Source organism: Neophocaena asiaeorientalis, unplaced genomic scaffold (genome assembly GCF_003031525.2).
Source record: "Neophocaena asiaeorientalis asiaeorientalis breed wild unplaced genomic scaffold, Neophocaena_asiaeorientalis_V1.1 scaffold427, whole genome shotgun sequence".
NCBI lineage: Eukaryota > Metazoa > Chordata > Mammalia > Artiodactyla > Phocoenidae > Neophocaena > Neophocaena asiaeorientalis.
Genome location: NW_020172280.1, coordinates 2,124,098 through 2,351,088, shown reverse-complemented (window position 1 = coordinate 2,351,088; position 226,991 = coordinate 2,124,098). Strand labels below are relative to the sequence as shown.

At 41.8% G+C, this 226,991-nt stretch overlaps 4 protein-coding genes across 10 annotated transcripts in view; 2 read left to right on the top strand and 2 right to left on the bottom strand.

Annotated features, from left to right (window-relative positions):
• The first annotated feature begins 14,211 nt into the window (after positions 1 to 14,211).
• On the top strand, positions 14,212 to 105,233 carry RANBP9 (RAN binding protein 9). Its single transcript, XM_024764098.1, has 16 exons — positions 14,212 to 14,333; positions 17,020 to 17,240; positions 17,331 to 17,660; positions 31,409 to 31,520; positions 70,005 to 70,057; positions 70,991 to 71,158; positions 75,191 to 75,213; positions 82,898 to 83,082; positions 85,575 to 85,687; positions 87,363 to 87,471; positions 88,971 to 89,161; positions 90,323 to 90,467; positions 93,716 to 93,837; positions 95,503 to 95,654; positions 101,540 to 101,651; positions 103,529 to 105,233. The coding sequence occupies exons 1-16, from the start codon at positions 14,212 to 14,214 to the stop codon at positions 103,657 to 103,659; spliced, it is 2,289 nt and encodes a 762-aa protein (XP_024619866.1). The 3' UTR covers positions 103,660 to 105,233.
• On the bottom strand, positions 102,888 to 109,302 carry NOL7 (nucleolar protein 7). Of its 2 annotated transcripts, XM_024763798.1 has the most exons (9): positions 108,930 to 109,302; positions 108,781 to 108,841; positions 108,126 to 108,184; positions 106,828 to 106,859; positions 106,499 to 106,586; positions 106,057 to 106,178; positions 105,901 to 105,978; positions 105,317 to 105,422; positions 102,888 to 103,169 (listed from the first exon to the last, which is right to left on the bottom strand). In XM_024763798.1, exons 1-8 carry the CDS (start codon positions 109,190 to 109,192, stop codon positions 105,346 to 105,348), a joined length of 780 nt encoding a protein of 259 aa, XP_024619566.1. In that variant the 5' UTR covers positions 109,193 to 109,302; the 3' UTR covers positions 102,888 to 103,169; positions 105,317 to 105,345. The 2 variants fall into 2 exon arrangements, with proteins under 2 accessions (XP_024619566.1, XP_024619556.1); XM_024763788.1 differs by lacking the exon at positions 102,888 to 103,169 and having other exon boundaries at positions 105,240 to 105,422; positions 108,930 to 109,300.
• Positions 109,303 to 111,712: 2,410 nt separating this feature from the next.
• Positions 111,713 to 140,924, bottom strand: SIRT5 (sirtuin 5). Of its 6 annotated transcripts, none has more exons than XM_024764039.1 (10): positions 140,856 to 140,924; positions 132,992 to 133,141; positions 129,912 to 130,045; positions 127,580 to 127,805; positions 126,203 to 126,283; positions 125,997 to 126,084; positions 125,100 to 125,153; positions 123,547 to 123,670; positions 121,313 to 121,445; positions 111,727 to 112,198 (listed from the first exon to the last, which is right to left on the bottom strand). In XM_024764039.1, exons 2-10 carry the CDS (start codon positions 133,104 to 133,106, stop codon positions 112,038 to 112,040), a joined length of 1,116 nt encoding a protein of 371 aa, XP_024619807.1. In that variant the 5' UTR covers positions 133,107 to 133,141; positions 140,856 to 140,924; the 3' UTR covers positions 111,727 to 112,037. The 6 variants fall into 6 exon arrangements, 5 of the variants coding, with proteins under 5 accessions (XP_024619829.1, XP_024619807.1, XP_024619822.1 ...); XM_024764054.1 differs by having other exon boundaries at positions 121,330 to 121,445; XM_024764061.1 differs by lacking the exon at positions 126,203 to 126,283 and having other exon boundaries at positions 111,713 to 112,198; positions 121,330 to 121,445.
• A 63,239-nt stretch (positions 140,925 to 204,163) lies between these two features.
• GFOD1 (Gfo/Idh/MocA-like oxidoreductase domain containing 1) overlaps positions 204,164 to 226,991 on the top strand; it is a 96,808-nt gene continuing 73,980 nt past the window's right edge. The window contains exon 1 of the mRNA XM_024764285.1: positions 204,164 to 204,697. Within this exon, the coding sequence (XP_024620053.1) occupies positions 204,445 to 204,697 (253 nt within the window). The 5' untranslated portion in view covers positions 204,164 to 204,444. The remainder of the gene's footprint in view (positions 204,698 to 226,991) is intronic.

Below are 226,991 nucleotides of genomic sequence, written 5' to 3'. Positions count from 1 at the left end.
TTTCTAAAATAAACTGCTCAGTTAAAAAAAAAAAGTCTACAGAATTCCAAATAAAGTTTTTTTAATGCATACATTAATGAGTTGACCCTTGAACAACACAGTTTTGAACTGTGCAGATCCACTTATATGCAGATTTTTTCAATAAGAAATGCTACAAGTATTGCATGATCTGTGGTTGGTTGAATGCCTGGATGTCGAACCAGGTAGACCAGGCGGAGGGCCAACTCTAAGCTCTATGTGGACTTTCCACTGTGAGGAAGGTGGGTGCCTTTACCCCCATGTTGATCATGGGTCAACTGTATTTATTATTATTCTTACAAAAGTGGCATTAAGTGTTGCATAGCAGTTTGGGCTTCAGTCTTCCCAGCCTCCGATATACACAGAATCACCTGGGGATCTTGTTACTGTGCAGATGCTGATCCAGTAGGTCTGGGGTGGGGCCTGAGAATCTGAATTTCTAAAATGCTCCCAGGTGAAGCCGATGCTGAAGAGTTTAGAACTCAGTCTTCGGAAGCCAGATAGTTGGAGCTAGATCAGAATTCTAGCTCTAACACTTATTAGATCTGTGTCCTTGGGCAAGGAATTTAACCTCTCCGTGCCTTAGTTTCCTCATCTGCAAAATGGGGGTAATTATAATATTCTATACCTCATAGGGGTGTTGCAAGGTAAGATTAGTTAATAAATGTAAAGCAATTCAAGCAGGAAAAAACTGGCATTATACTGCACATACAGTTGTAATTTGCCTTTGTCATTTAGCAGTATATCCTGGGCATCTTTCTATGTCAGTAGAATAAAATCTACCTCATTCTTCTAACAGCTTCCATGGTTGGATATATGTTGATCTGCTTCATTCCAGTAGATTTTTTTTTCTATTTTTTTAAACTGTGGTAGAATATACGTAACATAAAATTGACCATTTGGACCATTTTAAATGTATATTTCAGTGGTATTAAGTACATTCACACTGTTATGTAACCATTACCGCTATCCATCTCAAGAATTTTCTTCATCATCCCAAACTGAAGCCCTACACCCATTAAACAATCACTCCCCAATATCCCCCAGCCCCTGGTGACCTCTATTCTATATACTTTCTGTCTCTATGAATTTGCCTGTTCTAGGTCCCTCGAATAAGTGGAATCATCCAATGTTTATCCTTTTGTGTCTCCAGTGGATTTTGAAGGACATGTTTTCTCAATGGCCCTTCCTGCAGAATCCACACTCTCAATTTTGAAACCTCTGAGGAGATGGTAGTTGCCCATCCTCGTGGCCTAGGCAAGACGTAGGTCCAACTGCTGACCTTTTATGACAGGCAACCTCTGCAGGCTTCTGACTCTGTAATTAACAAAACCCATCGTTGCTTTCACTCCCTGAGCAGCTACCCTGGGCCAGCGCTGTACCTGGTTTTGCAGGGTGTTCTCTGAGTTTGGGAAATGCAACCTCATTTTACAGCTGCAGACACTGAGGATCAGAGAGGTTAAATGACCTGCCTGCTATTAGTTAGGGACAGATGTCAGTTATAGTCAGGGCTGGCTCCAAAGCTCATGCCCTTTCCACCACCTACTAGTCTGGCAAACGAAAAAGCAAGCATTTCCAGTGTTTTTCAACAATATTCTGATTAATATAGATAGAACTTAAATAAACCTCATAACTGGAGACTCTGATATATAGCCAAAATACCTGGGGTACTGGCTAAGCAAAAGAACTCATCACAGAAGCTCTCTTGAGCAAAAGCTTCTCATTTCTTCCTCAGCTTCCCAGATAGAGAACATTTCAACTGCACGTGTGTCTGAGTAGGTTTATGCTGCCTGCTACTGTGCAGCCTCCTTTTTCAAGGGGTCTCATTCTCATCATGAGAGTATGTTAATTTAAAAGGGTAGTTAATGAAAGCATTTCCACTAAGATCAGGGACAAGACAAGGTTGCCCACTCTCACTGCTCTTATTCAACATAGTTTTGGAAGTTTTAGCCACAGCAATCAGAGAAGAAAAGGAAATAAAAGGAATCCAAATCGGAAAAGAAGTAAAGCTGTCACTGTTTGCAGATGACATGATACTATACATAGAGAATCCTAAAGATGCTACCAGAAAACTACTAGAGCTAATCAATGAATTTGGTAAAGTAGCAGGATACAAAATTAATGCACAGAAATCTCTGGCATTCCTATACACTAATGATGAAAAATCTGAAAGTGAAATCAAGAAAACACTCCCATTTACCATTGCAACAAAAAGAATAAAATATCTAGGAATAAACCTACCTATCAGGGAGATCAGCTCGGTGCTTTGTGACCCCTGGAGGGGTGGGAGGGAGGGAGACGCAAGAGGGAAGAGATATGGGAACATATGTATATGTATACCTGATTCACTTTGTTATAAAGCAGAAACTAACACACCATTGTAAAGCAATTATACCCCAATAAAGATGTTAAAAAAAAAATAAATAAATAAATAAAATGGTAGTTAAGCAAACAAAGGACTCGGAGAACCTCAACAAACAGTTCCCTGTAGAGCTAACCCTCTCCTAAAACACTGCAGCCTTTCCCTCGTTCCCGAACGAGAACACAGAGGCAACCACTGTGATCTCTGCAATACAGAACAGAATCAAAATGCTGGTTTCATTTCTTCAGATATTTCCCAGCCAGCTAAATGGGCATGTGGGGTGTGTGTGTGTGTGTATCCAATTACTTTACAGAACTAGAATCAAATGTTCTAGTTTTTTAAAAACCTACTTTTGAATTTGCTGGAAAAATCCTCTAAAAATGGCCATAACTATCACATCTAAAAATTCTGTTTCTTTCTCCTCAGAGATGTCTTTTGTGTCTTGTTTTTGCCAAGAAGAGCTCTGTTTACATTTTGCAAAACCCCTTCACGAGTTCGGGATCCTCTTCCCCAGGCTCACGGGTTTTGGCAGCCGCAGACCTTCTTTGCTGCTCCGACCCCTTAAAGGAACCTTGTGCGTATGTGTGGAGCCAGGGCTGTCCCCTGGCAGCGGCAGCGGTAGGAAGGGTGTATGCATGTTGTGATTGCGGGATGCTATGCTTTGGGTCTGTTTTGACTAGCTGGGTGTTAAACCAGGGTGATTAGGGAAGGCTTGATAATATCGCTTGAATATGAAGTACTACCCAAAGCCACTATCTTATTCATGGTGAACACCACTAAGAAAGAAAAATAATATCCACAAGGCCTCTTGGAAGGTGTGCTGGTCAGAAGGTCAAGATTTTCCAGGTCTGATGCTTTCTGGTGACTTGGGTCAAGCTAGTTCACATTTCTGTGGTGATGGCTAATATCCACCCCCCTCCACAGTTACTACAGATTTTATTATAAGAGAAACTTCTGGTTTGTTATTATAAATAAGTCTGAAATTCAAATCACATGCAGCTCCATCTACTGAATAGCTTTGAAGGATCCACAAGGACCAAGTGCCTTAAACACCATGGCTGTGATGCAATCAAAGACTGAGGGTACATGTCACGCTAGGAAATTGTCCTTCTTCTTCTTTTTTTATTGCAATCAAAGCTGCTGCCTTTCTTAACTCAGACTTCGTGTCAGAAGAGGATCTGAATGTTTGATCCCTCTCTTTCAGTGGTTTGTAAATATAATCATGCATCCATGTTCAGTGAGACTCTTTAAATTATGGCATTCATGTTATATACAGGGTCCAGAAAACCAGGGATATAAATAGAGCGATCCCTCCAGTTTTATATGCATGTCACTGACCATCACCTACCAACCACTGGGGTAGGTAAAATATGATGTACATGGCTTCTGAGGTCCACATATTCTGCAGAGACTGTTACTGTATGTGCTAAATTCTAATTCAGTACATATTTACTGAACTTTTTTGAGGCTGTGCTTGCCTTCAGACAAGAGACAGAACTAAACGAGGGCACGAGATGAAATAGCTAGTGGCCCACCCTTCTGAAAATATTCTCATCTTTCTCTCTTCACCCCAATAACGTGTGCCTACCCAGAGTGGCTCAACAAACATGTGAAAGACACAATGAGGTATATCTTTAAGGAACTTACTATCTAGTTCAGGAGAAAAGATGTGTATACATAAAAGAGCTAGAGATCAATGCAAGGTCATATAGAATTAAGCGCTAGAATGTCGTGACAAAGATGGAGCATGGACTGGAATTTTAAAAGGGGATAAAATGTCTGGTCTTAGGTTAGTGAGGGTCTTCTGTGGAAGATGGAGCCTTGCGAACTGGCCCTTGAATGAAGTGAGGAATTGAACTAATGTAAAGGACAGCAAAGTGGGCTTTTCTGACTGGAAAACAGATGCGCTCAAGCAAAGCATAGAGCTAGAATGAAAGAATTGTGCATCCTTGTTTCCCTTTGCCCTTCCTTCATATTTTTTCCTGCTGCTTCACACATTAGAGTTCCTCCAACTGCAGCTAATAGGCTGCAATTTTATAGAATAGCCACCTGTATTTTACACCATCTGTTCAGGGAATATTTTGTACATACTCTCCCATCTTTGGGGGCAGGGGAGGAGCATCATATTCAATGAGGAAAAAATGGAATCATTAAAGAGAAGTGGCTCTTTTCCTGCCTGGCCCTTCCCTTTCTTCCCAAATGATCCAGTCATCCTAAAGTATTAGATGGGGCAGAGCAAAGTGGACATCCATGGTGCGGGAGAGAGGGTTAGGTGTGGTGTGTCGGCACCCAAGCAAGGTAAAGAAGGTCTCCATGCAAGAGGGAAGCCTGTCGTGGGGGTCAAAGCCCATGAGGGTGGGAGCGTCCACATATGGGGTGGCTCCGTGTGTGTGTCAGAGTCTGAGCACGATGACCAAGGCATCCTCGTGTGACGGTATCAGAGCCTGAACAGAGAGGAAAGCATCCGTAAGAGGGGAGGGGTGGAGGTAAGCATAGGGAATTGATCAGATAAATAAATATATGAAGGTTTCTCACTCTCAGAGAAAGGAATTACAAATATGGAAAGGGAGAAGACTAGAATGAACACGGTGATGTTGGGTTGGAATTGGATGTATTAGCAGGAACCATGATTTTCAAGATGGAAGGATAAATCATAGAGAGATAGAGAGACTAGATAGATGATAGATAGAAATATAGGCATAATGTACATGTGCACATATGTACCGCAGCGTACAGACTCCCCAGTTCTTCACTTTGGGAGGCCTGGGTCTCCCCTTGCCTTTGCCTCTTAGTCAGGTGATTACAGTAAAAGATCCTAAGATGGTCCCCAATGGTCCACAACTCCTGGTACTACTCATGCCCTTGTGTAATTCCCTCCCCTTGTGTGTGACATGACCTATGACTTGCCTTCAACCAGTAGAATACAAAACTAATAAGATATCATTTATGCAATTATGCTCTATAAGATTATGTCTGTCTTGCTTGGAGACTCTCTCCCTTGCTGGCTTTGATGAAGGAAGCTGCTGTGTTTAGTGACTTGCCCTGTGGAGAGGCCCACATGGCAAAAAAAAAAAAGTGGATGCAACCTCTAGCCAGCAGCCACCAAGAAACTGAGGCTGTCTGTCCAACAAATCCACAGAGAACTGAATTCAGTCTTCACGAGGGCTTGGAAGTGGGTCCTTCCCCAGTTGAGCCTGGAGACAAAAGCACAGCCCCAGGTGGCAATTTGGGGGTCTGTGACGCAGAGGAGCAGCTAAGCCTGGCAGGGCTCCTGACCTCAGAAACCATAAGGTAATAACTGTGTGTTGTCATACGCTGCTAAATTGGTGGACATTTGTTATGCAGCCATAGAGAGCTAGTACATATACTAGTGCTAGTAGTATATGTACCTTAGCTCTCCCTGAGGACGCCTAAGGCAGCAGCACTCCAGCAGAAGTGATCACACCTCGTGCCCACCTTTGGGCTTCAAGGCCATTTTCAACTAAAAGGAACCGCGGCTCTTTAGAGAAATGGCTGATTCCAGGACTGCAGCAGAGAAGGTACAAAATGAATCTGGAACATTTTCTTGTGCCAGAAAGTAAGAAAGTGCTCAAAGAATGATGGGGACATGTCAAAAGGATATAGAAGCCAGCCTGAAAGAGCTCCCACGAACGAAATCAGGGATAATTTGAGCAGCAGGATGAATGATCCTAGTAGCAGGTTATGAGCCTATTGGATAAAATAAGAATCCATGAGTCCATAGAGTTATAAGTAAATAAGCCAATGAATACATTGAAAGTTTGATAAGAAGTGAGATATTTAGATCATTTCAAAATACTTCGTCACATAACAGTTATTAATTATGAAGAGGAAAAGAGTGACTTTATATTAGCGAAGCCTGACAGATACCACCTTTATTACATGATTGAAGTTCACCTCATCATTAATGGGAAAGATTGAAACCATGTAGCCTGATGGTATGCACTGAGAGGAACACAGAGATATTTATATGGGATTCCTGCCCGAGATGCATAACTTGAGCCTACTCATGAGGAAATATCAGACAAATCCAAATTGGGGGATGCTCTAAAAATAACTTGACTGTGAACCTCAAAAGTGTCAGTGTCATGAAAGTCGAGGATATACTAGGAACTGGCTATGGGTGCGTGACAAGTCAATGCAATTCATGATTTTGAACTGGATCCTTTGGCTGTAAACAATGTTGGGGCAGTATGCAAATTTTGAAGAGCACGTGAGGATTAGATGGTAGCAATGTATTGGCGTTCCAATGGTCATACTTTGGTGACGCAGCAGAATATCTTTGTTTGTAGGAATTCCACACCAAAGTACTAGAAGGTGATGGGCTATGATGTTGGCAACTTATTTTCAAATAGCTCAGTAAAAAAAAAAAAAAGATTTTTGTACTGTATTTCCAACTTCTTTGAAACTTTGTGATTGTTTCAAAATTTTTAAAAATACATTAAATGAAGAAGAAATTCCAGTCCAGTGATTGATCTCAGAGTGTGGTCCCCCAAATAGGAGCAGCATTACTACTTGGGAACTTGTTGGAAATGCAAAATTCTTGGGCCCCACCCTGACTCCATCCTTTAGGTGATTCTGAAGCACTCTTAAAGTTTGAGAACCACTGTACTAGTCCATCTATTCAAAATATCATTCAAAAAGCCGTTGTTTTTAGCTGAGTGTAACTTGAACTACTGAATGCAAGTAAGATTGGTCTTTTTGAACTCCTACCTCTCTTTCTGTTGATGATCCATTATAAAGGTGACAAACTTGATACTAAGTAAAGAAAGTGGAATAATAGATTTTAAAGCTGTTTTGGAAAAAAGAAGAAAGGAACTACTATTTATCGAGAGTATGTCCTATGCCGGGTTTCGTGCTAGGTTCTTTCCCATAGGAAAGAAAATCCATAGATTTTCAGGATAGCCTCCAGAAATTTGGAAAATTAAATTGACCAGAATTCCCCATCCCAATTCAATGAATATTCTAGGTTTTTAGAAATCTATTCAACATTCATTCAATAAACATCTATTGATCACCTACCGTATACCATACAGTGAGGAAAGCACTGGAAGTTATACTGCAGTAGATTCATACCCACAGTATTTGGTGTCTAGGACCAAAACCTTCACAGTACATATAATCTTCTTTTAAATAACAGCTTTACTGAGCTATATTTCACACACCACATAATTCACCTATTCAAAGTGTACAATTCAATTGTTTTTAGTATATTCAAAAGTTGTACAACCATCACCGCAATCAATTTTAGAACATCTTCATCACCTCAGAAAGAAACCCTATACTATCAGTAGTCACTCCCCATTCCCTCCTCCCAGCCCCTGGCAACCGCTAATCTACTTTCTGTCTCTATGGATTGGCCTACTTTGGACGTTTCATATAAATAGAATCATAAAATATGTGGTCTTTTGTGACTGGCTTCCTTCCCTTAGCATAACGTTTTCAAGGTTCATACATGGTGTGGCATGTGTCAGAATTTCACTCCCTTTTATTGCTGAATGCCATTCCATTGTATGGCTATACTACCTTTATCCACTCAACCACTGGTGGACATTTGGATTGTTTCCAACTTTCGACTGTTATGAATAATGCTGCTATGACATTTGTGAACAAGTTTTTATGTGAACATATGTTTTCATTCATTCATTTTGGTAATATACCTAGGAGTAGAATTGCTGGGTCATATGATAACTCCATGTTTAACTTTTTTTTTTTGCTGTATAACTGGCTTCATTTATTTATTTATAATTAATTTTTTTATTGGAGTATAGTTGATTTACAGTGTTTATGTTTAACTTGAGAACCCACCATACTCTTTTTCACAGTGTCTGCCCCGTTTTGCATTCCCACCAGCAGTGTATGAGGGTTTCAATCTTTCCACATCCTCAGCAACACACTACCCGTACGTGTAGTCTTTGCATCATAATCAAACGGAAAAAATTCATTCTTAAGATAAAAGCCATGGGGTGGGTTAGAAAGACCTGGAATCAAGTATTATGAAACTAGCTTGTTCGTAGCATCAGGAAGGTTCAAAGGAGTGCCTACTAGGTGTAGGGCATTGTAATAGGAAGTGGGCTCTTTTGAGGTGTTTCTCTTGGCTTGTTAAGCAAATGGGACACCTGTGACTCAGATTTCCCTGGCAAGTCAGGAAGTATCTCAAGATCTCTACATCTGGTTCTACAGGCAGAGAAGCATGACTGAAAAAACTGGTGCTTCCAATCACCCACTGTGGGCAGTGGGCAGAGGCAAATGTAACAGTTTTAAAATTTTTTTAATTTTTATACAATTTTTAAAGGTTTCTTTCCATTTACAGTTATTACAAAATATTGGCTATGTTCCTGTGTTGTACAATACATCCTTGAGCCTATTTTATACCCAATAGTTTATACCTCCCTCCTCCCTCCCTTTATTCCCCCCTCCCACTGGTAACCACTAGTTTGTTCTCCATATCTATGAGCCTGCTTCTTTTATGTTATATTCACTAGTTTGTTGTATTTTTTAGATTCCACATATAAGTGATATGATACAGTATTTGTCTTTCTCTGTCTGACTTATTTCACTTAGCATAATACCCTCCAGGTCCATCCTTGTTGCTGCAAATGGCAAAATTTTGTTCTTTTTTGTGGCTGAGTAGTATTCCATTGTATATATGTACCACATCTTTATCCATTCATCTATTGATGGACACTTAGGTTGTTTTCATGTCTTGGCAATCGTAAATAATGCTGCTCTGAACATCGGGGTGCATGTATCTTTTTGAACTAATGTTTTTGTTTTTTCCAGATATATACATAGGAGTAGAATTGCTAGGTCATATGGTAGTTCTATTTTTAGTTTTTTGAGAAACCTCCATACTGTGTTCCACAGTGGCTGCACCAATTTGCACCCAGCAACAGTGCCTGGGGGTTCCCTTTTCTCCACATCCTTACATTGTGGTTCTGAAATAATAACAGTTTTCCGCTTCTCAGGGAGCCAGACAGAAGTAAGACAGCAAGGCCCATCCAGGACATCTGTAATTGGCCTGAATTTTCAGCTCTGAGTTCAGATCAGCCTTTGGGCCACCAAATGATCACTCGTTAGCCAGATCTGACCCACAGAAGTGTTTTGTTCGGCCCGAGTCGTGTTTCAAGCATTCTGATTTGAATTCCTTTACAGTCTCTAGTCTGTTACAACTCCCACTGATCTCTATTGTTTTATACCGCATTGTCTTCACTCTCTTACATTATCATCTGTCTCCTGGGAGTATGTGAATGTGCACATCCTGCTTCGGATGATGTCTTAGTCAGATGGTTAATGCCTGGGCCGTTATGAAGTAGAACATCATTGCCGTCACTCCAAAGCAAATAGTCACGTATCTACACTTCACTGTCAACAAGAAGCAGGAACTAATCAGATAACTGTGCAACGTATTACATAGAGAACAATACATAGATGGGACCTGAACCCACTTGGACCTTAGAGACTAAAATAAACCACACTGACACAGACAGACATTCATGTGGCCGACAGAGAATGGAAAAATACATACAGACCAAGAAAATAGACATGATGGAGGTCAGCCCTGGGCCCGACAGCACAGCCAAACCTGTGACAGGGCTCCTGCTTACATGTGCGTTCTAAAAACGGATTTCTTTACAAAAGATACTCTTCCCAGATTATTCCTATCAAGATTTGAAAGTATTTGCTGGTTATAACTCCATAATGTGATTTGCAAGACTTGTGAAATTCCAACACTCTTCAGTAATGCAAGCATGTTTTTTTCTTTCAGAGTTCTCTAATGGCAGGTGTAGCCACTAAAATGATCAGCTGTGTGATTAGAAATGTAATTTGAAGCAAAGTCCATGCATCCTTAGATGCTACTGGTGCCCTGACCAGTTCTCCTTACCTGCCGGTGTGCCCATCTCAGGCTGCCATGAGCGTTGTTTACCAAGGGCTCACTCCACACCCTTCTCCAGAGAACTACCCTCGCCTGAAGGGAGCCTCCTTGCCCAGAGATGCCCAGGATGTTATGCTCCCCCAGGGAGGAAGGTGGTCTGCGGCTAATGAGTGATTAACACAGGTTCTAAAAGTCCTGGACTCTTGCCTAAGGAGAGGGCAATTCTGTCGTGCTATATACTCTCCAGCTCCCCAAGCTGAAGCCAGACTTCACGGAACCTTCATTTTTTCCTGGCTTCTTCCCCTGCACTGTCCTGCTTCCCTTTTTCCCTAACAGATTTCACTTGAGAGCACTCTCCCCCCAAAAGTCACCTGCATCAGAAACCCCATCTCAGGGTCTGCTTCTAGGAAACCTGATATAAGACCCCTGACCTATCCCACAAAGTTATCCTCATGGAGTCAGATTTTTAAATGGTTGTTAAAGTATAATACACGTGACATTAGGCATGTAATGGTTAAAAAGTAACAGCCCTGAACTGTGGCAGCCAAGGTGACCCTCTAATAGTGTCCTTAAGGCAGCTTTATGGCATTTATGCTTCTGCTCAGCGGAAGAGTGATTTCAATTCATACCCTAATTATAAAATTACTTTTCCATCAAACCAGAGTGCTTATAGCCCCACCCCCTTCTTTTTTTACTGAAGTGTGGTTGGAACCCAGAGGGAGAGAGAGAGTAAGCTATAAAATTATGAAGACAAGTCGTGAATCTAGACTTGCTTTATCGATGTATAAAATTTACATAACATGTGAGCTCTGCATCTTATGGAAAAGTACATTCAAATAAAAAGCACTGCAGTTTTGATGAGGGAGAGATGTGTTACCGTATCACTCTAGCTTCCACCATCCACAGTATACTTAATCTTTTCAGCGACTTTGTACAACTCTTTTACCCAGGACCTAAAATGTTTGAGCTGCATGTGTGGCCTCTGTAACAAATGACCGCAAACTTGGTGGCTTAAACCAGCAGAAGCTTACTCTCTCACAGTTCTAGAGGCCAGAAGTCCAAGTTCCAGGTGTTGACAGGGCTGCACGCCCCCCACTTCTGTAGGGGCAGATCCGTTCTTTACCTCTTCCAGCTTCTGGTGGCTGTTGGTATTCCTTGGCTTGTGGCAGCATCTCTCTGCCCCATCTTCACGTGGCCTTTTCCTCTGTACGTGTCTCCTCATCTGTCTGTCTCAAATCTCCCTATGCTTCTCTTCATAAGGACATTTGCCATCGGATCCAGGGCACAATGGGATAACCCAGGATCATCTTGTTTCAAGATCCTTAATCACATTTGCAAAGACCCTCTTTGCCAATAAGGTCACATGCACAGGTTCATAGGTGGATATCTTTTGGGGGGCCATTTTTGGGTCTACCACAGTACGTACATGTGTGTACAGACACAACCACAGCAAGATAAAGAGAGACATGCACATGGGAAGAATCTGATCAGGGCACTGCTTGCACACTTATATTGAACACCCACAGTCTTTAGAAGCAGTCCAGAAAGTTCTTGACATAGTTCTGGCTCATAATTCTGCCAAGCACAAACTGTATCGCATGTGTGATGAGGTTATCGCACGACATGAAAATATGCACTTGATCACTGAGTGGCCTAACCAACTACCCAACACCCACATGTCAGTGTGACTTTGGCGTTCTCTAATCATGTAGATTATTCTCGTTATACTTATTGAATTTTATGGAGTGGCATAACATGCTATAGTAGAATTTGGAGTTTAAGGATTTCAAAAGCTCTTGGGCCTCTTAAAAATGCCAAAGATTGGGAATTCCCTGGCAATCCAGTGGTTAGGACTTTGTGCTTTCACTGTCAAAGGAGCAAGTTCATCCCTGGTCAGAGAACTAAGGTCCCAAAAGGCATGCAGCCAAAAAAAGGAATGCCAAAGATAAATTACCTATGTGCAATTTTCAGATGGACAGTGGCATAAGGCACTTATGAAGGACTGAGACTGTTGGTGACATTAGGAGACAGACCTGTAATTCCACAGCAAATGCCACTCCTCTTTGAATGACTGACATCTATTTCTAAGTTAAATATTCTTCGGACAATTGCAGCTGAAACAGAAAAATACTAAAGAAGTCTCTGAAACAGTTTTTAAGATACAGATGTTCTGACAGCTTTGAAATATTAAAATTTTTAAAAGCCTCACATATTGCCGGGCATATTTTTTGCATATCTTTAAAGGCACTTAAGGAAAACAAGCAAAGATGCTTAAAAAATTAATTACCAAGCATAAAATTATATAGAGCCATGATGAAAGAAATAGTGAATTGTGAAATAAATCACTTCACTAAATTGCTTTCTTCTTATATTTACTTAGATAACAAATTAGGCCTTGTACCTTCATTGAGGATCGCCATGGTAAAATATGTATACATGTTAGTTACCTCCACGCTGTAACCTAGGTACAAAGACACTTACATTGAAAAATTCATTTTGGTGACAACAGTGGGTTAGTCTGCAGAATTACTTTTTCTGGGATATTAGAAAAATAGCCCTGGTGCTCTTTGTCAATACTGTAGCACTTTTCATACTCTACCCTGAAAAATTGGTTATATAAGTAATGTTCTCTCCCACAAAACTTAAGGACCCTAAGTTCTCTCCCTCTCTCTTTCTCTCTCTGTTTTTTAAAAAATTTCCACGTGCTGCCTGGCACTGTGTATTGCATATAATAGGCATTCAATAAATTATGACTGAAAGGCAGCCCACATCTCAGGAAAATAGGCAGCTAACTCACAGAGGGTAGGCAAGTTACAGCTTTTGTTTTTAAAGAGCATCAGCTATTTCTCTAAGTCCTTGTTATTCAAAGGATGGCCTGTAGACCAGCAGCAGTGGCATCCCCTGGAAGCCTGCTAGAAATGCAGCATCTCAGGTCCTGTTCAGCAAATGCCCACATCCAGGTTTGAGAAGCCCTGTTGTCATTCATGTGTACTAATCTTGCCTCTCCAACTAGATTCTATTCACTAAAGGAATAGTTTCCATACTGCCTTTTTCATCTTTGTAATCCTTCATTCTTTTCCTTACTCTGTGCCCAGAACCTAACACGGGGTTCCATACATAATAGGTGCTCCATAAATGCTCACTGAGCATTACTCCCAATTTGGACCTCTTCCTGTTGCAGTTTCCTAGCATTGTTCAGCCATTTGCCATCCAGTTCAATTTGCCACACGTTAGGGGCAGAAATATCCTGACTCTGTTCACGTATGGTATACAGCCTGTCCAGGACCCTAGGGTAAAGCATACTTTATTGGTCACAGAGTGAACTTGTTATCTTCTGGGATTTCATTGCTAACGACTTGGTCTTGCCATTTAGTGTTGAGAATGTTTTATAAGCGATGTCAACAGAAGGGTCTAGAACTGGGATCAACCAGTACAGCCTGTAGACCAAGTACAGCCTGCTGCCTCTTTTCTTGTAAATGAAGTTTTATTGGAATACAGCCATGCCCATTGGTTTATGTATTGTTTATGGCTCCTTTTCATCCACGAAGGCAAAGTTGAATAGTTTCAACAGGCACACAGAGCCTAAAATATTTACTATCTGACCCGTTACAGAAAAAGTTGGCCAATTCCTGGTCTAGAAGCTATATTTGATGTGTGTGTGTGGCAAGTGCAGTCCCCCTGGATCACCGGAAGTTGCAACAACCCTGTGATAGGCACTTTTCAAAGGTGGCCTGCAAGATCCCTGCCTTCTGGTATTCATGCCCTTGTGTCATCCCCTCCCCTTGAATGTGGGCTGGACCTAGTGACTTACTCTGAACAAACAGATTGTGGCAAAAGTGATGGGGCGTCACTTCTGTGATGCGGTTACGAAAGACTGGGACCTCTGTTCTGCTGCTAGTGCTTTCTTGGCCTGCACATTTTGACGAAGCAAGCTGCCATGTTGGAGAGGCCTATGTGGCAAAGAACTGAGGGCCACTTCCGGCCAATAGCCAGCAAGGAACCGAGGCCCTTAGACCAATGGTCTCCAGAAACAGAATCCAGTCCTCCAGAAACAACCACGTAAGTGAGCTTAGAAGTGGATCCTTCCTCAGTCAAGTCTGGAGATAACTTTAGCCCCAGCTGACACCTTGAATGCCCATGAGGTTTCTGAGTCACAGAAACTGTATGATAATAAATGTTGTTATTTTAAACCACTTAGTTTGGGGGTAATTTGTTCAGCAGCAATGGATAACTAATATAGACCCTAAAGCAGTACTACAGACGGCACACTCTGCCATCCCATTTTCCAGTACCTAGAAGGATACTCTCATGGACACTTACTGAAACTGGCTGGCCAGTGTCTGCACCTCTTTCCTAGTACTGGAAAATCCTCGACTGAGAGCATCAGTGGCCACTGTCCCATTAGGGCAGTGTGTTCTAACTTTCATGTCATGCCAAGCATAGAAAATGAATGAGACGTGTAAAGCGCTCTATTAACGCACGGGGGGCTGCTCACTGCCAGAAGGGACCACAGGCTCTAGCCACTCCAGGCCCACCCTGAGCTGAAGGTCTCAATAACTCAGTACCTCTATAAGCTGGGGATATCTGCTCACTGGCAGTCCCTGGCATGAACATGCAACCTAGGCTTGGCCAACTTTGAAACATGAGTGAGTAATAAAAAGACTGGGGGTCGGAAAGGTGACAGTCTAGGTGGTGGAGGTGGCATCTGATGGTGGCTGATGCGACCAGTGGTGGGGCCAGTCTATTTGTGCTGCCTGAACCCTTTTGGTCTTTGTTTTAGGCCTGGTTGTCTAGCCCTCTGGTCAATTCTGAGACCCACCAAATATCATTCCAATAAGTTGCTTGCACTTAAGAGAGCCAGAATTGGCTCCTAACTGTTCACTACTGAGAACCTCAGCAGATATGTGTGTATCGATATTACAGCAATACATGGGAAGGACTGAAAATATAGGTGCAAAAATGTTGTGGACAAGTTCAAGGCTGGTGGATTTTTATCATTTACATCTCTATGTAAAAGTCTAATATATTGGTAATAAAATTTTAATTCTGTATTATAATTGCCCATTATAGAAACATTTTGTGATTTTCCTTCATGCCTTTTGCTAACAGCTTTGGCAGTGTAAATTATTGTATAGCCTTTTTCCACTTAGAACATCAGAATCATTTTTCCATGTCTTCATTTTCAAGAGGGTATATAATATTTATTTCAGGCTGTGCTTGTGCAGGAGGCCTGGAAGGAGTGGGTAAGAAACTGGGCCCAATATCCACTAAGTCAAGAGAAAGGAGTGCCTTTTCTCTAATTAGTTGGCCCTATCTTTGGGGGATTCCACTGTCCAGAGGGGATGCATTTAAAAAAAATTCAAACAAATTTCCTCTATGTGCTCCTGATTCCATTGAGTGGAATTTCGTCAACTAGTCCCTTCATGCTGGGCACTTAGTTTGCTTCCATATTTCATCTATCAGTACTATCTGTTGAAGCTTTTTAGGCCTAAATTTCTTCGACACTTCAGACTTGTAGTTGTGGCTCGTGGGCTCAGTAGTTGTGGCTCACGGGCTCTAGAGCACAGGCTCAGTAGTTGTGGCATACGGACGGCTTAGTTGCTCCACAGCATGTGGGATCTTCCCGGAATCAGGGCTCAAACCCACGTCCCCTGCATTGGCAGGTGGGTTCTAAACCACTGCGCCACCAGGGAAGCCCAATGTCAAGACACTTTTATTCTCTCTGCCTTTCCTAGGATATGTAAAGTTCTAAATGGTTTTTCAGTGTGCTGACAAGAAAGTACACCATCATAAATAAAACCTTGGTGACTATTTCAAGAAAGTTTGATGAGACTTGGAGCCCATTTATTCTACCTTGGCTAGCCAACATTTAAATAGAACTTGGTTTACATTTAACTCGTTACTGTAATATAAATGACAGTCTTAGAACAATTTACATACAATGACATCATGTAATTTAAAGTGCAGTGGCTTGAAAAAAGTCATCAAACAGCAGGTTAGAATTATCGGATATTTTTATTAAAGAACAACAGGGCATCTAGTTGCTGGGTAATTGAGGGAGAAATTAGACTAAATGACTATTAGTTCTGGCCAGCCGTTGAGGGCCTTCAATTAAATCACCATTTACCTACCCTCTTCAAGACAAAATAATTCTCTATTCAGCAAAGAACACTCCTTGCTTATTTGGCCAAACAATTAGCACCATAATATCTTTGGAAGCAAACAAAATACCAGAATTTATATGGTGTAGATTACACGTGTAAAGCTCGATTTTGCCAGCTAAGGAAACGATAACCTAAACAAAGAGATGTGATGAAAACAAAATAGTAATGTTAGGACGGGTCAGAGAGCAACACTTGGCGAGTTGTGCCCAATTAGTCGACCAAGCAAAGCACTGTTGGGAATTGCAAAGTAGGAAGTCCTATTTTTGACTCTGCTGACCTCAGTGAATATTTCCTTGTTTTCAAAATGGTCATAATTCTTTGCTACGTAACAAAGAGGCCTGTTACGAAAACTAAGGGGTCTCTAAAATGTTTTGACGCCTCCAGAAGCCCTGCGTAAATACACCTTGTATTCGTACGGTTCGTGTTCCTGCTCTTTGATGAGATGCCAGTCTTTATTAGCATTCCTAATAAATTAGTGACACGTTCTGCCACCCTGGGTTCACTTTAAGTCCTCATCAAATTACTTAACAAAATGCTGTTTTAAGTGGGAGACTTTCCCTTCAGAAATGGTTATGAAGTAGGCAGAGCAGTTGGTTCCTTAAGAAGGAGGCGGCAAACAGGGACCTGTACTGGTGCAGGAGCTGGAGCCCGAGCAGCCCGTGGGCGCCGCCAGGACGTCTCGCCCCGGGGACCCGATTTGGGAGCCGGGAGCCGGAGCCGCCCCTCTCGTCCCTGGGGCCCGCAGACCGGACTCTCGGCGGCCCCAACGGGGCTCGATTACTTTCGCCTGGACGAGAAGCGGGCCCCGCCGCTCTAGCGGGAACCCTACGGTTGGGGAGGTGGGGCGACGACAACAAAAAGAAGTAAAGTAGGAGGAGATTCTCCCGGGGAGGGCCCGGGCGAGCGGGGCGAGGCGGCGGGCTCCCGGCAGAGGCGGGGACCCCAGCGTCCGGTCCACCCGGTCCCCCGGGTCTTGCCGCGGGCCCCGGCCCGGCCGGAGGCGGCCCGGTCCCGGCCGTGGCGGCGGGCAGCAGTGCTGCGGCCCCCTTCCCGCACGGGGACTCGGCCCTGAACGAGCAGGAGAAGGAGCTGCAGCGGCGGCTGAAGCGCCTCTACCCGGCCGTGGACGAGCAGGAGACGCCGCTGCCTCGGTCCTGGAGCCCGAAGGACAAGTTCAGCTACATCGGCCTGTCTCAGAATAACCTGCGGGTGCACTACAAAGGTACTGGGCGTGTGTCCTGCGGTGGGAGTGGGGCCACAGACCCTCGGGCCGCCCCCGCCCTCCCGGGGCCGGGTGTCCTCGGAGGGGACTCGCCGCCGGCTCTGCTGCTCCCAGGGTGGGATTGGGGTCGCGGGGAGAGGTGCGAGGGAAAGCAGGCGATTCTGGGAAGGGGAAGGTGAGTATAATGGTCCTGGGTAGAATGGAGCTGGTAATCCCAGGCCAGGAGCAGGACACCTCGGGGGAATCCAGGATGACAGGACATAACTCGCTTTCTGATTTCCCTTTGAGATAAATCGTAGGGCTGGGATGGAGGAATCTATGGGCTCGGAGTTGGGTTACATTGTTCTCCAGGTGGTGTTGGGTCAGGCGCTCTCCTCTTACGTGGGGGGAAGAGAGGCACGATTCTGAGGGATAATTTCTAATTAAGGGAGAGCAGGGATGTATAGGGGGAGGAGTAATCAGTGGAGGATTTTGCCCCAAATTAAGCTAGAGATTGTCTAGGGGAACACAAGGGCCGGGGCCCCAAGTTTGCCGTCAGTATATCTTGCCAAAAGCAACTGGAGGGTACGAGAGGTGAAACCTCAGGAGTACGTGTTTTCTTAGGGGAGCAGTAACCTACCACGACTGATTGGATATGCCCTATATTTATGTGTTGGCATTATGAAAGTCTCGTTGAAAACAGGGATTTGTTAAAAACGTTATTTAGCATTTTAAAGAAAATTGGCTCCTATTTTCCACCTGCAGTTAAAAAAAGAGCCTTAGGCTAGTGCTCTCCCCCTTCTCCCTCACCTATCTCTCCTATGTTAAAACAAAGCTTTAAGCAGACCAGTTGTATATAAAATTATAAATTGCTCTGGGAGTTTTTGAAATGTAGCCCACATTAATAACACACATCAAATTTACTTATTTGGGGGGAAAAAAATCAATCCAATGTGTCAGTCTATCTGGAAACAAATCCAGTTTTTTAGGCCCCAAACCTGCTGCTTTTACATTCAGAGCAGCCTCATTTTGATTGGCTTCAAAGGGAGGGTCTTTATCAGATCCTAGTGACATGGATATAGAGGGTATAAACAACCATTGTGGTGAAATTCTTAAAGTTTACTGGACTGAAATTTGAGAAGAACCTTGATAAATAAGTTACTATTTAATCAGGAAGGAGAATGGCCACCGAAGTCTTCCAAATGATTTGGCTGCAAAGAATAACGCACAAAAATAGGCCTTGTTGAATATTCCTTCCTTTTATCCATAGATCCAGAGAAGTACTTTCAATTTTAAATGTTATGCTTCTTAATCTAAATGGCTGAAAATTTCAAAATATTGGACCTTTGGTTTTTCTTAAGTTAGGACATTTTGTTAATATCCTGTGAAGGCTGTTGTTTAATTTTGTGTTTTAATTTGTGTGAACAGTGCTATGTATGAAGTGTTTATCTGGCTACCAGAATGCTTTTTGTCAGACTCCACAAAACTTTACTTTAAATTTTATGGTTGATAGTTGGCTTATAAAATCAGAGGGAGTAGATATAAGAGATTATTGAACAAAGAATTCTAGCTTTCCGAGTCCTGCCATCATTTGTGATTTTAGGCATGTTACCAGACAGGGTCTCAGTTTCTTCCTCTGAGTGATGAGGGAGTTGAGCTGGGTGTTGGTAAGGAGATTTCCAGCTCTGAATTTCCATATCTAAGATCTGTGATTATAGTCTGTTTAGCACTGTAACATGCCTTGACTAGTTTTACTAACTACTTTTACATAAAATTGATGATTTGGGTCACGCAAAAGTGCAGCTTATGTGAAATTGGTTGGAGTTTGGAATATTTATGACACTGCTGTCTCAGTTATTTTTCCTCTTGGCCTCTTTATTACTTTCTGTTGTGTAATACTAAGATTCACTTTCTGGAAACTTCACTCTTGTAAACATAAACCATTATTTCTGGAAGAACAGATTTTGCTGTTTGTCATTCTTTTTTTTTCCTCTCGCTTTTTTCTATCTCCCCTTTGTCTCTCCCTTCCCCCTTGTCACAAACACGGGCCCCTTTTCCCCTTCTACTGCCTCTTCCTCGTCTTGTTATTTTAATATGTGCCTGTGTGTTTTTCCTGTTGTTTTTCTGTGTGCCTTCAGAGTGGACCACACCAGAAGTTACTGGGCATCTAAGCAAGGGGGACGTGTCTTAGGTAGTGGTAAGCAAATTTGAAGTCACAAAATAACATTAAAAACTATTGTTCTTAAAGTATTTTTGCATATTACAGAATTTCAAAAGATTGATGATAATTATTTTCCATATGATGAGGATTTTTCTTACCTTTGAAATATAAATTTCTTTTGGTCTGAACGTATTCTGTTTTGAAGATGTTATTCTTCTAAATTGGAGTTACTCTTTTGGAAACAGTGGGGTTCCTTAAATGATTTGAAGGGATTAACGTTAAACAGTGTCAGCCATACAGACCAAGTTGATTGGATTGCAGAGGAATTGGGTGTGTTTACTACCTGTTAAAAATTTTTAGAAGACTTTTTGCTTAACAGTCACACACCAACTGTTGAAATCCTCAAACACGGCCCCTTTTGTTTTTGAAATTCTTGTCAGCTTTGAATAAGTATAAATGTGACAAGTTTAGACCTAAGTTATAATGATCACTTTATTCCAATTTAAAGCATTTTAATGAATATGACAATGGGTTTGATTAGTCTAAATGTTTCAGTTACAGGTTGCATTTTTATATTTGTGAAGTTACCAGGACTTGTTTACTTTGCCAGGCGTTTTGATACATACACTCAGGAGCATGTTAGTGAATTTGCATAAGATGGTGGAATTCTCATTTAAGACGAGAAAAAGTGGGAGCACCTGGAAGTTAGAGCTTCCCAGTCATGAGTAAGCCAGGATTGGAAACTAATTTTCATTGATTTTAGATTCAGTGTTCTTTCCACCACACTGTATTGCCTATTTCAATTTGTATGAGACTTAATTATCTCAAGTAGTTAAAATCCAGTGATCACATTTATAACTTTTTGAAGAATAGTTGACTTTGAAGAATAGTTGATGTTGAAAGTACTTCCTCTGGGGAAAGTGCTACCTGGAGCACACTAATGCCATGGAAAAGTCCAGACACTTTGATTATACTGATTTAGGGCAGCTTAGAAGAAATGTAAGATAAGTGAAAGTTGGGAATGATAGGAAGAAATGAATAGTGAACTGCACCTTCTAACTGAAGTATTATTAACAGTGACCAAATCGGTTGAACTTTTGGTATGCCCAGCTCCCCTCCCCCTCCGTATCACCAGTCACTAGGCCTTTAACGTGTCCTCAGTTTAACTGCTTATCTAATTTCTTGCACTTCTTTACGTAGAATAAGTATCTCAACACATATTTGCTTGCTTACCAATACAAATGTCTTTAGAGATTTATGGGAGGTGATACAAAAATGTGCTTCAAAATCAAGGAATTTAAAAACCAAGCTTTCCCAGGGATCCCTTTGCCAAAATTGAGCTTTAAGAATGCTAGTTATAACTGCAAGGATTAAGTGATTCTAATAATCATATTTAACAGAAGTAGACAATAGTAATGATTTTTTTTGTAATGATTTATTGAGCAATTGCTGTAGGGCAGATATTCTTCTAGACAATTTGTATATATACCTTACTCTCTATTTATTCATTTTGTTTATTCAACAAGCTTTTAGTGAGTGTTTACTTTGTGCCAGGTTTTGGATACTCAAAGGTGAATAAGACACTGTCTTTGAATTCGAAGAGCTCAAAGGACATCAAGCAGTGTGTGTAGTAGGGAAGTGTCGTAGAGTACTGTGGAAGATGGGGGAGCCAGGCTGCCCTTGTCAGGGGTGAAGTTGGTGGGTCAGGGAAAGCTTCTTGAAGGGGATGAGGCCAGCGGTCAGTCTTAAAAGATGAGTATGATATAGGGGAGGAGGGGCTGGGCATTACAAGGGAAAAAGCATAAACAAAAGCATAGAGGAGAGAATTATTCTATATGTTTGGATCTACAAGCAATATGGGGTTGTTGGAATTTAAGTGTGTGACAAGGTACAGCTGGGAAAAGATCATGCGAGGCCTTATAGAATATTTTATCAAGCTTGGATCTTATTCTGTAGGAGACAAAGAATCATCTAAGGATTTTAAGTAGGAAGTGACTGGCTCATTTTCATCTTTGTCGGATTATACAACTAATTGGGAGGTGGACTCAAGGACACAAGCCTGGAAATAGCAGACTCATTTAGAAGGCTGTTGCAAGCCACATAAGAAATAAGGACCTGAACTGGTCAGTGGTGGGGGCAGAGAAGAGCAGACATATCTGTGATCTGTGCTGAAGTAAATCTGACTGGATATGATGGAATGATGGAGAAATCAAGGCTGATGCTGGGTTTCCAGCCCTGTTAGGTTTTTGCAGTGAACCGTGAAGCAAATAATGATCGCAAGAAGTACACTTAGAGGTAAGTGAAAATGGGAATCTTAGCCATGTGATCTGACCATGTAAACCAGAAGAAGCCAAAGAAATAGCGTTGGAGAAAGAACAGAAAGAGGTCTTCTGGAGTTAGGGTGGCTCTGTGTCATCACCACAGCTGGAGTTCCTGATTTGTCACATTATTCTGATGTTCAGATGATCAGCTACAGTGCTAGTTTCGGGTGGTTTTCTGTTCTTTTCCCTACTAACTGGTGTATCCTTTTTCCTATTTTAAACTCCCAGCAGACTCAGCAGATTGGCCTCGCTAGTTGCCATCTTTCTTAGTTGGGCAGAGCTTTTCATTCTGTGCTGTGGAGTGAATTGGTGGCCTTCCCGTAGATGCTGACCTGTGTTGAATCAGCTGTAGGGGTGTGAGGGATGTTATGAAACACAAAATGTCCTCCTGGTGGAAGGATAGTGTGGGCCCCACTTCTCTCAGTAGGGACAGTGTGGGAGTCAGTTTCTCCTAGGAGGGGCTGGCACGTACCATCATTGACCTGAACCTGGAGGAGAGGCTGAGGTCATGACTGACCTGGGAGTCGCCTGTAGCTGGTAGTTGAAACTCAGAGTGTGAGAGAGAGTGAGTAAAGTGAGAAGAGCAGTGGGCCAAAGATGGGACCCTGAGCAAGACCAACATTAAAAGCCTGCAGGGAGCCCAAGAGGCACCTTAGTGGTGGTGGTGCAGAAGCTGAGCAGAGGAGTGTCAGAAATGAGGAAGTGAACTTTAGTGTCAAATGCAACATATAGGTTTAGTGACATAGGCACAGAAAAATTTCCACTGGATTTGGAAAGTAGTTTGTTGTGACCTTAGGTAGAGCAGTGTGAATTGAGTGATGGGGGCAGAAATCAGGGTCAGTAGAAGGGACCAAGCAGAAAGTATAGTGAATATAGGTTATTCTTGAGAAATATAGATGAGGAAAGAGATTAGCCAATACCTGGAGGAGAATGGAGGAGAATGGGCAGCTGCGGTTTTTTTTTTGTTTTTTTTTTTAATGGTTGATATTGGAGTTATGTTGTATCTGGAGATGAGCTTATAACATCAGCATGTAAGATGAAAATCCACATACTTAAAATTATCCCTAGAAAACCCTTTGGAAGGTACTGTGTTAGAAACTATTGTATCATTTCTAAGTAGGCCTAGTTTTAGTTTGGCTGCGTGGGTAAAACTGAAGTGACGTAAGTTAGATGACAGTATGCTGTTAGTGCAAGGTATGGAGTCTCAATAAATGTCTACAGAATTTAACGTGTTTTAACAAATAAGATAAATAGTACCAATACTTGGTTTTATTACCTTAAAGTTAAAAGAAAAGTTCATTATACTAACCACCAACCCCAGTGCATTATTGACAATGATTTATAACACAGAGACATATAATTTTATGAGAAGGATGTACATTTTTGGGACACTGTGCCCTTATAGATCGAAGGGAAGGAGAGTAAAGAGGGAGAGGATGAAAATACAAGCTTGGGAGGCTGACAGAGTAAGGACTTGGAGGGAGGAAGGTGGTTCAGAAGCTTAAGATGCTTGCCCTTGAAGAGGAGAGGAGTACGTACTGTTCCTTCGATAACAGTGGAAGAGGTGGACTGGTGTAGACAGACGAGTTAGTAATGTGCGAGAGGAGAGTAAAACATAACCATATATATATGGTTGGTATATGGTATAATGGTGGAGTCCCATTTCAGTCCCGTTTTGTGATAAAGGAGGTGAGGTAGTTTGCTCACTGAATTCAAGTAGAGGACTTAAAGCCTAAAGTGAATGATGGAGATGTGGACCATCTTCATCTTTCTAAAGATTGCTGTGTGGTATTGATAACAGTGGAGGGTGCCAGCTGACATCATTAGTTCACAGTGGTGACTGTTTGCAGGACGGTTGGACTTTATTCCGCAAAGGCCAGCTGCCCAGTGCAGGAGTAGGGAAGGTGGATTATAATGTTGATTTAAGGCTGTGGTTTTGCTGGCTGGGTTTGATGGAAGGATAGGCATATGAGGGAAATCAAGATATTTGGGAGCTTTTAAATAATTACCATGTATACCATCCTGGAAGAGGAAAGAGAAGAACAAACAAACAAGAAAGGGTTCAGTGCACTGGAGTTCCTTGACTTTTTTTTTTTTTTGCGGTACTTGGGCCTCTCACCGTTGTGGGCTCTCCTGCCGCGGAGCACAGGCCCCGGACGCGCAGGCCCAGCGGCCATGGCTCACGGGCCCAGCCACTCCGTGGCATGTGGGATCTTCCTGGACCGGGGCACGAACCTGCGTTCCCTGCATCGGCAGGTGGACCCTCAACCACTGCGCCACCAGGGAAGCCCTGGAGTTCCTTGAATTTTGAAGTGCAGAGTGAATTCTTTAGACAGGGGAGAGGATAGGAGGGTGTGTCCTAGGGAAAGATGTTGGTATTTCCACTGTAATGCCAAAATTGTGTTGCTGGAAAAACTTAATGTTTTTCACAGAATTGCACACTAAAAGTAACAGGGCTTATGGGAAAAATAGGGCTGGGGCAGACCACTTAAAACCTATGGAACTTTGTAACCAGAGCACTACAGAAATAACAGTCCTAATAAAATACAAGCCCAGTTAAATTTCCACTCCCATGTGTGCCCAACATCACAGGCTGCTGATCCTTCACAGCCTTCAACACTGGGGTTTGGTCTTCCTTGTTAGAGTTGTAAGTTCTTGACAGCTGTTTAATCAAAAATAAAAATCTGATTCAGGGTTTAGCTCTTTTCCCCTTTTTTTTTTTTTTTTTAAAGCAATTGGAAATGCTTAGCTTTAGCTATTAGAATGGCTAAAATCCAAAGAAAACCTGGCCACGACAACTGCTGGTGAGGGTGCAGAGAGCAACAGGAACTCTCATACTCTGCTGGTGGGAGTGCAAAATGATACAGCCACTTTGGAAGATGGTTTGGCAGTCTCTACCAAAGCTAAACATAGTTTACCATATGATCCAGCAGTTGAGTTCCTAGGTGTTTACCCAACTGGTTTGAAAACTTACGCCCATACAAAAACCTGCATGTAAGTGTTCATAACGGCTTTTCTCATAATCACCAAAACCAAGAAACAACCAAGATGTCTCTCAGTAGGTGAATGGATAAACTGCAGTACATCCATACAATAGAATATTATTCAGTGTTAAAAAAGAAATGAGCTATCTATCCACACAGAGACGCATATGGATCTTAAATGCATATTGCTGAGTGAAAGACTCCAGTCTGAAAAGATAACATACTGTATGATCTCAGTGATATGACATTCTGGAAAAGCAAAACTATAGAGCTAGGAAAAAGATGAGTGGTTGTCAGGGGCTTGAGGGGATGGAGAGAGGGCAAGTGAGGCAAAGAACGGGATGTTTTAGGTCAATGAAAGTATTCTGTATGATGCTGTAATTGTGGCTGCATGACACTGTGTGCTCATCAAACCCTCAGAATTTTAGGACATAAAGAGTGAACCTTAATAGGTACATATTTTTTAGAAAGTCACTTGGTGGGGGGGATCCCAGTGTAGAATGTAGAATGTGACAAAACAGTGTAACTATATTACAGATGTATGAAGCAATCTCAGAAGAGGAGGGAAAAGGCACTGACCTAAATAAGTAACTGGAAATCAGTGGAGTCTGTAAAACTAAAGGTAAAAGAAACTATATAAGCACTGAATTCTTGTTGATAAGTTGCATCCCAGGGGGATATGAGTTAACAATTCTGATACTGCTGTCCATGTATACTAGAACTTAACAGTTAAATCAGTGGGTGGTGCACAGTGGGAGCTAGGTTTCTCACCACTCTAGTGGTTAGAATGATCCACATGGTAATGGATTAGAGTTGGAGACAGTAGTATGAACTTATGTTTAGTTTAATATGTACACAGATGATTAAATAAAAAGCACAGATGTGTGTATATACAGGGATTTAGTGTACACACATATATTTCTTCGCTCTTGTCAACGAGAGGGCCTAAAAGCAGTGACACCTCAGTAACTGTGTGCCTACCTAGTACCTAGATCTTGGATTCTAATGCCATTTGCCCATAAAAGGAGCCAGGGCCCCTTGGAGAAATGGCTGATTCTAGGACTAGGGCAGGAAATGCACAAGATGAGCTTCCAGCATCTTGTAGTGCCAGAAAGTAACAAAAACAAAAAACACATAATGGAGGTATGTCAGAGCGCCAGAGCAGCCAACTGAAAAAGCTCCCAGTGGCTAAACGGGGAACAGTTTGAGCAACAAAAGAAATGAACTAGTCTTGAATTATAACCCAAAGTATAAAATAAATATGCATGAGATGCATGAGTCCATACTGATATAAACAAAGAGGAAGTATCTTAGCTTTTTTTGATCTGTACTGCACTTGAATTTTCCCCAGATGGGTTAATACAGTGGCAGGTATAGCAGTTCCTGAAGCCACCAAACACTGGGCACAATAGGAATGCACTTCTGGAGGAATCCCAGCTTTTTTGACTTAGGGCCTCTGTATATTGCTAAAATTTTCTCTTTAATTCATTAATGTACTGGGAAAAGCTGTGTTATGAGCTGAGTGACTTTATTATTATGCTGATATCATTGCCATGTTTATCAAGTGCATGTGGGCTAATTTGTATTCAAGAAATGTGCTTTGTAGCAAAACAGACTTTACTGCAATTTAATATTTCTGAGGTGGAGTAGTTTCAGGTGATGTCAGCATCCAGAGTGTGGCTCCAGGAAGAATGATTGAAATTAGAATGGAAGTCAGTGGGGATAAAGAGGTCCGGGAATTAAAATGCAGAAACAATAAAATAATCAAAATTAAGTGTTAACATGTGTTAATGTTGTGTGGTGGGCATATAAAAAAGGTTAGACCGAGTCAGAGAGACTAGAGAAAGAATAATTGAGGAAGTAAAACTTGAACTAAGATAGAAGGGCTGAGGAGGACCTGGCCAGTCTGAGAAGGAAGGGTACACAGCTTTCCGGTTAGAGGGAGTAGCTTGGGCACAGCCTGGCCTGGCCAGTGAGGCTGGAGCAGAAAGGAGGAGGTGGAAAATGCAGAGGGAGGGCAAGATCAAACAAGGTTTTCTGGAAGTTTATCTTTTTCTAGCCTGAATGGGAAGGAGTGTTAGTTGTCTTGAGGGCTAGTGGTACAAGGAAGGCTGATTTATATTTTCAGAAGGGCACTTGGCTGCAGGTTGGAGAGTGGAGGGGTCTGGGGGAAGGCTTTATTCAAACCCTTTCTGTTTCAGTTAAATGCAGTCAACAGATTGAATAGGAGGAGGTGACCTTGCTAGCCTTAGAGTCCTCAAGCAGTACATGTGTTTTCTTCTTGAACCATCTAGAAAACACTTAACATTGAAGACTGTGGTTTTAAAAATGTACACTTAGGTAGTGTGAGGGTTGTACTTTGGTCACCACAGAATTGAAGGTAATAAACTTCCTGCTGATGAACATGATTAGAAATAGGCTCTTCACTCTGATATTAATATCTTATATCTCAACTTTTTCTTGAGTCTTTACATCTTAAGGTTAATTTTAAAATGGAACAAATCCTTTTAACATTTACAGAATTTTTCTATAGTGTCTTGGTAGAGCATAATGAATATACTAAAACCTTGAAGATTTATGACCCTAGTTCTTTACAGTTATTTTTGCATAATGGTAAGATGTAGGGGATTTTAAATCAGACATAGATTTAATGCACGATTCTACCAATTTTGGGCAAGTTATATAATCTCTGTAAGAATTTCTCCATTTTTAGAAATGAGGTTAAATTATACCTATTTCACAGATGTCAAATGAGAAAAATCTATACAGAAGCACCTAATACTTTGAGAGATTGTTTACTCTCAAATATTAGTTTTCTTTCTCTTTTCCCACAAAAGTAGCTAGAATAGGAGGTGGGAATACATGTGAAGTGATCCCAGAACGTTCACTGTAACTAAATCTTTCCTGTGGGTTCAGAGCTCGCACTGGATCAGGCTTCTTGAATTTAAATCCCAGCACAAATCCTGGTTTGGGATTCTCACCCAGCAGTACGACCTGAGTTTCTTTATCTGCCCTTGGCTTCCTCAACTGTGAAATGATAATAAATAGTACCTACTTCATAAGTTGTTTTGAATGTGAAATGAGTTAATAAATACAGTGCTTTTATTTATCATTTTAAAAATTGAAGTACAGTTAATTTACAATGTTGTGTTAGTGTCAGATGTACAGCATAGTGATTCAGTTATACATACATACATATACATTTTTTTCAGATTCTTTTCCATTGTAGGTTATTACAAGATATTGAATATAGTTTCCTGTGCTATATAGTAGGTCCTTGTTATTTATCTGTTTTATGTATAGTAGTGTGTATATGTTAATCCCAAACTCCTAATTTGTCCACCCTACCCACCCCCCCATCACCCTTTGGTAACCATAAGTTTGTTTTCTCTGTCAGTACAGTGCTTTTAGAATGGTGCCTTTCACATAGTATTAAATGTATGTCAACTGTTATCACTTACTATTATTAAGTATACTTTGAGATTCCCTTATCCCTAAAAGTTTTGGTCACTTCTCTTCAGAAAAACCAAAACCAAAAATAAGGGCTAGTTGATTTAGGATTCCTGGGTTAATTGGGGTTTTCTTTAGATTTCTTTTTAACTGTCTAAATTTTAAAAATGCTTTTAGTTTACATGACCTTTTCCCAGGCAGCCAATTATTTGAACATAATGTTACCGAAAAATATATTTTGCTGAAACCATAATTTATTAAATGTCTGTTTTTAAAAAGTGATTAGTGTATATCATTCTGCAGATTTATGCCGTTACTTTCTTCTGCTTAGCTCCATGTAAATACTACCTACATATATTAAAGCAGTTTTATCAGCATCTGTACATTGCTGCTTCCATTTTTATCTTTCTAGCCAAGTTTATCACCTCTCAGTGTTCATCCTGCTGAGAACTTCTGCCCATAAGACATACTTAAGACATCTATGAATGGTAATAGAGTGGCTGAGTTCATTTAGTTCCTTTTAGGCCATGTGAACATGTGCTAATTTGCATTGCAAGGGTAAACTGTTTAATGGTAGGATACGCATTGATAATTTGACAGAGTGTATGGTAAGGGAAGATGTGATCTCATTGGTGTTTGATGGTTCTTGTATAAACAGGATATAATTTTTGACTGATAAGAGGTGTTCAGTTTTAAAACAGTCATGGTAAATTTGAGAAGGGGAGTTCTGCTACCCATGAAGGTAACGGTATAGTCTGACTGAAAGATTAATGACATAAGTTTGTACTGGGTGAAGCATACCTAACTAGAACACCTGAGTAATGATTTGGAGCATTGTTGCTCACACGGCCCTTTTCAGGACTGTGGAGTCTGTCCCACTCACTGTCTCTGAATACTTTCTGACATGCTACTTCAGCTTTATTCTTCTGGTGGTTTTATGGGCATGTTTTCTCTTGCTCACGTGGTTTTGTTCACATGCTAGCTTTCAACGTAATTTGTGTCTTGGGTGATGGACAGGGGAGGTGATCTTAGTGAATAAAACTCTGGGTTAGATTGAGGAATAGCTAATTTAAAAAGTTTAAAAGCCTTTATCTAACAGATTCCCTAAAGATGTCAGCATTAGTATGGTTATTATATTGCTTTCTTAAAAAAGAAAGAAAAGACAATGAGAGGTTAGATATGTTTCTCAGAAGGCTGTAATTGACGAAAGAAATTTTATGGATCAGCCTTTGGATAGAATTAATGATCAAAGATTAATGATTTTTTTTTACATATTAAAATTTTTAATTTTTCTAAACACCAACAATGCAATTTTGCTAAAGTTACAATTTTGGAAAATTGACTGGCCTCAAGACCACTCCCAGGCTTTCTGTCAAGTGTATCTGTCTGTGTATCTGGTCTCTACCATCTCAGGGCTGTGTGCATTTCTCCCAGGACTTGGAGTGGGGTAAAGGTGGGTAGAGAAGATTTTCTAAAGGTCTCCTGGAGTATAGAGCCCAGGAGAGTCCTAAGTGAGGCCCTGGGCTCCTTGAATGCTGTGTATAGTAACCTCTCTCTGCCCTTGTCTCCCAAGTTCTCTTTTGCCTTCCTCAGATTTGGTATCTGGGAGGTTTGATTTTCCAGAGGAAATTAAATATTTTTTTAAACTATTTATTTATTGATTGATTGATAGATTGATTGCAGTATTGGGTCTTTGTTTCTGTGCGAGGGCTTTCTCCAGTTGCGGCAAGCAGGGGCCACTCTTCATTGGGGCGCGCCGGCCTCTCATTATCGCGGCCTCTCTTGTTGCAGAGTGCAGGCTCAGTAGTTGTGGCTCACGGGCCTAGTGCTCTGCGGCATGTGGGATCTTCCCAGACCAGGGCTCGAACCTGTGTCCCCTGCATTGGCAGGCAGACTCTCAACCACTGCGCCACCAGGGAAGCCCTTAAATATTTTTATGTCGAATTATATTACAATAAATATTACCAAATGCTTTCCTTTTACGTTGTTCCCCATCTAACTGTTAAGTTCAGGCAGTTGAAATGTGGATGATGAAATGAGTGAAACCATCAAAATCTATCCAAAGTTTGGATCTAACCAACAAAATTGTAAATTCTTAAAGTAAGAAAGCTGTTTTGCCAATTCAATCTAATTATAAAAATTTCACTTAAAAAAATAGTGTATGAGGGCTTCCCTGGTGGTGGGGTGGTAAAGAATCCATTTGCCAATGCAGTGGACACGGGTTCAAGCCCTGGTCTGGGAAGATCCCACATGCCGCGGAGCAGCTAAGCCCGTGTGCCACAACTACTGAGCCTGCGTGCCGCAACTATTGAAGCCCTGCTCACCGCAACTAGGGAAAGCCTGTGCACAGCAATGAAGACCCAACGCGGCCAAAAACAAAATAAATAAATTTAAAAAAATAGTGTATGATACAGATGCCTCTGGTTTAAAAAGTTAGGCCATTTGGCAAAAAAGTGTTGTTTAGGAATTTGATAGATTATATGCAAATTTATATCTAATAAAATTAATCATATTCTCATCTTGTTCTTCAGGTGTATCCTTTTGTCTCTTAAAAATACCGGCTACCTTAAAATACTTTAATTTGCATAAAGGACTGCTAGGTTCAATGTGCTTAGATTCTGAAATTTTATCAAAACTAGTAATAGTGTGAAGAGTTCCATGTTTAACTTGGGCTATTTTGCATATTGGATTAATTGTGATGATAAATGTGTTATTAAGTCTTTGATTATTTGTACTGATGAAAGCAGAAATGTATATCTCATTCAAAAACCATATTGGTTCCTGAGTTATTTGTTAAGATTTTCATTTGATTATCTCTCTTGATTTTTTTTTTCCTTCCTGTTCCTTACGCAGGTCATGGCAAAACCCCAAAAGATGCAGCTTCAGTTCGTGCCACGCATCCAATACCAGCAGCCTGTGGGATTTATTATTTTGAAGTAAAAATCGTCAGTAAGGGAAGAGATGGGTAAGTGTACATTTTGATGGGAAAATCGTTTGCTTACGGGTAATTATTTTTGCTTTGATTCATAACCGTTTATGATGTATTTGGAAAATTGGAATTTTTTGGAAATTTTGGTAATTGGAAAAGTGGAATATGAATATTCTAGTATAGCATGTTGTACCTGGCTCTGCTTAAATACTAGTTGAAGTTAACACTTGAGTTGGTGAAATTACTAGGTTTTTCTGGTAGGTTTGTCGTTAAAGTGGAGAATTGGAATAAAACAGTAGAGAGATAATGACTCATTTTCCATGCCTTTCTTACACTGCCATTTTCTGAATTCTGCTGAGAAATTAAATCTTCTCAGAGGTAGTTAACCAAAACCAAAAGGTGATTCATAGATATTTTACAGGGATGGGGCCTCAGAATTTTAGGTTTAGATCAGGGAAATGTATGTTTGTACGCTCTCAGTTGGAGGCCATTCCCAAGTATTAGGATGTAGTTTAGAAGCTTCCAAATGAGAACTTCATGTAGATGCTAGAACCAACTTTTATATCATTGCTTTTCAACTTGAGATCACTGGGTGGGTGTGTGTGTGTGTGTGTGTGTGTGTGTGTGCGCGCACACATCAGAGTCACTTAGGGGACTATTAAAAATATAGTAGTTTGGGTCTTACCCCAAAAGTTCCTTAATCAGTATTTTCAGATGTAGAGTTTGGAAGATAGCCATTTTGAGAAAGCTCCACAGGGAATTTCGGTGCATCCCTCTGATTGAGAGCTAATTACGTAGAATCATTGGATCTATCCTGTGGTATTTCCTGATAACTTCATTGTGGTATCAGAGATCCTTTAAAGCATCTATAGAGTCATTTGTGCAGCTACCAAGGTAAATTTATGGGGCTGTGTAAGTTTACCTGTACTTGAAGTGAGTCATTTAACCCCTCTTGGTGCTTCTTCTGTGTTTAATTGACAAAATAAGTATGTTCAGTAGATCATTCCTCTTTATTTGCTGAATATTCTCAATGTCAACAATACGGAAAGTACAAAGTGAAACCTTGGGTTCAACGATAACTTTTTAACTACCTTAGTTTTCCCAGGGTGATCAAGCCAAAGGTAAAATCAGAGAAGCCAACGATAAAGTGGTTGAGAGACCCCAAATTGAAATAGGCACATGATTGTAACCCTTTCTAACTCTACTGCTGTATACTCAGTAAGCCAGTTCTTTTATACTTCAAGTTATATCACCAACTCCATAATGCTGGTGTTGCTCAGGATAATTCCCAGGATTCTCTTTACCTTTCACTCTACACATTGTATCTTTGCATGAGCTAGACCTTATATTTTCATGGCTGCACATTCCCTGACAAGTCTCAAATCTAAAGCTATATCTCAGGTCATTCCCTTGAGCTCTAGACCAATATATCTGCCCAGATGTTTGTATTTGAATGTCCCACAGGCATTTAAATTTAGCTTGTTTAAAATCTTTTTCTCAACCCTAGCTTGGTTAATGGTTACACTATTGCTAGAAACTTGAGAATTTCTTGCCTTAAACTTTCTCTGTCCATTTCTACAGTTTCTGTCTGAGTCAGGTCTTGGTAATTTGTCCCCTAACTTACTGAGGTCTCCCAGTTGCTCCCTGTTTTGCTCTCACTCCAGTGAGAGAGCAATATAACTATTGCTCATCTTCTTTCTAATACAGAACTCAATTGTGTCTGTCCCTTCTTGAGATTATTTGGTATACCTGTTGCTTTGAGATTACAATCTAAAGCTTCTTAGCAGGGTCCTTCATGATGTGACCTTTGTAATTTTCCAGTCTCATCTTTTTGTTGCCAGAATCCCTCATTATTTTTTTTTAAATTAGGTATATTTTACATGTAGTAAAACTTAACCGTTTTTAGTGTGCAGGCCTGTGAGTTTTGACAGATGTGTACAGTCTTGTAACCATCACCACAATCAATATATAGAACAGTTCCATCACCCTGAAGAATTCCTCCATACCCCTTTTTAGGCAACCTTTCCCCATCTCCAGCCCCTGGTAACCACTGATTGGTTTTCTTCCTTTATAGTTTTGCTGTTTCTAGGATGGTGTATAAACGGAATCATAGAGTATGTTGAGTAGAGCAGCCTTTTAAGTCTGGCATCTTTCACTGAGTGTAATGCATTTGAGGTTCATCTCTATTTTTGTATGTACTGGTAGTTCATTCCTTGTTATTGCTGATTATGTGGATGAACCAATCACAGTTTGCTTACTCTTCAGTTGAAGGACATCAGATTATTTCCAGTTTTTGGCAATTAGGAATATAGCCACTCTAAACATTTATGTATAGGTTTTTTTTCGTAAACCTGAGTTTTCATTTAACTCGGGTAAATACAAAGGAGTGCGATTGCTGGGTCCTTTGTTAAATGTATTTTTAACTTTATAAGAAACTGCCAAATCGTTTTGCAGCATGGCTGTACTAGTTACGATCCCACGAGCAGCGTGTGAGGGTTCCTGTGGCTCTGCCTCCTCAGTAGCACTTGCTGTTGTCAGGGGTTTTGTTTTGTTTTAAATTTGTAGCCATACTAATAGGTATCTAGTGGTTTTCTTGTGGTTTTAATTTACTTTTCCCTAATGACTGACGATGTTGAAGACATCATTAATGTCTACATTAATTCTTATCTGTCCTGTTTTGTTGGGGTTTTTTTTGCGGTACGAGGGCCTCTCACTGCTGTGGCCTCTCCCGTTGCGGAGCACAGGCTCCGGACGCGCAGGCTCAGCGGCCATGGCTCAAGGACTTAGTTGCTCCGCGGCATGTGGGATCTTCCCGGACCGGCGCACGAACCCGTGTCCCCTGCATCGGCAGGCGGATTCTCAACCACTGGGCCACCAGGGAAGCCCTGTCCTGTTTTTTTTAAACAAACTCAATAGTTCCTTTATTTCGATTTTATTTTATTCAATTTTATTTTTAAGATTTTTTTTTAATATGGACCATTTTTAAAGTCTTTATTGAATTTGTTACAGTACTGCTTCTGTTTTATGTTTTGGTTTTTTGGCCACGAGGCGTGTGGGATCTTAGCTCCCCAACCAGGGATCAGACTCCTGCATTGGAAGGTGAAGTCTTTAACCACTGGACTGTCAGGGAAGTCCCCTGTTTCGATTTTAAATTAATTACTTGTCAACCACTGTGGACATGGTTAAGAAATGACTTAACAGAGATATACTTAAAAATACTGAATTGACAGCTCAATTGAACGGAATGCTTCTTAGGGCAGTTCTCATTTTGGCATTCACCCTGATTAAATTTAAGGTCCTATTCCTCATCTCTTTTGTGAGCTATGGGAGCTCTTAACTGGGGCATCCAGTTAATCTCCATTTCCATTTTTCTGCCAGCTTAGGCTTGGAGAAATAAGCCCCAGAAAATAGAAAGTAGGATGTTAAACAGAGTTGAATCAACATAAAGTGACCCCAAAGGAGAGGGTTGGAACCCCAAAGGAGAGAGATAGGTTAGAAAATACTACCTAACCAAACTGGGGTCCACTTGCCCGGCACCCAGCAAAGCCAATCTACTGACACTGGGTTGTGGTAAAGTACAGTGTTTATTGCAGGAACCAAGCAAGGAGGATGGGCAGCCCATGCTAAGAAGACCCAAACTCCCCAGTGGCTTTCTGGGAAGGGTTTTTAAAGGCAGCATTAGGGGTGAGGGTTGTAGGGTGTGTGATCAGCTTGTGGACTTTCTTCTGATTGGTTGGTGGTGAGGTAACAGGGTGTTGTTTTGGGAATCTTAATCATCAGCTTCCTGGTTCCATCCTATCCAGGGTGTACATGCTTGTGATCAGCATGAAGTCACCATCCACCTCTTGGGAGGGAGTCTTAGTTTCTGCAGAACTACTCAAAGATATTTGTCCGGTTGTTATGTATACACCTTGAGGAGGAAGTAGGACCCCGTTCTGTGGCTGCTGTTGTTTAAAGCTGTCATCACTTCTCTTGCTTGACTGCTTTTCCTTGGTTTCTGCATTCCCTCACTTCCCCAATTAGTAACTGCTTGAGTCTGCTCTTTGGAAGTCAGGAAAGGCCTAGGGACTAAAGCCTTTTTCCTACAAACAAGAAACACGGAGGGGCTTTTGTACCTGGGAAGGTCTCGCAGGGGCCTGCTGGGTTTCAGTCTCCCTTTTTCTTTGATACTTCTCAATCCTGAGGGGAACAAGGGTGCGACAAGAAAGGGAATAAAGTTTTGGATAGAGAGGTTAACCATAAACCTGGCAGGGGGACTTGGTTTCAAAAATACCCCCAAAGACCTTTTTCTAATCAGAGTTGGCATCTGTGGAAAGTAGATGGCAGGTATGTAGTGCCGTAAGATACTCTCTGTAGTTCTCTGATGGTACTTGCTGGCTCATGTTTCTAGCTGTGTGCAGGTTCTTTCCTTCCTCCTTATATTCACCTTCTCTTGTCTCTTTCCCCATTTGCCAAGCTTAACTAGTTACTCTTCAAGTCGTAGTTTACAGTTACTTTTTTTTGGTGGCACTTTCTCCTCCCCAAAATAAGATTGTGCCTTTATTATGCTTCCTTCGTTTTTTGGGCAGACTGTAATTATAATATTTATACAGCTAATTGTCTGCTTATTGATGATGTAAAACGGTACAGATTCAAGGGTGAGGGACTATTTTATATTTCTGTAATTCCAGTACTTACTTTTTAGGTAGCACTCATATGAATGAACAAATGGGTGGATGAGAAACAGTACCCACCTCCTGTATATTCTTGGAGAAAACTGTTGTGGTTTTTTTTGGTCTGATTTTGTTTATTTCTGGTAATCTTTTTTTTTTTTTTTTTTTTCTGGTAATCTTTTTGAACACAGTTTTAGGTCCAACCCAATGCTTTTGGAAGGAAAGAGCAAACAGTTCATTTATGGAAGGAAAGCAAGTCATGTAGCTTATTTTGGCCAAGTATTGTCTTTCTGGAGATACATTGAACTGTATCAAGAGATATAAAAATTCCTTCCTAAAATCCTAATGTCATTGTAAAGACTTGACCAGAAAGAGCAGCTGTTAGTTACCTTTCATTTGCAGTGATACATGCTCATCTGAGAGTTTATTATACTTAATTTAAAATTGAGTTTTCTTTTAAACAGTGTGTTTATCCAAGATTAGGACAGGTAAATAAATATTTGGATCCAAGATGTCAGTTTTATTACGAGAAATTGTCATTGTAGCAGGTTTTCTCATGAAATGGCAAGAGTTGGGTATGAATTGCTTCTCAGTTGTTTTGTAAAATGCATGATTTCTAGGTCTGCCTTGGAAAAGTAGCAATATGACTGTGATGATTGGTACTTGTTTTCTTCGTTGCCTAAGAAGTGAGGCTTGAAGGAAGTTCCTTTTATTAAACGAAACAAATAATATGTTCTGTTTTCTGCCTTGGATTTTCATTTAAACTAAACATAATTTTTGTGTATGTTCAGCAAAATAAGTTTACTTTATTAGGACAAAATAGCCTGTCTCAATTTTTTGATTAATTTGAAAATGAATTCCTAACACATCTTGCACCCCAAAAATTAAATCACCTTATTTGCATGAAATCATTTTCTTTAGGAGACATATTTAAAGGGTATATATTTACTTTATGTTCTTGTTAATTCTTGTTGACTGTCAAGATGAATTTCTAAAAGTAGTCTCTAAAAGTGTCTTTTGAATGTACTTTCAGTTCAGGAATTTTATTCAGGTTTTAAATTATGTATACTGATAGAGGCAGTGGAGATACAGTTAATTATAAATGTGAGAGATAATAAAATTTTTATTTGGAAATTTTTAGAATTATAATTTATTATGAGTGTGATATTTTTAACTCTTCAAACAAAATATTGATGCCATTCTGCCAGTGTGATTCAGGAGAAATCAGCAGGTAATCCAGTCTCTGTTCTGTTCCTAAATTCTGATAATAAAAGCATAGAACATTCCTTCTATGTTTCCTGACTTTCTGGATTATTTCTTGGGGGAGTGGAAGAGAAATAAAGGCCTTTCTTTCCATCTAGGTTTAAAAGGCTTTAAAAGGTCTTTCCTTCTAGTTTCTATTGGTGATAAGCAGTAAGTGGAAACACAGATGGAAAATGTGAACAAAGATATCAAATAAACTATATATTTATTAACTTAATGAATATATATTGAACAGGTATGGTGTATCTGGCATTGGCAGCAGCTGAGCGAGTATAAGAAATTATTTTATTTATCTCTGTCTTATAAATAGTTTCTAGTAGAGGACCTGACACTTAGCAGAAACTCAATAAATGCATTGAGTGAACTGAATGTGTGTTCTTGTTCTCAGGGAATATTGAATTCAGTATTTGGAGGGTACAGTGGGGCAGAGCAGGGAGCAGACATATGCAAATAACTCTAGATTAAGACATAATATACTAAGTACTTAGAATGAGAGAGTATATGGGAGAACTGAGGAGATGATGATTAATTCTAGCCCAAGGAAATAGATTTATAAAGGAAGTAGTGTTTGATAGGCCTTAGAAAATGAGTAAAAATTTGAGACACTTCGTTGGGGAAAAATATTCCAGACTGTGACAAATGGCTGGACTTGTCTCATGGGAGGAATGGAACTGTATGGTGTCTTTGGCTGAGGTAGATGACTCAATATTGCTGGAGACTTGAGGGCTTATAGTGAAGAGTTTACAGAAGTAAGAGTGGAATTGGAATCATATTAGAGAGCCTTGATGATAGTTCTAAGGGCAAATGCTCTAGAGGTAGTAGGGAGCCTTCAGTCTTTGAGTAGGGCAGTGATAGGGTATCTGTTTTAGGAAAGCATTACTGGGTGGGGAGGGGATGCAGTGTGTGATGGCAGTGTGAAAGATGGCTAGAGATAGGAGTTAGGCTACGAGGCTATTGCCTAGGGATGAATTGTGATAGAGGTTAAAAAAATAGAGGAGGAGGAGGTAGTTTAACTTGTTGGGTGGTACCTATTATGTACCAGATACTGTGCTAGGAACCTAGGGTTTACAAGGAGGGATTGGCCAGGACAGGGTCTCTGCCCTCCAGAAGTTTGTAGGTAAGAATAGAAATGAACATGTCAATAAATAATTAAATATAGCATAAAAAATGTATAGTAATAGCTATATGAACAAAGTAGAGAAGCAGTATGGTGGAGGAAGTGACCAACTCTGTTGGAAGATGGGGTGGCAATCGAGGAAGCCTCTAGAAAGCTTGCAAAGAGTTATGGAAGAGGAAGAAAGTTAAACATAAGTCTCTCTCACTTCCCTGTCCTTCAGCTACCTATTTACCCTCCTTAGACTGATTTCCTAGGAATCACTCCAGAGATACTCTATGAGCAGAGTTTTCAAAGATGAATAGTTGTTTTAGAAGCTGATTTAGTTACTTTTGCTAAGAAATACAGTGAAGTACTTTGGGACAAGAAAGATGGAGATTTGAATATTGGCTTTGCCACTTACTAGTTCTGTAGCCTTGTACTTTTCGACAAACTCTTTGTTTCCTTTTCTGTAAAATGGAAACAGTAGTGCCAGCCTCATAGGATGAGATTAAATAGTTCACTTAAAGTACCCGTTAGAGTGCCTGGTGCACAGCCTTGATGCTTCTGTTGCTGATGGAGAAGGAGCAACACAAAGGTTTGTGGCATGAATGTGTCTGGAGGTGATCATGAAGGGACTTCTGATGGATAATCTTTATCTTCTAGGTGCTAGCTTTAAAAGGGAATGATAACGATTGGATTTGCATTTTGGGGAGGTTACGCTGATACAGAAAAGAGAGGTCTGAGAGACGCAAGAGGTCCAGTTGGGCCGTTATGATTTTGAATTGGCTTAATCTGTGTAGTGGAGTTAGTGAGGAAAGTAGATAGATTTATTAGCTATTTAGGACTTTAAAGAAAAAGAAAAAACTTGATTAGGAGGTGGGAATGGTAAGGGTAGCTGTTGAAAGGGAAAGAATGAAGGGTGACTTCCTCTGTTCTGGCTGGGACAGTCGATTAGATAGATGGTGCTGTGACTGAGCATACTAAGGTACACTGGAGAGAAGTAGAACTTTGAGGTTGCAGATGATGCGGACATGGTTTGAACTGCTGTGAGACGTCCAGATGATGCGTTAACAGTAGGGGCTTTGACTGAAAATAAATGGAATTTAGGAGAGAGAAAAGTTGTAGGTGGATTTTGGAGTCATCAGAATGTAACTTGTTGAAGCCATGAGGATTGATATGATCACCCAAGTGTGTGGTGTAAAAAAAGAAGAGGTCTGAGAACGGACATCTGAAACACCATATTTACTAGAAATGTAGGAGGGAAGAATCTAGCTAAGGATTCTGAGAAGGAATGGTCCGAGTTAGAAGGAAGATTCTAGAGAGTACTGTGTGTTAGAAGCCAAGGAAGTCAATTAAAAGGAGAACTGAAGTGTCCGCTGGTTTGTCACTTAGGAGGTTGTTAATCCTTATTCTGGCAGTTTCCTTAAAGTTGGGGTGGGAGTGAGTGCAGTGCATCAGAGAGTTAGAGGTAAGGGATGGAGTTGGTGGAGCCGGAGGACTGCCTAGCTGTGCAGCACTTGTGGGAAACAGTATTTCTCCATCCATTCAGAAAAATCGGCCTAAGAAAATTATATCTTGTATAAATTCTATTAATAATTCAACTTGTTTTCTTCCAGTTTTTATATATACACCTTTTTTACACAGCTGTACTCTTCTTACACATTTTTAAAATATTTATTTATTTATTTATTTATTTATTTATTTATTTATTTATTTTTGGCTGTGTTCGGTCTTTGTTTCTGTGCGAGGGCTTTCTCTAGTTCTGGCGAGCGGGGGCCCCTCTTCATCGTGGTGCGCAGGCCTCTCACTATCCTGGCCTCTCTTATTGCAGAGCACAGGCTCCAGACGCGCAGGCTCAGTAGTTGTGGCTCACGGGCCTAGTTGCTCCGCGGTATGTGGGATCTTCCCAGACCAGGGCTCCAACCTGTGTCCCCTGCATTGGCAGGCAGATTCTCAACCACTGCGCCACCAGGGAAGCCCTTCTTACACATTTTTACATCCTGTTTTTATTATTGATTTGCCAAGACATATTTATTACTATGTATTTTTTAACCTAGTTACAGGTATAAGTACTTTACTATGAGATTAAAAGCTCTGACCATCTTTTTTCTTTTTATTTTTTTTTGCTGCAACATAGTCTGTTGTAAGTGTATTAAGGCACATCCATAGCTATTCTCCTATTGTTATTTAAGTTGTTTCTAACTCTTTTCACTATTATAAATAATTTTTATGCATGGTATCTGTATTTCTTTAGGAAAGATTTCTTGAAGTAGAATTATTGGATCAAAAGAGAAAGTATGTACACTTTTAAGGTGCATGAGGCACTGGCCAAATTACTCTCTAGAAAGATGAGTCCAATTTCCGTGTGGGCGGGAGAAACTTGGTCATATGTGTAAATTGAGGAGAGGAAATCACTAGGAAATCCAAGGCAAGCTGAGGAGGCTAGTTCCTTTGCTGAGGGAGTAGAGTTGAGGGGTTAAATATAAGTTTGGAATGTGGGCTGGAATATGGAATTGATTAGAACAGAAACATCTCTACTTTGGGAAGCCTGTCTTGACAACCTTTCCACCTCCAAACTGGGTTAGACTCCTCTGTTATGTGCTTTCATAGCACTTTTACTCCCCCTTTATAGGATTTCATCATATTCATAATTATTTATGTAAGATCTGTCTTCCTTGTTAGAGTGTCAGCTCCACGAGAGCACAGACTTCTGTCTTTTTCACAGTTTAGTCTGTGTTGGCCCACACATAGCTACTTAGTAAATATTTATTGATCAGAGAAGTAAAAGTATTGAGGAACTGTGAGATTTTAAACCATGAATTTAAAATCATGTAGTGACAGCAGTTTACATATGTAAAATCATTTTTCTGTATGTACTCAGCTGGTTGGGGAGGAAAGTTGAATTGTATGATTGATGCAGGATGGGAAATCATAGTTTAGGTAAGTTAGAAGGACAGTTGTAGTAGTTGAGGTTACTGGTGAGGGAATGTTTAAATGGACAGTTTTTTAGTTCAGGCTGGATAAGGAGGAAATGAAATCAGTAAAGAGTGGGTAAAAGCAGACAAAATGGAGAAATTTGTATGTTGCTGTTTCTAGTGAGGTTTAAGAAGAGGTGGGGTGGGATTTCTGAGGTGGGGTTTCTGGAGCTGCCAGGTAGGATGTACCAATGAGAGACAGCTTATGTGAAGAGAAGCAGGAGGGATTTTTGGTTGATTTTGCTCGCTACTGTCTCCTCAGTGCATAGAACAATGCCAGGCACAAAACAGGTGCCTGAGTGGAGGCGGTGGGGTAACAGCTTTGCCTCTGCGTACCCCCAGCTCTGTGCCTTGTACAGAGTATAGGTATTGGTGTTTATGGAGTGAACAGTGAGCCTTGGATTTTGGATACTTCTTTACTGACATTTTGAAACAAGCAAAGATGATTGGGAGCTGCATTTCTGTTGGTGAGGAAAATGTTTAACAAAGTACCCAGTGAATGTGGGAAAAGTGCCCTAGAGATACATAACCATCACGTTTCTTAAATTATTCTCGAGTTGGTTATCCATCTTCATTGTACTGGAAATCTGAAATCACCTTTACCCCTTACTCCATCACTTACTTTTTATACCCAGTAAATGCATGTGGAATTTTTTTAAGAACCTTTTCTCCAGCTGTAAGGTAATGTATTCTTAATGCAAAAGGGAAAATCAAACAGATCCTGTGAAATAGAAAAAAAGCATAACTATTTTTAAAAGCATGTGCAGTCCTACCACCCATACGAAGGTACAGTTGACATTTTAGGGTATAGTCTCCCTGCCTTTTTTTTCTCTATTCAAACAAATTTTAACATTAGTCCGAGAAAGAAAAATTGGTTTAAGGTGTATGTGAATCACGTAAAAGAGATTCAAAAAATACATTATGCTCATGTGTACCACTACCTATACTTAATATGAGTTTAATTAAAAATTCAGAGAGAAAAATCCCATTTTAATGATGTCTTGAAGATACCCATAATCTTTCAATATGTTGTTAAGGTTGTATAGCTTTGTCATAATGAATATATTACTTGAAATCATATTTCAGTTTTGCAGAATCAGAAAAAGTTTGTAACCAGTCTATTTATTTTTATCTCAGATACATTGAGTGCTTGCTGTTTGCCTTTTTCTGGAATCACTTATATGAAAGTAAATGTTCCAAAATAAGGAGACATGGTCTGTTAGTCCTGGACCTTTTGATTTTCTGTGGATGATTTGGCAGTTGGATAGGTTTTTCAGGAGGAGTGGCTGAGATGTTTAAAATGATTACAGAGTAGTAGCTGTTTTGGAACAGAAACACAGGCTGGTGAGGAGTTGTGCTTCATCCCAGTGCTGCTTTCTCTGTGATTTAGATGGTGTGGAATCTCAGCAGTTTTCCTCCCCAACATTTTCAAGCATAAAGAAGAGTTAATACAGTGAACAGCCATATACCACCTTGATTTTAGAGTTAGGATTTCGCTCTGTTTGCTTTATCACAGATCTGTCCATCCATGAACACATCTTATTTTTTAATACATTTCAAAGTCAGAGTTTCCAAATTAGTTTTATTTAAATTCTCTAATTTTACACTTGTACCTCTTTTTTCTTACTCTGAAAATCTTTGTTTCTAATGCTTTTGACATAATTTTTTATTTGCTTTGTCCTAGAACATAGCTATACATTTCTAAATTAGCATACCAATATTATTACTAAAAGAATATTGAATACCGTATTTTTTTTAAATACTTTTTTTTTTTTTTTTTGCGGTACGCGGGCCTCTCACTGTTGTGACCTCTCCCGTTGCGGAGCACAGGCTCCGGACGCGCAGGCTTAGCGGCCATGGCTCACGGGCCCAGCCGCTCTGCGGCATGTGGGATCTTCCCAGACTGGGGTATGAACCTGTGTCCCCTGCATTGGCAGGCGGACTCTCAACCACTGTGCCACCAGGGAAGCCCTTTTTTTATACAGTTTTACACCAACTTGACATATTATTAATTTCACATATTTAAGTTTAACTTCCGTTTATAGGGATTGCTTTTTTCTTTTTGTTTTAATTAAATAAAACATTTGAACATTTACATTGTTCCCCAATTAAAACTGTGCAAGAAGGCACTTCACAGAAGGCTCACTTCATCCTGGTCTTCCTCCCATAGGTAACCATTTTTACTAGTTCTTGTTTTTTCTTTGTATTATTTCCTTTTGAAAATATAAACAAATATGCCATAGAAAAGTGTGAACAGATCTCATAAGTAACTGGTGGCAGACATTAGTGGCTTCTAGACAGGGGAAGTGGTTAGCTGGAGATAGGAATGAAAGGAAACTTTAAACATTTTTGTCACTTTTTTTTTTTTTAATGATGTGGTATATTTGCTTTTTTGGGGGGGGTTAGTATATTTTTACATTTAGAAAATTATACTAATACCTGTAGTCTCCTCTTTTAAAGATATCCTCTGTTGTGAGCAGTGATGGAATTAGCTACTAATCTCTTCGTGACCTTCCCTTCCCTCTTCCCTAGAATCATTTTTTTTTTTTTTGATATTTAAAAAATTGTTACTGATTCACATGCAGTAAAACTCACTTTTTTGAGGGTGATGATGTAGGTCTGTGAGTTTTGACAAATGCATAGAATCATGTAACAAGCACCATAATAAGATCTAGAACAATTCACCTCCCCAAATTCCCTCTTGATATCTCTTTGTAATCAAATCCTCCCCCATACCCTAACTCTTGGCAACTGCTGATCTGTTTTCTATTCCTATAGTTTTTCCTTTTGAAACCAGAGTGTATTTTGTCATATAAATGGAAATGTCATATAAATGTAACCTTTAGAATATGGCTTTTTTCCCACTTAGCATGATGCATTTGAGATTCATCTAGGTAGTCTAGTGTATCAGTAGAACATTCTCTTTTTGGTAAACTCTCCCCTTCTCCATTTTGTTAATTAATTGCTATATATATATATATATATATACACACACACACACACACACATATATATATATATACACATATATATATGTGTATATATATATACACACACACATACATATATATACATTAAAAGTACATAACATTTGCATATGCAACTCTGTTACCTCATCATTAGTGTTAGTTCTAAATTCAGTATATTTAATACTTACCACCAGATCTTATTTCAAAGCTTCTCTTAGGGTTTTTTGGTTGTCTGAAGCTCATTCTTTACTAGAGAGCTCAGGGAGAGCTCATGGAAACAATATTATTTAAGTCCTTTCTGGTTCATAACTTGTTTGTGACCATTACACCCATTATATTTGAAGGTTTGGTTGGATATAAAATCCCTGGTTTACATTTTCTTGAGCTTTGTGGACTTGGATATGAAGTATCACTGTCAAAGTCTTATGCCATTTTTTTTCCTTGCAAGAGATTTGGTCTTTTGCTTGGATGCCCAAAAGATTTTTCTTTAAGGAACCAGTATTGAATATGTCTTGGTGTTAACCTTCATGTATGACCTTAAATAATAGGTTCAAGTTTTCTTTTATTTCAGAAATGTTTTCTTCTGTGATAATTTTCAATATTTGCTCTTTTCAATTACACAGGTTTCGTTTTTTGGGGACTCCAATTTTGAGTGTGTTGGATCTTCTTTGCCTAACTTCTGTATCATTGACTTACAAAATTTTTTTCTTTCCTTCTTTGTTATTTTAAAAATTTCCTGCATTCTGTTTCATCTTTTCTTCTGGTGTCTATTCACTCTTGTGTTCCATTTAGTTTTTCTTCATTTCTGATTTAATTATTTTTCCTAATTCTCATATAATGCTAATAAAAACACCATTCTCCTACTTATTTATATTAAAAAATGGAGACTTCCTATGAAAAAGTTAAGTTAGAACACTGGTGGAGAGAAACGCTATTGCTGAAAAACAGTAAAGTACACCCCAATCTCCAGAGTTATAGGTACACCTCACTTGGTATGATGGATAGTATCTGTAAAGTTTATAAAATTGAAGTGAGGCAGTTTCTTACTAACTTCTTTGCATGATTTGGAATTACTGCTCTTCATTCTTCATCAATTTTTTAGGGAGATGATGAGAAGTAAGAAGATTTTAAATATGGGTTATAATATAAAGAATTAATTTTATTAACCAAAAACTTCACTTTATTGGAGTTGTAAATAATTTAGTGCCTATGAGGTGAAAGTAGGATGTGTTTTATACCTATTATGTGATAAATTATTTTCATTACCCTACATTTAACACTATAACAGGCTACTTTAAAATATTGATTTGTTGCTCTTGTAATTAACTACAGATCAGATTCTTTGATAGAGAGTTATTAGAGAAACTCTCAAAATAGTGTTCTGCTTTTGTTGATCCTAGAGTTTATTGTCTTAATTATTATTTAAAAGGCTGGATAAATGAAAAGGTACTTGAAGTCCATCTTAGGAAACATAGCCAGGCCTTAATTTAAGGTATTTTGTATTTATATAGCTATTTGAGAGGTAGTGGAAGAAATATGCAACTCAGGGGTTGATGTATATTATTGTGGACTTTCCAAAGGCAAGAAGTAGAGCCTGTTAATTTTTGTTTTCTGTGATCCTTTTGCTTTGGGAGAAATGGGGGAGGGGTTAGTATGGTATATATAGAAAGAAGTAGCTGCTTTACTGTCCGTGTAGAATTAGAATAAAAATTTTTTTACCGCAGACAAATGCTCTAGGTTTGAATAGTAATACTGAGAAAAAGAATTTCTATTTTCTCTAATTTCAGTTGTAAGATTTTTACCTCAATTCTGTTGGCTCAGATATCATTTAGAGATTACTACTTAATTTGTAGTATTTTAGATATGCATATTCTTGATTTTTTTTGTATATTAATAGTGCATATCTAAGAATGTGCATGTTGGATATGGTATGGTAAAGTTGTTGGGACAGCAGAGGCTTGGCAGGAAGTTTCTTATACTCACAGGACCCAGAGGGGAGTTAGGCATGCCATGCAGGGTCACAGGAGAAGCACCAGGTTTCAGTCAGGTGGCAGAAGATAGTGGGGGTAGGCAAGGCCGAGCCAGGGTAAACAGTTTAGGATTGGCTGGTTTGAATAATATTGGTGGGCCTTGCGCTATAGGGCTGATCTCTAGTTGTTTGGGAGTTGACCTGAGATGATTTAGGGCAGGAAAAATTGGCTTGTGTGTGAGAGTAAAATAAGGAGATGATGGGGGCTATAGACTCAGAATCAGTTGGTTTGTATAAGAGAGGCATATTCCTGGCCAGGCCCTTTGTTATCTCTTAAGAAAAGGCTTGCCTTGGAAGGGGCTGGTCAGAGACGGGGAAGGAGCAGTCTCTGACCAGCAAGCTCTCTAAGATGTCAAAACTTCATATAAGTTACAGGAGATAAGAAACATGACTAGTGCAGCCGCCCAGTGAAGTTTATCTGTTTACTCTGTCATACAATATCTGATCTATTCATAATCTTAGCTTTCTAGACAATTGCTTTCTTTTCGTTTGTTTGCTTTTTCATACTTTTTAAACCTTTTGGTTCGTGATTGTTTTTTTTCTTTTACCCCTGAAATATGCATCTTTTAAAAACTTGATTAATGTATTTTCACAGGAGCATCTGCAACTTTTTTCTTTTCTTTTTTTGCGGTACGCGGGGCTCTCACCACTGTGGCCTCTCCCGTTGCGGAGCACAGGCTCCAGACGCGCAGGCTCAGCGGCCATGGCTCACGGGCCCAGCCGCTCCGCAGCATGTGGGATCTTCCCGGACCGGGGCACAAACCCGTGTCCCCTGCATCGGCAGGTGGACTCTCAACCACTGCGCCACCAGGGAAGCCCTATCTGCAACTTTTGATGAAATGATTTTGATTTAATTTTATAGCACTACTGTATGAATCCCCGGTTGGATATATGTCAGCAGTTCACTTTTAATGGTTGAGAGTAGACATACGTTTCTTCTTTTTCTTCATAAAGAAGAGATAGGTGTATGTTCATATCTTTTTGAAATGTTTAAGATTGATAGCTTGTGAGTTGCAGATAAGTGTCCCTGAGTTTCTATGTAGAAATATTACCTATATATACATACAGCAGTGAATCTTGCAGCAATACTTATCTTTTGGTGCTCTTATTTGGAGTCTTATTTCATTATATTTATGATGCCATTTGACAGAAATAAAATATTTTATTTCAAAAGGTATTAAGTAATTTTAAAATCCTGTAAGACAAAAAGATCCCTCTTGTACCTTGAGTAACGTGAAGTTACTATTCAGAATTTGAAATTTAAAAATTAAACATCAAGCAAGAAATTTGATAGGAATTTGATACATGACCGTTAGGCCCATTAGAGGAATGCTTACTGAGCAGCTAAGTTATTCAAATTCATATAATTTGAAATTTTCTTTATTTCTAAAATTCCTAAACACTTGTGTTAAGAAATTATGTTTGTAAAATTGCTTTTGAGTTTCAAATAACACACTGATTCAATAAATTACTTTGTAAATTAAAAGCTAATTCCAATCCTATAGGACAGAAACGTCTTTTCACCAGTCTTTTTGACACTGAATTACTTCACTCAAAAGGGCCATATCTACCCCATATTTACCCTTTTGGAAAGCATTGTTTCTTTGCACACAGTACAAGCTGTTTATAACATACTTCCCCCATTATTGTTTAATGTCTTTACATTTTATTTAATACTATTTTTATAACAGCATTTATAGTGACCACATAGCACATTCAAGATTAAAACCATGCTGGTGCTTGAACCAATAGTTCAGTGCTTTAAATTACTGGGTAGTCGTCCATTGTCAAGAGGTACCACGTTTCATCATCCCTTTACCAGTTGAAGGACTTTGGGTTGTTTCCAGGTTATGTCAGTTATGAGTATAGGTGTAGTAAGTATTTGCAAACAGGTTTTTGTGTAGTTTACCTATATTCTTGGTTTACTGAGAGTTTTAATCATGAATGAGTGTGTTACATTTTGTCAAGTGCTTTTCTGTTATGATCATATGATTTTTCTTCTAAATTATTGATGAAAGATTATATTAATTTTCAAAGGCTGAACCAGCTTTGCATACTTGGAATAAACTGCACTTGGTTGTAGTGTTTAATTCTTTTGTATACATTGTTGGATTCATATGCTGATAGTTTGTTGTGGATTTTTTACATCTATGTTCCTGAGAAATAGGTCTGTGCTTTTCCTTTCTTGTAATCTCTTTATCTGGTTTTCATATTAAGGTAATGCTGGCCTCAAAAAATGACTTAGGAAGTCTTCCCTCTGCTTGTATTTTCTGGAAGGGATTTGTAGACAGTTGTATCATTTCTTCCTTAAATGTTTTGTAGGATTCAACAATTAAACTACTTGAGTGTAGTGTTTTCCTTTTTGGAAGGTTGTTAATTATTGATTGAATTTCTTTAATCATTTCTTTAATATAGAAGCATATTCAGATTATCTGTTTCTCCTGTTGTTAGTCTTGGTAGATTATGTCTTTTAAGGAATTGGTCCATTTAATCAAAATTATTATCTAAATTATTATGAATTGGTCCATTTTATCTATATTATTAAGTTATTATTAATTTTTTTTCCTTTTAATGTCCATGAGATCACTAGTGATATTATTACTGACAACAGTAATTGCTGATTTCTTTCAGTTCTGACATTAATAATTTGTTAGTTTGGCTAGAGGTTTATTAATTTTATTGAGCTTTTCAGAGAACCAGCTTTTAGGTTTCTTTTGGTGGGAAGAATCATTCCGTTCTCCTTTTATTGGTTGATTAAAGTATAGTTGCTTCACAATATTATGTTAGTTTCAGGTATACAACATAGTGATTGAATATTTTTATGGATTATACCCCATTTAAAGTTATTATAAAATACTGGCTATATTTCCTGTGCTGTACAATATATCCACATAGCTTATTTATTTTATACATAGTCTATGTATAAACTATGTATTTTATACATAGTAGGTTATACCTCTTAATCCCCTACCCCTACCTTGCCCCTCTCCCATCTCTCTCCCCACTGGTAAACACTAGTTTGTTCTCTGTATCTGTGAGTCTGTTTCTGTTCTGTTATATTCATTCGTTTTATTTTTTAGATTCCTCATATAAGTGGTAACATACAGTATTTGTCTTTCTCTGTCTGACTTACTTCACTAAGCTTAATACTCTTCAGGTCCATCCACTTTGTTGCATATGGCAGAATTCTTTTTTATGGCTGCATAGCACTCCAGTGTGTGTGTGTGTGTGTGTGTGTGTGTGTGTGTGAGAGAGAGAGAGAGAGAGAGTGTGTGTGTGTGTGTGTGTGTGTGTGTGTATCACATCTTCTTTATCCATTTATCTGTTGATGGACACTTAAGTAGCTTCCATATGTTGACTATTGGAAATAATGTGACTATGAACATTGGGGTGCATGTATCTTTTCAAATTAGTGTTTTCATTTTCTTCAGGAGTGGAATTGCTGGATCATATGGTAGTTCTATTTTTAGAACTGTTTTTTAATTGGCTACCCCAAGGTACATTCCCATGAACAGTGTATAAAGGTTCCCTTTTGCCCACATCTTTGCCAGCATTTGTTATTTGTGGTCTTTTTGATGATAGCCATTCTGACAGGTATGAGGCAATATCTCATTGTGGTTTTGATTTGCATTTCCCTGATGACTAGCAATATATAAAGAACAAGCTTTAGTTGATTTTCTTGGTTTTCCTATTTTCAATTTCATTGATTTCTCTGATTTTTATTATTTCTTTTCTTCCTAAAATCTAAAATATTAAGAAAAATTAATATTTTTCTTAATTACTGGTTTCCTAAGGTAGAAGCTTAAATTATTGATTTTAGATTATTATAATATTCAGTGCTATAAATTTTCCTCTAAGTACCTTTTTTAAAGCTGCATCCCACAAATTTTGATAAGTTATGTTTTCATTTAATCCAAAATAATTTTAAAATTTCTCCTGAGAATCTTCTTCTGTGACCCATTTGTTATTTAGAAGTGTAATGCTTAATCTCTAAATATTTGAGATTTTTCAGCTTTTATAGATTTCTAGTTTAATTTTATTGTGGTCTGAGAGTGTACTTTGTATTATTTCAGTTTTTAAAATGTGTTAAGGTATGTCTTAGCACAGAATCTGACCTTTCTTGGTGAATGTTTCTGTGAACTTGAGAAGAACGTGTATTCTTATGTTATTGGATGTAAATGTCGGTGAAATCCAGTTGATTGATGATGCTGTTAACTTTGACTGTATCCTTACTGGTTTTCTGCCTGCTGTGTCTGCCAGTTACTGATGCAGGTTTGTAGATGTCTTCAGTTATATGAGTGGATTTAACTGTTTTTCTTTGCAGTTCTGTCAGTTTTTGCCTCCTATCTTTTGATACTTTGTTATTAGGTGCATAAACATTAAGAATTGTTATGCCTTCTTCAAGAGTTGACACTTTACATAATGCTCCTCTTTACCCCTGATAATTTTCCTTGTTCTGAAATCTGCTTTGTTTGGAACTAATATAGCTAGTCCAGCTTTCTTTTGATTAGTATTAGCATGGTATACCTTTCTCCATCCCTTCCTTTTAATCTACCTGTGTCTTTATATTTAAAGTGGGTTTCTTGTAGACAACATATACGTGGGCCTTGTTTTCTTATTCAGTCTGTCAGTTTCTTTTAATTGGTGTATTTAGACCTTTCACATTGAAAGTGAGTATTGTTATAGTTGGGGTGATATCAACCTTGATTATAACTTTTCTATTCATTGCGTTTGTTCCTTGTTGCTTTCTTAAAAATCTCTCCCCCATTTTTTTTTTTGTTTCGTTTTGTTTGCGGTACGCGGGCCTCTCACTGCTGCGGCGTCTCCTGTTGCGGAGCACAGGCTCCGGACGCGCAGGCTCAGCGGCCATGGCTCACGGGCCCAGCCACTCCGCAGCATGTGGGATCTTCCCGGACCGGGGCACGAACCCGCGTCCCCTGCATCGGCAGGCGGACTGTCACCCACTGCGCCACCGGGGAAGCCGCCCATTTGGTTTTAATTGAGCATTTTTTTATGATTGCATTTCCTCTCCTATCTTAAGATATCAACTACACTTCTTTTAAAAATTTTATTGGTAGAGTTTGCAGTAGACATTTTCAGCTAATAAAAGTCCATTTTCAAGTAACACTTTACCACTTTACAGGTAATGCAGGTGCTTTGTAACAGATTATAACCAATTCCTCCCTCCTGTCCTTTATAATATTGCTGTCACTCCTTTCACTTATCTATAAAATGTAGTTACATAATTCATTGTTGCTGTTATTATTTTGAACAGTTATCCAAGATCAATTCAAAATCAGAAAAATAAAATATTTTATCTTCATTTATTCCTTCTCTGACTCTCTTTCTTTCTTTATGTAAATCTGAGTTTCTTACCTATTTTTCCTTCTTTCTGAAGAACTTTTTGCAAGACAGGTCTATGGCAATAAATAGTCTCAGTTTTTGTCTGATGAAGTCTGTTTGTCCTTTTTTGAAGGATAAATTTCACTGGATATCAAATTCTAGTTGGTAGATTTTTTTTTTCTTTCACACTCAAATATTTCACTCCAGTCTCTTCTTGCTTGTATGGTTTCTGAAGTCTGATGTACTTCTTATTTTTCTTTCGTATAGGTAAGGTGTTTTGGTTTGAGTTTTGAGTTTTTGTTTTTTTTGGTTCTTTAGCTTATTTTAATATTTTCTTTTTGACTTTCTGCAATTTGAATATGATAAATTAGGTGTTGATGTTGGGTATTTGTCCTATTAGTGTTCTCTGAGCTTTCTGGAATTTTGGGTTGGAAAAAATTCTCGGCCAGTATTACTTAAAATACTTAAGTTTCTCACTTCTCCTTGCCGTATCCTCATTATGTGTTGCACCTTTTATTGTTGTCCCACAGTTCTTGTATATTCTTTTCTGGTTTTTTCATTCCTTTTTTCTCTTGCCATGTAAGTTCGGGAAGTGTCTGTTGACATACCTTCAAGCTCACAGATTGTTTCCTCGGTTGTGTTTAGTCTAATGATGAGCCTGTTGAAAGCATTCTTCATTTGTGTTAGTGTTTTTGATTTCTAGCATTTGTTTTGATTCTTTTTTGCAGTCCATAGCAGGTTAATCACAGTTATCTTAAATTTTTAGTTTGATAACTCCAAAATTCGGCCATATCTGGTTTAGTTGTGATGCTTGCTCTGTCTCTACAGAATGTAATTTTTCTTTTTAGCATGTAGTGAATTTTTTTGTTGTTGAAAACTACATGATTTATTGGATAGCAGGAACTCAGGTAAATAGGTCTTTAGTGTGAGGTTTTATAATTATCTGGCTAAGAGTTAGGCTGTGTTTAATGTTTGCCAATTTGTTTGTATTATTTGTAGGTGTCACAAGCTTAATTTACCTCTAGTTTCCTTGCTTTTGTTTTCCCTGCTGTTTTGGGTTTCCCTAGAAACTCCTTAAATAGAGTCTGTCTTTCAGCTGTCTCACTTGTAATTTGTTTTTATACTGGAGCCTTGTTGATGTGGTGATAGGTACTGGAAAGGGAAGTGTTCTGTAACTTATGATTAAATACCAGTTGTGGGCTTCCCTGGTGGCGCAGTGGTTGAGAGTCCGCCTGCCGATGCAGGGGACACAGGTTCGTGCCCCGGTCCGGGAGGATCCCACGTGCCGTGGAACGGCTGGGCCCGTGAGCCATGGCCGCTGAGCCTGCGCGTCTGGAGCCTGTGCTCGTAAACGGGAGAGGCCACAACAGTGACCAGAGTTCCTGGGCTGTGATCTTTGGAAGAGTTTTACCCTTTTTTCCTTCTCCCCTTACTTCAATTGGGAAGGCTAGCTGGTACTGGAGTTGTCTAATTACCCTCCCTTTAGGTCAAAAAGGCTCTGGAACGTAGTTACCCTTGAAGGCAGGTCTTTGTTAAAGAGACCAGATTGCTCTGGGCATATCTCAAAATGGTTACTTTTCCTCTCCCCAGCACAAAACTGGAAGGGTTTTCTTTGTTTGTTTAATGATAACATGGTGGAGCTCCTGAAGGTAAAACTCATGAGTATATGGAAGGTTCTCTAAGAGCGGGACCCAAAGAGGTTTAAAGCTCAAGCTTAGTTCACACTCAGCCTCCAGCAATTCATTCACCTTTAAAGTATTTCTACCAGTTAAAGTCTCCAGAGACTCCTACTCCTGGTAAGCTCTCATTCTCTGTGTTCACTTGTCTCTTCAATTTTCCTGGAGGCATTTTGTCCTGTGAACTCAGTTTTCTGAGGAATCTAAGAGGAGTGGTTGCTTTTCAATTTGATCACCTTTTTTTTCCGGTTGTGAGGGAGTGATAAATTTCAGTCCCTTTACATTATCAGAGCTGAAGCCAGAAGTCCTCGTTTATGTTTTAATGAGAGTTTTATGGAGACATAATTCATATACCCATCAAAATTTACCCTTAAAAGCATGGTTTGGTAGTTTCTAGTATATTTACAGAATTGTGCAACCCTTACCACTGTCTAACTTCAGAACATTCGTATCACCTGAAAAAGAAATCCTATTATATCTATTAGCGGCCACTCTTCCCAGTCCTAGGCAACCACTTAGCTATTTTGTTTTTTTTGGATTTGCCTATACTGCACATTTTATGTAAATGGAATCATATAATGTGTGATCTTTTGTTTCTGGTTTGTCTTAGTATAGTGTTTTCAAGGTTCCTCACGCTGTAGCATTTATCAGTACTCACATTTCTTTTTGAGGTCAAATATTCCATTGTAAAGATATTACATTTGTTTATCCATTCATTAGGTAGAAACACTTTTTTGGCTATTAGGAAGAATGCTGTTAGGAACATTTGTGTAACATTTTTATGAGTGGATATGTTTTCATTTCTCCTGAATAGATACCTAGGAGTTGAATTAATGGTTCATAAGGAAACTGTGATTACCATTTCAAGGAACTGCTAAACTGTTTTCCAAAGTGAGTGCACTATTTTACATTGCCACCAACTATGAAAGTTCTAAGTTCTCCACATCCTTGCCAACATGTCTTCTTGATTTTAGCCATCCTAATGTGTGTGAAGTGATAGTGGTTTTGATTTGCATTTTCTAATGACTAATGATATTGAGCATCTTTTCATGTGCTTATTGGTCATTTGTATATCTTTTTTGGAGAAATGTCTATTCAGATCCTTTGCCCATTTTTTTAGTCGGGTTTTCTTTTTATTGTTGAGTTCTAAGAATTGTATATATGTTCCGGATAGAAATCACATATCACCTATGTAGATTTGTATATATTTTCTCCTATTCTGTGGTTTGTCTTTTAATTTCCTTGACAGTATCCTTTGAAGCACAAAAGTTTTAAATTTTTATGAAGTCTAGTTTATTTTTCTTTCATTGCTTGTGCTTTTGCTGTCATACCTAAGAAACCATTGCCTGATCCAGGGTCATGAAGATTTACTCCAGTGTTTTTGTCTAAGAGTATGTGGTTTTAGCACTCCCTCTTAGTTTTTGATTCCATTTTTAAATTAATTTTTGTATATGATGTGAGGTATTGATTCACTTTCCTTGGTTTGCATAGATATATCCAGTTGTCCCAGCACAGTTTGTTGTAAAAACTGTTTTCTCCTCCTTTGAATTATCTTGTCCAGCTTGTCAAAATCAACTGATCATAAATGTAAGGGTTAATTTCTAGATTCTAAATTTTATTGCATTAATATTTATGTCTATTCTTACGCCAGTAATGTACTCTCTTGATTACTGTAACTTTACAGTGAGTTTTAAAATTGGGAGCTGTGAGTCCTCCAATTTTGTTCTTTTTCAAGATTGCTTTGGCTCTCCTGGGCCCTATTACATTTCCATACAAGTTTCAGGATCAGTTTGTCACTTCCTGCAGAAAAGCAAGTTCGACTTTTGATAGAGATTGCCTTGAATCTCTAGATTAGTTAGGGGAATATTGCTATCTTTTTTTAACTTTTATATATTGCTATCATAACAGTATTAATTCTTCCAATCCATAAACGTGGTAGCCTTTCCACTTATTTAGGTGTTCTTTAATTTCTTTCAACAGTGTTTTGTAGTTTTTTGTGTTCAAGTCTTGTACTGTCCTGTTAAGTTTATTTGTAGATATTTTATTCTTTTTGATTCTGTTGTAAATGGAATTGTTTTCTTAAATTTATTTTTAAATTGTTCATTGCTCGTGTGTAGAAATAAAATTGGATTTTCATATTGAACTTGTATCCTGCAGTCATGCTGATTTTGTTTATTAATTTTTAATACTATTTTGGCAAGGATTCTTTTGGATTTTTTATGTACAAAATTATGTTGTATGTGAATAGAGGATGTTTACTCCTTCCTTAACAAGCTGGTGTCTTTTATTTTTCATGCCTTACTGCCCAAGCTGGAACCTCCAGTACCATGTTGAATAGAAGTGGTAAAAGAAGGGTATCTTTTTCTTGTTCATGATTTTAAGGGAAAAGCAGTCTCTTACCATTAAGTCTGATGTTAGCTACAGATTTTTTTTCATAGGTGCCCTGTATCAGGTTGGGAGTTTCCCTTTTATTTCTAATTAGTTGAGTGTCTTTATCAAGAAAGGTGATGAATTTTGCCTAATTCTTTTTCTGTGTCTGTTGAGATGATCTTGTGGCTTTTATCCTTTATTATATTAATATTATTAATTATATTAATATTACATTGATTTTGTTTCTAAACCAGCCTTATTCCTGGCATAAGTCCTCCTTGGTCATGATGTATAATCCTTTTTGTGTGTTACTGGGCTTCATTTACTAGTAATTTGTTGAGGATTTGTGTGTCCGTGTTCATAAAGGATATTTTTCTGTTGTTTTCTCGTGATATCTTTATCTGATTTTGGCAGCAGGATAACACTGGCCTTGTAGTATTAGTTAGGAAGTGTTTCTAACTTTGGGGGGAAGAAGAGTCTGAGAAGGATTGGTGGTCATTGTTCTCTATATGTTTGGTAGAATTCATCAGGGAAGCCATCTGAGCATGGGCTTTTCTTTGCGGGAAGTTTTAAGATTGCTTATCAGTTTTGGTAGTTTATGACTTTCTAGGAATTTGTTCATTTTTAAGTAGGTTATTTAATTTGTTGCTATATAGTTCATAGTATTTTCTTATAATCCTTTTAATTTTTTAATCTTTTTTAGTTTGGTATTAATATTTTTTCTTTCATTTCTGATAATTGGAGTCTTTTTTTCTTGCTTAGTGGAACCAATTTTTTGGCTGATTGATTCTGTTGTTTTTCTGGTCTCTTTTATTTCTGCTCTAGTCTTTATTATTTCCTTCCTGTTGCTTGCTTTGGGTTTAATAGTTTGTTGTTCTTTTTCTAGTTTCTTGAGGTTGAGAGTTGGATTATTCATTAGAGATCTTTCTTTTTTTTATTTTAGGCAACTGCAGCTATAAACTTCCCTCTAAGAACTACTTTAGCTGCATCTTATAAGTTTTGGTGTATTGTGTTTTCATTCTCATTCATTTCTAAGTGTTTAAAAATTTCCCCTATTACTTCTTTTTTTGTATTGTTTTTTTAGGAGCATGTTTAGTATCCATATATTTGTGTACATTCCAAATTTCCTTCTGTTTGTGATTTCTAACTTGATTTTCTTGTAGTTGGAGAGTATACCATGTATGATTTCAATTTTTTTTTTAATTTATTGAGGCTTGTTTTATGGCCTAATATGTCTTGGAAAATCTGTGTGCACTTGAGGAGCATGTGTATTCTACCATGGTTGGTGGAGTGTTGTGTAAATGACTGTTGGTTCTGGTTGATTTATAGTTATGTTCAAGTTTTACATTTCTTGTTGATTTTCTATCAGTTGTTGCATCCATTATTGAAAGTAGGTTATTGAAGTCTCCAACCATTATCATGAATTGTGTATTTCTCCCTAATTCTGTGGGTTTTTGCTTTAAATATTTTAGGGCTCTGTTGTTAGGTTCATATTTGTATATAATTTTTATGTCTTCTTGATGTATTGACCCTTTTTATCATAATAAATATATTGTTTTGTTTCTAGTAACAAATTTTGTCTTAAAGTCTATTTTGTCTGATGCAAGTATAACTATTTCAGCTCTCATTTGATTACTGTTTGCATAGTATTTCTTTTTCCTTCCTTTTAATTTCAACCTATTTGTGTGTTCAAATCTGAAATGTCTCTGTAGACAACATCTCTTTGGATCTTTAAAAAAAGAAAAATCTGTTCTGTGAGTCTCTGCCTTTGAATGATTTTATCCATTTGCAGTTATTGCAATTACTGATAAGGGAGGACTTATGTCTGCTATTTTGGTCTCATGTCTTTTTGTTTTTCTGTTCTTCTGTTGCTTTCTTTTGTCTGAAGTAGACTTTTTAGTGTACCTTTTAATAATTTTATTGTGGTTTCTTTTCTGTAGTTTTTGAGTTATTTTCTTAATGGTTGCTCTGGAGGATTACTCATATAATATCCTAACTCAAAACAATATAAATTGGATTAATATCAACTTAATTCCAACAGTGTGTTAAACCTAGCTTCATAATATTTTCATTGTCTCCCCTCTTCTTTTTGCTATTATTGTCATAAATTATACCTTTATACAGTTTAGGCCCAGAGAGTTATAATTATTGCTTTATATCTTTTAAGTTAGATAGGAGAAGAAAAGAGTTACAAAGAAAAATACACTTACACTGCCTTTTATGCTTACCTATGCAGTTATCTTTACTGATCTTTATTTCTTTGTGTACATTTGAGTAACTGACTAGTTTCTTTTCCACCTTATTTCTTACAGCGCAGGTCTGCTAGTGACAGATTCTCTGTTTTTGTTATTTAGGAGCATCTTAATTTCTCTTTTGAAATATAGTTTTAGTGGATATAGAATTCTTGGTTTATAGTTTTTTTTTTTCTTTCAGAAGTTGCAGTATATTATCCCACTGCGTTCAGGCTTCCATGGTTTCTCATGAGAAGTCTGTTGTTGATCTATCTGGGTTACATAGCATTAGTTAAATAAAGCAATAATAGTAACTTGCTTTTGTGGAGTTTGTGACATATAATGAAGCAAAATATGACCACAGTATCAGAACATGTGGGAAGAGGTAAAAAGGGTTTTAAAAGTGGTGTGTTGCATTGCCAGCATTTGATAAATATACTAATTCAATCAAGAATATGACATATTAAAGGTGCAGTTTTTTAAACTTACGTGGTACTCATTAATGCAATGCCAAAATATATAGCAAAAAGCTAACAAAGGTCATAAAATACAAAGAGCACAGAAAAGGACAAAGGGAGAGAACAGGTAGGACGAATAATAAGTTAGCAAACTTAAATCTATCTATAATAGGAATTAAACTAAACTAGTCCTCTTAGTCTCTGTTCTTTGATATTTGGCACACTATTATTAACAATGCTAATAATGTATAATTTGAAATTATTTGTATTGATATATTGATCTAAAAAAACTTCATGTCCATTTCCCTTTTTAAACGCAAGAAGTCCCCTACATATGAATGAGCTCCATTCCGATAGTGCATTTGTAAGTCCAGTTTGTTCATAAGTCCAACAGAGTTAGCCTAGGTACCCAACTAGCACAGTCGGCTGTATAGTAAGTACCATACTGTAATAGGTTTATAGTACTTTTCACACAAATAATACATAAAAAACAAAAAATAAAACGTTTTTAATCTCACAGTACAGTACCTTGAGAAGTACGGTAGTGCAGTACAACAGCTGGCACACAGGGGCTGGCATCGAGTGAACAGGCAAGAAGAGTTACTGACTGGAGGAGGGAGAGGAGGTGGGAGACGGTAGAGCTGAAGGATCGTCAGCAGTAGGAGGCGGAGGGCAAGCTGCCATTTCACTCACGCCTGACGTTGATGGCACAGGTTCTGGTTCCTTGCTGGATTCAATTTTATCTACCCTTTTGAAAAAACAATCCAGTGATGTCTAGGTAGTAGCTCTTTTTTTCTCATCATAGATGACACGGTAGCACTTGATCACATTCTGAACGGCTGCATCGTGAACAGTACTTTCGTGTACTGTTCTGTGTGTGGGTCCTGTGCCTCAAAAACTAACAGTGCCTCCTCAAATAAAGAAAACCCCCTTGCCGTTTCCTGCATCGTGACTCTCTTCGGTTTTTCAGTTACTTTTTCTTCCTCTTGGCTCTCTTCATCCTTTCTCTGGGCCTCCAGTTCCATCAGGTCTTCATTAGTCAGCTCCTTGTGTTGCACAGCAAGGAGTTCAGTGAAGTCGTCCTCTTGCAGATCTAGCTCCAGCTTCTTGCTGAGGGTCACTTGGTCTTCTTGCTGGAGACCACTTTGGACTCCTCATCCACCTTCTCAAATCCACGAAAATTGTGAACACACTGCTGGCAAAGGTTCTTCCAAATCCTGTTCAGGGTGATGGCTACAACCTCATGCCAAGCAAAGTCAGTGTTTTTTATGGCCTTGTAGATGTTCTAGTCCTTCCAAAATTGTCACAGCGTTGTTCCTGATTCGTCACTTGCCTTTACTGTCTGATGAAAAGTGTGACGTAAATATTTCCTGAAAGTCGCCATAACTCCCTGGTCCATAGGTTGGATGAGCGACACAGTATTCAGTGGCAGAGGCACTACTTTGACATTGGGATGAAAGTTGTCCCATGAATGGGAGAGTGGCCCGGAGCACTGTGGAGCAGCAAAAGAATGTTTAATGGGACGTCCTTCTCCAAGCAGTATTTCTCTACCTCTAGGCTAAAGTGGTGGAAAAACCAGTCCTGGAAAATGGCCTTTGTAACCCAGGCTTTGGGGTTACTCTTCCACACAACAGGAAGAGAGAGCCCTTGGCTATGTTTTTAAGGGCTCTTGGGTTCTGTGAATGATAAACCAAGAGAGGCTTCAGCTTCATATCACCGGAAGCATGGCCACCAAACAGCTGAGTTAGCCTAACCTTTGCTGCTTTATATATAATCTGGCATCAACTTTTCCTTCCTCCTTACTGATGGAACTTCGGTCTGGCATCCTCTTGCAGTACAGTCCTGTCTCATCTACCTTAAAAACCTGCTCGGGTAAATACGAGCCTTCATCAATAATTTCTTGAAGTGTTTCAGGAAATTCCTGGGCAGCTACCGTATCTGCCCTTGCTGCCTCACCACTTACTTTTACATTGAGAAGGTTGGTTCTAGCCTTGAACCAGTGAAACCAGCAATGGCTGGCCTTAAAAGATGTGCCCTCTGATTCTTTGCCGTGTTTCTTCTTCAAGTCTTCATAGAGGCGTCTGGCTTTCTCTTGAATCAGCGTTAAGCTGAGCACCTCGACACATGCTGATCCTGCATCCACACAAGTTTCTCCATCTCCTCCATCACTTTCCCACGCTTCTTCGATATTATTGTTGACACCGTCGGCACAGCAGACTTCACATGTTCCATGATCTTGTCCTTATTCTTCAGAATCGTGCTGATGGTCGGACGATGCATGTTATAAGAACGAGTGATGTCTCCTATCTTTTCGCCTCTTTCCACTCTCTCAATTGTTTTCACTTTTGTTTCCATTGTTCTCACTTGGCACTTCTTAGCAGTACCAGCTACGTCACCGCTGCTTTTATGCTTGCTTCCGGACATCCTGGGCTTGAAATGAAGATCCTGTACTCTGTACAGTACTGTACAGTAAAGTACCAAAAGCACTACCACTCATAGAGGATGCACTCACATGACAACGTACACCAGACACATGAACTAACTTATGTGACTGGACATGCGAATGCACGTTGAAAGTTCGCAACTTGAAGGTTCATATGTAGGGGACTTACTGCACATAATACCACAGTAAGTTTCTTGTCTGTCAATTCTTTCCACTCCCTCACTGCTACTGAATTTGAGCGTGTTTTTATATGTCATGCAACACCTCAAGCATCTACCAGCTTTCTTGGTTCACTGTTTGTTGGGAGCCACACCCATCCACATCTGGTGTTGCATATTTCCCCTGTCAACTCCTTCCACCACTTCACAATAACCCACAAGCTGCAGCCCTGCTTCACCTACTTCCCCAAGTAAACTTCAGGTCTTTTTCAGTGTAAGGTACCATATTTATTGTAGTATTTATGTATTTCTTGGCAATTCAACATGTGTAAAACCATTTTTATTGAATTTTGGTGGTTTTTTTTGGATTCTTATATTTTAAAAAATATGTTACTATTGAAGTTTTTGACTGTTTTGCTCTTAACCCCACTTCCCCCATAAACTCTGTGGTTTTTATTGCATGGTGTTGTATAGTGCAGTGATTTTAAGGAACTCAAATGTCATGCTATGGTAGAACTGACTGTAATTGCTCTATCCCATATGTGCCCATTACTTTGTCCACCCAATGATCCATCTTATTTTTTGATGCATTTCAAAGTAAGTAGACTTAACTCCTAATTACTACACCATGCATATCACTAAGTAGAATTTGATACTTGCTTATTGTTCTCTTTTTAATCATCATAAAGGTTACATACAGTGAAGTCTGAGGTGTACCATTTGATGAGTTTTACAGATGCATACACCTGTGAAATGCAAGCTCCCATCAAAACATAGAACTGGACCATCATCCGTGGAAGTGTCCCCTCATACTCTTTCCTGGTTAGGCCCTGTCCTCACCCTCTCAGAGGTGACTGTTATTTTCATTTTGTCTGTTCGGAACTTCATATACAGGCATACCTTGGAGAAATTGCAGGTTCGGTTTCAGACTGCCACCATAAAGCAAATGCAACAAGGAAGTGAGTCACATGAATTGTTTGGTTTCCCAGTGCATATAAATTATGTTTACATTATACTGCAGTCTGCTAACTGTGCAATAGCATTATGTCAGAAGAAGTATTTACGTTAAATACTTTACTACTAAAAAATGCTAATAATAATGAAAAAGTTTGAAATATTGTAAAGAATTACTAAAATGTGACAGACACGCAGTGAGCAAGTGCTGTTGGAAAATTGGTGCTGATAGACTTGCTGGATGCAGGGCTGCCACAGACCTTCACTTTGTAAACAAACACAGCATCTGTGAAGCTCAATAAAATGAGGTATGTCTGTAAAGAGAACCATATAAGAAATCTTAGTAAGATTTCTTTGATTCACGGTAACATTTTTTAGATCATCCATGTTGTGTATATCGGTAATTCATTTTCCATTTTATTTCTGAGTAGAACATACCACAGTCTGTGTATCCATTCACTTGTTGATAGATACCCAGACTGTTTCAGTTTTTCCTCCATCGTGAAGAGCTCTTATGAACGTATTTGTACAAGTCTCTAGGTGCACATAGTGCCTTCATTTATCTTTTGAGTGGAATTGCTGGGTCTTGGGGTAAGTACATGTTCGGTCTTTTGAGACACTGCCAGCCATGGTTCCAAAGGAGTTGTCCCGTTTTACATTCCCACCAACAGTGTATGAAAGCTCTTACTGTGCCAAATCTGTGGCAGTACTGGTGTGGCCAGTCTTACATTTTAACCGTTCTGCTGGGTGCATGGTGGTATCTCAGTGTGGTTCTAATTTGTTTCTCTAGTGACTGACTAATGCTGTGTAGCAGTTTCATGTGCTTCTTGGTTATTTGCAGTATTATTTTGTGAAGTGTCTATTCAGATCTTTTGTCCATTTATAAAAATTGGATAGTCTTATGTCTTTTGAGCAGAAGAGTTTAATTTTGCTGATGTCTGATTTATGAGTTTGTTATTTTATGGTTCTTGCTTTCTGTGTCCTGATAGGTATTTGCTTTATCCCAAAGTCATTAAGACATTTTTACGTGTTTTTTTTTTTTAGAAGCTTTATAGTTTTAACTTTCGTGTTTAGGACTATGATCCGTCTTCAGTTGAGTTTTATATATTGTGTGAGGTAGAGATTAATGTTTACTTTTCCAAATGGGTATCAGTTCTATCACTGTTTGTTAGAAAAACTTTCCTTACTCTTTTGGATTGTTTTGGCACCCTTGTAAAATATTAAATGATTGTGTAAGTGTGGATCTCTTTTTGAGCTCTTTTTGAATCCATTCCATTGATTTATTTGTTGATCCTTAATTCTGGTACCATACTGTCTTGCTTACTCAGGTTTATGGTAAATCTTGAGGTCAGATGGTGTAAGTCCTACATCTGTATTCTTTTTCAAACTTTCTTTGGATATTTTAGATCCTGTTTATTTCTGTATAAATGTTAGAATCAGCCTGTCAGTTTTTACAAAAACCTCCTAGCGTGAGTATAATATGGATTGCATTGACTCTAGAGATCAATTTGGAGAGAATTGCAGCCTTACTAGTTTTGAGTCTTCTAGTCCATAAATGTGATATATCTCTCCATTTATTTACATCTTCTTTAATTCCCCCCGTCAGTGTTTGGTAATTTTCAGCAGAGAAATTCTTCATGCCTTTTTTTCCGTTCTTAAAATGTTTTATGCTTTCTAGTGCTATTGTAGACATAATTGTTTTTTAAATTTTATTTTCTTAGTGTTTACTGCCAGTATATACAAATACAATAGATTTTTTTTATACAATAACTTTGTATCCTGCAGCCATGTTAAATTCACTTATTCTGATTATTTTATGTTTTTTTAAGATTACCTCTTGTTAAATTAATGTTATCTACAAGTAAAGTCAGATTTATTTCTTCCTTTTTTTCCCCCAAATAGGATGTTTTTATTAGATGAATATATTTATATGTCTGTATTCAGTTTTAACAATACGATGTGTTGGGACTTCCCTGGTGGCGCGGTGGTTGAGAATCCGCCTGCCAATTCAGGGGACACGGGTTCGATCTCTGGCCCAGGAAGATCCCACATGCCTTGGAGCAACTAAGCCCGTGCGCCACAGCAACTGAGCCTGCGCTCTAGAGCTTGTGAGCCACAACTACTGAGCCCGCACACTGCAACTACTGACACCCACGTGCTCTAGGGCCCGTGCTACGCAATAAGAGAAGCCACTGCAATGAGAAGCCCGCACACTGCAAGGAAGAGTAGCCCCCACTTGCCATGGTTAGAGAAAGCCTGTGCACAGCAACGAAGACCCAATGCAGCCCAATAAATAAATAAATAAGCAAGCTATGTTAAACTCTAAAAATGTGTCATACCATTACTTTGTGAGATTTCTTTTTAATCAAACTAATCATTCATTCATTTATTCATTCCTTCAAAACTGTGCATTGAGCACCTTCTATGTGCCAGGCCTCCACTGGGCACAGAGAATAAAATGCTAACAAGTCACAGTAACACAGTTCTTGTTATAAATTTGGCACATCTCTGAGTTCCTTGCATTTGCAAATATACTTAGCCCGCACAACAAGCCAGTGAGGTAGGTTCCGTTATTATCAGCACGTTGTTCAGATGAGTAACTTGCCCAATAAGTTCTGCCACTTACTAGCTGTGTGACATTGGGCAAGTTATTTCTTCCTTTTTTATTTATGCCTTTTATTTCTCTTTATTGCCTTATTGAAATGCTTAGGGTTTTCAGTACAGTGTTGAATAGAAATGGTGAGAGCTGGCATTCTTACCTTGTTCTTGATCTCACGGGAATAGCTTTCAATATTTCACTATTACGAATGCTAGCTGTAGGTTTTTTGTAAATGTAGGTTGGTGAAGGTCCCTCGTATTTCTGGTTTGCTGAGAGTTTTTATTGTGAATAGGTGTTGAATTTTGTCAAATGTTTTTCTACAGCTAATTAAATGATCATAAGAGTTTTCTCCTAATTTGATAAAATATATTGATTGGTGTTTTGAATGTTAAACCAGTGTTGTGTTCCTGGATTAACACCACCTGGTCTTGATATATTATCATTTTGATATATTGCTAGAGTTCTGTCTTAATTTACCTGTTGGCTTTTTAACTAATATCTCTGTAGTTTTTTAGTGGCTACTCTAAAGATTTTAGTATATATCCCTATTTTCATAACTTACTAAGAATTAATGTTTTACTATTTCACATAAAATACAGAAACTTGCAACCGTATAGGTCCATTTACTGCCTCTTCCTGTACTTTTTGCTGTAGTTACTCATATGTATTACATCTGCTTATCAACTGGGCAATACATGTTATTTTTTACTTTAAGGAGTCATACATGTTTTTAAGGAAATCGAGTGAAAACAGTCTTTTATTATGTACCCATGTGTGTGCCATTTGCAATGCTCTTCTTTCCTTCCTGAAAATCCAGGTATCTATCTGATGTACCTGTATATGTTATATCTGGTACACCTTTATATATATATATATATATCTCATATATATATATATATATATATATATCATATATATATATATCTGATTCCTTTCAGTTTGGCAGATTTACTTTAGTATTTTTCTTAGTGCAGGTCTGCTGGCAACACATTCTTTTTCTCTTATCTGAGAAATATTTTTATTTCGCTTTCATTCTTGAAGTATATTTCCTTAATATAACACCCTGTGTTGGCATGGGTTCCCCTTCCCCTTTTCTGCTCTTGTGAATGTTTTGTTCAGCCATCTTCTGGCCTCTTCGTATTTTCTTCTGAGAAGTCAGGAGATATTCAGCTTAGCGCTCCTGTTGAAAGTAATGCATCATGTTTTTCTGGCTGCTTTCAGTATTTTCTCTTCATTCTTAGTTTTTAGCTGTTTGGCTGTGATTTGTGCCTATGTGTGCTTTTCTTTGTACTTAACCTGCTGAGGTTTCTGTGCTTTTTAAATGTGTAAATTTTTTTCTTTTCCCAGTTTGGGGAATTCTTCTCAATTTTTTTGTTCCATTCTCTTTCTCCTTGTGGGAGTTCGGTTACATTTATGTTAGACCTTTTGCTACTGCCCAAGAGACTCTCTTTTTATTCCATCAGTATTTTTTCTCTGTTCTTCAGATCAGTTCTGTCACTGTTTACTTACTCATTTTGCTATTTCCAGTGTGCCATTAGGTACATTAGTAAATATTTATTTCAAATATATTTCAGCTCCAGAATTTCTTTTGTGTGTGTGTGTGTGATACGCGGGCCTCTCACTGTTGTGGCCTCTCCTGTTGGCGGAGCACAGGCTCCGGACGCGCAGGCTCAGCGGCCATGGCTCACGGCCCAGCCACTCCGCGGCATGTGGGATCTTCCCGTACCGGGGCACGAACCCGTGTCCCCTGCATCGACAGGCAGACTCTCAACCACTGCGCCACCAGGGAAGCCCCAGAATTTCATTTTTTTATTGTTTCTTTTTCTTTGTTGAAATTTCCTATTTCATTCATTGCAAGCATATTTCCCTTTACATCCCTAAGCATAGTAACAGCAGCTGCCTTAAATACTTTAGCTTTAATTCCAATGACTTGAGGCTCTCCCGGTCATTGTCTTGTCTTTTCTCTTGAATATGGGTCCTATTTTACTATGTCTTTATATGTCAAGTAATTTTGAATTGTATTCTAGCACATTATAACTGGATTATAGATTTTTTTAATTCCTAATAGCGTTTTTTTCAGTAATTAATTTTAATTACATTTCATCATTTTCTTTTCTAGTTGTCATTTCTTTGTCCCATGCATTCCTTCTGTTTTCACTTGTCTTCCTGCTAAAGTCTATTCTCAAATAGTTCCTTTGTGAACACTTGTGGATAGTAAAGTGTTAGCTTTCTTATGCCATAAAATATCTTATTTTGCCCTCATTCTTGGATGATGCTTTACCTGGGAATTAAGTTCTAGGTTGACAGTTCTTTACTTTCAGTACTTCGTGCCATTGTTCACAGTCATCACCTGTTGCTGGGGAGAAGTCAGCTGTCATTTTAATCGTCATTCCTTCTGAGGTAATCTGCCTTTCTTTTTGGAAGCTTTTAGGATTTTGTTTGCATTGATAGTCTGTGATGTGTTTTTATCTTTCTCTGTGGTGTGCACTTTCAACTTACCGACGTATTTTTCAGTTGAGTTGTGGAAAATCACGAGCTAAATTATCTCAGTAAATATTGGTGCTCCACTGTATTTTTTAGTGATGGTGATTCCTTTTTTTCTTTCACATAATCCTAAATGTATTAAAAAATCTTTTTTGTCATACTCTCCATTGTTTGATGTCATCTAGAATGAATTCATGTTCCAGTTGTGTATTTTGTTGGTCTTATATATATATTTGGTATATTTTAGAATTTTGTTTTTGTGGCCTTATTTTAATTAGAAAGTTTAACATTTTTCTCCATTTTGTTTATCTAGTTCTATACTTATTCCCTTTATTATACTTTATAGTTGCTTTCTAACTCCTGGGTCCCCAATCTAAAACCAGGTCTGCATTAGAGTTTCCAGGTTCTTTCTTCAAAGTGGTATTGGGAGTATTGCAGATTCAATAACAAATCCATTCAGTAAATTTGTTCAGGTCTTAAGAGGGTATTCCTTCCCCCTTCCCTTCAACTAGACAACAATGTCAAATGAATTTTAGCCAAGGCAGCAGGTGGTATCAGTGTTTTCTTCCCCTTCAGGAGGGGAAGCCTATTCCAGTTGTTGACTTTAAGCAGTGAGCATAGCTAATGATCCCCTTGTGGAGCCTTTTTAGTCTTTGTTTCCTCAGGAGAAACTCCTACCCATTAATGGGTGCTCAAGGACGCAGAGCTTTGCAGGGCCAGAGCACAGTTTTGTGTTTCTTCTCAAAGATTATCTTGTGACTTACTACTTTTTTAAAAAATAAGTAATTACATTGTATACTGTATTTGGAACAAAGGGGCTGAGTCAAAATACCAACTTACATGAGTCTTGACTAGACATCCAAAATGCTGTTTCTTAATGTTTTGTTATTCTTGTGTCACTTGACTCTTACTCTTATTAGTAATATTGCACTTGTGAATTCCATTTTCTGAGTTTTAATATCTAGTAGGACAAACACTTAAGTTTTTGTTTTTACATATGAACTTTTAAAATCACTTTCTCTAGTTTTAAATATTCATTTGGAGTATATTGTGAATCTCATTACATGTGTATATTCATTTTAGAAAGATTGCTATTTTTATGCTGTCAAGTTATCCAGATACCTAAAATACTCATTTATTTACCACTTTTAAGATATCATTCTGGAGCTTTACTTGAGCTCTTTACTCTTGTTTTATAATTTCTGTAGTTATTATGACTGATATGTCTATATATTCCACTTCCTTTCTCTAGCTGGTTATTACTAGAAAAGAAGTTAAAATGTTTTTCTTAAATTCAGTCATTTTTCCAAAATAACTAGTTAATTCTAAAAGCTTTTAGTATGTTCCATAGTTCCCTATGTATATAATCAGAGCAGCTACAATTAAGATAATTTTATGTCTTGTAATACTTACACTGGTTATTTAGTTCTCTTATTAAGCTTCCTATTTTCTTATTTTATTAAACTAAAACCTTCAAAACAATGTTTAACAGTTGTTGGCATCTCTATGTTCCTGATATTAATGGAAATGACTTCAGTGTCTCACTGTTGAATGCCTTGCTTGCTGTATTAGATTTGGGAAAAAGTGTGTTATATTTAAGTAGTTTCCTTTTATTTTATTTTATTTTTATTTTTTATAAATTTATTTATTTTATTTTTGGCTGTGTTGGGTCTTTGTTGCTGCGCACGGACTCTCTCTAGGTGAGGCGAGCGGGGGCTACTCTTCGTTGGTGTGCACGGGCTTCTCGTTGCAGTGGCCTCTCTTGCTGCGGAGCACAGGATCTAGAGCACAGGCTCAGTAGTTGTGGCGCACGGGCTTAGCTGCTCCGCGGCATGTGGGATCTTCCCGGACCAGGGCTCGAACCCGTGTCCCCTGCATTGGTAGGCGGACTCTTAACCACTGCACCACGAGGGAGGCCCCTCCTTTTATTTTTATTTGAGTTTTTATTAGGAGTGGTAGCTGAAATTTGTCAGATACCATTTTAAATCATGATACAATCACCGATAATTAGCCTTTTAACAAATGGATTCAGTTTGCTTTTTTATTTAGTTTTTCTTTTTTTGCATCGATACTTATAAATATATTTCTTTATGCTTTCCCCCTTTTGAACTGTCTTTATCAGTTTTTATTAATATTTTACAAGCTTTTAAAATAAATTGCATACCCTAATAATTACCTTTTCCTCTTGTATTTCTTTTGTGGAGATAATTTTGTTCTAGTGTTTCATAAATTAATAATTGAGTCTCATATTGAAGTCCATATTATCAATTTGCCAAAATACTTTTGGAAAACGAATATATAGATACCCCATAGCATATACTTTTTAGTATAATTCTGTTAAGTATTTCAGATGTTTTTATATGAATTGGATATTTTTTCAGTATGTCTCCATGTCTTTGTGTGTGTATGTGTGTGGAACTAGATTTTTACTGTATCCTTTTGAAAACACATTTGTTTCTTATTTAGTATTTCGTTTTTCTTCCACAAGTCCCTCTATACTTTTTGTTAGAAGTCTTAATTCTAAATATTTGTGTAGATACATTGGAAAGATTTTTATAGTTTTTAGAGTATTTAAGTATTAATAATACTTTGGGTATATTTATGAATGATTGCTATAGGAATTTACTGTGAATCTGGGTTTTATTGTTGCTTAATATTGCCCTTTTTGCTATTTCATGAATTCTGGTAACTTTTTTGTAGCTACCCTGTGAGTTTCATCTTGGGCTTGGTTCAATAATGTTTGAGAGTGTTTGGTAATTTATACATATATGACTATAATAACCAGCTTTTCTTCCTTCCTTCCTTTTTTTTTTTAAACAGTTACATGGGAATTGGTCTTTCTGCTCAAGGTGTGAACATGAATAGACTACCAGGTACACTTGTAATTGAATTACAGTACAGTCTTATGGCTAACTCTGGCTAAAAATGTCAAGTAATAACTTGGAGATAGTTAAGTACATTAATCTTCTATATTTTTAATCACTTATGAGTTCAAAGTCGAGCTGAATGGTTTTAATAAATTTTATGCTATTTAGCAAAACATAACAAGTATACCATGCATTGTTTTGTTTTGTTTTGCTTGTTTTTGTTTTGTTTGTTGGTATTTTTAACTTCCAGTACATAGTCATATCAACTACTTTAAATGTTTTAATGTGGTTGGTCCTGTTTCCTACCCAACATCCCTAGGTTTTTAAACCATTTTTAGTTGTTTTAATATTCTGGGAATGTAGGCTGATATTAAACGTAAACTAAGAAAGGTGTGAATTGAGGTAGGAGAACTGTTTCCTAAAACTATTAATCATATGGAAGTGATTCTTCGATTATATTTTCTGGTATTCTATTTACTAATGTTAAAAATTAACCTTGGAGGAAATTTTTTGAAAATTGAAAGAAAAATCTTTTGTTATATTAAAGTGTGTGTGTGTGTGTGTGTGTTTGTGTGTGTATCTGTGTGTGTGTGTGCTTAAACCAAATCAAAGCAAAATTCCTTTGGTCTATTAGCAAAGGAAATATGCATGGAAAATGTGTCTTGCTATGTTTGTTTGCCTTTTCTGATAGGGGTCCTCTCTGTTTAAGATATATTTTAGCATTCTGTGTGGTGGATTTATTTTCCTTAATGTGGTAAGCAGTGTATTATATAGAAGTTATGTACTGTAATTGTTGAGAATTTAAATGTACTTTGGGGAATTTTATCTTTGTATTATCTGTTGTACTATTCTTGCTTAGCTTGTTATAATCTTAGTGAATAGCTCTAGTATAGAGTAACCTTACTTTTCACTGTAAATATACTGGAACTTTCTCTTTAGGCTGGGATAAACATTCATATGGTTATCATGGTGATGATGGACATTCATTTTGTTCTTCTGGAACGGGACAACCTTATGGACCAACTTTTACGACTGGTGATGTCATTGGCTGTTGTGTTAACCTTATCAACAATACCTGCTTCTACACCAAGAATGGACATAGTTTAGGTACTAAGATAATGAATTGCATGTTAAATAACCAGATGTTATGATGATTGTACTTACATCATGGTAGTAATATTTTTGTGTAATTCTCCTTTATGAGTAGTTGTCTCTGGAAATTATTTCTTTGCTCCTTCTAGGTAGAAGCTGAGGAAATGGTGACAATTTAAATCCAAAGTATAATGGACACATATTCAGCTAAAAACCGTTATTTTTTACAAGGAAGGCCACACTGTATCACATATATAGGACTAACTACAAATAACCTCGTACTCAGATATTTATTCTAGAAGTAGAAATGCTAATTGTTTTCTGCTTTGCTTTGAATAAAGCCTGTCACAGTATGATCCAGTTCTCTAGGTAACAGGTGCTTAGAAGAAAGAGCTGTCAGTTTTTAGTATAGTATGGGGGTAATGACAAAGCGAGAAAAAGCTTGATGCCCCCAACCAAATGAAGGGCGTTGACATACTGAAAAATCAGGCCTGCTAACAAAGGTTGATAAAGGATGGTGACTACAAGTTAGTTCTGCAAAAGTGAGCAGAATTAAATGAGCAAATAACAGCAAAACTTGTAAAAGACAGGTGGCAAATAAGTAGATTAATGAAAACATGAGGAAATCTATCCATTGTGAGACTAACAGGAAGTCAGGGGTTTTAGCTGAATATGCTAATACTTCAGATTCTAAATTGTGTATAATTGTTATGCTCCCTTTTCTTAGAAGTTGCTTGTTTTTGTTTTGTATTAAAGAAAGTAGAAAGGATAGCAAAACTGATGCTTTAAAAGTAAAAAAGTTTCACATTATTTTACTGTTTGAAACATCCTTGATTTATGGCAAATTATTTCTGTTGAAGTAAAGTGAAAAAAGGCAAAAACTAAGTAAATCCAGAAAGCTCAGTTTGCTTACTAATAGTATTTAAAAATTAAGCTGCAGATAGTATGCCTAGACATATGGTAAATGTTCTTGAATATAATACAAAAACTATTCTGTAATTTCATAGAAGATTCTAAATTTTTGGCTACATTGGTAATAGTCTTTTTTTTTTTTTTTTTTTAGTGTCTCAACATACTCCTTATATTAAGTTACTGTCTTCTTCATACTTACATTCAGCTTAAAACTTTTCCTTCTGATTATTAATATTGATTCTGAAGTCCTGTGCTATCTAATTTAAAGGCTGTCACAAAGATTCTTACATTATTTTTGGTGCAAGAATGTTGATAAAGGTCGCCATGCAGATGATATGTATTTGTGGTTTGATTGCTGTGGCAAACTGGTTTCCAGAAGGATACAGGCATTTTAGTGTGTTTGTTAGTGCTCAGCTCTGACTTACCAAAGCAGTTCACTGGCATAGTCTTCGTTGGCTTGGCTGCTTAAGATATTTGCGATCTTAAAGTAAACCAGGAGAAATCTGCTTTTAGGTATGGCCTTTGGTTCAAAATGCAAAATACGACATTTTTAAAACCAAAATTAATCTTTTTACAGTTTTCAAACTTTATTCCAGAGAAGAAATTTTATTTTAGGAGATGAGAAGATCATAGGTGATGTGGTATTATTTTTTTCCTGTTAGATTTTCACAAGTATTTACCTTGAAATTTTCTTTTGAGCAAGGAAGCTGTTTTTAAAATGTGAGATGCTGTTTAAGAAAAGGGTGCCTAATGATAGGATCACATTGTAGAATTAAGTCACTTTGAAATATTTGGCATTATTCATTCATAAATTTTGTAAATATTTATTAAGCACATACAGAGGCAGTATAACAGTGGTCAATATGGGTTCTTTAGTTGCCTGGGTTTATCTCCTGGTTTGGCTGTGTGACCTTATGCAAGTTACTTAACATTTCTGTGCCTCAGATCATAAAATCAGATCACTATATTACCTACCTTATTAAAGTTGTTAGAGCAAGCCAAAGTGATGCATGTGAAGTTCTCAAGTGATTGCCCGACACATAGTGAGTACTCACTAAAGGTTATTTATTATCGTTGGCCAGGTGCTGGGGGTGCAGTGGTAAAACATTGGTGAGCAGAAAGTGTTCCACTGGAACAGAGGCCAGCAAGCTGTGGTGGCCCGTGGGCCAAATCGGTCTCCTGTCTGTTTTCTAAGTAAAGTTTCATTGGAACACAGCTACACCCATTCATTTATGTACTGTATATGGCTGCTTTCCTGCTACTGTAGCAGAATTGAGTAGTTGAAACAGAGACCACATGGCCTAGAGAGCAGAAAATATTTACTTGCTGGCCCTTGATAGAGTAGCGTGCTTATCTCTGATCCAGATTCTAGCATCTAGAAGATAAGAAATTATTCAGTTATGCTTCCCTTGTATTTCCCAAAGTGGATAATTTCTGCCCCAAGGCTGATACATCTTTAGTTTCTGTCTCATGAAGGTTTTCAAAATATATATTTACTTACCATATAAAGAGAAATGGAAAGGTTTTTGAGAAAATAATTAAAGGAGAAACATTTTGGTATGCAAGTTAATTTACTTGAAATTTTAAAATTTTGTTTTATTGATTATCATTCATCAATTGAAGATAACTTTTCAAAAAGCCTCTTGATAATCAGATTAGGAAATAGGGGAAAAATTATTTTCTGTGTAAAATTTAAATAATTACACAGCTTGTTAAAGTGCCATCTTTGTGGCCTGAACATGTATAGGTTGTGGATGCTGTATTTGGCAATGTTCAAAAGTATTCATCTATAGAATTAAGTTGGGTTTTTCATTAGAGGTTTTGGTAAAGTAAGGATTTCAGTAATTACTGACAGAAGGGAATTTTTGCTAAAACAATATGAATTTAGACAATCTTTATCAATAGACATTTTTGAGGAAAATAATTGATTAGACTGCTGTTTTATGAAAAATGGTAGAAATATGTATGGTCATATTTATTCTTGCTGCTTTCTGTGTTCTTTTTAGTTTTCTGAAATTTTTAGAATAAATTCTCATATTCGTTTGGCCCATAGTCAGTTTGCTTTCTACTTATTAATGAAGCTGAAGGTAATCTGAATGTCTTACGGAGGGTGGGGGGATCTCCAGCTTCGCTTCTCCTTTTGACAAGCTAACATGAGTTCACTAGTTTTTAAAAGTCATAAAAACAGTACTTTAATTACAAAGCACTGTTTTTACCATTTGTTTAAAAACATGTACAATAGAGATTTAGTCACTTTGCCTTTTAACTTTATTACTTTAATAAATAGAGTTAGATAGTTGTGTTTTCTGGTGATACAGCACAATTATAGAGCCATAGACTCTCAAGTGGGAAGAGACCTTAAAGATAATATAACAGGAGGGCCCTCCATTTTTAGAAGGCGATTGGCACCGCAGAGGCAGTGGTGCTGGCGTGGCTGTATTTTGTGTCAGTGTGTGTTTACACTGGAAGAGCTTTGCTTAGCTGGCTCACCAACACCGCCCCTCCCATTCTTCTAGAGCTCAGTCTTTGTAAACCTATGAATGAGGTGCTGCAGGAATATTTGGTTTGCTTATTACCTTATTTTCAGCTAAGTAATATATTTGAATATTTGGAGGGAGATTCCACCATCACTTTGGGACGTCAGTAGCTGTATCCCGGTGAAATTGCCATTGTGCAGGTGTATTTGGTACATGACTGTTGAAATTACTGTCACCGGATGTTTAAGAGAGATTCTCAACTGTATAAATCTTTGTCCTTTGAAGGAGGAATTAAAATTTTTTGTCCAGAGTAGTCAGAGCTCTGAGAATGTACTTTTATAAGATTTTTTTTTTAAAGGAAACAAAAGTACTATATTTTCTATTCACCCCCCCCACCATTTTTAACAGAAAATCTTTCCTTTCCCCTCAAAGTTATTTAAAAGATAAATATAGGTAAGGAAGATTGAATAGTAAGGTTGGATAAAGCAGCTTAGGTGTTAGTGAGAAAAAAAATCAGTCTTATTATTTTATATTTAGCTTTTTAATTTTTTTCTTCCTTTGCTATATTTTCCCTTCTTTTTAGTTAGAAATTCAGCTTCGTCGTCATACTCTGCCTTTGAAAAACAGCTTCTAATGCCACTTTTTTTTTTCTTTTTAGGTATTGCTTTCACTGACTTACCGGTAAGACATAATTTCTTGTAAAAGTAGTTTTGTATTTTTAATTAAAAGTATATAAGAACTGGTACTAATCATGTTTAAAATGCAGTCTTATTGGTAATTAAGTTTATATGCCGTGCCGTGCATAAGCTAGAGCTCCTTTCTCAAGCTACCGTTGGTCTGGACCATCAGAAATTAACCTCCAAATTGCACTGGACACCATTGTCCAAGGGAACTTAGCTGTAGCTAAAAACTCAATGGGAAATGATTATTTGAAATACACTTTTTAGTGTCACTGTGGATTCATTCGAAATATGTCTCTTTGGTATTGCTGGACTTTTTAGTAAGTGGCTGTGCAACAGTTCTAGTCATTCACTAATTCAGTGTCTGTTGAGTGCCGCTGTGCTGCAGGTTCTGTGCCTGGGCTACACTGTTCAACAAAACAGATAAAGGGCTCTGTCCCCTTGGAGTACTCAGGCTGAGCAACTTAGAGGATAAATAATGCATTAAAAATATTTTTAAAGGATTTAAATACTTTCTAAAGAAAAAGAAACAGTAGAGCTTGAGAGTACCAAAGACAGAACACACGTGGTATAATTTGCTCACCTTTGTTCAAGGTAATTCTTGAGCAGGGACTTTTGAGGAAGTGAGGGAGTTAACTAAACGGATACAGAGAACAAGAATGTTCCAGGAAGAGGGAATAGTTAGGGGAATGGTACTAAGGCAGTAGCACATCTGGCATGTTTGAAGAATAGCATGAAGGGAGGTAGAGAGACATGAAAGCAGTAGGAGGTGAGTCAGATATGATGACAGGGAGGATGAGGAGATCATCTAGACCTTGAGGGACATTGTAAGAACTTGGGCATTTACTCTGAATGAAATACAAAGACACTGCAGAGTGTTAGTTATTATGGTATACTGGGATGAAAAATAGACTGCAGGGGGAGTAAGGGTAGAAGCAAGCCGACATGTGAAGGGCTATTGCAGAAATTCAGGCAGGAGATGATGGTGACTCAGATCACTAGAGATGTAAGAAGTAGTTTGGTTCTGCATACCTTATTCCCCCAATCTAAGGCTGGGGGGGGGGGTGGGTGGTGGTGGTGGTGGAAACGAACAAACGAATAAACTATGATAAAGTGCTTTCATATCATTTAGAATTTATATTTTATATTCACTGAATGATCTCTTCAGGTATTTAACTTTTTAATCAGTATCACATTACACACCTAAAAATGTTACAGTAAACGATATAAATTGATTAAAGTTTTCCCCAAACTTCTTCATGTTCAGAGTCCAACCTTTTAAAACACTTGTTCAGAGTTAATGTCTGTGGTTTTCTACATGATACTGTCTGCTCTGCCATTAAGAACATTTCTTAAGAGTTCTCCATGACGTCTCTGGCACTTTCTTCCAAGCTCCTGACCGCATTGTACAGGGTTTCATATGCTCACTTTCTTCGTGTGACCAGAAGGTATTAACTAAAGGATTTCTGACACAACAAGGGCTCTGACATTCCTTTCTCAGTTGGTCCATAGTGGCTTGTTGACTAAAATGTCTTAGGAATTGCATTTATCCAGCTGTTTGACCAGGAAAAACAGTCAAGACTGAAGAGTTTTTGGTGAGCTCATCCTTCAGCAAATTCACACCTATGCAGGTGGTGACCACTGCTGCCTCGTGACAGCTGCCGGGACAGCCGTAAGGTGCCAGTGATTATAAGATACATTCCAGCTCTAGAAATGTTTTGAGAGAGATGACAGGAGACTCAAAGGCAGAGAATAGACACCCTATCTATAGGTTATTAATCTTCCTGAAGAAAAATCCTAGAAAAACCAGAAGAAATCCAAGTTATAATAGAAAACAAGCCAGGGAAAATTTGGAGTCTTACAGATCAGAATTGCTCATCAAGAGGTGTTATTGGATAAGCAGTGATGGAAGAAGTGTTTATCTTTTTGAAAAAATATATAGTGTTAGGATTTTGTCTGTATACTACAGTAGGTTCCAAATGGATTAAAGAGTTAAATGATTGATAAATAAATAAGATTTTTTAGAAATCTGAGAGCCAAGAGAATTTTCTGATGGATTGGATGTGAAAATGTAAGAAAGAGGATTTGACTTCAAGATTTTTGGCCTGAAGAATTGAAAGAACGGAGATGCCACTTACTGATATGGAGAAGGCTGTATTTTAGCTGGAGCACTTTTTTGAGGGGGGGAATCTGGAGTTCATTTTGGATAAGTTAAGTGGACTTGTCAAGCATGCAGTTGGCTATACAAGCCTGGAATTCCAGAGAGTGATCTGGGCTGGAGATGAAAATTTGGGAGTCACTGGCATTTCAGTGTTTAAAGTCATGAGACTGTTTGAAGTCAACAAGGGAGTATGTGCTTGTAGAGAAATGGAGTAAGGACTGAGTTCTGGGGCGTGTCATACTGGGGAGAAGAGAAGGAACCCGCACCAGGAAAGTGAGGAGCAGCGATCAGAGAGGTAGGAGGAAGACTAAGAGCTGGGTGTCCTCAAAAAGCCAACTGAAGAAAATATATCCAGAAGGAAGGAGAAATTAACTGTGCCAAATGCCACTGCAACATACCACATAAGACAGGGCTGTTGATCAGTGGGTTTAGCAGAGTGGAGGTCACTGGTGACCTTGTCGAGAGAGTTTCAGCAGAGTGACGGAGAAGTCCTGACTGGGACAGGTTTAAGAGAGAATCGGAAGAGAGAAGCTATTATAGATTATGGACAGCTTTGGAGGATTTTGACCACAGTGAGGAGTAAAGAAGTGGGATGTGGTAGCTGGTGGTAGAATGGGGAACAGTAGGAGATTTTTTGTTAGATTCAGCAGGGTGTTTGCTGATGAGAACGATTCAGTAGCGAGAAACACAGTTGATGTTGTATACAGAGAGGAAAAGTAGCAATGATCGTACCCTTGACAAGGGAAGTGATCCAGTGTGTTAAGTGGAAAGGGGAGGCTTTAGAGAAGAGCGGCTGCGGTGGAGGGGCAGGGTGTAGGTGCGGGTGCAGGTAGGCAGGTTCATGTGGCTCAGTATTGTTGCAGGGGTTTTGCTACGGCTCCATTCCGAATGGAGTTGGTTAAAGCAGGGATCCCCAAACCCTGGGCTGCGGACTGGTGGCGGGCCGTGGCCTGTTGGGAACCGGGCCGCACAGCAGGAGGTGAGCGGCGGGCGATCGGTGAAGCTTCATCTGCCGTTGCCCACCGCTCCCCGTTGCTCCCCACCACTCCTCATCACTCCACACCGCTCTCCATCACTCCCCATCGCTTCCCGTCACTCTCCATCGCTCCCCGTCACTCCCCACTGCTCCCCACCGCTCCCCGTCACTCCCCACCACTCCCTGTCACTCCCCACTGCTCCCTGTCACTGCCCTTTTTTTTTTTATGACTGTGAGATCTGGGACTTCCACATGTCGCTCCCCACCTCTCCCCATCGCTTGCATTACCGCCTGATCCCCGCCCCCCTCCAGTCTGTGAAAAAATTGTCTTCCACAAAACCAGTCCCTGGTGCCAGAAAGGTTGGGCACCACTGCGTTAAAGGGCCTACGTAGCTGGTTTGCTTTTCCTTTCTTCCCCCTCTTTTTGTGGCACTGAGCAAGTAAAACCAACTTGTCAGTTAGCAGGTTTTGTTCCTTACTGATAGCTAGTGGGGATCATTTGAAAAATGTGCTACGAGTAGAGAGCCATGAGTCTCACGGGCCCAGCCACTCCACGGCATGTGGGATCTTCCCGGACCGGGGCACGAACCCGTGTCCCCTGCATCGGCAGGCGGACTCTCAACCACTCCGCCACCAGGGAAGCCTGACATGTTGACTATTTTTGTGTTGCCTTCTGATTATTTTTCGTCCTGCTTTAGAATTGCCAGTTCTATTTTTTGCCTTGTCTGTGATTAACCAAGGTTGTTACTCAGCTCTGTAGCAGTGGGTAAAGTGGTGGTTATGGTGGTAGTTGTAAGTTTTCTTTTAAGATACAGTGGCTCTGAGAGCTCTTTTTTTTTTCTTATGAGTGTGAGATCTGGGACTTCCACATGTAACATATCATTCTTCTACTTAAAAAGGAAAGAAGAAGTTAGTCTTTCTCTTAAAGGCACCACCAAACAAGTGTTTCTATGTTGTGTACCTGTGATCCTTCACTAGCCATTTGTAGCATTCAATCCCAGTGGAGAGTATGTTCACAGAAAAAAAGTGTACCTATTACGGAACATAGGGTGCTTTACATCTCAGAAAACCTTAGATGTTTTTCAAAATGATCTTTCTTCCCCAGCTCACCTCGCCAGTTTGAGAAATGTCCATGTATAAGCTGACTAATTCAGTTGGGATTAGATAAATTCTTTTGTTATAGAAGCTATTCACGTTTAAAATGATGCTGCTTTCTAGTTCCTTGGCCTGATTTGAAATCTACCTTTTATAGAAAGCATTATTTGCTTCAATTTTCTTTAGAAAAAAATCTTTTATATATAAAAGAACAAAACTATGATATTGAGGGTATAATTTTATTGTGTATACTTAGCTTTTGAATAGCATTTTTAGTAGCTGTCTTCATCTTTCATGGGTTAATAGAAATGAGACCTATGTATTTTTCTATTCTTTTCATAGAGACTTAAATTATTCTCACTTCTAATTCTACATAGACAGGAGTGCTTTTTTTTTTAATTTAAAATCAGTTTCCCTGAAAACATTGTTTTACATATATCCATACTCTAGATAGATGCTACAGCATGGATGCACCTTGAAAACATTATGCAAAGTGAAAGAAGCCGGACAGAAAAGACCACCTATTGTATAATTACGTTGATATGAAATACCCAGAATAGGCAAATCTGTGGAGTCAGAAAGTAGATCAGTGGTTGGCAGTGGTTAGGACCTGGTGGTCTGCAGAGAGGGGCTGCTAATAGGTATGGAGGTGTTTTCGGAGTGATGCAAATGTAAAATTAGACGGTGATGGCTGCACGACTCTGTGGCTGTACTAAGGCCCACTGCATTGTTGTATATTATGCTTTTAGAAAACTGTAATTTAGCAATTTAGAAGTCTATTATATTTTTTAAAATTTGTAGTTTAGTCAGTTAAGGGCTGTGTCCTTAATCTCTCCCTCAAGTTTTAAGGTTGAGTAAGTGGTATAAAAGGTACAGTTAGTTACTTTTCATTGAGCTTAAACTGACTTTGTCATCTTTAGTTTTTTATCACTTTCTGATTACGGAAGGTAATATAGAGTGTTAGTCAAATGGTAAATATTTATAAATACAGGAATGTATAACAGAGAAGTTCCTTATAATCCCAGACTCTGTAGATACAATGATTGTGTTGAGTGTATACCCTTCTAGATCTGTTTTAAACTTACGTTAGCCAGTATCTCCATAATTAAATGTAGGATGGAAGAAGACGGGGTCATAGTTGAGGCACTATTCTATAGCTTGCTTTCTTCATTTAGTAATGTATCTTGGGCCTCTTTCTGTGTCAGTATACACATTTTTAACTCTTCTTTTTGCTTGTTTTTATAATATCTTACTGTATGATGTACTACCGCAATTTGAAGATGTACATTTTTGCATATTTTAACATTTATGATATGGGGCGCATCTTAGAATCCATGGCCTGTCAGAGTTTAATGGGCAGTGTTTTTGCTTAGACATAAAATAATGGTAAATCTTGTGGTTAGTGGGGTCTGAGCTTCAATGATTGTGGTATATAATACCACCTGTGAATAGACATTCTTTTTAATTTTTTATTTGCTATTACAGATCATGCTGTGGGGCATATATATTTGCACATGTTTGTTTTTTTGTGGGATTAATTTCTTACAAGTGAAATTGCCTTGTCAGTTTTAATAGATTTTGCTGAATTTCTTTCTTAAAAGGTTCTGTGGGTTCACATTGGTATGTACAGTGGATGAGAGGGCTTATTTTCCCAACGTTCATCAGCACTGGGTATTTATTCTCAGTCTTTAAAATCTTAATCTGCTGTGCAAAAATACCTGTTTGTTTTAATTTGCATTTTTAAAAGTTCACTATGTCTCTTCATATTTTTATCATCTTATATTTCTTCAGATTGCCTATCGCCAGTTAAATTTTTTTGAACTGGTAATCTTTGTCTTCCTATATTGTGAGAATATTTTTTTAATATTTGGAACATTGATGCTTATATGTGTGGCAGATTGTTTTCTATAAAGTCTAGTTTTCTTGACATAAGAGTCTTTGGCTTTATATATTTTTGTTTTAAAGTATGTCACAATTTTGTAATGGGGTTTCATGAAAAGAATACTGTGCTACGAGTAGAGAGCCATGAGTTTTTTCCTTTATGTGTGTCATTAACAAGCTGTGTGCTTTTGGACCCTTAAGCTCTTTAGGTCTCAGTTTTCTCATTGGTGAAATGAGAAGGTTGTAATAAGTATCTCACTTGTTTTTGGCTTAAAATTCTATTAACTTGCAAGTTTTGTTGATTGTTAAGAATCAGTACATTTGTTCAGTATCTTTGTGTGCATTGTGTTACCATTTATTTCCCTAATCCAGTGTGAGTATATTTCTCAATATTTTGACACAGTACTCCTTCTGTTTCTGGTTTTGGTTGCTTGGTTGGTCAGCTGATTTTAAAAACACCCTCTTAGCTTTTTGCAGTGAAATCTATCTAAGCACCTTATATGTACACACGAATTATACTCAATCTTTACCTAATTTTGTACTGAAAATACTTGTGATAACCATTAAAGCAAAGAGATAAGGCATAAATACAGAGACTGAAGATGAAGTAGGATTTGGAGTTACAGAAAGAAAAATTGAACTTAGATTTGGTGTTAAATAAACCTGTGTTCTAATCCCACCTCTGCCATAGTGTAGAACAACTGTGAGCAAGTTAATTTACCCCTAATCCTCAGTTTCTGTATCTTTGTAATGCAAATAATAATAATAATGATTTAACAGGATAATTATGATGATTAAACCTGGCCGTTTAGTAGACATTCAGTAACTTATTCTCCGTTTAGATGTAACAACTAGGGATAGAGCCAAAAGAAGGACTCCTGTATTTTTGTACAAAATTTTTGACGCTATTAAACTTGATTGTTTTACCTCGAAATCTTGGAGTATATCTTGGAGTAAATGCATTTCTTCATGAATCTGAATATTTAAATCCATCCTTTCTTTTTCTTGAAATGTGCGCATTTTATTTTTATGTAAAGAATCTCTATTCTTAATGGCACTGTTTTGCTTATAATTAAGTTCTTATCACGATCCCTTAATAAAAGCATCCCAGACGTACAGATAAATGAAATTATAGAATAGTACGTGCCCAGTTAGGATGTACTTTCATAGTAACTAGCTTCACGTGCATTTTCTAGAAATGCATCGCTTATATCATACATAGAAGGATAAACCTGCGTTATACTTGAGTCTCTACAACTATTATATGACATATTCTTAAGAGCAAGAATGGTGTCTTCATTTATTAGAAGTATAATGCCACATGGTCTCTGAATAAATAAGTAGCTTAGGTTGCTGCGTATTTTTTTTGATGATTAGATTACAGGAAGTGATAGTTTTCATCCAGCAATATAATGTATTTTAGATGATTTGCTGTAGTCTTCCTCTACTAGTTTTTGATTGAGATTTTAAAATATTCATGAAGTAAATTTGTAGTTCTGTATCATTTGAAAGAGTGAATATGTTTTCAACATAACAGGGATAGATGTTTAGTAAAATGTGTTTGTCTTACAGCCCAATTTATATCCTACTGTGGGGCTCCAGACACCAGGAGAAGTCGTCGATGCTAATTTTGGGCAACATCCTTTCGTGTTTGATATAGAAGATTACATGCGAGAGTGGAGAACCAAAATACAGGCACAGATAGACCGGTTTCCTGTTGGAGATCGAGAAGGAGAGTGGCAGACCATGATACAAAAGTAAGTGAAGAAATGTGTATTGACATATTCAGAAGTACATTTTTTGTAAAACATCTCATCCTTTTGGTATGAAAGACTATTTATTGAAGCTTTTTAATCTCTTAATATATATCCTAATGATTTTAATGTATTAATAATGTTTGATTTGGTGACACACATACCAAATTTGTGTTTTAGTCTGATTTATTAATTTGCTGGAAGAAATAAAGTGACACTAGATCTCTTAGGTTAATTCATTTGCTATCCTTAGTAACAGGATTTAACGGTTTCCATAGGCTACATGATTCAACTATTAATAGTGCCAATGCAAAAGATAAATTCAGAAAGAGAATTTAGATTGTGTAATTCAGCATTGTGGTATTTGGACATGAACTTGGCTGTGTTGTTCAGCAGTAATGTAAATATTTACGAAGAATAAATTATTGCTCAGTAAGGATAAGCATCAGAATAATGGTGTAATTTACATACCGGAATACAGACTTGACGTGTACATTTCACGTTTCAGGATTTGGCTAAATTTTTCCAGTGAATGGGTTGCTATGGAAGAATAAGATCAGCTATTTTTGTTTACTAGGATCCCTTTTTTTTTTCCTGACTAAAAGCCTCCAGCTTAAGGAATTTTTAAAACTCCATTTACTTATTGTGTGTTCTGTAATTAGACATTTAAGAGGAGCTAAAGGGAATAAAGACCAAGGAACAGTGAGTATGGAGTTAAGATGCCTCAATGCGGGTTAAATATTTAGGAGTTAGTAGTAACAGTGGTGGAGGATGGGCGGCAGCAGAGCAAACAGTGGGTGTCAATAAAAGTACTGCTTATCTCAACTCATTTCTTACCCAAAATTTTCAACTTGTTTTTTTAGGCAGCTTTTTATGAAAAGGTAGAATTCCAATATGGAAGTCAGCAGGAAAATGTAACTCCTGTGACAGTCAACTTTTTAGACTGTGCCTTTGCTTGAAAGGCTAGCCATGACACATGAATGTCAGTAGTACTGAATAGTAGCTCTTAGAACTTGAAATAGTGTAGACTTTAAAATAAATACCAGTAAGTTTAAATTGTCATTCTCCCTACTGTAATCTAACCTGAGAAAATTAAAGCTTGACACAGTTCATCTTAAATGTCTGTATATTTGCTTTGAACAGTCTTAAATTTACAAATCTAATAAAACTTTGCATATTTTTTTGAGGAGATAATTTTGGACATCATGATGATTCTGAAAACACGCTTTTTCCCTAGAGCTGTTATCAGAGCCTCAACACTAGTATTTTGTCTTGCACAGTTGAAAGAATAGTGAAACTGACTCAGAATCCCATAGTTGCCATGAGTTAGAGTTGGAGCTAGGATAGACTGCTCTCTGGGGGTCACATCTCTTAATGCTTTGAAAATGGTTACCACTGAGCAACATGGCAGGATAGTTGTAGAGGAAGCATTGTTTATCTTAATCCTATAGCCAGGGTTCAGTGAGGGCACCCTCCCCTACCCCATGCTTCAGAAAATTGATACTCACCATGACCTCCTGGGAAGTCCATTTTAAGAGGTTCTCCCCTACCCTCTTAAATTAATTTGAATAATTAGATGAAATAAAATGAAAAAAATCTGGTTCTTAGAGATCCTCCCCTCTGCCACCTCAGTCCCCTTTTCCTGAACCACTGCTTCGCACCATTTTCTCACGGACCCCTTAGTTGTGCTGGATGGAGGCAGGTTTAAAAGTTGGGTGTTTAGAGATATATTGGGTATTCGAGTTAATATCGTGTAGTCAACAGTTTTTCTAACGTTTTGTGGTTAGAGGTAAATGCCAACACCACTTGGTAGCTTTTTAAAAAAAGAAACTTTCTCTTTGGCAGCGTCACTTACATGTAAATCATATTTGAGGAATTAATGTCCTGTGCACGACCACACTAACTGATTTAGATTAGAGGGCTGACTGTCACCCTCATAGACTCCGTTCTGGAAGATTCTCTCTCTGGGTTCGCCTTAGTATTTTTTGTGTTCACACCTTGTGATCCCATCTCATGTAACTGATGGATAAAGAAAATGGTTCAACTACAGAACACAAAGAGTTAATCTGTTGTTTTTAAATTGTTTTATTTTACAAAATGGCAACACTTGACTAGGATAATTCATATGATAAAGGTAAAATAGAAAGTATGGTTAGTACGATTGAATAAGGATGGGAAATAATAGGAAAGGACCTGGGGATAATGGAGTACCAAGAGTCAAAGTCATTTAATGACCTTGATTCTCTGGTAATACTTATTTCTCGGGAGAGTAGTCTCACCTCAGCATTTGCAGTTATCTTTTTGGAAATATGACATGAATAAGACAAAATGATCTTTTTAAACTTATTTTAAAGTTGAGGTACTTAAAGCCTTAATTGTTCCAGCGGCATAGGTTGGTCTTGTAATATCAAGAGTAGTCCTTGTTTATATAAATTGTAGTATGAAGCATGTATTCTCTTGACTAAAAGATGTGTGTTTCTTCTTTTTATTTTAAGAATGGTTTCATCTTATTTAGTCCACCATGGGTACTGTGCCACAGCAGAGGCCTTTGCCAGATCTACAGACCAGACCGTTCTAGAAGAATTAGCTTCCATTAAGAATAGACAAAGTAAGGACCCTGTGGTGCATGGCTAACACTTGTTTTCAGATTATAGGTTTGGTTACATTGATTTTTAGAAATTTTATTTTTTAAATTAAAATTTTTTCAAATATATTAACTTGAAATTATGCCTCTGAAATTTATTTTTATTGACATTTTTGAAGATTACATTAAAAAATTCACTTATTAGCATTCTGGATGTAGAAAGATACAATTTTGGAGAAATTTTTATAAAAATGTTTGCCATTTTTTCTTAAAATATGTTTTCTTGAGCTTTCAGGAAGTAAACATTTACTAAACAGTGTTTTTTTAAATTGGTAAAGTAGTCCACGATTAGATGTTAGTGGAGATAACATGTAAAATAAATTTAAGTATCTTTGCATTTAAATTGCTGTCTAAATTTAAGATAGTATTGATCTTAAGTATTTATGGCTTAGGTCCTGGTGCTTGTGGCCAGAGCTGTGGAGTCTGTTCTGACCAGGGCAGGTCAGCATAACAGCTGGTCCACAGTAGCCATCCAAAGATTGGTGCAGTTAGGCCATCAGGGAGGGCATGGCTTGATGAAAGTATAGGGATAAAAACAAGACATTACGGGTAAGATCATGATGGATGAAAACAAATTTTTTATAGGTCAGACTGCTGTGATAGCACTGATGACACTGCGTTGTAGCTAATCGTATGCTTGCCTGTCTTTCTCACGGCGTTGTAAGCTCTGGCAAGCAGGAGGTGACCGCTTACTCTTTGTATCCCCATCATCTAACCCACAGGGACTGCTCACCGAGTAGCTATTGGATTCAGGTCTTACGCAAAGGCTAGCATTCGTGTAGTACTGGGTGCAAAAGGTTATAGTATTTGATAAGACACTTGGAATATTATTTCTTTAATGTTTCCTATGGTCTTTTTTTTTTTTTTTTTTAAAAACCACTTTTATTGAGGTATGGTTGACATGTTAAAAAAACTGTACATACTTAGCATATACACCTGGCTGAGTTTGGAGATAAGTATATATCCATGAAATCATCACCACAGTGTATGCCATAATGTACCCATCTTTTTCATTTTAGTGTTTAGTACATCAGTATTGCTTAACAGTAATTTTTCCTATGCTACTTGTATGCGAGTTTGTGGGGTTTTTTAGTAGTTTAATAAAGTACTTGTTTTTCTAATTTTTTAATTTGTCTGAAAATTTTCGTTGAAGTAGAAACTGAGTTAGAAAAAGAAGTGGAAAGTAATCATAATTTTTTTTTTTTTTTTTTTTTAAAAACCACTTTTATTGAGGTATGGTTGACATGTTAAAAAAACTGTACATACTTAGCATATACACCTGGCTGAGTTTGGAGATAAGTATATATCCATGAAATCATCACCACAGTGTATGCCATAATGTACCCATCTTTTTCATTTTAGTGTTTAGTACATCAGTATTGCTTAACAGGTATTTTTCCTATGCTACTTGTATGCGAGTTTGTGGGGTTTTTTAGTAGTTTAATAAAGTACTTGTTTTTCTAATTTTTTAATTTGTCTGAAAATTTTCGTTGAAGTAGAAACTGAGTTAGAAAAAGAAGTGGAAAGTAATCATAATTTATTTAAAGATTTTTTACTAAATTTTTTTTGAGGATCCACTAAGTTTCTGTTTCTATTCTTTTTAAAAAAATTTTATCTTTTGCTTTCTTTTTCTAAATAGGAATTCAGAAATTGGTGTTAGCAGGAAGAATGGGAGAAGCCATTGAAACAACACAACAGTTATACCCAAGTTTACTTGAAAGAAACCCCAATCTCCTTTTCACATTAAAGTGAGTTTAATAAAATGTTATATTAATTATACATGTGTGTATTATATAATCAAAATTATTTTCATACTTTCAGATATTCGGATATAATTTTGTAATGTAGCCCCTTTAAGTGACAGGTTATAGAGTGTGCTTCTGTGTCGAGGACTGTGGGCAGAAGGCAGCTGTTGCTTTGTGTTTGCACTCTGTCATTCTGTCCCTGTGTCTAAGAATGTGAAAGTCTGACTTAGAAGATGGGTGTCTATTTTTCCTCCTGTAAGGTGCCTTATAGTAAGTTTGGGGCATTTTAAAAAACTGTGGTAAAAATATACATAAAATTTGCAATTTTTGCACGTACAGTTTTCTGGTATTTACATTGTTTCTGGTACATTCACATTGTTTTTCAACCATCCCTTTCTAGAACTTTTTTCATTATCTGAGACTGAAACTTGGTACGCATTAAACACTGCCTCCCCATTTCTCTCTCTCCCCCCAGCTCCTGGCAACCACCGTTGTACTTTCTGTCTCTATAAATTTGAATTTGACTGCTCTAAATACCTCATATAAATAGGATCATAAAATATTTGTCCTTGGTAACTGCTTTGTCTCACTTAGCATAACGGGTGTACAAATATATGTTAGAGTCCCTGCTTTCAGTTCTTTTGCGTATACACTCAGAAGGGGAATTGTTGACCATATGATAATTTTGTGTTTAATTTTTTTAAAATTAGTCCTCACAGTTCCATAGCCCTGCACTGTTTTACATTCCCACCAACAGTGCACAAGAGTTCCAGTTTCTCCACATCCTCACCAACACTTGTTTTCTGTTTCTTTTGTTTTTGTTTTTTTCATAAATAATAACCATCCTAACTTGGCATTTTTTAATTGGTCGTAAGAATCTTCGTTATTTTAAAATTCAGGTGTTATTAGGTTTAAGATTTAAACTCTTTAAGCACCAGAAATTCTAAGCCCAGTGTCAAAATTGTCTTGCTTTAGAATCAAAGTTTAAATGTGGCCTGTTTTGGTTAAGAGGGATGAGGAAACTTGGGGACTTAGGCTCTTATTTTGTATGTAGGTAGGTATGTATATAAAAGTACATGTTTATAAAGCAATTATACTCCAATAAAGATGTTAAAAAAAAAAGTACATGATGTTCTTATGTACTGCTTGGTTTGCTTCCAAGTGCAAATATTATTTTGATTATTTTAGCTAAAAAAAATGGGGTTCATTTTGGTTTGTTTATTTTAGCTACAGATAGATTTTCATTTTCTTAGTAAATCTTGATTAAAGGCGATACAATGTCTTTTGCATTATGCTCTCATTTTTCTGAAAAATTTTAAATTGATTCTAAGCAGTACAGTATATGGAACCATGTTTAGTATTTTTAGCATACTATCTAAAGGCCACATTTACTGATAAAAATACAAGTTCTTAAAATATTTCCTTTCAGAAATCTGTTGCTATTAAATAAACAAACAGTAATTTGAAGATCATGTGAGTAAATTTTTCTTTTCTCTTTTTAGAGTGCGTCAGTTTATAGAAATGGTGAATGGTACAGATAGTGAAGTACGATGTTTGGGAGGCCGAAGTCCAAAATCTCAAGACAGTTACCCTGTGAGTCCTCGACCTTTTAGTAGTCCAAGTATGAGCCCCAGCCACGGAATGAGTGTCCACAGTTTAGCATCAGGCAAAGGAAATGCTGCACATTTTTCTGGTGAGGTTCAGTCTTACGACGTTATCTTAAAATTTTTACCCTTCTTCGTGGTTTTGAACCAAAATAAAATTTTTTTAAAAATCTAGACATTTCTGCTAGGCGTTTGGCACATTTGTATACTTGATCTCAAGATGTTCTGGAGGAAAAATTGTGGGTGGGTCAGATTCACGTGTTTTTAGTACCAGGAAGTGACTTAAAGATGAGCTGTTTCTAAAAACAGTTTATTAACAGATCTCCATAAATGAAGGGCAACATTCAAGTTGTCTCTAGAAATTAAATCGGAGATATTTGGTAATGAGAAGGTAATTGTGTGTTTTAGGAAAGGATAACTATAAAGGTGGTGACGTGGCTGTGGTGTCTGGAGCCACCGATCACCATACCCAGCCACCTAGCCCGACTGCCTCTTGCTCACTCTCCCAGCCAAGCTGCCAGCAAGAGTCAGCTCTGCCTGTTCATTTCCTCCTATTCTTTTCTGGACTCACCAAGGCCTTTGGTGTTCTCTTAATTAAAATCCTCTCCTTTCTTGGCTTTTATGACATCACTTCTGCAGGTTTATTTCTGATCTTTCTCAGTCTTTTTTCTTTGCTTGTCTCTTTAATTCTGTTTTTCCCAAGGTATTATCTTTCCTCTGTACATTTAATGTTCTAAAGCAGAAATCAAATACTGTTTCCTGTCCTTTCAAAGAGTAGAGCCACACCTTTGCTTTTTCTCACTTAGCATATACCTTTCTACGTTGCTGCCTCTCAGCCTGTTTACATCACCATCCTGCACAGTGTGCGGGATTCTCATGTTTGTGTCCTTAGTCACCACCCCTCTGACACCATGTGTCACGTGAGGCTCGGACAGATTCTTAGCCTCGGTGTATTCATATGTAAAATGGGGTTATGATAACTCTGGGCTTCATGGGCAGGGGCTGGGGGGTTGTGAGGATTAAATGAGACCTATAATTAAGCCTTCAATAAGTACGGGAGGAGATGACAGCTCACAATTAAGTAACCTTATGTTCTTTCAAAGAAGTTATCCATTTGTTTTCTATTTAAGTAGTCCATTGACTTTCCTGCATTATAAAAGTCTTAAATACATGATCAGAATATGGTACATCTGTTACAACCTTATGTGTTTGTTTCTATTTTTGTAAAGTTTCTCTTTCTTTTTTCCCAGGTTTTGAAAGTTGTAGTAATGGTGTAATATCAAATAAAGCACATCAGTCATACTGCCATAGTAAACACCAGTCGTCCAGTTTGAATGTACCAGAACTGAACAGTATAAACATGTCAAGGTCACAGCAAGTTAACAACTTCACCAGGTAACAATATCCCTAGCTTTTGCATTACTATAAGCAACTTTAATTATAGATGTCATCATTTTTAATAATTTGGAGAAATTGAGTTAGATGGTCCATAGTGGGGCTCTGAGCGTTCCCAAGCCCCCAGAGGTTAAAGGGGTGGGGAGTAAGTTCTCCAAAGCTTTCTGTTCTCCTAGAGTTCATGGAGGCTCATCCTTCTGTTCCTTCCCCTTCCTCTACGTCACTCTTCCCTCTAGTGGGGTGATAGGGACACATCCAGGGTTCTGCATTTCATCTTCCTGCCACCGCAGACCCGTACAGGTGGTTACGTACAAGCCACTTGTTATGTTTCCTTTAGTATATTTAACCTCTGCAGTTAACATCTGATACAGTTACAACTATTTTTTTTCTTTGTGTGTGGGTTTTTTGGTGTAAGTGTGTGAAGTGTTTCCTGAGTTCCAAATAACTAACTTTACAAAAAATATTTGTTGATGAGAACCTATCTTTAAGTAGCTTGCGTATAACAGATGGTTAAGTCATTTAGTAAAAATACACAGTGCGAGGAGAGTATTGAGAACCTGTCGGGTGTCAGACACTGCTAGGCATGGTCTACACTCGAAGAGCTTTGAGAGAAGAGATGTCTCTGTCAGCATACTATGACATAACTCAGGTTTACTATTCATGAAACCTGAAGGTTTCATTTGAATTGAACGCTAATGTGTGACAGCAAGTTCTTATGGATTTTATCAGCTTGATGTTGGTTTGGTCTTAGAACGTGAATTGATTGGTCACACTGCGTTTTGGGGGAATGTTTATCAGTGCAAAATTCTCCCATTGAAGGAGAGAGAACCTAACGTTTACCATGACTCTTAATGGAAATATGACTCTGGAGAAAGAAGTACGTGTAAAAATCTGTTTTCACAAATTTGGAGATTAATCAGAATTTCCAGGTTATCTGTCACAAATGACAAAAATGTACTGAAGTAATGGTATTGTGTGGTACAGGTGATAATGAAGTCCACAAAAATGGTATGAGAAGAACAGTAGGAAAATAGACTCTCTTGCTGAGGAGGTCAGGGTAGTCAGTAGAGATGACATAACTAGAAAATATAAGATTAGAATATTGTGAAAATTTTGTATGGAAATTTAAAAGGTTAAGCCTTTAGTACATCATTGTACTTTATAGTATATTAGTACTTTATCATTGTTAGAGGGTTCTACCATAGTTTGAGGGTAGGATTGCAGTTTCTTCATGAGTTTTTCTCTTAAATACTATCCTCGTGGCAGGAAGTTGCTAAAGAGACCTATTATTACCTGAGTTGAGGGAAGCAAGCTTAACGGAAGGGGTTGATGACACAGCATCCTCTTTTGTGTGCAGTATAGAAGAAAGTAAGCTTTTAAACTGTCTTAAGCTGTTAAGCAGTAACAGTTACTTTCTAGTTGGTAATGGCTTTCCTTACCAACGGTATCGTGAAGTAGGCAAAGATGGTATTAACTGTGAAAACCATTTTACAGATGTAGAGCTGAGTACCAGAGAAGTAAATGACTTTTTTTTTTAAGGTCAATAATTAGTAACTAGTAAGTTGCAGAGCTGTGACTACTTCCTGGGACGTCTGACTTCTAGACTTGTGCCTTCTCCGTTACCCCCCATCAGAAATGCTCTTCTCCCCCCGCTCCTTCTTCTCCCCCATCCTAACTTCTGTTCAAGCTGTAAAACTCAACTTCAGATGTTACCTCTTCCAGGATGTTTTCCTTGATTTATATCCCCGCCAAATGTTGTGTCACTCCTTGTGGAGCTTTCATCACAGAACTGAGTCTCTGTACTATAATAACTTTATTAGCTTTTTCTAGGCTGTTCACTCCTGGAGGGCAGGGGCTGTTTCATTATATCCTTAGCACCTAACACAGAGCATGGCCCAGAGGCTCTTAAATGTGTGTTGAATGAAAGTATCCCTCTCAAATATTATATTGGATTATGAAAAATGCACTTTAGTATATTAATAAGATCACTAAAAGCTACGATCTTAAGGATTTCCCTTAAATTAAACATTATTTTCAAAGTTTGGTTTTTTTCTTATCAATTCTCAAATTTCATCAAGATACTAAACAAGCTTTTCTGACTGACAGGAATGTCCTGGGGCCATTGCCCTCTTCTTCCTAGATCTCTATGGGCCTTTTTACCCTGATAGGTCTTACGGATAGAAGTATGTATGCACCCACGCGTGCCCACGCACCCAAGCTGTTAACCATTGGTTACCTTTGCTGGCATTATTATGCATAAGGTGCTTTTTGCTTATCTGCATTCGATGTTTTTTTTTTTTTCTACAAACATTGCCTTTTTAATGAGAAAAGATCATTTTTATTTAAATATTCTCTAAATTTTCATCAAGCGTTTCCTTCTGAGCTGTATAATCATAACCTAGATCTTCATAGGAGAAATTTGGATGGTTAGATATTGTTGCTTGGGGTGTGGAAGGATCTGAAGGGCAAATATTGACGAGTTCAGCATGGCCCCGTGGAACTGTCAGCACATGCCATTCGTTCAGGCAACGTGACGTAGGTGAGAATTGGCGATGCCCTAAGTATCTCCAGAGCAGCATTTTAAAAAGTAAGATGCAGCAAAAATACTCGAGAATCTTCACCAATAAGAAAGCCTGTGAGAGAAAAATAGTGTTGGGTGCTGGGAAGGTATGAAGGGATGAGACTGAGTAGTTTTTCAGGTTATTACTTGCCATTGAGAAAGAGTATATTTTTGAGTAGTGAGGACAAATGCCAAAACATCAAGGCTGTTAGTGAAAAAAATAGTCTAGAAGCGAGTCGAGTATGAGGGTGGGGAAAGAGGTGAAGAGAGGTGGGTTCCAGGAGTAGTTTGAGAGGGAGGGTTTCCCTTACACGCTGCAAGTGCATGCTGGGGTGAGGGCCAGGGATTCTGGGGCAGGAGTTGATTAACAAAGAATGGAGAGCAGATCTGAGTTTGAAAAATAGTGGGAAAATACGTGCTGAAAAATGATTTCTCCATATTGATTGGGAGTCATCAAACCACTACATTTTAGTCCATGTACTTTATCTCCAGGAGTACAGAGTTGTTAAAGGTCAGCTACAGATTGGGCTTTGAATACATTCAGGATGTAACTAAATACCTTTATTCCAGGTTGCTGTTGCCTTGTGAAGTCAGTTTATACGTAGGCTCTGTAGTTGAGTAGTAATTTATTTTAAACTAAGCTGCAAGTATGCTATTTCTAAAATTAGGTTTGTTTTTTCATTTTCAGTAATGATGTAGACATGGAAACAGATCACTACTCCAATGGAGTTGGAGAAACTTCATCCAATGGTTTCCTAAATGGTAGCTCTAAACATGACCACGAAATGGAAGATTGTGACACCGAAATGGGTCTGCAGTGATATTTCTTACATTTTTAATAAAAAATGATGACTCCAAGGTTATGTTTTGTACTGATTCACAGCTGATGAGCACAAATCAGATTTAAAGATGTGTGTGCCATTGGATTTCATAGCGATACATATTACTTCCCTTAAAATTTCTTGTGAGAGTGGGTTGCTAGAGAGAGTAGAGTTTAAGTTTTTAGTATCTTCTTTGCTGAACTGTTTCTGCACAACTGTAGTGCTTTCATTAATGTAGGAGTGCTAACTTCTTAGTGTCAAATATCCTTTAGGACAGCTAAGGTTGGAGATATGAAAAGTTTTTATACCTATTTCAGTATAGCCAATAAAGGCCAAATGGGTAGAGATGATTTTATAAGTTCTCATCAGACTTTCTTAAATTCATTCAATGTGAATATATGTGACTATGCGCAGCCCAGCGCCTGGCAGATAGTAGGCGCCTGCATTTGACAGCCCCTGGCTCCTGCCCCCTCAGAACATGTGGCTGACAGATACATTCGCACGCATAAGTTTACTTTGTTGACAACTTGTGTAGTAAAGTGTACCGAAAAGTTAAGCCATCAGCAAACTTTCCCATCAATTGGAGAGTGAAAATTATTGAAGCTTATAAATTCTTATTTGTCAGAACATTAGATTTCTTAGTATTTTGAGATTAAAAGGTATTTATTCAGATTGTTAGAAATTACTTTATAAATGCAAACTTGTATTACACAACCACCTCGTTGTTGAGGATTGTGTGTTCCAATGCATAATTCACTCTTTCAAGCAAGGAGTATGACTGAAAAGGCAGGCAGCCTAGCTTCACTCTATCAGATATCAGCAGGCAACCTCAACATTCCAAGAGTAATTTGAGCATAGTGATTAAGAGCAGGAGTTCTAGAGCCAGATCACCTGGATTTGAATTCTGCAACTGCCACTTAACTAGCTGTGTAACCTTGGACAAATTACTTAGGAGCTCTTTGCCTCAGTTTCTTCATCTGTAAAATGGGTATAATAATAACTGCCTCATAGCTGATCTGCAAAAAGCTAATAGCACAAAGTAAGTGCTTCGTAAACAGTAACTATTATCATTATCATTAGTGATTTATCATTTATGATGTTGTTGTTATTAGTGACTTACACTGTTTGTTATTGATCAGTGATTATTGTCAGTCAAGATATACACTGTAAAATTTTTTCCTAAAAGTAGTATAATTAACCCTTTTGATTAGTATGTGGTGTCTTCTGTGTTTTTACTGGAGTCATTCAGTCTTTCTTACCTTCTATCTCTGTTCTTTGTCAGTTAAAGTAGCCTGAGAAGCACTACTTTTTTCTTTCTTTCTTTTTTTCATGTTGCTGTAGTTTTAGAAAATCGTGCTTATTATTAACCTTTCATAAAAATTTCCCTGAGACATATGTACATCCTAACACTGAAAGATTTGTCACCTGACTTTCAACTGAAAGCTGGGTATTGGATCCTAGACTCTTGAGGCCTAGATAAAGGGTACCTTTTAGCTACAAAGTTCCACATTAAATTAAAAATCTGCATATTTAGGTAAAATATTAGGAAGTAATTACTAAATGAAACGTCCAAAATGTTGTAAGCAGTTTATGTTCATTTCTCCATTGTACTGCAGATGTAAGGTAGTAAAATACCTGTTCGTTTTGCTTACAGAAGTTGATTCAAGCCAGTTAAGACGCCAGCTGTGTGGAGGAAGTCAAGCCGCCATAGAAAGAATGATTCACTTCGGAAGAGAGCTACAAGCGATGAGTGAGCAGCTGAGGAGAGAGTGCGGCAAGAACACAGCAAATAAAAAAATGTTGAAGGTAAGTTTGTTTTCCCTTGAAAACTTACAAACGTGTCAGAGGAACTAAAATGTAGTTTTGTAACACATTGAGCAACCCTGGAATTCCTGTTGGGAACTTGGACGCGCGCCCCTCCCTGGCTTCCAGCCCGGCTGAGGGTGCGGACACGCGGCAGGGTTCGGCAGCCCGGCTCTACTGGACAGGCGCTGGACGTCTGTACAACATACAGATTAAATCTCAGTTCTGCCACTTACCGGTGTTGTGTGCCCCTTGTCAACTTGCTTTCTTAGTTTTCTCGGCTATAAAATTGGCAGAGTTATTAGGAGAAATGTGGGTGTGCTGATAAAACTATAAATTTGAGATATTTTTACTTTAGTAGAGATTGTTCAGGGTTGCAGCAAATTGAATGTATAACGTGTGGCTTTTCTTTTGAGATTGGTGAAGGGTTGGGTCATCTTTCACAGAGAAGAGATAAAACACGTCTTCAAGTCTCTTCTGGATTGATGCCTGCGCTGGATATAGTGAGATGGAGAAAATGGAAACAGTTCATTAAGTTAGCCACAGTTCTGTGTAGCAGTTAAAGATGGAGTTTTGCCTACCTTAAGTCAGCATTGCAGTTAGTGGTAGAGATGAGGTTTTTTTCATGTTCATAGAAGGCCCACCAGCCCTGTACACCTGTGAAACATGAACCTAGCCATTGTAGTTTTTTGTTTGTCCTGCATGAGGTTGGGCTCAAAGTTGGTTTGTTACAAATATCTTCTCCTGAATGTTTTGAAATAAGCCCAAAAAACGAAGGGGAGATGCACGTAGTGGTCTTGACACTGATGCTTGGGTATAGGAGAGGGCGAGACTCAAGACTCCTGCCATCCCTTCCTGACCTAAACTGAGAGAGGGCCAGCGAGCAACACGTAGTAGTGCTAAATATGGCATAAAATCAGTCCCCCCCCCCCCAAAAAAAAACCCGTCCCAGCTACATGCACTGTAGCCTCAGTAGAGCACCTGTCTAGTCTAGGATGGGTTAAGAAGCCACCTATATACACCTCCAGATAAAAAGGCATGCATAACTTGATTTTTCCATACTGGGAATTTTCATCATTATACAACTTTGAGAATCTTTTCTGATATCAACAGTGCTAAGAAACTTCTCAGGCTTTGTTATTATTTCACATATCCAAAGCTATCCATTTGGGAAACTTCTTTGCTAGGTACTGGGGTTGTTTTAGGGCAGTGGTTCTCAACCTTTTTGGTATCTAAACACGTTAAAAACTATTAAAGATTCCCAAAGGGCTCTTGTTTGTATAAGTTATATTTATTGATTTTACTGTACTAGAAATTAATACTAAAATTATTAATTCATTTCAAAATAATAAGTCATTGTTATCTTTCATAAGTGTTTATCTTCCTAAAATAAACAAAAATAACGAGAAGAGTGGCCCTGCTTTACATTTTTGTAAATCTCTTTCATGCTAGGTTTAGTAAATGATAAGCTGGATTCTCATACCTACTTCTGTATTCAGTCTGTTGTGATATAACACACATGTAGCCTCTGGAAAACCCCACTGTATAGTTTTGAAAGAATGAGAGTGAGAAAAGAGCAAGTAATATCTTAGTATTACTATGAAAATAGTTTTGCCCTCACAAGAGACCCTGAAAGGATCTTCAACCCAGTTGTCCCTGGATCGTGCTTTGAGAACTGATGTTTCAGGAGATATTTGGGGATGTGAAATGTTTTTAAAAAAGAAATCATAGGCTTTTTTACACTGGGTCATCTGACTCTGTTTTCTTGTTAATACTTTATGCTGATGGAGTATGATTTTATGTAGTCCCTTTGAAAATTTCACCCCATTGCTTATTCTTTGATTCTAATTTGCATGAAGCACAGGAAGTGGCATTACATGGCCTATCCTCAAAGATATTCCTTGATTATATATTGAATTAAGTGAAGATGTAATTCATCATCTAAAGAATGTGGATGGCTTTGATTTTGTACCTCTGACTTCTAAGCAAATGCCAACTACTTCAAGAGATTGTCTTAACATTCTGAGCTGCTTCTCTCCCATTCCCCAAACTTATCTTGATCCAGGTAAGAGATAAGATGGGTGGCTGATCCAGCTTCTAAGTACCTAAAGAACAATGCTGGAGGATTTGAGGGTAACACAAAGAGAACTTTTTTTTTTTGCCCTGCTTGAGAAGGTTTAGAAACTACTGTTTTCTTTTATTCTTCACTTCAGGTCATGGGTGGTTGAAATGGGTTTTTTTATCTTTAGTTTTGTTTGAATTTGCACAGACTTCTGAAGCATGCATACATGTGTAGAGGGACAGGATTTGGTTAAGGCCGGCTTGAGACTTACCGAAGTTGCCGTAAGGTACACGCGTGTTGTGCTTCCCCTCAGTCGCGGAGTAGCAGGCGCACCGCGGACCTTGGAGTAGCCCACCTGTGCTAAACACGGGCTGGGCGGCCTGCCTGCTGCAGCCGTGGTTCTCTTGACCTTTTCCTGACCTTCTCGGTCTTCCTTTCCTGTTTTCCTGTTGTCTTTTGTTTCTGTTGCTTACCTGCCTGAATCTGCCAGTGGCTCCCGGGAGAGCCCCCTGAATCGTCAACAGCTGTTCACTGCGCTTGCGCAGAGCAGCAGGGCTCCTGCTGGAGGGCCGGGAGAGTCAGGTTAGAGCGAGCAGCCCCAGCTGCAGGTAGCTCTCAGTCTAGTGACTTTAGACGCACCCCGTTTGGAAACTGCTACAGAGTTCAAGCCAAGTGTAAGTACAGTTTGAGAATCCTACCTAAATGTCACACTTTGTCAGAAATTTTCCCACTGAGGTAATGTTTTTTCTAAAACAAAAAGTAACCCATAATACCATGATATTTAACAGGTATTTTCAGTTTTGTGCCTTAAATCGCATGGGCATATATTTTATCTGGTTGGTAATTGTAGTTATCCTATTTGTATTGTTCCTATCATCATAAAAAATGTATTTCCAGTTTCTATGCGTTATTGACAATTATTTTTAAATGGCTACATGATATTCTAGTGTGTTGCTATATCAGTTTATTTAAGCATTGCTCTATTTTTAGATTTTCTATTTGCCTTTTAAAAAATGCTTTGAACATCTTTATACATGTATCTTTGTTTCTTCCTTAAAATTATTCCACTGGAATAAAGTCCCAGAAATAGAATTATTGAGTCAAAGGATACAATTATTGTGGCTCTTGCTACGTGTTGCTGTGTTGCTTTCCAGAAACGTCTACCAACTTATCAGCAGTAATAAAGGGATGTGCCGGTGGCACTAATACCTTAATTGTACTTTACTGGGTTTAGCATGTATCTCAAAATTGCTTATTTGCATTTCTTTGGTTACTCTCACCAATTAGTCTTACAGCAGAATTTAAAACATTAAGGTTGCTTTGCTGATTTCATTCCCCTTGTAAAGAAAGATGAAGTTCTAGATATTTACTCCTGGGAACTTGATGGTGTAAACCGGTTTTTGTTTTTTTTTTTAAGGGTTTTTCAGTTTTCTTGCTTAAAGCTTCACTCTACTTGCAAGCTGTGCTTCATAGTGTTGTGTGATCCATCTAAAATCAAGTCTAATCCATATCGCTCCGTTATGTAAAACTCTTGCCTTATTGGAAAAAGTGGAAGCTTTTTAGTGTGATTTTTAGGGTGTTTTAGGATCTAAGCCCTTACCCGTGGTTCCAGCCATGCCTTTTCTCCTTTCCAGCCTCAGTTTCCATGTAGCTTGAGCCTATATCTGTGATTGCTTCTTGTGACACAATACACTCTGTTAATAAGCAATACACGGTACATCGTTTACATGTCTGCCTTCCCCACAGGACTGTGTGAGTCCTCGAAACAGTGATGAGGTCCTGGTGGTCCCCGTCTGTGTCCAATAAATATTTGTTCAGCTATAGTGAAAATATGGGGGTAAAATTTTAGACTTTTTTCCTCTTAATATTTAGATTGGTAATTAAAAGAAAGAAACTGTATCCTACTAAAAGAAGTACAGTACCGTGTGGTGGTAATCTCTCACTGCCTCAGTTCGCGTCTAAGATGGGCATAGTAGTGACCACCTCCTAAGGTTATTGCGAGGATTAAATGAGATGATACACATTAGCGCTTGAAACATTGCCTCACACAACATTAGTGCACAGTAAATTACTACCATCATTATCTTTTTCTGTGAATTTTGTTTTAAATGCTAGAAGGTGTATTTGACAGAATGGTCTTGATTTGACTTTGGGGACTACAGCATTTCACCTTCTTGGTAGCATGTCAGGATGTAGACGCAAGAGGATAGTTCTGTGCTTAAAGTAATGATGTAGCAGTTATTCCTTGCACAGATTCTTTAGTCTGTCTTTTAAAATTTATCTGCGCTATAGGGATGGTACCTCATTAGATGGTTGTGGGGTGAATTAAGTCTTGAGCAAAGCTCAGTCTTTAGAAATAACGTGATTAGAGTTAGCTTCACAGGATATCAGATATTAATTTTCTCCATCAATAAATTTGGACTGGGGGGGAACCAGAAGTAGAATCTAGTAGCTTTGTGAGATGCATAAAATATCTTAAATACTGTTAGGAAGCAGATCTTGCAATCAGCAGGTATATGAAGCTTTTTTTTTCTCTCCTTGTATCTACTAGCACCTGTGAGTAGCTGCAGGGGATTCAAACTAGTATAAATTCTTCAAAGAACTTTCATTAATAACTGTGGCCAGAAGTCTCATGTGAATGAGATACTCAGCAGTGTAGGGCAGTGGAGGTGCCCCGTGTATCCCTGTCTGTAGCCTCAGGCCGCACAGCTCTGCTTTACGGGCACAACGTAGAGGCCAATTCAGATAAGAAAGGGCAAGAGCAGGCTTGACCAGGAAGCCTCACCCCCACTAACGAGATGGCTAGAGGGGTGCCGGAGCAGCTTCACGTGGGAGGTGCTATTCTTTAGGAATCTGTCTTCCACGTTTCAACGAGCAGCAGTTTGAGTGTCGTGCTACCGAATTCACTGGTTTGGTCTCCCCAGCGCCTCTCCACGCGCCGTCTCAACTGGGAAGGTGTGCGGTGTCTTCCTGTATCTGTATCATGTTACTCTGGATGAGGGCGCTGGCTTCTGGCAAAAACGATAATTTATCTTTTACTGAAAGATTAGAGCGAGCTGACATTACTAATTTCGTTTAGCTCAGTTAGTCCTCATAAACTGTGAAATAGGGCCTCTTATAATCCCCATTATACAAATGATGATACTCATACTTAGGAAGGTTGTTCTTGCCAAAGGCCACTCTGGTGATGCAGCTTAACTTGAAGCCAATGTCTGAAACCACTGTAGTTATGTGCTCCCCACAGAAAGATGACAGGAAGACAGAGCCGTCGTCTGAAAAGAAGACTGTGTGTCAGTTACTTCAGGAGGGGCGGCTTGAGGATGGCTGGAACTACTGAGTGTTCCTGAAGCGGAGCCAGTTTAATTTTGTTGATTACTGAGTTTGAGAAGATGACGTCCAGTGAGATACGCTCAGTTCCCACATGTGTTTAAAAAAATACATGGGCTGGTCCTAACCTTTTAATGTCAAATTCATAGTAGTGGTCCTAAATGTTTTCTCTTTCTCTTTACTTTAACCAGTAATATATAGCCCGTTCCACAGGAATTAAGTTTTTTCCGTTTTTATTCTATTCTGTTCTGCATGTGTTGTAGGGATAAGGGGTAGATGATGAAAATGGCTGTTTACAAGAAAAATGAAAACAAATTAGGCTTTGCTGCATAAGCTAATTGTTAAAAAAATAGATAGCCTCCTAGTCACAGGGGTAAATGGGCTTGTGTTAGTCTGGTGCCTTAAAGCCGTATTTTTACCTTTCTCTCAACGTGTAACCATGGTGAGCACAGTCGCTGAACTGTTTGAATTAAAAACCAAATTGCTGTGTTTTCAACAGGATGCATTCAGTTTACTAGCCTATTCAGATCCTTGGAACAGCCCAGTTGGAAATCAGCTTGACCCAATTCAGAGAGAACCTGTGTGCTCAGCTCTTAACAGTGCAATATTAGGTAAGTGAAGCCAGAAAGCACTTCAGCTAGTCTCTGGGGTATTTGAGATGGTATTTGTGCTGGCATTTATATTTTGGTAAAATCATAAGGGAAATGTTTTCTACATTTAAAAAATTAAAATTACCTTAAAGTATAGAAAACTTCCTCTGGTATCTCAATCCCAGATTAAATAGATTCAAATGGAGTAAAAACAGTATATTGGGGTGCATCTTGTGATTCTGGAAGACAGAAGTTTTTGTGTGAACGTGTACATAAGCATATCTGGCCCGAGCCACCCGTGTCGCAGCTCCCACGGGGCTCGAGTGCTGTCAGCATCAACCCTTGGAGACACGTGACGTTCTCATTGAAGTTCAGCATATTTAACTACACGCCCATACCAAGTAGAAAAGGGAGGGAAGGGGAGAACAGCAGGCTTAGGCAGGGGGAGCGCGAAGCGAGAAACTGGGATTTGCTGTCCCCTGGTTGGTTGCCACTCCTGTGAGCAACTCACTGCAGAGTAGGAGTTGAGTTTCATATGCTAAAAAAATTTAAAGATGTTTACAGATGGTGCCTCCCTTGGCCAAAATAAAACTGTAATGTGCTTACCTCTGAGCAAGGTTACTTCCCTGTGAACCTTCAAGAGATATTTTTGAAAGGATGGTTTCCTTTTCATTGTTTGTTGCTATGTTGATTCTGTGTAAAAATTAAGTTGTTCCTGATTCTAGCTGAGGCAGAGTTAGTTTATAAAGTCATTCCTGCTTAGAGTTGACCACAAAAATGTATCACCATCAGAATTTAGCTGAAGAGCATCTTGTCAGAGAACAGCTAGTACTTGCATAATCTTAACCCACAGACCACTTTTCACCAGCGTGTGCATCTTTTCTTGCATATCTGTATTCTGATATTCTTCATCCTGTGTTACTTCCCCTTACACCTTAAGTCCGGAACCTGCTCCCTTTATTTCTGCCTCATCCCTTCCGGAACTTCTCTTTCTCCCACCGCTATGTGCAGCCTCAGAAGCAACCACATGGAGCCTTAACCAGCCCTGGATCACTGTTCTTGCCCTGCTGTCAGCTGTGCCTACAAGGACTCATTAGTAATTTTACTAACTGGGAATCTGCCTAAAATTAAAATTTGGACACCTCCACACAAGGAAAAGGGTTTGGTCACTTTTATCACTAGTTCAGTTTTTCATTTCTGGCAAAGAATGAATTTTGCCGATGGTTACATTTGTACTACAGCTGTCCGACAAATGTCTGGTAGGTAGGACCCTGAAAACTTTCATTTAATGGTGATTTTTACAGATGTTTATCCTACCAATTGTAAATTAACTCCTCAGATGATAGGGTCGTTTGGCTCAGTTGTCTCTCGTGGTCACCATCACCACCTGCTCCCTTACCAACCCAAATGACATTGACCAACATGCCGTGGAAAGGATTCGGCAGCCTCTGTTGGGTCCTGTTCCCAGAAGGGGAAGAATCCATCAGTGAAACTTGTACCGAAAACCTGGTGCCGTTTTCTTTGGTAATGTCAGTTGACCTTGGAAAAATAGAAGGGAAATACTAAATATTCCTTACTCCCCGCTGCAAACATTAGATAATTACATCGTTTCCATCATAGTAAATAAATGTGGAAGTTTTTGAGTGTCTAACACCTTGAAAGTCTAATTCTGCAAGAATTTTTTCTTATTACTTGAATACCCAGTAACCATATTACCTTGTCAGAGTAGATGTCCAAGGCATGTGCTGTTTGCTTAAAAACCACCTTTGCTAGTTAGGTAGTTAAGAGCAGTATAGACATTGGTAATTTTGTAAGTAATGCAGTATTTTCCTGATTGAGAGACGTTGTTTGAAATGTATTGCTAATTGCTATTTCCATTTTTAATCATTTTTCCTCAGAAACCCACAATCTGCCAAAGCAACCTCCACTTGCCCTAGCCATGGGACAGGCCACACAGTGTCTAGGACTGATGGCTCGATCAGGAATTGGATCCTGTGCTTTTGCCACAGTGGAAGACTACCTGCATTAGCTATGCACTCACGGAGCTCACACTCACATTGTGGCATATAGTCAACGTGGAAGTAGACCAGTCTGCTGATTTGAAATTTAGATTTTTTAAATTATGTACTGGGGACAGGTTTTTGTTGCTTTACATTGCTTCCTAGTTTACAGCATGATGCAAATGATTTTCTAACTTAGTGTTAGGAGAAATTATTTTCCATCTTTAACCTCTTAGTTGTCTAAGAGTTAAATATTACTGAATCTCAGACGTTCAAATTGATCATCACAAATCCTTTAAAACAATTACCTAAAAGAAACCAAAAAATCCTGCCTTCTTTGTTGGGGGGAGAGAGGGGGGAAGGAAACGGAACAAGTTGTGTTTGTGTTAGCATGTGGGTGATGTAAACTTCAAATTGGGAGGTGTTCTGACCCCCGCTCCCATGTAAGCAATTCAATCAATCAGTGTAACTTGCAAAATGCATAAACATCTGACAGTTTGAATTTATAGTGTTGATGGAAGAAATCATTTTTAATGTGTACTGTAAAACTTGAAATACTCAGGAGCTGAGTGAATATGTTTGTTGCTACTTACAATCCCGACCTGTTAAGTCCCAGTAGTTTTGTTTTAACATGGTCTTTTTCAACTTTGTTTCCTGTTTAACTACCGATGACTTCTGTTGTAGACTCACAAGTTTAACTGTTGTATTATAACAGTATTACATGTCAACAGTGTGGTCATGACCTTTATTTATATAAAAACCAAATATTTAGTCAATTTACTGTGTCTTAATTTAATCTTTGTACACCTTCCATTTTTAAGTGCTTAAATGAGTACTATATTGCAATAAAAATGTAGTGATATAATTAACCAGCCATTAAAAATTTACTTCTACAGATACTAGAGTGTCAATTGAATTTATATTAGGTACTTGCATACTTCTCACGATTAATATAAAGTTAGAACAACTAAAATGAGTGGTTGCTACTATAAATCTGAGTTCTGCAACTTCAGACTGCCTTGAGTTTACTGGCCTCTGTGGATTAGGGTCAAACCTGATACTACGGGTGATACAGAAAGAAAGCAGGAAATGAATCTTCTTGTTTTCATAATCATAATATGGCATGTGACTTGCCATTTTTACAGCAAACTCCCAAACTGGTTAAAAGTAAAACATAAAAACAAGCTCTTCAACAGGATAACAAACAACCATATCCTTTGGTTTGGTAAACCTTCTTTTAAAAAAGAACAGATTATCTAGCTACACTTAGATACTGCACTCTTCCTCGTATTCTGTGAAATTCTCATCAATAGCACAAAAATATCCAAGAAACTAAAGCATCTGAGAGCTGTCGTGGAAGACTTTTCCTGCCACACACCCTGCAGGGGAGGGGGGAGGGGTAGCAGAGGACCCTACTGGTGTGGGCACTGCTTGTGTTCAATAAAATGGGTAAACAATTATAAAAAGAAAGGAAAACAAGTCCTTTAAAACTGCTTTTTCTTCCAGGATGCTCAAAGACTATAAGGCACAATTAATTATACTCCATGGATGAAATGTGACTGGGTACTACCCCAAACAGACTTACGATTTTTATAATGATCCTCTAAAATGATTTGTAAGTCTTTTATTAATTTTTTCAGAAAAATTAAATGCTCTAAACTAAAAATTTATAAGTTCTATACATACAAAGTCCTCGTTCTTCATTTAGCTTTGATTTACTTCTTAGAAGTTTTCATCTTTCTGACCATCCAGCGTCTTTTAAACCTCTTGGCATTTTGTTTTTTCTGGGATGCTAGAATAGAAGGTTTTGTGCAGTTAAGAATAATGAGGAGATAAAGTTCCCAAGAAACAATTCCAAATTTTCTAGTTAATACACGAGTGTAAATATTAAAATTAGGTATATGTGCATACGTACTACACTGACCTATTCTTCAGAAGCAACTTTAAAATAGTAACAGAAGCCATTGTAAGAAAAAAATCGATACTTCATGAGTATTTACGATCTCCTTAAAAAAGAACATCTTTCAGGGACTTCCCTGGTGGTCCAGTGGTTAAGACTCTGTGCTCCCAATGCAGGGGGCCCGGGTTCGATCCCTGGTCAGGGAACTAGAGCCTGCATACGCAACTAAAGATCCCACACGTGGCAGTGAAGATCCCACGTGCCGCACGCAACTGAGACCCAGCACAGCCAAATAAACAGATTTTTTTTTTTAAAGAACATTATTCAATATATAAAACTATCAGATTCAGAGAATAAAGCTTAATCTTACCCCAAGCATTATTCAAAAACTGGGCAGCGGCCTTTTTCACCGGTAACCTCTTGTTGTCAAGAGACAGGAACTTGTTTACTAGGAAAGAGAATTATTTATCAATGCTTTGTTTAACTTGCAGTTAAAAGGGAGAAAAATAGTCCATAAAGAAATTACCAGTAGTTCTGTTGGTTCCAGGACCATATAAACAATTTTGTATGAAGGCTTTGGCCGCTTCTTGCCTTGAATCTCTCAAATCTTGGTCTTTCAGCCTTACAGCCAAGTAGCTTTTATTCTGGCTGGTAATCAATACAAAAGGTCAAAATGAGGCAGTGCTTATTTTCAAAATAAAGTATTTTTGTTAGTTGACACAAATAGTGGAAAACAATATCCCAAGTCCTAATTTTGTATATGCACGGGTAAGGTGATAAAACTAAATTACAGGACTATTTTACAAGTAATGTTTACATCTTAGTAGAGCAAATAAATATTTTTTTTAATATAAATACCAAAAACTTTCCACAGAGGATCCAATCTGAAACTGCTACTAATTAAGCCAGTACTCTCCTCCAAAGGTCACCTTTACATCCCACTCACACAAAAAGAAGACTCTTCTTACCCAACAGTCTGTACTTTCTGCACTTTTTCTTTAGCTTTCTTTGAGGCACTTCCTTTCTCACATTCTTCATTTTTCTTTTGCAAATTCACTAAAAAATTGAGTTATATTTCTGATTAGCATTGGTGTAAAAATAAATCAGGAACACATACTGGAGTTCACTTTAAATACCCACTACACACCAGTGTGTGGTTTTTATTTGTAAGAAATAAGCTACAACTGGCCAGGCCTGTTCCCGTGCTCTTTCTAAGGGTCAGTAACATTTGACTGCAAATACCTGCAAATGCAGTTGACACCTAATGAGAAGTTATTTAAATTAGAATAGTTCATACCTTCTTTCAACTTTGCCGGTGATTTCTTCGCACTAAGGAAGAACAAGAAGAACACTAATTGGGATGGCAGAGAGCAAAGGTGACTCAACTTGTTAAAAAATTTCATCTAGTTTTACAAATAAGATACCCCTCCCCCCGCTTTACTACCACCATTCTCAGTTTTTACTTAGGATCTGTAGAAAGCAAGAGTCTCTCCCCAATGAACTGACAACTCAAAATCAACAAACTATACTAGGTTGGGAATATCTTCTCAGAATTTAAAATCTGAAAATACATTAGCAGGCTTCCAAAGGTTAACAGAGTTAAAGTGAAATATTCAAGAATTATATAGTACAGTATTTGAAATACAAAGTGAAAGGTGGTAGGCCTGCCTCACTTTATTTGGAGAGATCTCGAAGGATTAATCGAACAATTTAGACACAAACGAGGATAGAGACAAGAATTTATAGCCTCAAGAAGTGCGGTCTAATGGAGAGAAAGGTAAATGGCAAAATACAATGATGTATCTACACAGAAGCACTTGCATACTGGAAAAAGCTCGACGGTGGGGCGAGCGATGGGGTGGAGGGAGTGAGAGAAGACAGGTGACATCTGGACTTGGTTTTGAAAGGTGAAAAGGACTTTGTCACCGTGATGTATTCAGAAACCGAGTAACTCTGGAAAAAGTTCTTTTACTGAAAATTTGAGAACCACTGTGCTAAGTCAAAGATGCAGGGCTAAACCGAAAGCAGTAAGAGGAGACAAGGGGGAATGGGGAGGGGGGAAAGCAAATATTTAGAAATGTAAATTAAGTACGGTTTGGTTGATTCCCTGGCACAGATGAGGAAAAGTAGCTTTAAACGTGCAGTGGATGGCAGAGCTGCTAAGTGAAATGGGGAACGAGGAGGGAGGCCAGGTTAGTGGCAGACAGGGCAAGTATGGGGCAAGCTTGAGTTTTAGGAGCCTATGGATAATTGCCTGCTACTCCACTAAAGGATAAATTTCAAAACACTGTTTTATTCACACCATCTATCCTGCCCCTAGTACAACGACAGTGGCCCACAACTTATTGAATGAACACACTAGGATCAGCAACTCAGAAACTGGAGTTACCTATGGGGAAAACAACAAACATAATAAAACCCAGAAGACTGAAAAGTGGAATATTTCCCTCAACCTGTCCCACCAAATTCAAATACTGTGTAGCTTTTTAATTTAGACTTTACAATTTCTTCAGTTATTTGAGTTCAAATTAATGTACCAATATGTAATTCAAAGACTGTATGTAAGCAAGTAATAAAACGAGATCCATTACTTACCTAGTTTGTGAAGCTGTAGTTAACTTCTCTAGAATAGTCTCTGGAAGAAGTTTTCTTTTCTTAAAAACGTTTTAAAAATCAATTAAAGGTGAGGTACACGACAATATGCCCTGGATTGCTTTTAAAAGTTACCATTTTAAGGACAGCCCTACCTCTAGGCAAATAAATGAATTGGGCTGAACACCGACCTCCACTATCTCTAAGCTGTGGGAAGACTGGGACCAAGCATCTCAGAAACCATTCCACATTCTTCGGAAGATGTGAAGACCGGAACCCTCAGGTCACTACCATACACTGGAAGCAGTTAATATCACGTCCATATGGAGTCAGTTCTGTGGCCAATCTGCTAAACAGCAGAGAAGCACATCGATCACCCTCCATGTTGGAACGGCCCTTAGTTCCCAAAGCACCTAATTCTCACGGCGACCCAGTTTCAAATCAACTGCCTCCGCCGAGCGTCAGGGGTGGGACTGACCCTACGATTTCGGGTTCCCACCTCTTCCCACTCCCTTTTTCAATCGGTGGACAGCAAAGAGCACGAGCACCTTGTCACTGTAGTCAGAAGAAAATATTAGCGACTTTCCTCTACCCCACATCCTAGCAACTTTGAATTCTACCCCGAGCCGCGTTGTGAAACGCCGCCCTCCCCTCCAACCTTCTGTTCGATGAACAACTCCTCGCGTCGCTTCCTCTTCTCCTTCAGAAGCGTTTTATCCCTGGGAGAAATAGGCGACAAGTCAGCGCGGGCAGGGACGAGCGGGATGGGAAGGGGCGCTTCTCCCCGCCCGGCCGCGGGCTCCGAACCTGCGCACGGTCTCGCGAACTCGCCGCTCCTCTTCCTTCGCTTCCGCCTGAGCGCTGGCGAAAGTCAGCTCCTCCGGGGCCTCGTCGTCAAGCTCATCGTCCCCTTCCTCGTCTTCCTCCAGCGGCTCGGCAGCCGCGCCGCTGCTCGGCTGCCCGAGCAACAGGCCGTGCTCCGCCTCCTCTTCCGAGGCCGGCTGGCCCTCGTCCACCATCGCCGACGCCGAAACCGGAGCGCGGGACGCGCGCGGCCTGAGCTGCACCATGACCCAAGCTGCGCCCGACCTCTGACCCGGAATCAGCACGCAGGCGGAGCGTGACGTAAAAGGCAGGCGCCACGGGTTCTGTCGCCCTCTGCAGGTTCCGAGGCCCCACTGAGCTATGCAGAGGCGCATGCGCAGAGCGGGGACGGGCGTGGCCTGAGGAAAGCTGGGGGCCCTTCCCTTCCGCCCGGCACCGGGGCTGCGCGCAGGAGGCCTCGCGGCTCCCTCCTCGCTCACGACTGCGAGAGCAGGTGGCCGTGGTTTCTAGGCAGGAAAGATACATCCTGCTGCCTCCTTGGCGGGGATGCCGGGAGCAGGGTTGGCTGGGTCCTCGCGCTCCTTGAGGTGGGTTCGCAGGTCCCGCCATCCGGTGACCACAAGCCCCAGTCGCCCTATCGCCGCCTTTTTTAGCTCCGAGGTCCGCTTGGTCGATATTCGGCTTTCCGCACTCCCCACAGAAGTGCAGTTTCAAAAGGAAGAAGTGCGCTATACCGGCAGGACCCCATGCCTTTCAGCCCTGTTGTCGCCGACGAGAAACAAGGTCGACAGACTCGGATTTAAATCGATCCTCAGCACCAAACGTGGGCGTGGCGACCTCGGCCGCCCTCTCACGGGCATCCCTGACCACCGGCCCTCGGCCACTGCCTGTTCCGTGTCCCTCACTGACTCCTCGCCGTAACAGCTTGTTGTCTGACTCTCCCGTTAGAACGTGAGCTCACTGAGAGCGGGGACCCCCCCTCCCCGGTTCCCTGCTGTAACCCCAGGACCTTGCAAGGTGTCTGCCCATCCTACCGTCACTTAGTGACGCAGCCCCCGTACTGTGTATATTTATGCCCCCGCCCCCGCCCCAAGTATACTTATTTCATTTCCTAGCATACGTGGCCCTTCATGACCTTTGTGTTTAGCTTCTCACCCATTATACAATAGCAAATGATTCATCTTTCTCTGAACAAACCAAGCTATTTCATATTTACCTTGCATTTGGACATGCTCTAGTGATACACACTCTGACCTTGGAACTCCTATTTATACCTTAAAAAACTCCCACCCAGGCTGACTTCCTCTTAAAGACTTTCAAGCACCTTAAGATCGACCCCATCCCCACTCTGCTCATCTCTAATTGCATGCTCTGAATCTTGAACAAAGTTCTGTAACTATAGCTTCCACGCTGTTTACCAGTTCATATGACGATTGTCCCAACCCAGTCTTTGTGAACTCCTTGAGGCACGGTCCGTCTCTCTCTAAGCACTATTTCTAATGTCTGTCATATGGCAGATGTTCAGTGAATACTGAATTGAAATGAATAATCCTACCTCACATAAATTGTGGAGTATTTTCAATTTGCTTTTCCTCTCCTCTGATGTGGAAGCAATTCCTAGTTTAAAAACAAGACCAAAACACGAACAAAAATGACAAAACAGAAACAAAAACAGCGACTGGTACCAACAACCTAGTAGGAAGGGAGTTGCAAAGAACAGTTCTGAAATATCTGGATCTTGGTCAGATAGAAATTACGAATTAAAAATACAGTCCGACTGCCTGGAACAGTGTTTTCTGACTTCCACCACTGCCAACACTAGGGAACCATGTACAGTGCACTTCTGAGAAGCCCTACAACAAACCTACTAGAAGTGCATGATGGCATTTTATGTACAAAACCTGCATTATAGGTATTACAAGTCCCGTCAGTGTGCGTGCTTTGACCCACCCACGTAAAAGCATATGACGGGAGCCCTCAGGGTGCCTGGCTGATCTTTCAGACTCCCTGTGGGTTATGGGCACCCCTCTTGCCCATGCAAAGGATACTTGGGATTTATTAAAAGGCATGACTTGCAAATGCAGTACAAAGTTTTATGTCACAGCGTCTCGTCATCTACTTCTACAAACGCCAAGGGTGTAATATTAAATGCAATTTTGTAAGGGGTGGGGATGATATGGCCCAGCTCCATCATCACCCAGGGAGCCCACCTGATCCAAGGGAGCTAGTTATGTACGACCTTCATGCGCTGTTTACTGAAGGCCGCTCCTCCGTCAGGCCTCTGATGCTTGCCTTGCCGGCAGCAGGCATCCCTGGGTGCTGCATTAGATGGTGGGACTTGAGGAGAGGGCTGTATTCTTCCTACTTTACGCAGAGGTAGTATGAGCATAAAACTTGCAAGTCCCACGGGAAAAACTCCCTTCAAAATTCAGCGTCGGGGGAAGCGTGTGTTGATGATAGTGAGAAATGTCCTTCTGTGTTTGTAATATTGAGGAACGACCAACCATCACCTCTCCCTTTCCTCCTTGGCTGTGCGGAAGCCCAGTGCTAAATTTTAGGCAGCTGCGTTTGTCCTTGGAGTCCATATATTTGCATTATTCTTTTTTCTCATCCTGATTTTCTACCTTACTGCTAATTTCTCTTCCTTCCTTGCCTGAATTCTTGTTGTAAGCTATCCCCCTGGAACTGAGGTTAGGCAGCCAAACAAGATAAACATTGACAAGAGAAAGTCCCCAACAAAGATATCTCTTGGGGTAACACCTTTATACAGTCAATTACCTGCTGTAGAAAGGGATTTTATTTTCCACCAAGCCTTGCACAAAAATCAGAAATACCAGGGTTTTACCCCTCTACCCAAATAGCAAAAAAAAAAAAATTACTTTTTTTAGACAATCTAATTACAAAGTTGTTTCCCTCCCGGTAACCAACCAAACACATCGGAGGTATCTTATGTTTAGTTCAAACCAGATAACGTGAATTGACTTAAGTTCTGTGACTTCTCCTTCTAAACACGTTTACTACTATTTCCTCTAAGTCCCATCACTTATCAGCAGTTTGGATTCCAGAAGATACATTCAGACCTTTCAGTATTCAGCTCACCATCCACAAGACTGTTTCTCCTGTTGGTGGCCTGGTACTTATAGATGCACTGTGATTTCTTCCTTCCTCAGGGCAATTAAGAAACAGTTTCAGTTTCATGAGGCGCAAGGGCTTCAGGAAGCGTCGTCCCACATGGTCCCTGGAAATGAAACCTGAAATAGCAGGACGAACACAGCAGAGTTAGGAGCAAAGATGAACATTCTGCTTCAGCAAGTCAACTTTCTTAGTTACAACCAGAGTAAAATTCGCATTCTCACAAATGCAGTCTTACGTGTTTCTGTGCCCAGTTCTTTCATCTAGTTTCTGAAAACTCCAAATGCAGACACCTCACTATGGGTTGGCCCCTGTCAGCAAGGGAATTTGGGAAAGCAATTGCTTCGAATTTAGGTGCTACAAATAAGGATTTTCTTTTAAGGAAGAAGGGGAGACATGGTTGTATTCTGTGATTGCTTTGCCAAACTCATAACTGACATATTGTAAGTTTTACAAAATCTTACTGACAGGTAATAAGGACAAGAAAAAAAGAGCCTCATGCACCATGTGGACCGTAAGGACTTCACCTGAGGCCACAGGCCTCTCCAGCCGTCCACTGGAACTCGGGACTAGCCCTGACTTGCAGTCAGAAAGTAGGAAAAAGAGAAAGATCAAGAAAGAGGAGGGAGAGAAAAGAAGAAAAACCAACGACTTCTGCTTCCTTCAAAGGAAAACACTTAGGACAGGGGGAAAAAATACCCAACTAATTCTAGTGTATCGTTAATAAGAAAATCAACTGAGCACAGTTAAAAATGAAAAAAGCATTTGGTCATATTACTTATTCTTGATACAACACAAATCATGAATGCCTTAGCCCTTGAATACTCTGTTCTCTGTGCCACGAACAGACATCCCCGACCAAATGGCCTCTCTGATCCTTCTACCACTGGCAGCATGTGGAACACTGGCCACTAGAAAGCTCCGCCCCAGCACAGTCCCTTGAAGACTTTCCGAGACGCACAGCCAGGCGCGGAGAGCCTCAGCTTCCACATGTTCTTCCTTGTGCCCCTTTCCACATTCACCCTCCTCCCTATTTACCAAAGCAAGCTGCACCTCACCTCACCCATCCCAAATCTTACAATGGCGCCTTATCCCAGAACGTGAAAAGAAAGGGATGTCTGAAATATCGGTGTGGATCTGAGAAAACAAACGGTTTCTAAAGACCGGGTAACACATGCAAGCAGGGCCGTTTCATCCTTGCTTTCAGTAAAATTGAAAGAGGGTCTTATGGAATTGTCAATGAACAGATCACTAAACGTGATTCAAGATTACTATGGGTATTTCAGCATATAACTTGGAAGGAGGTCTAAAATCTGAGTAGCGATGCCATAATGAAATTCCTTTCACGCCCAGGGTTTATGTGGCCCAGGTTTCTCAGTACTTTCATCGATAAAAAGCAAAAACTGGGACTTCCCTGGTGGCGCAGTGGGTAAGACTCTGCGCTCCCAATTCATGGGGCGTGGGTTCGATCCCTCATCAGGGAACTAAATCCCACATGCATGCTGCAACTAAGGAGCCCACAAGCTGCAACTAAGGAGCCCGCCTGCCACAACTAAGGAGCCCACGTGCCACAACTAAGGAGCCCGCCTGCTGCAACTAAGGCCCAGTGCAACCAAATAAATAAATATTTTTCAAAAAAAGCAAAAACAAAGAATTACAATTGACATTGGACATTGAAAAGGTAAAATTTAGCTCAGCCAGTAAAAATCTTCCCTGCCATCCCTCAGACTGGAATTAAGAGACACAGATACAGCCAGCTGCAAAGCTAGTAGGAAACACAATTTTCTTCCCCCACGACAAGCTGCACAGTATCATAACAACTCCCTTCTTTGAGTGACCACTGCTTTGTTACTCACTGAGTAGGAATTCTGTCCTCTAAAATCATACACTACCAGTATGACGGCAGTAAAGAATGAAATATCCTCTGTGTCTGGAGGACCTAAGCCACTTTGCCTCCGAGAAGCAGCCTTACTTCCAACCCAGGTGCAGAGCTCCAGGTAAGGGGTGTCTGGGACCAGGGTTCCACATCTACCTTCAAGGAAACAGGACCTTGCGGCCACTTTGCAGCCAGAGAAGATCTGACCCCTCTCCACACCCACAGCCCTGCTAGTTGCTGAGTCTATCAAAAACTGCTTCATTTAAACTTTACCTGAACTCAACCCTCCTTCCAAATCCTATAATAACTCCATCTTTTCCTTTGTTTGGGGACATGCCCCACGGCTCCTCTGGGGTCTCACTCACTGCAGTGGGTCAGGAAACCTGATCTTCTCAGAATACAGGTTTGTTTCCTGTGACCACAGGCCGACTGGGCTACAACAACATGAACTTTGTCTCCTTCTAACAATACGTAATACTCAGCCATGGATACCCGAACTAATTCAAAAAACTCATGCCCCATGCATCTATTAAGAGATGCGTTTCCCATAGTTTTACTTTTATGGAATTATTAATCAAAATGTATCATTTGTTGTTTTCAACAACTTAGTACTATAAATTACAGCAGCGATAATTCCATCTACAAGAATTTTTCAATGGAACAATTTTTAAGTTTTAAAGAACTTGAAAATAGTTCAGTAACTCATATATTTTACAGCAGAATATAATAGGATAGTCAACAAAAGATTTTCAAGCATAAAAATACATTAATATAAATTTCTACGGTAGAAGTAGTATGGGAATACCAGTTCAAAGAGAAAAAGAAAAAATGTGAAGGTTCTCATTGTTAAAGAGGGCTTGTATATTTATTCTGTAAATGGATGATGTGGGTATCAAGTAGTTGTGACATTTGTATTTAACTGGATACATTTAAATGGCAGTTTAGGATAATGGCAGTTTTATTTTTAAATGTCGGTATTTTATTTCCAGTAATTCGGAATCACATCTTTTTCAATGATTTTGATAAATTTTAGATGTCAAGTTTAAACATGTAAACGGGGGGGGCTTCCCTGGTGGTGCAGTGGTTGAGAGTCCACCTGCCGATGCAGGGGACACGGGTTCGTGCCCCGGTCTGGGAAAAACCCACATGCCGCGGAGCGGCTGGGCCTGTGAGCCATGGCCGCTGAGCCTGCGCGTCCGGAGCCTGTGCTCCAGAACGGGAGAGGCCACGGCAGTGAGAGGCCCACGTGCCGCAAAAAGAAAAAAAAAAAGTGTAAACGGGGTACAAGAACAAAGGTGTTTGAAGACCCCCTGTTCTAGCAGCCCAGTGCCTTTCCCCTCATCCCTCCCATTGTAGGATAACCAAGACCACTGTGTTTCGCCCAGAATATGTTCATGCCACTTTTATTGGTTAATGTAATAATCCAATTTAATTAATGCAAAAATATAGCTATTAAAAGAGGATTATATCTAGGAAAATTAGCTGAATGCTTTGGAAAGACATAACATGTTATTAAAAACAATTCTGTCAAATTAGATGTAGGTGGACAAGATGAGGGGGAAAATGCTTCAAAGTTTTTTTGTATGTTCTTTCTCCACTTAAAAAAAGAAAAAACAGGGAATTCCCTGGTGGTCCAGTGGTTAGGACGCTGTGCTTTCACTGCCGAGGGCGTGGGTTCAACCCCTGGTGGGGGAACTAAGTTCCTGCAAGCCTCGCAGCGTGGCCCCCCAAAAACACAAATAAACAGAAAAATATCTAAACCAGGAGTTGTATTCCAGTGTTTTCCAAGATTTCCTGATGATAAGACTCACCTAGGTCACTCGTTAAATATACAAATAAACAGCCCTCTTGCCCTGGATATTCTGACTCAGGAAGTCCAGACCGGGGCCTTGGGATCTGATTTACTTGGTTATCTGTTTTGTTTTATAAAATAAAGGCTCAGGTGATTTTTCTCTTCAGGGAAATTTGGGGAACACCAGGAGGATTATGAATATGATTTATGCAAGAAAGGTGAGCTCCAGTCAGTAGATTCCCACTAAAGAAAAGGCCTTTGGCTCTATCAGAAAAAAAAAGGCAAATGAATGCACATTTATGCTTTAACTGAAAATGAAATACTTATGTGTCCTTTTTTATTATATTCTTGCTTTAAGTGACTTTTTTGGTTAACAGACCACAGGGCCCCTTTGCATGGACTAACAGGGCACCTACCCCCTACCCTGATAATCCAGCCTGGGAGAGCACGGGCCTTCCCTATCAAATGTGATCAGCTATAAATTAAAAGAACTGACCTCTTTATACTCTTGAGGAATAAACACATAAATAAGACAAGCGATAAAACCATCTTCTAGCTAAGAATTCCTGAGACTTCTCAACTCCACCTGCAGTGAGCTTCTTCTGGGGGCACTTGCCCAGCACACAGGTCACTTCCTCACCGTACTGACCCCTCTACCTCTCCTGGAGCGCCTCCCCGCTCCTTCCTCTCCAAGCACGCTGGCCTCTCTGCTGCCCCTCAAACCGCCCAGGCTTGCTTTCCCCTTGGGGCCTTTGCTCCAGCTGGTCCTGGCATCTGGAAAGCTCGTAGCCCAGACACCTCCTTAGCTAACTCCTTCCCCTCCTCCAAGTCTGCTCAGGCCTCTTCTCAGTGAGGCTCCCCACACCTACACTGAGTCCTGCGACCCACCTGCTCCCCCCAGCTCTACCTTTGCTTTTCCCACAGCCTAATCCCCACTTGTCATAGGCCACAGAATCTGTCCATTTATTATCCATCCCTATTGTGTACTATTTGCCTCCACCGCTAGAATGCCATCTTCACATGGTAGGGTTTGTGTATCGTTTACTAATACATCCTATCCTAAGCACCCAGAGCAGTGCCTAGTACATAGTAGGTGCTAAATAAACAATTATGGGCTTTGACTAAATTCCAAAGTTTAGAGAAATGCAAAGATGAACAACAGGTGGTCGCAGGGCGTGGAGGGCCCAAGGGTGCTTGGAAAGCGCTGCACACCAGTGTCTCGGGAGCACAAATCCCACTTCTGCCTCAACAAATGCATGCAGACCCTTACTTGCCAAGGACCTCTGGGAATGAGTAACAGCTTGAAGCCTAAATCTGAAAATGCCTAGTGTAACAGTTTTTCAGAAATCATCTAAGACAACCATCTGGGACAGGGGAAAAAAAAAAAAACTGGAACTAATTAAGTTAACACCTTGAAAATATTAATACATTTCAGTGGGAGGTAAATTCTACACGACTTAGTCTCTAAATTAGAATTGGGGCAAAGAATCCAAACAACTTGTACAAGGTCGAAGGAGTCTTGTGAGATCCAAGTTTAAAACAGAGGCAGCATTCCCACTATCTATTTAGATAACGAAGAAAATCAGGTTAAAAGGAGATATCATTCCAATTTTCATTCTTCTTATTAACCTAGAGCAGGGGTTGGCAATTTGCTTTCTGTAAAGAGCCAGAGAGTAAATATTTTCATCTTTGCAGGCCTGACAGTCTCTGCTGCAACTCCTCACTTCCGCTGTTTAAGTTCAACAGCAGCCACAGACAATACAGGAACATGTGGCAGTGGCTAGGTTCCAATAAAACTTTATTTACAAAAAACAGGGTGGGTGCATTTGGCCTACAAGCAGCGGCTTGCTGACCCCTTGACCTAACTAAAGGTCAGCCAACATCTGTTACACATAAGATGTGAGAAGTTTCTGCTTTTGTTGAGCTGCGTGTTTAAACAAGCCTCTTAACCACTCTGGGCTTGGTTCCCCATTTGAAAAACTGAGTAGGATGAGATGATGATCTCCCATGTCTCTTCTAAATGTCAGCTTTGGTGACGCCTAGACAAAAGCATTGCTGGCTTCACTGGTCAGTTATACTCATCTGGGAAAATTCCCAGACTCCGTGGTACAGAGAGTCTCGGCTCCCAAAAAAGCCCACAAGCATCTGTTCTCGTGGTTCTTGCGGTCGGTGCTGTCAAAATCCGATCAAAGTCTCTGACTAGCAAGTAGCCTGTTTGTCTAAACAGAGACACGGCAGGTTGAAGAATTCTGGTTGAAGAAGAGTAGCAGCTGCAGCAGGTCTGCGGCTTGAGGAGGCCCAACTTATGAAGTGATATCATTAGTACGTGCCAAGAATCTCTTCTTAACTTGCATGGAAAACCACCAAGTTCCATTTCCTTTCACGTGAAGACCAACACGACGGATGCCCAGATCTTGCTGGTCAGTCCTGAGCGTGAAAGGCAGAGGCCAACTCTTATCTTGGGTTGTGGAAACACCCGAGTTTTATTTTCTTCTTTTTCCCTATCTGCATTTTACTTTTCTACAATGACATGTACTTTTCTGTACACTTATTAGAGATGAGCTGGAGGTCAAGTGACTGAAAATAAGCCACATTAGAAGAAAAATAGAATTTGGGGATGAACCGCATTTCCTGCTTCAGAAAATTTACCCTGTCCCCACCTGGGAGCGCTCTGATGCTCTTCCAAGCAGACAAGAGGCTTGGGTTACCTGGCTGCGATGTTACTTTTGATGATGCTAAGTGGCCCAGGTGCTACACGTAAGTGGCACAATGTACCAATATTTTAGTGGATAAGTTAGAAGACAATAACTTTTTTAATAGAACAACTTAATTGAGATGTAATTCACATACAATCCACTCATTTAAAAGGTATAATTTAACAGGTTTTTTAGTATATTCACAGAACTGTACAACCATCACCACAAGCAGCTTTAGAACATTTTCATCATCCCAGAGTAAACCTGTACCCATCAGCAGTTAGTTACTTCCCATTCCTCCCTACCCCAACCCTAGACAACCACTAATCTACCTTCCGTCTCTGTTGATTTGCCTATTCCGGATATTTCGTACAAAACAGAATCATACAATATTTGATCTTGTGTGCCTGGCTTCTTTCACTAAATATAATGTTTTCAAGCGTCATCCATGTTGTAGCATGTATCAGTACTTCACTCTTTGTATGGCTGAATAACGTTCCACTGTATAGATAACAAGTTTTGTTTATCCGTTCATCAGTTAAAGGACATGTGGGTTGTTTCCATTTTTTATTATGATCCATGCTACTATAAACATTCATGTACACATTTTTGTGTAGACGTATATCTTCATTTCTCTTGACTGCATACCTAGGAGTAGAATTGCCGGGTTATATGTCAACGGTGTATATAATCTTTTGAGGAACCACCATACTGTTTTCCAAAGCAGCTGAATCATTTTACATTCCCACCAGCGATGTATGAGGGGTCCGGTTTCTTCACCAACACTTGTGATCCTCCATTTTTAAAATTGTAGCCTTGCTAGTGGTTGAGTGGCATCTGGTTGTGGTTTAATTTGCATTTCCCTAGTGATTCGTGATGCTCAGCATCTTCTCAATGTGCCTATTGACCATGTATATACATATCTGGAGAAGTGTCTATTCAAATCTTTGGCCCACTTTTTAATTGGGTTATTCGTCTTTTCATTATTGAGTTGTGAGAGTTCTTTATATATTCTGGATACCAGTTCCTTTAAAATATTAGACTTGCCAATCTTTTCTCCCACTCTGTGGATTGTCTTTTTCATTTTAGTGGTGGTGTCCATTGAAGCACAGAAGCTTTAACTTTGATGAAGTTCAATTTATCCATTTTTCTTATGCTACTTGTGCTTTTGATGTCATATCGAGGAGGCTTTGACTAACTTAAGGTCACAAAGATTTACTCCTATATTTTAAGAAATTTATAGTTTTAGCTCTTACATTTAGGTCTGTGATCCACTTTTGTTTATGGTGTAATTAAGGGGTCCAGTTTCATTCTTTTGCAGGTGGCTATCCAGCTGTTCCAGCACCATTTGTTAAAAAGATTCTTCTTTCCCTTTCTGATTTGTTTTCATACCCTTTTCAAAAATCAATTAACTATGAACATGAGGTTTATTTTCTGGACTCTCTTCAGCTGTGTCCTTCCACATACTTAGGTCTTCTGTATGTCTTCCAGCAGCATTCTGTCATTTTCAGAGTATAAGTTTCACACAGAAGGCAATGCTTTAAAAGGTGCCTTCCTGGGGCTTCCCTGGTGGCGCAGTGGTTGGGAGTCCACCTGCCAGTGCAGCGGACACGGGTTCGAGCCCTGGTCCGGGAGGATCCCACATGCTGCAGAGTGGCTAGGCCGTGTGCCACGGCTGCTGAGCCCGCGCTCTGGAGCCTGTGAGCCACAACTGCTGAGCCCGCGTGCCACAGCTGCTGAAGCCTGTGTGCCTGGAGCCTGTGCTCCGCAACGGGAGAGGCCACCACAATGAGAAGCCCGTCGACACAATTAGAGAAAGACTGCCTGCAACAACAAAGACCCAACACAGCCAAAAATAAATAAATTAAATAAATTTAAAAGGCACCTTCCTAGTTCCCACCTCTTATACACAAATGAAGAACTATGGTCTAAGCACATAGGCTGTAGCTGACTAAAAGGACCTGGAGAAGTCTAGGAAGAAAGTCAGCTCACTCACCTGAAGAGGATTATATCTGAGTGTTTCCACACTGTCTGTGACACGACTTTATCCCAATGAAAAAGAGCACTGGTTCTCATCCTGGCTGCACATGAGAATCACCTAGAAAGCTTATAAAAGTCATGGGGCTCAGGCTATACCTCACACCAATTACACCAGAATCTCCTGGGTCATCAGATTTTTAAAACCTGAGGTAAAAACCACTGACTAAAGTAGTGACAAGAAGCTTCAGTGAAGTTTTCTTTTATTTATTCATATTTATTTATTAGTTTACAGTCTACCTTATTCTGGAAAGGAATTAAACAGACTGACAAGAATATATAAAATACATTAAAAATGAAGAGAGAAAAGCAGGGGTGAAAAAAAGCAAAACAAAGGTGAAGACATAAAATGGAACCTAGAATGAGACTACAAATGAATACTGCGATAATCTACACTTGGCACACAAATTTGGGAAGCAGGATCAGTATCACAATATGGCCACAAGTACAAATATCCTTGACAGTAAGACCAAAGAGGAATTTGCCCAGGGAGCCCCACGGTGAGAAGAGTGGGTGATGCAGTTCCGCATGGGTATCTCCTGGGCTTACGTGCTGAGTCTTCGGCTGACCTACCTCTAAATGCCATTACTAAATCTAGCTTAAAAATACGAATAAAAGTAAAGTCTGAAGAATCAAGGAAGAACTTTCAAAATGTGAAAAACAAAAGCCCTATGGCAAACTTCCCGTAAAAAGACACAGCTACCTTCATCTAGGTTTAATACTTTGTTTTCTTCCATCAAAGCAACTATAGGCCAAATAAGAAAACACAAACTCCGTGTTTTTCAATCAGAACAGTAGTAAAATCTGCTTGGATGAGCACATGCGTTCCCACCTTGGTGATCCCGGTACCTGAATCTGTTCGCTGCAGGGGTGGCTTCTATGTTAAATTCGGCCACCGGTACCCCCCGGGCAGACACCTCGGGGGCAAACATGGCGGCGGGGTAGACCACCGAGGAAGTTCCCACCTACAGAGCAAACAAACGGAAACGGACAAATGACCACACCGTGGAGAGGAAACAGCTTTTCAGAAAACCTACCAGAAACCTGGGCCAGTTTGTGGTGGCGGGTGTGAGGACAGCTAAGCTGGATGGGATAAGTGGAGAGCGTCTGAGGGACAAACAGGGAGGCAGGAGGCGCCCCTCTGGCTGACCCCTAGAATTCGGGAAGGACACGCGATACGAAGACAAGAGCTGCACACACGGAGAGAATGGCAAAGAAATGACTCGATCGTCACCCAAAGGGGGTTAGTTTTAGTTTTGCTTCTGCTCTTTGAAGAGATGCAAATAATCCATGTTCCTTTTAAGTTAGAAAATACAAAGAGAAAACACATACATGTCATTCATAATCCTACTTCTACCAAGATTATCACCCAAGATGTTCACATTTTGATGTATATTCTAAACAAACGGAAACGGACAAATGACCACACCGTGGAGAGGAAACAGCTTTTCAGAAAACCTACCAGAAACCTGGGCCAGTTTGTGGTGGCGGGTGTGAGGACAGCTAAGCTGGATGGGATAAGTGGAGAGCGTCTGAGGGACAAACAGGGAGGCAGGAGGCGCCCCTCTGGCTGACCCCTAGAATTCGGGAAGGACACGCGATACGAAGACAAGAGCTGCACACACGGAGAGAATGGCAAAGAAATGACTCGATCGTCACCCAAAGGGGGTTAGTTTTAGTTTTGCTTCTGCTCTTTGAAGAGATGCAAATAATCCATGTTCCTTTTAAGTTAGAAAATACAAAGAGAAAACACATACATGTCATTCATAATCCTACTTCTACCAAGATTATCTACCAAGATGTTCACATTTTGATGTATATTCTTTCAGGTTTTTCTCTATGAATATATATTTATAAACATTCTTTACAAGAGCAGGGAGGCCAGACCAAGTTTTACAAGCCAGCTTTCCTTGCTTAACCGTCTATCAAGCACATTGATACTAGATTCAACAGTGGGACGCACTCAAGAAATACCGGCTGAATGAACACGCACCCGTGAGAGGCCGCTTCTGCTTTTAGAGATGTGTTAGGAGAATTTGAAATGTGCATGCTCTTTGTCCCATTAGTTCCACTTCCAGGAAATCTGCCCTCAGGAAATAACTTGAAGAGCCTGCTAAGAGCTACATCTAAGGACATTCATCATAGCATTGTTTTAAAATATCAAAGTCTGAAACAGCCTAAGTGTCCAACAGTGGAGGATTGGTTAACTATGTCCTTTTATATCCATACAGTGGAACACCACGCAGCCAGTTAAAAGATGACGTGGATTTGGACATACGGACATGAAAGAGGCTAAGTGAACTGCTATGTGAATAAAGCAGCTTCCAAGCAGAACACACAGTATGAACCCACTTTTGAATTTGAATATGTCTACATCTGCATAAGCAAAGGTCTAGACCAGGGTGGGTAAACTCTGTGTAAAGGGCCAGATAGTAATTTTTTTAGGCTTTGCAGGCCATGCAGTCTCTGTCACAAATACTCAACTCTGCTATTATAGTGTGACAGCAGCCATAGGCAATACATAGAAGAAAGGGTATGGCTATGCTCCAATACAACTTTGTTCACAAGACGATGTACATTATCATAGTTTGCTCCCCTCTGGTCTAGAAGAGATCACACCAAAATGCTAACAGTGACTATTTTTGGATGGTGGAATTATTGGTGATCTCTAATTTCTCCTTTATAATTTTATACTTTTTTGTATTTTCTCAAATTTAATAACGAGCATGTGTTACTTTCAAAATCAGAACCAATAACATGCGCTTTTCATTATTTCTCTTCCAGGGGGGAAAGGCTTTGAGAAGCCCCAGACATGGTCTTCCATCGTTTCATATTTTGAGATCGTATCTTACTCACCGTTTCTTAGTTTTTCTGTAGGGCACCCCCCGACTCTCAACACACCCTTAAGAACAGGAAGGAAGGGAGGGAGGAGGGGGAGAGGAGGAGAAGGAGGGGAAGAGGGAGGAAGGAAAAGAGGGGGAGGGAGGGAGGAAGCAACCCCCACCCCCACCCCCACCCACCTGGCGTTTCAGAGCATCCCGGGGATCAGGGATGGGCGTGACCTACCACGAGACACAAGTCACAGAGGGCCAGCTCCCTGCCAGCCTCCTCCAGGATGGCAGCGTCCAGGTTTTCTCCAAACCACACCACGTGAGGTCGCAGCAGGCCCCCGCACGCTGCCTCTTCACACCTGGAAGAGTGTCATCCTTAAGCCAACCCCAAGACCTGCTCTCAGGAAGGTCTGCCCAAGTGGATCGGGGACAGCCAGGAGTTGCACCAGGGCCAGTCTGTCCAGGTAGGTCACTCTGAGCCTTCCTATCCCCCATCCCTTCCCTCCAGCCCACATGAGCTTGTCCTGAAGGTGTAGCTCTACCTGCCCTTATGAAGTTTCTGTTCTGTCTGGACGCACTGGGTTGACGTGCTGGTGGAGGCGTTTCAGCCAGCCTCGCTGTCCTCCTTCTCAACAGCTGTCTCTTCCCCAGCCGCTTCCCCACGGTCATGGGTACGGTCGTGCTCACGGTCAGCCAGGCCCAGGAGGAATGTATTGGGCTGAGGTTTGCCTCTAACACATCAGCTGCTTGCTAATTTCATCAGTGACCTCCTTCTTTCTTCTCTCAGATTCACCTCTCTCTTGCCCTGTCTCTAGCCAAGTTCTCCAGCGTCAATTCCTAAAAATCTCTCACCTTTCACTCGCTACTATCCCAGGTCATCTTATCATTTACCTTCTAAAATAATCTCCCCCAAACACCATTTTCATCATATTAATCTCCCACTCAAGATTCTTTTAGATCAAAACTTTCAGATCAAAACTTCAAAATTTAGTGATGAAAACATTCTTTTAGAGCAAAACTTTGAATTTAGTAATGGAAACCCTTATTAAGAAAAATAAAAAAGGTTAAGTCAACCAGGGAAATACTAACATAATGCTTTTTAGAGAGTAACAATGTACTTTCACATATTCAGTGCTCTGATTAGTCCTGCAGTAAAGGAAACATACTTTAACTTTGTTCAATCTGTGCTTCCGTATTTATTTGAGCACATGACATCTTTTTTCCAAGTAATGCCTATAACTTCACATGGATCTAGTGCTCTAAGAAACACTTTTGGAAGCGCTATTTTAATGTCTAGTTTTGAAAAACTGACATACAAGTTTTTTGTTGTTGTTACTCTACCAAAATTCTATTTGGCCCTACAACTTCACCTTTGCAAGACCTCTTTCTGCCTCCGTGGCCCTGGATTGATAACTCTGAAGATTAGGAGGAGGACGGAGAGGGTAGCAGCCGAGGCTTATGGACCAGTTAGTCCCGGGACGCCAGCCTCTACGCTTCGTATACACTGGTAAGTGTCTACCACATAACAGCTGCTGAAACTTTCAGACCTGAAATGATCCTGCCATAACACACAGGAGAAAGGGACGGGACAGAAGCACTTCTCTTAAGCCTGGCTTGGTTCACCTTTTGTCCTTTAGCCCTTGGCCTCATAGATCAGGGCTGGTTTCAGCATTTGCACATTTAAGAGGCATCTCACCAAATGAACTTGGATTTTGACTCCTAATTTTCTTTTTTTTTTTTTTTTTTGCAATCTGGAACACCAAATACAGATCAAAGATTTTTACCCACCGGGGAAGTTTCTCCACTGGGATTCTGGCATCTTGAGTTTCAGGTTCTGGAGCCCTGAAGTAAATAGTATCAGAAGAGAAAGAACGTCACTGGTGTAACCGAAGAACGATGAAATAAGATAACCCAATGAGACTGTCTCTTTGCCTGGCGTATATGGTACAAAACTCCTAATGAATACACACTGACTTAGGAGGGTACTAGGAGGATGGACACCAAACAGTTGATTACCACTGGTTCTACCTCAGGAGAGGGAATTTGTATGTGGGAAGCGGGTGGAGTACCTGTTGTGCTAAGGAGAGTTTCATGATTTGCATATGGTATATGTCATCCTAGTTGGAATCATCTGCAATGACATGATGTTAATAAGTTACATGGATAATTTATACTGATTTAAAATAGCCAGGTAGAATTTTTCTCAATATTCTGAGTCTACTCTTAATTTCTTGCCCTAATTATAATAATAGTAAATGTTCATCATAGAAATGTTGGAAAATTCAGAAAGATATATATAAAGAAGAAATCAAAATTGTCCATAATCTTACCACTCCTGTTAATATTCTGTTGTATTTTCTTCTAGACTTTTATCTATATAAAGATACATCAACATGGTGTGTTTGTGTGTGTGTGTGTGTGTGTGTGTGTGTGTGTGTGTGTGTGTATGTGTGTGTGTGTTTAAATACAAAGTTGGGATCATACTGTATAGAGTTAGATTCTGTTGTTTTCACTTAACATTGTAAATTGTGAGCAAAATACTTCTTTTATCATATAGCTGTACTGTACCCAGTTTTATTTCGCATAAATATCCATGGGCATCTTAGATGAATGTTCAATTTCTTCGCATTTATATTCAACTTAGACAAGACGACACACGTCTATTCTGTACTGCAGTATAATTACCCTTTTCCTGATAAAGCCGGACAAATTGGACTCTTGTAATTCTCAGCCACAACTCCACAAGAGGTACATCGAGTTTTAAATAAGCTACCTGAAACACAAAAGTTAAACAAGACTGGAATTTAGTATAATCACGCTCAATTGTCTCCACGTCTAAAAGGGTACGAAATAACTTTGTTTTTATACATCGTTTTAACAAATGGGCCTACCCCAGGCATCACAGGGAACATAATAAAGGCGTGCAGTACTACTGAACAAGCCAGAACATCTGCCCTCCTGGACTGCATAACCTGTAGGAGAGAGAGGCGGATGAAATAACTCACTGCGTGACTAAGGAGCTCTCTGATTGCCCTGACGTTCGGGTGGAACTGAAGTAGTCAGCTGGGCAGAAGAAGCCGATCTAACCCTAAGGGCAGGATTTACTAAGTGTATGACTGATAAAGGCTCAATAGCTTGGGACGTGCTTTACAGAATCTAAATTTTGACTTAATAAAGCTTGAATCTTGTCTACAAAAGCAGCTCAATAAATAATCAACTAACAAACGAAGAAAGTAACTGTTAAAACTAGCAATGACTTATTGAGCTTAACCAATAAAAGGTGATCTCAATTCACTAAATAGTCACCCCATGCCCAGTGTTGAGCACGTCACACTGCGGTGGACACACACTGTTCCATTCTGGCCAGGACTCCTTCTCTGGGGAGCCACCTCTCCTCTATCCCATGCCAAGCTGACGGAGCTGTCAGTCACATCCCCAGATACAAGCTTGGGCACGAGTTCCAGACTGGTCCCATCGTAGCAGCCTATCCTTCTAGCAGTAGTGTTTGGTCAAAAGGGAGGTATGTGATCCAAGCAAGGCCATCCAGAGACTTATTTTCTGAGGAGACAGCTAAACTAGAGGGAGCCTGGAGCCCCACCGGGTCACTGCTTCTGGAAATTCCACAATTTGAAATGCCTTTCTTGGGAATGAACTTTTGTAGACTATTAAATGCCCTTGGGAAGAAATTCCTGCATACCCATTTATGCTCTTGTATGAATGAACTGATTAGATTTTCGGTGAGAGCAAAAAGGGGAGAGGACTAAGAAGAGGAAAGAGGAGGGTGTCGTTAAGCGCAGAGAAGGGAAGCCAGAGGGACCCAAGACAAGCTCCGCAGTGTCACAGACCTGCTGGGCTCATTGCAGCGAAGGTCACTGAGCTGGAAGCTCCCTAAAGGCTCGAGGGCTGAGCAGAAGCACAGCCTCAGCGGACAGTGCCGATCGGGGACACAGGGAGAGTAAATGGTTCCCCCGGGGATGCCAGGCCTTTCTGGAGCTGGATCCTGCTGAAGCCACAGCGGTTCAATGGCCCAAGCCTCCTGCTTCCCTCAGCCCAGCTTGGAGGGCTGTCTGGGAACATAAGGCCCCCCAACAGGACACCCAGGGAGGGGAGAGCACATAGCAGAGCGGGCGGGGCTTCTCCAGGCAGGGTGGTCCACATTCCAGACACCTGGGGTCTTGTTAAGATGCAGTCGGCCCAGCTGGGACATGGCAGCACCTGTGTTTTCAGGTCTGGTTCCCCCCTCCCACGGAAGACCGAGGGTCCCTCACCATGGATTTCCAGAAGGTTCTTGGTGCCAGCCTTGCGGTGCAGCTCGTCGATGTTCTGCGTGATGACCGTGACCCGTCGGCCCTGCCTGCCCAGCCGGGCCTCACACTCAGCGATGGCCAGATGACCGGCGTTGGGCTCCTTGCTCTGCACCACCTCCCGCCGGTAGTGGTAGAACTCCCACACCTGGGATGGGTTTCGGGCAAAGGCCTGAGGGGTGGCCAGGTCCTGGGGGGCAGAAAGGAGGCAGGGGTCAGGGAGGGAAAGAAGCTCTGATGCTCCAGAAGCTGGGCAGCAGGGCTGCTGCAGCTGGCGGGACACTCCCAGGGCCCCTTTGTTCTAAGCAGAGTGGCAGCTTTGGGAGGTGCCCACAGGGACACGTCCGTGTAGGTACATGTGGCGTGGCAGCCACAGGGCGGGGCCTGGGGCTCACGAGGGACCTTGGAGAAATCGGTTTAACTTCCCCAGTGATGACGCAGGGAGACTGCAACCTGTCTCATCTTCCACTCGAGTAAGTTACGAACGTGAAGTCGAGTAACAGGCGGGAAAGTAATTTAGTCTGGAATCCAGTTTTCCATGGAGCTCCACATTACAGGATGCCAAGCTCATTTATCCAGGAAGAAAAGTAAAATGCAAAATGCCCAACTGAGGTATAATGGCCATAGTTGAAAAACTCGGTTTTTATAACTATAATGATAGGTACACACACACACACACACACACACACACAACTACACATATAAAAAATAGTATATACATTATAGTAACAGGATATATATAAAATACGTATTTTTTAAAGTGCGAGTCCTCTTCTAGGAGAGGCAAATCTCATCGAAGGTGGAAGAGCAGTGTGGTCCGTAGCTGTCTGGGGCTGGAAGCTCAGGGGAGGGGAACCCTTGGCAATGACTGAAATGTTCCACAAATAGATTGAGGCGGGGTTGGGATTATGCATTTTACTTTACCATAAAGGTCACCCTTCGACCTGGTGGTAAAGTCAGCCTGCATCGGGGGAGTGGATCGTCTGTGCCATCAACCCTGTACCTCCTTCCTTCCTGTCCCCACTTAGACCTCCGGTGGCCCGAAGCGGTCACAGGCAGCGCATGAAGCTGCAGCCCTGGAACACAGGTGGAGTCAAACCGTCGACTGACTTCTTTGGGTCCCCACAGACCCTGAGCTGCTTTGACAGCACCGACCACCCCTCTGGAAGCCCCTCCTGATGCCCGCTGAGCACCCCCGTCCGCCCCCAGCCCGCCCTGCTTCTCAGACCCAGGGACTGCCCTCCGCAGCTGCTCCTTCTTGTGAGACCCTAAGGGCCCTCTGCTCTCCTTTCTCACCTCCCTCACCTTTAAGGTGATGATCCCCAGACTCGCCCGGAGGGCAGGAGAGAGGTGACAAGACATCCTAAACATGTGCCAGCCTGAGACATTTAATCGGGGAAGGAAGGGCAGATTCATTAACCCTTCCCTCGGTAAGAAACTACCTATGAAAGCTGGAAGTCATGCATTCAAGTAATTACTCATGATTGCCTTCTTTCGACCAACAGAAATCTACTAAGCGTCTACATGTGCCAGAGTTCTGGAAGCTGGGGATAGAGCGATGAAGAAAACAGGCACATTTCCCTGCCCTCCAAAACTAGGGATTTCCTGGGCCAGGGGGAGGGAAGGAGACTGCCTACAGGGGCCTTGAGGGAATATTCTGGGGCACAGAAATGTTCCACACGGTGATCCTGGTGGTGGCTGCACCACTGTGTACATTTATTAAAACTCACTGAACTGTACACTTATACTGGCGAATGTTATTGCATGTATGGGGTTGGCCAACAAGTTTGGGTTTTTCCCAATATATTATACCTCAATAAAAACTGAATTTAAAAAACTGCATGCCCCCAGAGAACTTACATCCTAATGACCTTCATGTAAAGTTTTGAGCATCAAGGCCTGAGCCTTTAACAATTCAACACTGTTTTTCACATGAAAAGTTCAGAGAAACTTTTTAAAGATGTGTAATTCTTAATTTCAACATCGACAGAAAAGTAATGAATTATGCTAACCAAAGTTTTCTGGTTCCACTTTAGTTACTGGAAGAAACCCAATTGTTATCTGAATAAGTACAGTCAATACATGCCTAGAAAGAAAGGAAAGAGGCTGCTTTGCTTAAATCTGAGATCTTAATCCTACGGACCGTGTGTCGATGCCAAAACAAACACGACAAAAGGGTCATGGTAAATCTCAAAACTTTCCTCTCTGGGTGTCAGGAGTAGGTAGAGGTTCCGAGTCAAACACTATTATGGCTTCATGCAGAAGAGGCTCTCGCTGTTGTGGAGACATGACTAACCTGAGCTTTCCATCTTCTCCAATAACCTCCCGCTCCTCTGAAAGTCGGTACCCCACTCTCGGCACTGACGCCAGCCCCTGAAATGATGACTATGTGCTTGGCTTTTGCAAAACACTTCCGGAAGTCAGCCATACCTAAAGAGGGAATAAAATCTTGGTCAATTCAGTGTACCATTTGGACATTTACATCCCAAATCAACTGCCTGTATTTTGAAACTTGACCTTGCGTGAAATTATACTTTAAGATGAGCAAATGAAAATCATTCTCGTACCATGAAGACGCCCCCAGGCACCTGATGTGTGCGTGTTCAACGTCTTAAGAAAGAGACAGGGGCTTGGGGCCCACAGCACTGGCCCTGCATCCCACCCCATCTCCCGCAAGCGAGATCTTCTGGGAATGACTGACCCTCTGCTATCCTGGGTTTCCTCGGCGTTTCACGTGCACGACAGTGCCTTCCGTGAAGGGTGGCTACTATGAGGATTAAAAACACTGATGTGGGCTTCCCTGGTGGCGCAGTGGTTGGGAGTCTGCCTGCCGATGCAGGGGACGCGGGTTCGTGCCCCGGTCCGGGAAGATCCCACACGCCGCGGAGCGGCTGGGCCCGTGAGCCATGGCCGCTGAGCCTGCGCGTCTGGAGCCTGTGCTCCTCAATCGGAGAGGCCACGACAGTGAGAGGCCCGCGTACCGCAAAGTAAATAAATAAATAAATAATTTTTTTTTTTTTTTTTTGTGGTACGCGGGCCTCTCACTGTTGTGGCCTCTCCCGTTGCAGAGCACAGGCTCCGGACGCGCAGGCTCAGCGGCCATGGCTCACGGGCCCAGCCGCTCCGCGGCGTGTGGGATCTTCCCGGACCGGGGCACGAACCCGCGTCCCCTGCATCGGCAGGCAGACTCTCAACCACTGCGCCACCAGGGAAGCCCCTAAATAAATAATTTTAAAAATTAAAAAAAAAACGCTAATGGACGGGGATGCACCTTCCTTCTTAAAAGTAAAAACAAGCTTGTGTGTGTGTGAGGACTGACCTCAGGCCCGCTGGACCCCAAAGCATTCCCTTCCTTTCCAAATTCACTTCCCTTTGAGGATCTTGCTAATCCCAGCTTCGCTTGGCATCACTACCGGGGTGAAGGTGAGGGCCCCTCCTCTGTGAATCAATGCTCTGTCCCAATCTGGACCCATGACCTTCTCCTTTACAGCTCGAGTAAGAGCTGGTCTTTACAACAAGACGTCCCCAGAGACTTGGGGTAACGGAAGGGAACTGAACACAGAGAATATAACACGACAGCGGGGAGTCATGGTCACAGCCTGTGGCTTGCGCTCCAGGATCCAAGGCCTAACCCTGCACCTCCGGGCATCCTCCCGCCTGACCTCAGACCAACAGGGGCAGCAGCCCTCCTGCCGTGAGGGCTCACAGTGCCCAGGTGCTGCACCAAGCACTCGATGAGCATCACCGCCAAAGGTGGACTTTGGTCCTGAAACGAAATGTCATCCATCGCCAGGCTTGGAACTGCTGTTGTTTCTCCGAGCGGCAGAGATGAGGCCGAGAGCAACGCCCTCTCTCCCGGGCACCGCGGCTCTGCAGCCCTCGTGCCTGGGGTGAGGAAACGCCACGGCCCCGCAGGTCAGGCCTAAGCAGTGCAGCAGAGCCGAGCATAAGCTGCGGGGGAAGAGACTTCCTCCAGTGCCCCTACCCGGAGAAGCGAGTGTGGACCAGCGTGGCCTGCGGCTGGCCTGAGCCACGAGGGCAGGGTCTGCCGAGCACAGGTATCTTCCAGGAGTGGCCAACCTGCGCTCAACCTGCAGTGGAAGCAGGTTCCTTGGCGGATGGAGCAGGCTCTCTGGTCTCCCTCGGGAGGAATGGCAACCGAGGCTAATCAACCCTCGGACTGATACAGCACCCCTGAGACATGGAACAGGCAAAGGAGGAAGGGAAGGAAGACAGTGGGATGGGGGCTCACAGACAACAAAGTGAACGTTAAAGGGAAGGCGACGTCATTGTGCACCCCAAGCTGGTGACGTGTATCTTACCGGTTTCTCATACTTGATGGCTCCTCCAGGCAGGGCGGGGACCTCCTCCCCCTTGTAAGCTCAGAGCTGCCTCTACGGCTAGCCCAGGACAGAGAATCTCAAAAGAGGCTCCAAATCCCTCCTCCCCTTCCCTTCCTCCCTGACGACTGGCAAGAATAAACAAAGGATAAAAGCAAAGCCTCGGAAACAGAAGATGCAGAGGCTCCGGCCCCCTCTCCCACTCGGTCCTGGAGCCCTGGGACCATGCTTTCAGCAGCACAAGCTCAAAGGGATGAAGACGGTCTAGGCACACCGTGCTCCTGGGTGTAACCAGCCCGGCGGCCTGCCAACCGCACTAGCGCCCTGCCTGAATTCGCACCCCTTTCAGAGACAGACCAGTGTGAAGAACAGGGCCCACGAAAGCTGTCCAACCAGGAAGAATTCAGAAAAAGAAACCCAGTCTGGGTGGGTTAGAGGTTGTAATCTGATCTAATCTCCTGAAAAGAACAAGATGCTCAATAAGAAAATACATCAGTACTTTTCTAGGAACTATTTACATGACTCCTGGATTCAAAACCTACAAACATCCTTACGGACCTGAAGTTCACCCATAGAACTTTACCCTAAAGGTCTTTTCTACCTCAAATGTAAACTCTGTCATCCTACTGATGAAGAGATTCGTAGGTCAGAGCTGACTTGCAGGTTTTTGTCAGGTAGAGATACAAATCATTTCTGTCTAGTAGAAAATTTAACCCCATAGTACCCATAGCATGATCACTAGCTTTCTTGCCCTGCCGAGAGGTGAGGGGTTTAAAATACAAATCATGTGTGAAAAGCTTAAATGCAAACATTCTGAAGAAGCAACAGAATGTCTTAAATGGACTTAACTTGGCTACTGAGAGATAATTCTGACGCTGTCCTAGAAAGGGCTTCCCTAAGGACAACAGGACAGAGCGACTGTCTCCACCATCCTGCCCTGTACCCACTTCAATACAGACATTCCCCCTCACAGGGCAGGAACTTTCAGGTATTTCAAATTCCACTGGAGATGAGATGGCAGGCTGCCAAGACCTACTTGAGCTTGGACGAGCCATTGTTAGGCAAATCTTGGTTTGTATAGAGGCTGGAGGCTTCAATCCACAATACAGCTGGGAAAGTAAACGGCTTGGGACAATCCGGAGAGGTGGCATCAGGTTCTCTGCGTCCCACTAATTATGGAGATGGGCTTTAGAAAAATCACAAAGAGAAACAATCAGAAAATACTGGTATTTCTGCAAATATATACATACACACATACACATATATGCAAAAGAATGCCCTTAACAAAAATCTTCTGTAGCAATTTTCAGGGTGTTCATCCTCTAAACCAGCTGTTTTCATTGTGTGTTCTCAAGCGCTCCTAGGTGCCCAGAATAGTGGTTTACAAAGTATGGTCCCCAGACCAGCATCAGCAGCACCCCCTGAGATCTTGCTAGAAATGCAAAGTCATGGGCTCCACCCCAGATCCACTGAATCAGGGGCTTTGGCAGCGGGGCCAGCGGGGCCCAGCTCTGTCTCCGGGTGATCCTGATGAGCGTGCGAGTTTGAGAACCACAGCCTCAGAGACTTGGGAAGGGGTCAGATGGGAGAACTCATTTGAAACACAGCTTCTGATGCTTTCAAAAAGGTATGAAGGGCTTCCCTGGTGGCGCAGTGGTTGAGAGTCCGCCTGCCAATGCAGGGGACACGGGTTCGTGCCCCGGCCTGGGAAGATCCCACATGCCGCGGAGCGGCTGGGCCCGTGAGCCGTGGCCGCTGAGCCTGCGCGTCCGGAGCCTGTGCTCCGCAACGGGAGAGGCCACAACAGTGAGAGGCCCACGTACGGCAAAAAAAAAAAAGGTATGAAAACCACTGGCTTCTCAACTTTGCATCAAAATATAGCTTCTATGAGAATGTAAATTCTGAGAACTGAACTAGGCAGGGAAGATATGCGCTATGACAACAAATAGGGTTAAGATGACATCGTCTCAAAGAAACTTGCGAGTCTTCAAGCACATTTAGTAAATCTTTACCCATCCGAGGAGTTATATAAAAGAAAAACAGACACAGAGAAAGGTAATATTCAGATCCATGACATCAAAAGGGTAACTGACATAGCTGACTTCTATCTAGTGGATCACATTGTTGGCAGAACTCAGGATTAAAGGTCTGTATATACAGGAAAAATAGAAAAATAACACATTTCCCCAAACTTTCCAATCCCTTTGGAGGACAACCTATCAAAAACAAATGCATTTTCCCTTTGACTTAGCACTCCCAAGTCTGGGTATTTTTACAACAGTGAGACTTGCACACATCCAAAATGACATATCTACAGGGCTGTTCTTTAGACTACTGTGATGAACAGCAAGAGACTAGAAACAGCCTACATGTCCATCTGCAGGGGATGAGTTCAATAAACAATGACACAGTCACAGTATGCAACATGGCTGCTATAAAAAAAGAATGCACGTATGACTCTACGTATATGATATTCTGGACTAGATAAAACTATGGGGACAGAAAACATATTAGTGGCTGCCGGACCAGGGAGGAGTGAATACACAAAAGGGCATGAGGGATATGGGGGAGTGACAGAATTGTCCTACATCTTGATTGTGGTGGTGGTTACATGACTGTGCTGTCACAACCCATAGGACTCGGCCCTAAAAAAGGGTTAATTTTACTGCATGTAAGCTGTAAAATGGTTTAAAGATAAAAATAATGGGTTTCAGTTTTGCAAGATAAAGAGTTCTGGGGAATGGACGCACAGCAATGTGAATGTACTTAACACGACTGAATCGCACCCCAAGTAACAGTTAAACAACAACAACGACCCAAATGAACAAAGTCTAATTCAAAGTCTAATTGAATGTGATTTGCTGGTTGACTCAGTATTTATAAGCAGACAGCTCGCTGGCTTCAGAAGTGAGTGTTGATATCAGTAGAGCAGAGGGTATTCAGAGAGGTTAAAAATAAATGCCTGGAAGATGAGCCTCAAAACTCTGTTCGTGCCAAATCAGATTATTTCATTCCATAAATCTTTCCAATGTTCAGATTTCACATGTTAAAAATAAAAAACAGAATGAGCTGTCCCCTCTAATCTGATAGAGATTTCCAGAATAGGGGACAAAAGTCAGGTGTGAATAGTGCCTTGTAAGAGGAAGGCAGGGGGATACAAGTTATACCATAGTACTTACTTGCATTTGTGTTTAAAAAAAAAAATGGAAGAATTCCCAAGAAATTAGTAACAAGAATTGGGGTGAGAAGTAGGATGCATGGCGACAAGAGTGGAAGTGAGGATTTTCAACAGGTGTGTTTATATATTGTTTGCATTGTCAGTGCTCTCCAGCAAAAGTCTAGAAGACACCTGCAGCTGACCAAGTGCATGGACGGAGCTGCTCACGGTGAGGAACTGCAGGCGTCCCGGTGATGTGCTGGGAAGGATTTATTACAGGATTTGGGCTTGTGTTGGGTAAAGCTGGGGAGGGTCAGGAAGGAGGCTTTGATCTGGGTTGGATGCTGTCAGGAAAAAGTATACTTTAGTTGGATAATTCAGTGAGTGTGATCTAGGAGGAAGGAGTGAAGTGAGGCTTGAGCTGGGATTGGTCAAGAGGCAGCAGCCCTCCTATTAGCCAGGATAGGAGGGTGTTTTGCCATTTTACTGGTTTAGACAAAGTTCTTATTTATGTCTGGGTTCAGACCTAATTATGGACTTGTCTTATTTTTGTCCGGATTCATCGTGATCACAGGGTAGCCTTGCCTGATGTTGGTGTTCTGTGAAATTATTGATGTTCAACAGGCCTAGCAGATAGTGCCAGGTCTAAATCTGGAAGCAAACCAAATGTCTATCAGCTCTTAAAAGGGTAAACAAATTGTGATTCATCCATACAATGAAATCTTATTCAGCAATAAAAAGAAAAAACTGGTAATATGTGCAACACGGATGCATTTTCAAAGTATTACACAATAGTAATACGACAGTGGAGATGCCTGGCAGATACGACCTTAACCAAGTAACCAAAGTTAACATCACCTCACCAGTTCTAAGACATACTGACTTCATCTACCTCCTTCACACTACTTCATCTTCGTCTATAATATGATGCCATGAGAAGAGCAAAACGTCACTTGGGTGGTATTTTTCCCCAAAACGCATTAGCTCAGTTTAACTGTAAGAGAACATCAGACAGACCCCAACTGAGCAAGCATTCTATGGCAAAAGTGGCCAGTACTCTTCAACAAAGCTATCAAGGTCATGAAGGATAAAGACTGGGGACATGTCCCAGTTTGCAGACTAAGGAGGCATGACAACTAAATGCACTGTGGGATCCTGGACTGGATTCGAGACATGAAAAGGGACACTAGTGGCAACATATGAAGTCAGCCAATTAGTTAATGGTACTATATCAATGTAAACGTCCTAGTTTAGATCATTGTACTAAACTGAGTAAGGTAAGATGTTAACCTTAGGGGAAACAGGGTAAATGGTATATGGGAACTCTGTATACTATGTCTGCAACATTTCTATTAACCTAAAATTATTTCAAAAATAAAGTTGCTGGGCTTCCCTGGTGGCGCAGTGGTTAAGAGTCCGCCTGCCAACGCAGGGGACACGGGTTCGTGCCCCGGTCCGGGAAGATCCCACTATGCCGCGGAGCGGCTGGGCCCGTGAGCCATGGCCGCTGAGCCTGCGCGTCCGGAGCCTGTGCTCCGCAACGGGAGAGGCCACAACAGTGAGAGGCCCACCTACAGCAAAAAAATAAAATAGAATAAAAATAAAGTTGCTTTCTTTTGAATAAAGGAAAGCATTATGCTTAGTGAAGGAAGCCAGACCTAAAAGGCTGCCTACTGTTTGAGACCATTTATATGATATTCTGAAAGGGCAAAACTATAGGTACAGAAATCACCTCCATGGTATCCAGGGACTGAGGGAAGGGGAAGGCAGGTAGAACCAGGGAAAATTCTATGTCTTTATTTTGTGGTGTTTTTACAAAACCCATAGACTGTGTAACAAAAGGGTGAATTTTACAGTATATAAGTTGCATTTCAATAAACCTCACTTAAAAACAAGAAGCCAGCAAACTTGCAAGCAAACAAAATGTCAACAAATTTTCACTGTAACCTGTCTCTGCTTTAATCAAAAAGACTGGACAAGTAGCTTGGAATTCTGAAAAAGAGAGGAGGTTAGAGAAAAATAGTGTAGTGTTGGTTTCCAGAACAACCTCAGGGGACAAGACCCTTTGCAGTCATGAGGTCAGAAGCAAAGATAGTGCCAAAAAAGGCCCCTGGCTGACAGGCTGCCAGGGGGAAAAGGTGGACAGGCTCAGATGCCCAGTGGCCAAGGAGGGCCACTCTGGTGGGCAGCCTGCAGACTGCAACAATGGGGATGCCCGACTATCCTGAAAAGCCCCCCAGTGCTTTATTTAAAGGAAGCGTGAGGAAAACAACTTGGCAGGATTTTCCACCAGCACGGGTGTAAGCTTCTGACAAACTTCAATGGATTTGGAAAAGCTAACTACTTGAACACCTCAATAACGGTGTAGCTATCTACAGTTTATGCTTTATTTTTTTAACTCTGGACAAATTTAAACATATACAAAAATAGAATAGTATTACTAACTCGTATGTATGTTCCCATCACTCAGCTTCAATAATTATCAAGAAAAGGGGTTTTTCTCAGATCCAGCTGAGGCTTTAAGACGTTGTCATAGATGATAAATGTTAAACTTGCCCATCTTGATGAACACTGTAAAGATTAATGTTCCCAAAACTGCTTCACTTTACTAAAAGCTCCTTCTATGTTGCATGAAGTTACTTATGTATTTTGTGCTTAATATGTTCCGTTATTTCTCTCAAAGATGTTTGATTGCACTGTTGCTTTCTAATATTTAAATCTGGACACATCAATTTGATCCAGAAAATTATTTTCTTCCTCTGTTAAGTTTTTAAATGTTAGAAAACATTCCCACTTATTTTCAAAGAATTCTAGACCAACTCTTGAGTAAACGGTCATATTTTTTCTTAGACATGAAGGTAGGATTTTTAAAGTCATTAAGCATTTAAAAGGATTTAAGGATTTAAAATCCAGTCAACAAAGGCATCAACATAAAGCAATTGACTATACTGCTATATGTACAGCTCTTCTGCATGAGCGTCTAAATGGTGGGTCTTCTGCTGGATAGCTGTGAAATGAAGGCAAATCTTCCTTCTACTCTGAACTTAAGTACTGAATTTGTTGCTAATTATAAAGAGTTGTCAAAAATTTGAGGTTATTAAGAAGGAGTTTTTAATTAGAATTGACAAAATTAAGACTTGTATTATCTGGGTAAAATGTTATTAACTTTTCATCTAAGTTTTTCTATTCAAATATTCTCATTATTGAGTAATAATAATTACTTTCACCATAATACTGGACTCAAAATAATAAAATGGAAAAAAGTTTTCCTTGCTCATGTTTCAATATTTCCAAAAACCACTAGTATCTAGATTGTTTGTCTAGGAAATGCAATGAGCAAGTACTTTGGGGGAAGACAGCTTTAGTTCTCAACGTATGTGAATTACAATGTCTATTGACATACACATATATCTTATATATATAAACATATATATGCATATAAACATACTCATGAATTGTATACAATTAAAATACTTTTACATATGTGTATTCTTTTTATTTCAAATCTTTTATCATACTAATTTATTAGTGGAGTCTAAGTTTTTCATGTCTATCTGAAGTAATGCATCAGTGAGATAATTTTGGTCTTGTGGGTTACAGGTCTACTGCCTGTTTTATTAGTCATCACAAGATTTTTTTTTAATGAATGTAGGAATTGTTTTGCTAAATTTTCCATTAACTTACAAGATGCTCTCCAAGTCTCTCAGTAAATGTGAAAACAAAGGAGAGATTAAGAACAAAACTTTTACACGTTTTAGAACAGTGCCACCTGAAGTTTATCTCCATGATTGTAAATGCTCAGAACATAAGTCTGTTTTCAAGATGCTACCTCAAAGTATTCATCAGAAGCATGCTCTGTGTCAACATTTATCTGCGTTTCTGAGGGATCAGGGTGGGCAGTGATTCTAGCTTCTGCAAGCTCACAACCCGATTCAAGTGCAAAAGCAAATATCTGGGTGGTGGGGTGGTAGGGTAGAAGGTCCCCACTGTGCTGAGTCAGAGGAGGAAGAACTCAGGTTATCTGGTCCAAAAGCCCTCAGGGGTGAAAAATGCCCTGGGTGAAGCCACCAATTATCCTGCCTTGATTTTACATTCAGGTGGGAAGAAAGGCCTCAGGAGAGAAAAACTCATTCATCACAGTCATTGGGAGCTTTCTGGGTGCAGGATAGGTTCCCAAACACTGATGCTACTCAGGGTGAATGGCAGTACCTACTTAACCAGGCTTTCTTGTGAAACTGGAAACTCACCTACCCAATTAGAAAAAAAAGAAAAATGTCTCAGGTTCCCTGTTGAGAAAGGGGGCACCCCACCAATTCTGAAAAATACAATAAATGTAAGGTTATATTAGGAATTCGAGGGAAAAAAATTTACAGAACATTAATTTAAAATACATGAAAATGGGCTTCCCTGGTGGCGCAGTGGATAAGAATCCGCCTGCCAATGCAGGGGACACGGGTTTGAGCCCTGGTCCGGGAAGTTCCCACATGCCGCGGAGCAACTGAGCCCGTGCGCCACAACTACTGAGCCTGTGCTCTAGAGCCCGCGAGACACAACTACTGAAGCCCGTGCGCCTACAGCCCGTGCTCTGCAACAAGAGAAGCCCCCGCAGTGAGAAGTCCGCATACCGCAACTAGAGAAAGCCCAGGTGGCAGCAATGAAGACCCGTCGCAGCCAAAAATAAATAAATTTATTAAAAAATAAAATACACAGTAAGTACATTACAAAGGAACTGCAAAAACTTACACAGTTGTTCACTAAATACTTTTTGAACACCTATGAGCTAAATAAATGCACTGCTCTAGCCCCCAGGTATCGACACTGGCAGACTCACTCCCTCTCCCCTACTACCACCTGCTCTTGTCAAGGTCATCAGCCTTGCTAAACCCAAAGCTCCTACTTGACCACCTCTCCGAAACCACTTCCTCTTCCCGGCTTCCAGGCGCCATCCTCTCCTGGTTTTTCTCCTACCTCGCTGGATCTCCCAACCTCCCAAGGCTTCAAGATGGCGCTCCCACCTCACACAGCCAAGTCCGAACTCCGGAACTTTCCCCAAAACTTCTTCCTACAAAGCCTTAGGGCACCATCCTCCTTGATGCCCACTTCTCCTTTCCTTCAGCATCTCGCACCCACAGCCCCACAGCTCAGCAAATCCCGAAGGCTGCAGCTTTACACTACGTGCGGATCTGGCCGTTCCTCCCAGGCCCGCCAGCCGGCCTAGGCCACCCCACATCTGCCACCCGGGCTGCTGCAATGCCCAGAGTGACTCTACTCCAAGGGGACGTCCTGCCCGGGGCCCCCAGGGTCTCCCCCTTCACAGCGGCCTACCAGGCCCACCTGCCCTGGCCACATGACTTTCTGACGTCGTTTCCTCCCCTCCCTCGTCTCTCGGGCCGCAGCTGCCTCCGCGCTGTGCCGGGAAGACACAGGGCCTGTGGCCTCCGCACGTGCGGCTGCGGCCGGGGCTGCCTCCCGGGTCCACCCGCAGAAGTTGGGCGCACTCTCCTCCCCCTCGCGCTCCTCCTCCCCCTCCGCCACCATCTTGGACCCCGGAATCGGCGGGTACGTTTGAGCCGCGCAGGCGCGCCGCTGGCCGGCTGGCCCCGCCTCCGCGTCCGGCCCGGTGAGCCCCCGGCCCACACCTATCCGCTGAGCTCGGCCCCGCGCGAACGCGTGCTCTGCCGGACCCCAGGCTGGAGCCCAGGAAGGCCGCGCAGATGCCGGCCTGGCCCCAGCGCAGACGCACCTGCAGCAGGCCCGGGCGGCGGCGGCGGCGGCGGCGGCGGCGGCGGCTCTGGCGCGGGGACTGGATGACGAGGCCGGGGGGCGGGACGACGAGGCCGGGGGCGGAGCGGCTTGACCCACGTGGCCGGGCTTGCGCGGCCCCTGCCGGAGACCCACACCTGGCCGGGTTCCCGAGCCTTGGGGGGCCATTCCTTGGGCCTGTTCATCGTCGAACAAGATTGTTCTTTTGCATTTCTTTCTTTGGGAGCCGACCGGCCCGGGGGAGGGAACAGGATCTTACTTCGTCTTTGTGAGCTTCCCAGATGTGTTGTAAACAACGAGCTGCTTTCCTCCTTGAGCCTGCAGCTGATCGCACAACTTTGCGACAGAGCACTTGGAATTATAGGTGGGCTTCCTCTGAGACGCTATTTCCAATGATGTTCAGCGGGGCTCCCAGGCCAGCCCACCAAAGCTGAGTGCCGGTGCTGAGATCCTGACCCCTTGTCTGAAGGGAACAGTTTCAGGTCCTCGAGGACTCTGTGACCCACGTGGCTCCACGTGTCTGATTGCCTGTAAAATCACTCATCTTTCTTTGTCCTTGATTTAGCGTTACCACCAGCACTAATTTTCTCAGAATAGAATTGCTTCTGGCTGCTCCAGTAATCCTAAAGGCAAGCGGTCTGAGAACTTGGTTGCATAGAATGTTATGGTAACATTTGTTTTCCCAGCTCAGACCTCAACCACTTCCCTCAGTTTGGCTGGAAATCCAGCCCACTTTGCAGCCTCTCTTGCTCCTGCAAGCTGTACCAGCCTTCAGGGCCCTATGGAGTCCAAGAAAATTGGAGAAGGGCCTCACCTCTGGCTGCTATATTTTCCTAACATGTATATGGCACTTTGCACCAGACACCTCTAAGAACTTCACATGTATTAACCAATTGAAATTTTCCCCACCACTCGATAAAACATATAGGGTTATCCCCACTTTCCCCTCAGTGGGGAAACTGAGACCCAAGGAGGTCAAGTAACTGCCCAAGATGGAAAGACTGTCGAATAGTAGAACTGGGATTTGTAAGTGCTTTGGCTCCAGACACAAGGGTCCATACCACCACATATACTGCTACTCATTGAAGTGTTGTTGTTTCATTGCTTTTCCTGCTTATGATGTTAGCCATCAAGTGTTAATCCTTTCCTTCATTCAGAAATTGGGGGAGGAGGGAAGGCAGGCTGTGGGGAAGGCCCAGTGCCCCTCACTGCAACCTTCCGTGGTCCAAAGGCCCAATATGTAGCCCTCTGCCACCCCCCACAGGTTAGGCCCCCTCTGATGCATCACATTCCATCAAGCCCCAGGGGTCACCACCCACAGCTACCCACCACACATCCCTCAACCACATCCCTTCTTTCAGGCTTACAAAAGCTGACTCTTCCACCAGTGTCAGGCTACTTCCTCTTCTTGAAGCATCAACCACCATCTTTTCCATCCTTAGAGCAACTCCAGCTTAATTTCTTGATGGCCTTGTTCTAAAACAAAGGCTGGTCCCTCTTCCTGGAATGTTCATTTTTCATTCCTTCCATAGTAACTCCTCTCATCCTTCCAGCCTAGCTCAGTTGCCACTTCCTCAAGGAGCCTTCTCTGACCCCAGCTCCCCCTGCCTCTACTAGGTGAGATGCAGGCTCTTACAGCACCATAGCAGTTAGCCCAATGAAGACTTCAAATAGATTTCTGTTCATTTGATGAAATTTTCTCTCCCCACCAGGCCGTAAGTTTCTCTGAAGATGACCCTTTTGTCTCTGTTTGCTCACCGTGATATCTCCAGTCCCTCACAGTGCCTGATAGGAGATGCTCAATTTATGAATTCATTTAATATGTATTAAATGAATGAATGAACAACCTCGCAGGAAAGGCAGCCCAGAACTGAGAGGATAATGGCTTGGCTATCTTTGCTAAATTGAAGACGAAGCAAATTACTTTTTCTTTCATGTTGCTTGTGGGTCCCTAGCAACACAAAATAATTAGAAAATAAATAAGCAAAAAACAGTTTATTGATAACTCACCCTATCTACAGAGGTTTTTCTGGGATAACGAGGTAGGTGATGTAAGAGTTTAGGAGCACATATACTGGGAGTTGGTTCTGCCTCCTTCCTTTAGTGAAATTCAGACATGCCAAGCTTTATCTCTGGAAAGACAATCTTCCCCCACCCTGACTTTTACATCCTCTTGGGGCCATTCACTTTGCTAATTACCATGCTGCCCCTCAGGCGTGGACTGTCCTCTTTAAGCCTCTGGTACAAATATAAACTTGGACATAAACCCCTAGGCTTGGTGTCTTTCACTGATTGATTTTGACACACTAGGAGAAGGCTAAAACTTTCTAAGGGAGAACAACAAAAAAATAAGTATCAAGATCACAAAACTACAAGAGATAAACACAATCCAGAAATTGTGCAAAATCCCAGCCCCACTCAATTCTATATTTCCCAGCTCCAACCTGCTTCCATGAGATCGTGCCTTGGGTCTTTCATGAAGGAAGGCAAGAGAGCAGGGCCCTCTCCGCACAGCCCCTAAGGTTCTTTAGGCTCCAGTGTGAGTCCTGAGGGGTGGCTAACACCAAGCGTGACCCTGCCCTAAGAGGGATCCACATACACAGCACCCAAGGCTTGTGGCTCTTACCCCCTGCAGCTGGTCAGTGCATGTGCATAGGATATGGCTACATATATTATAGCAACCATGCACACAGCCCAAGCTGAAGAAGTAACATTGACACAAATAGGTGAACTGAGTGGTGGTGGACAGGAAATGGGGTTGCAGGTGTTTGCAGGATCTGCAATGAGGAGTGTAAGATTGTGAGGACAAGGCTACATCAGACAGTCTGGAGCAATGAGAAGGAAACAGTCTTTCAGGGTTGGATGGTGAGCTGTGGAGGAGCCCATACCTGTATTCTTAATGTCTGAGAGCCCTGTTCTTTCTTTTCATGTTTAAAACATCCAGTTTGTTGTTGGTTTTTTTTGGTGGATGCAATACCTTTATCTTTTCAAAGATATTGGAAGAATGACCACACCCCCTCCCAAAGAGAATTTCCCCACTGGATCTCTTCCGTTCCACCTTTATCTGAAGGTACAGCTCTCCTTTCATGCCCCCATCCATCTCCAATAAGATGTCTGCGTTCTCCACACTTAATGAGTGTTTGCCACCAAATGGAAGGCTGTTCACACTTACTGAGTAGGGGGAGGAGAGGGTTAGGTGGGGAAGGTCCATGCTTGAGGACATCTCTCTTCTGAGACCTCTCCACCTTGCTACTTGGTCTCCAGGGTACTTCAGAGATAAGGATCAAAGTCCCAGGAGCTTCCAAATCCTGATTCATCCTGTTGTGGGCAACCTCTGTCGTTTGGGAGGGTTCGTTTATCCATAGTTCCCTTGACATAGGCCAAGCCTCCTCAGCCTCTGCATCTTGGTGTGTTTGAAACTTTTCTGGCTGAGGCCATCTCTACCCTGGCAGAAAGCCTGTGGGACAGGATCATTTCTCTGAAAACTACCAGCCAACTCCCCTTCCACAGGGCCACATTCAGCTTAACAAAAAACGTGCATGAAAAACTTTCCCTGCCAAACACTGGAAATGAAGCCATTCCCAACACAGCCCTAACTTTCTTTGCTCTGCCCCTTGGGTCCTTCTAGCTGCACCATCCCACCTTTGGGCTTTTTCAGGTATGTGCTGGATATCAATCCCTGAGTCCCTCCAGCTCCAGGGGGACACAGGTCAAGCTCTCTGGGGGGTTTACTGAAGCCCTCCTCACTTGGCATGAAGTGAGGGCAAAAGCTCCCCTCTGTTCCCCCATGAAGGTACAGGAAAGACACCTACATTTTAACAACTATACCCAAAGAATATTTTTCCTTTTACACACCCAAGGGTGGGTGAGGGACTTATGATGCTGTATTCTTAATTTTCAAAACCTAGAAACAACCCAAATGTCCATCAACTGTGAATGGATAATCATATTGTGGTAGAACCTTACAATGAGATACCACTCAGCAATAAAAAAGGACAAATGAATAACATATGCAACAATATGGATGAATGTCAAAAGCCTTATGTTAAGTGAAAACAGCCAAACTCAAAAGGCAACAAACGGTATGATTCACTTATATCACATTCTGGAAGAAGCAAATCTGTAGACACAAAAATCAGATCAGTTGCCAGGTGATGGGGTGGAGCAAGGGATTGACTACAAATGGTCATGAGAATATTTGGGGGAGAGAAAGTCTGTATCTTCACTGTAGTGAGGATTATATGACTACATATATTTGTTGCAAGTCATAAGACTGTACATGAAAGAAGGATGAATTTTAGTGTATGTAAATTATAACTCAATAAAACTGACTTTAAAAAATAAGAGCTCTCAGTACTTTATAAGCAAAGAATGAGGACACAGTTTTATATTAGTTATCTATTGCTGTGTAACAACTTATGACAGAACTTAGAAACTCTAAACAACATTTATTATCTCACAGTTTCTGTAGGTCAGGAATTTGGGAACAGCTTAACTGTGTAGTTCTGGCTCGGGATCTTTCATGAAGTTGCAGCTAATATGTCAGCTGAACTGCTGTCATCTGAAGGCTGGATTGGGGCTGGGATACAACAACCTTGGGATACTGTAGTTACACAAGCTGTTTGACTAACAAAATAATTGTCTAACTAGTAAACTGACCTCAGCTTTTTTGTACCCTCAGCTGGTGAGCTCTGGGGACATTCCAGGTATAGAAGAATAGTAGTTTGGTTCTTAATTGCAAGCAACAGAAACCAATTCTGGCTTGTTTAATAAGAAAATTTATCTTATTAAACAGATATTGTATAAATAACTGTTACTACAATAATTTGTTAATGGATAGTTTGATATAAATTGTGACATCAAAAACATGAAATGTGTAAAAGGTACAGATTACTATGTATAAAATATGCAACAAGGATATATAGTATAGCACAGATAATATAGCCAATATTTTACAATAACTTTAAAAGGAGTATAACCTATAAAAAATTTGAATCACTATGTTGTACACCCAAAACTAATATAATATTGTAAATCAACTGTGAAAAAAAAACAAACACCATAAGAAAATATAAAATGTGGAGTGGGGAAGCGTAAAAATGTAGAGCTTTAGAATGCATTTGAACAAGTTGTTATTAATTTAAAATAGACTGTTATAAATATAATTTTTTTTATGTAAGCCTCATGGTAACCACAAAGCAAAAACCTATAGTAGATACATAAAAGATAAAGAGAAAGGAATCTAATCAAACCACTACAGAAAGTCATCACAAAGGAAGAGAGCAAGAGAGGCAGAAAGGAAAAAAGGAATTACAGAACAGGCAGAAAATCCTTAACAAAGTTGTAATAAATCTATACCTCTCAATAATTACTTTAAATATAAATGGACTAAATTCTCCAATAAAAAAAATAGAATGGCTGAATGGATAAAAAAACAAACCCAGCTATATGCTGCCTATAAGTGACTTGCTTCAGCTTTAAGGACACACACAAACTGAAAGTGAAGGGAAGAAAAAAGATACTCCATTCAAGTGGAAACCAAAAGAAAGCTGGAGTATCTATGCTTATAGCAACATATAGAAATCAGTTGCTTCTGCATACACTGAAAACAAAATATCTGAAAACGAAATTAAAAAATCACATTCACAAAAGCATCATAAAGAATAAAATACGTAGGAATAAATTTAACCAAGGAGGTGAAAGACCTGTACATTGATGAAAGAAATTGAGGAAGACACAAATAAATGGAAAGATACTCCATGCTCAGGGACTGGAAGAATATTGTTAAGATGTCCATACTACCCAAAGCAATCTATAGAAACAGTGTAATCCCTATCAAAATTCCAATGGCATTTTTCACAGAACTACAACAAGCAGTCTTAAAATTTGTATGGACCACAAAAGACCCCGAATAGCCAAAGCAATCTTGAGAAAGAACAAAGCTAGGGGCATCACACTTTCTAATTTAAAACTACATTACAAAGCTACAGTAATCAAAGTATTATAGTATTGGCATGAAAACAGATACATACATCAATGGAACAAAATAAAGAGTCCAGAAATAAACCCACGCATGTGTGGTCCATTATATACAACAAAGGAGTCAAGAATATACAGTTGGGAAAGGATAATCTCTTCAATAAATGGTGCTGGGAAAACTGGACAGCCACATACAAAAGAATGAAACTGGACCCCTATCTTACACTGTACACGAAAATCAACTCAAAATGGATTACAGACTTGAATGTAAGACCTGGAACCATAAATCTCCTTGAAGAAAACATAGGTGATAAGCTCCTTGACATAGGTCTTGGTGATGATTTTTGAGGCTTACACCTAAAGCAAAGGCAACAAAAACAAAAATAAACAAATGGGGCTACATCAAACTAAACAGCTTCTGTACAGCAAAGGAAACCATTAACAAAATGAAAAGATAATCTACGGAATGAGAGAAAATATTTATAAATCATATTTGTGATAAGGGATTAATATCTAAAATAAAAAAAGAAATCATACAACTCACTAGCAAAAGAAAATCTGATTAAAAAATGGGCAGAGGAACTGAATAAACATTTTTCCAAAGAATATACACAAATGTCCAACTGATACATGAAAAGGTGCTCAGCATCACTAATCATCAGGGAAATGCAAAGCCAAGCCACAATGAGATCTCACCTCACACCTGTTAGAATGGCTATTATTTTAGAAAAGCACACAAGGAATAACAAGTGCTGTTGCAGGTGTGGAGAAAAGGAGACCCTTGTGCACCGTTGGTGGGAATGTAATTTGGTGCAGCCACTGTGGAAAAGAGTATGGAGGTTTCTCAAAAAATTAAAAATAGACTTACACATGATCCAGCAATTGATCCAGCAATGATGTAAGTCATATTTCTCACTGGCAGGCAAGGGAGTCACGAGAAAGGGGAAAAAACTAAAATAAACTCTGTAGTGTTGGTTTGGAATTGGAGGTATTGGTATAAACTAATAATATTCATTAGATAGATAGATGATGATAGTTGACACAGGAAGGAAGGAAGACAGAGAGAGAGGGAAGGAAGGAAGGAAGGAAGAAAAGAGAAGAGATAGATGTGATGATGTGTATGTGTATATACATATATATTTTCCACTGAAAGACTGAGAGCTGCAGTATCCTGATATCAATTAACATGCCTGGCACAAGGAAAGAACAAGATGATACTGGAACATCTTGTAGGGCCAGAAAGCAAGAACATGCTCCGAGAATGATGGGGACATCAAAGGACACAGGAGCCAGTGTGATGGGGCTCCCAACTGGCCAAATCTGGAACCATCTGAGCATCAAAACGTGCAATGAGAATAAAGGATTATAAACTATTAAGTGAAAGAGAAAACCATGGGAATGTAGATACCTGAAAAGATAAACAGTCGGCTCTCCATATCCACGGGTTCTGTATTCTCAGATTCAACCAACAGCAGATTGAAAATATTCTAAACCTGCCCCCCCAAGTTCCAGAACGTTTCAAAAAACAAAACAAATTCATGCCACTCGTGGGCAACTATTTACATAGCCTTTACATTGTATTCGGTGTTCAAAGTAATCTGAAGGTGACTTAAAGTATACAGGGAGATGTGCATTGGTTATATATTGGTTATATGCAAATACTACACCATTTTCTATAAGGGACTTGAGCATCTGTAGATTTTGGTATCCATGGGGGTCCTGGAGCCCATCTTCCACGGATACTGTGGGACATCTAGATCAAGATCTAGACCTAGATCTAAACTTTGATGCAGAACAGGATATCTAGATAGTTTCCAAGTACCACCCCACAAAATACTTTTTAAGCCTGGTATATACCACCTAAATCAAGGGATCAAAGTGAACATCACCAGTAATGGGACAAAAAAAATGATAGGATACAATCACTTCCAAAAATGATAAAGCTTAATTTAATCAAGAGGAAACATCAGACAAACCCAACTGAAGGACATTCTACGAAAGGACTGGACTGTTGATTTTTAAAGTGTCAAGGTCATGAAAGCCACTGAAAGACCGAGGCACTGTTCCACACAGAAGGGGACTAAAGAAACATGACAGCTAAATGCTCCACGTGATTGTGACCTGCATATTTTCACTACAGAATTCATTATTGTGTCAACTGAATGAACTTGAATGGGTCTGAGGATTCGGTGGTAGTGCCGTATTAAGGTTAGTTTTCTGATTTTGATTGTTGTGCTGTGGTTATATAGTAGAATGTTCTCGTTTGTAGAAAATACAAAGTATTGGGGGATCATGGGACATCAGATTAGCAATTACTCTCAAATGGTTTAGAAAAAAAAAGTCATTTGTATAATTTTATTTGTCCCAACTTTTCTGTAAGTTTGTTTCAAAATGAAAAATATTTTTTACAACATAAAAAAGGATATTGGGGGCTTCCCTGGTGGCGCAGTGGTTGAGAGTCCGCCTGCCGATGCAGGGGACACGGGTTCGTGCCCCGGTCCGGGAAGATCCCACATGCCGCGGAGCGGCTGGGCCCATGAGCCATGGCCGCTGAGCCTGCGCGTCCGGAGCCTGTGCTCCGCGACAGGAGAGGCCACAACAGTGAGAGGCCCGCGTACCGCAAAAAAAAAAAAAAAAAAGGATATTCGGTAGCAGCTCTATTCACAATTGTCACCACCCAACACCAACACCCCACAAACAAAACAAAACAAAATAGAAACAATGCAAATGACCATCAAGAGGTGAATGGATAAACCAGCTGTGGTATATCCATACAACAAAATACTTAATAGAAAGGAGTGGACTATTAACACATGCAGCAGCTTGGATGACTCTCAGAGCCGTTGTGCAAAGACATAAAAGACTACCTATCGTATGATTCCATTTATATGACATTCTAGAAAAGACAAAACTGTAGAGATGGAGAACAGAGCAGTGGTCTCAGGGGTCGGAAGCAGGGAGGGTATAACCATGGATAGCAGAGGGGAGTACTTTGGGGTGATGAAAACTATTCTGTATCCTGAGTGTGGCTGTGGCTGAACAAATCTATACATGGGTCAGAATTCCTAGAACTGTATGCTAAAACAAAACGAAAATGTCATGAGATGGGGGTGATGATTATATAGCTCTATACATTTACTAACACACATTGAGTTATTCAACTACAATGTTCGAATACTCTAGTAAGTAAATTATACCAGGCGGAGTAGACAGTGGGCAGATGGAGGATTTGTATATGTTTGGAAATATTCATATTAAAAAGGTAATAACAACAAAGGGGCACTGGGTATCTCACAGTATCACTGGGACGGGGACCTCCAGGCAGGAGCAAAACTCAAAATCCCACTGCAGGTCTGCTGTAGAAAGAACGTCTACAGCCACCACCATCGAGAACCACATCTGAACTTGGACCATGGACTCTGGTCATCATGGATATGGATGCTGCCACAGCACCACTCTCTCTGCTGCCCAAGAACATGGGCTTCTGCATCCTTTGCCAATGTCAGACAGAGTTACCTCTGATTCTTTCTTTGTGTCACTAGTTCTGTTTTCAGAGTCCGGGGTAGGTACCTCTGCCTGCCAGGCCTCCGTCCTCTGGCTGTGCCTTGGGAAAGTGAGTATCTTGCATTTTCACCTGCTAGAGTGAAAGGCAGACTCTGCCTCTCACCAAAACTCCTAAGGTGGGAGGATTCCCCAACCACGGGAATGGGTTACAGATGCTGAGCATGCAAAAAGAAGGACACGCCCACTGTGACAGTAAGACCATCTCTTTCAAGTATTGACTTAAATTGGCCTCTTTTGGTCTAGAAATGCTTCATATTCCAGTACAGTAAATTCTCCAAATTTACTGCACAAATGTTTACTACACGTTTTCCAAAACACTAAGACGGTTGACAAAGTATCCACTTGTCTGTCCATCTCTCCTTCCACATGCTCCACCGCAGTTTCTAGACAGACCCTTGCACGCTCCAAACCTCTTAGCATTTTCTGCTCCAACATGTTTAATAACACAAGCTTTGTATTCTACATTCTTGGTCCGAAAAAATCAAAGGCAATGAGGAGACCCCAGACTGTTTGACACATAAAGACAAGTTTGGGTCACGTCAAATCGTTACAGAATAGCCACAGGGACATAAGTAGAAGTCAAGTTTACAAGCGTCCACTGACTCTGAGTATTTGCCCTTTGACAAAACCTCTGTGGTGGAAGAGGGCTATCCTCCTTTGCTTAAATTTCACAGAACACCAACATGGCACCTAAGTGGTTCATTTCCGCTCTGGAACTGGCTATCATGCTATACTTATGCTATCCGTATATTATTGCAGGAAGGATTTTTATAGTGCTTTAAAGGCCCTAAGTGCTCTCAAATCATTAATAAGTTATTCGTCCCTGAATCTTCTGGTCAATGTTAACATCTTCTGTTTGAAGTGCAGCCACCTGGACGTAGAGGTTAAGCGCCTGGCCCAAGGTCAGGGGTGAGGCATTGTCAAACCTGGGATTGCATGATTTTATAGAGAAAGAATCCAACACTATGTCATTCATCGGAAGAAGAGGCTACTCTTGACCCAGGCCACTTTAAAAGTCAAAGGAAAGATGAATTAAGTGCTGAGCTGGTGTGTTTCAAAGTCTGCTTAGGGGGGTACCAGCCGAGGAAGGGTCAATTACTTTGCCGTGATAGGACTTCTAAATCAATCCAGTTCAGCATCTTGACCACCGAAACTAAGACTGTCACTTGAGATGTCTCTCCGTGTGTTTTTATATATTCACACTCATGTTCTAAAAATGACCTTCTGAGGGATTAATGGAAGAGGTGATTTAGACCCAGAGTCACTAAAATTGATAATAAAAGAAAGAACTTTAGCTTAATGCAGTAGTCATTTCTTAAACACGCTCAGTAGCTAATATTCTGTTATTCTTTTCTTAATAGTAGGGTCAAGTTAAAATATATTTGGCAAAAAAATATGATACTTTTTTTGTAGGACTCTCCAGCAAGGGAAGGTTAAAAGCAGTAAGAGGAATCCTCGGGCATTGCCATGCAAAATCAATAGTTGCTACCTCTGGGCTTCAGCATCAGAAGATTGCCTGTCTTCCAATTCCCCTTCTTACGTTCCTCAGAGAGGCTGAAGCAAAGCTCTAGAAGGGAATTCAAACTCAGTTTCCTTGGCTTTCCAGAGATCCCTATAATTAAGCAATAGTGATTTAATGAAAGAATCTAAGAAAAAGGATTCATTCTTCAGTCTCAGTAGAAAAAGCTTCTGCCTAAACCAACTTCTTTGTTCACTCTTGCATTCTGTTTTCTCGGCACCTACGTATCTTCTCAGCTCTCCGCTGTGAGTTGTTTATTTGTGAGACAGCATGAAGCAGTATTTCCAGAGAAGGCAAGTATATGATTATTTGAGCCAGAGCAGGTGGAAATGGAGCCTGATGAGTGAACAACTGGGGCCAGGAGGCTGGAAGATGGTGATTGGCCAGACTTGGGTCACATGCCCTCCTATGGACTAGAGAGGTGGGTCAGCTCCATCTGAGCCACATGTGATAAATAAGAACAGAAGAGGGGGGCTTCCCTGGTGGCGCAGTGGTTGAGAGTCCGCCTGCCCATGCAGGAGACACGGGTTTGTGCCCTGGTCCGGGAGGATCCCGAAATGCCGCGGAGCGGCTGGGTCTGCGCGTCCGGAGCCTGTGCTCCGCGACGGGAGAGGCCGCAGCAGTGAAAAGCCCGCGTAAAGAGGATGATCACCCAAGAGAAAATTAAGATGCTATTAGAAGACAAAGGAGAAACAGATGCTGGGCAGGCAAAGGCAACAGGTGGCACGACAGAAGTCCATCTTATATATGAGGAAAATAAGGCTCAGAATGTTTAAGAAACTTAGTTGAGGCCATGTAGCTAGTGGTCCAACCAGGCTTGTGGCACTATTATTTTTATTAGTCTGATTTCTTTTCCTAAGGATATTTTAAGGAAAATATGGGGAATGCATCCCATTCCTAGAAAATATCTTAATCATTTTGAGAGTTACATATAGTCACTAGGACTCTGTTGACTTTATCATCTTGCATCCATGATAAGTATTTTCACTGCTAATGACAATCTGTTAGTGTTGAAACCGGCGAAAATTCAATCCAATGTCAGCTTGTGAGCCACGGTTAGTTACTGCTCATGCCTAGCATTCCTGGACCTGAGGACTCAGTTCTGTCCCTAGCCAGCCCTGTCCCTTCTGGCCTTACATCTTTGACTCAGCCTGCACCTGTAACAGGGAGAAAGAGATGCTTAAGGACCGTCTACGCCACATCTCCGGGTGAGCCAGACTGCTGGTGAGGGTGCGAGTGGCTCTCAGCACACCCCTGAGAGCTCTGGGGCAGGATTGACCAGAGGACACAGGCTTTTCTGTCTCAGCTTGGAGACTATGCTTCAAGAGGGCCAGGAACTCCCGGAAGTAAGTTAGAGAGACACATAGAGATGATCCAAGGGGTTAAAAAGAAAAGGTAGTTAGCTCATTTAACTTGGAGAAAGGAAGCCTGAGAATAGTTCTGATCAGAGATGGTAAATATCAACTTTAATCAAGACATATTTATTGAGCCCACCATGCACTGGGCCAGGACCACCCACGAGGAATACTTGCCTGGGGAACAATGCCTCGCTGTTCTGTCTCTGCTGAGGATGGAACAAAGGAAATGGATCTGTGTGGCATAAGAAGAGCTTCAAAGTAGCTGTAATGGAGAATTTTCGACATCACATAATGAGAGCCTTTTAAATACAGGGCTGGCTCTCCAGGCGGATGCCGAGCCCAAAGCGTGCCTGGGGCAGGCTTGCACAAATCAGTTCTGGCTGGTTTGAGATGTGTAGTTTACAGCAATCAATTGTCCACATAAGGCTGGGGTTGAGATACGATGATGTCGTTTTCTCTGTGTTATTTTGAACCTTCACTTTAATAAATACTACCGAGAAACTTCTCAGAAGTGTTAAAAACAGGTTATTTGGAGAAAAGAGAAGTGAGTATCTGAACTCTACATGAAGGACGTTACAATGGAAAACACCCAGAGGTTTAAATAAACATTTTCAAATGTTGTAAAGAAAAGCATGCAAACCTTAAAGGAAGATAGCAACCTGAGGACAATACTGAAACTATGACCATTGACAAAATATTTGCTATCTAACTGTTCATTGCAGTTGGTTAGAAAACATTAAAATCCCAATACATAACTGGATTAAAAAGAAAACTCATAAAAAATTCATATTTGGCCAAAAATGAGTGAAACAAAGTTTTGACCTACTTATAAAGCAAAATTCAATTTAAACAATGGATTATAAATTCTTTTCTAAAAAAATCACCTAATTTTTTTTTCAATAATAATTTCCATTGCTGATGAAGACACTGAAAAAGGAGCCTATCTGGATATCAATGTGACTGCTTTATAGGTAAAACTCCTTTAAAAACATTTTTAGCAATTCCATTTTTGTTTTTGGAAATCTATCCCTAAAAATATTTAAATCCAAAAATAGCTTTGCTCAAAAATGTTCATTGCATCATCCATAGTCAAGAATAAAAATGTTTAACATCACCTACAACCACAAGAGACTGGGCGTAACCCAAATGTCCAATGGTAGGTGAATGTTTCCTAAATTATGATGTAACAACTCATAATACTGGACAGCAATTAAAATTTTTTAAAGTTGAGTTATAACATGGAAAAGGTCACAGTCAACGTTAAGTGAAAGAAGTAGGATATGCCTAGTTCTGCTACTTACTAACTCTGTGGCTAGTAAGAGACTCAGTTTCTCATCTGTAAAATGGGGAAGTAACAACAGTATCTTCTTTATCAGGTTGTTTTGACCATTAACTGGAATTACATACATAAAGTGCTTAGCAGAGTGTCTAGCAAGTAGTAAATACTCAATAAACGATAGTTTCTATTTTTTGAACATGAGATATAGCCTTGTATTTAAAGAGTCATCATCACGAGATTTTAAGCCAAAATCTAAGCTTAGACTGATCCTTGGAAAGAAATAGGTCAATGGCAGGGGTTGGCTCTGTGAGTATTCAACTATGGGTCAAATATGGTTCAATTATGATTTTCTCTACATTTTCCTTTCTTTGTATATTCTGAGTTTTTCCCTTGGCTATTTCTACTACTTTTATAATGGATGAAAAGACCAAGTTTTAAAACAAAAATTTAGTTTAATGGAATGCTTATTACTCAACCATAAAAAAGAATGAAATATTGCCACTTGCAGCAACATGGATGGACCTAGAGAATATTACACTAAGTGAAGTAAGTCAGACAAAGACAAATACTATACAATGACACTTATATGTGGAATCTAAAAAATAATGCAAATGAATCTATATACAAAACAGAAACAGACTCACAGACATAGAAAACAAACTTCTGGTTACCAAAGGGGAAAGGGTCAGGGGGTGGGATAAATTGGGAGTATGGGATTAACAGATACAAACTACTACACAGAAAATAGAGAAGCAACAAGGAACTTGTTGCCCAGGGAACTATATTCAATATCTTGCCATGACATATAAAGAAAATAATCTAATATATATGTATATAAGTACATATATATACATTTATAACTGAATCACTTTGCTGTTCACCTAAAACTAACGCGATATTGTAAATCAACTATACTTCGATTAAGTAAACAGTTTAGTTTAGAATACTTTCCAAAGAGAAATAGAGTAAGTCACTAAAGTTCAGACAGAAATTACAAACATTAAATATGACAGTAAAGTCAACGACTTTATTGGACCAAAAGCACGATGTCCTGGTCATCGAGGACAGAGGGGTTGCCGTCACCTTCCTCCCAGCGCCCGTGTCTCACTCTCACCATTTTGTTGTCTAGGCCATGCTAGGCCACAACTGAGCCTAAACGGGGCTTTTCCAGTGTTTATAAAGCTGTCTGCACGGCCCCTCTTCTTATGCTTCTTGCATTCTTTTCTCCAGCAAGCAGAGAACTGCAAAGGCAAATTTTCCATAAGGAGTCAAGCTTTTATATAACCAAAAGCCTGCTTCATCTTGCTTGACTTAATGAATGCCTGAATGGAGTTTAATTTTTGAATTCTCCAAAACTCTGGTCTCTCTCCTTGAGTCAGCAGTTAGCGGCTTTTAAAATAAAGTTTTTAGACTTCTTATGCAAAAAATTAATCAAATAAAGGAAAAATCCTACGAGCAATTTTTGTCCTAGGGCCATCAAGTTCTGCACATTGGGTGGCTAAGGGTACACGTTCATTCTTTTGCACATACACTGACACGTGTGACACACGGGTCTGCTGGGAGGGAAGGAAATGGGGGCCGGATGTTGCAGAAAGGAGCGATGACCCCTGAATTCTAATGTTCTGGTATTCATTTCAGGGCCAACCGTGAATAGGCCTTGGGATAAATACCCTCAGATAACCTCCCTTGAATTTATACACGTCTCATGACCAGAAAACATTCAGAACCTTCCCTACCCCTGTGCTTCCTTACTCTCTTGTTCTTTTAAAAGTCGTTTGATTAACAGCTGTGTCACGCCATCCCCACCTTCTTGCTGCTGGCTCCCCTCCCACCCCAGGGCCCGCGAAGAAAGCGTCTCTTCATGAGAAGCGCAGCTGTGCAGCTCACAGCGCTCTCCTCCCAGGCAGGAAGGTGGAAGTCTCGCCTGAATGAGATGGGCCAGGCCCCCTCCATCCCCACCCCCAGCTCTTCAGGGCTGCTTTGCGAGGCTGGCCCTCATGCCCTGAACTTAACATAAATGCTGTCTTATCTTGGCCAGCTCTTCCTTGGTCTCCTTATTAGCTACAGAAGAAAACTAAGAGGAAAGAGTGCCTTGAGTTTTTGCTGTGAACGTGGGTAATAATAGGTCATGCCGAGATTTGAGAAATAAATGAATGTGGCCCACTCCGGGCACAAAATGTCAGGCAGGAGTCTGGTGCTTTATTCTCTGGAGAAGCTGAAAAGAAAAGGCTTTGCCTTAAAGCAGGATTTCTCAGCTTTGGCACCACTGACATTTTGGACCAGATAATTTTTTGTGGTGGGAGACTTTCCTGGGCATTGCAAGACGTTTAAGTGTCATCCCTGGCCTCTACCCACCCCTGGAATTGTAACAACCGAAAATGTCTCCAGACTTTGCCAACACTATCCCCTGGGTACCACCAGGTTACCAGATAAAATATAGGATGCCCAGTCAAATGTGAATTTCAGATAAATAATGCAGTATTTGGAACATACTTAAACTGACCAATTATTTGTTGTGTATTTGAAGTTCACATTTAACTGGGCACCCTGTGTATTTATTTGCTAAATCTGGCAACCCTACCGGGGGAACAAAATCACTCCCAGTTGAAACCCACTGCCTTGAAGATACCAGAAACTGGAGGCATAGTCTTGAGGCTTGGGGTTGTCATCAGGGGATCAATTACCTAATCAATCTGAGAGCCTGTGAAGGGAAGAGAAATTAATTACCATGGCACTCTGTTTACTATGCCAGGAGATAGGGGAGAATTCCACTGTATGTCCAACTCTTTCTTTTCAAGGAGTAGCATTAAAGACATCCCTACATTCTTGCAAAATTAATTTCTCAGTAGAAAGAGTCTCTCAGAGAAACGTAAGTGTACAACTCACAGATTCGAGATAATTGGGATTAACTGGTTTTTCCCTGGCAAGGTTGACATCAAGACTGTCTCTTTCCTCTCTCAACTCTCAGCTATCAACCCCTTTGGCAACATCGACGTATTGGTTTCTCAAACATAATTTTTGCCTGGATGGCTGCCCTAAGGACCACAGTTTGGCTTGTTTTTTGTGTGTGCTTGTTTTTGTTTTGCCAACGAGTAGGTATGGGGCCAGGGCCACCCACAGTCTTGCCTCTTGTGGACACTCTGGACTCTCTGAAAAGCGCTGTGATGGACGATGTTTCAGATATCCTGAAGGAACACAATCACTCCGGGCTGGCGCTCCTAGATGGAGTCTCTCCATCTACCCAAGGCACCAAGATTCCCTCTGGTTGGAACTGAGTAGAAGAAATTGGGGAAAGACTGTAATTTATTTTAAAATTAACCCAAGGAATTTGGACTTCACACTTAACTTACAAGGGCAAACATATTTGATTAATTCCTTTGAAACTGAACTTAAAAATTCTGGACTTCAACTTCTTTGGGATTTTAATCTTTGAACTTTAAATCCGTGGTGGACATCATAATAGGAGGAATGTGTTGTTGGCATTTTATTACCATTATGATACCGTTTGAGCTCATGACAGAACCTCTATAATAGACTACACTGAACAACCTGACTGACGATTTGGGATGGGAAATAGACTAGGGAGAGGATTTTTTAGCTTTCCAGTACTTTGGAGTTAATTGGAAAGGGAAGGAGGGAATGGATTTAGGTTTTACGAGGCCTGATGCTTATACACTACGGTGACCCTTTTAAGAAAAAGAACAAAATTATGAATATGAAATTATATGTGAAAGTATCTATTTAGAATGAGAAAAGAAATCACAACGAATTACAATTTTATAAAGCTGACAGGTACCACAAATATCACAAATCCAGAAAGTAACATTAATATTATTTTAAATAAATTGCTTGATCCTCCTCTACATTTTTTTTTTCTGCCTACTCTTTGGTTATCTCTTCACAACAATGCTTTCTAATATCATTTTATGTAGAAAGATAAGAAATCTGGTTAATTAATGTTTCCTCAATTGCTCATTTTCCCTCGGCAGTGAAGGTTCACTTGAAGAAGTAGAGCTTGACCTCAAAACGTATCTAAAAAGGTGAGTGCTTTCTGCAGAGCTCAGCTTCCCAAAGAGAAAAGCGCAAAAGGATGACTTCTTCCAAAATCACCAATCTGATGAGTGACTGCTCCACCCCTGAGGATGCAGGGGTGGATGGGTGAAGACTGTTTAGGGAAAAATCCCTCCTCATAGAACCAGAAAAACGGCGGTGATGTAATGAGTGTTCTCTCCTTCCTCCCCCAGCTTTTTGTTGCTGTAACCGGTTGGGCTTAACCATTAAATCTGTGGTCAAAAAGAGTGGGGAGAAGACCACTTCTCCTTCGGGGAGAAGACCAAATTGATCAGGGAAGTCCTGCTCCCACCTTCCTTCAAAACCAATCCCTACTCTTCTGTAGCTCCTCTGAGCAATGTTGGCGAACAGCATCGATTTTGTCCTCAGAAAAGTTCCCAAGTGCTCAGAAGCCCAGAGGTGGGTTGACCTTGAAGCTAATGAGATCTAAGCTCCAGGGCCTGTCAGTTGTGCAGGCCTCTCCGGGGGCTCACCCACCGTATTCTGCAGAGCCCGCAGTGGGATCTGCCTTTTTTTTTGGTGGTACGCGGGCCTCTCACTGTTGTGGCCCCTCCCGTTGTGGAGCACGGGCTCCGGACACGCAGGCTCAGCGGCCATGGCTCACGGGCCCAGCCTCTCCACGGCATGTGGGATCTTCCCGGACCGGGGCACGAACCCGTGTCCCCTGCATCGGCAGGCGGACTCTCAACCACTGCGCCACCAGGGAAGCCCTGTGGGTTATCTTTTCACTTCACTGATGATGTCCTTTAAAGCACAAACGTTTTTAATTCAGGTGAAATCTATTTTTTTCTTTTGTTGCTCATGCTTTTGGTATTATATCAATATAAGAATCCTTTGTCAAATCCAAGGTCATGAAGACTTACCCCTATATTTTCTTCTGAGAGTTTTATTGGTTTTGCTCTTACATTTAGATGTTTGTTTGAGTTTGAGTTAATTTTCTAAATATGGTATGAGACAGGGCATCGAACTTCATCTTTTCCATATTTTATCCCAGCACCCTTTGTTGAAAAGACTATTCTTTCTCCCACTGAATGGTTCTCATACTCTTGTCAAAAATCATTTGACCATAGATGTGTGGATTTATTTCTGAACTCTCAGTATCTATTCCATACATAGATACATGTCTATCCTTTGCCAGGACTACATTGTCTTTGTTACTGTTTCTGCTCAAGTGTTGTTAAAGTATTTCATCAAATGCATTTTTATTTTGGAGCTATTAAAATGTAAAAAAGAATGGTCAGTGTTTATTGTAATCCAATTTCAGAGATACTAAAGTCTTAGAACTGATTAAATATGCTGCATCTGGGGAAACTATCACTGTAGAGATAGAAACTATCTCTATAGTATATGTGCTTATGCTAGCACTTATACTATTGTGGCTGTAATCATCTTAGAACAGTGGTTCTCAAAGTAGGGTCCCAGGCTAGTAGCATCACCATCACCTGAGAACTTGTTAGAAATGCAAATGATCAACCCCCCAACCCCGGACCTACTGAATCAAAATTCTGGGGGGTAGGGCCCAGCAACTTTTTTTAAACAAGTCCTCCAGGTGATTCGGACGCACAGCAAGTTGAGACTCTCTGTATTAATAAAGTCTGTGAAGGCAGGAACCATACTTGTCTCCCCACTATTGTGTCCCTAGCACCAAGACAGGTGGGGTAGTGGTGCCAAGCATGGACTAACGATCAGTGAATGTTTGTTGAATAAAGAAATGATGTGACTTGCCCAAGGTCACACAGCCAGGAGGTGAAAGTTTCAAAGTAAGTTACCTCTTTTTGCCCTGGTTGCCTGGTTTATGGTGTGAAGTTGGTTAAGAATATCCTAGTCCATTCAACAGCACCTGTTGAGGAATTATTATCTATTCAACATTTTTCAAAATTTGTCCGGATATTCTAGCTTTGGTAATAATTTGTGAGGCATCAATGGATAGCTTTTTAAGATAATTAAAAGCAGTTAGAGTCCAAAAAGAATTGGGGAAAAGTTGGACTTTATTAAACACCAGGGGGAGCTTTGTGAAGTAAGTAGCAGACCATATTGTAGGGCAAGCCATCTCAACATAAGGCACTTATTATTTTTAAGAATAAATGTGTTCAAAGATGCCCATAGACTGAATTTTTTATAGATAAACCCTTTTTCCTCACTAGACTTTATTAACTGGATATTTTCATTACTTAGGCATAATAAAATCACTTAAGATCGCTATAAGTCTTTAAAAAACACATTTACAGGAAAACAATTATATAATTTCCTGAAATAATAATATTCAGTTAATCACAAAACAAATGCATGGTAGCCAGGGATACTTATGTTTTACACAATAGTTTTAAGTTCTACAGGGAAAAATGAAAGATTAACTAAACAAAGCACATTGTTCTTCCAGAATTTTGAATGGTTGTGTGGAGTTCAAGGATTTCTATTTCAAGAATTATTAGAACAGTGATGCTTTTCTGATAAATCCTTGAGAGTATTTAAAGTCTATTCTAAAAAATATTAGGCACAGTAGAAGGAAACCACTCCTGTGAGTTTGATTAGCTTACTTTAAAAGGCAAAGGTTATCATTCCAAGGAAATTGAGTTATGTGGAAGGGAGAACACACAGTTTATGGCCAAGTTCAGCATCTAACACGTGGAGTCTCATTACCAAGAAAAAGCCTTCCTCAGTCGTCCAAGTTTAATTTGACAATATTGCTTTAGTAGAAGTTCACACCCTTCTGCTTTATCAGAAGTGGATCTAATTCTGGGAAAGTGCCAGGACTTTGTGGGTGTCCAACAAGCAGCAAGTGAATGAACTGAATCAACCACAAGTTTTCCCTTCAACTTCCCAAGACGTCTAGCTGTGCTCAAAGGGGAAGACCTACCGTTTTGTGTGGATTGGCTGCTGCTAAGGCAAGATGGATAATACAAAGTGGACGCAGATTTAAAGCTACAAACCATGGACTTTCAGCTCAAAGCCCAGTGTCCAGCCAGTTATTCTGGAAATATTCCACCATTCAATAAGAAAAGGTTATTCTCTAAGAATTTAACTATAAGGTTTTAATTAAAACAGGGGCTGAATGAATGAATGGACTTAGGTGATTTTAGGTAAGTTACTTAGCCCACCCATGCCTATTCTCTGATTTTGAGCCTGAGAATAGTAATACTTATCTTGCAAGGCTATTGTGAGGGTTACGCATGCCCTCTGCAGAGCTTTGCAGAATGTCTGGCAAATGCTCACTGTTCAGTAATTGTTCGTTATTATGTACGTACATTTATTTCCTTTGACGTTCATCTCCACAATCCCTTATCTGCAACTCTAAAATCCCCCAAAGCTCTGAAAACCCCAAATTTAGGGGTACAACCTTACCTGAATTGGTAAAAGTTTGACCCGTTTGGTGAAAATATTAATATGTTTTGCTACAGAAATATTAATGTCTATACCTTTCTAAAATCTGAAAATTTCTAAACTCCAAGCCACTCAGGCCCCAGACGTTTCAAGTAACTGATCATGGGCCTATTTCAACACGATGCCAATACAACTCAGAGAAAAACCAACTAACTTTGGATTCACACACCTGGCTTTGAATCCAAGCCTTGTCATCACTCTGCATCCTCGGGAAATCTACTTAACTTCTTTAAAGGCTCAAGTGGTTGTTTGATAGATAATTCCTTTTATCTTTTTATTTATATTCATATTTGTTTATCTTTTATTGGATTAGTTGCTTTACAATGTTGTGTTAGTTTCTGCTGTACAGCAAAGTGAATCAGTTATATTTACATATACATATATCCACTCTTTTTTAGATTTACTTCCCATTTAGGTCACCACAGAGCACTGAGTAGAGTTCCCTGTGCTATGTAGTAGGTTCTCATTAGTTATCTGTTTTATATATAGTAATGTATATATGTCAATCCCAGTCTCCCAATTCACCCCCTTCCCCCTCTTCTCCCCTTGGTAACCATAAGTTTGTTTTCTACATCTGTGACTCTATTTCTGCTTTGCAAAAAAGTCCATCTGAACCATTTTTCTAGATTCCACATATAAGTGATATTATATGATATTTGTCTTTCTCTTTTTGACTTACTTCACTCTGTATGACAATGTCTAGGTCTACCCATGTTGCTGCAAATGGTATTATTTCATTCCTTTTTATGGCTGAGTAATATTCCATTGTATATATGTACCACATCTTCTTTATCCATTCCTCTGTCGATGGACATTTAGGTTGCTTCCATTACCTGGCTATGGTAAATAGTGCTGCAGTGAACATTGGGGTGCAGGTGTCTTTTTGAATTATGGTTTTCTCTGGGTATATGCCGAGTAGTGGGATTGCTGGGTCATATGGTAGTTCTATTTTTAGTTTTTTAAGGAACCTCCATACTGTTCTCCATGGTGGCTGTATCAATTTACATTCCCACCAACAGTGCAGGAAGAGGGCTCCCTTTTCTCCACACCCTCTCCAGCATCTATCATTTGTAGATTTTTTGATGATGGCCATTCTGACTGGTGTGAGGTGATACCTTATTGTAGTTTTGACGTGCATTTCTCTAACGATTAGTGATGTTGAGCATCCTTTCATGTGTTTGTTGGCAGTCTGTATATCTTCTTTGGAGAAATGTCTATTTAAGTCTTCTGCCCATTTTTGAATTGGGTTGTTTGTTTTTTTTTGATATTGAGCTGCATGAGCTGTTTGTATATTTTGGAGATTTAATCCCTTGTCCGTTGCTCCGTTTGCAGATATTGTCTCCCATTCTGAGGGTTGTCTTTTCATCCTGTTTATGGTTTCCTTTGCTGTGCAAAAGCTTTGAAGTTTCCTTAGGTCCCGTTTATTTTTGTTTTTATTTTCTTTAGGCGGTGAGTCTGGATAATTCTTTTTAATACACAGGATGTGAACCTCCTCGAATTCCTGCACTGCCCCACCGCCAAATGTATCTTTCTCTTCATTCATCCTCGGTGGCAACCCATCTTTGGAGACTGCTGCATGCCTGGGTTGTTTAAGGCCACCCTCCCCCTGCACACCTCACCAACTGACTCAGGTGGATGCATATGTGCCAAGTGAGGAAGATCTATGGAATTTCAAGAATTAAGAGAATGCTTCAGATGAAGGGGTTGGTTTGATTTGTGGGTGTTTTCCTATTTGCCTTTCACTGACCTTCTGCCACTAGGAGTGGATGAGTTAACTTCCCAAAGGGTTGCTGACCCGAAGAAGTGTATAAATGGCTAACAGCTTAAGGTGGCGTTGCTTTTAATTCACATATAGACTAGAAGGGGGGAAAAGTGGAGTTTCACCTCCTCCTATCATTGTTGGCTGCAGAAAGCAGCAGTAGAAAATTGGAGGATGTGTGAGAGTCAAGATTCAAGGATGGTTCATCGCCTGGACTGATTTAATTAAGGGAGCAGGTTTAGGCTAGAGATTCTCAATTCTGGCTGCACAATAGATTCGTCTGGGCACCTTAAAAGAATGCCCAGGTCCTCTGCAGATCAGCTGGGGCAGCATCTGTGAGGAGGGGGGCCCAGGCGTCAGTGTTTTAAAAAGTCTCTCCAAGTGATGCTATATTCAGGGCTGCCTTAGGCTTGTGAAATTCGTTGGAAACACTTGAGAGCTTTAAAATATTGATACCCAGGTTCTGCCCCCAGAGATTCTGATCCAGCTGGCCTGGAATATAATTGCTCTGCCCCATCAGGGGCAGATGGGGCATCAGGATTCTTAAAAACTGATGGTAATAGTGAGAAGCATTGCCTGGGTAACCCAGGTGTCCTTCAGATGTGCAGTATTCCTCGCTCCTTTCAAATAGGTTTCCTAGAATTTTTATTAAGAACTTCAGATATAGTAGCAATAATGTTCAGATAATACAATTTAAATGCTTATTTGGCTCTTTACTGAAAATTCACATTTTCGGGAGACGATTCCATTTTTGAAGAGCCTAAAATAAGTTGGGCACATTTTAGTGAGAACGGAAAGCATAACTCACAGCCATTGAATTGAATCAACTGAATTGACTACCTGGCTGGGTATTTTTCCTGTTGCTAAGAATCACTGTTATCAGATGAATTAATACGCTGACACTGAGAAGGAACGGAAAGGACTGGGGAATACAGAACAGGCAGTGAGAATAACTTAAAATTTTTTATCTATGAAGTTGGTATATATCACAAGCACGATATATTTTCACAATCTACTGTACGTTTGGTAATTGAGAAATGTTTTGTTTTTCACCAGCAGCCGTATAGTCTATCAATGTCGCTGCCTTCACAGCACTTTACCAGCACATGAGACCCCAGAATGAGGCCGACAAGCCTGGCCTCTCAGAGATGAGCAGTGGAGACTGAACTCACGGCTAATGATCCTGCTTCATCGCCCTTTGAATAATTCTTCGACTTTCACACCCACTGTCGGTAGCCGGAAGGGCCAAGGGTGCTTTCATTGCCCTGACCTTCAAGGGCTCCCCATTTCCTATGAGATACTGTCCAAACGCTTTATCTGGGCATCCAGGGCCTTTCCCCACCTGACCCTCACCCCCTTCCAGCCTCTTCTTCTGCCCAGCCCTTACGACGCAAGGAGGCTGCAGTGGGCAGCTCACTATTCCGCCAGGTCACCTGACCCCTGACCTTTGCCATTCTCCATCTGGCACACTGAAGTACCTTTTACCATCAAATATCACCCCCTTTGTGAAGCTTTGGGGAGCAGAACCCCTCTCTCCTACCATGCTCCTTTTACCGAGTCAGGTTCCTTTTGCCCGATGAGCAGCAAGCTGAGGTTATTCACAAGGCAGCCAGGTGAGGAGCCGGAAGAACAGGTCTCAGATCCACCTCCCTACAGGCGAGGGCCTGGGTTATTTGTGGGATAAAGAATAAAGAAGCAGCGTGGTCTGAGGCGTGGGGAGCGTGGGGAAAGGTGATTGGAAAAAGTTTCGGTAGTCGTCTTTCTGCGCAGGTGTAACTAAGCTACGGCCTCTGCCCGTTCAAAAATGGAGGTGCTTAGCATGACCTGAGAGTGGAGTTTTCAGCCCTCTGATGTCAAAAGGTCACCAAGAGGACACTCACCCAGTTGGAGGGTTGTTGGCCCTACCCATTCTTAACCAGTTCAGCTTGAACTCGACACAGCTGACTCCAAGTTCCTGAAGAATAACTCAGGCAAACATCTTATTGTTTAGGCTAAGTGCTGCCTGGGGGACATGCAAGTCTTTTGTAGCAACAATGAAAACAATCTTGATTAGTGAAGACAGGTGAAATGGATTTGACTAATTATTACCCCGTTTCACTCTCAGAATAGTTTAGCTTCTTAACTACTGGACCAGCCATATCATCAGTGAGAGAGAATGTTCCCTGGGTCTGTGGACAGAGGAGCTGCCCAAATAGAGGGAGAACATTTTAAAATTTCATGCGTTCATTCATCCATCCCTTTACCAAATACATATTAAGTGCCTGTGACCTATTCAATACAAGATAGTATTGTAGGTATGGGAGATACAGCAGACCTCTATTTTCACTTGGGGGTTGAGAAGATTGAGTGTGGGAAATAGATAATGCACAAAACAAAATCTTAAAAGATAATTTCTAAGAATACAGATAAAGAAAACAAAACAGAGTAATGGCAGGGGCTGCTGTGTGGAGACACATTTGAGCTGAGAGACCTGAGGAAGGAGTCCGCAAATGAAGATCTGGGCCGAGAAAGCTCTGGGGTTGATTCTAGAACTTTTGTAGAGGGCTGGGTCAAAACATCTACACGTGCCTTCTCCCTCAGCTGAATTCCCGAGCACACAGCTGGGGGAGCCCTAGTCTACAGACGTCCCCATTGTTTAACTGTGGCTTCACCCTCACAATTTCTCTTCCCCAGCTGAGGTGAGGAGATGAAGATGTGCTAGCCCAGAGAGGCTACAGGATGTTTCCTCCACTCAACCTTCCCACACTTGGGTAATAGCCTGAAAACACCCGCCTCCCCAGGATCCCCTGACCGCATGGATGCCGCTCCCCAAGTTGTGGACTTATACTTGCTGTAAGTGTGCAAAGGACACCAACCACAAGGCTTGTCTCTTCCTCTTCTGAGTTTTCACAGCAGTTTTAGTCATTATCTTGTTTCATCTTCAGAATGATCAGCTAGACCAGACTTGTTTAATCCCTATCTTGTTGAGGTCACGGAGTAGTTAAGTGTGGGAATTTCAAGTCAGGCAGGTCTGGTTGATAATCTTGGTTCTGGAACATTCTAGCGTGTGACCCTTGATAAGTTCCTTTATCTCTTGGAACCTTGGTTTCCTTGTCAGATCCAGACGTAACATCCAGCTCACAGGTTGTAGGAAAGAGGAAACGTATAAACTGTTTAGGAAAGCCCCTGGCGTGTAGTAAGCATCTGATGCATGTATTTATTATCACTGGTTGCGGGATCTGAGACACAAAGTGCCCAATCACTGGTTATACACCTGGCACCCTCCAGTGTGGGCTGGGCTTCCTCCCAGACCCCTCTCTGTTACTCCTGAGAAGACAAACACTACTGCATTCGTGTGGCATCCCCTGACCTCCCCGCAAAGGCACTGGATTTTATTCCCTCTGGACCAATAAAGAACAGTCGCACATCACGGTTTTTGGGTAACAGGCAGGGCCTGTTAACTATCTTCATCTAAAACAACAGTAACAATCATTGAAAACCGGTTGAGTCAATGTTTTCAGCCGGTTTCTAGAGAGAATAAATGAATCCCCCAGATAGATTAGTGGTTGGGTCAAAATGCCGAGTTAGGACCATCATGGACTCCTCTGAAGTCATTTGTTAGGTTCAGAAAGCACTCTTTGATAGACTTGGTTTAGAAAAAATTCCCTTCATACCTGTAGTGTTTTCCTGCCCCAGAGGAATGAAACTTGCCAGCTCTGGGGCACCTCGGCCGGGGAAGGAGGTTTGGGGAGATCTCGGCCAGATCCCAAAGTCTTTCAAATCACAAGCTGGGGGCTCCCCATCGATGAGTCAGTCCTCTCTAAGCACTTCAGTTAATCAAGATTTCGGTGAATTCTCCTAACGTCATCGGAAGCTGAACATCTCACCAGGCTCCCCTGGCTGCCGAGCCCTAGCTGGGTTTCCAGTGAGGAAGAAGCTCTGCCCGTCTCCTTCATGGTGGCTCTGTAGTTGAGTCCCCCTCTCTCCCATACTTCCTAGTCTCCCTTCTTTAATGCCTTTCTCCATAGGTCAGGAGCATGAAGACGTGTCTCTCTCTCCACCCTGAGGCCCCTCCAGTCCAGGCACAACCTCTCGTCTTTTCTTACAGCCCAACTTCTGAAAGGAAGGCGCCACTAACTCACCTCCTACCCACTCATTGAGCCCTTAAGATCTGATTCTGTCCCCACAACTCAGTGGAAAGCTTTGCCCAAGGTCACCAACGTCTTCTTGTTGCCACACCCAGTGGGATTTTCTCAGCCCTTCTGTTGCTTGCCCTCTCTGCAGCACATGGCAGTACTGACTACTGTTGCTTTGAGTATCTTCTTGCCCTTGTTTCCAAGACCCTGGACTCTCTTGGTTTTCCTTCCACCTACAGGAGCCCTTCTCAGGTGGCTTTGCTGTTTTCTCCTCTGCTCACCCTTCAGTGATGCCATTTCCGGTGACCTCCTCTCTTGGTTCTCTTGGAGCCCATCGAACCCATACCTCCAGCCTGGGTCTCTGCCCCTTGCTCCAGGACCTGAGTAAGTCATGCATCTCCCTTGCCCTAACTTCCCCATCTGCACAATGGTGGGCTGGACGATGCCTAACATCTGACCCTCAATGTTTTAAGATGTTAACTGTTGCGTTTAGGCAACCGTAGCATGAGTCTTATGGATGCAGAGCTTCCTAAGGTAGAAAAAAGTCTAACCTTGGAAAATTGTCAGAGCTCCACCATGCTAAGCTTTTTGGCTTATATTAGAGACCTGCCTATGGCCGGGTAAGCAGGGTTGAAGTGCATGCACATGTGTGATGCATTCACACATGCCTGTTGGTACATATTGATACCTCTTTGGGGGAAATAAGAATTAAAGCCCTGGTCCCTCTATTATTCAACAGAAGTGTACACAGGTTTGCTTAGGGGACGCCTGGTTTGTATCAACCTGTGTTGGCATTTTAGCTCTCCTAGCACAGGAGGGTTTTATATTGATTTTATTTGATAAAAACATAAATCAGAATAGTAGGCAGAGCCTTTTAGGAAGCTCTGAGGGATCTAACTCATTGGTCAATTACAGAGTTGAAATAAAGATGTCCTTTTTGGGTGAGAAATCATTCTGCCTCTTGTTTACACGACTGAATTAGCTAGAATTATATCATAAAACTCCTTTCACATCTAAGATTCCTTTCTATCTGGTAAAAATGCTAATATTCAAAGAATGACCAGTGCAGATTCTGAGAAGGAAAGTCACTCAGGAAACAAAGGACTGGCCTGACACGCGGGGTGTGCAGGTGCTCAGTCGCCTGTGGATCTGGTTCTGAGACTCGTCCTTTGAAGTTAGCCTTCACCCCTTCTTCCTCCCTCTCCTCTCCTAGCCTTTATTTCTATCTGTGACCTCTCTGCTCACTAGGCCAGGCTCCAAAGTCTCCAGATATTGCTTTTAAAAATAGAACAGAGTCGGTGTGTGAGAGGCAGCGCGGCACAGGGGTGAGCCCACAGAGCGGAGCCCAGATGATTTGGGCTCCAAGCCTTACTAGTTCTAGAACTTACTAGTTTTGTGACTACAGCTACACATTTCATTTCTTTTTGCCCCTATGTGTGTGTGTGTGTGTGTGTGTGTGTGTAATGTAGGCTTCAAAGTCTAAGAGCTAATGAACTGCACATTTATAAGTCAGGGTGTGGTTAAAGGCTTGTCATTCTGGTTTCCAAAATCTTTCCTCCTGTGCCATCTATCACACCCCATTTGCAAAAGATGCGCTCCAACCATATGCTCACCTTTTATTCCGGAACCCAGCTTCTGCCCTGAAACCCAGCTAGCCCTGGGGGTAGCTGCCTCCCCCCAGCTACCTCGATTGTGCTTGGTTATCCCACCTGGTTACGGAGCTGGGAAACTAGATCAGCCTGGGCTGGCCACTTACCTGCTTCTTTCTCTGAGCCCCACATGGACCCCTTTGGGTTCTTAAAATATAAGGCATTGCAAACCCCCAAGCGTACCCCAACCCCAAAACAGATTTCAAAAGACCATTGTCCCAAAGCCCCCTTCCTAATATCTATTAACTCTTATGATTATTTCCCTCCTTTCAAATGTCTTATCCTCAGCCAGTTCATTTATTCAACCAACCTACCAACCAACCAACAAATAAACAAGTTTACCCGAGCTCCACGTGCTCTGTGGAAGCCAGTTCCCCTGGAGAGTTATAAGTGATATCTTAGTAGTGAGCTCTGGTATGTGGGAGCACAGCAGAGGGACATCTAGCCCAGCTGAGGGGTCCAGGGGTAGAGTGGTAGGGAAGGAGTCTTTCCGAAAGAGGTCCCTGTGAGCTGGGTCCCAAGGTTAAGTGACAGTGAGCCACATGAGAGGCTGGGGTATGCAAGACATCTTCTAGGTTAGACACAAAACAGCTAGATTGGGAGGGAGGCAAGGCTTCTTCCCGGGGCAGTGGAGCCTGAGTTCAAACACTGGTTCCGTGACTTCCTTGCCATGGGACCTTGAGAGTGGTGGACAGAATAATGGCTCCCTAAAGATACCCCTGTCCTAATATCAGTATCCTGTGACTATGTCATCTTACACGGCCAAAGAGACTTTGCAGATGTATTAAGTTCAGGATCTTGTGATGGGAGAGTATCCTGCATTATCCGGGTGAACCCCATGTAATCACAAGGGTCCTTCTAAGGGGAGGCAGGAAATCAGAAAGGAGAGAAGGCAATGCGACGATGGAAGCTGGTCAAGCGCTGTGGCCACGAGGCAAGGAATACAGGCAGAGTCTCTAAAAGGCGGAAGAGGCAAGAAAACACAGCTCCCTGGGAAGAAACGCAGCACTGCCGGCATCTTGATTTTGAAACTGATTCTGGACGTCTGTCCTCTAGAACTGAGGGTAGTGAATTTGTGTTGTTTTAAACCACTAGGTTTGTGGTAATGTTTTAAGGCAGTAATAGGAAACTAACACAGAGACTAGTCAGTTAACATCCCAGTGTCTGATGACCTCGCTTACATAATGGGGTTATGAAAGCACTTCCTGAGAGGTGAGTTAAATAACACAATAGAAAGTGCTTAGAACACTGCCTTGTATGTGGTAAGTATTCACTTATCTCGTCACGCTGAAAGTTTTTTTATCCCATGAAATAAGGAGCTACAGGAGCATTGTAACCAAGAAAATGACGTAAGCAGATTTGCATTTTAGGCAGATCCAACGGGACCACGTGAAGGACAGGTTCATGGAGTGAGGGTGGAGGTGAAGCAGGCCGGTGGCTGGAAGACCAGTTAGGAGGCTACGGCCATAACCCCAGCCGGTGGCAACGGGGTGAGATCTAAGCCCGCCTTTCCTGACCCCTCTGTCGTTACCCCATTTAATTTTGAAATGCCCTTTTAATATTGTGTCAACACTGTTGGCTGCAACCCAGAATGTGTCCCCCTCTTCTTCCTTCCTAAAAGGAACCCTAACGTTGGTCCCTTAGTGCCCTCCCACACAGCCCCTTGGGGCAGAGACTCCGTCCTCTTTGATCTAAAGGGAATCCCATTCCCTCTGCCAGTCTTGGTTCTGGAATAGGCAGGTGACCCAATTATAACTAATGAGACTTGAGGGGAAGTCTACGGGGGGTTCTAGTGAAGGGTCCCTCTCTCCTTGGATTGCCACAGGAGGAGAAGACCTCTCTTCTCCCTCTGGCTTTGGTAATATCGGAATGGGATGCCCGTTGCTGCTGCAGCCCTCTTGCTTCTGGCTTTAGGCTAAAGCAAAACAAGATGGTGGAGCAGAAAGATAGAAAAAATCCTGGGTCCTTGATGACATTTTTGAACCCCTGATCATAAATCTCCGAAGTCTTTGCCAGAATGGGAATTAAGCCAGTTTCTTATACCCAACAGACAAAAACAGTTCAACGGCCATTCTGAGATGACTTTGTTTATATGCTGATTTCTATCTCACCTGATAAGCTTGTAAGTTTCTTGACGATGAGGTCTGTATGCCAGTAGAACTGCCTCCCCCCAGCTACCTCGATTGTGCTTGGTACGTCAGAGGTGTGCGATAAATACGTTTTATTTGACTTTTCAATCGGGCCTGGTGACTGTTGGAATATGGGATGTTGGGGGAAAGGGAAGAGTCCAAGATGACTTCCTGGTTTGGGGCCCAAGTGACAGGTTAACAGGCCTGCCATTAATAGAGCAATACCGGAAGTGGAACAGCCCAGACTCATGACACCACTGGGCATTTTTATAGTGATTTTTTTGGACCTCTGTCTCCATCACATCCCTGGTTGCTACCATGGACCCTTTGTGAAAACAGTGAGTAAGGGAAAACGGGTGGGACCCCCAAGACCAAGATTAAGAAACATGGGTTGGGCCACTTACTGTTCCTCACCCCTTCTTTTCCCCACACCCCCGCGTATTTGGGACTCGGATATCTTTCCGTGTGGGTCTCCTGCTAACGTGCCGTTTTGTATAATCATCTCCACTTGAGAGAAGCTCTTGTCAAAACTTATCAGGATTCTGATCTTCCAGGTGCCGTGGGAGATGAAGCTGAGTGACAGGTCTAACAGGGGTAAGAAACCCCACCTCCCCACAATTTAAATAAAATCCATCTTCATCGCTAAAAAAAAAAAGATACAATATAAAAACTCCCCTTCCAACCTGCCCACTCCCATCACCACACAAAGTTTTCAAAGCAGTTGTCACTCAAGCTTTGCGATTCTGGGTCCTCAAAACGGCCGGCTGAGTGCTGGGAGGGCCTTATGATCTGGTCCCAAGAAGCCCCTCTAATGAAGGTATTTTGTATTCAGGCCTCGGAAGTTGCTCTCCGCTTTGAAGCGTCCTCCTTCTCTCCGTGTTTTCCTGGTTATCAGGAGAAAGTCCTTCCTCTCCTCTTTCCTTGGTAACAGATTGAGCTCCCAGGCGCCACCCACCTTCCTCCCCTTCTTCCTCAGCAGAAATCCTTGGCCAGCACGTGCACCACCCCCTGTCACCTCTGCCACAGAGACAACTACGGCGCTGTCTGCTCCAGGACCGTGTCTGGCAACTGATCTGCTCTCTGTCGCTGCTTTCCTCCTGAATGAATAAAAAAGAAAAAAAAAAAGAGAGAGAGAGAGATGCCAAGGGTTAAAAGACTGGCTCAGAGAAGAAAAACAGCCCTTGGGTATTGATTCTGCTCGTTCTTGATAAAGGTTGGGGAGTCGGGAAAGAACTCTCCTTTGTTAGGGGAGGCTAGGCTGGAAGGCTCTGCTGATTGAACCCCGGGGCCCGTCCCTGGAAGAAGAAACACAGGAGACGGTGACGGTCCCTTCAACATCGGGTCTGCTTAAAACAGTTGTGTTTTTGGAGGAAGCGCGAGCCACTCCCCGTTTGCTGGGTTGGAGAGGCGAGAGGCATCCAACCGTCCGGGAGTGGGCGGGGTCAGGATGAGAAGGGTGGGTCACTGGCTGATGCGCCCCCCTTGCTTCCGCTGCCTCTTCATCCTCTGCCCTCCTCCGCCCTGACTGTGGTCCGTAGCATCTATAGGCAGCTTCACCAAGGTCCCTCGGCCCCGGGGCTTCCTGCTAATGGTGGGCACCTGCAGGAGATGGAAGGGGCGGGGCCGTCCCATGGGTGGCTCCAGGGCTCCCTGAGTTCTGGTGACCCGGTCCCTCCATCAACCCCACAGTCCGAGAGGTGGTGACAACTTCCGGCATTTGTTGTTTCCAGGGCCTCACCACCCCCTTGCTGCTTCCTTTAATCCTGCCTACCCTCTGTAAATAGTCCCTTCATTAAATTCTTTTCAGTTAAACACTTCGGATTGTGCCATCTGTTTCCTGCCAGGCCCTGGCTGATACTGTCAGTAAACCTTCTTTTCCTTTAGGCTTAAAATAAGTTGGTGCTGCCTGTCTATCCAGAGTTCGTAGCAAACACCTGTAGCGGCTGACTGCTTGTGGGCTGAGCTCTTGGTTGCGCACCCCCGTCAGGGTCCTAAGTGTGGGCTCTGCCTTTCCCAAGTTTTCTATTTGGGTCATTATCCGTTTATTACTTTGCTTCCTAGCCTGAGTTCATGATCTGTAGGGAAGTAGGAATAGGAAAATTGTAGGCAGCTATAGGATAGTGTGGTATGGTGTGTGACCTTGGGCAATGACACAACCTCCTTGTGCCTCAGTTTTCCTCATTACTAAAATGGGTAACAGTATTAGCATCACCGTATCTTACAGGGTTTTCATGAGAGTTAACTAAATTGACGTGTGTAAGTACACAGGATGGGGCATGGCACCGAGTAAGTGCTCAGTAAATGGGAGCTATTTTCATTACCTTATTAGAGAAAGGATCTTAGTCGGAATTAAATGACAAGGTTTGGATACCAGTTCTGTCACTGAGTAAGTGGGTGACTTTGGAATGATCCCTTAAGCTCTTCAAGTCAAAGTTTCGACGTTCCTAGCATGGGATTCATAATTGCCTCACTGAGTGGGAAAGGTTTTTGTAAACTTGCAAGCACTATACAAATACGAGGTAGTCTAACCACATGGTGGCAGAAGATTCCCTCATGTCATATGTGGGTCTTTGCTCTGGTTCATGAGTTACCATCTTGCTAGGAGGGATTCCCAAGAGAGAAATGGCATTGTTCCCCATCTGATATCTGTGGGGAATGAATTTTTATCCAGGGAAGAGAAGAGAAAGGCAGGGTGATGGTTACGGAGGGAATCTATGAGGGGTATGGTGGGGTGTGTGTGCGCACGTGTGCGTGTGTGTGTGTGTGTGTGTGTGTGTGTGTGTGTGGTACTTGTTCAGCTTTCAGAGGAGCCATGTTCTGCAGGAGCCCAAGGCCAGCTCTCCTTGGCTAAGGGTGAGGGTGTGCCTGGAAACCTGGGTGAGTAGGAAGGACAAGGCCCAGAAAAGCCCTGGAATATTTGGCCATCAGGATACAGAGGGCACAGCCTGGCTGGGATGGAGGGGGCTGCAGAGATCACTGCTGGTTACCAAAGGGCCCAGCCCAGTGGACCCTGAAAGCCTATGGGAGCCTGAGGCTGTCACATGACACTTGTGTTTGTGTTTCCGCTTACCTGGGTCCATCTATACCAGCCAGTATTTTGGACGCTGCCCGTCTGGTAGATGCTCCCTCCTCTCCAGGGTGGTCCTTTCTTTGTCCCTAGGCATTTCTGGTTAAAAAGTGCAGAATGATGATTGCTGTTACTTTGTTTCAGATTACCTGGACCCGGACCATCCCCATGTAATATGCCCAGAGCTCCTTGCTCTAGGCAGTTTCTGGAAAATCCTGTTGGCTCAGCATCGGCAGAGCCCGCGTGTCTCCCCTCTGACCTCGCTGCTCCTTGTGGCACGGCCTGAGGCCCAGCAGACTTCAGTGTTCCTAGCCAGCCTCCTCGGCCTGATGCAAACGCTCCCCTGGCAGTGACCCAAAGGCTCTTTCTGAGGCCCTCCCAGCATCTGTGTCCAAGGGCGACTGTGCCAGCCTTTGAGGGACCCACGTTTCTCTGTCTCCAGACTCTCCTTCCCTCTCCCGTTGTCCTCTTTTCCCAGCAAATTACTCCTCTGTGACTTTGACTTGGTTACCCTGTGGTGATGGGATGTTTCTCTGCCCCAGCTTGGGTATTTGTTGATGCTGACAGACTGACCCACTCCCCCTCTGCTGAAGGTTTTGTTTTGTTTTCTTCAGTTTGCAGAGACACTTGCAGGCACTGGTGTCCTGTCTGCCTCGCCTATCACTCAGCCCCAGTGAGTCCACACTGTTTGGGATTCACTGCTGTTAGGCCCGGGAGACCCAGAGCACCGGGGCCCCTCCCAGCAGCCTGGACAGACTGACAAGGGACCTGGCATCTCAGGGGAAGCTTGGCTCTCTCCTTGTCCAGCTCACTCCTCTCAGAACAGAAAAGGACAGTCAGAGGTCTGGAATCCTGGACTGAAACGTCAAATCAGGGCACCCAGTTGACAAGGCTCTCATTATACTGGTCAAGATTTCGCACCAAACAACTTCCCTAAAAACCTGATTTCTACTTTCACTTAGAAACCATTATGCTGAGTCCCATCCTTCACGCCTGCTTGGGCCCCACTGATGAATTATTTGGGGAACAGAGCAGATGGGAATTTCTTCCTTTGTGTCCATTTCAACAAGTTCTCTGACCCAGTTCTGCGGGTGCTGAAAAAATTTAATGATTTTTTTTGTTTGCAGATTCCAATACAGAGTATGAGTTTTCTGAAAACGCCTATTCTTAAAATAATCAAAATGCTTCAACCTTCAACCTTCAAAAGTGCATTTATTATTAGGTGAAAAGTTATGCTTTGTTATGCTTCGGGAAAAAAAATCAAATATCCTAAATAACAACCTTGGTTCTGACTCTTTTTTTTTTTTCTTTTTTACAGATGAAACCACTTAGCATTCCTTAGCTAAACAGAAATGTAGTCAGAGAAAGCTGGATGCAAATATTTGCATTTATATATGATTTTAGTAGAAAATATTCTAAGCTTTTCCCGGGCAAAGTGGGAGAACTACAGAAGCATAACAATGGTAATTAATGCATTTTGAATCTAGTAACAGGGATTTATATGATAATGTGGTATATTATCTAGATCTTTGGAAGGCAAATCTCAAAAATCCTCATCAGGGGACTTCTCTGGTGGTCCAGTGGTTAAGATTCCGCCTTCCAATGTAGGAGGTGTGGGTTTGATCCCTGGTCGGAGAACTAAGATCCCACATGCTGTGGGGTGTGGCCAAAAACTTAAAAAAAAAAAAAACCCTCATCAGCTACTGTGGTTTCAATTGCAGGAAACCCTGAATGACATGCTCTGGTGGAGACAGGGAATTTTTTTTGACAGTGTTCTTCCCACCATGTGATATGACGATCATTTTAATGAACTCCATGTCCTTGAGTCATATCTTAATAAGAACTTGCTGGCTGAATAGAAAAGGAAGCTACAGATCAGAGCAGGACAAAAGTACTTAAAGAATTTCATTATTAAAATCTTCATCTTCCAAAGTATAAAGAAGGTGTGTGAATTCTTCCTGTCATTATTGGGTTGGGACATGGTAGTCTCATGAATATTTCTTTTAAATGGCTCATGATAGAAAATTTCAGACAATAATCTAATGAAATTCCACTTCTGCAGCACCCAGTTTTCACAATTGTCAACATTTTGCCAACCATGTTTCATCTACTCTCCCTGGATTAGTTTTTTTTTTTGTTTTTTGCGGTACGCGGGCCTCTCACTGTTGCGGCCTCTCCCGTTGCGGAGCACAGGTTCCGGACGCGCAGGCTCAGCGGCCATGGCTCACGGGCCCAGCCGCTCCGCGGCATGTGGGATCTTCCCGGACCGGGGCACGAACCCGCGTCCCCTGCATCAGCAGGCAGACTCTCACCCACTGCGCCACCAGGGAAGCCCTGGATTAGTTTTTAAATTAAAAAAAATTGTTTTTTGAGTATTTTAAAGCAAACTCCAGGTAATACAAGTGTTTGTGTGATGATCAATTTTATGCGTCCATTTGGCTGGGTCACTGTATTAGTCTGCTAGCACTGCCATAAGAAAATACCAGAGTGGCTTAAACAACAAAAGTTTATTTCTCACAGCTGTGGGGGCCAAGTCCAAGATCAAGGTGCCAGCAACATGGGTTTGATTCTGAGGGCTCTTCTCTTGGCTTGTAGGCAGCAACCCTCTTGTGGGTGCTCATGTGACCTCTACTTTGTGTGCACTTACTAAGGTCAATTATCCTACTGATCTGGGCCCCACCCTTATGACCTCATTTAACCTTAATTACCTCCTATAGGCACTATCTCCAAATACAGCTGCATTGGGGATTAGAGTTTCAACATATGAATTTGGGGGTGGAGGGGAGGGACACAATTCAGTCCATAGCAGCCACTGTGCCCAGCAATTTGGTCAAATATTCTGGATGTTTCTGTGAAGGTGTTTTCCTAGATGAGAATAACATTTAAATCTGCAGACTCAGAGTAAAGGAGATTGCCCTTCGTAATGTGGATGGGCCACATCCAATTAGTTGAAGTCTTTAATAGAACAAAGACCAAGCAAGAGGGAATTCTCCTAGCAGACTGCCTTTGGACTCAAACTGCAGCTCTTCTACCATCCAACTTTGCAGATTTTGGACTTAACATCCTCCAAGATCATGTGAGTCAGTATCTTAAAATAAATCTCTTTCTTTCATATCTATATCTCTATATATCTCCTGTATCTATATCTATATCTAATCTCCTATTGGCTCTGTTTCTCAGGAGAACCCTGGCGACAGATCTTGTGAAGACTTCAATATGTACCTATGTATCTCTAACAAGGAGGACCTCAAAAAGTTAAAAAAACTCTCAATCACATCGAACAAAATTTACAATTTGTAATATCATACATCACACATTTCATGATCCATTTGCTTCAGCTGTCTCAAGAATGGCTTCTTATCATTTGGTGCATTTGAATCAGGATTTAACAAGAGCTACACATTGTATGTGGCTGATAGATTTCTTGAGTCTCTCTCCCTCTCTCTTTTGCAGTAAAAATATTTTGATTATTATGAAAAATTTCAAACATACACAAATGTAGAAAGACTAGAGTGGTAAAGCCCCAACTGCCCATGCCCCAGTCTCAGTAGTTATTGATATATGGGTGATCTTATTCCATCTATACCCCCTTCCCACCTCCATCCCACCCCTATATATTATTTTAAAACAAGTCTCAGACTTTATATAATTTCAAAGGTAAATACCTCTGTATATATATCCAAGAAATAAGGACTATTTTTAAAAAGTATGACATCTACAAAAGTTAAAAATGATTTCTTAACATCATCTTGTAACTAATAGGTAATGTTAAAATTTCCCTGATTGTCCCATAAATGTCTTTTTATAGTTGGTTTGTTGCAATCAGGATTCAAACAAGGTCCACACATGGTGTAGGGTTGTTGCAATCAGGATTCAGACCAGAACCACCTCTATTGTGCTTACCTTATGTGCTATTGGCTGAATGTGTCTCCCCTCCAAATTCATATGGTGAAGACGTAACCCTGTGTGACTGTATTTGGAAATAAGACTTCTCAGAGTAATTAAGGTTAAGTGAGGTCATAAGTGTGGGGATCCTAATCCAATAGGATTGGTGGCCTTATAAGAACAGGAAAAGAGATTTCTCTTTCTTTCCATGTGCACACAGTGAGGAAAGGCCATATGAATACATAGCAAAAGGGCAGCCATCTGCAAACCAGGAAGAGTGTTCTCATGAGAACCCTGATCTCAGACTTCTAGCCTCCAGAACTGTGAGAAAATAAATTTCTGTTATTTAAGCTACCCAATCTATGGTATTTTGTTATGGCAGCCTGAGATGACTCATATAATATACTTCTAAAGTTTCTTACACTCCCCTGCTATCAGCCTTTTTAATGCAATTCACTTGTGAAAGAAATTAAGTCATTAGTCCTGTAGTAATTCTCACATTCCAGATTTCACTGATTGTCTTCTCTTGATGTTATTTAACGTGTTCCTCTATCCCTGTGTTTCTTGTAAACAGGTAGTGAAACCTAGAGTCTTAGATTCAACTTCATTTGGCTAGAATCCTTTAAAGGAAAGGTAGTTCAGTGTGTATTCCTATTACGTCATATCACGAAAAATATGATGTCCTGCATTTCCATTTTTCATGATTTTAAGTTGACTGGTGGTTCTAGAAATTGTCAGCCTGACCTATTCATAATACAGATCCCTATGGACCTTTCACCTAATGGTTTTAGCAACCATTGATGTCTATGGCCTAGATCCATTAATTCAACAGGTATTTGAAAGTGATGATTTTCTAAATCTGTCATTTGTTTTGCTTTTATTAGCTGGGATCTTGCTATAAAGAAAGAATTTCCCATATCAACAACTAGGTTACCCTGAAATACAATTTATACAGAAAAGGCAAAATAAGATCTTTTATTTCACATCATGTCAGGGAGTTGGTGCCTTAACAACCTTCAAAGGAGATACTAATTTGTTTTTAAATTATCATCGTACAAGCTATTGATTTTTTTATATTTGATATATTTCAACCTTTTATGATTATTACCTTCTTTGGTGTTCAAATTGACCCAACTATGGATGGCAAGAGCCCCTTCAAGTTAGTTTCAATATCCTTTTGCCAGGAGTCTTTGATAGTGGCTTTGCTCTCAGGTATAACAACATGTTCCAGCCTTATCTTGAACGATTCCTGCCCCACATCTTGAATCAGTTGTTTCTCCAAGGAGCCCTGGTTTCTTTTAGTGAGAAGTGGTTTTCAGAAACCGTATCTGGTGCTAGAATTGCCCATTGCCACTGAATTGTCATTGCTTCCATCTCTGATGAATAATATTATATTGAAAATATCTTCAATAATGAATGAAACTGTAAACATTTCTTAAATTAAGTTACTCAAAGGCTTTTTCAGAGATTTTTTTTAATTAAGAGAAAAAATAATAATTGAGAAAACTGAATATTAGTAGAAAATAAGTGTTAGTGGAAAATCAAACTATCAACTTGGATAGATAAATGTTTTATAAAAATGATGACGAATATTGAATTTATATTGGTTGTATTTCTTTTCATGTTATTTAATTCTTTCTAATAATGGTGGCTTATTCAATATAAAAATATTATTTAATTATATTACATAATAACATAACATTAATTATATAATTTTAAAATTATATTATTATACAATAATATAACATTATACAATTATTTAATCATATCATTATATCATTATTTAATAATATCATTACTTAATTAGTAAAGTCCAGTAGAGACAGCTAAGTAGATGAATGACACTTATAAATCAGGTTAGAGTTCTTTGTTAAGCCCTGCGTCCTGAATTTGGGCTCAGAATATATGCTCATCTCTAGTGGAGAATGATGTGTCCAATGGTCAGCTGCATTATTTGACCAGGAGGCCTTGTTCCAATCCCTTCTCCCCCATTAACCTGATGGGTATTTGCCCTCCTCCGTGGACCACTTTATAGGGAAGGGAGCGTTCACTGACCGATAGACATGAATATTTCAATTAGCTAGGCAGTTGCATTTCTTATGACAAAATTATATATAGGTATTTTGATTTACACATCTGTTTTCCATGACTTTGGTCAATGTGAGTCAATCCCCAGAATCTGATTGACTGGATAAACTGAAAAAACGGAATTGCTGGACATTCTCAGATCAAACTCTGGACTAACAACCCCACCAAAATCCCATCACTGAGGGAAGCCCCGCCTGCAAAGCCAGGCTACCTCTCTTTTTGAAGTAGCATTTTATTTTATTTTATTTTATTTTTTGTCCTCTTGGGAAGGGAACCTTTCACCATCAAGAAGATTGAATGGGGCATTAGCCTTATTTTCTTTGATTCTAATCACTTTAACTTTTTTTTTCCCCCATTGGGCTCAAGTGTATGTTCTGTGCCTTGCATTCTTCAACCTCATCCCTCCATGGTTCTGCCTCAGAGATACTGCCCTGCTGTTTCTTCAGCCATCTCCCCCCTCAACATACACAAATGTAATTACCTTCTATTCATTTTTTAGATCTCGGCTCAATTATCACCTTCTCAGGGAACACTTCCCCAGCCCTCAGACTGGGTGAGATGTCCTTCTGTTACATGTTGTCATGGCATGCAGTGCCTTTCCTTCCTAAGACCTGTCACAGTTGGTAATTAAACATTTATTTGTGTAATAATTAGATTAAGGTTGAGGGATAGGGACCACCTGTATTGTGCTTACCTTCATATCTTCTGTGCCCATCACAGGCCCAGCACAACAGTAGGTGCCAATTACTGACATCAGTGACTAAATGAATGACTGGCATCTCCCCAGGAGAGGACAGTGAATTCAGCACACTAGGAATCCAACACATTTGGGCACACGCGATGGATCAACTGCCTCACCCAGACGACTCCTTTCTCCACCTGCAGCTCAGCATCCCTCAAACCTGAACCAAGGACAGACATTTATTCTCAGATTCACCAGTTGGCTTAACCACGGAGCGTAACCCTTCATCCTGGGTTAGTCAGGTGCTGTAGGCTGGTGTCAAGTGTGTTTTGGAGGTACCCATCCCCACGCAGCCTTGTACTCACACAGTATTGGTCCTTGGTTTCTGACCAACTTCCCTCCTTAAACTCCAGTTTTCTTCTGTGATTGGGTGCTCTGCCTCAAACGCCAGCCCCCGTGATGCTCTGCTCAGCTCTGTCCCTCTAGGGGACCAGCCCACTGTCACGTGACTGAGGTTTTAGTCTATCATCTACTGGCTGTGTGATCTTGAACATGCCTCATTAGCTTTCTGGGCCTTAGTTTCCTTAATGAAAATATTGGGTCTACAGCCCTGTCTGCTACTCCCACGCCAGGGTGCTGGGGGCACGAATTAGAGAATACAGATAACAATACCTCCTCACCGAGAGTAAAACAAAAAAGAGAACCTGACAACAAGTCCAGATGTGGGGAAAGCATCCCTGAAGAGGAGACATTTGAGGTGAGATCTGAAGGACAGATGGGAGTTACTCTGAAAGATGTAAGGTGGCTGTAATGACAACTGAATTCATTTCAGTGAGTATTTTGGGGAGCAATTGCTCTGTTTCCAGAATTGGGTTATTAGTTTGGAGAATGCAAAAAGGCACGATATGTTGCTGGCTTCATGCTGCTTACAGCTGTGTTATCGACACCACATATACACACAGACCCGTGGTTCTCAACTACAGATTTTGTCCCCGTAGGGGGAACAATCTGGAGACATTTTTGCTTGTCATCACTGGGAGAGAGGGGTGTGCTACTGGATCTAGTCGGTAGGGGTCAAGGGTGCTGCTAAATAACCTGCACCGCACGGGACCGCCACCGCAGCAAACGTTCGTAGTGCTGAGTTTCTGGTTTGGCCCCACCAAAGCCATTATCCAGGACACCGTGCTGAACATCAAATGCCAAAATGAGGGCTACAGACATTTCCACTTCTTAAAATCCAACTTATTTTTCAAGATTCATCTCGCATCTTATCTCACCCTCAAAGCCATCCCCAGGTGCCCCAAGCCAGCCTTACTATAGCCCATCGTTTAAGAGCACGGACTGCAAAGGCAGGTACACCTGAGTTCACAGCCCGCTGCACACTGATTGGCTGGGTGTCTTGGGGTGAGTGTTCTCACCTCACTAAGCTTTTGCTTTCTCATCTGTAAAACAGAGATAATATCCCTGCCACACAGTATCGAGGTGGTGAACAGACATGTAGAACACAGTACCTGGCATCTGGTGCACATCCAAGAATAGCTGACAATTCTGCCTTGTATTCCCACAGTGGTTTTCTTTGTAAGCTGCCCAGGTAACCTGGCTAATTTCACCTTGTACTAGGTATGTCTGCTTTTACTCTGTACCAGGTATGGCTCTAAGCACTTAATATATTTCAATTCATTTAATTCTCATAACAGCCATTATAGGCTGAATATTAGTGTCCACCCAAATCATATGTTGAAGCCCTAATGCTCAATGTGATGTTATTAGGAGATGTGACCACCGGAAGGTAATTAGGTTCAGACGAGGTCATGAGGCTAGAGCCGCCATGATGGGATTACTGCCCTTATGAGAAGAAGAGACGCCAGAGCGCCCTCTCTCTTCACCGAGTTAGGATGCAGTGAGAAGGTGGCTGGTCATTTGCCAGCCTCACCAGGTTCTGAATCTGCCGGCACCTTGACCTGGGACTTCCAGCCTCCAGAACAGTAAGAAATTAATGTTTCTTGTTTAAGCCACTCAGTCCATACCGTAGTAGCCTGAACTAAGAGAACAACCTTATGAAACAGGGATGGTTTTTACATTCTTTTTTTTTTTTTTTCTGTGGTATGAGGGCCTCTCACTGCTGTGGCCTCTCCCGTGGCGGAGCACAGGCTCCGGACGCGCAGGCTCAGCGGCCATGGCTCACGGGCCCAGGCGCTCCGCGGCATGTGGGATCCTCCCGGACCGGGGCACGAACCCGCGTCCCCTGCATCGGCAGGCGGACTCTCAACCACTGCGCCACCAGGGAAGCCCTCTTACTACTGTTTTGACCTTGAGAAAACCACTTAGCTTCTCTAAGCCTTGGTTTCCTCGTTTGAGGAAAGGGGAGAGCACTTACTGGCAATTTATTGTGATGATGAAATTAAACGGCGTGTGTGGAAGGGATTCCCTAAGATGAAAGAGTGAGAGCCTGTGGCCTCGTGTATCTGGGAAGGCTTCATGGAGGAGGAGATGTGTGTGCTTGGTTTGAAGAGGAGTGGATGCTCCAAGCTGTGATCATAGCAGCTGGGTAGAAGGTTGCGGTTCATCAGGGTTTAATCACTAAAGTGACCCCGAGCTGAATTTACCTCTTGTCTTGGACACTGTCTGATGTGGCTCCCCGTGAGCTCACAGGTGGGCAAGCCTCCACTGCACGGTGCACCCTAAGTTTGCCCTAGGCCCTACTTCCTCTTCCCTGCAGCAACGGCGAGTCAGGGGGCCTTCCTAAAAGGCTGGATGATGAGGAAAAAGGTAGCATTCAGGTCTGGCCCTGGCACCGACTAGCTGCATGACCTAGGGAGATGGTTAAACGTCTCTGAACTTTGTTTTCTTATCTGTGCTCTGGGGACAATGTTACCTATTTTGAATGTTTGTTTGAACGCCTGGAAATAACATATGTACAAGACCTTACACAAAGCTTAATACGTAGCTGTTATTCCATAAATTGGTAATTATTTCTACTAAAGATTAAAAAATAAAAATTTAAAAAATTACTACTAAAGATTTAGGAAGGCTTTGTGCTCCTGAGCAGGGAGTGGGCCATTTAACATTACCATAAACTGCTGGACTGATTAAAAAAAAAAAAAAATCACAATTAGGGTCAGCCTACCTTTTCTCTCAACTTTATTTTTAAAAAATTCTGAAATACACAAACATAACAAAAAAGGGCACACATGGTAAGTACACACCTTGTTAACCTTTTACGAAATGAACACATCCATCTAAACAATAGTCCAATCAAGAGATGGAACGCGACCAGCCCACCAGCATCCCGCCTCGGTCCTCCTCCCAGCCCGCCGCAACCACCATCACGTTATTCTCCCTTCTGTCGCCATGAATTAGTTTTGCCCGTTTTTGAACTTTTGTGTCTGACTTCCTCCACTCCACATGAAGTCTGTGAGACTTGCCGGTATTGTTCCGTGTAACTGTAGTCCTTTCATTCTCATCGCTACATAGTATTCCATTGTGTGAATATTCACAACTTACCTATTTTAATCGCAAATTCTTGAACAATTTTTAGTGCAGGATATCTGGACAATTTTCTTAACTGGCTACTTAGCCTTTATGAACTTGTACACACAAAAATGTTAATTTGTTACACTGGGACCTTGCTGATCTTGGCAAGAAATTGATTAAGGAACCCAGCGGGTGCACTGGCGAACCCCTTCCTTCTCTCACAGTCCTGCCAGAGAGGATACAAACTTCTTACCCGGAAGAAAGACAGTTCTACACTGAATGATCAAGTTGGTAGAGGACAGCCCAATGGGCCTTGCAGTATCCTTTGAAAAACAACTTCTGTTTCCAACTACAATTGTTTGTTTCTGCCAGTCTTCCATATCAGCGAGAAGGAAATTTCCAACCTCAGAAACCTGGAAAAAAAAAATCTTCAAAGCTGCCTCACTTCTTGGTGGAGCTATGGCTATACTGAAAATGTTTGCTTATTTGCTTAAGTTCATGGGCGTGATATTGCTTTTATACTGGGGATCCTAGCTTCTGTTTTGTTTCTTTTATTGAAAACCCCAGGTTAATATCAAGTCAGAAACTGGCCAGCCCAGCTGTGGATGATTTGAGCTGGGCAGCTGGAATCACTTTTCAGATATTTTGACAGCAAGGAAATCCCAAATGTATTTTGCCCCAAGCACTTCTGCACTTCTTTTTTAAAAAAATATTTGTAGTGTAGAAATAAATTTAATCTCTGAACCCTTAATTACTTTAAACTTGACTCATTCAAATAGTGTTTATAAAAAGATACTTTGTTCCAAGAAACCTGTAAGACATTAAAAATCCTTCTCACTCTACTTTCTGTTGCCAGAAGTAGAAAAAGAGTGACTGCCAGGAATAAATGAAACTTCACAACCACTTTGGAAAACGGTTTGGCATTATTTCTCAAAATCAAACATTCATATAACCTATGACCCGGCAGTTTCATTCCTGGGTGTATACCCAACAGAAATCCCTGCAGAGATATGCATTAAAAGACACGTACCAGACTGTTCATACCAGCACAGTTTCTAGCAACTCCGAATTGTAAGCAAACCCAAATACCCATGAACAGGAGCAAGAGTGAATAAATTGTTGTATAGTCATACAATGGAATATTACATAGCAATCAAATGAAGGAACTACAGCTTTACAAAACACCCTGGGTGACTCTCCAAAACAATATGTTGAATAAAGGAAGTCATACAAAAGTATATATATTATATTACTCTGTTTATGTAAATTTTTTTTTTTTTTTTTTTTTCGGTACGCGGGCGTCTTCCCAGCCTCTGGCAACCACTAATCAATTTTTTCTCTCTATGGATATGTCTATTTCATGTAAATTAAATCATCCAGTAAGTGGTCTTTTGTAGCTGGTTTCTTTTTTTTTTTTTTTTTTTTGCTGTGCGCGGGCCTCTCACTGTTGTGGCCTCTCCCGTTGCGGAGCACAGGCTCCGGACGCGCGGGCTCAGCGGCTATGGCTCACGGGCCCAGCCGCTCCGTGGCATGTAGGATCTTCCCGGACCGGGGCACGAACCCGCGACCCCTGCATCAGCAGGTGGACTCTCTACCACTGCGCCACCTGGGAAGCCCTATGTAAAAATTTTAAAACTAGCAATACTAATCTTTGTTGTTAGAGGTGAGAACAGTGGTTAACTTTGGGGAATGGGGAGGGGATAGCAATAGAGGGGGTTAGAGGGGCCTTTCTGGGGTGCTGGTAATGTTCTACTTATTGACCTGGCAGGTGTTACACAGATGTGAGCACCTTGGGATAATTCACTACCCACTTTTGATTAATGAACTTTTTAATAAACGAGTTTTTTAAAGTAAAAAAATGCATTATAAACCTCATAAATTTTAATATTTTAGGAGAGCAATCTAAATCTGAGAAAATATATTCTTTTTCCCCAAATCTTATTCCCATTGCTTCACCTAATTAGAAGGTAGCCTCCATTATGAAGTACACAGTTGTATATCTGAATCATTTGGAAAATCCAGAATGGACATCATATAACAGTTTAGGTTAGAAGAAAAATAATCAGCTGGTTTTCTGATTATAGAGCAGATAAAGATTCTCATAGCTCTCTTTACAGATAAACTGCAGTTTTCTTATAATTCATTAAAAATATCCATGTCTCTATTAGCTAAAAAGAAAAAAACAAAAAAGGATTCACCTTTAGAGAGCTCAACTCTTTTCTAGTGCAATATGGCTTTCTGAATCCTGACACAATCTTGACATGGGATTGGAGCTCAAACATATGAATAGAAAATTTCCAAGTCTTCAAATGATAAAAAATGTTTTCTGTGTATTTCAGTTTGCTTACTGGTGAGCTACATGCTCCTGCTAAGAGTAACTACTTGAGTTCTTTTTTAAAATTTTATTTTATTAAAGTTTGGTTGATTTACAGCGTGGTGTTAATTTGTTTGAGTTCTTGAAGGATTAAAACGAACCACCCAACTTTTCCTTTCAAAGCCCCTGTGTCTTTAACATCTTATGAATGTTAATGGGGTTGGCATAGCATCTAGTATGGGTGTATTTGGGTATTAGATCTTCATGCAATGGATATAGTAATAAGTACTTCCATTGTTCTCAGAGAAAAATGTGGTTACTGAGTTTTGGAGCCAGTTTTCAAGGAGTGTTCTACTTTAACCGCAAAACCTACCCACATGTATTATACTGACTATGCTATGGTTAATGAGAGTCACAGGGAAGAAAAGTAAAGGTAGCATTCTGCCTTCTACATCCAGACTTGGACTGGTCTGTAGTTATACCACGTCTACTTATCTGTGTGCACATTGTAAACAAATCTGTTGGAGCAGTTATTTTTCAGTTTCTCTTCTCTTTTCCCCTATGGCACAAGTACTTCTAGAACGGTCCAGTGCAGTGCCTGACAGGGATGAACAGGTTCATGGAATGAATGGGTACAAGATAATGGACACTAGTTTATGCAAACTGGGTAGGACCTTGGTCACTTACTCACCTCTCACTTTTCAGGGAAGGAGGCTCCAGTCCAGCGGAGCCAACAGTGACCAAGCGTTGAGGTGGAGAATGGCTGCGCGTCCTTCTTTGTCTTGTCTACTCTCTCTTACCCTCCGGCTGGTAGAATAGGGCTGCTGTCTGCGGCTCTATGTAGCAGAACTTTGGGTAGGGAAGCTGATCTGAGAATCGGAGGCCATAGCAGCAGGTTTCTCAATTCTTGTCACCCGCTGCCCACTTGTCCATGGTATAGCTGGCGTTAGGAACCTGTTACCTCATCCTTCCATCCCAAGGGCTCTACCTGAACCTCTATTTCCAAAGCTTGGCTTTCAAGTTGCCCTCTCAGATGTTGCCATAAAAGCCCCACACTCATATCTCTACTGGGAGTTCTAAATAAACTTTGGGGTTTCCATTTGACTGCTTACTTGTCTACATTCTAGTGAGGGTTTTCTCCCCAGTGTTGGACGGGTCCTAAGATGCTTCAGTGGCTACTCTGAACTATTCTACTGATTCTCTTTACAACACTAAACAAAAATATGCCCTCATGTGTGTAAGCAAAAAGAGGCAGGTCACCTGCTCAGCACTCAGCCCAAGCAGAGTCCTTTGCAAGTGGAAAATGACTGAAAATGAGAGTTAGCCGTGGAAGGAAGAAATCCTGAGCAGGTGACTGCCAAATAATTAAAAATGAAACTGGCGCTTCTGCCTCTGAGACTCTTGAGTAACTTGGTAATGCCACCACTGGGACATGCCTTTAGTTTAGGTGCTCACTGATTGACGAACCCAGCAGCAGCAGGTCCTGGTAACTTACACAGATGCCACCTTCGATACCTTGCCCATCCTGTGACTTCCATGAATGCAGGTCTCATTTCATAAAGGAACCAGAATTTGGTTAGCAATTCTGGGTGCCTTCCAAGAATGTTTGAATTTAAAATACGTGGCTCCCAAAACAAGAGGAAATTTCATTAGGCTAAGGGGAAATGGGACCTGAGGGCAACCCTAAATATTTATATATAAATATATATAGATGGTATTAACTTGATACCTCTTCATCCATTCTTGAGATATATATCTATAACTGTAGTTTAGGGTAATGTTTGGCTTACATATACCACCTTTTATTTATTCATTTTATTAATGAACATTTAGGTTGCTTCAAATATTTCTCTACCATAATCAATTCAGTAATAACTACCCTTGTATGGGTCTTCTTGTGCAATGGTGCCAGAAATTCTCTCTGGAAAGTCTACAATTGCTATACGTGGAGTTGTCAGATCACAGTGTATGTACATGTTTAGTTTTACTACAGGCTGCCATATTGTGTCCACAATGGCTCTAACAATTTATAATCCCACCAGCAATGTATGAGAATTCCCATTTACCCACATCCTGGTCAACCCTTGATAATTTTAGATTTGTTAATTTTTGTCAGTCTGATGGTTGAGAAATAGAATCTCATCCTGGTTTAAGTTGCATTGTTCTGGTTACCAGTGAGATGGTTTAAAGGTCACTTAGGTTGCCTCTTCCATGAATTACCTATTTATTACTTTTACCTATTTTTCTACTGGGTTGTTTGTCTTTTAGTTACTTATTTAATGGGGTTCTCTATTTGTTCGGGATACTAGAGGTTGCAGATATCTTCTCCCGGATGGTCATTTATCTTTTAACCTTGGTTATGGTGTTTTTTCCTTTATGGCATGTGTCTGCATGTCTGTGTCTGATTTAAGAAATCTTTTCTATAATCATAGATATTGTCCCATATTATCTTCTAAAAAAATCTAAAATTTTGTGTGAGGAGGGATCCAATTTTATTTCTTTTTGCGGGTGCGAGATTTTGTCAGTTACCTATTGCTACATCACCAATTACTCCAAAACTTAGCAGCTTAGAACCACAAACATTTATTACCTCACAGTTTCTGAGGGTCAGGACTGTGGGAGTAGTTTAGCTGATGGCTCTTGTTCAGGGTCTCTTCAGAAGTTGCAGGTGGGGTGCAGTCATCTGAAGGCTGTGCTTCCAGGATGGCTCAGCCACATGGCTGTTGGCAGGAGGTCTCAGTTCCTCCCCATAGAGACTCTCCTTGAGGCTGCCTGAGAGTCCTCATGACACGGTAGCTAGCTTCCCCCAGAGCACAAGATCCATTCGAGAAAGAGAGAGAAAGCGTGAGTAAGCAGGAAGCTGCAATGCCTTTTATGACATAATTTCTAGAGCCACACATTGTCACTTCTACTTTATTCATCGGAAGTGAGCCCACTTCTATTCACTAAGTTAAGCCCACACTCAGTGGGAGGGGAATTTATACTCCACATCTTACAGGGAGGCATATCAGAGATTGTGTGGCAGCGGAAACCCACTATAAGTGTAAAAAGTCGTTTGTCCCAACCCTACTAACTTGTAAAAGCCCTTCTAATCTATAATGACACTTCTATAATTTATCAGTTTTCCACATAAGTAGACATTTGTTTCTGGGTCCTCTGTTCTAATCCATTGATTTATTTATCTGGTCCTACACCAACACTACACTTTTTAACTTTACAAATCTCAATGCACGATAGGTCATTTGTGGTACGTAGCCGATGAACCACACTACCTGTATACAGACCTGTATAGTCCCCAACTCTTAAATCTATTGATAGATTGGCCTTGTGACTTGCTCTTATCTTAGGATGGGATAGAGGTAGTACTATGCCAGTTCCTGGCCTAAACCTTAGTCCTGTAAGCTTTTGTCTCGTGCTTTCGGGAGCCAGACTAGTTACCCGTTTAAGTAGTCTGGCTACCTTGCTGGAGAGACACCACAGGGAGATATCCTGCAGAGAGAGAGAAACTCAGAGACTCCCTAGAGAAAGAGAAAAGACTAGTTCTCTTAGCAAGCCAGCTGGGCCTAGCCCTGTGCTGAGCCCCCAGCTGAACGTAGCCACCTAAGTGACCACCTGCAAGGGCAGCAGAACTGCCCAGCTGAGCTCATCCCAGGCTTCAGTCACAGTAGTTGTTCTAAACCACTAAGTGTTGCAGAGGTTTGTTATAAGTCAGTAGATTACTGATACCGCTCTTTCCCCATCCTTACACTTCTTTTTCAAAATTGCATTGTATTGAACTTATAGATTCATTTGGAGAAAGAATATTAAGTCTTTCTTTTTGTCAGTGTATTCAGCTTTTCTTTTTTTTTTTTTTAAGAAGACATTGTGGGTAGGAGTTTATTATTAATTAATTAATTTATTTTTGCTGTGTTGGGTCTTCGTTTCTGTGCGAGGGCTTTCTCTAGTTGTGGCAAGCGGGGGCCACTCTTCATCGCGGTGCGCGGGCCTCTCACTATCGCGGCCTCTCTCGTTGCGGAGCACAGGCTCCAGACGTGCAGGCTCAGTAGTTGTGGCTCACGGACCTAGTTGCTCAGTGGCATGTGGGATCCTCCCAGACCAGGGCTCGAACCCGTGTCCCCTGCATTAGCAGGCAGATTCTCAACCACTGCGCCACCAGGGAAGCCCCCAGCTTTTCTTTTTTAAACACCTTTTTTTAATTTATTATTTTTGGCTGCGTTGAGTCTTTGTTGCTGTGTGCAGGCTTTCTCTAGTTGTGGCGAGTGGGGGCTTCTCTTGTTGCGGAGCATGGGCTCTAGGCACACGGGCTCAGTAGTTGTGGCTTGTGGGCTCTAGAGCACAGACTCAGTAGTTGTGGCACATGGGCCTAGTTGCTCTGCGGCATGTGGGATCTTCCCGGACCAGGCCTCGAACCCGTGTACCCTGCATTGGCACGTGGATTCCCAACCACTGCGCCACCAGGGAGGCCCTAAACACCTTTTTATATTGAATATTTTCCCTATAAAGTCCAGAATATCATTTGCTTAACTTTTTCTTAGATTTAATATCATTTCTATTGCCATCGTGGATGAGAAGTTTTTCTACTACCTTTTCTAATTGGTTATTGAAGGTATAAAGGGAGGCTAATTTTTTATGTTGATCTTGTTTGCAGCAATCTTGCTAAACCCTCTTGTTTTTTCTTATGGTTTGTCTGAAAATTCTCTTGGATTTTCAATGAAGACAAATTGCAAATAATGAGCATTCTATCTCTTTCTCCCTTATTCTTTTGCCTCTTCTTTTCTTGTCTCCTTTCATTGGCAAGGACTTCCTGTCCAATGTTGCAAAGTCAGGGTGAAAATGGGCACCCTGACTTGTACCTGAACTTAAAAAGACTTCGTTTAAAGTTTCATCACTCAGTATGATATTATTATAGGGTTTTTGGGGGGAAATATTGTATCAAGTTAAGTTTCTACTGATTTTTTAAAGTTTTATTATTATTTTAATGAATTTTAACTGAATTTTATTGCTTATATTTTCTATATTTGTTGATTATCATATGGTTTTTATCCTTTTTATATCTTCATATTTTATAGTAATATGGTACCTTTTCTAATGTTGAGTCATATATATTTTTACAGGATAAAATCTACTTAGTTATGATTACTTTTATTACTGATAAATTAGATTTGTTAGTTTTTTATGTAAAATTCTTGCATTTATATTGATAAATGATATTGGTCTATACTTTTGTTTCTTTTTCAAAAAATGTTGTTCTTTTTACATATATTAACCTCATAAAATGAATTAGGTAGCTTTTCCCTTTTTCCTACTGTCTGGAACTGTTTGGCTAAGATAGGAATTATCTGTCCCCTAAAGGTCTGGTTAAATTTGCCTGTCAAGTTGATGAATCTGTTACCTTTTTTGAGAAGAGAGATTTGACTAGCCATTCAATTATTTTAATAGTTATTGGTATATTCAGACTTTCTGTTTCTTCTTGGGTCATTTTTGTAATTTATATTTTTTTGTAGAGTTGACCATTTCATGAAAAAATTTTAAATTGTAGGCAAAATTTTGCTATAGTATTTTTTGTCCTAATATTGTTTATTTTGCTTTTTCTCCTCTTTCTAATCACTTTCTGGAAGAGTGTTTTATTATTTTAATTTGTGACCTTTTGGTTTTATTGATAATTTTTATATTCTTGGTTTTAGATTCTGTTATTTGTGCTTTACATTAATTTTCCTTCGATTCTTTCTTTCTAGATTATTATTTTCTCTTTCTAAATCATTCAGTTGAGTGCTTATTCATTAATTTTCAACTCTCTTGTTTTCTAAAAAAAAAAGCAACATACATTTAAACTCTCAGTTTTCCCTTGAGTATCATTTTAGCTGTCTCTCAAATGTTTTTATGTGCATGTTTTCATTGTGTATTATTTCTAAATATCTTTCATTTTCATTACGGTTTCTTTTTTCATCCAGAGATTATTTAGAACAGTATTTTTTATTGTCAAATTTATGGGATGGGAGAATACATGTCTACTGTTGGTTTCTATTTTCAGCGCATTGTGGTAAAAGAACATATCCTGCGTGATGTCATTCCTCTGGAATTCGTTGTGATTTCCTTTGTGGCCTAACCAATAGTTAAATGTGTAAATGCTCTGGGTGGGCTTACAAAGGATGTGTACTCTTTATTTGTTGGGTGAAGATTCTTTCTAAATAACTATTATTATTGCTAAATATGAGGTATTGTTTTCATAATAAATATATACTTTGTTTGGAAAATAGGATTAAAAAAGAGTCTGTCTTTCAGGAACCTCCTCTCATCAGAAAGGGAGGGAGGGTTCCAGAAGCAGAACCTGAGGAAGAGCCTGGGAAACCAAAGGCATCACCTAGTCCTGGAGAAACCAGCCCTGCCACCGCAGGTCTAGTGTAACGCTCCTGCCCTTGGACATGCCAGAGCACGTTAGGATGGTGTGAATGTCAGCTGTGTCACCGCCGCTGTGACCCGCCCCTAACAACCAGAAAGGTTGATGCAGAAGTGGTCTCTGCTCAAACAGCACAGTTAGGACCCATGGTTAATCGGGCCCTTCCTCTTTCGGATATTTCTCCTTTGCCGATACCTGATAGGGGTTCCTTAACTTGGCGTATGATCTGATTAGATCAGAGTGGGTTGACATGAATTAAATTAAGGGGAATTGTATATTCATTTAGCTTGGCCTGAGGGTTGGTGTTCTAGCTAGGGAATGTCTCTATCCTATAACTAGCCCTTCCATTAGCTCCGTGTGAGTCCTTGTGGGGCTGGTTCTTTCTTTCAGCTGGTAGAATTGTCACCAGAAATTCAGCAACAGGACCAGGACTTCTCTCCAATTTTCTAGAGCTGGACTCTCTTAGCCAATCTTTTCTCCTTTCTGTGCTCTTCAGTAGCCAGGGGTTCCCTTGCTTTCTCTTCCTGTCATCTCTCTGACTGTGGTCTTGCACATTTCATGAGTGCCACTCCACTGCTAGATGACTTTCTTCTAGCTGGTGCACAAGCAGGCTTCCCGACCTGCAGGCAGAGGGCCCAGTGAGTTAAATTTCTGCTTGAGAGATGGTCTCTCCTCCCCTAGGGGACCCGAGGGCCCACAGGCAGGTCACCCCCACCCCCATGAGGCCTTCCTTGGTTTACCCCAGTGTGCCGTCAAACACCGTTGATCTGTGTACCACGAAGTGGCAGAGGTAGGCAAGCTCTGTGAGCTGCAGGTAAATATGCTTTAACTTGTAAGCCGGATTTTCAGGTTTCGTGTTATACCCGATATGATTTAGCTCCGAGCCCTCTGCAAAGTTTTGCTGAAAAGTTGTAGTCATGTCTTCGCTGTGTGTGAAGAGGAAGGACAAAAGGTGTGCGCGAGCGGCCTGGGGTTCCAGGGGTGGGGAAGGACAGCCGGGTTATTGTGGTGGTAGCAGTAGCTGGTGAGAGACTTCAAAGGCAAAGAAAATTCCAGAAGAATCGGGGCTGCTCCCCCACCCCTGTGTGGACTGTCCCTCCATTGTTTACTAGAGAGGGTCTAAATTCATTTTACTGAGGGAAGGAGCATTTACTATTCCTTTCTACTAACTTGACCACCGCCTCGCCTCTGCCCCTGCCTCCCTCCCCCGTGGTTTGTGTGTGTGTCACAAACTGTAGTTTTATGCTCCCCACATACTACATTGCAAGTGCCTGTTTGCTTGTCTATCTGATGCCCAAGGCCGTGAGCTCCCTGAGGGACACAATGGCATCTTTCAGCTCTGTATTCCCAGTGAGCATTTAGGGGACCCACACAGAGCAGGCGGGAAATGACCCTACACTGAATGTAGGGCCGCTGGTCAGCTGGCACGCACGTACCCAGCCTGGTTGTATGGCTCGTGGAAACGGTCGGTGGCTGCCCTGAGCTTTGAGTGCTGTCCCCCCACAGCCCTGACCTCTCCACCAGATCTCCCGGGCCTGACCAGGACTCGGCAGCTAACCTGTTGCTGTTTGATCTAGCAGGGGGCCTCTGAGACCCTGCTCCAGGGGTACTGGCGTTTGTTGGCATTGTTTCGTGCCCATGATATACCAGATATTAAATAGTTTTACTATCATCCCTGGCTGAGTGAATGAATGAATGGCCTTGGTTTCCTTCTACTCCCATTGTGCTTGAGTTGCATGCCATGTCCTTTCTGCTATTATTGTCCCAGGCCACAATTTGCCCCTGATTCCCTCTGTGTAAGAACATGGCCTGTGTCTCTCAGCCCTTTGGACCACGTAACTACAGGGCCACAGTCTACATTATGGTATCTCTGCCCCGATACGTATAGCTCAAGTGGTTGACTTTTGGGTTCCGAATGTTGCCTTGGTGAGTAAATAGTGACTTCTTTAAAATGGAGCATATATTGTTTTATGTGCTTACCCTTTAAACCAGAAACTGTTCCTAAAATCTGGATTGCAAAGGCTGCATCGTTCTCTCCCCAACAGTATTTACTTTCCGCCAGACTGACACAAGGGTTACTCTTCTAGTGTGCTAATCTGTGTATGTAAGCAGTGTGTTAATGATTTGGGATGCTGAAGAGTTTTCCTACGGACTTGTTGATCTGTCCGATAAAAGCACCCTACATGCTTTATTTATGGAGCAATTCTACCGTCTGCCCCCATGCCTTCACATGCTGATAGAAGTAGCCGAAAGTTACACAGAAAAGCACTATTCCAGAGAAATCACGGGCCTGAAGAGGCTGAGTGCCCTGAGGATTTTCAAGAAGAAAAGTTCTGTATTTTCCACTTAACCTTGGGATGCCCAAGCACCTGCGTACTTACTTTAAACCCATTTCCACCCTCCAAGAGCCACAGATTTGGCGGTCGTGCTTTAAAGGGCATCTGAGTTTCTCTTGGCCTGGTGAGCAACACATAAGAAATCTGTTGTTAAACCACCTAGTTGAGTCAACTATTCTTTTTGTATTTCAGAGGACTGGTAACTAGCTAGACGTATTTAGGCTCCCTCCCTTAACGAGTTCATTTACTTAGAGTTGGACCTGGAGATGAAAGAAATTTCTGAGCATGGGACCAGAGCTGTTAGTTCATTTATACCTTTACATGTTTTTTTTTCCCTTTATTTTAAATGTAAGAAAAAAAGGAAAATACAGTCGTGTAGAAAGAAGCAGTTTTTATTTCGTAGGTTATTTCTTCTTAAAAATATGTAGTTGATCATATATATGGAATCCAAAAGAATAAAATGGTTCTGATGAACCTAGGGGCAGGACAGGAATAAAGACGCAGACACAGGGGACACGGCGGGGAGGGAAGGGTAAGCTGGGACGAAGTGAGAGAGTGGCATGGACATATATACACCACCAAATGTCAAATAGATAGCTAGTGGGAAGCAGCTGCATAGCACAGGGAGATCAGCTTGGTGCTTTGTGACCACCTAGAGGGGTGGGATAGGGAGGGTGGGAAGGAGATGCAAGAGGGAGGGGATATATGTATGCATATAGCTGATTGACTTTGTTATACAGCAGAAACTAACACAACATTGTAAAGCAATTATACTCCAACAAAGATGTTAAAAAAATATGTAGTTGAATGCACAACAATGGGAACGTACTTAATGCCATTGAACTGTACATTAAGATTATGAAAATGGAAAATTTTATGAATATTTTACCCCAATTAAAAAAATATAGAGTTGCAATAATATATATTTGCAGTGTTGTCTTCTTGGCTTTTAAAATATAACATTATGCTATAATCATTTTTCCATGCCATTGTGTGGTATTAGAACATTTTACTGTGTGATTAATTATTCAACAAAGATTTATTATGTATCAGTAAGGTACCAAGTACTGTTTTAGGCCATGGAAATATAGCAATAAATGAGGCCAACAAGAGTTTTGGGTGCAAAGAGCTTATATTCCAGCCAGGAGAGACAGGCAGTGGTCAAGGAAGCAAACTCCAGAAGATTGTGTGCATGGCTGAATGGAATTAAGAAGGGTGGTGTTGGAAAGCAGCCCAAAGCGGGTTGGAAAAAATCTACCATCATTGCAGTGGGGAGGATGCCACATGTGAGTTGAGTCCAAAAGGCTGAGAATAAGCCAGCAGGTGAATGGAGGGCCAAGGAGCCGCACTGACAGCAGAGGGAACAGAAAGTGCAAAGGTCTTAAGGCAGGAGAGAACCAGGCAAGAATGCAGAATCAAGAGGAGGCAAGTGTGACTGACACTCGGCTGGAGAGTGAGTGGCATCAGACACGGAGGGGAGGGACAGAGCAGAGAGCCTCCCGGGACACATAGAGGGGTTTAGATTGTGCTGCAAGGGCAGGAGGAAAGCAGCAGAGGGTTTGAAACAAGTCAGTGACATGCTTTGCAAAGTTCTCTCTGATTACTTACAGATCAGAGGTGTCAAGAGTGTAAGGGTCAGTGCTGTTAGGCGGCTACTGCGGGCATCCTGGGGATGACAGTGGGCAGTACTGTCCCTGCCCCTGTTCCCCGGGAGCAGCGGCACAGCGGGGCACCTCTCTCCTGACCTGGATGGCAGCTCTAGTGAAGCCCTCCTCTGGGGGTCAGTTGCCCTTTGTTAGGGGAAGGGGACAAAGAAGAGAAAGGCAAGTGTGTGTCCGTCTCCATCTTCTCTAGAGGGCCAAGTGCCCCACTGTCAGGGCAAAATAGGGGCCGTGGTATCGCAAATTTTTTACGTAGCAGTTTCTTTATTTGGAATAATGGGGATAATTGTACTTACCTGAAAAAGCTCTGAGTAAAAGCATACAACGTGCTTAGCTTCTGCCTCACGTATAGCAAGCACCCAATAAATGGTAGCTATTATCAACAACAACAAAAACCCAGAATTGAAAGTATAATGATAAATTATAAAAACAGTAGAGTTTTAAAAAAACTCTACTGATGGAAACAAATTTGGGTATAAATTGCAGCATGATGCATATTAGAACTGTTTAGTAGAATTGCTCTAGAATCTTCGGCAGTCATAACTATGCTAGTTTTTCAACTTGGCAAAGCTCTGTTTCTACAGAGAGCAAACGGATTTCATTCCACAAATGCTAAGATTTATAAGGATATTGGGTATTTATGGACACTCACCTAAAAATATCCAAAGCCTGTTTCTACTTTATATCAGAGGAATAAACAAATCTAAATAGCAAGACTTTCTCGTTTTCGTTAAAATAGTTCCAAAATTGTGGAAGCAAATAAACCAAGTTATTTACAGCAGCTATGTAATGATAGAGAGATTAAGGTAGGAGTCATCTTACTTTCTGAAATTTCTGTAATATGTATAAGCGACTTTTATAATGAAAAATATTTTAAATTGTCATTAAAGCTAAATTAATATGAGAAAAATTCCATTTCATCATCATGCTAGGCCTGTGAATAAACAATAAATCCTTTCTATTTTCATTTCTAAAAGAAGGTTTACAATGTTTTTTGGGGAGTCACATGACAATTATGTGAAATTAAAATAGGGCCTGAAATCTTCACCCAAATGCAAACAGTAGAGGTTGGCAGCTAATCCATGGGCTGAGGGGAAAGAAAATTCTAGGCCTATTTTCAGAACTGTTTTAAAATATCAAAATGTCAGGTTGTGCTGGGATTCAGGATCCAGGTTAAAGGGGGTTTCACAGGCAGAACGTGAGGAGTGACCATAAGATGTGTCGGAGGGCATCGTGTGTATAAGCGCTATGGTTCAGAGGTCTGTGTTATCAGAAGCTCAGAACTGATGTGTAATCCTCCCCAGCTCAGCGCTGATCAAGCAAGGCCTGCCGAGCTGGTGAGAAACAAATGTCCACCCAGCTTCTCTGTTAGCCCCAGGCTGGGAAGTTGCCCCAACTCCCGGGGCCAGAGGCCCCGGAGATTTCATCCCCTTGCTGTAGCACAAAGTGCCCTGTTTTGTTTGGTTTTTTTTTTTGCGGTACGCGGGCCTCTCACTGCTGTGGCCTCTTCCGTTGCGGAGCACAGGCTCCGGACGCGCAGGCTCAGCGGCCATGGCTCACGGGCCCAGCCGCTCCGCGGCATGTGGGATCTTCCCGGACCGGGGCACGAACCCGCGTCCCCTGCATCGGCAGGCGGACTCTCACCCACTGCGCCACCAGGGAAGCCCGAAGTGTCCTGTTTTATCACAGGCACCCATGCCCACATCCTCAGTCCCCTGCCTGCCGCCTTTGCTCAGTCTCCTTCACGCTCGGGTTACTGCAGTGGTCTCCTTGCAGGGCTGTGATGGGTGCAGTCCATCCTCCATAATAGAGCCTGAGCGATGGTTCTAAAATGCCAATCTGATAGTGCACTGTCTGATTTAGTCTCTCAGTGATTCCCCATCACATCCTGACCTCCTTCACACAGACCCTCCCACCTTGAGTTAGCTTGTTTTCAGCCTCCCTCCCCTCTTTCTTCTAGCTAACTCCAGCAAGGCTTTCAAAGCCTGGGTCCAGCTCACTCCTCTCTCTGAAAGCCTTCAGAAAAGGCTTCCCATTCTGATTTCAAAGCCTTTCTCTGCTCCCAGATCATCCCCTGCAGGCCCCTACTTGGCCTGAGTTGCCGTATTGCCATCGTAACTCATGTCCCCAGTCAACAGGCCACCAGGGGCAAGGGCTCTGCTGTCCTCAACCTTACTTCTCCAGGGCCTAAACCGTTATGTGGCATGTGGCACGGTTCTAAGGAGTTCATAAATATTAACTCATACAATCCTCATAATAGTACATGGTTATTAGAAGAATGTATAAACATTTGTCCAACAAATGTATATCATCTAGCAGGTGCCAGATACAATTTTAGGCACTGGGGATTCAGCAATGAACAAGACACACAAACTTTTGATCTCAATAAGTTTATCGTTTATTGAGGCAAATGGATGATAAACAGATAAACAGGTATCTAATACAATGTGAGGCGGTGAGAGGAGCTATAAAGAAAAACAAAGCCAGACAAAGGGATGTAATGTGACAGAGGTCATTTTAGATAGGATGGTCAGGCAAGGAGACCTGAGGAGGGGACATCTGAGCAGAGGCCTGAGTAAAGTGAATGGGCCACGTGGATACGTGAGGGGGTGGTGGTGGGAGTGGGCAGAGGAAACATTGAGTTCAAAGGCCCAGGCTCAGTCTGTATAGTGCATTGTGAGGAGGCCAGTGTGCTGGGATGTAGGGTGTGGGGAGGAAAGTGGTAGGACATACACGAGGCAGGGGTGGGGTGGGTAGGTCAGGTAGAGCTCTTCAGGCCATCCTGAGGCCTTTGGAGTTTATTCACTGGTAGCTGTCAAGCCTGGTGGGACATGATCTGACTTGTCTTTTAAAAGATCACTCTGGCTGCTGAGTGGAGAATACACACTATGGTGACCAAGAGTGGAAGCAGGTAGAGCGGTGAGAAGACGGATGCTGTGGTCCAGGTAGTGATGATGGTGACTCGGGCTCCCCACCACGGCAGAGAAGCAGTCAAACTCTGGATGTACTGTGAAAGCAGGGCAGACAGGACCTGCTGATGCTTGGTTGTAGGGTGTACAAGAGAGAGAGGAGTGCTGAGTGGTTCCAAGGTTTTTGGCCAACTGGTGGGTTGGTGGTACCATTTGTTGAGATGGGGATAATTGAGGGAGCAATGGTTTGGGAGATGGGTTGGAAATGAAGCATTCTGTTGTAGACCTGTAAGCTTGAGTTGCTGCCAGGATTCAGTTTTACCTTCTGTGAAATGGGGATCATGTTTATTTTACACATTTCTTATGCGAATTAAATGTGATCGTTTTCTTTTCATATTATGTAGATGGAAGGTTTATTTTTATTCACACTGCAGCTAGGGATAGAGTTCCCTTTAAAAGAACAGAAACAACTCCCTCTTAGTGTCTATGTTGCTGCCCTTGTACAATTGTCTCTCCCATCAAGGAATGTTGTTGATAACAGACCCACTCTCCATAATTATTTAACATTTATGTAGAGCTTACTATGTCCCAGACACCATCCTAAGGACTTTATAAAACTAACTCATATAATCCTCCAAAATCCTTGGCGGTATACACCACTATTACTCCAATTTTACAGATGAAACTGGCCCAGAGGTGAAGTAATTTGCTTAAGAGCCTATAGCTAGTAAGTACCACAGCCAGGAGTCAACCCCAGATGCTCCAGCTCTGCTTCCAGCCCCAATGCTGCATTCTACATCCTCTGCTCCATGTAAGCGGTGCCATCATTGACACGTGACCTGGCCTCTGGGTACTGAGAAGGTGCCTCTTGTCTAACCTCATTGACTGCACCCCTGCCCCTGTGGGCGTTCCTGCCTCAGTTCTTCAAAAACCTCTGCTCTAAAGAAGGCTGTCGGTATTGATGGCAACACGCCTTCTGTCTCAGCCGCCCCAGCACTGTGTCCTCTGTGCCTTTTTCTAAGGCACTGAGGTCAGCCTCATCCCTGTACTGTTATACATGTTTTTTTGGTAACCTGCTCTCTCCACACACCCCACCTCATTGCCAGCTGTTCAAGTTGTTTTATTTTATTTATTTGTATCTGTATTTTTTTAACATCTTTATTGGAGTATAATTGCTTTACAGTGTTGTGTTAGTTTCTGCTGTGTAACAACGTGAATCAGCTATATGTATACATATATCCCCATATCCCCTCCCTCTTGTGTCTCCCTCCCACCCTCCCTATGCCACCCCTCTAGGTGGTCACAAAGCACGGAGCTGATCTCCCTGTGCTATGCGGCTGCTTCCCACTAGCTATCTATTTTACATCTGGTGGTGTATATATGTCCATGCCACTCTCTCACTTCGTTCTAGCTTACCCTTCCCCTCCCCATGTCCTCAAGTCTATTCTCTACATCTGTATCTTTATTCCTGTCCTGCCCCTAGGTTCTTCAGAACCATTTTTGTTTTTTTAGATGCCATATATATGTGTTAGCATATGGTATTTGTTTTTCTCTTTCTGACTGACTTCACTCTGTATGACAGACTCTGGGTCCATCCACCTCATTACAAATAACTCAATTTCGTTTTTTTTTATGGCTAATATTCCATTGTATATATGTGCTGCATCTTCTTTATCCATTCATCTGTCGATGGATATTTAGGTTGCTTCCATGTCCTGGCTATTGTAAATAGAGCTGCAATGAACGTTGTGGTACATGACTCTTTTTGAATTATGGTTTTCTCAGGGTATATGCCCAGTAGTGGGATTGCTGGGTCATATGGTAGTTCTATTTTTAGTTTTTTAAGGAACCTCCATACTGTTCTCCATAGTGGCTGTATCAATGTACATTCCCACCAACAGGGCAAGAGGGTTCCTTTTCTCCACGCCCTCTCCAGCATTTACTGTTTGTAGATTTTTTGATGGCCATTCTGACTGGTGTGAGGTGATATCTCATTGTAGTTTTGATTTGCATTTCTCTAATGATTAGTGATGTTGAGCATCCTTTCATGTGTTTGTTGGCAGTCGGTATGTCTTCTTTGGAGAAGTGTCTATTTAGGTCTTCTGCCCATTTTTGGATTGGGTTGTTCATTTTTTGATATGGAGCTGCATGAGCTGTTTGTCTGTTTTGGAGATTAATCCTTTGTCAGTTGCTTCATTGCAAATATTTTCTCCCATTCTGAGGATTGTCTTTTCGTCTTGTTTATGGTTGCCTTTGCTGTGCAAAAGCCTTTAAGTTTCATTAGGTCCCATTTGTTTACTTTTGTTGTTTTAAAAGCTTCCAAGTATCACACTTTTCACTCTTGTGTTCAGGCCGACCTGTGCCACATTGAGCTGAGTGCTGAAGACGAGAGATGCACATGACAGGACGTCTGACATCTCCAGAGACTTAGGACTACAGGCCAGGTCCCCTGCCTTTCAGCGTGAGTCACCCCTCCTACCACCAAGTGGGGGCAAAACAGGCATTCAGTGAACATTCATTCATTTATTTAGCAAATGTTTATTGAGCGCTTACTACGAGCCAGGCAGGCAGGATGAGAGGTGCCAATATGGCAGGAACCCAGACGTGCACACAGTTCCCACCGCTGCAGGGGCGCTGGGCGAGCCTCGGCAAGGCCAGGCAGCTCTTCCGCCAGGGCTGGGGAAGGGAGCAGAGGGTTGAGGTGGGGGGACAGGAGAGTGGAGGCCGCGGAAAGGGGCAGCGAAGGAACCAAAGCCCGAGGCCAGAGGCTGGCTTGGCTTCTGGCCCAGCGACCCCTCCGTCTCCAAACCCAGACGTGACACACACGTGCCGCAGCCGCTTCGGTGACCCCTACGCCATTGGGGCCGCCCAGCACAGCAGCGTCTAGGTGCGTGCCGACCTCCGGGGGAAGGAGAGCTTAGCAAGACAACACCGTCTGGGGTGAAGGCGGCTGGACGGTGCGTGCGCGGCCGGAGAGGGTGGCGCACGATTGGAGGCTCTCTTAGAAGGAGAGGGGAGAACTCCCCCGCTCGCCACCCAAACTCTGGAGCCTGGATTCCGATCCCAGGCCTGTTGCTTACCTGTTACGCGACCATGCGCAAGTCCCTGAACCTTCCCAGGACTCGGTTACATCATCGGTTATATGGGTTTCCTATAACCTTAGGGTCGGTGCGAGGAATAAGGGAGAATGCAAAGAAAACTTCTTTAGCGTGATGCCCGGCACGGAGGAAACGCTCTCGGAGCGGAGGTGGTAATTACCCTCTGCTCACACCTGGCCTTGTGCCCCGGCCTTCTCGGGGCCCGGGCGCCCGCAGATCTCTTGCAAGGCACAGATGACTAGCCTATTAGGGCGCGCCCAGACTCGATAGATGTATTGGCTTGTTTGGGGCGGGGCTTGGAAAGAGGCGAGGGGAAGAAGGCGGTGGTGGACGGTCGAGCGAACATGGCAGCAGAATGAGAAGGCTGGCCCCAGGTCGTGGCCGCCGCCGCGCTGCAGCTCCATATCCACGCCCGGCGCCCTCCGAGCCTCCAGCTTAGCCGGCCTCCTGCTGGTCGCCAGTGCATTTCATTCGGAGCGGCGGGCGGGGAGGAAGGGGACCCCCGCAGCCCGGCCGGTCCGGGCTGTGGCAGTGTGTCGAGGCTCCTGCGTGCGACTCGCAGGCTGCTGCTCCGCGGGGCTTCGGGGCCGCAGGCGCGCCGCGGGGGGTCCCTGCCGCCGCCTCCGGGAAGGACGGGAGCCCCGCGTGGCGGACACTGCAGCAGTCACCGTACTGAGGCGCCCGAGCCTGCTCCGCCTGCGGCTCGGTGCGCTCTGGGCACCCGGGCGCCTGGCCCGGTGCACGGCGGCTGGCGCACCGCGGCGAGCCGGCTGCGGGACTGGCTAGAGGGCTGTGCGTGCGCGTGTTCGACCGGAGATCCGAGCTGAAAGCAGAACCAGACGGGCCGGAGCAGCCATGCTTCCCGGGGTGGGCGTGTTCGGCACCAGCCTCACGGCCCGTGTCATCATCCCGCTGCTGAAAGACGAGGGCTTCGCGGTGAAGGCGCTTTGGGGCCGCACGCAGGAGGAAGCGGAGGAGCTGGCCAAGGAGATGAGCGTCCCCTTCTACACCAGCCGCATTGACGAGGTGCTGCTGCATCAGGACGTGGACTTGGTGTGCATCAACCTGCCGCCGCCCCTCACCAGGCAGATCGCAGTCAAGACCTTGGGTGAGCAACCCCTCCCCCTCCGCCACCCCATGCCCAGCCTCGCTCCTTTCATCCCCTGCTGCTTTTCTCCTCTTGCCCTCTCTTCATCCCGGAAGCTTACATGGCATCTACGCCGACCCGGGCACCTGAGATCCCACATCCCACTCGGAGCTTTCTCCTTCCTTATCCCTGGCCTTCCCCACACCTACGCTTCCCTTCTCCCTTCTGGCACCACCTGGGCGCGCTTTCACACGCGCGTGGCGCCCAGGCTGCAGGAGGCGCGTGTGTTCCGGGGAAGTCGACCAGGCTGAGGAAATTCTTAAGATTGGGGACGGGCTGCCCTGAGGGAGACAAAACTAAGTCGCCGGCTGAGTGTGCAGTGCCCGAGTGTGTGCGTGCGTGCGTGCGCGCCTGCGAGAGGCGAGTGCGCGCCCAGGAACGCCGGAATAAAGGGCCCACACGTGTCTCGGGTTTTCCTGGGGGCGATCGACTGCCTGACAGTCAGCAGCTGTGGCGCCCTGCTAGGATAGTTCCTTTCTTCCTGCTGGGAGTTAGTTTAGTGGGAGATTATAGAGATGTGACAGCTGTAATTATTTCCTCTTCGCTGAAAGCAAGGATGGTGAGAGTGGTTGGATGGGGGCGGGGGATCTATTAGGACGTCTTCGTGGCGGGTGGTGGTGGTCATAGATTAGTAAAGACTAATTTGATAAAAGCAGAGGGAGTTAACTATCGAGTGCGGCAGCTCGAGAATTGTCTTCCGCGCAGATTTGGAGTAGGATCTTAGAATTTTAGCGGATGAGCGCAGTAGTTCCAGAGGCACGGATGCTTTGTGTGGGGAAAGGCCCCATGCTACCAGTTTCACGTAGAAGAATGCAATAGTCCCACCTTAATTCCCCGCAGGAGTAGTTCCTAGGCCTGGTGACAGGCAGGTTGGGGGTGAGCTTACCAGCCTTCACCGTCGGGTTCCCCCACCTAACCCAGGCCGACTGGACCATCTCAGGGCAGAGTATCAGAGTCCCTGCCGTGCCCAGAGGAAGAAGTGCATGTTTTTTTGTCCATCAGCAGTCCTCACACGAACCAGGAAGGCTGCTCACTCCTTAGGTCCCGAGAAAATGTTATTGCCCACCCTTGAAAGTTGGAATATTTTGTTGGCCAGGAAAGAGACAGAACTTAGAAGGCAAAAGAGTTAGAAAGCAAGAACTGGGAAGGAACAGAAACCAAGGGTAATTTATGCAATCTTGGAAAGAATGTTTTATTTTTAAAAACAGGCATGGATTTAGGGTAGGTGGCATGTACATATATTTTAATTCTATCTTCTGAGAATTATGACCAGAATGTAGAACTCTTTCTCCCTAGAAAACCACTTTCATCAGGCCATTCCATTCTGTTGTGGACTCCAATGGGACATCTGCAGATTCCTAAGGAGACCGTCCAAGGCTGTCCGTTTTCATGTTAATTTTATTAAGCTTCTGACCTTTGTTGCCTGTTTTCTTTGGCCTTGAATGGAATGTCATTAGGTTCTGGCCAATATTTCTTTTCTGTTTGATCGAATATATACGTTGGGTGGCTTACGTCTGTGCTCACAGTGGATCTGTGCATGTTCAGTAAATGATCATCATCTTATAGCATAAATCTAGGAGGGCAATTCATGTAAGATGGGTCCGTCTCGAGCCCCGTCTCTGCTAGAGGGCTTACAACCTATCACATCAGAAAGACCTTGTTGTCACATCCCCCCCTCTCACCGCCCTCCCCCTCCCATCCCCACCCCAGCACAGCCCTCCAGGTCAGACCCGCTGAGCAGCCCTAGAGCGTGTCTCCTGGAGGGTGGCAATTTGGGAAACAGGGATGTTCCTGTTTTCTGACCATCTCCGGTAGTTTAGCCATGAAAGCATTTGGGGGCTCTGACTTTGGGAAGTGGCACAAGTTATACATCACTGGAAACTTCTTCTGTTCTTATTTTCAGAAACCCCTATGATTTTTTTTTTTCCCTTGACAAGACTGAGGTGGGCTACCTTTTCAAAACCAAGTGTCAGAGGCGTAAGAAATAGCCTTGGTTTAATCATTATGACTGAGGAATAGGGGTTTGTTCATATTTTCTTGCTAAGTCTTGGGCTTTTTACTTTTATTTAATTCCCGATTTCACAGGTGATCAGACTACCTGATGCTGAGGTAGTCTCTGCTTGTAGGAAATGTGGGGGCTTTGGATTTACATGTGGCTGGACCGTAGGCTTGTTCCAGGCTTCATCTTCAGTGGAAAATCCCCAGACATGGCTCTTCTTCCCATTGTACCTGCGAATACCCGGTGGGGCGGTCATCTTGGTGTGCTGTGCTGTTACAGTTAGAGGTTCAACACATACGACACAGGAAGTGAAAAACCCCGAACAGTTATTGGGCCAGTCTGGCCGTTGGAGGTTTGTAGATATTAGTGGTTGCCTAATGTTGAAACAAGCCAACCTTGACTAGTCCTGGCCTCGTCGTCCTGTCCTCCTTGGAGTTGCTTGCCCGGCAGTGGTGAGAGATCTGTGGCTCTGGGTCCATACTGGTCATGGGCCTGTCGAGGTGAGGGGCTGTGACCAGTATGGAGGCATAAAACTTGCAGTCAGTTGAATCACAACATCTTCCTTTGATTTCTAAAAGCTCCTTGAAATCCCTTCCTAAGCGAACGAGGCATTTCTCTGTTGGAGAGACTTTTCTGCAATGTATAATTTCTACAGCATCCAGGGCTGCCTCTTGTTATGTACCTACTGTGTGCAACGTGGTAAGTGCTCTATATGAAATGTTTCATTTCTTGACTAAAATAATCCTCTAAGGTAGCTGTTTGCCCCATCTTACAGATGAGGCTGGAGTTGAGTTGCTCAAGGACATGTGTCTCCCACCAAGTCATTGCTTCCTCTCCCATCCCCTAAACTTGCTCCTTTTGCACTTACTTCTGTCAGAGAGTGGCAGCCCAGGTGAGATGGTTGGAGGGATCCTTTGTTGTGTGTCTACCCCACTCATGGTATCAGTTCCCAAATCTGGTTGATGCCAACCCCTCATCCCTCTTGTATCTGTTCCCTCTTCTGCATCATTGCTTCCTTCGTAGAAGGAGCTAGGCCCTGACTGCATCTGAATTAAGCTTCAGTCTGCCCCTCGCCACCCTTGCCTCTATCCACCTTCCACTCTGCTGCCAAGAATTACTTTGAAGAACTGCAAACCTGATCACATTACTGCTCCCCCATTTCATCACTTCTAGGAAAAGCCCCAGCTTCTCGGCATGACAGGCAAGACCTGGCCTCTGACGAGCCTGCCCAGCCTCATGTCCTGCTGGTGGTTCTGGAACCCCACGCGCTTCAGCTAAACCAAACTGCAGGTGTTTCCTGGAAAGACCCTTGTTCCTTCATGTGTCCGTGCCTCTGTCAGGAATACCCTTCTGCCTCGTGTGTGTGATGGATTCCTGTTCATCCAGCCTCAGCCCCAGTGGTATCTCCTCCCGGAATCCTTCCCCTTCCTCAATCCCGCCCCCCACCCATACCCTTCTGTAGTCTCAGCGCTGCGTGCCTCCATCTTTTCTTGCACTTACTTTAATGCATTTGCTTAAAAAGTAGAATTTATTTAATTACTATAAATAGGTTATAGATTCACGTGGTACAAGTTTCAAGTGCTCTAACACACTTGAAATAGTACACAGTGAAGAGGAAGTGTTCCCCAGCTCCATCCTTCAACTGGAGGCAATCACGGTTATAAGTTTTTTTGTCTCCTTTTGAAGACTTTTCTAAGTATGGACTGGTGAATATGTGTGTTGAGAATTTGAAAAATATTTTTCACACAATTAGTAACATCTTATACTCACTGTTATATACTTTGCTTTCACCATGCAACAATATGATCTTGAAAATTTGTGTATATATACACATAGATGTATATTTAAAACTCAGAAGGTAAAAGTATCCTCGCTCCTGTTTTTGGCTGCGTGGTATTTCACTGTATGGGATAAGCCAAAATTTACTTAAGCAGTTCTCTATTATTCAACATTTAGGTTGTTTCCAAACTTTTGTTTTTGTTTTATTTTTTTTTTTTATACAGCAGGCTCTTATTATCTATTTTATACATATTAGTGTATATATGTCAATCCTAATCTCCCAGTTCATCCCGCCATGCCCCCTCCCCCTTTCCCCGCTTGGTGTCCATACATTTGTTCTCTACATCCGTGTCTCTATTTCTGCCTTGCAAACCAGTTCATCTGTACCATTTTTCTAGAGTCCACATATATGTGTTAATATACGGTATTTGTTTCTCTCTTTCTGACTCACTTCACTGTGTACAACAGCCTCTCGGTCCATCCACGTCTCTGCAAATGACCCAACTTTGTTCCTTTTTATGGCTGAGTAATATTCCATCGCATATATGTACCACATCTTCTTTATCCATTCGTCTGTCGATGGGCATTTAGGTTGCTTCCATGACCTGGCTATTGTAAACAGTGCTGCAATGAACATTGGGGTGCATGTGTCTTTTTGAATTATGGTTTTCTCTGGGTATAGGCCCAGTAGTGGGATTGCTGGATCATATGGTAATTCTACTATTAGTTTTTTAAGGAACCTCCGTACTGTTCTCCATAGTGGCTGTATCAATTTACATTCCCACCAACAGTGCAAGAGGGTTCCCTTTTCTCCACACCCTCTCCAGCATTTGTTGTTTGTAGATTTTCTGATGGTGCCCATTCTAACTGGTGTGAGGTGATACCTCATTGTAGTTTTGATTTGCATCTCTCTAATAATTAGTGATGTTGAGCAGCTTTTCATGTGCTTCTTGGCCATCTGAATGTCTTCTTTTGAGAAATGTCTATTTAGGTCTTCTGCCCATTTTTTGACTTGGTTGTTTGTTTTTTTTAATATTGAGCTGCATGAGCTGTTTATATATTTTGGAGATTACTCCCTTGTCCATTGATTCGTTTGCAAGTATTTTCTCCTGTTTCCAATCTTTTGCTTATACCAACTTGTAATGAATAATCGAGGGCAGATGTCATTTTGCAAATGCGAGTGTGCTCGTAGAATGACTGCGTGAACTCTTTATCACAGTTGGCGATAATCTCTCTCATTTGTTTGCTTGTTCTTCTCTTTGTTATTTGTCTCCCCAGTTAGAATGTAAGTTCTTTGAGGGGGTAGAGCCTTTGTCTGCTTGGCTCACCCAGTTGCCTTATCTCCCCTAGACAGTGCCAGGCACTGAGTCACCTCATAGGCACATTATAAATATTTCTTGAGTGCCAAATGAATGCTTTTCATCGAATGAATGAATGCTTGGCTTATCAAGAGGATGTGTCGATCAGTACAGAACATTTTTGTCCTGCATACAATAGCACAGTACCTCTCAAGCTTTAATTTGCGGTTGCATTACCTGCGGATCTTGTCAAAATGCAGATTCCAGGATGGGACCTGAGATTCAGAATTTCCATCCAGCTCCCAGGTGGTTTGGTTGCTGCCACAGCCAGACACGGAGGCGTGATGGCTCTCTGCCTTTGGGAAAAGAAGACATCCACGGCCTTGAGTCGTTCACCTGGCAGGAGAGCTGTGTTAAAATACCTGTTGCCTTTGTGTGTCATGTGGCGACATCTGTTTTCATGGTCCCTGCCCTGGTTTTTGGAGATAGTAGTGCAGGCTCCCTGGGGAAAGTCTCTCTGGGGGATGGATGGCGCTTTGGGGATAGTGAATAAGGCTGCAGAGTTTCATTGAGCCCTGACCTTGCTGCACACGGATCTTGCCCCAACTTGTTTGGCATCATTAGCCGCAGACTGGGAGCGCTATGTCCTTTTCTGCCCTACTTCACAGTCTCAGCAAATTGCTCAAGGTTGAGAAGGGCTGCTGGGACAGGCCTGAGAGAGCGGGAAGGAAACGGGGCCGCACTGGTCATGGTTGCCACACTAGCGGAGATGGGGCTGCAGATAACGAAATTGTGTATTTGGACTTGACAGTCACCATCGGAAACTCCAGCAAACCCTGCATTTCCTGTGCTTCCTTCAAGTCTGTTCTCTCTCTATGCCTGTCCGAAGACTGTAGTAAATGTGATTGCATTTTTCTCCAAGTTTCCGCCCCTGAACCTGGAGAGACATGATTTCGGTCTGCTGATTTGGTTTAGAGTTGAGGAAGCTCTGGGGCATTATGTAAATGAAAGAAATGACTCTGTTTGCCGTTAGGAAAAGTCGAGCATCGCCAGCCTCATTTTATCTAATTGAAATTAGGCTTGGGTGAGGGATTATTTCGTTGATGGTATCTGGCTTTGCAAACGGACAGTTCTGCAGATGTTTATATTGGAGCAGGGAGAAACCAAATGAAGAAGTTGGACATTTTGATACCTGAAACTGGGAAAGAACAACAACAAAAGTGAAAGTGAATAGCATGTTTTTAGGGTTCCGCTGAGAACGTAATATACAGGCGATTCGTTCTATATTTTGATGCAGGGAAATCAGGGTCCAGCAAACGGCATCGTGATTTAAGACGTGGTGATACACAAAACTAACTGGGAAGACTTGGCAGTTTACCACTGTGTGGCTTTGGGAGGGGTAATGTCCTTCCTGAGCCTCATTGTTTTTCATCAATAAAATGGAGCTAAAGATACTATCATATAGAGTTGATATGACAATTGAAATGAGGGGGGTGGATGAAGACCTAGTCCATGGCCCCCCCTTAGCTGTCTGCATAGACTCAATAAATGTTAGTTCTCCTTCTTCCCACTGTGGTCAGTGATTTAGCCTATTCCAAACGGTGCTTCTGAAGATTTATTTTCCCTCATTTTTCTCATGAGACGATTCCTTTCTGCTAGACTCAGAAAATACAGTTAAACTTTTTTTTATTTTAAAAAGGAAATATGCATAAGCCAAGCTTCAGGTGCTGTCTTGGCTGAAAATCTAGTGCTTGCTTCATGGATACGTGATCTAGAAAGTGCTGATGGTGTTACCAGGAACTCACCATCCTCCTGTGAAACTTTATCATCACCGTGGGAAGGATGCAGGGCTGTCTCATGGAACTCGGGGCAGGGATGTAGCTGGGTCTCAGTAGGTACCTGGAAACCACGAACTCCTGGAATTTTACCATTTTGTGCTCTGCTCCTCTCCATGTGTCACCTTCATCACCCATCCCTCTTTAGAGCAGCCTCCTCTGCTTCCTGGGCTCGTGTGATGGGCAGAACACTGTCCACATGTCGCTCCCAAACAGAAATATTACTGGTTCAGCCACCTGAAAAGTGCAGTCCTCGCCTTGCTCCCCACCCCAGGTGTCCCTGCTTGTGCCTGATGCTATCTCCCGGCTCAGTCTTTTTGGAGATTATCTTGCAATGCGGGGGACCACTCTCCTGGAGGGCAGTGGAGGTGGAGGGATTGAGTGGTCATTCTGAGCTGGGCCACACTCCACAAAGGTGCTGATTATGAGAACATAGACTTGGGTGAAGACTTTACAGATGTAGACATTTCTTAATCACATAGGTTCTTTACCTACTTTGTGAAATACACATTTGGCATTTTGCTGCTCTTGTAATGACCGTAGTAAAACAGCAGAGAGAAAAATATATGTCATGATGAGATGATGCCAACCTCGTTAGCATTATTAAATGTAGGGTGTGCATATGTTGAAAGTCGGTGATGGGAGAGCAGGTAAATGTGACCCACTCCATGGAGTTTAATGGTCGTCTGTAGGTTTGCAAGCCTTGTTGAGTGCCACCTCCCGTGTGGCATGTGCCAGCAGAGGACCACCAGGAGACAGAGACCCTTTGAGTTCAAGTATTAGCTTAGGACCTCTAAGGAGCCAGGAAAGACTGAGGTCCCGGAGGAAGAAGGATTTCTGCTTTCAGGCTGCTTTCCTGCTGGGAACTGCGACATCAGCTCTTCCTGGGTCTCCAGCCTGCTGGCCTGTCCTGCAAAGTGCCAATCCCCATCATGGCATGAGCCCCATCATGGCATGAGCCAATTCCTTAAAAATAAACCCCACCCCCCCTCTATGTATACATATCCTATTGGTTCTGTTTCCCTGGGGAATCCTGACGAGTACAGATTGTGGCTGGATCAACGCCACCTGGCCAGGCAAGCTGGGCCATGAGACACCTGGCAGACGCGTCACACCGACGTGGGCTTGGAGAGACTTGTTGGTGGAGAAGCAGCTCTGGGGAGCTCAGCTGATGGTGTGGGCCCCTAGGAGAGCACTCACTGAACATCGTTCTCTAAGCCAGAAGACCTTGGGGGTGGGGGGTTCTTTTTATTTCAGACTCAAGCCAAAGGGAATGTTGGGAAGAGACTTGGCCACACTCACCGCTGAGAGCCACGCTGACCCCTCGCCCTGATGGTTCTACACCTGTCAACAGGGCTTTGGGGGAGTTCGTCCCTCAGGTTTGGGCAAGTCTGGGATGCCTTGGGGTTTAGACTTTCCTTGAGAATTGTTAATGAGTATGAAAAAAACGTGGAAAAATGACTTTACATTAAAATGATATGAACTGTTTTTTAAATTTCCAATTTCCAACGTAATAGCCCTTAGGCTATGGAGATGCTCTTGTCGTGAGCATAATATCCATAAACTGAAACTGTAGTTTTGAAGCCCCAGATTAAGTTGCAGCTTTAGCATTGCTTTTTAGAAAAACAAAACAAACAAAAACCCCAGCTTCATTGAGATATGATTTATATGTCTTAAAGTCACCCACTGTAAGTGATTTCATGATTTTTAGTAAACGTATATGATTGTGAAACTATCATCACAAAAAGGTTTAGAATACTTCCAACATCTCCAAAAGTTTTCTCATGCTTGTTTTTGGACAATTCCTGCTCTCACTCGTAGCCCCAGGCAAGCACTGACCTGCTTTCTGTTTCTAACATTTTGCCTTTCCTAGCAATTTTGTATAAATGGAGTCATACAATATGTAGTCTTTTAAGTCTGGCTTCTTTCACCTAGCATGTTTTCGAAGTTAGTCTGTGTTGTTGCATGTATCAGAAGTTTATTCTTTGTTTATTGCCAAGTGATAATCCATTGTATGGATAGAACACATTTTGTTTAACCATTCACCATTCAATGGGTATTTGTATTGTTTCCAGTTTTTCGCTATCGTGAATAATGCTGCTGTGAACATTTGCGTACAAGTCTTTGGTAGACCCATGTTTTCATTTCTTTTGAACAGGTATCTAGGAGTGAAATTGATGGGTTATATGGTATGTATATTTAATTCTTTAAGAAACTGCCCGACTTTTCCAAAGCAGCTGTACCACTTTGTATTCCTACTTGCTAGGTAGGGAATTCTCATTTCTCTACATCATCACCCACACTTGATACTGTCAGTCTTCCTGCTTGTAGCCATTATAGATAGTGCATAGGGGTATCTCATTATGATTTTGATTTGCATTTCCTAATGACTAATAATGTCGGGCACCTTTTCATGTGCTCATTAGCCAGTCATATATCTTCCTTGGTGAAATATCTATTCAGATCTCTTGACCATTTTTTTTTTTTTTTTTTTTGCGGTACGCGGGCCTCTCACTCCTGTGGCCTCTCCCGTTGCGGGGCACAGGCTCTGGACGCGCAGGCTCAGCGGCCATGGCTCACAGGCCCAGCCGCTCCGCGGCATGTGGGATCCTCCCAGACCGGGGCACGAACCCACGTCCCCTGCATCGGCAGGCGGACTCTCAACCACTGCGCCACCAGGGAAGCCCTCTTGACCATTTTTAAATGGGGCTGTTTGTCATCTTGCTATTGAGTTAGTAGCAATGGTTTTACGATTTTATGTTGTTAAGTTAGGGGTAGGTTTCTGGGGGCTTTTAAAGACTTCTCTCTATTTTTGATTTTGGAACTAGATACAGCTGAACTAATTCTCCATCCCAAGTGAAATTAGCTTTGCCAAATATTCATTGAAATGGTTCACTATTTAAAAGAGCGAGACAGTCATGTGAACGGATGCTGACACTAGCGCTCCCGCATTGCCCTGGGCCCTGATGAGATACAGAACACCCTTTGAGGGACATTCCCAATTTGAAGATTTTCAGAAGTGCTCTAGGACCTTTCAGTTACAGTTACTTATTTTGTCCAGTGTCTGGAGAGTGTTTCTCTCTCTTTTTTTTTTCATTTATTTTTCTTTTATGGCCTTTGTTCTTGAGAGAAGATAAGCGTACACAGGCACACAGCAGTGCAACAAAACATATGATTAAGTACGGTATGAATCGTTATACTGCAATGGCAGGAAGTGTTTGCTTAAGGCAGTTGAGTAACCCCAAAATATCAGTATTGGATTGAGGGTTGGCTACCCGGGCAGCCTGACAGTGCCAGTCTGTAAAGGGTGCTACAACAAAGAGGAAAAGTAGAGAAAATGTTTGAACAGAATTCTCTTCATAAAAAGTGCTGTGTGGGGCTTCCCTGGGGGCGCAGTGGTTGAGAGTCCGCCTGCCGATGCAGGGGACACGGGTTCGTGCCCTGGTCCGGGAAGATCCCACATGCCGCAGAGTGGCTGGGCCATGGCCGCTGAGCCTACGCGTCCGGAGCCTGTGCTCCGCAACGGGAGAGGGCACAGCAGTGAGAGACCCACGTACCGCAAAAGAAAAAAAAAAAAAGTTCTGTGTGGATGGAATGGGAGATGCAACAGAGTGAGACTTGGAAGGGGCTTCCTCTGATAGGGGGTGAAGTATTGCCATGTTCTCTAGAAGGGCTGGCCCAGGTTCATTGATGAGCTTTTGTTTTGATGAGGGAGGAGTTTGAGGTTAGAGCTGAAATGCACAGCGCCTGTGAGAAAAGGCCACACTGGTCCCCAGCGCCCGTCCCCTCAGGCAGCCTGGGTCCCTGAGGAGGTGGCCTTGCAGATAATGGATGTTGCCTCAGAGCTGAGGACAGAGGAATTCCTGAGGGCTGAAGGGTTTGGGAAGAACCTTTGGAGGAGGTGGGGCTTATATGGGACCAGCGGGTCGGATTTAAATAACTGAAAGGGAGTTGTAGAAGCCTCTGTGATGTAAAATCCTCTTCAGGGAACCACCTGGCTCTGTAGCAGCACTCAGGAAAAATTACGTTTCCTGTACGACCACTATAGGTCGTGCTCAGTTTCTGGTTTTGTGCTGTGTCGGATGGTGGGCGTCTTTCTGTTACACGGTCGAGGCCCTTGTGGTCCAAGGGGCAAGGCGGGCTGCGGCCGTGAGTCACCGTGTGAGAAGGGATGAAGGACTCTCCTTGGAGAAGGACACTCAGTGCATGAGAGGTGGACGTGCTTGGCAGCATTAGGAGGTGAGAACTCGTGGAGATGACGACCAGGAAGCCACAGCAGAGGAGTCTGCCGCGTGGGCGATGGTTTTAGGGAACGGCCCCAGTGATGGCATGTATAGTTAGTTCTCGGCTTGGGACCCAGAGTCAGTTAACAGGGCCTTGCTAGGTGAGCGCGCTGGCTAGGCTCTCAGAAGATCCCCACCCGTGACACTCTGCATATCCATTGCTGTCTGTCATAAGGAAAAGTTCTTTCCTTTTCCAGGTTTCCAAAAAAAATGTTGAATTTGGTGTCATTTGTAGAAAGTAAAGTGAGGTATCCAGATACTTTTGTCATCAGGGGAAAAGTTGACTAGTTTTAAGAGGCTGCCCCGTCCTGTGTATGGCCTGGCGTCGAGTCCTGGCCTTGCCACATTCTACGTGGCTGGCAGTTCTCCACTTAACTCTTCTGAGCCTCTGTTTCTTTATGTGTAAAACAGATAATAAACATACCTAACTCAGAAGGTTGTAGACATAAACAGGGATTTGTTTAAAGTGAGTGCTCAAAAAACATGGGAATCCTGCTTAATCAGGACATTATGGTGAGCTACTGTCCATTCATTCTTCCCTTGAACAAATCTTCATTGAGCGCCAGCTGTATACCAGGCACTCTCTGGATCTATGCTTTGCAATACATGGCTCTATGAATTTACATAAATTAAAACTAAATAAAGTAAAGAATCCGGGTCCTCAGTTGCCCTAGCCACATTTCAAGCGCTCGAAAACCACACGTGGCTAGCTGGAGGCTACCATATTGGACGCCGCAGCATAGAACATTTCCATCATTGTAGAAACTTTTAATGGACTGCCCTCATCCCTAGCCTGGGGATTCGGCTGTGAACAAAGCAGCCATTGATGCTTGATGTAAACAGGGATTTTTGAGAAATCCAAACTTTCGGGTGTGTTTCCTTTTTTTCCAGGATTGGGATGTTGGGGAGTCCATAGTGTGGGTTATTGGAGTCTCATAAGTAATTAGTGGATGTTTAATGACGTGTAGGTACCACTTTCCCTATTTATTAGTAAGGACTTATTAATAAGAAGGAGAAGTGCTGTGGAAAGCCTCCTAAAATCCCCTTTAACTGTCAGGAGTGCACAACCAGATAAGTGACACTATGCCCCACCTTGGGGTCCTCCCAGGGGCTTTGGGTAGCAGGTGGCACAGATGAGGCTGAGTGATGCCAGGCCAGGAATGCAGCTTCTCTCGCTAGAGACTTCTCTCGCTAGAGGCTTCCTTAGCCTCTCAGCAACCCCCTGAGGTTTTCCTTGCTTTTGGCCAATGTAGAGCCCAAAGCACAGAGAAGCCAAAGGACTTAGAGTCTGCACCTGGGGGTAGTGGGGGAAGGGACTAGATTCAGGCCCCTTAATCCCGAGAGAACCCAAGAGAACACTTCCTGCCGGTTCTGGGGCCTGGGCATGGGGGAGAATACTGCCTCCCTCTCCTCTCCACGGCCAACACTGCAGCTCTGGGCGAAATGAACGTTCTCACTCAATTCCTCCTCTGGCCGCTCCCTCAGTCCTCCCTTCCCGGGAGGGGACAGGCTATACAGGCACTCAAGCGTGAAGCCTCAGCGAATAGGTAATTACTATTTTGGTAATTATTATTGCTTTTTTCCCCCTTCAAGTCCCATTAACTTTGTGAAAGCAATACCCATCTGTGTGAGTGTTCCTTAGGGAATCGGGTCTGTGAAATTCCAGCTAATTGGAGCTGGAGGGAGCGGTGAGTGCCTTTGTGAGGGTGTGAGCGCACACGCAGCGTCAGGATTTTAGAAGACTTGTCATTTAACTTTGTCACTGGCAGCGCTCTCATCTCCTACAGGACTATGAATAATCGAAAGTGGGTGGTGGAAAATGAGATTGTTCTTCCCTGCTCTGTCTCTCCTCCTTTTCCAACAGAGCTGGGGCACCAGAGGAGAAAAAAGCAGCAGGTGTTAACATTTTGGGAAAAAAAAACCCAGCGCCATACGATTCTGCTTGTTTGAACTTTTGTTCCTTCCAGCACCACCCACATGGGACATCTGTGTACACGGCACGGTGTTGCTCCCAGGGAGTCCTGGGGACAGGTTTAGAGCCCCTGGGGACATAGCCTGTCTGACTTAATATGCACAGCCGTTCATATCGAGGGCACAGAGGCAGCCCGGCTTTCCCCGCGAGGCCTGCGGGTACCACAGTGCCGCGTTTGTCTGTGGACCTGAGACGTAGCCACGGGTGCTGACCCCAGTGCAGTGGGCCGCCGTCCACAGCCTGCCCATGGGGGGTTCCACGGGGGATGTGCACCCAAGCACCTGGCATTTGCTTTTCTCCTTTCCAGCCCCTGTGACCCAGGATGACACTGCCAGGTGTGCTCATCACCTCCAGGTGCTGGGGGAGCCAGTGGGATTGCAGGGGTCACACCCTCCAACAGGGGCATTTATCAGTTTTCAAACTAGTTCAGTACTTGTATTCACAATCCATTTATTAAGTGCCTACAATGTGTATGGCATTGTTCTTGGTCATTGGGGGTGAGAAGAGGTCAAAGACATATAAGATATGATTACTATTCTGAAAAGAGCTTATAATCTATCTAGAACCTACCCATCCCTTTTGGAATGAGATGAGGAGCTAACACTTTATTGAGTACTTCATACCAGGTCCAGAGTCAGACACAAGTGTCACCTCACTCCCACCTCACAACCAAGCTTCACGGTGGGCATTTAGCGTCTCCATCTTACAAGTGAGAAGTTTGATTGGAGAGAGGTTAAATGTCACAATCATTGATTCTAAGACACCTTTTTTTTCACACTTCAACATCTAAAATAGGGACCTGACTTGTAATCGATGTCAGGTCGTAGTTCAATTGGCAGTGGCTTTTCTTTCTTGGTAGTAAGGAAAATCATCATAGGTCTTGGCAGTGGTGGCTTAGATTCTGTGAAACAGGGTATTTTGTCAGGTTCACCCGGCTAAGGAGAAGTGGAATCAGAATTCGGCGTAGGACTGCCTGACTCGGAAGCTTGCGTCTTTTCCAGCACTATATGCACGAAGTCCATGGGGCTTTCGCAGACGTAGCGTGAAAAGGGGGAAATGGTGACTAAATTGGCGCTCACGTCATCTATTCCATCACTGTGGGGACAGTAGCTGGGGAACTGCATGTGTCAAACAGGATGTTGAGAGATTGAGAAAATGTTGTCTCATTGTCTCCCCTTCTCTACTGATTAGAACTCATTGTTGAAAGAGGCCAAAAATAAATGGCAAACTCTTGTGTGGACGAGGTAGTCCTCCCTTGGTTCCATGTGTTCTGGGCTGAGGGCTATGTTTTCACCTGCAGGGACCCATGGGGGATGTGACTAATGGTCGCAGGCACAGCGGCCTCTTTAGTGTCCTGGAGAACCCTGATAGGAGACTCAGGCCAGCTCCCTCCCCCGCATGGCTGAATTCTGGGAAGTCCCCAAGCGCGGGCCTGGGTGTGTTTATTGTTGTCACGCTGCCCTCTGGTCAGCTCACTCAGGTATGAAGGGAGGGCTGTTGAATTCCACAGCTGACCTGGCTTCAGCAAGCAGTGCCAAGGACCGGGGCAGGGGGAGGAACAGCCAATGTGGCTGCTGCAGTTTGCAAGTCATAGGCTTGGCCTGCACGGCCCCGTCTGCTTAAACGAGTCTGGTCTCACGATGGGCTTCGACCAAGTCCTTCTCCTGAGCAGCTGGTGTGAAAAGCAGACAGATAGAAGGGAGACGGGCCGGTGATTCCGGTGATTTGGTGTCTCAGGGGAGGCTGTGTGGAATGGTGGACAGAGACACCGTGACATGTCTTGGAGGGACCTATCCCCTAACACCCAAGGGAAACTGAGTCTCAGAGGAGTTGACTGGCTCATTGGTGTTCACACAGCTAATCGTTGACAGCTGAGTCAGGATGGAACCCGGGTCCCCAGAGGCTGTTCTTTTTACCTTAACAGACATTTAATCACTCTGGGCCTGTGTTTCTCCAACAATGAAAAAAATGGGAGGTTGACTTCTGGGAAGCTCTCCCGAGGAAATAACCTCGAATAATAACGATGAAAAAATGCGCACACACAATAGTGTTCAGTGAAGTCTTGTTTACGTTATGAAACACTAGAAACAAACATAAATGTTCCACAGTAGGGAAGCAGTTGGGTAAATATGGTATATATAGTTGATTAAATGCTAAATAGCCATTGGAATTATGTAGAGGAAGACTGTAGCAATGTGGGGAATTTTTATGATATAATGGTAGATAAAGAAAAAGGATTCAGAAGTATTTGTATATGATGATGATAGCCTTGTTTAGAACACACAGGCCCAAAAAATTAAAGCCTGGTAGGTAATCAGCCAAAATTCTAACACTGGTTATCATAGGGCTGTGGGAATATGGATTTTTATTTCTTCTCTCGATTTTCAGTTTTTAAAAATATGGTCTTAATGGAAAAAATACATTGATTTTTTTTTTTTTTTCAACAGAAAGAGACAGTAACATGGGGAAAAATGTTTGGTTGGAATGACCCTCCAGTTCTTATATTCTGAGATCCCTTGAATCTGGGACAGCTGTCTCCAGGCACGTGCAGACGTTTGTGATGTGTAAAAATTAGTCCAGCCTTGGCTGAAGGGGAAAGGCAGTCTTCCAGGAAGTGGAAGTGGATGTATGAAGGTATAGAAGCTCTGCTGTTGTTGATAATTGGGAGTGAATGAATCTGGGGAGGAGCCATAGGCTCTTGGTTCTGGGGTGATTTATTTGTAATTCTAACCTCGTGCAGGCAAAGGCCAAACGCTGCTGGAAGGAGCTGGGGCAGCCCCATCCTTTTCTGCTGCCTCCTGACTTTGCCCCGGGATGGGAAGTGAAGCTCTTATTGGCTTCAGCCCTCCAAAGAAATATAGGGATGGTGCAGTGGAAGTATTTCCAGTTTTCAGTCACCCTTTTCTCTGCAGGAAGTTTTCGCTTTAGCCAGACCTGTGCTGGTGTAGCCGGTGAGCAGCTTCAGAACCATTGTTCTGGGAAACACATCATCACCGTCTTCTGGAACTCCTTCCTGGGCTTTGGTGGGGATGTGGTACAGCCAGAGGGTGTTGGCCTGGGGGCCTGGACGGGCCATTCTTATCCCGACAGCACAGTTAATTAGCTGTGACCTTGGGTGAGTGACCTCACCTCTCTAGACGTTTCATTACCTTCACTGTAAAATGCAGGCGCGGGAGCCAAGTGTATAAGAGTTCCCACCTGGTAGATCTATTCCAACAACTCGCTTTAAAAGCATGGCACTGATTGGGCAAAGTGATGTGGTTTTTAAGTGCTGTTTCATTACTACCGCTGTCATGGTTGACTACTCTGACCTGTTGTTTTTTAACCTGTTACACAAATACACACAGCTCTCCTTTATACCAGGAAGATAAAGTTTCCCTTTATCTGCAAGGGAGATGTGTTCTGGGGGCAAAGTGGCCCGACTGGTGTGGCTTGGTGGGAAGGCTGTTAGCCTAAGTTGTGTGAGCACCTCTGTGTGTATGTGTGTGTGCGCGCGCGTGCACACCCGCCCGTGCACATTGTGCCCTTGATGGTGTGGGTTTCTTTTTTTTCCTTTATTATCACTGCTGAGAGCACATCTGTAGGGGTAGCTGCTACTACCAGCTGCCAAGCTAGTAATTGAGTGGGTTTGGTGTGATTTCGGGGCATAAGCGTATCCGCGCAGTAGGTTGGGTTGGCTTTGTCTGCAGGTGCCTCGTGCAGAGATCGTCCTCCACGGCGCTAAGGGAGGATGTAGTTTTGCCCAGGAAGAACTACTGTTCTGTCAGCAGCCGATCAAAGGCACATTTCCTCCGGGCAACTCCAGGCCAGAACTTGTTCTGGGGACAGTTTATAGGAGGTGGTTATAGAGAATGCCACCCTGTCATTCGTGAGCCGTCGTCTGGGTGCAGCCACTTTTCACGCTGGTGTCCGCCCGAGACGGGCTCCCTCTGCACCTCAGTCACCCTTCCTAAAAGGTAGAGCACATGATGGGAATAAACTGGGTGGAAAACCTGGTGTTACTGATCATAACCCTGGCAGAGGAATTACTGGGCTTCACCTGGTCGGCGTAAAGATAAGCGCAGAGAGGGTTTGAAAGGAAAATCACTCTGTTTACTCCTCCCATCTTTTCTTCCTGTCATCTCCCAACTCAGATGAAAAATCCGTGCCATATGGGAACACTAGGCAGTGCAATAATACCATCTTGTACCTTCCACAGGAATTACGTAAGCAAAGAATCGGGGGCCGGGGGAAGATAAAGGCGCCAATAGAGAAAGGATCTGTGTCGACATAGGACATTTCTGGGTCACCCTAGAGCAGGGTGACTCCACCTTTCCCAGCATTAATTTTACACTTGGTTTCAATGTTGGACAGTCATTAAAAATGGGAAGGGTTCCTGAGATCCAGCCTAAACCGAGTGGTTCTTTGTGTTCCTAGAGGATCCTGTTGGTGCCTCTTTACAGAGGAGTTGCGTGGTGTCATGGCAGTGTCTTGCGTCCGCCGGGCGTTGTATGATCCAGGTTTCATTTTAAATTTGCTGACAGTGCATATGGATCTTTTTCTCTTTCCTTTACGTTTTTAGGGAGACAGGAAACCTTGCGGGGGGCCCGGTTCCTGATGCTAACTCACTTTGCAGCCTGACCGTCTCTTGATTTTTCCGGTCTCAATTCCTCTTATAAAATGAGGGGTTGGTTTTATATGATGGTTCTCAAGCTTGGCTACACAGTAGGGACCCCTGGGAAGGTTTTCAGCATCCTGGGTACCCAGCCTGCGTCCCAGACCAATTACATCAGAGCCTCTGATGGTAGCAATTGGTATTTTTAAAAGCTCCTCAAAGTTACGGAGCTTTGTTTAAAACAGGGCTTCTCAAACTTTAATGTGATATAAACCACCTGAGCGTCCTGTTAAAATGGCAGATTCTGGTTCCCTAGGTCCGGGATGGGGATTCTGCGTTTCTGACAAGTTTCCAGGGGATGCTGATGCCACTGGTTCATGGACCAAACTTTTTTTTTTTTTTTTTTTTTTTTTGCGGTGTGCAGGCCTCTCACTGTTGCGGCCTCTCCCGTTGCGGAGCACAGGCTCCAGACGCAGGCTCAGCGGCCATGGCTCACGGGCCCAGCCGCTCCGCGGCACGTGGGACCTTCCCGGACCGGGGCACGAACCCGTGTCCCCTGCATCGGCAGGCGGACTCTCAACCACTGCGCCACCAGGGAAGCCCCATGGACCAAGCTTTGAATGACAGGATTTAGATTCTCAATCTTAACGATGGCACAAGGCTAGTTAAGAATTAGGTTTGCAAAAATGTGCACAAGGAGTACCTTACAGAAATGAGCACAGAAGCAGCAGTTATGTTGGCCGAGGAAATCAGGGGTTGCTGCACAGAGGAGGTGGCATTTGAGAGAATGCCTTGAACAGTGAGGAGGGTTTTTTCTTTGGGGCAGAATATTGAGTGTGTATTAGTTCGGGAAACTTCTCTTTCTCCAGAGAAGCAGACCAACGGGATGTGTGTTCGTGTGTTTGTATGCGGTTGCCCCTTGGACAACGTGAGGGTTACGGGTGCCAACTCTGCGCAGAGTTGAAAATCTGCATGTAACACATAGTCGGCCGCCCATCTCCACAGTTCCTCTGTATCTGCAGCCTGCATGGATTCAACCAACCGTGGATTGTGTAGGACTGTAGTATTTACTATTGAAAAAAAATCTGCCTGTAAGGGCACCCACGCAATTCTAACCTGTATTGATCAAGGGTCAACTGTATGTGTGTATATATGTATATGTGTGTGTGTGTGTGTGTGTGTGTGTGTGTATGAATGAAGGAGAGAGAAAGATTTAAGAAATTGGTTTATGCAGTTGTAGACACTGGCAAGTCTGAAACCGGCAGGGCAGGACAGCAGGCTGGAGACCCAGAGAAGAGCGAGTTTTGCAGTTCAAGTCTGAAGGCCGTCTGCTGGCAAAATTCCCTCTTCTTAAGGGGAGATCAGTCTTTTTCTAGTAAGGGTCTTCAACTGATTAGATGAGGCCCACCCACATTATGGAGAATAATGCACTTAGAGTCTGCTGATTTAAATGTTAATCTCATCTAAAAAACACTTTCACGGAAACATCTAGAATAATGTTTGCTCAAATATCTGGGTATCATTTCCTAGCCAAGTTGATGCATAAAATTAACCACCTCAACGAGGGAAAGGGTATTCTAGTTTCTTTTGGCCTCTGTGAACAATAGAACTACAGCTGGAGTGGGAGGAATGTGTGGTCTAAGGGAGCAAGAATGATTTCTGGGCATTTCTTAAGCTTTGTTGTTGATGATCTGACAGTTCTTTGTTCGGCTGTAAATGTAGCAGAGCCGGACTTCACAAGCCACAGAATGGGCATCGGCTTCGCTGTGGGTGTGTCTGCCCAGCCTGCCCTCTGCCCCTGCCCGTGTGTGGGCCCTGGAGCCCAGACAGGTGCCTGGGCCTTCCAGCTTCTTGGCTCGGTGCCCAGGGGCAATGGATTAACAGGGAAGAGCACACAGGGTAAATCAGGTCTGGAGGAAAACTCATGTGTGTCGCTCTGCAGAAGACACTCGACCTCACTCTCTCGTGATTTGAGTCATCCAGAAAAAGGGGAAGGTGAGTGGGGATGAAAGCACCCAAATACCTACGGACAAGGAGCATGCTTTGGTGCAGAGGGTCTAACTTTTTCTGACCCTGACCACAGGAAGAAATATATTTTACATAGTGGCCCGGTAGATATAAAACTATAAACACATTGATATGCAGAGCATACATGCGCTCGTGTGTGTATGTAAATGAAATGGAATCAAATTGAAAACGTTTTGTCACCTGGCACTTCCCCTTAGGTCCTCAGCACACGATCCTGACATGATATTTTCTATTCTCTGCTGTTGCATTAAGAAGAAAAGCTGGTCTGTCCCACTGACCCAGTTTCACAGTGCTCGATGGATGCATACCTGCGGTGAAAGTGAGACCCAAACCCTGGTGGACTGGAAAGAGCTTGGGGAGTCTCGTGATCGGAAGGGGTGCTGTCCAGTAGAACTCTCTGTGCTGACAGAAACATTCAGTTCTGCGCTGTCCAATGCGGAAGCCACTGGCCCCGTGTGGCTGTTGTGTACGTGAGATACAGCCCGTGCAAATGAGGAACTGAATTTTACATGTTATTCCATTTTAATAAATTGAAAAAGTCTCCGCCAGTGGCTGGTGGCTCCAGTGGTGGACAGCCCAGATCTGGGGGACTGCCCTGCCCCTGCTTCTGACTAGCTCTGTGGCGGTGAGCGCCCACCTTCACCCACACCCCTGGGACACCCACACCCAAAGGCTGGCCAGCTCCTCCTCTCTGGAGTCTTGGTGGTCAGGAAAGCCAGGCTAGATGCTTACTTGGGGCACGTAGTTAATTAAGTGCCCTGCACAGTGTTACAGATAACGTGCTTTGCATTTTTAAATGGTCCTTAGGAAACCTTTCCCTTCTTCCCTTTCAGTTGCTTAATTGCTCACCTGTGTGACTTGGCAGTTTGAAAAGAGAGATGCTTTCTGCTTAATGAAATCTTAGCAACCCATCTTCACCGACTTGCTGGGCTCCGGGTGGCATTTGCTACCTGAACACGAGGTGCTTTTCTTCCACTGGTTGCTTTCTTGGCTTTCTTCTCGAGTGGAGGAAACCTCTCCCCGGACAGGTGTAACGGCCCAAAGCAAGAGGACTGTGGGAATTGGGGTGCAGAGGTTAACCCTCAGGCTGTGTTCTTTTTTGTTGTATGTGGTTTGCAAAGCTGGTGATTACAGTTGAGGTTTGGTGGACAGAATTTGTTTAAATTCAAGCAGTTGGGATTGGAAAAGACCCTTTACTTCACTGACCTCAGGGCACTGCTAGAAAAGATAAAGGGATCTGGGAAAGGATGGGGGGAGGAGTGATGTCTTCCTCACTCTCCAAAAAGTTCCAGTAATTAAGAGTCAACCTTGACTGAGGTGGGGCTTTGCAGGGCACCTAAGTCAGCTTATTTTACTTGGCAGAAAGCGGTTTTTCTCCCAGGCAGGTCCCCCCACAGTTGACCAGACTGAAGGTGAACTGAGCGAGCAGCTCAAGCCTTTTGCTCTGTGTTGAGCCCGGATTTGAGCTGAGATGTTCTGTTAGTTCATTTCAGCTCCGATGGGAGGGTCAAAAGAGGGACAGAGATTCTCGGAAGAGCCCTAACTCGTGACATTCAGAAACTGGGATCAAAAGAACCGGCCCCTGATTGGAATTACATGGTGCAGGCTGCTAGGAGCATTCATCTTGTTTACTTGTTGTTTTCTCTGTGGATAGGTAATGAGAGGAGTTTTAAAAGGGTGCAGCGACAGCAGTGAAGGTGAGCTATATCAAATGCCACTACATATAAATGCATCCCTTTTTGTTAAAAGTACAATATTTGTCACATGCCAGGCATCTCACTTAATTCTTATCACCGCGTGCTGAGGAAGTGATGGTCTTCATTTATAGATGGAGAAACAGAGAGGTTAAGTAACTTGCCCAATGTTACACAGCTAGGAATTGGCAGACGCAGAACCCAGATCTGCTGCTGGGGCTCTAAGCTTCAGGCCTGACAGGCTGAAGGTGGCCTGCTGTGCCCTAGAACACTGACGACTCACTGCACCACGCATGGTACATGCAGATGGTGCGTGAGGCACACGATGGCGTCCTTGGTGAACATCACTCCGGAGCTGGGAATGCCAGTCCTCCACTCGTTGGCTTTCTTGGTGGAGACTGAGCCTGGCTCATGTGTTTTCTGGGAAGAGCTGAGTCTGGGGCAAGGTGGAGCGATGGAGCCAGGAGCCTTCTTTCTCTCTGAAGGCAGAGGGAGGGAGCTCCTGGTAGAGGAGAGAGTATACCTCGTGCATACCAGACAAAGGGGAAAGCAGCAGCACACCCCTAGCAGATCCAGCTGACAGGAAGCAGCTGAAGGAGGAATGGCAATGTGAGGGCCGAGTGGCACCGCCCTGCTCTGGAGGGTGGAAGGTGTGAGCTGACAGTGGATGGAAAAACACGAGGGGGATTTTTGCATCTATGTTCATCAGTGATATTGGCCTGTACTTTTCTCTCCTTGTGACATCTTTGCCACGGGAGCAGCATTGATGGGCT

What these genes read in the sequence shown, in the direction of transcription:
- RANBP9 (XM_024764098.1), top strand. Translation starts at nt 14,212, where the DNA reads ATGTTGGAGAGGCCTATGTGGCAAAGAACTGAGGGCCACTTCCGGCCA. An exon ending in CCTGCGGGTGCACTACAAAG is followed by an intron (nt 17,661 to 31,408) that starts GTACTGGGCGTG and finishes TTCCTTACGCAG; the next exon opens with GTCATGGCAAAACCCCAAAA. An exon ending in CAAGTTAACAACTTCACCAG is followed by an intron (nt 90,468 to 93,715) that starts GTAACAATATCC and finishes TTTCATTTTCAG; the next exon opens with TAATGATGTAGACATGGAAA.
- SIRT5 (XM_024764039.1), bottom strand. Translation starts at nt 133,106, where the DNA reads ATGCCACCTCTCCGGATTGTCCCAAGCCGTTTACTTTCCCAGCTGTAT. An exon ending in GAACCTTCTGGAAATCCATG is followed by an intron (nt 126,284 to 127,579) that starts GTGAGGGACCCT and finishes TCTCTCCTACAG; the next exon opens with GTTATGCAGTCCAGGAGGGC. An exon ending in TCTGTGACTTGTGTCTCGTG is followed by an intron (nt 121,446 to 123,546) that starts GTAGGTCACGCC and finishes TTTGCTCTGTAG; the next exon opens with GTGGGAACTTCCTCGGTGGT.
- NOL7 (XM_024763798.1), bottom strand. Translation starts at nt 109,192, where the DNA reads ATGGTGCAGCTCAGGCCGCGCGCGTCCCGCGCTCCGGTTTCGGCGTCG. An exon ending in AGTTGTTCATCGAACAGAAG is followed by an intron (nt 108,185 to 108,780) that starts GTTGGAGGGGAG and finishes AACGTTTTTAAG; the next exon opens with AAAAGAAAACTTCTTCCAGA. An exon ending in ACCGGCAAAGTTGAAAGAAG is followed by an intron (nt 106,587 to 106,827) that starts GTATGAACTATT and finishes TCAATTTTTTAG; the next exon opens with TGAATTTGCAAAAGAAAAAT.